This window comes from Ruditapes philippinarum, unplaced genomic scaffold, assembly GCF_026571515.1.
Source record: "Ruditapes philippinarum isolate M1 unplaced genomic scaffold, ASM2657151v2 ctg1760_1_1_1_1, whole genome shotgun sequence".
NCBI lineage: Eukaryota > Metazoa > Mollusca > Bivalvia > Venerida > Veneridae > Ruditapes > Ruditapes philippinarum.
The window spans coordinates 1-211,803 of NW_026864715.1; the positions used below are offsets into that span (position 1 = coordinate 1).

The window sequence follows — 211,803 nt, forward strand, 5'->3', positions numbered from 1 at the left end:
TTTTTTTTAATTATCCTCATTTGATGTGGATGGCCCGAGGGCATCTCACTCAAGCACCGTACAATGTCATTTCCTTCATGACTGTATAAAATAACAAGTAATCACACGAAACATATTATTAGATTTTGAGAATGGAATCTAGTCAAACATATTTATCTCAAAATCTAATAAGGTGTTTCTGTTAAAAACAATATTTTTATTTAAATTGTAATAAAATGGGCATAACCAAAAAGATGTTCAATGCTTTCATTTATACATGGTTATTTCATCTCCGTGTTCTCCTTTTATCATTTTGAAAAAATCTCTAAAACGATCTATTTAAAGCAGATGCTTCAGCCTTGTATTTTTTGTAAGTTTTTCCTAGTTTTTTAATCATTTTTCTTGAATAATTATAATACTTAATTTCTGGATTTATAACCGGATTCGAGAGTGTTTGAATAAGTATAGCTTCCAACTCAGTTGGACTAAAATTAAATTAGTGCAAACTAAATTGATACTGGACAGTTACAAAAATAAATTTGGAAAGTCAAATTAAGATATATAAAACATGTTCCTAGGGTTACTACTAGTAGTTATATTTAATGGATTACCTATCACTATAATCATTCATAACATGACGTTTACTTGTACCAGTGATGGCATCATGGTGTTGTGACAGAGCTAGTGTTCGTCTGACCGTCTCCAGTTTACTGTACAGATCCCACATGTTCGTGTTCACGTTTAGGTAAGACATACAAAACGTGAACAGAATTTCAGCAGATCTAACAAGAGAAGGTACAAGAGCTGTCCGTAAGACAGCGCGCTCGACTTTTTTATTGCTTGCCAATAAAAAAAGTTTTTGCAGTAAAAGGCAATACAAGAATCTATGTGTTCTGTCCGTAGCTGGTCACTTGTCCACCAATCAAATAGGCGAGATAAAATGTGAAATATGCATATACTACTGATTTTAATTTCAAGTACAAAAAGAGAAAAATAACTAGTTGTTTGATACCCTTGAATATTACAGCAATGTTTATATGACATAATTTATGGTAAAGTGAACAAGTGGATAGGAATGAATTTTTTTAGATTTTTTAAGTTTTTTAGTGCTTGCCTATAATACAAAACATTGACAGTTAAGGGCCATAATTCAAATAAAATCTTTGACAGAATTACCTTATCCTGGACATGTTTGGGAATCATGATTGTAAACAAGTATTCCAACTTTCAAATTAATATCTCAAACAGTTCAGTCAAAAAGTGGACTGGTACTAAAAACTTAACCAAGATTCTAAGTCGATAAAAGGCCTTAATTTTTAAAACAAATCCTTGACAGAGTTACCTTCTCTTGCGTACAGATGGGGGTAATGATGTGAAATAGCATTAAAAGTTTCAAAGCAATATCTCAAAGGGTTAAGGCAATAAGTGGATTTTACCCATATTCAATGTATTTTCTAAGTCAAAAAGGGGCATAAATTCTGTCAAAAACCTTGACAGAGTTATGTCCTCTTGTCTGTTGATGAAGGTCGTGATGGTTAAACAAGTATGGTCAGTTTCAAAGCAATACCTCCAATGGTTTTGAAATAAAGTGAGGTGGTACAAAAAACTTAACCAAGCTCAATACACTTTCTAAGTCAAAAAAGGGCCATAATTCTGTCAAAAACCTTGACAGAGTTATGTACTCTTGTCTGTAGATGGAGGTTATGATGGTGAACAAGTATGGTAAGTTTCAAAGCCATACTTGTAATACTTCTGAAATAAAGTGGGGTGGTACGAAAAACTTAACCAAGGTGTGACGCCAACGCCGACGCCGACGCCGACGCCGGGGCGAGTAGGATAGCTCCCCTTTTCATAGAAAAGTCGAGCTAAAAATGAGCTTATTTAACAATATTTAAAAGAATAGTGTCTTTATGCCTTTATTTCTTTCGTTTTTGTTGAAAATCTGAAATTTTAAAACAAACTAAAAAATAATTTTACAAAATAGTTACGGTTAAGTTTAACTTTTTAAACTTTTCCTTTTAACTTTTCAAAAAAGTACATTTTTTATTTTATCTTTATCATAGAAAGTCGGTGGAGAGACAAATACCTTAGGACTTGCTGAAGTTGCCTGACCAAAAACTTGAAGTGAGGTCTTGTCGAGTAGAAACCACTCCAGTACTGGTCACTTCTGTCGGTGTACGGAAAGAAATCCCCACTCAGTACCGGATAGTCATTATCAGCTTTATATCTACCCATACTTTTGTGTAAATGTTTAAAATAATCTTTCAAAGTCCCAAACTCTATCTGAAAAATAACTCATGAAACTGATCGAATAGAATAAATAAAAACTATCATTTATATGTAAAGGTAAAACTTTTCCGTTTAATCAGACATACGTATTTTATATAAAGACAGTATATCAAAACTAAGATCTATTCCATAACTGAAGATATTGATAGCACTTTCCAATTAAAAGTCTGTCTATGAAAAATACTGCTTATAAATGGCAAAGGATAAAGTTGCAGTATATTTCTAAGCGCTCAAAATTAATTTAAAGCTGAAATTATTCATACTTAATCCAGCCATTATGATCATTTAGTCAAGAAGTCCTGAATGAAAACTCGTTTACATTATACATGAAATAATTTTCTGTTAATTACTTTCATCTGCATTTCAGGTTTGTCATTGATGTAATTAAAGATTGTCTGCAAATTTTCAAACTGTTCGTCCCATTCTTCTGTGGTTTTATACCGGAAGTCGTCGCCATGCGGCAACAGGAGAACGTTACTCCGAAACAATTCGGACTTCATCTGTAACTGCTCCCACAATTCATTTGCTCTGAAATTTCAAAGTGGGTGATTAATTCGTTTTTCGTGAGTGGAAACATCGGTAACCAAATCAATAAGAACAAGCTTACCGCTATACGTTTGGCGGGAAAAGAACGCCATAATTAAACGTTAAAGAAATTGTCATGTGAAATACACAACTTAACGATTTTTCATGTCTGGAAATTGATTGATGTATGCATGCTAATGTTGAGGAAAGTGACAAAGTAAGGTGTATAATTATAAAACTTATAAAATTGTTAATATTCAGAACAAAAACAAAACATTTACTTACAATTCAGCGACATTATCATTCGTAACATGCAACACGTCAGTATGTTTTTTCCCATGGAAACATTGTTTCTGATGAAAGTCAAATTTGCAGCAGACGTGACGATTTGGTCCACATGAATAAGGTATGCCATACAACATGAACGGCATCATGTGACAAAATATATCCGTTGTACCTGTGTCGTCTGCAAATAACAAGTTTTTGATAATGATAGACTTATTTTGAAGATAATGGTAAAACAAGTACTATCTAATAATCATCATAATCTTTATTAAAGTCTCATCCATACATAACAACATATAAAATAGTTCAATTACAAAATTTACAAAATAAAAGTTGTGCCATTCCATTCTGAATTCTGAATAACAAGAGACTGTGAAAGTAACGGCAACGGGAACGCCGACATGACTGTAACAATACCTCTACATTTTTTCACAAAAAAAGGATTGTTATGTTCAAGTTTGAAGACAATCCATTAAAAAAACAAAGAAATAGCCACATAGCCACTAAAAGCAAGAAACAAGCAAAATTTGGGCATTTGATCCTGAAGGTCAAGGCTTTTTTATGAGTGAAGGTCAAGGTCTGTCTGGTCATCTTGAAGGGCTATTCTAAAAGATTATTTTGTTCACGTTTGAAGACAATCTATTCAAAAATAAAAAAGTTATAGCCACTAATAGCAAAAATTAGCGAAAAACAAGCAAAATAGACATTTAACCTTGAAGGTCAAGGTCATTTATGGATGAAGGTCTAAGTTAGTCAGCTCTACTAAAAAGTATTGTTCCAAGGGTTGTTGTGGCCATGTATGAAGCCAATACACCAAGAACTTAAAAATTATGATCAATATACAAGTTTGCGGACGGCAACGCCGACATAACTGTACAAATACCTCTACTTTTTTTTAAAGTCCAGTTAAAAATCATTGAACCGAAAAAGGCCGTCGATATGCACAACGAGACTTGGAACTGATCATTCATGTAAAGTTTGGATGAAATTGCACCCGTAGTTTTTGAGGAGTAGTCCGGGCAAGTTTTGTGACGGACGGACAGACAGATGACTGACTACCGGTCAATCCTGTAAAATTCCATTGAAATTGTAATAGTGGTATAAGAGGAGTAGTCCAGGCAAACTTTATGAACACCCTTTTTTTATTGAAGAGCCATAACTCAGCCAAGTCATTCAAGCGAAAAGCCTTTGTAATATGTGCAAATACTAGAGCTACAAATCAAGCAGCGTGCTTAGCTCAATCGGTAATATTAGCGCGAGACTTGTAATCTCGACATTGTGGGTTCGATTCCCGGGCTTGCCAACTAAAACTACTAATCAGTCTTTCGGATGAGACTTTAAAATCGAGGTCCCGTGTTTGAGTGCTTAAACACTTGGCACACTAAAGAACCAGGAGAAGCTTTTGGAATATGGGCATCTTTCTGTATCTGTATCTTCCAAAATCTAAAATGACTAAAACTCTTCTGGAGGACTCGCCCATATGGGCAACTGGTGGCGATTACAAATAAACTCAAATACACACAATACAAATCAATTGCATTGAAATTGCATAAGTGGTATGAGAGTAGTCCGGTTAAAACTTTGAAAATAATTTTAAAAAACATTAAAGGCGACACAAAAATACATGCAAAAAAGAAACTGCTGTATCAATTTTAAAAGCTTCATAGCGTAAATTATAAAACCCACAGACTTTACAGAAGTCAGTTTTATCTATGACTTTTTTGTCTTTATTTACTGTTATAGTATTGTCTAGCTGTGTAATAAAACTGTTATGATCTATCTGTGCATCTTTTTGACCCATTACCAGAGAAACCATTAAAAAGATCTTTAAAACTATCTTTCCAATAATCTAAAACTTTGTCTTGGTCTGTAACTTATACTCCATTATCATCGACAAACTCAAATGGTATTTTATGGTTGTTTGTTTTAAATAGATATACCAACTTAACCAATTGTTACATGAGCGTCAATATTACAATATAATTTAAAATACTATATTCAGTCATTGGTGTGTTCTCAAAATAAATTATGTATTTTTTTAAGTCAATCGATAGAAAATGAGTTATGGACATTTTTATGAACTAAAACTTTGCCATTAGAAGGGATTTTTTCAGAAATGAGGAAAATCTAAATAATCTATAATATCATCATTATGAAAAATGTTTTCCTTTTGCTCATTGTTAAGAAATAAACAATGACATATAGGTAACAAATTAAACAAGCAAAATGATTGTTTTTAAACGAAATGTTTTTAATATGTATAAAAATGTAACCCTACCCCACGCACTTTTAACACTAATTTGACCATTTCCCTATGTAAAAAGCCTTATTTAAAATATCCCTAAAATTTTCCAAAATGAGGGGCTATTTTCAAAGTTTGCCTAAATTTTCTTTAATGTATATTGGTTGGTCTTGCAAAATATAAAATACTTTCACCGTTTAGTTTTTATTTTATTAAACTTTGAAAATATCTGGTATCATATAAAATAAATTTGCTATTATATTTGGCATTATTTAGAAAATAAATACCTACAATAATTATATAATTAAAATAAAACACTTTTTTCTTCCATAGGGGGTCTGAGAGATTAATAAAAAATGTTAAAAAGAAAAAAAAAAAGAAAAAAAATTGCCCCTTCTGGGGTTTGAACCCACGCCCCCTCCCAGTTTCAATACACTTTACAGTGATTTTAGCCTATTTGAATACTCTTCAAAGTGGAGACAGTGCATTAGGGGTGTACTAACTTAAGCGTCAATTATGACAATAATGATATTTTATTACTTTAGCGTCAATTATGACAATAATAAGAGATTAATACACGGCAGAGTAGGGCCGGAAGGTGATAATCGGCCCGCAAAATGAATAATGGTCCCGAGGGCTTCAGCCCGAGGGCATTATTCATTTCAGGGCCGATTATAACTTTCTGGCCAACTATGACGTGTATTAATGTCTTTAATACAATTGGTAGATCTAATAGTAGCATTTTTTCTACAACAAATACTTTGATATTTCTTTCGTTGAAATTCCTCTGTAGGGGCCTACAGATACTTTTGTATTGATACAGAGTTGTTTACTTTTTATGTGTACAAATTGCACTAGAATCTAGAAGCAAGTATTATTTTCAGTTTTTCGGTATGAATTTGTCGTATTATTTATCTAAATTTCAATAGTTAAAAAACTGTGTTTGTACGAAATACGCTTAATCTCTCATAATAAAATCAATCGCTTCGTGCTAAAAACCTACTTTTACTTTTACAGTTAACTGTTTGATGACGTAAACTCTGACGTCATAACTAGTTCCCGGCCCCGGGCCGCAAACTCATAATAGGTCACGTGACACTCATAATCAGTTGAAATCATGGGCAATTTTGTTACTATATTTAGTAAAAGTGTATTAATGATATTTTATTACTTTAGCGTCAATTATGACAATAATGATATTTTATTACTTTAGCGTCAATTATGACATAATGATATTAAATAAACACTTTGCTCCGAGTTACTTAGAGAAACAAATGTATCTTTATTAAAACAACAAACCCCAATTCTGTCGCCAGATGAATTCAAAATCCTTCTGTTCAGCAAAATGTCGTTTTACTGCATAATGCACCCGTTGTATTACCATGTTTTGAATCCCTGACTGACCAAGTAAATAAGGCATGGTAGATGAATGACCGAATGGATCAATAGCCCAGCTGTTTTCTACCGTTACATCTTGAAATAAACAGATAATTAGACATAGATATGTCTATAAAGACATATGAAAAATGTACTTGTATTACACACTTAATAAAATAATACTTAAGTTGAAACGCATTTACTTGCGAAACACGTTCATACGTCTTTCAAACTTACCAGTACTGATGTTATGTATACTGGTACATATTTTAGCTTGAATTAAGACTGATTGTAGAATCACATAACAAAAAGCTGGTTAATACATACTAAGGTTGTGTTTTAGCCACAGTTGTCCCTCTGTAAGCTGGTCAAGCATGGCACCATAGTGAGCCACAGACTCGTCTGTCATAATCCATGCCCCATATACAAGCTCTAGCTGACCCCTCTGCACTAAACTAAGTAAATATCACATGGAATTTCATAATCATTTCAAGCGACTTCATTTCATTTATTGAATGACATTTTTGTCCAAAACAAAGGATAAAGAAACCAAACAAATTCGCCTACTAATAGATTACAGTAATGTGTTTCATACTGCTAGAACCTAGAATGATTGATGAGTTATCATAATATAGGTTTTAAAGTTCGTTATAATATTTTTCAAAGCATTAAGTATTATTACTAATGAATATTCAAGCTCTCTATTTAAGTTGTTACGGTCGGTTTTCATATGTACAGCACGAATACCTGTCAGTTATAGTTCAAAGACTGATTAAATGCCGGCATTTTTGATATATTTATATCATAATTACCTTTTAAACAATGATTTTTGTTTATTGGTTGCCTTTGTCCACCACATTTGTAATAGGCCGACCTCTGTCCATATAAACGACCAGGTTGGGTTTGTTGTCAGTTTCTCTATCATGAGATCAAGTGTTGGTTGAGTAGACATGGAGAAATACGAATCTAATGTTTCCAGCCAGCCTGGTTTATATAAAACTAACACTCAGAATCCGCTCATTATACTGTATTATTTAAGACCCTACTCTTAAGAACCTGATCGAAATCTTACAAAATTTTACTTTAGGGATCTTGAAAAGACTTTTCTCGATTTTTTTTCGTCTTCATTAAGTTTTTCATACCTATCTGGTACCGTGATCATGGCACTGGCCATGACTTCAGAAGAAAATTATAAGCCCACATGACGAGATCGACCTCTATATAATTCCCATTAGCCAAAACTGATTTTACTTAACAAAAACCTGCTACGGTAACATGAAGTGCGAAAAAATAAATGACCATCCCCTACATTAGCGCTAATAGCCAAGTAAATGGAGGGAGATTTTAGAATCTACTTAATCCACCTTGGCCCTTAACTTAAGAACCCACCATCAGATTCATCTGGCAGTGGCCCGGTAATCCCTTATCACCACGAGCATGGGGTCCAAGTCTCATGGGATCCCCGACGAATGCATTTTTGCATAAATTTTATGCGTGTATATCTATCGATTAAATACGAAATCTTGAGTTTCTCAATAGGTCCACTTAAAAATTATCGGTAAGATATAAATATTTTGAGAGATTTCAAGCCTACTTTTCGACGGAATGTGATTAAATAAATGTTTATATTAGATAGCGTTTATCTATTTAAATCTTTATTATTGTGCGGCTAACTCACATTATTTAAAACTTCATGCCAAATAAATGCGCAATATAAATAAACCCCCCGAGATGTATCTTTTATCAAACAGGTCACTGCCAGTCTATTGTCAGTGTAATCCCAGATCAAACCAAATATACATGATGTATTCGTGATATATAAGTTTGATCTACAAATATATTGAACCACACATATTGTGTAAACTATTTCATTTGATCAATTATCTTGCAAAATCAATTAGATTGCCAAATTTTGTTTACGTTTGACAGACGGCATAAAGCACCGAGGTTCAACAAATTTTACTTACTGGCAAGATGACAGGTTGTTTATAAATACTCTATGGAGGTGCTATAAATTTCATTAAATATGTTATTTTTTGTACAGAGGTGACATTTCATTGATATCAATAACAAATATTTGTACATTCGAAAATTCTTATTTTCTGTTGTTATTCATAAATTCAATGTGATGTCTTCATGATGCCAGTTTGTATACGATAGGAGTCAAGATTTACTATTTAAATTCAGTATGAATTTTCCTCATCGTGATGGTTAATGGGATATTACAAAGTACCAACTCATGGTCTGTATGAGACATTATGTATTTTTGTCATATGTCAACTTTGCTATAAAGTATTACCTGGGTCTTGGTGTGAATGGGGCATAACTATAACATGAAGCGGTTTGGCGGTCCATGACTTCACCTGAATTGTGTCCAACCAACCGGTAACCGTTACAACAAAGTCCGGGTAACCTAAACTTATTCTATCCCAAATATCCTCCATCTGAAAATTAAATTATATTCATTAGCAAAACACGTGTTATTTACAACCATTCCAACTAGCTTACGGAACGTCGGTGGTTCTACTCAGGTGTCCGTTCGTGCCTCGCCATATGACCCATACTGTAAAACCCAATCAAATCAAAATAAAACCAAAAACTTATATAATTACATAATCTACATAAAAAAGTAATTTTGGGATATTCAGTTTTGATATCTATAAGTATGGTTATGAGAAAACGAGACCAGATAATGCTTACTGGATTTAAATAAATTATTTAAACTAGCCATAACTGACTGTAAAGTATATGACAGATGAACAGTACCTGTATATCAGCATGGTTGTAACCACCAATGAAACATTGACTATTCCCCTCATAGTCAAGTTCTTGAAACTTGTGTGGCCTTGTTATTTTGAAGTCGCTTCATGTTTTAAATATTTTGTAGGGGTACAAGTTCGCTTGTGTCGACTACCAAAAATGGATCATTTACCAAAATTATGATAAAGATACGAGTAACATAAACAGTTGTAAATAACGATATACGATCATACAAGGACAAATAAATGCACTCCTAAATTCACAAATATTAAATAAATTAAAGATAACGCATAAATGAAAAGGGTGAATTTTGAAAGTTCTACATTCTCCTATTCAAAATATTCGGTATCGCTTTTAAAAAAGGGTTTGTTAATGTCTGACAAGTTAATTAAATTTCTTCTATATTAGCTACATGTTGCCCTATAGTATTGAATCTAAAAGACGGCAATCGATTCCTCTATAATCCGTTGTTAAAATGTTTCTAAAATTTTTGACACAAAGGGGACTTTTGATTAAATAGCCGACTCCATTATGAAAAAATATAAAATCAATTACCATCATATTCCAGTAACATGGTCACTAAATTAAACATTCTTTCGGGCAAATAATTGTAAGTTCCAATATTAGAAAATAATACACGAAGAAATAAGTATTTCAATATTTTCGATTTTAGAATACGAAAAATTTTATCATGTAAACTTCTTTCAATATAAACAAAGCGGAAAAACACGAATCACATAAAAACAATTTTAACATTAAAATAAATGATTTAAAAAAACATTCACAACTGATGAAAATATGAAATGTTTATATCAAATAAAAAGTAATACAAGAACACATGCAGCTTACCTTTACAAAGAAATTGTCTTGTATTTAATTGTTTCTCTTGTATTCCAGTATAAAGTGATAAAATAAAGGCAGCTAGCGATGGCTACAACACACACTGTAATCACACGACGGACATTTGCGAGGTAAATCACCTCGCTATAATTTCTCATTCCTCCGTTCTATCAATGACATCATGGCACAGTTTCTGTATGTAAAAAATCAATGTTATATGTAGATAATAATCAATCAAGTTCAAAGGGAGGCAAATCGTTTTCAAAAAAAATCTTAAAGAATCCATCAAGTCCTTTTTCTATTTCTAAAACTTGCTGTTACAGTTTCTAAAATGCTACCCATTGGTCATATAGCTGTAACATAATATTTTTACTTCTTTTGCTTTTTGACTATATTAATTAATGTCATAGTAGTTTAGTATTTTGTATGTAATTCAAAATACCACTTCGTTTACATTTTGTCAGTGTTATGACAATAACTACACATTTAACGGTTCTTCCTGCACGTGGTAAGTATCTTACATGCTCCAAATCCACTATAGATAAAATATAACAAAACAAATGCTTAACTTTTAAAGTAAACATATAAGACATTTCTGCGGATCAATGTGCCTTTAGAGACTAACGTTTTCTGTTATATATGTATCATGAAACACACAGAAAAGATGATGATGGTGACTATTTCTATTTAATCACTCATCTCAGTTGGAAGCGATTCCCTGAGAATTATAACATTCTATGTACTCCATTGAACGAATAAACACGCTACGAAGTTGGTTTGGTCTTAAATAATTTTGTAACACATAGTTAAGAGAAATCCGTTATTTTACATATTCAGAATTCCACTGCTCATAGCTTAATGTATTACATATACATATTTACTTCCGTCCATTTTTGAATCATTATATTGCATACAGAATAATGTATATTAATTTACGCTTTTCCTCTATTAAAGGGAGTCGCCTGGACTTCCTCCTACTGTCACACTAGTTGAAACGCATCTAAACGCATCTGTGTGTGTTTTATTTATCTCGTGCGCACGAGACACTATGTGGTGTGCACGAGTTACTATGACGTAATTATCTCGTGCGCACGAGTTTTTAAAGTGCGCACGACTTAGTAACAGGTGCGCTCGACATAGTATCTCGTGCGCACGAGATAAATGAAAACACGTCACCTCTGTGCCACCGTACATCTAACCCTATTAAAAAGAAAACTAACTTAATGATTTACAAAAGCCGTGTTATATTTTTAATCTCTCATAAATTCGGATTACAATACATTTTTTGTACTTAACTGGTCAGGGGAAGAACCCTAACCCTAGGTATAGTGTATCAGCAACGGTTGTTTCCCGTGATCAGTACTGAGAGACGTAAAAATATTTACTGGTGTTAGATAATAAAACTGTTGATTTATATATGTATTTAGGGTTAAATAGAAATGTTGAGTAGCATCATAAATTGAAATGCTCAACTTTTATTACCTAAAGCATACCTTGGGTCTATAGCAATCGGTCAGTGATTTGTTCTACTTATATAACAGACTCCGAGAAAAGGCCTCTTCCCAATTGAATTTCTTTAAAATCATTTTGCAGTTTTCCCGAAAATCAGAACTAAAACCAGCTTTCTTACTTCCCAAATCAGCAATTTTATAGATAATTTTCCCCAAAATTAAGAGGCTAAGGCCTCTTCCCAGTTAAGTGAGAAAAATCACTGTCGGTTTTAAAGCGCGGGAAGATAGGTATTGTCCAACAACATTGACCTGGCACTCTTGCATTTGACCCTGTAGTCGGTATATTCCGTAAACGTTACGATCTACTTATAAATTGATATGAATGTAAATCTATATCCAATTCTCAAAAAAGTGTAAACTTAAAAATCCGTCTTAGCGCAGTTGGTAAAGGGCTTTCACTTGAAGAATGGTTGACGTAAACTGGTAGGTTCGATACTTATTTAACGATTTTTTCTCTTTTATTTTATTTTAATTTTAAAAATTTCCATTCTATTAAAAAACTTTTGCAAACCTTTCGGTTTACCATCTGTTAAGTATTATTAATAACTGTCTTTATAGCATGTACGCGCTAAAGCATGTACGATTGCACAATGCAACAAAGAGAACCGTTGAAGATACTGTTTAAAATAAAATAAAAAAATTAATTGTGTATAAAAAAATCACTTAAAATGTTTTTCTAAAAACCAGGTACGTGTAGAAAAACGATTTTGATTAATTCTTGCAAGTAAATTAAACAAGAGGCCATGATGGCCCTGAGGTCGCTCACCTGTATATAGGCCCCCCAACTCCCCCCCCCCACCCCCACGTTGCAGGGCCAATTTAACCCAAGGGCTTTTATTTGCACAAAACTTGGTAGACACCCATTAAGAAGATGTTTTATGCTAAACATCTAAGCTTTAGCTCATTGGGCTTTTTAAAAGAAGATTTTTTTTAAGTTTTTTACTATACACATTTACAGTTAAAAAACAATGACACCCCTGGGGCCGGTCCAGTTTTGACCCCAGGGCTTTTATTTGAACAAACTTTGTAGACACTTACTAGAAGATGTTTCATGCTTAATATCTAAACTCTAGCTATTTTGGGTTTTTTTCAAAGAAGATTTTTTAAGTTTTTGCTATACACATATAAGGGAAAATCAATTATCCCCCGGGGCTGGGCCAATTTTTGACCCCCCCAGGTCTTTTATTTGAACAAACTTTGTAGACACTCACTAAAAGATGTTTCATGCTTAATATCTTAACTCTAGCTATTGGGTTTTTTCAAAGAAGATTTTTTAAGTTTTTGCTATACACATATAAGGGAAAATCAATGACCCCGGGGCGGTGCCAATTTTACCCCAGGGCTTTTATTTGAACAAACTTGGTAGACACCTATTAGAACATGTTTTGATGCTAAATATCTTAGCCATAGCTCTTTGAGTTCTTTAAAAGAAGATTTTTAAGTTTTTACTATATGCATATAGGGAAAAACAATGACCCCCCCCCCCCCCGGGGCGGGGCCAATTTTGACCCCAGGGCTTTTATTTGAACAAACTTGGTAGACACTTATTAGAACATGTTTCATGCTAAATATCTTAGCTCTAACTCTTTTGGTTCTTTAAAAGAAGATTTTTTTAAGTTTTTACTATATGCATATAGGGAAAATCAATGACCCCCTGGGGCGGGGCCAATTTTGACCCCAGGGCTTTTATTTGAACAAACTTGGTAGACACCTATTAGAACATGTTTGGTGCTAAATATCTTAGCCATAGCTCTTTGAGTTCTTTAAAAGAAGATTTTTAAGTTTTTACTACATGCATATAGGCTTTTATTTGAACAAACTTGGTAGACACTCACTATAGAAGATGTTTCATGCCAAATATCTAAGCTCTAGCTCTAATGGTTTTTTAAAAGAAGATATTTAAAGTTTTTTCTTTCGGTTGCCATGGCAACCAGAGTTCTGCATGGAATTAAATTCTTTGAACAATTTTCAAAGGTGACCACCAAATGAACATTCCTGAGAAGTTTGGATGAAATTGGCTTAGTGGTTTATGAGGAGATGTCATTTAAAGTAAAAGTTTACGGACGGACGACGGACGGACGGACGACGGACGGACGCCGGACGAAAAGCGATCACAAAAGCACACCCTGTCACTTTGTGACAGGTGAGCTAAAAAAATAATCATAACGTGGTGTTGGTAAAAAAAACGAGACAGAGACCTCCAGATCCAGTAGTCCGACATCTATACCAAATTACACCATACCTCACTGACGAGAAAAGTTAGCTAAAAATATCGATATATAATATAGATACTGGTCAGTGTTTATTCATATGACCTTTACGAAAGTTAATGAAATACCCAGGTCAATGACTATGTTGTTGGACAATAGATGATTTATTTACATTGTGTTACACCGGTCTTACTGACACATTTGAGAGACTGGTGTGTATACAATGGATTTATTTATACCAATCATGTATACCATTATGGAGCATATACTCACCTCTATGTTGACGTTTTCGACTAATGGAGCATATAGTCTTTTGTCGTTTAAGAGAAATAGAAAGTCTTATGAATTTCAAAAGTTGATTATATTAGTTCGTAAAATAATTTTTTTCGATTATAGGACAAAAAATTATTAAGTTCCTCTGTGAAAGTCTCGGTTGGCATGTCGGACCACACAGAGCTAGCCATCTGATGGAAATCATTGTCTTAAACTTAAAAAAAAACAGTTTCCTCTTCAACATACAGATTCTCTTGCCTTTCTCGCCACTTGAAGCAGTTCGCATGGGCCCAAGCTTGGCCATGTAACGCTTGTGAAATCATTTTTATGACGCCAGCCTGTGCTCGAGATTCTGTTTCTTCTAGAAGCGTTTCTCTACTACAAACAGACGTTTACAGTTAAAATGACCCTAACTTGATGAAAATTTAACGATTGATCATTTCTCAACGTTCCACTTTTTAATCAAAATTTAATGTCGAATTGTTGGCAGGGTCAATTCCCAACGTAAGGTTCAGTAATGACCCAAGTGGTCAATATTCAACGGGGTCATGCAACATTTAATGTTACACCTGCAGAAAAATTGGTACACAGCCTCCAAAACTTTTAGCTAGCCGATTGCAAATAAACTTAATTTAAGAAAAATACCTGCAAGTAACATGTAAAATCTCACATGTTAACAATCTAGCAATCTTAAAAAGCTAGCTAGGTAGATACACAACTATCTTCAAAAATAGTCAAAGAATTATTTCATCTCTCTGTGTCGAATAAGTTTAGTAATTGGCACTCACTATACAGTACGCAGTCGACAATATTGATCTTTGGTTTAAAAACATAAAATTTGGTAAAAATTATTATTCATGAACAATGTTATTGGCGTCCGCGCCGAAGCGCGGCGCTCTTATGGAATGAGATCAGATTTTGTGAAAGGGCGACAGCAACTTCTCGAGCCTTTTAGTCGGTCATAATAAAAGCCGAAAATTCCAATCGGTATGAGGGTGCTTGATTATTAAATAAGAATGAAATGTCGCGATATGTTACAATGAATTTTCGCAATGCAAACATTTACAAATGAAATAACCTTTTCCGTCAATAAATCGCGCTCTTCGGGGTTTTTTATTTATCATTTTGTAGCAAATAATTTTACTCTGTTAGATTGTAGCACAGAAAATTTTTTATTTCTGAAATGCAATGTATCTAATATAATATTTATCAATACCTATATACCACCTGAAGGATCTAGGTATGGATCATCTACTGACTTGTTTGATAGTTTAGAAAATACCATTCTTGATTTAAGTGTTAAATATGCTAATTGTCAGTTTTGTATAGTTGGTGACCTCAATGCGAGATCGGGAGTTCTTACCGATTCCACTGTCTATGATAAATATATCTCGGATGATAATTTTGATGATATTACTGTGCAACAGATGGTGTTAAATAATTTAAGCGATCTAGGTTTTCCTATAGAACGTTTTTCCATGGATAGAAAATGCAATAATTTTGGTTATAGACTTACTCACCTATGTAAGGCGTTGAATATTTTTATCGCCAATGGAAGGTGTGGAGCTGATGCGTATATTGGTAAACATACTTGTATTAAAGGCGATGGCAGTTTAATTGATTACTTACTGTTGTCAGGGAAATTGTTTTCTTGTATCACTAGGTTTGACATATTACAATTTGATCCAATATTATCTGATGTACATTGTGCTATAGAGTTTTGTCTTAATTTGGGTATCCAACCAAATAATGATATTACTGATGATGCAGGTATTGATATTAACGGTAATAGCGATGAGTTCTACTGTAAACCTATATGGATAACCGAGGCAAATACTGATTATAGAGATAAATTTGAACCCGGATGTTGTTTCTAACTTGTTAGATGTACTTAAGGATGTTTTTGGTAATCAACAGTATACAGATGACTCTGTTAATCAGTTAACTGAGAAGGTAACATCTATTTTAACAGATGCTGCTAAAGATTGTAATTTGTTTAAGAAAAGGCATGTTATTAGTAAACCTAGAAAGCCATCAAATACTTGGTTTGATAGTGAGTGCATAGATGCTCGGTCTGATTATCACAAGTGTAAAAATATTTTTTCGTAAAAACCCTTCCAAAAGAAATAGAGAAATATTAGTTAATACTAGCAGAAAATATAAGAAAGAACTTAATAAAAAGTTAAGGAATTTTCAGAGGGCAATTGTTGACAAAATTAAAGGGCTGAAAAACAAAGACCCAAAGGCGTATTGGAGCATGTTAAACAAATACAGTAACAATAAAAAAGAAATTGTTAATAATATTGCCACTGAAGCGTTCCATGAACATTTTAGTAAGTTGAATGAAAATATAGCGAATGACGCACCAGATGATTTCAATGTTTCAAATGTATCTGCGAATAATATAGATTTAGACAAACCTTTTACAGTAGAGGAAATTAGAAGATCCATTCGTTTACTTAAAAACAACAAAGCTTCATCTTCATTTGATGATGTGTTTAAACGAGTATTTGAAATATGCACTAGATAATATGTATGAAATTTTTGCTATTTGTTTAACATCATTTTAGACTCGGGAATATTTCCTGAAGTATGGAGTAAGGGTATTATTTTGCCAATATATAAGAATAAAGGTGATGTTTCTGATCCAGACAATTATCGTGGTATTACAATTTTGAGTTGTTTTTGGTAAACTTTTTTACGAATGTTCTTAATACTAGACTCAATAATTTTTTAGAGAATAATAATATATTGTGTGAAGAGCAAGCTGGATTCAGAAAGAATTATAGTACAACAGATCACATCTTTTCCTTAAAAATGTTAATTGATCTGTATTTGTCTAAAGGTAAAAAACTGTATTGTTCATTTATTGACTACAGGAAAGCCTTTGATAGCATTAATAGAACTGCACTCTGGCAAAAATTGTTAAGTAATAATGTTGATGGTAAATGTATAAAAATAATATATGATATGTATAAAAAAGCTAAATCTTGTTCCTTCATATTGAATGCAAAATATTGTGTTGATATTACTGTTGAGTTATTCAGATCAGGTGCGTTACATCACAAGTTTCAGATCTTACAATATTTAATGTTGTAGTTGTTGTTGCATGTGTTGATGCTACGTACAGTACGCGTGTTTACTTTTCCAATACACATGAGTAACGTCACTGAAGCTGGTATGCATGCATATATATATATATACATGTAAAGTCTCGTGTACATAAATGTATAATATATAGCTATTATTAATAAACATTTCCAGAATAAAATTTAATGAAAACTGTACTTACCTCAATAATCTGTACTGTAAATGCTGTACGGCGAAAGAGCATAGCAAAATACCAGTAATAAGCCGGATTAGTCTCACGCATCTACGGCGCAACGTATGTGTCAAAACTTTTTAAATTTCGACCAGCAGTACTGTAATGCATACTCAAGATGGTGGTTTGGCATTTTTCTAAATTTCAAGAGGGAGTCAGGATTTTTTTTTTTTTTTTTTTTTTTTTTTTTGCATGATATCTCACTACTACTAATACTTGCGTTATTTCTAAGTTGATATCGAATGTTCACAGGGCTTAGACAAACTATATAGCATAATTATATCAGCTAAATATCAGCTGTGATAATTACCTTATAACCCTACCCCTCTAGAGCCGCACATATCGACATAGTATCTCGTGCGCACGAGATAAATGAAAACACGTCACCTCTGTGCCACCGTACATCTAACCCTATTAAAAAGAAAACTAACTTAATGATTTACAAAAGCCGTGTTATATTTTAATCTCTCATAAATTCGGATTACAATACATTTTTTGTACTTAACTGGTCAGGGGAAGAACCCTAACCCTAGGTATAGTGTATCAGCAACGGTTGTTTCCCGTGATCAGTACTGAGAGACGTAAAATATTTACTGGTGTTAGATAATAAAACTGTTGATTTTGTATATGTATTTAGGGTTAAATAGAAATGTTGAGTAGCATCATAAATTGAAATGCTCAACTTTTATTACCTAAAGCATACCTTGGGTCTATAGCAATCGGTCAGTGATTGTTCTACTTATATAACAGACTCCGAGAAAAGGCCTCTTCCCAATTGAAATTTTCTTTAAAATCATGCAGTTTTCCCGAAAATCAGAACTTAAACCAGCTTTTTTACTTCCCAAATCAGCAATTTTATAGATAATTTTCCCCAAAATTAAAAGGCTAAGGCCTCTTCCCAGTTAAGTGAGAAAAATCACTGTCGGTTTTAAAGCGCGGGAAGATAGGTATTGTCCAACAACACTGACCTGGCACTCTTGCATTTGACCCTGTAGTCGGTATATTCCGTAAACGTTACGATCTACTTATAAATTGATATGAATGTAAATTTATATCCAATTCTCAATAAAAGTGTAAATTTAAAAATCCGTCTTAGGCGCAGTTGGTAAAGGCTTTCACTTGAAGAATGTTGACGTAAACTGGTAGGTTTCGATACTTATTTAGCGATTTTTTTCTCTTTTATTTTATTTTAATTTTAAAATTTCCATTCTATTAAAACTTTTGCAAACCTTTTCGGTTTACCATCTGTTAAGTATTATTAATAACTGTCTTTATAGCATGTACGCGCTAAAGCATGTACGATTGCACAATGCAACAAAGAGAACCGTTGAAAGATACTGTTAAAATAAAATAAAAAAATAAATTGTGTATAAAAACATCACTTAAAATGTTTTCTAAAACCAGGTACGTGTAGAAAAACGATTTTTAATTAATTCTTGCAAGTAAATTAAACAAGAGGGCCATGATGGCCCTGAGGTCGCTCACCTGTATATAGGCCCCCCCCCCCCCAACGTTGCAGGGCCAATTTAACCCAAGGGCTTTTATTTGCACAAACTTGGTAGACACCCATAACAAGATGTTTTATGCTAAACATCTAAGCTTTAGCTCATTGGGCTTTTTAAAAGAAGATTTTTTTTTAAGTTTTTACTATACACATATAGTTAAAAACAATGACACCCCTGGGGCCGGTCCAGTTTTGACCCCAGGGCTTTTATTTGAACAAACTTTGTAGACACTTACTAGAAGATGTTTCATGCTTAATATCTAAACTCTAGCTATTTGGGTTTTTTCAAAGAAGATTTTTAAGTTTTTGCTATACACATATAAGGAAAATCAATTATCCCCCGGGGCTGGGCCAATTTTGACCCCAGGTCTTTTATTTGAACAAACTTTGTAGACACTCACTAAAAGATGTTTCATGCTTAATATCTTAACTCTAGCTATTTGGGTTTTTTCAAGGAAGATTTTTTAAGTTTTTGCTATACACATATAAGGAAAATCAATGACCCCCGGGGCGGTGCCAATTTTGACCCCAGGGCTTTTATTTGAACAAACTTGGTAGACACCTATTAGAACATGTTTTGATGCTAAATATCTTTAGCCATAGCTCTTTGAGTTCTTTAAAAGAAGATTTTTTAAGTTTTTTACTATATGCATATAGGGAAAAACAATGACCCCCCCCCCCGGGGCGGGGCCAATTTTTGACCCCAGGGCTTTTATTTGAACAAACTTGGTAGACACTTATTAGAACATGTTTCATGCTAAATATCTTAGCTCTAACTCTTTTAGTTCTTTAAAAGAAGATTTTTTAAGTTTTTACTATATGCATATAGGGAAAATCAATGACTCCCTGGGGCGGGGCCAATTTTGACACTGGTTGCAAAAGAAAGTTAATTTTAATCATTTAAAGGGTAGAAAAAAGTAGATAAAACTTATTTTGTTGGAATTATACCAATTGTATATATCATCGATTTAAAACTGATATTATTGAACCCATTTCATCAAATAACCGACAAAAACCAATTTCATCAAATAACCATCAAAAATGGTTTATATTGCTGAATTAATATTTCTTTGTATTTTAAGTGTTTTTCGGTATTTCGAAAAAATAATCATAACGTGGTGTTGGTAAAAAAATCGAGACAGAGACCTCCAGATCAGTAGTCCGACATCTATACCAATACACCATACCTCACTGACGAGAAAAGTTAGCTAAAATATCGATATATAATATAGATACTGGTCAGTGTTTATTCATATGACCTTTACGAAAGTTAATGAAATACCAGGTCAATGACTATGTTGTTGGACAATAGATGATTTATTTACATTGTGTACACCGGTCTTACTGACACATTTGAGAGACTGGTGTGTATACAATGGATTTATTTATACAATCATGTATACCATATGGAGCATATACTCACCTCTATGTTGACGTTTCGACTAATGGAGCATATAGTCTTTTGTCGTTTAAGAGAAATAGAAAGTCTTATGAATTTCAAAAGTTGATTATATTAGTTCGTAAAATAATTTTTTTCGATTATAGGACAAAAAATTATTAAGTTCCTCTGTGAAAGTCTCGGTTGGCATGTCGGACCACACAGAGCTAGCCATCTGATGGAAATCATTGTCTTAAACTTAAAAAAAAACAGTTTCCTCTTCAACATACAGATTCTCTTGCCTTTCTCGCCACTTGAAGCAGTTCGCATGGGCCCAAGCTTGGCCATGTAACGCTTGTGAAATCATTTTTGTATACATTGCTTGCAATGTATACAGAGTTATAAGCTATATCTCAGAAAAGATACAGGTTTAATGCATTACCGAACAACATCCACTCCCGGATAAAAACCGCTATAGAAACTAGTTCTTCATTCTGCAGTAGCGTTACATTCCGACTACACATCATTATAATAGTGTTTTGCAAAGTTGTTTAAATGCTTTGAAATTTCCAAATCGTTCATTTTCATGAAATAATAGACTCTACATTCCTTTAAAGAAAACAAAAAATAACAGTTCATTGATAAAATCGTAGTTTATACCTACGCGTTAAACTTCGCATATACGCATGCGCTTGCTAGCATGAATGAATACATCGTAAATATAGTAAAGTCGTCAGCGCTTATGCTAAAACAATACAAAATAAGCTTTTTTTAAACCGCTAGTGTGTTGTGATTAAATGTCCGATTTTAAAATGTATTACACCAATAGAAAGCTTTGGATCTTAGCTTCATCACAATGTAAACTTCAATACATCTTTTGACTCCAAAGTATTTAAATTAACTGTTAAACCTACCATATGTCAGACCATTTTACATGCGATTTATACAGGGAGATACGCAATGATAAGAATAGCCTGTCGTCTGCTAGTTCTAAAAGTGTATATCGGTGTATTATATAAATGGGACGAAACATCTCAGATAGATATTAAATCAAATAAAATTCCCGATTTACATTTATGCAATAAAATTGCCCTAAAATGTTTTACAAAATAAGTATGGAGCACCGTCACAAAATTTACCAGCGTATACCGGAAAATGTTGTTTTTTTTTTGTTTTTTTTTAAAAAAAACTGGCAATTATCGTGACTTCGAAAAATAAAAATTACGTAAGCTATTCTTTTGAATACCTTTTTTACACATGATTTTCCTTTCACTTTTGTATGCCTTAGATTTTTGAAAAGAAATATGTTTCGAAATTCAGCGAAGATTGCCTGATTCAGTACGGGTAAAAATAAAGATTCGGCCGCTCGACCGTTCGACCCATTACAATTCGTCGAACTTGGGATATTGACGTATGGAGCTAAATATAGGCATATGTGGCAAGATTCGACGAGAAGAAATAATCATTTGAAACTGTAAATCAGTGTAAGCATTAAGAAATAAATACATTATGTTATTTTTATCTGCTTATATTAATTGCCGAAAAACACCAAAAAAATACCGAAAAACACTTAAAATACAAAGAAATATTAATTCAGCAATATAAACCATTTTTGATGGTTATTTGATGAAATTGGTTTTTGTCGGTTATTTGATGAAATGGGTTCAATAATATCAGTTTTAAATCGATGATATATACAATTGGTATAATTCCAACAAAATAAGTTTTATCTACTTTTTTCTACCCTTTAAATGATTAAAATTTACTTTCTTTTGCAACCAGTGTAAATTAGAGAATGATTCTATTCTGTATTAAATGCGATATGAAAGTGTTTTTCGGCAAAGTTACAGTCTAGCGTCAAAAAAACATGGAAAAGCCGGAAAACACATTTTTACGGGCATTAAAATAGTCGTAGTTAAAACAAGAGCCGCTATTTTTTTTTCCAACCTTTTAAATGAATAACTATTACTTTCTTTTGTTACCAATGTAAAATGTCAGTGATGTTTATATTTTTATAAATACAGTATCGGTCTAGCGTCAAAAAAATGGAAAAGCCCAAAATAAAAAAAAAACAAACACATTTTACTTGCGATGAAATGGGCATTTCAAAAATAGAACTATTAAATAAAATTTTAACCGTCTAAATGAATGATTATAACATTATAATTTATGTGTAAGAAATGTAAAATATCAGTAATATTTTTGTAATAAACATTGTATGAAATTGTTTATCGGCTATGATACTGCCTAGCGTCAAAAACATAGAAAAAATAAATAAACAAACAACACATTTTACTTGCAATAAAATACTAGATATATTTAAAAAAAAAAAAGCTGCTAAATATATTTACAATCGTTTAAATGAATAACTATGACATAGAATTTATTACCTTTGTAAAATGTCAGTTATTTTTTGTAATAAGTACAGTATGAAAAAGTCAGTGGTGAAACTTATAGGTTGGCTAGCTCAGGGTGAGGTTAGCCTGGTTTCCAGTCTGTCGATTTTTTGTTATGTTTCTGTTTGGCAAAATCGACACTATCAAAACGACGAACGAATACGGAATATTAAGCGCAAATGTTATGAACAAAAAAATGTTATGAATAAGCAAAAGCTATCAACGCCTGAATCCCAGGCTAGGTGAGGTTTTAGATTGTTGAATGTCGGCCATCCATCTTATATCAACTCTGGTCTGTCCACATTTAGCATCGTCGGATACCCACGGCCGAACCATTTACATTTATCAGTTAGGTATCAACCACGTGTATCCGATGCTGACATTACAGTTGTTAACAATCTGCTGGTCATTTAGTTTGTTAACACTCTACTGGTCACCCTTTGTCCCAAATGTCAAACAACATCGTAAGAATGTGTGTGACAGGTGTTGCTCGAGTTTGAACATGGATCACCTTGGTTGAAAATCAGAAGTATGTCACAGTAGTCAAAAAATAGAAAAAAAAAATGTTTTAGCTCAATGGTTCATCTAAAGTTAAAAAGTTGGTAACACAACCTGATTATGGAAAAACCCTTGTTAACTTGCTGTCCAATATAAATGGATTTCTTGGAAAGGTTGTTCATGAAGACTATATGTAACAATTATTGAATAATGAAAATATTACTGTACATTTGAATTGTTGTGATTATAGATTTCATTTTTATTAATTAACGATAAAGTAATGCATTTGAACATTAATGTGTAGAGATTAATACAACACACCAGAATATATTTATTAATGCATGAAAGTACAGTACATAGATGTACTGTAATTTGGTAATTAAGTCTTGTAGGATGATTCAATTAATTGACTTTGTATAGAGTTCAAACCAGATCATGTATTTTATCAGATAGCATCACTGGAAACTCAATATGACTGTTTCAATATTCTATACTGCAGTCCATTTAACGGGTGTTTCAAAAAATGATTTCTTTATTGCTCATCTATCAGCCTGTCCTAGCAATACACAGATGGAACATTACATCTTCCTTGACTCATAAATAACTTTTGAAGAAAAAAGCCTTGGTGCATGTGAATCACTTGTTAGGGACATTGATCTTGGTCAGAAGATGATCCCTATTGTTTTCGAGGTCAGTAGGTTAAAATCAACATGGCTTTGATGTCAAAAATGGATTATATTATCAAGCAATGTATACTTCAGTACTTTCAGTGCTTTGATTATGACGCCAGCCTGTGAGAGATTCTGTTTCTTCTAGAAGCGTTTCTCTACTACAAACAGATGTTTACAGTTAAAATGACCCTAACTTGATGAAAATTTAACGATTGATCATTTCTCAACGTTCCACTTTTTAATCAAAATTTAATGTCGAATTGTTGGCAGGGTCAATTCCCAACGTTAGGTTCAGTAATGACCCAAGTGGTCAATATTCAACGGGGTCATGCAACATTTAATGTTACACCTGCAGAAAAATTGGTACACAGCCTCCAAAACTTTTAGCTAGCCGATTGCAAATAAACTTAATTTAAGAAAAATACCTGCAAGTAACATGTAAAATCTCACATGTTAACAATCTAGCAATCTTAAAAAGCTAGCTAGGTAGATACACAACTATCTTCAAAAATAGTCAAAGAATTATTTCATCTCTCTGTGTCGAATTAGTTTAGTAATTGGCACTCACTATACAGTACGCAGTCGACAATATTGATCTTTGGTTTAAAAACATAAAATTTGGTAAAAATTATTATTCATGAACAATGTTATTCCTTCATATTGAATGCAAAATATTGTGTTGATATTACTGTTGAGTTATTCAGATCAGGTGCGTTACATCACAAATGTAGTCGTTCTGTTTCAGATCTTACAATATTTAATGTTGTAGTTGTTGTTGCATGTGTTGATGCTACGTACAGTACGCGTGTTTACTTTTCCAATACACATGAGTAACGTCACTGAAGCTGGTATGCATGCATATATATATATATATACATGTAAAGTCTCGTGTACATAAATGTATAATATATAGCTATTATTAATAAAAAATTCCCGAATAAAATTTAATGAAAACTGTATTTACCTCAATAATCTGTACTGTAATTGCTGTACGGCGAAAGAGCATAGCAAAATACCAGTAATAAGCCGGATTAGTCTCACGCATCTACGGCGCACCGTATGTGTCAAAACTTTTTTAAATTTCGACCAGCAGTACTGTAATGCATATTCAAGATGGTGGTTTGGCATTTTTCTAAATTTCAAGAGGGAGTCAGGAATTTTTTTTTTTGCATGATATCTCACTACTACTAATACTTGCGTTATTTCTAAGTTGATATCGAATGTTCACAGGGCTTAGACAAACTATATAGCATAATTATACCAGCTAAATATCAGCTGTGATAATTACCTTATAACCCTACCCCTCTAGAGCCGCACATATCGACATAGTATCTCGTGCGCACGAGATAAATGAAAACACGTCACCTCTGTGCCACCGTACGTCATCTAACCCTATTAAAAAGAAAACTAACTTAATGATTTACAAAAGCCGTGTTATATTTTAATCTCTCATAAATTCGGATTACAATACATTTTTTGTACTTAACTGGTCAGGGGAAGAACCCTAACCCTAGGTATAGTGTATCAGCAACGGTTGTTTCCCGTGATCAGTACTGAGAGACGTAAAATATTTACTGGTGTTAGATAATAATTTTGTTGATTTTATATATGTATTTAGGGTTAAATAGAAATGTTGAGTGGCATCATAAATTGAAATGCTCAACTTTTATTACCTTAAGCATACCTTGGGTCTATAGCCATCGGTCAGTGATTGTTCTACTTATATAACAGACTCCGAGAAAAGGCCTCTTCCCAATTGAAATTTTCTTTAAAATCATGCAGTTTTCCCGAAAATCAGAACTTAAACCAGCTTTTTTACTTCCCAAATCAGCAATTTTATAGATATTTTTCCCCAAAATTAAAAGGCTAAGGCCTCTTCCCAGTTAAGTGAGAAAAATCACTGTCGGTTTTAAAGCGCGGGAAGATAGGTATTGTCCAACAACATTGACCTGGCACTCTTGCATTTGACCCTGTAGTCGGTATATTCCGTAAACGTTACGATCTACTTATAAATTGATATGAATGTAAATTTATATCCAATTCTCAATAAAGTGTAAATTAAAAATCCGTCTTAGCGCAGTTGGTAAAGGGCTTTCACTTGAAGAATGTTGACGTAAACTGGTAGGTTCGATACTTATTTAACGATTTTTTTCTCTTTTATTTTATTTTAATTTTAAAATTTCCATTCTATTAAAACTTTTGCAAACCTTTTCGGTTTACCATCTGTTAAGTATTATTAATAACTGTCTTTATAGCATGTACGCGCTAAAGCATGTACGATTGCACAATGCAACAAAGAGAACCGTTGAAAGATACTGTTAAAATAAAATAAAAAAATAAATTGTGTATAAAAACATCACTTAAAATGTTTTCTAAAACCAGGTACGTGTAGAAAAACGATTTTTAATTAATTCTTGCAAGTAAATTAAACAAGAGGGCCATGATGGCCCTGAGGTCGCTCACCTGTATATAGGCCCCCCAACCCCCCCCCCCCCACCCCCACGTTGCAGGGCCAATTTAACCCAAGGGCTTTTATTTGCACAAACTTGGTAGACACCCATAAGAAGATGTTTTATGCTAAACATCTAAGCTTTAGCTCATTGGGCTTTTAAAAGAAGATTTTTTTTAAGTTTTTACTATACACATACAGTTAAAAACAATGACACCCCTGGGGCCGGTCCAGTTTTGACCCCAGGGCTTTTATTTGAACAAACTTTGTAGACACTTACTAGAAGATGTTTCATGCTTAATATCTAAACTCTAGCTATTTGGGTTTTTTCAAAGAAGATTTTTAAGTTTTTGCTATACACATATAAGGAAAATCAATTATCCCCCGGGGCTGGGCCAATTTTGACCCCAGGTCTTTTATTTGAACAAACTTTGTAGACACTCACTAAAAGATGTTTCATGCTTAATATCTTAACTCTAGCTATTTGGGTTTTTTCAAAGAAGATTTTTTAAGTTTTTGCCAAACACATATAAGGAAAATCAATGACCCCCGGGGCGGTGCCAATTTTGACCCCAGGGCTTTTATTTGAACAAACTTGGTAGACACCTATTAGAACATGTTTGATGCTAAATATCTTAGCCATAGCTCTTTGAGCTCTTTAAAAGAAAATTTATTTTTTAAGTTTTTACTATATGCATATAGGGAAAAACAATGACCCCCGGGGCGGGGCCAATTTTGACCCCAGGGCTTTTATTTGAACAAACTTGGTAGACACTTATTAGAACATGTTTCATGCTAAATATCTTAGCTCTAACTCTTTTGGTTCTTTAAAAGAAGATTTTTTAAGTTTTTACTATATATGCATATAGGGAAAATAGATTCCTGGTGTTCATCGACTTTAGATGGTTGCTGTGTTTGTTTTGACAGGTCAGATAATTCAGGAGCTTTGTTTAGGAAACGGCGATTTCTACGATAAACAGCACCGTCAGGGGTCTGCACGTGAAATGAATGTTCATTATGCTGGGTTATAACCTTGGCTGGTTCCCAGTACTTATCTTTTCGAATTCTGACAGATTCACCGATTTTTAGAGGTTTCATTTTGTGCGCATTTTTATCGTAATGATTCTTGCTAATAAATTGTAATTCTTCCATTTTCTTTCTTGCTTCACAATGATTTACTGTTTGTGGCAGAAGCTGATTGTTAGTTGTTGGGAGAAGCGACTTGAGGCGTCTGCCCATTAAAGGGATACTCAGGCAAAATAATGACAAAAATATAAAAAGGATTTTGTGTACTAAAATCACACTAAAATGACATTTCTTAAAGTCCCAGCATGAATTTCTGTATAAATTCTATATATTTTGGGGTTGAAGCTTAAATATTTCTATATATGTTGAACGAAATTTAGACGCCAACATAATCAGCGAGTAGTTTAAAAACAAGTCATGTGATTTTGACCCCAGGGCTTTTATTTGAACAAACTTGGTAGACACCCATTAGAACATGTTTCATGCTAAATATCTTAGCTCTAGCTCTTTGGGTTCTTTAAAAGAAGATTTTTTAAGTTTTTACTATATGCATATAGGGAAAATCAATGACCGCCTGGGGCGGGGCCAATTTTGACCCCAGGGCTTTTATTTGAACAAACTTGGTAGACACTCACTAGAAGATGTTTCGTGCCAAATATCTAAGCTCTAGCTCTTATGGTTTTTTAAAAGAAGATATTTAAAGTTTCTTCTTTCGGTTGTCATGGCAACCAGAGTTCTGCATGGAATTAAATTCTTTGAACAATTTTTAAAGGTGACCACCAAAGGAACATTCCTGTGAAGTTTGGATGAAATTGGCTTAGTGGTTTATGAGGAGATGTCATTTAAAGTAAAAGTTTACGGACGGACGACGGACGGACGGACGACGGACGGACGCCGGACGAAAAGCGATCACAAAAGCACACCCTGTCACTTTGTGACAGGTGAGCTAAAAAAATAATCATAACGTGGTGTTGGTAAAAAAAACGAGACAGAGACCTCCAGATCAGTAGTCCGACATCTATACCAATACACCATACCTCACTGACGAGAAAAGTTAGCTAAAATATCGATATATAATATAGATACTGGTCAGTGTTTATTCATATGACCTTTACGAAAGTTAATGAAATACCAGGTCAATGACTATGTTGTTGGACAATAGATGATTTATTTACATTGTGTACACCGGTCTTACTGACACATTTGAGAGACTGGTGTGTATACAATGGATTTATTTATACAATCATGTATACCATATGGAGCATATACTCACCTCTATGTTGACGTTTCGACTAATGGAGCATATAGTCTTTTGTCGTTTAAGAGAAATAGAAAGTCTTATGAATTTCAAAAGTTGATTATATTAGTTCGTAAAATAACTTTTTTCGATTATAGGACAAAAAAGTATTAAGTTCCTCTGTGAAAGTCTCGGTTGGCATGTCGGACCAGACAGACCTAGCCATCTGATGGAAATCATTGTCTTAAACTTAAAAAAAACAGTTTCCTCTTCAACATACAGATTCTCTTGCCTTTCTCGCCACTTGAAGCAGTTCGCATGGGACCAAGCTTGGCCATGTAACGCTTGTGAAATCATTTTTATGACGCCAGCCTGTGAGAGATTCTGTTTCTTCTAGAAGCGTTTCTCTACTACAAACAGACGTTTACAGTTAAAATGACCCTAACTTGATGAAAATTTAACGATTGATCATTTCTCAAATAAATAGATTTAATTCAGGAAATAGAAAGTAGACTAAACGAGTGTATCTATTACCCGTTACCGTTACCCCCAACGCATTCACATGCGATGGCATGCTTGTATACATGATATTTTAAGCATCAAAGCCATAAAATTATTTTATATAGTAATATTGGTCAAAATTCTGATAATTAAACAAGTTTTCATCACATTGCCTTCTTATCTGTAAACAGGTGGTATTAGTGGAAACCCCTTAAACATGCCTAACGTGTAAGTATGTTTGCGCATGCGCGCAAGGACGGAATCCCCCAGATAAAACAAGGTCACGTTTTGACAACGCACAGGTGAAAGTGATTTAAAATGAGACTTTTTATACGTACTGCCGAACTGACACTTAGATTTTGTCTCGTTTATGTAACTGCTTGATTTGAAATGAATTTTTGAAGAATGCATGTGTTGTATTATGAGTATATTTATTAATATGTACACAGAGCGTGCACTTGTAATATATAACACAGACACGTGTTACTAGTTCTATCGTTTAATGATAACTGAATATTCCAAGTATATAAGTGGCGGGAAGATAATGGACATGCGCATTACAGTATAAGATATTATTAAGATGAAACATATGTTTACAATATACAACATTCCCCTTGTTTAAAAATATAAGCACATTTAGTATATTTCAAATTAATCTGTAAAAAACAATTATTTAAGTATATCAAATATAATTAATGATCTTTTAATTATGACATTGAAATATACATGTATTATTAATATAATTACAAGCAAACTTTTTAATCCTTTCTAAATGTCACTGATTTACAGTTTTACTAATGGCTATTTCAACAATTCAACAATTGTTATCACTTTGTCCAATCTTTTCCACAGTAAAGCTTATTCGGTTTCACCTCTCTACCTGACCTAGTGATTGTGAATGGTTTCGATTTATCTGGCACATTTGCAAGAGATAGGGATTCTGTAGGGGTATTTTGAATTGTTTGTTCACTTAAAATAGATTCCTGGTGTTCATCGACTTTAGATGGTTGCTGTGTTTGTTTTGACAGGTCAGATAATTCAGGAGCTTTGTTTAGGAAACGGCGATTTCTACGATAAACAGCACCGTCAGGGGTCTGCACGTGAAATGAATGTTCATTATGCTGGGTTATAACCTTGGCTGGTTCCCAGTACTTATCTTTTCGAATTCTGACAGATTCACCGATTTTTAGAGGTTTCATTTTGTGCGCATTTTTATCGTAATGATTCTTGCTAATAAATTGTAATTCTTCCATTTTCTTTCTTGCTTCACAATGATTTACTGTTTGTGGCAGAAGCTGATTGTTAGTTGTTGGGAGAAGCGACTTGAGGCGTCTGCCCATTAAAGGGATACTCAGGCAAAATAATGACAAAAATATAAAAAGGATTTTGTGTACTGAAATCACACTAAAATGACATTTCTTAAAGTCCCAGCATGAATTTCTGTATAAATTCTATATATTTTGGGGTTGAAGCTTAAATATTTCTATATATGTTGAACGAAATTTAGACGCCAACATAATCAGCGAGTAGTTTAAAAACAAGTCATGTGATTTGAACAAACCCTGTAAGTTAAATAACAGGTATTGTGGATAGTGGTATGATGTAAACAAGTCTAAGTAATTTATTTGACATGTTCTTTAACGTTTCCAGAGTACACAGTGACATCTATTGTGAAATCTTAGCGCTCTAACCTGACCCACGCGGGTCAAGTTAGGAAAACATCATTTTATTCTTTATATGGAGAAAAGTTTTGTTCCTTTGACTGTTTATTGTAGTCATTTTGAGGACATTTACAGAATAATGAATGAAAAATTCAAAACTAAGAAATGAAAATTTTGACCATCCACGTTTAAGTGGTGTATTCCTATATTCTAAAAGGGGCAAATAAGGATCTTTATTATCATCCTTAGCTTTCTGAAGAATGCGTTTTGCAATTTTAACATATACTTCACTAAGTCCATTTGAACTTGCATGCGTGGGACTTGAAGTTTCGTGTTTAATGTTCCATTGTTTAAGGAAGTTCTGAAATTGTTCGCTAGTAAAGCATGTCCCATTGTCAGTTTTTAACTTCTCACAGATACCAAATCTGCTGAGATGTACCTTAAGTTTTCTTAAAATACAAGTACTAGAAGTGCTAGTCAATAGGTCGAACTCGAAATATCGACTGTAAGCGTCAACAAGAACCATAAAATCTTGACCATTCCACGTAAATAAATCACATGATAAATATTGCCATGGTCTTTGGGGTATATCATGAGGATGTAATGGTTCTTTTTTATTTGAGTCTCTATATTTACAACAAATCTGGCACTTAAGTACATAATCTGTAATTTGTTTTGACATTGATGGCCAAAACATTATATCCCTAGCCCGTCTTGTCGTTTTTTCTACACCAAAATGACCCACATGTACTGCGTTAGTCATGTCCTGTCTTAATGATTTTGGTATTACAATTTTTTGACCCTTGAACACAATATTGTCTTCAAAAGCCAATTCGTCTCTATGATTCCAGTATTCTGATACAGTCGTAGGGCAATTTCGTCTGTCGTCAGGCCATCCGTTAGAAATGACACTAATAAGCGTTTGTAACTGAGCATCATTTTGCGTTGCTGTTTGAATTTGCTGCAATTTTAAATCACTTATCGGTAATGATTTCAGTACAGTGTGTACATGTGTTTCTAATCCGTCAATCAGATTATGAAAAGTGTCAGTTACGTAATTCCGGCTGAGAGCATCTCCAAGCGAAATATCTTTACCTCTACAGTGAATAACATCGAGGTCAAAATCTTGAAGTTGTAATAACATCCGTTGTAACCTAGGCGGGGCACTATAAAGAGGTTTTCTCATTATAGATACTATCGGTTTACAGTCAGATTCGACAACCGTGCGCCGTCCGTAAAAATAATGCTTAAATCTAGTGCATCCAAATAATATTGCCAGCATCTCTTTTTCTATTTGTGCATATCCTTTCTCGGTCAATGTCAGTGTTTTTGAAGCGTATGCAATTGGTTTACCATTTTGTAAACATCAAACACCAAGCCCTTTGGACGAAGCATCCAATTGTAATCTAACAGGCTTCGATGAATCATAGTAACTGAGGACAGGTGCTTGTGTAATCACTTGTTTAACCTTGCCAAAAGCGTCAGATTGGGCTGAATCCCATCTGAACTCTACGTCATTGCGTAATAACTCTCGCATCGGGCTAGTTATTTCCGAGAGATTTTGTGAGAATTTTGTCAAGTATGTAATCATACCCAGCAGGGTTTCAAGCTCAGCACGATTTGCAGGATTTTTCATTTCTATCTAAAAGTATCTATCATTATACCTCAAGGTCAAGATCAGTTCAACCTTCAAGGTCATCTCCAAAATGTTTTGTCAAAGTATGAAGATAATCAATTCATTAATAACCAAGTTGCAGTCGATACAATCGGTAAAACTTCAATAATTTAAGGTCAAGGTCATTAAAGAGCAAAGAATAATTTAAGTTTGATATACATAAAGGTCTTACCCTACAGAATGTTTTGTTATAACAAAGTCAATCCATTCAATAATAACAAAGTTAGAGCCAGTTACAGCAAAAAAAAATCACTACGACCTTCAAGGTCAAGGTCATTTATGAGTAAAGGTCAAGGTCTGTCTGGCTAACTTGAAGGGAGGACTATTATTTCAAGTTTTAAGACAATTCATTCAAAAATAACAAAGTAATAGCCCCTAGTAACAAAGACCAGCAAAAAACAAGCAATTTAGACATTTGACTTTAAAGGTCAAGGTTAGTCTAATCTACTTGAAGGTCTTGTCCCAAAGATTGTTGTGGCCAAGTATGAAGATAATACACCAAGAAATTAATTTATGATCAAGATGGCAACTGGGACACAACTGTCACAATACCTCTAATTTACCTAAAAAAGTTGAGCTAAAAATTAATGTTAGTGTCTGCACTGGTTGCAGCCACAGAATTAGTTGCGACCAGCAGGTAAAAGGCTAAAATATATCTTAAAACTGAAGAACACAGGGTTTTCTCAGTCTGCCATTGGAAACTTTTCTTCTAGTTTCAAAGACTTTCAGGTTTAGAACTGCCATATTTACAACCAATTGAAGTATTTCGTAAATCCAAATGACAACTCTAAAAAGCATGAATATATTAATCATTACAGTCAATGAATTTAAGATTTTGAATTTATTGGCCCGAATTCCAGATTTGAATTTATTCTACTATATATTTAACTAAATTTTCTTAAAATTTACACTGGCCCGAACTAATTTACACTGGTCATGGGCCACCGGGCCAGTACTAAATTCGATGACTGTCATTATCATTTAAACACACAAGTATTAATAATAAATCCTTCATGGACATATTCTATTCTGCATAGAAGTCTAAAATCAACTAAGGAACCTCTTACATCACACGGGGATAAAGTTCATAAACAATGACTGCAATTGATACGCTTCAACCATTAAAGCTGCATGCCTTCAGATAAGCCAAAATATATCAAGAAAATTGAACTTGAGAAAAATGTACTAAAATTTTTTAAGAAAAAAAGATTTTTACAATTCCAGTAATAATTTAAATGGTATGTGCTATTAACGACTGTTTTTGCAGCATTTATCACCATATTTCTCTTTAGATTATATTTGCTATTTTGTCCTCTTTTTGGTACATGTAAGTGCTGTTTGCAATGCGTAAATAATTTTTTGTTCACTTTACAAAAATACTTTCAAATACATTTTTAAAATTTTCATGAAAACATGAATCTGGAGGCAGTCTGTTTTAAAGGCATCCCTTCAGCCACAGGGGACAAATTTCAATCATATATCTGGATGATTTATCAGTGACCCCAAATACATGTATCAGCTTTTTAGCAAAAATCACTATTTCTAGTGCTTTTGTCACAAAGTAAACTAGATTTTTTGCTTGAAATGAAACAAAAGACTTGAGCTCATTCCAACATGGGCAAGTAGTTCAAGAATGCAAACTATCCTTATTCAAATAGCTTAAAGCAGGAACACCATTTTTAACCTAAAGAAGTAAATGATCCAGCACAGACACAGCTCTTGTTTCACATTTATTTTATTTAATGTTATGTACAAGTTTGTAATTTATGAGTTAGCATTAGGTCCCTTCCTTCTGCCAAAGCCTTGTACTACATTGACGTAACGTCTGTTGTACTGCATACGTCTCTTAGCTCGCCCAGTCTTCTTTTTCTTCTTCTCTTGCTTATCAACCTGAAAAAACAATGGACCAAGTTAATATATTTTAACATGTAACAAGAGCCATGTGAACATGGCCATCCCCCGCCGCATGTGTTTGCTCATTGGAAGAATGTCTATGTAGTAGAGCGGAATAATTCCATTTTAAGAGGTCTTTTGGTAATGAAAACTGATGGCTATAGTGATTACAGATTTGAAACCTATGTGAATACTGATGGCTGAAAATAACAAAGGTCAATTACTGAAAAATAATGCAGGGTAGGTTATCATTCTTGTGTGCTGCATCCCTCCTCTGTAAAATCTATCCACCTATGAAGTTTCAAGTTGATACCTAAAATACTTTTTGAGAAAAAAAATGAATTGAAAAATTAAGTATGAAAAAGAACAAAGGGCAATAACTCAAAAATTATAAAAGGTAGAGTTATCATTCTTGTGCAGTGCACACCTCCTGAGTGAGATCTATGCACCTATGAAGTTTCATTTTGATATCTCAAAGGCTTTATGAGTTATGCTCTGGACAAAAATTAATTTTGAAAAATAACAAAGGGCAATAACTCAAAAATCATGCAGGGTAGAGTTATCATTCTTGTGCAATGCACTCCTCCTCAATGAGATCCATCCACCTGAAGTTTCAAGTTGATACCTTAAATACTTTTTGAGGTAAGCTCTGAACAAAATAGCATGAACAAAAAAAACAAAGGGCAATAACTCAAAAATTGTATAGGGAAGAGTTATCATTCTTGCGCACAACATTCCTCCTCAATAAGATCTATCAACCTATGACATTTCATGTTGATATCTCAAACACTTTTTGAATTATGCTCCACTCAGGTGAAAAATTAGGTATGAAAAATAACAAAGGGCAATAACTCAAAAATTATGAAAGGTAGAGTTATCATTCTTGTGCACTGCACACCTCCTGAGTGAGATCTATGCACCTATGACATTTCATGTTGATATCTCAAACACTTTTTGAGTTATGCTCCACTCAGGGGAAAAATTAGGTATGAAAAATAACAAAGGGCAATAACTCAAAAATTATGAAAGGTAGTTATCATTCTTGTGCACTGCACTCCTCCTCAATGAGGTCTATCCACCTATGAAGTTTCAAGTTGATAACTCAAATACTTTTAGAGATATGCTCCGGACAAAAATGTCGGACGGAGACTATTACTATATCCTCCGCTGAAATTTTTCGGCGGGGGATAAAAACGATTTTATTGTTTCCTCATTCTATGAGACATATAAACACCAGCCTTTGTGTTCAATCAAGTTAAATATTCTAATATCATCAAGGGTTGTGTTTGTTTCATTGGGTTTTACGTCACACCGACACAGTATAGGTCATATGGAGACGTTCCAATTTAACTGGTGGAGGAAGACCTCAGGTGCCCTTCTGTGCATTATTTCAGGCACAAACCGGCACATGAGTAGAACCACAGTCGTTCCATAAGCTAGCTGGATAGCTTCCTCACATGAAAGAATCCAAAGTCCCTGTCAGGATTCTAACCCACAGCGGTGAGGGGCAAGTGGTTTGAAGTCAACGACCTTAACCACTCGACCGTGGACACCCCATATCAAGGTTTTATGCAATATTGATAAACTATATACATATTTACAAACTAGGCTATAGTATACAGGAGGCTACATCATTTCTTCATATATTTTAAATACATTGATGTGAGATATTTTCTTGCATCAACAATGAAAAGGTTTCTGCAAATAGAAATTATTACCTTTGGTGTCTGTCCCTTTACTTTACCAGCACGAGCCAGAGATCCGTGCACTTTACCTAGAAACAAAATACAAGTAATCAGAATAATTTCTCATACAATATTTAATTACGTTTAAAGCACTGCACTCCTTAAATACCTAACAGCTTACTATACATACATAACTGGTGACCTTTACAGACAGAATTCTTAAAATATAAGACAATAAGTACATTATATGAATTTGCCACAGGACAAACACTTTATATTTAATGTTCAAGCAAATTCTTCTACGCAAAATTTAACAGTAACAAAGTACATGTACTAAAGAAGTTTTGCACAATAACCAGATGTTTCTAATTCCATACAAATGGAAAAACATATCAGTAATAATGGGATTTTCTTGATGGTCTCAAGCTTTACATCATAGACCACCAGTCCTGTTGTATACAAGCCTTTTTAAATTTGATTAAAAATCAAATTATGACATGTCATAAATAAAGGAACTGCAATGAGGTACATAAGATTTGAATTTCTTTCATAGTTAAGCTAGGTCACTTAGAAACAGAATGATATAAAACATGTACTAAATTAAAAACCGTATTTTTGTGTTATACTTAGCTCAATTTAAGTGAAAAGCTTTGCTTTTCAGTTTTGAGTAATTTTTCACAATTGAAATATTTTTTTGGAAAAATGGAGCGAGCGATTTATTTGAAATTTTGCAAACAAGTTACTGGTCTAGACCCTCATCAAATGAAACAAAAATTAACCTTTAAAATTATTTCCACCACCATCATGTCAAAATAATCTCAAGGAAGTCCCTTTAACTGTAGGAAAACTGAGTAATCAGCTCTTTTAATTTCCTAATAGAAAATTAATTAAATATATGCAACTAATATGAAACATTTCATGAACCACCATTCATATATTTCACATTAATTTGAACGAACACAAATGAAGAATAGAACTGCAAAATTACTTTAAACAGCCATTATTCACAATGTTAATGCTGTTTTCATTAAGATTTTTGGACACTTATAGTGAATTTTACTTTCCGACTTTCTCCTAGGACAAAACCTTTACCAGGAGTTAGAAAATCCAAACCCAACCTTACCGATTCTCCTAGATTGCCTTAGTTTCATTTGACTGGTGCATTACTGAACATTAAACTATAAAATTTATGGAGAAGAAATCTTAAAATTAAATAGAATTAAATACATCAAATAAATTATTATAAAACTTTTCTTACCTCCCAGCATTTTAATGTTGACCTCAAGAGTGGTCAAATCTTCACAAAGATTTGCCAGAAGGCCAGAGTCCAAGGGCTTGCCTCCATACAAGATAACCTGGTCCTCAACAGAGTAACCTTCCTTGTCAGCTATGAGAGCCTAACAAAAAGAAAAAAAAATATATATGTGTATAAAAATATACAAGGGATTGATTTTCGTAAAAAGTAACTTTGACCAGTTATTTAAAATTGTAGACTGTAGATCTTAAATGAAAATGTGCAAATAAATATTTCCCCTGTAAGAGTGAAAAACTGCATTTTCCCCCAGATAGGTCACCTTCCCTTAAATCTAGTAAAAATTCTCCCAGTCATTCAAGTTTAGTGTCTTATTGTTAATAAACAGAAGTAAAAAAATTGTTTGGGAGGGGAAAGAATGCAGGAAATGCACAAACCTTAACATCTTCAACTGTTTCTGCTCCATTCACTTGGACCACATGGGTCTGTGTACCACGAATGAACAACTGCATTGTCTTCTGCAAGAAAGAAATAACATGTGTGTAGAAATTTTAGCTACAGAAGTCTGCAAGAGGCAAACAGCATTTTGGCCCAAAACCAAATCTGCTACAAGACTAACAGGCCACATAATTGAGTTTTATAAAAGTGGTTTTAAATCTATGTAATATCTTCATTTAAAATACAATAAAGACAAGTGAGCTGATAAACAAGAATCTTAAGTAGAAACTGATGTTAAAATACATACTTCAAGTATCATGGATCAATGAACTAGATGCATTAAAGCAAATATTTCGAAGTTATTTTTCGAATCAGGGTCAGCTTGGCCCTAAAACAGACTCGGCCCTCGAGTCAGCTGGGCCCTATTCCGACTTGGCACGGGTCAACTCGGCCAATAATTATATATTACTTGTAATGATTACTTTTATTACTTTTGATATGTTTTAATCATATCTTTCATGGTTTAACATTTTCACTACTCAAGGATATTGAAAAGTTTTATTGATGAAAAATACCCATTTGTATGTGAATTTGTAGAGAAAGAAAGAATTTACAATTTATATTAATTTGTTACTCCAGACTTTTTGCAAAATGTATCTAAATCTAAACTATCTATATCCTAATATGTTTTTAATAGAGGGCCGTGTTGACCTGTGCCGAGTTGACCCGTGCCAAGTTGACCCTTTACCTAATACCTTATTTTTCATTGTTTAGTTATTGCTCTGTAATAATGTAACTGCAATCTTTACTTTATTGAGACTTGATGGTATACCGTCATTATTTTTTTCATTATAAAGGGTGTTCACTAGCCTAATCCAATATATTAGATGTTACAGGCTTGTTATAGTTTTATGTCGGTCAAGCCCGACTTCTAATAGATATTGCTCAAATATGCATAGCATCATAAAAAATTCAAAAAAGTCTAAATTGTCTTGCCTTTCAAGCTTTATTCAAAAGCTCATCTTCTTTTCTTTCAATTTCATGCTAAGTCATACACAAAAACTCTCAAACAATGTACTAATCAATTTAAAATAAATTATAAACATCATCCATTTTTGTCTATCAGCCATACTGGTTAAGCAAGGTGCTTTACAGATTGATTCCAAATTTTTGAACGGAAAAATATATTCGAACACACTGACAGTGCATGGGCAATTATTTCGTTAAAAAAAAATTTCGTTAGAATGTTCTGACTCAGTTAAACGCTTGCATTTGAATTAGCCAATCAGATTTCGCGCACTGTATGGCCGCCATTTGTTTATCGGCTGTAAAAGGAATTTAAATACACGAGAGGATTTAATCATGATTTTTCGGATGTGACAGTTTAATTATTTTGACAAAAGGTATTTTTTTTATAGTTTTGTTCATAAATAGGTCAAAACTAATGAAAATACATGCTGTCTTAATTGTTTTTCGTTCAGTCCAATTTTCTGGCAGAACATGCAATGGGTTTTTGAGCAATTTCGATATGACATTGCTTTGCCCAGAAGCAAAAATGTTCAAAGCAACATCATAATTATAGGACTATTCACTAGCCATGAAATACTGAGGGTCATTCAGACTAAGTTACACTAACTACACGGCAAAATCCCCATGATTTTAACAAAATCTGACCCGTTTACCTAGGTTTTCGAATTCGTGAATTAAAACCTTTTAAGATTCCTACCTAAATCCTGTAAAAGAGTTCACATATAATAAAATACAAATCAATTCAGAACATGTAGAGAACATTGACCTATTTTAAACTTTAATCAGACTTTTATCTTTGCTTGATTACGTGAAAATAATCATTCTAAATTAAAACTGAAAACCAGCATGAACACAAAATTACGAACCCTCTGCTAAAAATACAAGTCTCCAATAACGAACAGTTAACTGAATTGTCTTCTATAGGGTTTGGACTTTAATATGACATGGTCACATGATATATATTACCTGACATGTATGCAATAATAGACAAAATGATAGCAAAACTTACACGTGCTTGTGCAATTTTTCTATAGCACCCGGAAAAGGAAGTCAAATTTTTGCGCATGCGTGAAAGGCATAAAAGAAAAAGCGTAATGAGAATCAAATAACGGAATTGTACAGCATAGCCTTTTGAATTAACACGGAAAGTCCGTGATGTTATTGAAGGCTTGCGGTATGTCAGACTATTTAAAATTTCCTTACTCTGTTTGAAAAGTCAGTATGTTTACATCTCTTTATATATTTTAAAGTGAAGAAACGTTTCATATACGAGGAAGCTATAGGAAGATGTGACGACTCAAGTATATACTTATTTAACAATTGATATCAGTGTATGATGAAGTGAGACAGAGAGCTCCTCTGATTAAGGTACAAACTCAAATACTACAATGAAGCTCAGACTGACAATAACTTTAAAATTATTTTTCAGAGAAAAAGATATTGAGCAGTTAGCTGCCAAAACCTGTAGGCCAGTTATCTTATTTTAGAAAAATGGAAAGAACATTTTATATTAATTAATACATGTATACATATGAAGTTAATTATATATGATAATGGGTCCGCACAATTATATTATGATTATGGACACTTCTGCTGAAAGCTAATTATTTTCATATTACATATTCGCTCATTTTCAATAAGACACAGCATTTGATGTTCCGCTTGGTAGCTCTTATACGAAGGTTTTCTTGAGGTCAAAATGTCGTTAGAAAGGTGACTGCCACTTTGTGTAATAGGGACACTCTCAGTTTTACATTTCTATCTGTTATTTTTCTTTTACAAGCACCATTAATGCCCTAAAATGTAACACACGTTACTGTCGCCACCCAGAATTTTCAACTTTGAAATTGTGTCTCAGAAAAATAAGTTCCAGAATAAACGAAACATGTGCAATTAGTCATTGCTGTGTGTATATGAACTATGATTATTGGTAAAAATTACATTTGACTGTTAAAATCTCATTGATATAATGGATGATCAAATGTCGCCAAATGCATATAAATAAAAAGTGACAAACCTAAAACAATAATAAGTGGAACCGAAATTACATAATTGAATCGATGCATGCTTAATAATACAGCATATATATAATTATAAGTAAAAATAAGCTTGCAGCCTCTCAAAAATCATTATATTTTCGGAAATTTTCATTTTTTATTCAAATCTTTTCAACAGCATTTTAAAAAGAAACATACGTTACCATTATTTAAGAGCCAATCCATTCAAAGAAGAATCCAAACAAGAAAGAAAATTAACATGTGTGTAACTCTGATATATTAACAACAAATTATGGCGGGTTAAACAGTCTTGCGTCATTTTTTAACCCACTTTCAATGTAAAAATGAAACATACGTTACAGAAACATACGTTATCAACTTTTTTAAAGTAAGTTTATCAAAAGGGAAATTGAAGTCAGAAAGCACGTATAACAACATCATTAACTTCTATTTGACATTAGTAAGTAAATGTTGATAACTTTGGTCGAGTTTTAACTTGTTTTTAAAAGTAACCACAGTGAAACAAACGTTACTTTTATCAAACAGACTTTATATTGTTTACACATGCATATATAAAAAACATAAAATCGAATTTTTATGACAATAGAATGATGTACAGTTGATTCCTAAATAAAAAAGTCGATTTTACATGTAAGTTTCAATTCCGTGATTAAGTTCATAAATAAGCGAGTGTGAAACATACGTTACTCCAACTTACAATTCAACAATTTTTGAAAATTAAAGATAAAGTTGGGATTATCATGCCTGTTAGTAACGGTTACCTTGTATTAGATGTAAGAAGATACAAAATTGTTTTTACAAAGGAAAGATATGTTAATAATATGTTGATGTACCAGCAGAAATGTTAAAAATATTTTACAAGATATTGATGTTCTCAGCAACAACGAATTCGTTTCTGCAAAGAGTTTACTGACCGTATTTCATTCTATATATAATAATGTTAAAATAATATCCATAAATATACATTATTTTACAATAAATTAAATTGTTTTCTCAACCTTTACTTGCATTTGAATAAAATGAAACATACGTGACATCCTATATGGGAATAAATTTAGAACTGCTTAGCAATAAATTTTCCAAATATTAAGAAAGTGAAAAGTTGAATGTTTTGAAACAAAATTGCTAATACAACATTTGTGTATGCGTTCGACCTCTCATATATTATATATGATATATATATCCTTTGAATGAAGACATAAAATAATCATTTCCAAAATTGACTATTTTTGCTTTCTACGAATATTTCACTTTGAAGAAATTAACTGAAAATTAGCAAGGTACCCAACTTCCTTGAATTTTCCTGGGTTAGAAAGTCCCTCTAGATAGAGAATTTACAGATTCTGATATATTTTAAAGACATTTGTTGTTAATATGCAGCCAATATGTTACATTATTAGATCTGAAATCTTCGTTACCGAAGAAATACAGTGTCATTACCAAAATAAATGCCATCCTGTTATATCTTAGTTTCTTGTTCAAAATATTTCTGGCAAACTTGCAAAATACCCTAAACCTTTACTTCAGCGATAAAAAATTGACACAATGACAACATCAAATTTTTAATGTTTTTCAACCTCAAATGCTTTATTTTATTGAGAATGGGCGATTATGTGTCCGAACCGAGATACCCAAGCTAGCCAGATAGTTTCGGTCTCGCGGTTTAGGTGATTTCAAGTGTATATCAGTCTCTTTCAGTTTAATTCCATAATCTTTGGAATCCGTTACTTTTACAAGAATGACATTTTGTTTTCATATTTCATTACAGTTCCCGCATTAAATGTCAAGGTAGTATTGCTAAAATTGAGATTTGACATTGAGACTAGATACTAAAACATTCGAGCACATAATCTGAACATGACCCGTTAATAAATAAGTACACTTATTCAATTTTAGATGTATATTTTGCATATTCAGCATAGATTTTATGATAAGCACTCAACTGTACTGTATTCTTGTCATTAGATTTTTCGATGAATTACAGATAAATAATTAAATTAAACAGCTACAACATATTGAAGATAATTCTGTCTATTTATTTGTTGAAACATTCTATTCAGCTTTGTTCTGGAAAAAAGAACCGGATAGGAACAGTCAGAGCAAATGTACAACCAAACAATTATGTATTGTGAAAGGCATTGTTCGCGCGATGTTGCTTTACAGCCCCTAAATAGAAAAAACTTTACTTCTGAAAGTAGATTTTTTACTTGTTAAATTGTTATCAAATAGTGTTTGAAATACATGATAAATATCAGGAATTTTTATGATCACAACAAAAAGTATTATTCCCTGTGTGTGGTAGCTGCTAGATGCTGCACTGTACAATGCTTCAGTATTGTTATATTAAGTTGGTGCTTTATGGTCTTATAATTCATCACAATACTTAAACGGCTGACTATGTAATGAATACATTTTCCATAAGTTTTTTTTCCAATTTTTGACAAAACAATTAAAATGTATCATTTGGATATTGTAATAAAATACATCTTGAAAAGAAGAAAAAATGTTGATACAGTTCTTAGTGATTTAGTTTGAACATTTTTATGATGAATAATAATATTGTATTTTAGAACGTTTTATCATCTGCTATAATTACCAATATAATTATGTAATATTGAATAATGTATCTCACACTTACCAACAACGTACGTCCTTATATAATTCCTTCTGTGGTGTGTTGTTATATCTGATTCACGTAATTATTTATTTATTATATACCCCAATTCACTTTAAACTGTTTTACTAGAGGGTGTGGATATGTTGCAGTTTCTATTCTTTTTCATAATACCCAATTGATCCAAGAACCTATATATGTATAATATACCTAGATCTACCTTGATTGAACTGAGCCTGTGTTTTTAATTATTTATATTTGTTGTAACTGTTATCGAGGATCACTTATTTCATGAGAAAAATCACACACTTAAAAGATATTAGTAACTTCTGGCGTAGGTTCGTCAATGAGTCTAAAAACATAAATACATATAACAATACAAGTTACTTGGGCAATGTGAACAAGACAACATTATTATAAAATATTGAAACTTAGCAATAAGTACAGTTCTAAGCAGTTCACAAAATGCATATGAACCATTCACGAATGCAATGTCTTGGAAAATGAACGATTTTCCGTCAATAAGTATATACCTTACAGAACAATATGATACAATTATAAAGCAGATGGTGAAAACGACAAAATGACGTTTGCACGTAGGTTAAAGTTCTATATCATAATTTTATACAAACGACACACTACAAACTGATGTCACATAATTCTTTTAATTGTGGCGTCTAGATACTTGCATGCGTTTGTTTTTTAATGTACATTACATGAATCAGATACTTATATTACAGTTCTGTGCATGAAGTACACTTAAAACTTAATTATTAAGCTCCGCCTACTTCGTGTACTGACCAATTCCTTTTGGAAATAGATATCAATTTTTTGCGCATTGTTGTAGAATAATGTACAGTTCCAGTTCAAATGCATTGGGATATAATTATGAAGGCTGATAGGTCTGATCGAGTGATTAATTACAAGCATTTGGACCGTGCATTATATTATACTATAATGAGAGAAAGTAAAATCTATTTCCATTCAAACTTAACATGCTATTACAAAGAGAAATGGTACTGTATTGAGCGTACAGATGTAATTTTCCTGACGTCTTTTGGTTTATCGACAACATATCTGACGTCATATGACGCGTATGCATTCCTTTTAAATGCTACAGCATGATTATATCATGTAATAATGTACTCGTTTGTCCTTTCTGTTTAATTGGGGAATAGTGTGAATTAAGCGTGTTATAGGTATTGATCGACGTGAACGGTCTAAGAAATAAATTGCTAGAATAAGCATTTCGTATTCTTTGAATCCACAAACGGCTGTAATTAAAGCAGTGATCTGTGTAGACACCGCCAAACAAATAAACATTAAACATCCTTGGCATCTTTATAGACAAAATTCAAGCACTTTCTTTCAAGCATGTTGGAGAAAATGACATTGAAACCCTTCGGTTACTGTATTGCCCTTCATTTGGTAGGGGTAGGACTACCTGGGTTTCGATCAGGACTGTCGCAATAATGTAAGTAAGTAGGTAGGTAGGTAGGTAGGTAGGTAGGTGGGTGGGTGGATGGGTCGGTAGGTAGGTAGGTAGGTAAGTAAGTAAGTAAGTAAGTAAAGGCTTTATTTATCGAGGCTACACATTTGGTTTCCCAATCTTCCATGTGGGCCTCTAAGAAAAACATAATTTACAATATATACAACTACAATATAACAGAAATAATTGCAACAACACTGTAGTACAATGTACATTGAAATTATCAGAACAAGAAATACATGTTAATAATTTACAGTCCATTCATAAAGTGGGAAATAATTGTTTAAGTTGGTACCTCAAATGATAAGATTCTAATTTTGTTATAAAATGATTAATTTAATGATGAAAAATGCCAGGATAGATATGAAGCTTGAAATTCCTGAACTGTTTTAGATTTTCTTATGTTAAGAGGGATATTATTCCATAATTTAGGGCCAGAGTATACTAGGGATTTTCTGAAAAATTCTTTCTTAGGTCGTGGAACAGCTAGGTCTGAACTATTTGTAGATCTTAAGTTGCGCTCATGTTTTTGGTAAACAAATTGGAATTTACTTTGCATGTATTGTGGATATGGTAGGTCATTGATAGATTTAAACATTATGATTGCTTTTTTGTATATCATTCTGCCATCAAATCTCATCCAATTTAGTTCTTTAAACAAATCACTGGAGGGTGCATCGAAACTTTTATCTAGAATTATTCTTGCTGCTCTTTTTTGGAATTTTTTGATTTCATTGATCAGATCATTACTGCAATTGCCCCAGATAGTACAGCAATAATCTAAGTGTGGTAATATGTATGAGTTAATAATGTACAGGTAGTTCCCTGATGACCTTACTCTCAAAATTTTATCTTTGGTAATTTATATGCAAGCTTGCATGAAAAAGGTAATGCGGTAATATAAACTGCATCTTGTGTTGGTCTTCGCCATTTAGTTTCGAGTTAGGAGTCATAGATAATGGCTTAATTGTGCGTAGCGAGCAAATTTCATTAATGACCAAAACATTTTTACATATTTTCCATAAACAGATCGTCTATAAAATCAACACCATAAAATGAGTACTTTGAAATGTGTTTTTTATACAAAAATTGGTTGATTTAAAAACACTGTAAACTTGTTAGAAGCCAAAGAATTTTCGTGAATTTAGTAGTTTTGTCAGAGACAAAAAGGCTAGCCACTTCCAAACGAGTAATATTTAGCTCAGTGATTTTGTACACTTTCGGGGTTACAAACACTCATAAGCCCGTTATTTTCTGTTTAAGACTGGTATAACAGACACTAGAAATAACATCAATTTATATTGTATTGTTTTGTGTTGTATCGTGGACTAACCAGTTCTCAAACCTCTAAGCATTCAAGAGGTCTTTTAATGTAAATAAAAATATATCTTTATAAAAATTCTTTACATATGTACACTTTAATCTTTATGTAACATTTCTGTAAAATTTGACTGAAATTCAACTATTAAAAAAGCTCTATTTCCATCTTGGAAAAGCACAACCCTCTGTTTTAAAACTGACATGGCCTCTTAAAATAAAGAACCTAATCTCAAACCCCTTCAAGTATCTCTAAAATTCTACTGTTTAGTTTAGCCAACAAAGTGATTGTTATATATATGACTATCACATGCCAATGAAGTACCCTACACGATGCAGTTACCTGCTTTAAGATATTTTGTCTATTATATTCATTTTCACAAATAGTTAATGGTGTATCTATATGGGACTTACAAAGGTAATAGCAATTTGTATAATATGTTATGTAAATATTTGTTCCTATGCTATGGTGGCATATTTCTGCCACAAGATAACCTGATACCTAACTAGTTAATTAAGAGGTTAACTAGTTACGTAACTAGTTAACCTGATACCTAACTAGTTAATTAAGAGGTTAACTAGTTACGTAACTAGTTAACCTGATAACTAACTAGTTAGGTATCAGGTTAACTAGTTACGTAACTAGTTAACCTGATACATAACTAGTTAATTAAGAGGTTAACTAGTTACGTAACTAGTTAACCTCTTAATTGACTAGTTAGTTATATGGTTATCTGGTGGCAGAAATATGCCACCATACTATGCACTGTTTTCATTTGACATCAGCAGACATGTCTGTCAGAAACTAAGCTTTTATGCACACAAGTTCAGGACATCATAGTCACTTCTAGTAAAAAAATAACAGCACATGAATGAAAGGTTTGAGAATAGGTTGGGTTTGAGATTAGGTACTTATACGATACATGTATTGTATTGTATTCTATTTTCAATTCAATTCAATTCGATTCAATTCAATTCAATTCAATTCTATTCTATTCTATTACAATTACATTACAATTACATTACAATTACATTACAATAACATCACAATTACATTACAATTACAATAACATTACATTACATTACATATTTATGATACGCGTGGATGAAACGACGCATTTCGAAAAAAGTGCGAAAGAACCTGAGAACGAACTAGATACCACTGGTTCCAATCGAGTACCAGGAACGCGCTGATCAAGATCGAAACTGATGTTTACATTTACCCTTTTATATTGTTTTTAGTATCAAAATGGCAGAGAAAATCAACTGTTTGAAAAGATTGGGTGATAATGTGAAAAAGTATAAACTGATCACATTGGATGGCAAAGAAGAGGTAGATCGTAGTAAATAGCAAAGTTGCATTAAAAAAGAAATACATTGTATGCAGGATTAGTGCTCGTAATATTTCGAACCAAGTCTGCCCTTAAATTTAATAATTGTATTATTAACACTTCAGTTAACTTATTCCATTTCTATAAGTATTAAATCACCTTATTCAACGTTTTTCTTGGCAAATTATTTTTTTATAAAATCTAAACTTGAACAGATTATTTGAAGATTATCTTCCAAATCTTTACTATGCTGCTATTAATTTAAACATTTTTATACGCCCAAAATATTTATATATTATTATACAAGTATAATGTTATGAAACTCTTTGTATGTCAATCTGTCTTTTAGCAGTTTTAGTGTTGGGTCTGTATGTTTTAAACCGTTTGAAGGAAATTGAAATGACGATGTGGCAGTCATTGAATTTAAGATTTTGAATTTACTGGTTTTGAATTTATTCTGCTATATATTTAACTAAATTTTCTTAAAATTTTCACTGGCCCGAACTAATTTTCACTGGCCATGGGCAACTGAGGCCAGTGCTAAATTTCGATGACTGTTGATCATGTGCAGAGCGCATGTTTGAACTTCCTCGGGTCAATGTCTAGCTTAAGGTCTTCAGCGTACCATTTATATACTATGACATGACATGAACGCTGAAGACAGACCCGTAGGGAAAGTCCACCAATAATCGTGCCAGAAATCTGACATGCTCATATTCATTCATCGAGCATGCCATGAAGTAAAGTGAAGCATACCTTGATAAAACTATATATAATCTGTTGATCAGCCAAGGATGGACAAATAAAAATCTTACTACGAACATAAACTACCTAATAGTTTCCTAGTTTCCTACAGGTAAAAAATTCAGCACTTGGCTGCCATATTGCCAAAATGTTTGACCACGTGACTATGAGATTGACCTTTACGAACCCATGTGCTTCCAATATTTTTATAGATTACTTGTTTTAAAGATATTGAAAAAGGTGATTTACTGTCTTTTGTATTCAATATAATCATATTTAAGTACTAAAAAATAAATGAAAATAAATATAAACATTATCTTGAATAAAAATATTGAAATCATGTCAACTACTCAACAAAGATGTTCTTAACATATTACATGACTCTACTCTAATTGGTTCCCCCAAATGACGTCATACGAGGTCTCGCATAGCACCTAAATGTCATGGCCGACTGTAATCAGCGTAATTGATGTTTTACAGTTAAATAGGCAATTTTAATGACGGTATTAATATTTTAATACTTTAATAAATGGTAAAGAACAATATTAAAATAATTGTTTAATCGTAAAATGCACACAAGAATTGATTGGAACAAGTGTAGTTGCAAGTGAAAAATAAGGTTAAATAAACTTATGTTATTCTGGTTAGGTTTTGTAACGGGTCTAATCCAAAACTTTAATGCAGCATCAGATGAAAAACAAAAATGTTAAATAGTGGCTTATAAAGTTATGGAAGCCAGAACTAGTCAATGTCACACTTAGTCAATATTTTGTGTCCACTCATTATCTTTTGATCTGATACAATTAAGAAAGTCAAAATTTCGTCTCCACTGGTTATTTTTTGAACTGACAGAAAGAAATTTATTAAATATTACTTATAATGAGACAATGTGCAGAACACAGGTTTGATCTTCCTCAGATCATGACCCTCATGTCAACATTGGCCCTGTCCCAGGAGTCACTTGCCGGGGGTAGACTAAGGTTTAGAAAAACACATCTTTATGTGGATAAATACTATCGCTATATATGGCATATACAGTACAGCTCAAGCGATTTTTGCACTTTCCACTTTGTCACTGTGGAGCTTTCAACAGCGAGCAGAAAATCGCTGGGGTCTTACTATGGTCATTCAAAGTGACAAATCACAGTGGACAGGTAAATATTTAAGAAATCCCCACAAAATCACAGAGGTTTTCCGTGTTCAAGATCACATATTAATGTTCACGTACATGTACAATGTAGTCTTGTTGGAAAAATCAGTGACACTTAAGTTATGGATTGCTTTAAGAACAGCAATAATTTCATCTGTATATTATGTCAATAAAAATCAATAGTTGGCGATTGTATGTGTGCAATGAATTAAAATATAGTCGCCCAAATGAGCAAAGTGTTGCTTTGATATTTCAAAGTGATCCATGGTGACCATATTATCCTGCAGGGTGAATTTCACCCATCTATCACAGGGTGGCAATCCACCTGTGAAAAAAGATGTTTTTCAAAAGTCATATGTATGGTTTATTTATTCTACTGAAATGACATGGGCTGAAGGAATCTTTGCTATTTGACAGATTTATGACCTGAAAGATCACTGTTAAAATTCTGTTTTTACAAGGTTATTTTTCTGCTCTGAAAATAAAATAATCATAACATTGATTACTGTTTTTATGAGCATTTTCAATTTTTCAGACTTTGCTATTTATCTTCTTTTATTTTTTTTATTTTTTGCAGGTAACTATTGGTAGAAATCCAGATGTGACAGTATGTATTTTATCTACTATGATATCACGATGCCATGCTATACTGAAGAAAAAGAAAACTGGAGAGTGGACAATTAAAGATAATAAGGTAAAGAATCTATGTGATGGTTTAAGATTATAAGTTTATATAACAAATTTGTAATACTGCATTTATAACTGCTGTCTTTGAATAAAAAATCATTAATAAATTTACTGCATTGTCAGGTATAAGGTGTGTAATCATTACCATAATTGAATGGAAATCAACATTACTACATTGTATAGCAGGCATTATTAATTGCTATGTAACTTCAAATAAATCAATACATGTATTAAAGCATTTTAAAATGATCATATATACCAAATGTATCATCAAAATAAGAACTGTACACTGGCAGCTCTTACAGAAGTGCATACTTGAGTGTGTTAGATAACTATATTTAGGAGATTCTACACAGCAACCCAGTTTATAGTAGCAGCTAGTGTAAAATTCTTACCATATAATTAATTTATAATATTGCAATATCATTTTTGCTGACAATACTCAATTATATTAATTTGACAACCTTTTAAGGGTTAAAAGAAACATTTATATGTAATTAGTTTCTGTGTAAAAATTTAAAGTGACGTTTTGCTCATTTTATCTTGATGTTCTGTTCAGCTGAATATTAGTTATAAATTTAATTAAAAATTGACTATTGTAATGGTCATTGGCCAATATTTGATAAATTAAGTGAACAATGTTAAAGTATAAAAATATGTATCTGCCTAGAATATAAAATTGCTTACTTTTTTATCAATTATACATTAATGATACATTCTTTAGGATATTTATAGAATTTTCAGTGAGTCACAGGAGTTATTGTTAATGATTATACATATGAAGAAGAATATATAATTGAAAACAACTAGAGCAAAATGTAAAGTTATTTTGACTTCTTTCTGTACATGTGCCATCAACACCTAGGTGGGCATAATGCTACTTTAACACAAGTTCACTTCAGAACAATCTGTTTGTTTCTTTATTAGAGTTTGAATGGATTGTTTATAAATGGTAAGAAGTTGGAGCCTATGACCAGTACAACACTGCATGATGGTGATATAGTACAGTTTGGTGTACAGACTAGTCCAGATACACCAGCAGAATTCCTCTTTCAATACTATACTGCTCTAAAAGTCAAACGAGTAAGGAAAGCTGAAGATACTGTAGATGGTGCTGAATCTTACGGAAAAAGACCAAGACTAGCAGGCAATGAGGCAAATAAAGTAATTTCTTTGTTATAATTTTTAGCTTGACTATTCAGAGTCTTTCAAGGAAAGCTATTGTACTCAACCAGGCGTTATCATCACTCTTTGGTTAAGTTTTTGTGTGCAAGTTGGTATCTCCAAACTATTGAAGAGAATAGGTTGAAACTTGACACACTAATTTGAGAGTATAATAATGTGCAAGACCTATAACTGTGACATGGACTTTGACAGAATTATGACACTTCATTAACTAATTTCACGTTATCCTGGCTCTTGTTTTACTATCGAGCACTGTCATACTGACAGCTCTTGTTTGTATAGCTCACCTCTATTTTCTGTATTGCTATCAAAAAAGTGCAAATTTCAGTGTTTAAGGACACACAGTTCAAAATGAATGGAAAGATCTTTGGTTGATTTCGAAACTGCAACACAGTTTTTGTAAATTCTTTAATAAGTAACACAACATGTTTTCTTACTTACTAGTTTTGTCTAATTCCTTTTTATATTTCCACATAAAGATAAAGGAAAATATGTAAATGTTACAAATGTACATGTTTATCTAGGCAGAAAAAGCGTCATGTAGTAGAACAGGGGAACCAATGTGTGACAGTGCTGTATCAAGTTCACAGCCAGATTTTGGGCACACCGATACTCCAACAAAACATAAGCGACCATTTGCTGGTCAAAATTCTCCATATGAAAAATACAGGAAGAAAATGGAGGAACAAGAAGCCCAGGCTGGAGAAAAACTAGCAGAAATGGAAGCTAAACTTAAGGAAATGCAGAGATTACTGCAGGTATAAATAATCATTTGTTATAGAACAGTCTCGTGGGGGAGAATAATGGAAATGACAATTTGATTATTCATGTCTATAAGCAATATATTCATGTATATAGTTTCACATACAGTGTTAATTTTGTCATTAAATTCTTCAGACTATGACAATGAAAATTGTTTATATGAAGGTAATTCAGTTTACAATGATCTTTCAGTATCCTTTTTTGTGTGCCAAGATTTGTAAGTAATGTGATTTAATATTCCAAATGCTGTATACCCTTTAACATTTCAGGAAAAGGATTCTGCTAAAGATGAAATGGAGCAAGAATTAAAAGAAGAAAAACTGAGAAGGGAAAAACAAATCAAAATGATGGAGGATCTGAAAGAAAAGGAGAAACAAATGAAGGAAGAGTTACAGAAAAAACAGGTGAATGTGCATTGAAATACTTTGACTATAGGAGCTTCCACCTTGAGCAATATATCTTTCTCCTACAGCTACCTCTTCCATTAGTCTGTAACAGTGGATAATGTATAACCCTTATTAGGCTGTAAATGTAGTAAAATGTATATGTTGTTAATGTAAATAATGTGGTAGCATGAATATGCTATAAAAGTAGGTAATGTGACAGCATATGAATACTGAAAATGTAGGTAATGAAATGCCTGAATAGGCTGTAAATGTGTTAGCCTGCATAAGCTGTAAATGTAAATAATGTAGTAGCCTAAATAGGCTATAAATGTAGATAATGTAATAGTTGCCTTGTCAATGTAGGTAATGTAGTGGTATGAATAGGCTGTAAATTGTAGATAAATGTAATAGCGTGAATATGATTTGTAACAATAGATAATATAGTAGCTTTAATGTACTGTAGATGTTAAAGATTAAGTATCCTAAATAGGCTATAAAAGTACAAAAGTAAATTATTTTAAGCTTGAATAAGTTACAGACTGGATATTTTAAGTTTTCTTTTATAATTATATACAGGATGAGCTGGCTAGAGAAAAGATGGAGATGCAAGAAAGAATGAAGGAAGAGCTGGAAGTGAAAGAAGCTACTCTTCTTGAAAACCTTGAAAAACAAAAACAGGGTAATCTTTTTTTAACCTCTGTGTAAACTTGGGTGCTTTTAATTCTTTTACATAGGCTGATCATTGAAATTTTGTATAAAATCACATCAGTGTTCTTTGAAAATTTCTGTACAGCTGATTGAGGGAGATGAAATATTTGAACAATTTATGTAAATACAGTCATGCTTGAAGTAAATTTTTAACATTATAGCATTAATGAATGAGAAGAGAGAAGTGGAGGAAAAATTAAAACAGGAGCTGGAGTCTGAACGAGAGAAAGATAAACAACTATCAGAAGAACTAATACTACAACGTCAAAGGCTTGAAAAGGTATTTACAAATCAAGTTATTTTAGTTTGTGTCTATTTGTTATTAATGATCTGCAATTGTGTAAACAATTTTGGTATAAATAAAACTTGGAGAATTAATTATAATTAATGTCACTCTTCTGAAAAGAAGACTAAATTTTGCAGACAGTTTTGAAAATTTAATTTGTAAAATGTTTTTTGTCTTTATTCATAACAATGATATTTAAATGTACAATAAGTAGACATTTTAACTGAAGTATCTGTGCCTTTAATAAACATCCTTTAAAAAGAGCTCCACTGAGGTCAAAATGCCTAGAAACATTTAATTAAATTTTTACATAGATTAAATGAAGCACTTTAAATAGAACAATCTGCAAAGAACAATAAAGAAATATGCACAGTCAACAGAATTAAATTTAAAAATCAATTTTTATGCAAAACTTAGCTTAATTTGAGTGAAAAGCTTTGCACCACTTTTCATTTTTGAGAAAATAAAAATGATGATTCTGGAAAAAAAATGGAATAATCTGCAGTCCCTGTTTCATGTACAGTAAACTCCGCTTATAACAAACTCATTGGGACATTCAAAATCTGTTCCTTATATCCGAGGTTCCTTGTAAGCGTATAGCGAATTAGTTCCTTGTATCAGGAGTTTTTATAGCGAACAGGTTTACTTATAACGAACTGATTGTTTACCATTGTCCGCCATTTTGAAGAGCATTTGATTAAGAAATATTAGTCATTGATTTCTGTTTTAGACACAATACCCGAGCGCGTACTTTTTAGAATTTAAATAATTGCTTTTTCTGTTTTAGTTTTACTCCCTATCTCAATTTCTCATAAAATATAATATTTTGTTTCTAAACACTTTTCGTTTTCTTTCCATGATTGAGAATAAACAAGCATTTTCGAATTTCTTCTTTAATAAAATCTTCTTTAATTAAGGATCCACTTTCTAATGTAAACATAATTAATTTTTTACATTTAAATCAAGCACTTTGACAATTTGCAAAAAAGATCATGCTCAACAGAATTAAATTTAAAACCAATTTTATCAAATCTTATAATTTAGTAAATTTTGGCAAAATTCATTTGAAAAAAAGAAATATGAATTATTCTGGGAAAATGGGTAGCTATGCAAAATTTTTTCTAAAGAGAAAATGATACAAAATCTTTAATAGATTTATTTGAGTACATTCAAATAAAGGTCATTGGAGTCTTTAATTCCTGCCAATGAAATTGAAAGTCATTTACAAAGCGAAATATTTATTGGAATGGGATTTTATATAAAGGCGGGGGTTTAATTTTCTGTACTTTTTAACTAATTTGATACTCAGGTGGGTGTCATTATAAGCCGATTATTCCTTAAAAAGAGCACAATAAATATGTGTTGCAGCTAGTAACCAATGTAACATTTTTATATTAAATAAGAAGGGGAAAATTTCTATAAATGGGACAAATTAGGGGAAATGGTTCCAAAAACCAACTTCTACTTATAACCAGTGCTTTGCTTATAAGTGAAGTTTACTGTAGTATTTATAATTTTAATATAAAACTTTTAAGAGCATGAGAGCAAGCATTATATTGTATTGATATTGAATATGCATGTAACATAATTGTAATCATCCACATCAAATCTGCTTGAAAAGAAATATTTCTTTAATACATTGAAAATGTTCAAAATGACATACTATTGATAATATTCTCTTGATTTATGAAACATTTTTGAAGGTGATAGAAAATAAGGAGGCAGAGCAGAAACTGCTTGAAAGTCAGCTAAATGATACAAAGAAAGAGAAAGATAGGAAAGAAGAAGAAGTTCTCAAAGCTAAAGAAGATGTGCTCTCTAATTTTGCTGAATTGATGGAAACAGAGCTCCAATGTAGCATATGCAATGAACTTTTTATTAGGGTAAAATGATGTTTCATAAATGCTTATTATTTGTCAATTGCAAATGTCTGTAAAGAGTTTTTAAGGGAAATACAGAAGTTTATTGTAGCACAGATATTATACAGAGCTCATGCATCTTCTAATTAGTGAAGAGAAGAAATGATGTAGTATTTATACAACCATGGCACATGTTTATTTGATTAAAAACATGATTTTTGACACAGATTTTGTCGAAGAGTTTGTTTAATTTCCAAATGAAATAAGTCATGGATTCCGAAGAAGTTGTCAATTTTTAATATAAAATTATTTCCTGTCTTCAATGATTGTTAATGTGAATTGAACGTTAGTTCTCTAAATATAACAAATTATAAATTAAGCAATGATGTAAGCACTTGTATTAACAAGTTTAGTTTGCTAGTGCTGTCATATAGGCTATTTTAATTCAAAGTTGCATGTGCAAGACATGAAAAGTAAGTAAGTAATTAAGTAAAGACTTTATTTAATGAGGCAAGCGACAAAACAATTTATGTAATACAATACATCAATCAGAGATCAAATAATACAAGTTGATTTCATAATTAAACATTCAACATTTAAATACATAAGATCAACCTTGAAAAAAATGGATTACATGTGCTCGATATGTAACTGTAAAAGGAAAGTAAAATAGTCTTGAAACAATATATCAAAAAGTTCCCATTATGATTCCTTATGTATCTAAAACAAAGTCATATATATTTCAGGCTACATCATTGAACTGTTCTCATGCATTTTGTTACTTGTGTATAAGTCAATGGATGAAGGTGAAGAAAGAGTGCCCCCAATGTAGAACTGCCATTAATACACATATGCGCTCAATAGTTCTTGATAGTTATATAGATAAAATGGTGGAACAATTCAGTGAAGAAATGAAAACTAGAAGAAAAGAATTGGTTGTTGAACGCAAAAGTAAGTACATATAACAAAAGTATAAATTTTCTTTAAAAATAGAAGTGAGTTCTTTTTTAGTTCACCTGAGCTAGCTCAGGGTGAGCTTTTAGGATCGTTGAATGTCCGTCGTCTGTCATGTGTCGTCCGTCCACACTTGTTGTTAACACTCTAGTGGTCACATTTTTGCCTCAATCATCATCAAACTATGTCAGGATGCTTATCTAGGTAATAGCTCAGATGAGTTCGAACGTGGGTCATCTCGGATGAAAAACTAGATCACAGGAGCTAAAAATAGAAAAATCTTGTTAACACTCTAGCGGTCACATTTTTGCCTCAATCATCATCAAACTTTGTTGGGTTGCTTGTCTAGGTAATAGCTCAGATGAGTTCGAACATGGGTCATCTTGGATGAAAAACTATGTCACAGGAGCTAAAAATAGAAAAACCTTGTTAACAATTAAGTGGTCACATTTTTTACTCAAACATCATCAAACTTGGTCAGGATGTTTGTCTAGGTAATTGCTCGGATGAGTTGTAACATGGGTCATCTTGGATGAAAAACTAGGTCACAGGAGTTAGAAATAGAAAAATCTTGTTAACACTCTAGTGGTCACATTTTTGACTCAATTATCTTCAAACTTGAGCAGGATGCTTGTAAATGCTCGGATGAGTTCGAACATGGGTCTTCTCGGATGGAATATTAGGCATACATGCCATAAAGTCCCGGATGTCCGTGACAGTCCCCTGGATGTCTGGGACAGTCCCAGAAATAAGGTGTCTGTCCAGGAGGTGTCCTGGAGATGATTAATGTCCCGGTAAAAAAATCTAAAATAATCTACTTTGAAGCAAGAAATTTTACATTTTTATATTATTCTATTGTTTTTATAAACTAGTCTAGAACGCTAATAACGAACGATTATCCTCTAACAGCATTGCAGTGGTGACACATTATCTACGTGCCCCTTCGAACAAACAATTATCAGCAATAATTTTGATCAATTAAAAGATTAATTGTTTACCCCCTGTGGCTTCCTGAGCGAAGGTGTCATACACTGTAATTAACAACTGGCCAGTATAAATTTAATCCGCCTGGAGGCAGTTATTACAGTGTTTGACACTAATGCAGTCCCGCGGTCCCGAGGACTCCAAAAATTGGCAAGGGATTTCTAAAGTTCCAAGTCAGATGTCCCGTTGGGACTTTAAAGTTTTTAAATAAAAAATAAACTAAACAATTAAAACTGATCTTTAATCAACTTTAAAGTATTCATTTAAGATGGTCACCTTGCAAAAAAGTATTTATTAAACATGATAAACTTGCAAAAAGTAAACTGGAAATGAACCATTGTTTACAAAACACGAAAATTCTTCACATACCAAACATTCCAATGTCAGTATTTGCCGATATTTTGCTGTATTTTTAACCACCATAGTAAAAATGATTTGTTTTATATAGTTTTGTTTAATATTTGATGTTTACTATGGTGTTAGAACACTTACACCGTGAAAAAAGTCGGCAATTCCATAATCAATAGTGTAATAGATTTCGGATAAACAAATTCGGATGCGTGATTTTTTTGATTTTTTTTTAATATACAGATTTTGTGATTATATTTAAATGCAATAATAATAACTTGTTCCTGTCTTTGTTATCATGACATTGATATCATTATGTAAAGGAATTAAATAAGTTAGGAATTTATTATGAGCAAAAAAGCTTTTTGCAGTAACTCATTTTCTTCTTTTGACTAGTTTACACTGATTCAAGTAGACCTAATACAGCAATATTATAATATCAAATGAAAATTACTTACTGCATAACTACAGACAAAGGGACAAAATAAATAATATGTATTGAAGTCAGTAATATTTAGGACATATTTTACAAGACCTCGTTTTGTTTCGTTCAAAGCCTTGATAATGGCCATGTTGTCACTCCGGTATGTACAGCTAAACTCTGGTATTTCCGATTACGGTAAAAACTCTCAAGTAGGGTTACAATAATTTAATAATGATTATGAAATAGAATCTATACTGAAAGGGAAAAAAAAAAAAATTAAAATCTTTTGGATGATTTGACAAATTCATTTGCAATATTTGACAACTCTTGTCTATGGTCTTTGAATTGGTATTCTTGTATGTCTGACAGCAATAGTTCTTTTGTAAATACACTTATTCCTGTCTTTAGGAATATTTCTTTCTTCAGGTTTTCTCTTGATGTCTCGTACAGGGTACAGTCCTCTATAAAATGTGTTACTGTCTCCACTTCTCCACAATTACATAGACTTGTGTTTTTAGCCCCAATCTTGTTCAAATAATCATTGAGGCAATATCCACTTTGTAGTTGAAGTAACTGTCTTTGGTTGCTCAAGCCATGAAAGTTAATTTTTTTGGGTTGGACTTGAGGCTTGAGTCCATAGAGATGCCTGCCAGTTTCAACAATTTCCCATCTTCTCTGCCATTTAATGCGGACTGATTCTCTAGCTGAGTGGCGAATGTCACTTTGACTTGTTACAAAGAGTGAATCTTCTGTTTCCATTTCCTCAGCTTCTTTTGCAAGTCTGTCAGCAATGTCATTCCCTTTTATGCCAGCATGACCAGGAGTCCAATCAAAATTAACAGTAACATCTGCTAATTCAAGCTCTTTCCTCAACTGGAGTATCTCTGTTGACAGGAATTTGTGTGTCTTATTTTCCCAGCCAAGATGAATAATTCCAACAGCGGACTGACTATCACTAAGTATTTTTATCTTATTTATTTCAAATATTCCAATCTCAGTAAGTAGGGCTTGAAGTGTTATTTTAATGGCAACCAGTTCTCCTACTAAAATTGATGATAAACACTTCGGACTGCATGTATGATTTTGTTACCAAACCTAATAATGCTGGAAGGAAACATAAGAGGATTTCGTTCCTTAATTACTTATGTTAACACAGATGGGCAATGATCAACATCCCAAAAAGTAGAACGAAAGAACAATAAACATAAGTTGCATATCAATACTGATAGACAAAGGTTATTGCTTAATTCTTATAATTATATAAAAAAAATCAGGGACTTCCAACTTGGGGAAGGGATTTTTGAATTCAAAAACAGATGTCCCGTTGGGATTCCTGGCTTAAAAGTTAGTGTCAACCCCTGTATTAGTGGTCAAACACCGTGAAAATTACAGCTAAAAATGAGGTGATGAAATCTACAAGATTCAGCGAATGTTTCAGGTAAATGACATGGCTAATTGTCATTACTTAACATAGCTTTATTCTATTCTGTGACTGATCGAATTAACGATGCCTAAATACTTAAAAAAAAATCGAAAAACTTAATAATTATTAACATTCTGTCTTTTGTTTATGGCACAGGCGCTTGTCACATAATCAAATATTTTACATAATCGGTCTATATATGTATATAAAGATATAAGGCCCCCAACGAAACAAAAACACCATGCGGAACAAACAAGAACAGTGCTGAAAGAAACGACCAGATCACGGTTATCTCTTTCTGGTTGCCATCTGAAAGGATCAATCCAAGCGTTAAAGCTTTTTATTTCATTAAAATTCTTCAAATAGCAAAGAAATGAGTAAAAGTTTCAGAAAATGCCAATATTTTCAATCCATGTCGTTTTCGACGTCCAATCTATTCATGTATACAAACACGATTTCTGGTCGATTTCTACGAAATAAATAGAAAACATCTAAAATTTCCTCATAGAATTAATAAACAAACTCTTTTTCTATCTTTATATACATATATAGACCGATTATGTAAAATATTTGATTATGTGACAAGCGCCTGTGGTTTATGGTGTCATTAAATTTGCAAGTTGTAAATACCGATAATATAGGTTGTATGCCACTATGTAAATTTTTAAAAAAAATACGTTTGCTGATCATGCCCCACCTCCAAATGAAAAGTGGCCCTGAAATGAGTCTAAAAATTATGGCATGTATGTATTAGGTCACAGGAGCTTAAAATAGAAAAACCTTGTTAACACTCTAGTGGCTACTGTTTTGATCCAAATATCCTGGAAATTGGTCTGAAAGTTTGTTTTGATGATTTCTAGGTCAAGCTCGAATATGGGTCACCTGGGGTCAAAAACTAGGTCACACTGCTCAAATATGGATAATCCTTGTTAACATTTTAGTGGTCACATTTTTGACTCACCTGTCATAAAACTTGGTCAGAATGCTTGTCTAGGTAATTGTTCGGATGAGTTCGATGTGTCAGGTGAGCGATCAAGGGCCATCTTGGTCCTCTTGTTTGTGTTTTATTGTTATTTCTTTCATGTGAGGGAAATTGTGAGTAAATAGTGAAATGATGGAGCTGTACATTCCTTTTTAATTCATTCATATTTCACAAAGACAATGACATAATTGAATTCTTTCTATTTTATGAAATTTCTGGACAAGATAATACATATGACTGTTTGTTTGATAGAGGAAGAAACTGCATTTGATGAAGCCAACAAACCAAAGCCAGCTGCTGCTAGAGGTCGTGGTCGTGGTGGTCGAGGGCGAGGGAGAACTAGAGGAGGGTTGATGGCAGCTCCTCCCGCACTGCCGGAACCTCCACCTATCACAATATCAGAGGATGATGATAGCAGCCTTGATGATGATGATGATTTTAATTCCTTATCAGATTCTGACAGTGAGGGATATATGGAAGGTGATGACGGAGCTTACTTTGGAGGATATGGGCATTGTTTTAACTGTGGTATGTTTTGACAAATACACTTTCTTAGTTTCAGTAACTTACTTTGGTCATAATAAAACTGAACCTATTGTCATAACCCTTTTGTTGATGTTGACCTCAGTCATTCTTTACTTTAATGTTCATTTTCCTGGAAACTTTAAAAGCTGTTTCAAAATATAACACTATTTTCGAACGTCATATATTTGTAGAGTTCATTTTTAAAACGTCATGCCCCAATTTGACTTAATTTATTTTCCTAAGGTCAATGTCTCAAAAATTGTTTAAAAAGTTTATCAAACTAGGAATATTTGATAAATATTTTACTTGGAATGCATTTCTAAGAAGCAGGTAACCTTAATTTATTTATGCTCCTCGAAAAATTTCGTGGGAACATATAGTCGTCAGGTTGTCCGTCAGTCCGTCCGTACGTACGTCCCGAATTCGTGTCCGGCCCATAACATTGTTATTTGGAGTCGGATTTTAAAATAATTTCACAGAAATAATCACCATATTGAGACAACGTGTCGCGTGCAACAGTTGGGTCGCTACCTTGAAGGTCAAGGTCGCAGCATGACCTTGCAGCAAAGTTGTGTCCGGTCCATAACTTCAATATTTGAAGTCGGATTTTAAAATTATTTCACAGAAATGATCACCATATTGAGACGACGTGTCGCGCGCAACATTTGGGTCGCTACCTTGAAGGTCAAGGTCACAGCATCACCTTGCAGTAAAATCGTGTCCGGTCCATAACTTTGTTATTTGAAGTTGGATTTTAAAACTATTTCACAGAAATGATCACCATATTGAGACAACGTGTCATGCACAACATTTAGGTTGCTACCTTGAAGGTCAAGGTCACAGCATGACCTTGCAGCAAAATCGTGTCCGGTCCATGACTTTATATTTGAAGTCAGATTTTACAACTATTTGACAGAAATGATCACCATATTGAAGGTCAAGGTCACGGCATGACCTTGCAGCAAAATCGTGTCCGGTCCATAACTTCATAATTTGAAGTCGTTTTTTAAAACTATTTCACAGAAATGATCATTATATTGAGATGATGTTTCGCGTGCAATATTTGGGGGGCTACCTTGAAGGTCAAGGTCACAGCATGACCTTGCAGGAAAATCGTGTTTGGGCCATAACTTTGTTATTTGAAGTCGGATTTTACAACTATTTCACAGAAATGATCACCATATTTAGACAATGTGTCGCGCGCAACATTTGGGTTGTTTTTACACTTTGAACTTTGTCTGTGACATAACTCTGACACTCTAAGAGGTATACCTTCCTGTGTCAAAAACCTATTCGGGGAGCATCACCCGGTTCAACCGGCTCTTGTTTATGCTCAGTTATGCCTTAAATTTCTTGGTAAACCATTTTAATAAGGTACATTTCTCAAATTGTGTCAAAGATATTCACTTTAAACTTAGAGTACTTGTTCAATATCAAATTTGAAATGCATTTCTAAGCGACAGACTACTGAAAGCCATTATGCTTAGTTATTTTCCTTCTTTTACTTGGAATACTTGCCTTTTTCTCAAAAAGTGTTAAAGGTTTTCACTTTATACTTGAATATTTGTTGACTAAATAAGGGTAGGTAAGTCTGTTAAGCATTTTTGCAGAATTGTGCCCCTTTTTATGTGGCTAAAATTTAACGAATAGTGGAGCATGCTGTCTGTGGACATGTCCATTTTAATTATAGTATTGATTGAGTGGTTTGATGTTGGTTAGAGGCCTTATAATCAAAATAAATTTATTTTAATTATTTACAATATACCACAAGAAATAAATGCAAATGCTTAAGTTGCAGTGACATTTTGATGTTGCCAATGTTTTCTTTATTAAAGTTAACTTGTGTTGATTTAGTTGTAAATAAGACTGACTGTAACCTGTAATCTCTCAAATTCAGGTATGCGTGGCCATTGGGCAAATGGTTGTCCCTACAGATAACAGAAACTACTGCTGTGGTCAGATATAAAGTACAGGATTGCTTTTTAAAGAACTTTGTCAAGACAAACTAAATAATAGACGCCAGGACAAGAGGTCATTGCTTATGCGGATTTCACTGTTAAGATTTTGAACGATTGTTTGCAGAGAAGACAGAGCATGGCTTGAATATTCCATACACAAAGTTTATTACTACAGCAAAAATGTAGTGTTTTATGATAAATGAGCCGCGTCACGACAAAACCAACATAATGGGTTTGCGACCAGCATGGATCCAGACCAGCCTGCGCTGATCAGGATCCATGCTGTTCGCTTTCAGTTTCTCTACTTGTAATAGGGTTTGTAAGCGAAACAGCATGAATCCTGATCAGACTGCATGGATGCGCAGGCTGGTCTGGATCCATGCTGGTCGCAAACCCATTATGTTGGTTTTGTCGTGACGCGGCTCAAATGATGATCAAAGAGTTGAGGTGATTCTCAAAGATGCAGATTGTATTTATAATGGAATGCAGTGATAGAAATGGTTAAAGATGTTGAACTTGTATTATGAATTAACTTCTTTGGTGCGAGATTAATGATCAGAATTGATATGATGTATATTCATATATGAATACAAAGTAATTTTAATAGAAATTACATGGTTTCACATACTTATATGTCAACCATACTTACTTACTTACTAACTGGCGTTTGCAAATGTCAACCATAAGTTTGGTTATCCTCTCATTTGTTAAGGTTTTGCATGCATCTTCTATCCTTGTTAATCACTGTAGGAACTTTGTCTTTGATATCTTATTGTAGGTCACTTTCAAAGATTTCATACTTTTTGCATGATATTTAACTGTAGAACCCATTCTTAGCTATTGTTTGGACTGCCAGTTCTATCTCTGTAACCACCAAAGTATTCAATTGAATCTCAACACTGTTTTTAAGGTTGTATAAATTGTAGGTTGTTTAGGGGAAAAAAAGAACAGCTCCAAACTCTAGGTTTAATTGTTCCCTTTTGTGCACTTTCTTGCACATTCTGATGTTTTATTAACAAAATCTGAGGATTGAGTTGAAAGCATTATTCTGTGTATTTGTATGGTTTAAAAATGATGATTAATGAAACTGATAATGAAGTGAATGAGAGTGTTGAGAATGAATGTAAAAGCTTACCATATTGTATTTGTACATGTGCTGTCATACCTTAATCATTTGTCTTAAATTGTTAATGATTTGTTTGTTTCTTTAATTTTTGAGAATTTTTCTTTTGCTTTTAATATGCTTCAATCTGGCTTTTTAATTTGAAATACTGAGTATCAGATTTTTTTTTAAATTAGGAAGTCCATAGTTTACAAAAGTTAAAAAAAACCCAAATAGAAAGGTCAAAAGGAGGATTAATAGTTGTCATCAGGTAATCTAGCATGTTTAACTTTTATAGACAAAATTCTGGAAAGAGTCATCATTCAAGTTACAGACATGGTTTTTTTACTAACTAATTTTAATTTGAAACATACAGTCTAACATGCCCATGTGACCAACTTCTGTCTTTTTTTGTAACCACTATTATTCCCCACCAATCATTTTCTGTCTATATCTTTTAATGTGTTAAGCAACTTTTGCTCAACGCGACCAGCAATCGCTTATTAGTCAGCAAAATGAGATCAATGTTTTCATCAAGCATCCATTTTTACCTATCAAGTGTCCACTTTTACCTGTCAAGTGTTTGTGGTTTTAAAGAACGCCTTCTCCTGATTTCACAAGTGTCAACAATCAAAACGCAATATATAAATGTAAAAAAGCTTTATTTCCCAAACCGTTTTTAGCGTATGCAAATAAAGTTTTAAAATCTTGGGGTGGGGGGGGACATATACGTGTATGTAACGGATCAAAACAGTTTTGTCAAAAAGTATCAGAAAATCATTTTTTTCAGCATCTATTTAGATTATCGGAGTGTTATAATGATTAAACATTGATACGTTTGACTGTAAATGTTTGCTTGTTGCCTATTTGAAAATTTCAGCATTTCTTCAAAATTACTTTAGTTTATATCTTTATTATAAGTTTATAGCTCTATTATATATCCTATGTATTTTTTTTTAAGCAAAAGCATGTTTGGACAATTTATTTAATCCTCTTTTAGATTTCACATTTTCATATGACACTGATGATATTTCTTTGAAAATGATTTCTAATTTTTGTTATTAACATATCCCTAATGCCATTGTTCATTCACAATATAATTTCCCTCTTAAACTGAGCAAAACATTAAAATAGTTTTGAAAAGTTCATAAAGTTTTCTTATTTATATGTCCGAATGCAGAGTACTGAATAGAAAGCTGTTGCCCAGAGCAGGGCCAATTTTAAACCAAAAGGTATAATTTATAATATCATTTGAGCCACGCCTTGACAAAACCAACATAGTGCGTTTGCGTCAGCATGGGTCCAGACAATCTGGCGTCTGAAAGGACCCCTGTGGTTTTAAAACCCTATTAAAGTAAAAAAGATGGAAAAACAAGGATCCTGATAGACTGCGCGGATGCACAGGCTGGTCTGGATCCATGCTGGTCGCAAACACACTATGTTGGTTTTGTCATGGTGCAACTCATTTATTATTTATATAGTGTTCAATGAGGCCAACTCTGACCATAGTGGCATAATGTTTGTAGTGGGCAACCAAGTGATGCTACAAGCCAATATCTAAGCTATGAACATTATAGTTTCAAATGAGGAGATTTTTATTATAAGTTTCTTTTTTTTGTCAATTGATAGTGCCTGTGATGTCTGCCAGCTTAGCAGAATAGGGAGAGCATTGGATAAGTAAAACAGGGGCTGTTGATTCTATTCTTGGGCGTCATGCAATTTCTTGTTCAATATCAAATTTGAAATGCATTTCTAAGCAACAGATACTCCTGAAAGCCATAGACCCTTCTCAAATTATATGCATACCTGGAATTCCAGAACCAGAACGAGGTTTAAATGGCACGAATGTAAACACACTGTCCACTCTTATCTCACTATATAGCCACGATGTTGGGTGTTAATAAAGAAAAGTTCTTAATATCATTTTTGTGTGCCAATGTGCTATTCTGATGGTAAATATAATTTACCATATTCTAAAGGATAAAGATTAAAAAAAACAAAACAACAAATTATGGATGACTAACTTTCTAAGATAAGAAGGGATAAAGGGTCATTGTAAAAGGTAAGCACCTAAAATTAATATTTTGTAAACCTTTGACCACTTTATGAAACCAGAATAATATTTTTTGTAAAAAATACAGATTTTGTATATTTAGAATAAAATAATGGACTGCTTGCTTTTAATCTAACAGTTATAACAATTTATACTTGTAAATTGTAAATTATTATCAAGTTCAAATTTATGTTACAAATAGAGGATTGAAGCTGACTAAATAGTTATCATGTCATTCCTTATTATAAATATATATATGTTGTATATTTTGGGTCACTGAATCTACTGTGGTGTGTTCCAAACATTTTAAACTGAGGATTACAACTGGACTCCACTTAAAAAATGGTTCTATTCCACCAGTGATTAATTGGGTTGAAACAAACAACTCCAATTAAGAGGCCACTTATATGAAAAATTCTTTCACCAAGAAAATGCTCATTGATAGGTAATTTTTTATGATAAAGTCACTGATTTAACACACATCTTCATCATTTCATTTTAAATACATATAATATAATGCTTATTTATGTTTAATAAATGTATTTGCCTTTTAATATAGAAAAAAAATCATTTAAATTCTCACTGATATTGAATAAAATAATATGTTTGTTATAATATATATCTTTCAGCATTGTTTATAATGAAGATGAAGAAGTTAATGCAACAAGTATCAATTGCCAACCATCTACATCTTATGGGTCTACAGAAACACAGGAAGAAAAATATATATTTAAATGCTTCATAAGGCTTGAACTGGAGGAGACCAAAAAGATGTAAAGACCCTGCAACTCAGCTGAGTTTGTATTGAAATTACAAAGGAACATGCACACGTTCGCATTTGTGTCATTGTTACATGGATGCATGTCAGATGTTGAGATCTAATTGAACTTTTTGAAACTGGTGATGATGTGATGATTTTATATGTATATATAAATTGGTATTCAATAAAAAAGGATAATAAAAACAATATAATATTAGGAAGTATCAAAGTTTAGTCTTTATTAAAATTTTGAAATAAATAAGAAAATTCATTCTTTCTCTGTAATCTATGGCATTTCCCTTAATTATTATTGCGCAATGGTAGTATTGGAAGTACAAATTAAAAATTCATAAATTACATGTATACATAGAATTTGGCTAGGCAAAAACTATAGTAAACGGTCTATATAACTGAGTCAATAAATGTTTGATATAATCCACCCAATACACATCTGATAAAGATTTACCACAGGTCATTAGGGGCTTATCTGTAAGATTCAATTTTGCAATTACCTTTATGTTGGCATCAAGAATCCATAAATAACAGAACAACAAAGATTATATAATACAAGACACTACAGATTTATATCTATAAACCTTATATTATGTTAGGAAATATCTTTATGGCAGCAAAATTGAAACCGAAAGTAAAAAAAAATCTCTTCTCTTACTCACCTCTTTAACCATAAATGGATACCTCATAAATATAATTGAATTATTTATAGAGGGATTAACTTTGTCTTGATAAATATATAACTCTACAAATGAGAAATTAATTTTAGGAACCAAAGATAAGTGGATTTCATTGTATACACAGCTATACTGGCTTATCAGCTTGCCAGTTATGCCTCGTTCTGGTTCATGTTCTAAAAATAGCTGTATAATATTAAGAATGGTCTATTATGCTTGGTTATTTTCCTTTTTTTACTTGGAATAGTTGCCTTTTTCTCAAAAAGTGTTAAAAGTTTTCACTTTATATTTGAAAAATTTGTTGACTAATAAGGATAGGTAAGTCTGTTAAGCTTTTTTGCAGAATTTTGTACTTTTTTATGTGGTGAAAATTTAACGAATAAGTAAAACAGGGGCTGTTGGTTCTATTCTTGGGCGACTTGCAATTTCTCTGATAATTGATCTCGGACATAGTGTTAAATGGTCTTGTGTCTCCCACTTCTGGAAAAATTGGTGATTACTGGTTAGTTATCCAGGTAAACCAGTAAGGTTAATTAACCACGAAGATATGATGAAAGACGTGCTAAAATCCAGAAAAATCAACAAAATTCCTTAAGTTACTTGTGCATAAGACAGGATGCATTCTATACAACGTTTCATAGGGTCAACAAAGGGTGATTCCTGCAAAGTTTGGTCAAATTCATCATTTTACAGGTATTGTTTAAAGAAATTGTGGAATATGACAAATGATGGACAACATGCCATCAGCAAAGTCGCCTATTAGCACTGTTCTCAGGTGAGCTGAAATAGTTAACAATTCAGAGATGTCATGACCATTTTGATTCTAAAATAATATCCTGAAAGTGTTGTGTGCAAGTACACAGTAGGTAGATCTAAGCTAACAAATGCAGACTTTTCATTGTTGCAAACTTATTTCCCTGTCCTGAAAGTCTGGTCAGAAAATACTCTCATTTTGTGAGGTAGTAACAGTAATTAACTATTTCAAGTAAAAAAGAATCCATTTGAAAAGTACAGAAAATATTTGATGTCCACTTTTCAGTCAGTATGTGAAAGATGGTGTTTATTACAAATTTAAATGATGTTGGTCACTAGACCATACATACTTTATGGTAATAATGTAGAAGCTGTATATCAAAAACAAGAAAGTAGGTCAATATTTATCACCAGATATTACATTTGAGTTGTACACCTATAACTGTGCTCATGGTTCAAATTTCATTGCTGTACATCAAAGATCAAGAAAGTAGATCACTTCATCAAAATCTAGGTAAGCTGATACTAAAGTTCAATTTTACACCTAAAACTGTGCACATGGTTCAAATTTTATAGTTGAACACCAGAGAACAAGAAAGCTGATCACTTTATCAAAATCTTGACTAGATCATATCAATTTTGCGTCTGAAACTGTGCACATGGTCCAAATTCCATACAACAAAAACATAGGTCACTGTGTCCCCTGGGCAGGACTAATTTTGACCCAAAGGCTGTAAATTAAACAATCTTGATACAGGTCCACCAGACAATGTTTCATGTCAAATATGTAGGCTCTAGCTTTCTTTGTTTCAGAAAAACATTTTTTAGTTTTTCTTTAATATATGTCAAAAATACTAGATTTCACTATATGTACAAATGAAAATCTATGACTCCCTGGGCCGGTCCAATTTTGAGCCCAGGGCTATAATTTGAACTTGGTAGAGGTCCACTACACAATGTTTCATGCCTAGCCTTTTTCATTTCAGAGAGGGACTTTAAAGTTTTAACTATATACATGGAAGTAAAATCTATGACCTCCCAGAACTAGATGCATAATTTGAACAACTTTGATAGAGGTCCACTAGACAATGTTTCAGGCCAAATATTTTAGCTCTAGCCATTGTTATTTCAGAGAATAGTATTTAAGATTTTACTGTATATCGAAATGGTTTTAATCTATTAAATCTATCCATTTTATTCTATCAAAATTTTACCCAAGGGCTATAATTTTAACAAACTTGGTAGAGGTCCACTACACAATGTTTCATGTCAAATATCTTACCTCTAGCCTTTTGCATTTCAGAGAAGATGTTTCAGTTTTTACTACACATATAAGGAAAACCTATGATCCCCACCATAGAGGCAAAATTTGTAAAAAAAAACTTTGGTAGAGGTTTTAAACATTTAAATAAAAATATAAATACAATTGATCAGTTGTATTTATTTTACTGACTTTGGCTTCTATTAATATCTTCAAGTTCCAGATTTCTACTGACATAACATGATTGAAGCGTAATAACATATAAAACATATAATGCTACCATTGATGTAAAAGTATGATACATATTAATGCCATTAAACGTTTATAAATATTTTAATAACTAAGCAATCAATATGTTTCATACAGAGGTGTAGGGCATATATTTCTGTCAAATGTATGCAATAAAAAAAAAATCTTTTTTTTAAAAATCAGTAACTTGAAACACAAAGGCAAGAAAAATGGAAAGAGTTTGTATCAAAATATATTTCAATTAAAAACATAGCAAAATAACAGAAAATCTAAATAAAGTTACAACTGGCAAATATAATTCTGAACATTGCACTTCGAGACATGGATAAATAATTGAATACAAATAATTCAAAGAAAATGTCTCTAATTAATGTATCCCATCACAATAGAAAAGATAACACTAAAAACTACTGGAATGATTGTCAAATAGATGATTGGAATAACAATACAACACATTATACTGTCTAGTTTTAATAACAAATTTTTCCCCGCTGAACTCTCCAGCCATTGTCGACTTATCAGTTTTATACAACAGCCTTCATATAGCAGGAAAATATGTCTTACTTCTAGGCAGATTGGATTTTCTGAAATGATAAAATGCAAATTTCTATATGTTCAAAAAAAAACAGAACAGAAAATTAGGTATCTTTTGATTCATACAAAGTACATTATCATTATACAAAACATGAAATATCACAATTTCACAGTATATGTATGTAAAATAATTACACATATATTATACATGTACACATATGTACATTAAGTAAGGTACATCATTTAATCACAAATCAAGATTCTGTTTGATTATATCTACACCTATGTTTGCCTTTGTAAAATACTTTTGAGAGCAGTAGAATAGATCTGATATTTTATCAGTATAATGCTACATGCTTTTGGTGTGGTAATAAAATGAAACAGGAGTTGAGAATTTTCTCATAATTTTGATGACAATTATAGAGTGTGTCACTGTGATTTTGACTTTAGATTTAATGACCTTAAAATCAATAGGGTTCATGAACTGGCCATAGGCAATGTCCGTAGTAAGTAAGGTGAACCATGGCTTATTCCATCTCAAGTTATTGATCAGATGAGGAAAACTGGACAGATGTACAGACAGATGACCTCATACTTTTTACATACTCACATTCAGTTCTTCCACAAGCATATTCACACTAGGTCTATCAGTGTTGGTTTGACTTGGGTACATAAACCTAACAATTCCTTTATCATCTATAATAAAATCTCCTCCCATCTGTAATATATAAATACTTCAACTATTAAATCTTATATTCTCACTCAATAAAATACCTAAAAAAACATCATTTACATTTAGTTAAAGGAACTCCGCTGAAGTCCAAAAGCCTAAACATACAATTTAAATTTCAAACATTCCACAATGGGGCCATTTAAATTCGAAAAACATGTTTAATATAATAAAGAAATATACTCCGTATTAAACTGAAAATGGTAACTTTGCATGAAATTGTTTTAACACTTTTCATTTATGGTATTTATTCACAATAAACAGATTTGTTCTGGAAAAATGGATTGAGCAAATGATTTGTAATTTTGCACATCCAGATCAACACCAAATGGTGCATGAGAAAAGTAAATTGTTTGATTCGCTAGTTGCTACTGTACTAAACTACTGTTCAGAAGTCTGGGGAATGAATGCAGGAACAGATATAGAACTTATTCATACAAAATTCTGTCGAAAACTTTTATATGTTAATAAATCAACTAATACTACTGGTCTCTACAGAGAATTAGGGAGAGTTCCTATGATTATTTTTAGAAAAATAAATATGATAAGATATTGGATCCATTTACTGAAATCAGACAACTCTTTGCAAAAACAAATTTATATCATGCTTAAGAATGATGCCAATAATAATATAACATACAATAATTCAAATTGGGCCTTTCATATAAAAACAATGTTAAACAATCTAGGACTTTCAAATATATGGATAAATCAAGATAATGGAAATTTTACATTTTTAGAAATTAAACAAAGGATATTAGATAATTATTATCAAGCTTGGTATGCAAATATAAACAATTCACAACGTTTACTTACTTACTGTAGGTTTAAACAATCTTTTAACTTTGAAACATATTTAAATTCAATAAGTGAAAGGAAATTTCGGATTGCCTTAAGTAGATTTAGATTATCTTCGCATAATTTAGAAATAGAAAGAGGTAGATATCTTAATATAGAACGAACTAATAGAATATGTAAATTTTGCAACCAAGATAATATAATTGAAGATGAGTATCATTTTCTTCTTGTCTGCCCAATATATCGAGAAATAAGGAAAAAATACTTCAAACCATATTTTTGTAGGTGGCCAACTCTTAATAAATTCGATAGACTGATGTCCACAGATAATGAAAGACAATTGTTAAACTTATCAAAATATATATTTTTTTCAAATAAATTAAGGAATACAAATGTAGTTTAGAAATTTGATAATTATTATATTGGTATCGATTTAAATTTACCTATGTCAAACTAGTTTATTTATTGTGTAAGCTTCTCTATGCAGAAAATATTTGATTGCTAATGATTTCTCGTGTCATTTGTCACCTTATGTCAAATGTATATTATGGCTAAAAGCATTGTAATGCTTAATTGCTAAATAAATGTTGTTGTTGTTGTTGAATCTCAAAAAAAAATATTTCCAATTCTGTAGTGAAAAAAAAACCTCAGTAAAGTCCCTTTAAGGTAAAATGGTACTATATTGGGGTGTCTGTCATTAGCAAATTAATTTTTTGTATCATAAGAAAGCGGTCAAAGTAGCTAACCTAAAAGAATGAAGTGTAGGGTGTACAATACAATGTATATTGCAATATATTGGAAATCACAGGATTTAAACTTTAGATACCTTAAGGCCTTGCATGTCGTCGTGAACAATATTGTAAACATACAAACAGAAACAATGAAATCACCTGTTGCGTGTCATCATGAACATTCTCATACGGTTTAGGTAAAGGTTTCCCTGCAAACATTGCCTCCGCATAATATACTAAAGATTTTACACCCCAAACCTGAAAATATAGTTCTCACTATTTCTTGTAATTCTTTAAAAATGCATGTAAATTTTATTCATATATTTTCACAACAGAACAGAATGGAGTTCAATTCAATCCAATACTTAAATTTGAGCTTGTAACTAGTTCAAAGCATAATACAAAATATGTTATCTTTTTAATACATCTTATAACTTCTTTCCATCTTTCACCTACATTGTATTCATGCATTAAATCAAAATGATAATGATCAATTAACCCTATGAAGTTTGGTAAAAATATTGATAGCAGTCTGGGAGGAAATGCTGTATATGTAATTGTAGTTGATACACAAAACTGACATGATACAATCACAAAAACTTACATCTGAACACTTTGTACTCGGGTCAAATACAGCATAGTAAATGTTCTTAAATTAGCTAAAAATTAAAAATGTCAAAAGGAACAAACCTTCAAAACTGATCTTTGGAGGCCAAAAGCATGGTAAATCTGAAAATATACCATCATTGAATGTTAGTAAGTAAACAACCATAAAACTAAAACTATGGCTAAATGCAATTCATTTCCCTTACAAATGCCGATGACTAATTACATGTATGTAGGAAAAGAAAAAAACTAAAAATAGGTTGTCACTGATAAAAAGTTTGACAACAGTATGAGTACAAGTTAAATGTTGATGCTGCACATCAAAGACGCTGCCAAATAATGTGAACAGTCAATCAGCAATGAAAATCGTTATCTATTACAGTTGAATATCCGAAGCACAAATCAATTTTTTTCCATGTTCTTGGCATGTGCTCGTTGTTTTATAATTTATTTGCATATTTTTGTGAAAAAGTAAAACCTAAAGCATAAATTCACAAAGTAATGCCATGTCTGAAATTCTTAAATGTTTGTCTGTTGCGAAAAAGATTGAAACGTCTGGTCGAAGCAAAATAAATTGGATAACAAGTAAAATTGAAATGATTGGTATACTTAAAATAAATTCAAGACAATATGTGCCGAGAATTTGTCCATTTAAATATTGGTGCAAACTGCATAATGTTCGAAATGATTTTGAGGACGAACTGTTCTGCAGTGGTCTCCCCTTACTGGCCGTAGCGTGACCAGTGCGCAGAGTTTGGCATACTTTTTTAAGGGTTGAGGGAGAACTGCCTCTTTGATAGTGGGCGTGGTTATGCTTTGTAACTTGTAATTTTATGATTCGACAAGTGATATTGATCAAAGTTGTCCTGGTTTGGCTGAAAATAGTTTAAATTTATCTTACATTTCTATCAGTGTCAAGAAGCATAGGGAATGGACACTGTGTATCAGTCAACCATATCTCTGCTCCTTCTTGTAAGCCAAATGAGATCACAACAACTTTACCACCTGCTGACTCAATTACATTCTGAAAATATGTTATTGACATTTACTTTCCTATAATTTGATGCCAAAATAAAGTATACATGTATTTCTTCTTTTTTTTTCTTAATGTATATACATGTATATGGCATTTTTCTTGATTCAATTGTCATTACATAAAAAAAGTTAAAATTTTCTGCAATGATGACTATATACTAGAATTACTTTTAATTGCACAGCATTAACATAGCCATTGGTAATGTGCATCTTTTCCAGGGCTTCTTTGAAAACAGTCTAAAGTTGCTGGGTTTTCATATCATTAACAATTTGCATTATTATAAATTCGTTATACAAGTAGTGATGGGGTATACAAGAGAATATAGCCTGCCTGACATAAATATAACCCTTGGCTAGTACCTCGGGAAGAACTAATAACATAAAATCCAATATGTGAGAATAACTACTACAAAGACAAGAGCACCGCTAGGCGGAGCATTATATGCCCGAAAGTATTTTTTTTAGTAAGGATGACCTTAACCGTTGACCTTTTGACCCCAAAATCAATAGGGGTCTTCTACCCAATATGGACAATCATCCTATGAAGTTTGAACATTGTGGGCCAAATGGAACTTAACATATGCTCCGGCAACTGTTTTCAGTATCAAGGTAATAGTGACCTTCACCTTTGACCTTTTGACCCCAAAATCAACAGGGGTCTTCTACCCAATATGGACAATCATCCTATGAAGTTTGAACATTGTGGGTCAAATGGAACTTAAGTTATCATGGAAACATATTTTTCAGTATCAATGTAATAGTGACCTTCACCTTTGACCTTGTGACCCCAAAATCAATAGGAGTCTTCTACCCAATATGGACAATCATCCTATGAAGTTTGAACAGTGTGGGTCGAATGGAACTTAAGTTATGCTCTGGAAACTGTTTTCAGTTATAAGGTAATAGTGACCTTGACCTTTGACCCCAAAATCAATAGGGGTCTTCTACCCAATATGGACAATCATCCTATGTAGTTTGAACATTGTGGGACAATTGGAACCTAAGTTATGCTCCGGAAACTGTTTTCAGTATCAAGGTCATAGTGACCTTGACCTTTGACCTTGTGACCCCAAAATCAATAGGGGTCTTCTACCCAATATGGACAATCATCCTATGAAGTTTGAACATTGTGGGTCAAATGGAACTTAAGTTATGCTCTGGGAACTGTTTTCAGTTATAAGGTAATAGTGACCTTGACCTTTGACCTTTTGACCCCAAAATCAATAGGGGTCTTCTACCCAATATGGACAATCATCCTATGAAGTTTGAACATTGTGGGCTAATTGGAACTTAAGTTATGCTCCGGAAACTGTTTTCAGTATCAAGGTCATAGTGACCTTGACCTTTGACCTTGTGACCCCAAAATCAATAGGGGTCTTCTTCCCAATATGGACAATCATCCTATGAAGTTTGAACATTGTGGGTCAAATGGAACTTAAGTTATGCTCCGGAAACCGTTTTCAGTTTTAAGGTAATAGTGACCTTGACCTTTGACCTTTTGACCCCAAAATCAATAGGGGTCTTCTACCCAATATGGAAAATCATCCTATGAAGTTTGAACATTGTGGGCCAATTGGAACTTAAGGTTTGCTCCGGAAACTGTTTTCAGTATCAAGGTCATAGTGACCTTGACCTTTGACCTTTTGACCCCAAAATCAATAGGGGTCTTCTACCCAATATGGACAATCATCCTATGAAGTTTTAACATTGTGGGCCAAATGGAACTTAAGTTATGCTCCGGAAACCAAATTGCTAACGGACGGACGGACGGACGGACAGACAGACGGACGCCAGGGGGTATAACATAATATGCCCTTTCGGGCATATAATAAAGAAATATCTTTTAACATTATTTTCTGAAAGGAGAATAGTTTCTAAAGTATCATGCCAACCTGTTCTTGAATGATATCAGCAATGTGGTTACGTCATGGAAGTCAGGCAAAATGTCGCAGCAATATTAGAACAAAACTTTGACCTTCAACTAATAGATCTTTCAGACTGGTTTGCTGACTAGTTCTTGCATCTTGCACAACACAATTTATAGGACCAGTCTCATTTAGTTGGACTGTGTCTCCTACATCACCTTCTAAACTCTTATCTACTTCTTTCAAAAAGCTGTCCCACTCTTGCTAGAATAGTAAACATGTTAAATGAGCAATGAGGTTTTAATCTATTAACAGTAGACACATATTGACAATACGCCTATTTTTTTACTGAAAATATCTAAAGATAAATACAGGACATGAAGTATTTAGAATTTCCAAAATAAAGTTACAAGGGTCTTAAAGACAAAGTTCTTAAACAATGTCACATTTAACTGACAAATATCAATAGAAAAAATAGAACCAACCTCTATACATTTACAGAAAATAATTTAGTAAAGCATTCTCAAAATAAGTAACAATAGGGATTTTTAAAAAAATTAAACCTCAACATCCAGTAGTTCTGTGCTAGCCTCTCTTAGCTTGACATTCCTGGCATATTTATGAATCTTTTCTTCCATTTCATCCTTTGTGCTTGCTCCAATGCTAACCGAAATTTAAAAAAAAAATCATCTTAAAATAGAAGAACAATGATTGCTAGACCAATCATCTAAAAAAAACTTAACTCAAGATTTAAAAATCACAAGTCATCATTGTCAATTTTTATAGAAGAAACTTCTAGAAATAAAAATGTGCTTATTTGGAACCCCATAGTTACTGTGGTATTTATTTTTTATTTATTTATACAAAAGAAAAATGATTTATACATATATCAAGAAAGAGCAATTAGTAACAAAATAAATGTATAATGAGACCGATTTATATTATACAGATAAGGCTTTACAACTGTTAGTATCTCACCTTTCAAAGCATTTTTCATAAGCTGCTGCCATACCAAAAAGCTTGCCAATCTTACTATTTACAAATTCACTGATGGATTCTAAAAATAAAACAAGATTGCATTTGAGAAAAATGCTATGCAACCGCATGGTTCAAATTTCATAGCTGTACATCAAAGGACAAGAAAGTAGGTCACATCATCAAAATCTAGGTCACCTGATATCAAAGTTCAATTTTACAACTAAAACTGTGCACATGGTCAAAATGTTGTTGCTGTACATCAAAGGACAAGGAAGTAGGTCACTGTCCCCTTGGGCAAGGCATAATTTTGACCCAAGGGTTTAATTCAAAACAATTTTGATACAGGTCCACCAAACAACATTTCAAATCAAATATCTAAGCTATAGCTTTCTCCCATTCAGAAAACATTTGTTTTATTTTCTGTTTTTACTATGTGTACATAATGAGAATCACTGCCTCGGGGCAGGGCCAATTTTGACACCAGGGGAAAAATTTTAACAACTTTGGTAGAGGACCTATAAATGATATTATATATCAAACATCAAAGCTCTATGCCTTGTACCTTCAGACAAAAATATTTTTTATTTCTTCACTATATGTACATAATGAAAATCAATGACCCCGGGGCGGAACCAATTTTGACCCCAGGGCTATAATTTGAACAGTTTGCAAGAGGTTCACTACACAATGTTTCATGCAAAATATCTTAACTCTAGCCTTTGAAAATTTAGAGAAGATGATTTTTTAAGTTTTTACTATATACATATAAGGAAAACCTATGGCCCCCGGGGGGCGGGGCTAATTTTGACACAAGAGGCAAAATTTGAATAACTTTTGTAGAGTACTTTTAGATGATATTATTTAACAAATATTAAAGCTCTAAGCCTTGTACCTTCAGACAAAAGAAGTTTTTATTTTTTACTATATGTCTATATTGAAATCAATGACCCCCAGGGCGGGGGCAATTTTGACCCCAGGGCTATAATTTGAACAATCTTGCTAGAGGTTTACTACACAATGTTTCATGCAAAATATCTAACCTCTAGCATTTGTCAATTGCTAGAAGAATTTTTTTTGAAGTTTTTACTGTAAGTTTTTACTATATACATATAAGGAAAACCAATGACCCCCGGGGTGGGGCCGATTTTGACACCAGGGCTATAATTTGAACAATCTGGGTAGAGTTCTACCAGACAGTGCCTTATGCAAAATATTAAAGATCTAGGCCTTTTGGGTCTTTACAAGAAGGTGTTTTAAGTTTTTACTATATGTACATATAGTGAAATCAATGACCCCGGGGCGGGGCCGATTTTGACCCAAGGGCTATAATTTGAACAATCTTGGTAAGGGTCTACCAGACGATGCCTTATGCAAAATATCTAAGCTCTAATCCTTTTGAGTTTTTACAAGAAGGTATTTTAAGTTTTTACTATATGTACATAGTGAAAATCAATTATCCACGGGCCGGGGCCAATTGCGGGGTGGGGCCGATTTTGACACCAGGGCTATAATTTGAACAATCTGGGTAGAGTTCTACCAGACAGTGCCTTATGCAAAATATTAAAGATCTAGGCCTTTTGGGTCTTTACAAGAAGGTGTTTTAAGTTTTTACTATATGTACATATAGTGAAATCAATGACCCCGGGGCGGGGCCGATTTTGACCCAAGGGCTATAATTTGAACAATCTTGGTAAGGGTCTACCAGACGATGCCTTATGCAAAATATCTAAGCTCTAATCCTTTTGAGTTTTTACAAGAAGGTATTTTAAGTTTTTACTATATGTACATAGTGAAAATCAATTATCCACGGGCCGGGGCCAATTTTGACCCCAGGGCTATATTTTGAACAATCTTGTTAGAGGTCTACCAGACAATGCCTTATGCAAAATATCCAAGCTCTAGGCCTTTTGGGTCTTTACAAGAAGATTTTTCAAATTTATTCGTATAATTCCTTTTGGTTGCCATGGCAACCAGATTTCTGCATGGAATGAACTTCTTTGAACAACTTTGGAAGCCCTTCACCAAAGGAACAATCCTGCCAAGTTTGGTTGAAATTGGACTAGTGGTTTTTCACAAGAAGATTTTTTAATTTCACTATATAATCTATATAACACACACACAAACACACACACAAACACACACACACACAGGTGAATCGCTATATGCCACCGCATCGCAGATGCTGCGGTGGCATAAAAAGTAATAGCAAGTTAATATATACCGTATGAAAGCAGTGAATCATTGAATGAAGTATTCTCTCCAAAATAATATAAGTGAACTGACCATAGTGTAATTATTTGGGAATGATGTCAATTTTGACCCCAGCCCTTTTATTTGATCAAACTTGGTAGACACCCATTATTAGAAGATGTTTCATGCTTAATATCATAGCTCTAGCTCTTTTGGATTTTTAAAAGAAGATTTTTTAAGTTTTAACTATACATTGTATACATATAAGGAATATATATGATATTCCCGGTGCGGGCCAATTTTGACCCCAGGGATTTTATTTGAACAAACTTAGTAGACACTGACAAGATGATGTCTCATGCCAAATATCTAAGCTCTAGCTCTTTTGGTTTTTTCATAGAAGATTTTTTTTAAAGTTTTTACTATAAACATATAAGAAATATGAATGACCCATGGGGCGGGCCAGTTTTGACCCCTGGGATTTTATTTGTATAAACTTGGTAGACACTGACTAGACGATGTGTCATGCAAAATATCTAAGCTCTAGCTCTTTTGGTTTCTAAAAAGAAGATTTTTTAAGTTTTTTTCTTTCGGTTTTTGCATGGAATTAAATTTTTTGAACAATTTTTTCAAAGTTGACCACCAAAGGAACATTCCTTTGAAGTTTGGATGAATTGGCTAAGCGGTTTATGAGGAGATGTCGTTTAAAGTAAAAGTTTACAGACAGACAGACGAACGCTGGACTGAAAGCGATCACAAAAGCTCACATCTCACTTTGTGACAGGTGAGCTAAAAATAGTTCTACTAGATCATAAGATGCCTACTTGTAGATGAAATAATGCATGGATGGACACCAAAGGTTTTCTTCTACCAGTAAAAACTTGAAAGTCACCAATTATGTCAGTGTGACATAAAACACAACAAACAAACAACATCAATAATGTAACCATCTCAAAATACCTTGAGCAGTCTGTCTACCATACTGAAGAAGATCTTCCAGAGTGTTAGCTAGCTGACATACAGCCTTAGCCATTCCCTCTATATCCACATCTGTATCCATCATTCAACTTCTACAATAATAAATATCTTTTAAGATTAAGTGCTATAGCAATTATAATATTACATTTTGAAAATAAAGTGCAACTTAAAATATTCCAAACAGTCCATCTTTCAATTTCATCAATAAACAATCACATTTGGTCCACTGTAAGATATAGGTATATTCATATTCACTATGGTCAAAACATTTAGATGCATATACCCAGGAACGTTTCCTATTGGGAGTATTTTTTAATGGCATAAGTTGCAGGTTAAACTGACAAAATATATACTATATACTTTGTCCATCTTTTTTACTACTGTAGCAAACAAGAGCTTTGTTGAAACATGGAAATATTCACCCAAAGACAAATTTACAAGAATATATCATGAACAAAAATGTGCCTTAAAGAATTCAGATAACTGAACATTATGACTAAATTTAATTTGATTGAAAGAAATCAATTGAATCTAGGTTGCAATTAGTTAAATGTAGAGAAAATAAAAGATAGCCTGTGTTTTGATATTACGGTACTTTCATGCATACAAAATATAAACACATTCAGTGAATTCCTTTTTATGAGATATTCTGTGGAAACAAAAAAAATCACAGAAAATTTGCTGCAAAAAAGGCATAACTCTATTAATAATGACATGATTGCCACGAAACATCAAACTTGAATTGTGTTTTGATTAAACTGTTACATACTGACATGCCAAATAGAAACGCAATCACTGAAATCTTTCAAAAGCTATCTTGCTGAAACCACTAGTTTCACTTAAAAAATGCTTTAAAAGGGGCACAACTAATACCGTAAGTTGATTGCAGCAATAATCCAACTTGACTTTTCTTTTGAAATTACAACCTTACATGCCAAATATAAACACAATCACTGAAATGCTTCAAAAGTTATGCTGCGAAATTGTCTACTGACAGACAGATTAAAATGGTCTTTACAGGATTTTGAAAAAATGCACCAATCTTTTTTTTCATGATCATGACTCATGATCATGACATAAATATAGTCACATTGCATATTATTGTTATGAATTATGGCAAAGGGTCAACTCAGTCCTATACAAACACAGCATGGGTCAGCTTGGCCTACTAGTATTAACAAGAGCAGTGACAAATGCCCCAGAAAAGGTTTCTTAAGCATGCAGGTTTTATAAAAAGAAGAGAATGAAAGTAACTGATTGCTTAATATATTGTTCTTATGAAATGAAGTGCTACATGTACATGATTGTTGTGTAAGTGGGGACGCACGGACGGACATGAGCCTTAGCCGCGACACATCATCTTGATGTGGTAGATCTTTGTGCCAAGTATTTCCAAAAGCTTACCATGCATGACAAAGTTACAGTCCGGACATGAATGTGTATCTTCAAACTCTTCTCGAGAGAACTATAAGTGTGACCTTGAACTTGAAGGTAGGGACATGGGTCTTGAACACGACATGTTGTCTTGATGTGGTAGATGCCTAGTTATTTTAAAATCCTTCGATGCATGACAAAGTTACAGTTCGTACACAAATGTGTGTACCTATAAACTCTAATTGTGATAAAGTGAACTTCAAAATGGTAGTGTGACCTTGACCTTTGAGGTAGGGACATGATTCTTGAATGCTACACATCGTCTTGATATGGTAGACATATTCTAAAATCCTTCTATGCATGACAAAGTTACAGTTATTCTAAAATCCTTCTATGCATGACAAATTTACAGTCCGGACACAAATACGTGTACCTATAAACTCTTGTGATAAAGTGAAAATTTGAAAAGTTAGAGTGACCTTAACCACTGAGGTAAGGACATGATTCTTGGACATGACACATCATATTGATGTGGTAGACATTTGTGAAAAGCAATTTCAAAATCCCTCAATGTATGACAAAGTTACAGTCCAGACACAAATGAAGTGGGGACGTACAGAAAGACAGATGTCGGGTTTAACGTAGATGCAACCAGTATAGTTTTAAAGGCCGGGATGGCCCGATTCACACTATCGATCAGATCTCAATAGGAGGCCAACATAAGTCTGCTTATCTAGTACGTATGACCAGAATAATTTACATTTCACCGGTATAAAAGTTTCAGTTTTTATTAAACCAAGGCATATAATATGCAACTGGTTATAACAAACAAACGAACAGAAAAATAACTGTCAAAAATCAACTAATATTTCACAATAAAAGAATACAATTATGATTAGAATCTAGCTAAATAAACAATTTTTAAAAAGGTATGGTGGCTGATTTGGTACGCATTTGTGCGTCTAGTTGGCGCTGGCGACAAACAGCATGTTGTCAGACTTTTGTCTTGTTGCTAACGATGCACCCCAAACAGCATGTTGTTGCGGTGTCACATTGTAAGCCAAGCGACAGGGCGACATCGCGACAATGCCCCGCACGACAACGACAAGACGACAGTGCGCCATTTGGCACTTTGTTGTGTTGTCGCAAGCGCCAACTTGACGCACAAAAGCGTACCAAATCAGCCACCATAATTGTTCATTTATTTTAGTATTTTTACAAATTGTAACAAATGGGAACTGAGAAATCAGAAGTAGACTATTTAGACTATTAATTAATATCTATATTTTAACATAATGTTTTTACAAAAGTATAATTTTTTTATCACAACTATTCATTACTGTAATTACATTAATCTGTCAAGTTTAAAAATATTGTTTATTTATGAATCCTTTTATAAACTAACCTTTGAACTTGCCCCGGAAATGGGCAAAGCCGAAGTAAATATCACAAAGCAGTAATTTTATGAGAGCTGTAAATTAGGGGATTAGAAGAAGAAAAGCTAATCCAAGTCTCTGACAACCTTCCCTGAAACAAAAATAGTCCGTTTTTCATTTGTTATAAAAAATGTACAGTATGTCACTTTTAATGTCACGCAAATCGTCGTTAAAATGGGCGTATTGTTTTCAATTTAAACAGGAAGTATAATATTTACATTGTCACCGTAATATTTTTCGGGAAAACTTCCGAAAACTTCATTCAAAAGTCAAAGTTATGACTAGTAGATCTATGATTTTGATGTCGGTTCATTAAAAATTCAAGATCCGTTTGGATTATAAAGCGTGAACGGTATGACCCATTTTACACACAGGTGTTCAACGCGTTGATTGGTCACTAAAGAGAAAAGATACATTTAGTCTTTTTGGCACCTGTTTAACAAACTTATTTTTTTTTACTGAGCTGTTCAGCTCAGGCTGTTGTTTGGAACAAGACATCGCCTGTCCAAAAATTATCTACATAATTATATCAGCAAGTTTTATTAGTTGAATTACCATGCAAGGCCTTCACGACTTTAAATCTTTTCCTCTGTAAAGTCTTGTCAGACGATTAACAGATTAATTTGAGATTACTTTGGCCACCAGTTCTTAGAACTGGTATGCCATAAGACAAGACTATGAAAAGTAGATGATCCCCTGTCTATGACATTTAAAGTTCAAATTATGGAGTATTCACTATGATGGCTGATTTGTGCCATGTGGAATTTTTGCTTCGCAGGTCAAAGACACGAAAATACGACAATGTAACAACTTTGTCCAATTTTCGTATTTTCACCTCAGGCGCTCTGCATAGCTGAAGTATGACACAATAGACACTTTGTGGTATTTTCGTGTTTTTAACTGGAGCTCCGCAAAGTGATTTGTTTGGCACACAGCAGAGAGAAAGTACAAGGAGCAAAAGTATGACAAAGTATATATAAGTACTTTGTCATATTTTGGTGTTTTCCCCAGGTGCCCAGTGGTGCAAAAATATGATATGGCACAAATCATCGACCGTAAGCATTAAAAATATGTTAGACATTTTTTGTGAAGGATATTCAAGAGTCATGATGATACAATGTAATATGGTAAAATTGTCATCTCTTTCCCTAATTTTGGTCAGCTACAATGTACATAATCTAGTCCTGAATTTGTCATCTCATCTCCATACATGTATTTTGGTCAACTTGTTATGATATTAAAATGTTTAAAATTCAAAAGCTTGCTTATATGCTTAAAAAACATGCACTTATTTTGAATGTACAATCAATAAATTACAAGCACCTAGCGTAATTTTCCAGGATTCATTGACAATGTATTTTAAGTCATGTATTCAAAAGTTTGACATTATACATCAACTTCTTCTTTCAGTGCACATGTTAAAAAACCAGTTGCATAGAAAAATTAGGTAATTTGACATCCACACAAAATTGAATATCTAAAAATTATGCATCAAATGAGACAATAAAAATAATAAAAAGCAACAGGGAAGAACATTGTTGATATGTATGTAATGTTTGCAAATATCAAAAAGTAAAACAAGTTTTGCAAGCCATTTCCAAGCAGGAAGACCAATAATCAATTAAGCTGCATTGTGACCTCAATTAGGGATTTAGACCTTTACTGGACAGACAGGCGAAAGTTTGTAAATTAAATGGACAGATTAGGGATCAGTTAAAGTTCTGCACACAAAATATTGACAGGCATTCTTGAAATGTGAAGGACCATTCTGTGTGCATACACTAATGATCAAAGGAATGAATGATATTATAACTATTATGTCAGATGAAATTTCATAGAATCACATTCAATGTGTTATTAATGTTGAAATGACAGGGAGACAGGGAGACTTGCGCCACTACCTCTATACTGCATATTTACAAATGTTTGTTATTTGTAAACCCTGATGTTCTTATTTGCAAATGCCGAAAGTAGTCCAAAATCTCGAAGCCGTTACTTCCCTTCATATGTACATTAATACACCAAAAAATTAAGGGGAGATCACTGCGTAAAGATTGTCAAATGACAGGCGCATTAATTTTAGTAACGAAAAAATAGTTCCCGATTGGTCGAAGATTTCTAATATTGTGTTATTCTTATAGATATACATGTTATATTCATCTCCATGATTATTTACTTCAGTGTTAAACAACAGGTTTACCGTAAACAAAATATATCGAAATTAATAAGGGTTACAAACTCTAATTAAGAATAATATGGTATTATTCAGGCTGTTATCTTATAACTCCCCGTGGTCGAAGGGTTAACATGCTCGCTTTAGAAGCGAGAGGTCCAGAGTTGGAATCCCAGTTCAGGCAACTTTTTGTTGTTTTTTGTTGTTGTTTTTTTAATTGATTAAGCAAAATAAACATTGAATTGAATATCAGTGTTGCAATTAGTCTTATAGCCAATTTACTATCATAAGATATATCACTGGAAACAGAATTTGGTGACACTTTACAAACAAATTGGTTTATAATCTCACAACCTTCACCTTTCTGACATTCTGAGACCCAAACAAATTCAGCACCTTCTGTGCTTTGATTAATTTTTTTTGTATGTAAGAAAATTGTTTATGTTTAAATAGAAATATTAATAAAATAGTGTTTGTAAATTGATTTGATCATAGTGATAACTTTGTTTGCAATACTTAAAAATTAATAATTAATAATTAAAAAATATACTTATAAGCTGACATTCTAACACATGTGCACAGCTTCGATATAATGCTAGATTGGTAAGTTTGCAAAATTTCAATCAAGTACAATCTGACTTTTATACTGTCACTAGTTCATTGAATTTTACTATCTAGTGGTGCACATGTAGTGTATTTCAAGTGCACTTTATGTAATATTGTGTGTGAAATCTTCTGTATTTTACAACTAAATTAATATACACAAAGATGATTCATCACTGTTGTACATTTGATTAATAGACAGAACAAAACAGGTTTATTAGCTCCACCTTTTAGAAGAAAAGCAGAGTTATTGTCTTGACAAACTTGTTGGTGTTGGTTAAAGACATCATTGCACTATTGTGCTATGTTGTAAGATTCCCTGGATTATACACACTTTTTGCATGTTTTTTGATAAAATTTGTGGCTTACCTTTTGTATTTTAGTATTATTTTTAAGAGTGGTACAAAATTAAATGGATTTAGGCAAAATGACCTTCAAAGTTCAGTCTAAACTTGATGTGTTTAGTGCATTACTGTTTGAAAATGTGTATGTTTTATTTGTTGACAAATAGAGAAGTACTTATAAGTTTATAATACTCCACATTTGTAATATCTCTTGTGGATTATTGTGATGTTTATATAAGCTATAGATAGTTCCCGGATTTTGTGTCACCTGCTTCAGAGTAGTAGGGATCACAGTTCCATTGTCCGTTCATCCATCTGTCTGAGTTAACATTTGGATACTTACATGTATGTAGCTAGAGGAGCAAATTAGGTAACTGTACTTCTCTTTGATGTCATTCATTCTGTAATGCTTTTATGTGGCTATTTTCCATTACTTGGTTAAAAAAGAACAATTGAGAGAACAAAAAAAGTAGCCACATAAGTACTGTATTGTTCATCTGTCTGTCCGTCTAACACAAATCTTGTATGAACTACTCCTCAAAAACAACTGGTGCAATTTCATCCAAACTTTACAGGAATGACCAAGTCCAGTTGCGAATATCATCATTTTTAGCTCGACTATTCGCAGAATAATCGAGCTTATGCAGTCACCCATTTGTCGGCGTCGGCGTCCCTGTGGTTAAGTTTTTGTATGTAAGCTGGTATCTCCATAACTACTGAAGGGAATGGATTGAAACTTCACACACTTGTTCTCTGTGATTATCTAAGATGATTGGCCCAAGTCCAATAACTCTGATTTGCTTTTTTACATAATTATGCCCCTTTTTCGACTTAGAAATTCTTGGTTAAGTTTTTGTATGTAAGCTGGTATCTCCATAACTACTGAAGGGAATGGATTGAAACTTCACACACTTGTTCTCTGTGATTATCTAAGATGATTGACACAAGTCCCATAACTTTGATTTGCTTTTTTACATAATTATGCCCCTTTTTCGACTTAGAAATTCTTGGTTAAGTTTTTGTATGTAAGCTGGTATCTCCATAACTACTGAAGGAAATTGATTGAAACTTCACACACTTGTTCTCTGTGATTATCTAAGATGATTGGCACAAGTCCTATAACTCTGATTTGCTTTTTTACATAATAATAATGCCCCTTTTTCGACTTAGAAATTCTTGGTTAAGTTTTTGAGTGTAAGCTTGTATCTCCATAACTAATGAAGGGAATGGATTGAAACTTCACACACTTATTGTCTGTGATTATCTAAGATGATTGGCACAAGTCCCATAACTCTGATTTGCTTTTTTACATTATTATGCCCCTTTTTCGACTTAGAAATTCTTGGTTAAGTTTTTGCGTGTAAGCTGGTATCTCTTTAACTACTGAAGGGAATTGATTGAAACTTCACACACTTGTTCTCTGTGATTATCTTAGATAATTGGCACAAGTCCCATAACTCTGATTTGCTTTTTTACATAATAATGCCCCTTTTTCGACTTAGAAATTCTTGGTTAAGTTTTTGTATGTAAGCTGGTATCTCCATAACTACTGAAGGGAATGGATTGAAACTTCACACTCTTGTTCTCTGTGATTTTCTAAGATGATTGACACAAGTCCCATAACTCTGATTTGCTTTTTTACATAATTATGCCCCTTTTTCGACTTAGAAATTCTTGGTTAAGTTTTTGCGTGTAAGCTGGTATCTCCATAACTATTGAAGGGAATGGATTGAAACTTCACACTCTTGTTGTCTGTGATTATCTAAGATGATTGGCACAAGTCCCATAACTTGGATTTACTTTTTCGCATAATTTTGCCCCTTTTTCGATTCATAAATTCTTGGCTAAGTTTTTGTGTGTAAGCTTGTATCTCCATAACTACTGAAGGGAATGTATTGAAACTTGAAGGGTTTGTACCTTTTCGGACAATTTTATATATTCATATAGGTAAGCATTATTATACTCAATGAAACACCCTTGTGACAAATTTTCGAATAGTCGAGCGTTACTGTCCTCCGACAGTTCTTGTTTTCCTATTCAATGATTTTTGTCAGAGTTATGGCCCTTTAATTATTTTTATCTCTTAAAGTTTTGTCTGGATTGACTTCTCTCCACCTACATATGCAATTTGAGTGAAACTTTACAGAATTGATCAGTATTTCAAGTACTTGCGCACATTGAATTGCTTTCCAGTTGAAAATTTTTGACTGAGTTTTGGTCCTTGAATGAAAAAATGGGTTTTTGCCTATTAATGGTTTTTATGTTTCGAGCTACATAAAAGCTACATCATGCTTAAAAGTAGTCACAACATGCATGGAACAAACTGGTCAGTCATCCCTCAATTCATTTGCTTATTTGGCTATCATCATAGGCGACACATGATAACTTATCAATGTACCTCCCTTGCCAAAAGTCGGTTAATGTTCTATTCAATATGATTGACAAAGTGAAAAATCAATATATTCAGCTTGTCAAAGTCTTTTATACAGAATTCATTACTATATCAAGAATTTGCTAAACAGGATGCCATGTAGTTTCCAGAAATAATTGTACTGGCATTATAACTTAGAAAAAAATTTGGCATATCTTAATAAAACTTTGCCTAGATAAGACTTTATTTATTCTTATAATACCCTGCAAAAAAATTCATCAAAATTGAACATGTAATAAAAAAAAAATACACAAACTTTAAAATACTATTCATGAGGTGTGCTGGGCAGGTCTTTGATGGCAAAATTTCATAATGAGACTTGATTTCTGTCAAAAAGGGAGCTATTTGAGTATGTGAAACATTATTATAACTCCGGGTATGTAAATTGAAGGTAATAATGCTACCTGTTAATTAAAGAATGTATCTGGACATAAAAGGATTAAGTAATTTAAGCTTGGTAATCAATATTTACAGTATTGATTTATAGATATTTCACTACTATTGTAAAAGCTTGCAATATTTGTGCTGTGATGCAGAGTATTTCATACTGAATGGCAGACAGTTATAACTTGGTCTGTAAAAATCTACATTTTACATCAGTATTACAACAGCCCACCATTATTGAACATTAGACTGAATATACCATTAATGCAAAGCTCATCACATATGCTTGAAGTAACACAGGTATATATATTATGGTATGTGCACTGATGTGTTACATAGTAAAATTATTAGATGTTATAAAATATTTGCAACATATACTGTCGGAGTAAGTGGGTATGTTACATTTAAGTGAAAATTTTAATAAAAATATTTAGTGTATAATATGTTGGAAATTATTTTTAAGGTTCATTGTTTTGGTAAATAATTTGTTATCTCTGTTTCTCTTTTCATAGAAGAGTTGTATTGTCATTAATTATAAAATTTTGAAGAATTCAGTTGTATACAGGCTGTATTTGAGCCTACAATACAGATCTGTTGATATTTTACGGGGGTTTTTTAAACGGGTCTGAAACAATTTTTTAAAAAATTGGTAAAAACCCTTTGATGGATTTAAAAACCAATTATGATTTTTTCAATGATTTTTTTTCCAGTATTTGGGCTTTTAAGTCGGGATTTTGAATGAGAGGGTAGGGGCCCTGTTACAATAAATATTCTAGTTTTAACTACAAATTGTATTTATAATATCCTTAGCTTGAAAAAAAAATCACCTTTTTCTATAAACATCATTTATATAATTTTTTTTTTATTTCAGAAATGTGAGCATAGTTGAAGGCACTTACATCATGAAGAATCTATCCTATTCTTGTAAAAAGATGAAAACATTGACATGCCTACATAAGCAAGGCCTTTGTTCCGGTTGGCAGAATAGTGTGCTTTGGTATCCACAAAAATTAGGCACAAGAAATATATCTAGTTTTTATTTGCATGGAAATACTAGAGGTCATCAAAGTAGAAGTCACCAGCTGAATTTAAACTGCATTGAATCACAAATAAATAAGCTATTCTCACAAAAAACTGCAGGTTTTCATACTTTAGCAAGTATTTGTGTTCTGGATATATTCAATACAAAAGGGATTGAAGACTTGTATAGGAGGAACACTGTAATAGTGACTCGAGGGTCATCAAGGTCATCACGGACAATAGATGAGGAGAATGAAGAAAAAATTCTACATAAATATATGGTACAGCTGTTTCTATACAAATAACATTTTTCTGAATTGATTGAAAATTTAGTTTTGGCTATCCTCGTCTAAAAAATAAAGATTGTGTAAGAATTACCTAAAACTGTAGACAATGTATTGTCAGAAGAAGGAGTATTGGATCTGTCCTTTACATGTATATATATATCATATTATATTGTTTTAAATGGAAACTGAGGAGTGTACAATTAGTAGATCTACATGAATGTACAGGTATCAATTAATATTTTTTCTTTTCTTTCAGATGGAAAAAATGTCCATTGAAAATGGTAAGAACAGTATTCATGATCCTAAAAAAATTCTTATTTACTTGTATTTGCTTAATTTTTGAACCATTTTGTAATTATTTGCCATTTTAATAATCCAAACTTTTCTGCTAAATATTGCTTTATTGGGTGGTACTCTGTAGAAGAAATTAGAATATAAAAATGTTAAGGTTGGATTTTACACCATCACACTATTGTTTGGTGAGATGTGATAGGTATACACGTATTAAGGCATATTATTTATTTTAATTTCAGGCATGTTGTCATGGTTTCGTAACACCTATATATTGACATTGGTCAGTTTAGCTTCCATGCAGCTTGACACAACACCAATTCCATCTGTTGCAGGAGGAAGTAAGTTTAACTTTTACCTAGCTTAATATCTTAAATGGACTTGTCCATCTTAACCATTCATTATTTTGAGGTAAATTTTCAAAATATATACTGCCTGAATAGCAAATAGTGCACACCATGTCCATGATCAGTTGGCACACGTATGGCATCAGTGAATGTGGAAATAATGTCCTTGACTCATGTCTGTAACCTGTATTTAAATTTATGAATATCAAAATATTTGATACAAATAGTAAAAAAAATTCTTAGTCTATGTGAGGGCCATGCTGCTCGATTGAAGGTCATTGTTAACTTGAGCAGTATTTTGTTTTACTAAAGTTTTGGTCACATACATTCGGCAACATTCCAACTTAACCAGGTAAAAACCTCATGTGCCCCTTTCTGCATTATGTGCGGCATAAGCAGGCAGTACCCACTCTGTCAGCTAACTGGATATTCATGTAGAAGAATCCAGTCTATGATGTGAACTGTAATTACAGACTTGTTGTACTGTCAAGATGTAAGAATAGTCAAGCTGGCTGTCAGTCTAGCAGCCCTTGTTTGATTTACAGTTCATGTTTACAATATAGCTCTTGTTTCTTATTATCTTGTCCAAAGTCCAAGTTTTATAAGCCTTTAACCTTTTACCCCATGAGCATATTGCGAAAAATGGCCGTTTTCATTGAAAAGCCTCCTGTAACAAGTTCAAACTGCTATGAAACTATGAAAAATGCTTCAATACTGATGAAACTTGGCACAGATGTTGACTACACCATAGCCTCTGTAACAGCATGCTCAATCGTAAATTTCCTGTTACCATGGCAACGGGGGGACGTCTCAAAATTGCCAAAAATCACTATTTTGCATTTTTTTTTTTTCCATCAAAACTGATTTCAAAGTGCTGCAACTTCTCAATGAATTGAGATAGAGTAAAAGGCTTTTCAGCGTCGGTTACTAGTTACCCTAAGATCGATCTGAGGCCATTTTTAGCCTGTCACATGTCCAAAATTTTCTTTTTTAACAACATTTCTCAAATGAAAACCAGTGTTTGGGGCCTAAATAGGGCATTTTTTCACTGTTTGAGGCCACAAAAAGGGGGAGGGGGGCAAAAAGCCGTCAAAACACGCTTATATGAGGGAAAAGGTTAAAATAAGACATGTATATAAAATTCATAAAAGTAGAGGCAAAATTTATAATTTTGTAATACAAAGTATGTATTTATTATTTCAGTTGTCATTACAACGGCAGTTATGAATTTAACAGTTGCCACAGGGAAGTATATTACCACCTTCTTAAAACTGGGAAGAACTAACAGACTTCATGGAACACCTTTGGAAGGGCATATTGTTTTCAGTGTGATACACTATATATTGCTCCTATGTTTGTATTGGGCAATATTCCCCGGTGTCAATAAAATAGCCGAGGAGTGGAAAGCTTACAGAAGAAAGGATACTTGAACAGTGTCATACTACTGTGATTAGATAGCTCTTTAGGGTTTATTTTAGTTTTATTTTATATAAGTGAAAGCTCATGTATAAGCAATACCAGAGTATATTTTTGTAATCTAATTCATACTTGCTTTCTGCTGATCTACATTGGTTTGAGAGATATCAAGATCAGATAATGGGCAAGTCTGGTTTACAAAGTCAAGCCTTTGCTCTATATTCAAAATGTGCAACAAATGGAAATAATTTAATACTCAAGTTTTTTGTTACACTGATGATACTCAGGTGTCCGTTTGTGCCTGAAATAATGTATGGAAGGGCTCCTGAGGTCTTCCTCCACCAGTAAAGCTGGAATGTCGCAATATGACCTATACTGTGTCGGTGTGATGTAAAACCCAATCAAACAAATGAACACTGATGCTAAATCACCAAAACAAATAAATATGCTCCATTATATTTCGTTAATGAGAAAGACTTCGTCTATTAGCACAGTTTAAACACAAGTGGGATGATAACATGCCATGACCAGGGCAGTGAGCACAAGAGTGAAGTCAAAGTAGACAGGATATTGTAAGCTTCACATTTTAAGCTTTTTATCCCCCGCCGATGGAATCGGGAGGGGGATATAGTTTTGGCATTGTCCGTCCGTCCGAATTTCGTTTCCCAGAGGTAATTTCTCTGCAACAATGGCTGGAATATCACGGACAACTGTTATGGGAATGTTGGATGAGCATGGAAGTTGGTGCACCTGGGTATTTTTTTCGTCTGGATTATTTTTTAGTAATTTTTTAGAGTTATTGCCCTTTGACTCAGTAAAATTTTTGTCCGGATTTCGTTTCCGGTAGTTCTCTGGCAACTAAATGGCTGGATTCAACGAAACTTTATGGAATGTTGATTCAGCATGTGAAGTGGTGCACTCTGGGTAATTCGTCTGGATATTTTTAGTATTTTTAGAGTTATTGCCCTTGACTTAGAAATTTTGTAATTTCAACTTGTGTGCGCACGTAACGTCAAAAAGTATTTGACCTAGAAGTCATGAAACTTTACAAGGAATGTTGATCAGTATGTGTAGTTTGTGCACCTGGGTATTTTCGTCCGGATATTTTTTAGTATTTTTACGAGTTATTGCCGCTTGACTCAGTAAACATTTTGTCCGAATTCGTTTCCGGAGTAGTTCTCTGCAACTAATGGCTGGATTCACGAAACTTTACTGGAAATTTGATCAGCAAGTGAAGTTGTGGGCACCTGCGTCATTTTTCGTCTGGATTATTTTTAGTATTTTTAGAGTTAATTGCCCTTGGACTTAGTAAAATTTTGTAATTTTAAAACTTGTGTCGCATGTAACTCAAAGAGTAATTTGACCTAGAGTCATGAAACTTTACAGGAATTGTTGATCAGTATGTGTAGTTGGTGCACCTGGTGTTATTTTCGTCTGGATATTTTTTAGTATTTTTATGAGTTATTTGCCCTTGACTTAGTAAAAATTTTGTAATTTTTCAATCACAATCATTAGTCACAGGGCCAGAAAATGGAGTTTCAAAATGCAAAATTAAAAAAATCTTGTCTGAAGTACAAGGCCTAGAGCTTTGATATTTGGATTAATATGATATCAAGCCTAATAGGTCCCTCTAACCAAAATTGTTTCAAATTTTAGCCTGGGGTCAAAATTGGCCCCACTCCAGAGGGGTCATAAGAATTTTCCTTATAATGTATATTAGTGAAAACTTAAAAATTCTTCTTGTTTGAAGGAACAAGGCGCTTACAAGTTCTAAAGGATATTACAGTTTATGCCATGATTAATATATAAATAAAGCCTTATGTCTTCAGTTGTTGTGTTAATAATAACCAGTAATCGGCGGGGGATATAAATTCAACGAATTTGCTTGTTGAAATTGAAATCTCTTAAACTGAGCCAATGGAAAGTGCATAAAAACTTGGTGGGCTTGATACATGCAAATTTATTGTGCCTTGTTGACACACAACACACATATATATCACATGCTGTTATAATATATATTGTTGTGAACTTTGTTTTACTGTATGTTTACTAATGAAACAGTTTTCAATATACAATGTTCTTTATTTTATGCTATACACATATATTACATTAAATTTTATTCTGTATGGTTTTAGGAGGTGTGTCAATTTACAAAATATAGAGGTAGTAAGTGTTCTTGCATGTGTTAATTTTGTTCAATGATAGTGTGCAATAGTTCCAAACTAACAACATCACAAGATATTTTTACAGTTGCTTTTAATTGCTGCTTAACTTTCTTTCAAACAAAAAAAAAAAAAAAAAAAAAGAACTTGACCATTTAAAGTAATTCTGAGAACATAATGTTTATTTCTTTTAGTTAAGTATGCATGTGCATATTGTAAATATTTATATTTAGCATTTAGCAGGAATTACAACTGTTATCAGGACATAACTATTTGCCTTTCATGTTTTTCAGCTGTTGCATGATTTTATTATACTTATATTAGTTATTTTCATTAAAATATTTACTCTTTGTTACTCCTTATTACTTCTTATAGAAGCCGTTAGAAAACATGCCTTGTAGTCTTATAGACAGGAATAGAAAAGAAACAAGCAATTATCATAGTATTGCAAGCAATACAAAAGTCCCCTACCTGTTTAGAACCTCAGCAACTTTCTGAAGGGGCGTGGCCATTCAATTATGGCATTATGGAAGACATGAATGAACTGTATCATAGTAATGTACTTCCCTGCCTAGTAAGGAAATTATGTTTATTCAACAGATAATCAAAAGATCCAATTTTCTCAGAATTAATATAAATGTATATAACTTATGTTTTAACTTTTCTCTATTTTGAATTAATTTGTTGGAAAAGTTCTTTAAAAGTGATCTCAGGTAACAGTTTTTAGGGATGGACAGACAGTGAGCAAATCTTTAAACCTCTCTTTTTGTAACCAGAATGTAAATTTTTCAAAAGCAAAAATCTTAAACTAAAGAGATAACTTGAAATAAAGATGCTATGAACACTGTCGTATATGATTTGAGTGATGACAAAGAAAAATTACCTTCAGCAGATACTATTTCTAGTAACAAAGAAGAAAAGTGGGAAAAAAATATATAACAATTTAAAAAAAAAAAAAAATTCAAGAAAATTTTAAGTTCAAAGGGGTAATTCTAATAATTTTGGTGTCTAGCATATCAAAACTTCGACGTGTATACTGTCATCTATCCATATGTCAAGTTTCAAAGATTTTCAGTCCTTTTTGTGTTATCACAGGATCCACTTTCTGTGTTATTTTTGTCATATTTTAAGTCTATTTGTTGCCATAGCAACCAAATTTTTCGACATAGGAAGAAAATAAAAAGACTTGCATAATCTCCAGACTGCCATCTACCCATATATTTCAAGTTATTCATATAAAATATTTTTCCATATCTCTTCTCTGTCTATTTAATTTCCACACATTTTGAGATTCAGATCCTCTCCTTTTAGTGGACTCTGTATTAAGGACCCGCGAAGGTAAAATACTGTTAATATCTCGTTACTCGAAGTCTCCTCTGGTTAATACCCGATAGGCGGCTACGCTTAGAAAATAGCTTCTTCATTAATTTTTATATTGAAACATGATTATAAAGGTATATTGAACGTCCACTCATAGAGAGCTTATGCCTAGTCTTTTTTGTGTATTGTATTAACACTGTATCAGAAAATAAATAATTGGGGTCCATAGATAACAAGAGAAAAAATAGACCCTTAAGTATTAATCTATGTATGCTAACAACTTTCACATGGTATTCTTAAATCTTAATCTGTTATTCAGATTTGTAATGTATTCTAAATGACCAGTAAAATAGTTTTTTAAAAACTTCCATAGTAATAACAGTTTTACTTAGAATACAAATACAAAGAACTGAAATTTCTTCAAAGTTGTTTTTTCTCTTCATAATAGTAGTTTATTCACTAGGCAAGTGGGAGGTCTTTTCAGGTGTGTCCTGATAGTGTGCTTATTTATTTTTCATTTGTTACTAAAAATTGTATTATCAAATCCAATACATATCATCTGTGGCTCTTCCGCATAACTGTTGTTAAAGGATGAAAATGCTTCTTCTATTGAAAGTTAGTTGAAGAGGAGAGTTTGTTACATGCAAGTTATATTTTAAGCCAGAGTCTACTACTCTTACTTATATCTGTAATTTTGTCTTTGGTAAATACGGAGCATTTGAATAATTGCTGATAATGCTTATTGCGGATCACTCTTATTTATCGTCCAGAATTACCTGTTCCTACGCTATAACTTAATCACGAATCCTAAAATGAATACTATTCTTTAATATAACCTTATTGGCTTGCTGAGTAAATCGATCATACAGCATAAGGAGAGTCCATATGTAAACATTTTGTGATAGGTACTCAACATGTATACACTGATGAATATGTATCTTATTCTATTCTTTATCATCTTTTTTCTTTTAGGTCTGTGCATTCTTGATTTCGTACATAACGGACACATGTCCATGCTTGCTACTGTGAGAGAAGAAAGCACATTTCAATAGCTAGAGTTAAAGTAAATGCAAAGGTTTTGGTTTCTAAATTTATATACTAAATCGTTCTGTTATTACACATCGTAACACGAAGTGCGATGCACAGCTGTAAAGTAGGTCAACCTGGTGATTCACGCAATTGTTTTTATATTAATTTGATTTATTATTAGATTGAACCTATAGATCAAAACTTGAGGTGCTCCTTAATCAATTGAAACCCCGCTTACGAGCTCTATTGTTTATGCCATTTACATGCTTGAACCATCTCATTATCCTCCTGGCCAGTTGGTTCACACTTGTGTACTCTTATCTACCTCAGCATTGTTATAATGATATATAGAGCTCGCATGTCCACGATGTGTACAGTACATGGAGAATGCCTTCAATTGTTCAAAAACGACACCAGGTTAATTCCAGTAAACAAACTCAACAATTCATTGCTTGTAATTCTATGACCAGCTTGGTAAACACTGACATTTGAGATTAAATTAAATCTCAAAGTAAAAGTTGTTTAGTCTTCAGTTTTACTATGAATAATTTCTTGCTGGAGTTTGTCTTGTACCGTCAAATATTCTTCTGAATATTTTTTTAGAAGACAGTGGTTCAGTCATCAGATTCCTTTAACTGCATGCCTTTTTTGGCTGGTCTTGATTGTTTAATGGCTGCTTTGATGTTTGCATTGACATTATTCAGTTCTACCTGTTTCCTTGCAGATATCTGAACATTTTAAATCTTATATAGACATATGATTAAATAATCTGATCACATTGCATCTATTCATCGTATATCTACCCACCTGTATATCGGGCATATAATTATATAATGTATAAAATGTGAAATGACTATGTATCTCATTAACAATGTACTTCTTACGACATGAATAATATCATATATTTGACATCATATGACATATGTTGGACTAGATGCTATTTTCATACCTGTTTAAGTACATTCTGAATAACACACAAGTTTCATATATTTTTTAATTATCTGATTTGTTGCATATTTTTGCATTTTCCTGTGTCATCATCGCAGCATATTCTCGTTATTCTATACTAGGCCAGATGTTTGCTCATCTATGTCTTTTGGACATCTTTAGGAAAAAGACCATTAAAACAATGGTCTGACTGAATGATAGAACTTGTAGTATAAATGAAGAAAATCTTAGCAAGCCAACAAATATGACAAACAAACAAAAACTACTTTACTGATTTCAAAGATTGTCAACATATATTGCAAAAGAATGTGCTATCAATTCTAGAAATCACAAGCTTTAAAACTACTGCGCTGTGTTTATTTGTTACATTTTGTGGAAATAAAAAAAACAAAGTTAACCATTTTTTTTAAAGAGAAATCAGCTTAAAAAGTAAATAAGTGTAATGGTATATAGATATTCAATAGTTTTATATACTTAAAAGCTTTGGAGTTTTATGTAGCAAAAACTTAAACTAGAACTGTGTCCAAAGGACATGGATGCCCCCACTGTGCAGATGTGCTCGTAAACAAGAGCATGCATATCTGTATGTAAGATTTTTATGTGGAACTTTTTATTAAAATCTGCCATCCGGTTTAAGAGGAGTTGCGTTCACAAAATTTCTATATGGTATAGAGTGAAAAAATCAACAAAGGGCCATAATTCTGTTAGATTTGGTCGCATCAAAAATTCTTCCTTTACTACCATCTACACATTAAGGTTGTTCATCCCTGGAAGTTTAAGCAAAATCTGCCATCCGGTTTAAGAGGAGTTGCGTTCAAAAATTTTTACATAGTATATAGTGAAAAATCATCAACAAAGGGCCATAATTGTGTTAAATTTGGTCGCAGCAAAAATTCCTTCCTTTACTACCATCTACACATAAAGGTTGTTCATCCCTGGAAGTTTAAGCAAAATCTGCCATCCGGTTTAAAAGGAGTTGCATTCACAAAATTTCTACATAGTATATAGTGAAAAAATCAACAAAGGGCCATAATTCTTTTAATTTGATCGCAGCGAAAATTCCTTCCTTAACTTCCATCTACACATTAAGGTTGTTCATCCCTGGAAGTTTAAGTAAAATCTGCCATCCGGTTTAAGAGGAGTTGCGTTCACAAGATTTCGGGACATACGAACCGACGGACAAGTGCAACGCTATATGCTCCCCACTTTGTGGGGGCATAAAAATACATCTCAAAAAGCCCCTTAAACTTAACAAATTAGCAGGATTTATAAACTAACCTCAATCTTCCAGACAAGATCAACATCCCACGGGTGAATGACAAATGTAGTCACCTGACCTGTATTCCTCGACCCCACCCGTCCTACACGACCGGCACGATGAATATAATCTGATATATGATTAGGACAATCATAATTGATCACATGGTCAACCTATATGGAAAACGATAAGTAAAATTTTGTGTGAAGTAACCAAAAGAAACAGGCAAATGTTGAAATGCCATGCTAAAGCAAAAATGATTTTTTTTAACACTATATTCTACCGATATCAAGAAAGTGCAGTACTGAAATCAGTTATAGGCTCTCATTTTTTGCTTCTTATAACATATTTCTGAAGTTGTTTATTGTTTTATCTTTATAAACAGTATATCAGTTTATAAGCATACAATATAGAGCCAGTGGAATTTCATCAATGTAGAACTCAAAACAGGACTAGTCCATTTTATAACATAAGCAGGAATATGGTAAAGCAATGAGAAAGATAAAGTACACTAACCATATTTGTGTCTAATCCCCTTGAGGCAATGTCTGTACATACAAGAATGTCTGACTCTCCTTCTATAAATGTTTGAAATAGTCTAAATCTCTCCTGTAACAAACCAGAAAATAAAGTATTTTATTACATTCTACTTCTTTCCTAAATGAGATGCATCAGTTTGACTACAGACATTTCAATTACAGCATGGTGATACAATGTATGGAAAAAAAACCCACAAGGTTACTAACACAGTAGATGGGAGCAGTGACCTGAAAGAAGTGGCGGCCACGTGGTTAAGATGTCAGCACAACCAAAGAGTCCTGGATTTAAGCCCTTCTGAGGTCACAATTATGTTTCCATACATCACATCAGTACGGATTAATTAAATGTAGACTCGGTTGTCTTTCAAATAGTTTTCTTAATTTTTCTTAAACTAATACATGGATAATGGAAGTTCTATTTTCTTCTTAACATGTCAACATTTTTCACACTTATACCAAGTTAGTTACAACTCTTTCAAGTCACAATGGAGTAGAGTTTTCTAGTTGCATTCCAATTATACAAAGAGGTACATGTCTATTACACAAAATACCAGTTCAAATATTGCTGGTATATGTGTAATACTTATCATTCTTCTATTTATTGTAATACTAATCATTAAACAATCTTTTTAATGATACCTTACCTTTGTCTTATCTTTGCCAGCAACACATACATTATTTACCCCCATCTCCTCTAGACTGTTACTCAACCATATACAAGCATTTTGTTTGTTACAAAATATCATTGTTGTCTGATTCTTTTTCTTCTTCAATATCCCTAACAGTGTTGCTGAAATAACATTTATGTTACACTCTCTATCTAGTTATATTTTACAAAGTTTTAAGTTATATGGTATACTTGAATCACCAGTAAGAATAACTCCCATTGGCCTATGGGAAATTAACATTACAAAAATAGTGAGGGCTAATAACAATGACTATCTATCTATAGGTTTTGATCTCATTTTAAAGAATGGCTGTGATGAGAATGGAAAATTATGGTCTCTTTTAGTATGGAAATGCTTAGAATAGACATACAGATAGCAGTTAATCTGTGGTAGCTATAAAGGAGATTTGTGCTGGATGAAATTATGATGAATTTTCAACTTACAGGTACTTCTCCCTTAATTAATCAAATATAAGTTAATGTTGAATAATGAATAATTATTACTGTAAAGCTACATGCCCTTCTATTGTGTCTGAGCAATGACTGTAGACTGATATTTTTCTGTAATTTGTTTTTATTAAAAAATTCAGAACAGTTTCAAACTACAGCTCTCGAAAAAGACATTTTCTTATTTTATGTTTGTTCAGGGACAATAACTTTTGAAATACAATATTACACTACATATTTCTGAATTTCCTTATAATGATAAAAATGTACAAGAAATATTAGAAAATATCCAAGCTTAAAACATATGTATGCAAAGATAGAGGCAGAATGCTGAAACTTGCATTTTTGGCAGGTGATAATTAACAAAGTGACACAAGGAGTATTAAGTTAATGACTTACAATAAATCAATATTACATTATTAGATAACAGGACTGAGGAGACTGATATCAAAATCAAAGGTTTTACCAAGTCTGTCTGCTGATTTCATCTTGATAAACTTTTGTTGAACATGGGGCATCAAATGGTGAAGATTTTTTGTTGTTAGTTGTGAGAAATTATCAATCTGAAACATAAGTATCACATAATGACCTTTTCATGCAGGAAATGCCTGGTGTTTATTGAACATACAATAATATTCAATGAAGTGTACAAACCAATTTTTATGTAATTTGACAGTAAAAAACAAAAGACATAGATGTCATTTTTGAGATTACATTAAGAAAAGTTAATACAGGGTAGAAACACCTGGTTGAAAAATTATCTTCTTTCAGACTTTTAAAATATTTATAAACAATTATATCATTGACAAAGTCTATAAAAGAAGATAAGCATGATAATATGACTAGAGATACTTAACCGTTATTCAGCTGAATTTCTTAAATGGACTTGTCAAGATTCCATTCTGGAATTGTCCATTTTCATTTTAAGGGTTATCAAGATGAAAAACTTAAGTTAGTCAGCCAACAGTATAGAGGCTGGTCAGACTGCAAAGATTTACAGACTGACCTGGCTCTAAACTGGTGGCAAAGGCTAGTCACTTTCTGTTCCATCAGTGGAAGGGTTTTATTGATTGATCTGAGTTATGTTATACATACTGGTAGCACTTCACCAACAGTTTCATCTAGTCCTTGAGGAAATGTAGCACTAACAAGTGACACCTGAACACCTTCATTGATATAGTTGTCACCAATAGCAGAACTTTCTCCTACCTGAATATTATAATATGTAACACTTATGAGCAAATTATACTGTAATATGTTTACAATTAGCATAGCCAAATGAATAATTTGTCCAAAAAATCTTAACTCAGTCCTCAAGAATCAACAACTCTGCTATTTCAATACATTTCTATTTCATGGTATATTTAATGTAACTGTTTCAACATTCCTCTTTAAAACAATTATATAAAACTTTCTAAGAAAATATATTTAATCTTTTTTCTCGTAATCATATTGAATGCTCTTACTAATAATCTATTCTAGAACCTTCCACTGTCAATTTCAGAGAATTTAAGATAAAATATTTAAGTTAAATATAAAACAATATAGAGTCCAGTCAGACACTATAAAGGTGCAGATTGACCTAAAAATTCAAATTGCTGCATACACCTGCCATAAGAACATCTAGTAATGGAAAATAATCACATTAAACAAATTACCTGCAGTCGTCTAAGAATTTCTTTAATTTCCTTAGAGAAACTGTCATCAAGTAAAGTGTCAGCTTCATCCAGTACTAAACATGTCACTTTCAAAGCATGCATGTATTCTGTAAATATATCCATATCTTCTTGGTAATTATTGTTTAAGGTCCTATGTTTTTTATATACATATATACTGTTAAATCGGGTAAATAAGTATAATTATATGCTTAAAATAACTGTAGTGGCACTTTTATGAGCCTATTTTTGATATACATATACCGTTATCTTTAAATCCAACTATTTATAATTAATATTTGCTAAATGTTTTCCATGGAGTAAGTTCACAAAGATGTATTTGGCAGGGTAATATCATTTTTCTGGGACAAGTTGCAGTATGAATACTGGATAATTTAGCTCCTACAACCTAGGACAAGTTGTTCCTATACAAAATGTAGTATGGATAATTTAGCTTAAGGTTTACTTATAGTTTGAATAATTTAGCTCATATAACCTAAATATTAATCAGATTAAAACCATTTCTGGAGATGACCACCTAACAATTATCCCTGTTAAGTTTTTGGTAGATGTTGTCTTAAGAAATTGAGTATAACTTCACAGAATAGAAAATCAACATGAGGCACTCACAATAGCTGAGGTGAGGTGAGTTAAGACAACTTACTTGCTTTAAACAAAGTTGACAAAGTTCCTGGAGTACTGATTAACACATCTATGCATTGACCTCCATTACTCTGCAATAGTACCTTAAAATAGAATAGAAATAGTTACAATAACAAGAGGGCCATGATGGCCCTGAGGTCGCTCACCTGTATATAGGCCCCCGGAGCGGGGCCAGTTTAAACCCAAGTGCTTTTATTTGAACAAACTTGGAAGACACCCATTAGAAGATGTTTCATGATGTTAAGTTTTTACTACACATATAATGAAAAAAATGACCTCTGCCCCCCCCCCCCCCGCACTTTGGTAGGGCCAATTTTAACCCAAGGGCTTTTATTTGAACAAACTTGGTAGAGACCCACAAAAAGATGTTTCCTGCTTAACAATCTAACCTCTAGCTCATTGGGTTTTTTAAAAGAAGATTTTTTTAAGTTTTTACTATACACATATAGTTAAAAACAATGACACCCCTGGGGCCGGGCCAGTTTAAACCCCAGGGCTTTTATTTGAACAAACTTTGTAGACACTTACTAGAAGATGTTTCATGCTTAATATCTAAACTCTAGCTATTTGGGTTTTTTTCAAAGAAGATTTTTAAGTTTTTGTCATACACATATAAGGAAAATCAATGACCCCCGGGGCGGTGCCAATTTTGACCCCAGGGCTTTTATTTGAACAAACTTTGTAGACACTCACTAGAAGATGTTTCATGCTTAATATCTAAACTTTAGCTATTTGGGTTTTTTAAAAGAAGATTTTTTAAATTTAACTATATATATATATATAAGGAATATATATGACATTCCCGGTGCGGGGCCAATTTTGACCCCAGGGATTTTATTTGAACAAACTTTGTAGACACCCATTAGAACATGTTTCATGCTAAATATCTTAGCTCTAGCTCTTTGGGTTCTTTAAAAGAAGATTTTTTAAGTTTTTACTATATGCATATAGGGAAAATCAATGACCCCCTGGGGCGGGGCCAATTTTGACCCCAGGGCTTTTATTTGAACAAACTTGGTAGACATTTATTAGAAGATGTTTCATGCTAAATATCTTAACTCTAGCTCTATGGGTTCTTTAAAAGAAGATTTTTTAAGTTTTTACTATATGCATATAGGGAAAATCAATGACCCCCTGGGGCGGGGCCAATTTTGACCCCAGGGCTTTTATTTGAACAAACTTGGTAGACACTCACTAGAAGATGTTTCATGCCAAATATCTAAGCTCTAGCTCTTTGGGTTTTTTCAAAGAAGATATTTAAAGTTTTTTCTTTCGGTTGCCATGGCAACCAGAGTTCTGCATGGAATTAAATTCTTAGAACAATTTTTAAAGGTGACCACCAAAGGAATATTCCTGTGAAGTTTGGATGAAATTGGCTAAGTGGTTTATGAGGAGATGTCATTTAAAGTAAAAGTTTACGGACGGACGCCGGACGAAAAGCGGTCACAAAAGCTCACCCTGTCACTTTGTGACAGGTGAGCTAAAAATCTACATGACAATTTCCCTATGCATCTTATCATTAAGACACGTCATTTACCGTCCTTGATTCCTAATAAAAGTTGCATTTACATCACAAAAATAATTTAAAAATATCAACCATGAGGAACTGTGTATGCCTCTATTACATTTTTTTTTTCATTTAAGCCATGTGTTGTTTGCACTTTATTACACATAATTTAGCAATATACCAGCCAGTATTCTAAACACTAAATTAAAATATACCATATACCAAAAGTTTAAGTCAACTACAAATAGAATATGATCAATTTTAGCAAATTAGTTATCCTTGTTAAAAAAGATAATCTATTAATATGTTTTATGTTTAGCTTATATGGTTTTACTATTCATAATAAGATTTTACCTTATTACTCATCCTGTCTATAACAAATGGTTTGAAAGGTATTGACTTGGCCATTTTCTCACAAACTTTCTGTAAAACAATCATTTATGGTTAGCTCAATTAACACTATGAAACCAGTTGAATGACATGGCATGAAAAAATGAACAAATCCCACATAATATGTAAATGAAAAGTGTTAATTTGGAGGAAGGGTTAGCAGAAAGTCAATTCATTATTTTTTTTCCAAACATATTATAATACAATGACACAATTACTGACAATAATAGGGTAAGACCAATACCTATTACGGTTAGTTATAAGAAACATGTAAATAATATAAATAGAAGTTAACAAAGCACATATAATTTTCACAAAATACTAACACACAAATATTGGCTGTTAGTGAAAAGAACTTACAAGAATCAACATTTACACCTGTAAATATGGCAAAATTTATTAAATCTCATTTATAAATAGTCTAATAAAGTTTAAAGTGTATAATACACATAAACAGTTATTTTGTTCACAAAAAAAAACTAACCATGATTTGATTGGCTAGCTCTATGGCTGGTACAACTATAATAGTGTGAGGAGAGTTCTTGATGTCATCAGATAGCATACCAGCTTTCTTCTGCTGAAGTATGTTATGAACTATAGGTAATAGATATGCATATGTCTTCCCACTACCTGTAAAAAAATAAACAATCAAAGAGCCGTGTCATGACAAAACCAACATAGTGGGATTGCGACCAGCATGGATCCAGACCAGCCTGCGCATCTGCGCAGTCTGATCAGGATCCATGCTGTTCGCTATCAGTTTCTCTACTTGTTATAGGGTTTGTAAGCGAACAGCATGGATCCTGATCAGACTGCGCGGAGGCGCAGGCTGGTCTGGATCCATTCTGGTCGCAAACCCATTATGTTGGTTTTGTCATGATGCGGCTCAATTATATGTATTTAGTTAATACATAATTTATTTTAGTCTAATTGTTAGCAGCTTTAATCACATTTTCAGATTGGTTGCTTGAACTAACCAGTACAAAGCAATTAGTGTAGTTTCTTGGTCAAGAAAATAACTGCTTGTCCTTGATTGGGTTCAAACATAGCAATCTTTAAGTTCCTAGTGTGACACATTCACCACTAAACCACATTACCCACATACAGTATTTACCAGATAAATGTTCTACTACGTAACTACTAAGCTTCAAAGTTACTATAGTTACATTTCCTACTGAATCTGCCAATTCTGTATACAAATATAAATGAACAATTCCAGGGAATCAAAATTGAAAGTCATTAAAAGTCATAAACATGTTTGATGCCAACAAATCACTGTAATATTTTTACCTGTTTCAGCTGCACATATCATATGTTTGCCTCCAAGTAACTCTGGAATTGCCATGTTCTGTAAAATAGCATGCATGTAGAAAAATTAATACATTTCATGTGTGCAATGATAAAAAAAGAGTACATTTATGATGAAATCTTAATTAATTTTGGAGATCATTTTATAGGGAAAAGAAAGTTTTAGGCTAAGCCTGCTGGAATTTAAAAAGATAACCCTTTTGCCACCAGTACAGAGCCAAGCCAGAATGTACATCCATCTTATGTGACCAGACCCTGTACTTTGTTATTATTGTAATTATACATCATGTAATAATGCATTTGATAACCCAATCTGATTAAATTAATAGGAGAACTAAGTGCAGCATGTTAGAACGTTGACCAACAATCCGTAACTCTAAAATTTCATATTAATATCCCAAACTTTATAATATGGACAGTTCCAAAAATTGAATAAGTGTAAATTAATTAAAAAATTCAGCAGTTTAAAAGTTAATCCCTTTGCATAATGATATTTACAAATTTTATCCAAGGACATTTCTAATTGCAAGAATACTTTGCTCAATATGTAAAAGAGATTAAGACAAACCAAAACAAAAATGTTTTGAAGAAAAGTATGAGCAACATTTCAGGCTAAAATATTTACAAAATGCTCTTCATTTAGTGTAAAACAAAAGAGAACCTTAGGAATAAAAAGAAAATTACCTGAATATTAGTAGGCTTGCTAATACCTTCACTTTGTAAGTACTCTAAAATTCTTTTATCAAGACCAAACTCTTCAAAACTGGTTGCTTCAGATTTGTCAACAACTGATGGATTCTACAAATTATTGTAATAATTATATTGCTGTTTCTTTTCCTTAGGGTTTAATATTTTATAAAATTACAAGTTACTAGTATTATATGTAATAATCATTTGTAGTCGTCTTTTATGCCCTTCCTAGATCATTTCTTCCATTACAAACCTATATCAAGTAACAGGACATTAAGTCACAAAAGTTTCTGAAAATATTGAATATGTGAACAATAACAACAAAGGGTCATAATTCTCAAAAAAAAAAAAGATCAAATCAAAACTCCCTTACAAAGTAGACAAGGACACCCACTTGGTGATTATAGCTTTGTGAAAGTTTGGTTGAAATCAAAATGTAAGACTTGTGGTTTACTGCAGCCTAGCCATCTGACAACATACACTAATCTAATAACCACATAAATATTTTTCAAACCTGAAAACCTCCTTATAAAAAATTTTAAAAAAGAAAACATACTGTAATTTCCTACCAAATTCAATAGGTATTCAATCAGGTATAAATGTGTACATATGAAAGACACTTAAAATGGTACATGTACATATATTTGTCTGTTTATAAATTGTTTCTGTGTAACATTTTATATTTAAGTGTCTTTTGATATATCATAGTCAATTAATGATATTATTGCTTGGATTATTTTCAACATATACATGTAAAGCAAGACTGGCAGTATCAGCTTTTAAAGTTTGAATCTTTTTACATATTGACAAATAATCTACCGGTAAGCTTTAAAACAGAGAAGTGGTCATGAAATTTTGCATGAGCATTGAAAAGACACCCATAAAAAGACATGGCATTTTCTTTCATATGATACATCAAAGATGTAATATCTTTCAAGTAAATATTCAATACACTTACAGGTTTATGACACACCAGTGTAAAGTAGTCATAGTTACATCCTCTATGTTTCCAACCATGTGATGCCAACTGCTTTGGATCAAATGCATCAAATTTTTGTCCTTTATAAAACGTATAGTCTTTTCTCTTAGATGATATAAGAAGTGTGTTTAATTTTGGTCTCCTTCTTAGGGCATCTTCCTTTGCCTTGCGTGCATTCAGTTTTGTAAGTTGTTCCACCATTTTCTGAGGCATTGTGATCCGTGGCATGTCATCCCATGCAGACTACAATCAATTAGTATAATATTAACACTTACACACTTCAACTAATGATTTATCAGGCAAAAAGTTGAAAAATATTTGATCATTTATATACAGTACAAAGCCTTCAAAAAACTTGTAATACTATTTAACAACATTTCTCTGCATTATCACTGGTAAAACATAAATCTGGCCTTTCAATATCAGACCAAATTAATTTCTTAAATTTCACTTTAAAAGTCTGCTTTTAGCTTTTCAACCTAGACATACATTTGACAATAACAATTTGAACACCTTTGTAGAGCTTCAAACAGCAAGCATTCAAGGCAAATTTTAGTAAATTTAGCCTAGAGATTTTGGAGAAGATGTCCTTTACAAAAATTGAAGACATGGACAGCTATAAATCTTTAAAGCATACATGAACAGGGGAGACAGACAAGATGAAAAAGTAAGATTCAATGAATGATCACAGTTTTTTGCAAATTATCACAGTATACTATTTATATGTCAATTGATTGTTGATTATCAGAAAGATATATAAACCAATCATGTTTGTCTTTAAACCATACTACTCTGGAAGTTAAAAGTTTAATGAAAACAACTACAACTACGTCACAAATATGAAGATAAACTTACAGCATAGTTTCTCACAAGAATGGGAACCCTCGTCTGATATAAAACATGTAATCTACACCATGTCAACATTATTCACCTGAAGTAGAGACAAGCATATTAATTATATAAATATAACTTGTTGATTACCACTACATTTACTTCATCTGAAATTGTTAATCATTGGCACAGTTAACAGTCTGCCGCTAGTACATGTATGTTATTTTGGCAATATTATTTCATTTATTTTTTTACAAAGATCTGTACATCGTAAGTTTAAAGTGTGAATTAAAGGTTGTCTACCGATTGCATAACAGACGGACAGTTGTACATTAAATATAATTATAATTCTGCAGTTTCATTTTTATTTAATAATTATATATAAACAAATACAAGAACACAAGAATACAAGAAATATTACAAACAAGAACAGTTGCAGGCAGATTGTGTTCACAATGGTTTAAGCCTAATTATCAATTGATAAGAGTCACATTTTATGTGAATTTACCCGAGTGTAGGACAAAAGCCCTCCCGGACAAAAGCCCTCCCATCAAAAAATGACAAGGCGGACAAAAGCCCTCCTGTGAAAATGACAAAGCGGACATAAGCCCTCCCGTGAAAATGACAGGGCGGACAAAAGCCCTCCCATAAAAATGACTTGGCGGACAAAAGCCTGTGCCTGTGATCTGTATATTATTTACCGCACCATGCATAAGGAGCCAGCTAAGTCAAGTATCTATGACGCATGTTTTTGTTGTTACTTTTTTTTGCTATATTGTTGTTATTTCTTCCCGCTAAGGACATGACATTTTTGGCCAAAACCGACCGGACCCAAGGACGATGACTTCCTCCACAAGTGGAGTTTCAGAAAGGTTGCAACACAAATTAGTGTAGGCCAGAATTTTTTGTTTACTCGACTTACTTATATGAACGAATTAAAGAGGGAAAACTACATTCAATGCATACATAGGGCCGCTATACATCTCTAGTGCATGTCCGACTTCTGATACACTATAAAATCTATGTCGCGGAAACATATGATAAATGCTGTTAATGGAATATGTAAGACATATCTATTGATACTTTTACTCTATTACTATCAGTTATTCATTACCTTATCAAAATTCTATGTTTTTTCTGATTTTCGACAAACTATCAACCTAAATAAAAAAAAAGTTTCCCCAACATATTTTTTTTATATTATATACACGACACATTTTATAATCTGCGGCTCCACAGTTTGTCCGATTCAGAGGTCAGATTATCGTATTAATTGTTCCATAGTCTTACATTACTAGAAATTGTCCCTAATCGAGTTTTTGTGCATACGAGGAAAGGTGGATTTTCTATGAGAACGAAATGCCTGACACATAAAAATAACCCTATTTAGGGGGAGCCAACCAAATATTTTTTGCAAATTGACTTCAAAGAAAATTACCCCCGTTTTCATTTAAAGTTTCTGGTTCTCATAGAACTGATATACACTTACCAAATGCAAATATCCAAGTAACAAATTATCCTACAGATTTATGAAATAATTCTTTTTCTTAAGAAACCAATGGAGTGTTAGTTTCGAACCTAAATCACCCCGTTTTCATCCAATTACATGTACCTCATGTCCCATTGAATCTTATGGTTTTCTCTGCATTTTCTTTTCAGCTAATCGCTTGCTATGTTACAAATAGTCTGACCTATCCAAAAGTGTATATTATACCAGAAATGATAATACCACTGATCATTTTAATATAGAATTTCAGTCAAACAATACCTGAATTCCTTTATAACCCCAGGGCAAAACAAAAACTCTAAGATTCATCCAGAGAAAGTTATAAAACAGGCAATTCGAAATTAACATTATGATCGAATGGTCTTAACAAGAGCATTGCTAAGTAATATGGCAGTCTTGCCAGAAACACAACACGTAACATATGAAGTGGATAATGTTCAAAGAGGTGCGGCTGGTAATTTTTGCAATAATTATTATTTTAAAAGTAGTGTGACATATATATGCTTGATTGTAAATAATATTGGTTAATCCTACTTAAAATCTGTGGACTTCTATCCTTCTCTATCTTCTAGAATATTCTCTTTTACAAAATATAGTAAAACCTTACACACGTTTATCACAACCCCCTCATGCCTACGAGAATGTTGAACTTCCTTAACTCCAGTAATAATATATAAATCAGTGTATAATCAAGTTAAATCAGGAACGTATGAATAAATCACTGGTTAAATAAGCCAAAAAAAATATAATTCACCGGATGATAAAGACAAGTAATTGACTCTAAGAAAGTGCTTTCATTGATTAAGTTCGCGTTCCCTGTATAAATTTTAGAATTATATATGAGAAGGGGAATTGTTCGTGGAAGTAATTAATCAAAGCATTGTAAAATCTATAGGTCTTCCAACCGCATATAGACCTTTTTACAGTATGATTTTTCCATAGCAACGTATGTTGCATTTCGCGCATGCGCATTCTGTGTAGGGCAAAAGCGCAATAACGATAGCACACATTTAGCGCACTTAAAGTCTTAAAAAGGCGCGATTACAAGTTATGTCACCCAGAAAAAAAGAAATTTTGGGATGAAGTAAAGCGGTAAGTACTTAAAACGTGAATTGATATTAACAGATAAACAAAATTAGCGGGATCAAAAGTCCTCTGTTCAAGGTATCATTTATATTAGGTGACTTTTTCATCAGTAATTTAAATTAAAACAGCAGGGTGTTAAAGATCACATTTTATTACCCATGTACCCAAGCTATTTAACAATATCATTCAACCGGGTCGTTTTAGTACCATGACATAGTTAATTACTTAAAATTATGAAAATGATTAATCGTAATTTAAGTAATTTTTATTTATACCAATCTCATCAATGTTTATTGATTTTTTTGAAGTGACAAATATTGTACGTGACGTGCATTTCCATGTGTTACAAGGAACCGGACAAATAAGAGATTAATACACGGCTGAAGCCCTCGGGGCCATTATTCATTTTGCGGGCCGATTATCACATTCCGGCGCAGCTATGACGTGTATTAATGTCTTTAATACAATTGGTAGATTTAATAGTAGCATTATTTTTGCTATTAATAATTACTTTGAAATTTCTTTCCTTGAAATTCCTGTCTGCATTTCTGCTGTACTGTAGACTCTACTGTACAATTCAGTAACTTATACAGAGTTGTTTACTTTTTGTGTGTTAAAAGTACACTACTGTAGGATCTAGAAGCAAGTTTTATTTTCATTTTTTTTTCATTTTAATTTGTCGTATTATTTCTTTAATTTTCAAAAGTAATAAAACTGTGTTTGTACGAAATACGCTTAAGCGTTCATAATAAAATCAAGCGATTCGTGCTTTTAACCTACTTTCACTTTTACAGTTAACTGTTTGATGACGTAAAATATGACGTCATTGTTTCAGTTTGTGCACGTGTACATGTTCGGCGGGCTGACCGGGGCCGCAAACTCATAATAGGTCACGTGACACTCATAATCAGTTGAAATCATAGGCGATTTTGTTACTATAGTAACAAGTGTATTAACCTCGATTTTTAAATGTTAATAAAATTTATATAAAAATGTTATATATTATATGTAGATCTAATAAAAATATTTTTTTAATATGAACGTTTTCAACAACAATTAAAATGACTCCTTTATTTGCTAATATATATACTTCCATACATTTTTACAACAATAATCTCAATGTCAGGTCAGTGATCGTAAGGGGGAATTTTTAAACAAATGTCTTTTCCATGCCTTTTTTTGGGGCAATCTTGGCCACAAAGCTATGAAGGCATCTTTTGTGTTTCTGTTTAAAGCTATTTTATATGATTTTCTCATTTTTACCTTAAACAAACTCGGAATTGTCTATGAATTTCTACTTCATTTCTATGTAGGGCATGGCTTTTTTGCCCTTTGCAAATTGCGCATGCGCGAAAAAATACTACTTCCGGTCATTTTTTTCATAGCAACGGACCGCGTCGTAAAAAGGTCTATAGCCTGTAAATCTGATTTTGACATGATAGTCATTTTGGTGTAAAACAAACATGGAATCACGAATTTTGTATTTCTTTTTATTTAAGTAGCTTTGTTTAACATATTTTAACACGATGCTACATGTATATCAGTCCAGTTTATCTTTAAATTAATTGGAATAAGTGTTTGGGATTATTTTTTGTCCAATAGGATCGCAGTATTTCAAATGAATCGTATCACATTTACTTTGGTAAATCGGCAAACTGTTTATCAGTTTAATAAATCGACTGTTTATAAAAATAATTTAAAACACTAAGCCGGTTAAAATTTATTGTTACGTATTTACAAAAATAAATTGGTCGCGCGGCTGTGCCGACCCTGACCAATTTATTTTTGTAAATACGTATACTTTTAAACTTTAACCTATACTTAAGAATTAATTCTTCAGATAAAAACATTCCCGACCCAAAATACACCAAGTAGGACACTTACGACCTTTAAGTACATTGTATGCCTAAAGACTAAGTTAAATAAAGCCCCATATGAGTAATCTTCACAAAATTATACCAACCAAGTTTATAATCTACCTACAGTAATCAGTAAATTTTGTACGTATCGCTGTCAACAGCAGCAATCTGTCATCACTGGCGCCCATAACACGGTGTGTGTAAATGTATATACATGTACTTCTGACATTTGCAGTGCGAGTTTCTCTGCATGTATACGTACAAATCTGGTGCAAAATTACCCCTTTGTATATACGTATATTTTACACCTTCTAGAATGAAACCCCTACTCACCAAAATTGAGAAAATAAAAAATGCCTAAAGAATGCCCAGAACGGCAAAAACAGCCTGTTCTTTGGACGGTTATCAGTGTGGTTCATTTTGAAAGATAGCCTAGTTTATGCGCGCGTGTGCGTTTTTGTTCAGTGTGTATTATGAATGCTGATAATAAAGATACCGTTATTTGTAAGAAAAATAAATCTACATTATTTTACTCAAGCTCAAAGATTTATATAATATCTGAGCCAAAATCTGTCTAATATTGAGTTTTTACATATTGAACTGACTAATAAACATCTGTTTCTAGTGTCAAAGTATATTTTAAATGAATGGCATTTATAAAGAGAAGGAACAGTAAAGTGAGCGAACTTGAAATCAGCAATTATCGATGTGATGGTCCACAGATCATTATATTATCTTAAAAAATATGAACATATCGTATTCATAACATAATGTTAGGCATGTCCAAATGTTTCTTTTGTAGTAGTTGACCATCTTTCAACGTTTCTTCAATAAAGGGCACATTATGCCTCACAATTTTTTTTTACGTCTGTAGAAAGGGCAAACATGAATTTTATAATGTTTAGATAACGGTTTTAAAGAATGTTAGATACTTGTTACCTGAGGAAAGTAACGATAAATGTGATAATTTGTCATAAAAGTAGCAAAATGTAAACAAAGTAGTATTTTGACTTCCATACAAAATACTAATTCACTATAACTGTACTAAAAAGCAACAGAAGGAAAACATTGTTCAAGTGATTGGGCCAATGAGTATTTTTTTGGATTCTATGAAAGTACACCGAAATTTAAACGCTTTTGAAAAGTAAAAATAAAAGCATCCTGAGGAATAAGGGCCTTAAATAAACAATGCATAGTTCGATGATACGTATGGCTAAAATATGAAATATCGTTTTTATCATGCAGAAACTGAAGATGAAAATATGTACAAATGCTATGCGTAAAAACGCACTTCGAGTCGAAACGCATCATGTACAAATGTAATTCAGATCATGATTTGATACATTTCAATTCCGTATAAAGAGCGCATCATGTGCCGTAAGTCACAAGAAATTCACTGTTAAATTATTCAAGAGAGCACCAAGGTCATTTAGAAAAAACATTTTGAAACAACAAAAAAATATTGAATTTACGTCACAAATTGCATGTGAGCTAGATATCAAGGGTTGCTGTATTTCGCCAATGGTTGTAAGCTTAATTCACCATAATATAGTTAAAACGAAATATGAAAGTGAAGTTAGAGATGTAAGGAACGGACAAAAATGCAATTCGACGACAACGCGAATGTTATGCGACCGATTGAAATCATTTGTTACAAGGAAGTAAGCAGTTATTTATACAGAAATTCTGAATTAAGAAAGCTGACACATGACTCAAATGTGCTGAAGTCCAGTTGGTTTTAAATATTTCATTTTTTTGTCTTTCTAAGTTTCTATATACATATATGTATATCTATTTTGTTAAACATAATAAGTAAAACACAACACAGAGGGCATGGACGTTGTTAAATGAGTTGTTTTAAGTGCTGATCTTTGCTATGACCAAGGATCATGTGTATGTTCTAGGCAAAGTGGAATGCTCTAGCCAGGTTAAACACAAGTATATAAATTGTAGAACATCCTGCTGTAGTTCCGTTAGAAAACAATTTTTAATTTTACCTTTGCTCCTTAGCATGTGAATCACGTATTTTAAAATGTTTCTAATTGTATATGGGGTGTGAAGTTGTTTCATATCTTTGTGATTATATGGGGTGATAAATTGGAAGTCACACTATTCAACACAACGGTAAATAACGGTCGATTCATGGCTTAAAATAATGATGTTTTATAGTTTCACCATGAACTGTGATGTACTGTAACATTCTTTCTGCATGAAGCTACATTTAGGTCATGACCGCAATATATTTTGTATAGGTCAAATCGCCATTTGTTTGGTACGAAATGGAGTAACCCTGTTCACAATTTTAAACAGTCCATGTAAGGGGTTTCAGTATCAAAAAGACTGGAAAGGAAAAAGACCTGTGCAGTTGCATCCTTGCTGTTTTAACAAGTATCCAAGTTTCACACAAAGGGTCGAAAATTTGTGATTGGTGCACAGATTGGCTGGGACTATACAAATGTACTGATAGTGTGTCATTTATCATCGCCAATGCACAAATGAATACAGGAGAAATCATTATCATTGTATAAAACAAATAACAAAATCAATATACAAATGTATCTTTTAATATTATGTCATAACATTATACATGTACCAAAAAATAAGCATACTGGTTCTAAGCAAGCTAGATAAAGAACTTTGTTATTCTGTACTTATTTTCATACAGAATTCTAGCTTTTTTGTTTAAAATTTATATGTTAAATAGCCTTTCCTCTAAAGATAATTCTAAAAGATTAAAATGATTTAAAAAGGACAAAGAGTTCTAAAAATAATATGTAAAATTTTTAAAATGTGATAAAAGGTAAAAAATTTGATAGCAAGCTATGATTTACCTGGAATAAATTAAGGTAACTAAAAAAGCTAGAAATCTTAAACATACAATAAAAAGGTTTAAATAAATAGCATCAAGTAACAAGCACTAACATCAACAAAAAGTCTAGAAAATTTAAACTGTCACTAATTCAACTATGAACAACAGCTTAAACAAGTGTATTTCACAAAAAAGTATGGCCATTTTATAGAGCAAATCTAATAAATATCTTCAACTTTCAATCTTCATGAATTTTTGCAACAAAAAGCAATTGGCCCTATCACTATAAGGTTGCAGAAAAACATGTTTCAGTCAAGTTGAATGCTCAATAACAATATCTGACAATATTTTACCACTATGTGGTCACATATTGTTCTAAACTTGCAGCCATTCTGTGCATGTGTAAACATTCAGTAACCATGGAAACAACTACCTGAGACTGACAACAATGAGACAAAACAATCACAACAACATTACCACAGATATCCCAGAATTTGTGAAACATTTCCTGCAAGCAGAGAAGTTTCAGCTTCACAAAATATTAAAAAGTCCAGCCACTAGTATCTACTAAATTTATCTTATTACTGACATTTGTGCAAAAGTTTATAATTTAGAAATAAAAGATTTTAGATTTATGCGTTAACAGAGATTTCTTAACTTTGAGAGCTTCTAAAATTATTTTTTATTTACATGTTTATTAAAGACAAGAAGAGTGGAATTTGATACCCCTGCCCCCAAACATCAGCTTTCTTTAAGAATTATAAAGCTTACTTCATGCTGGCTTTTCATTGGTCCAACATACTCTGAGTACCAGAAATATCATAGTTAACATAATCACAGTTGTTTGTGAGACATTAGTCTCTAAAATATCACAGTCTTTTATATGTAAGTTGCCATGGAAATAAACAATAAATGATAATTGTTGATGATATAAAATGGTGCTTGACAATATACATGAATTAATGGATATATACATTTTCCTTTATAATAAAGACTCAATAGTTTTATGTAATGGAGTCATTGGTATTTACATTTCTTTTTCAAAAAGGGACAGATCATTTTTGAAAATCATGGTTACCGGTATATACAGATTCCTAATGTAAATAATATAATGTCAATTTAATAAACAGGAAACTATATTTTTATATACATGTCCCTGTAGATTAATACATATTCCTAAGTTATGTACATCACACATAATTGGATCATTATCTTATTATCTATATTTAATATGGTGGCTGTTGGTGCTTTTTTGCTGCCAAGAAAAGATTTCACAAAAAATATTAAATTATCCATTTGGTTATCAGGAAATTGTGATGTAAATTTGTAAAATGTAAATTCTATGGCAACTTAATTTTATAAACAACATGCTACAAAGTTATTACATACATACATTATAATTATATACAAGTAAAGTCAGATCTGTTCTCAGCCTATCTCTTCCTTTTATCACAGTCTACAATATTCATCCATGTGTCCAATATTTGCTGCTGTTTACATTATTCAATCAAGAAGAATTTCAGTGTTCACATATCACATAATCACAAAATGTCTGTATGTGAGTATTTCTCTCCATTCACCAAGCACATATTATGTTTGTGGAACAATATAAACATTTAATATATTGAATAAAAGTGATCCAGGTGTCATTTCACACACACAACATCAATTGTTACAATACACAGAGATCTGAAAATTTTGCTGAAATAATCCCTTTTTTTCTAGAGAAAAGTAATTTAAAAAATCAAAAATCAATTGTTCTAAATAATCAATTTAAATTCAAAAATCTTCAAGGTGTTCATTAAAGTGTAATGTCATTTACTTCTGAAATACATGTATAATTATACAGTTTTCATATTAACATTCTTGTAGTAAATAACATGTATCAATGGCATTGCATTTTGCACTTGTGTCCCATAAAATAATACTAGATGTGTTATGGATATAAATGATGCTATCATACAGGGGGTGGACCATCTGTGTATTGCAACATTGGATCAAGAGATCTGCGGAAGTTATTTGCTAGAATACAACTATAGTCCTCCTCTGTCACTGGAACAAGACATGCTATTGCTAGTAGTAGAAGTAGTAGTAACTGTAATGGTAGGGCAGTGCGTAAAACTCTCATCAAAAATGGACAACAACTTGTGTCAATATCGTTGTCATCTTCGGTGTCAAGGTCATGTGGTGCGATTGAGCTGAAAACAGAGCAAACATAACACTTAAATATACAAGCATTGTCTCAGGTATATATGGTAAGTATAAAACATAATGATCAATGGAAATGTAATGATGACAGTGAAGTATGATATTTATGTAATGAAATGATTCAATGATGAAAATAAGGAAACTAGTTTGTAAATTATTAAAGTGGAAGCACTAAAATGAGTGCCTGAATTAATGTTATTAGGAGAAAATTACTGGAATTAGAAGAACATAATTATTACACAACTATTTTATAGTCTTTAAATTTATAAAATGGCAACACTGTTTACAGAAACGTCATTCATTTAATGAATTAACATTGACAAGTTTTGAGATGTCATTAAAATTGATTTTCACAGGTAAAATTACTAGTTGTTATCTAGATAACATTGCTCTGTTTCAAATGTGTAAAATCTGAATAAATGTAAAAATCATTAAATGATGTACTTAATCATGTTTTATATTAACCAATTGATTGACTCCCTCTTAACATTGATGAAGACATATCTTAGTTTAAAAAGTTGCATCATTATGAAATTCAGCTTGATTTGAGTTAAAACTTTCACAAATGGTGTTCAAATAATGTAATGAAAAGTATAACCACAAAAATGTCTTCATCCATGTTATATTTCATTGTTTCATAAATATTTTTTAATTACCACATTTTATCTGATTAATATAGCCACAATATATAAAGCAATAAAGCCCATCAACCAATTTTAAATTAAACTATCATTTTCAAGTATAATATAAATAATTATTCTGCCCTCTGTGGATTATATAATTAATCTCCAATTATATGTTTTAATGAATACACATTATTCATCTTCTATATTTTACCACATTCAATGACACATTTCATGCAAATGAAAATTTACAGACTTTAAAACTTGTCAAAGAAAATAAATATAAAATATAACCTATGATTTTATTTTATACATGCAAATATCTATATCAGATCAAGGTCAAGATGCAACAATAATGCATTTCAACAATATTTAACTTTCTAACATATTATGCTTGCAATTAATACTGATTATAACTTTAATTTCCAAATTTCATATTGGCAAATGTTTTGCCGGCCGAATGTATATAATAATAGTTATAGCTTAATTATGGAGTTAATGTAAGTGCAAGATAAGCAGCGCATGCGTTGTAGATTGAAGCCTTTTGCACTGATACCAGTTGTTACAATAAATAGTTTCCTAATAGACTTGAGGAAAATAAAAATGTAAAAAAAAAATCAGAAAAAAATATAAATTTTTTACAGGAAGAGTTCAGAAAAAAATATGTATGTGTGTTGTATAAAAACTATAAACTGGCATCGCTGCAAAAGCATGGCAACTGTTAAAAAGCCAATGAGATGATGTTAGATGATTAAAATAAATTGACAATGATTATGACAATGATGATTATTATGTGCTAATTTTACATTTATACAGAACATGATTGTCCAGAATTTACAACATGCAATTATCGATATAAATGTTCTTAAAATGTTCATCTGGTTGTAATTAACATAGGTGCATTAAACCATGTAGTCTGACAAATGCAAAATTAGCACAGTTTTTATGTATATATGATTTATTTAAATTATTTCACATATGTTTTCAGTAATCCCACTTTATTCCAAAAAGAATAAAATACAATATTATTATGATTATGCGTACTTTGACTCATGCGAATAATAAATCATAATATAACATAAACATAATACAATGTAGTTAGTTTCTAGACAGTTAACCCGGTCCAGTTGCTATGGCAACTATAAAAGTACAGAAGGAAATGTATGATCTTACGATGACAAAACATTGTGGATATCCAGAGCCAGCTAAATGGTGGAATAAATTTAGACAAAAATTAAAAGATGGTAGAGAAAATACGATTAAATTTGGAGAAGTGAGACCTTAGGCATAATATGTTCCAATGTATGTCCCAGGTGTAACACAGCTCTTTGGTAAAAGACTAGTAAGAATGATAACAGAAACAAGCTGAATATCAAAACATGATGAATGAAAACATGCATTTTGTCAAAGATGATCAAAAATATGGGAAAAAAGCTACTCTGAAATAAAAGAACTATTGATGCTAAAAGCTGTTGTAAGCAGGTCTGAAAACAGGATCAAGCAATGAATTCTGGGTAATAAAGCTGGATGATTCTGGAAACAAAATGACACTGATATGAATCATGAGTATAACAAGCTGAAATGCATTATGGGTAAAGCAGATACATAAAAATACAAGCAGTCAAGCAGTTATGAGTCAAATGTGCATTTTTATACCAAGTATAATAAAAAAAATATAATATAAGGGTGAGAACAGTAACACTGAAAACATTTTTCTCCCTGAAGATTGTAAAAAATATTTATTATATACATTATACTAATATACCAAGGATGTCATTACAAGAGTTTATTCAAATCATCATCTTATAAGCTAAGTATACGCTTCTCTCTTTTTTTAAAATAAATACACCACCTTTCTATAGAACGTAAAAAGCAATAGCCATTTAAATATATTCGTAGATATTTTCTACTAGGGTTACATTATGTAGTTAACTTTTCCCACTGTCGCTATTAAACAAACTTTATTTAAATAGTTTCAGAACAACTAGATTCATTTCCAGCATGAACTAACAATACAGTTCAGAACCTACTTTGATAATTTTCAAGAAAAGAGACCCAAAGCTGACAGAACAGACTTCAAAACAAAACAATATCTACACAAGCTGACAATATACACAAATAAAAAAAAAAATATGACATCCACATTTAACACATCCTAGTTGAAAATTTAGTTACATGCATTCTTAAACTTTTCTACCATTAATAAAAAAAAAATACAATTCATGCTGGAGAAAAAATAACCAAGTATGATCATATAAATGACGACTAATGAGAAGTGTTTTTACTATCAGACACTTGACATGTTACAAGATCTGTGATTGGGTGATAAAAATGCACCAATCAGAGCTAAGCAGCAAGCTTTTACATCCAACTGGTGATATGTAAGACCTTGGTATCAGATTTTATTTCCAGTACATATAGCTATAGAACAAGAAATTTTAACAAATACAAACATAGTAGTCTGCCCTGCCATGCTTAGGAGTGACTCAAAACCAGAAAAAATAACTTCTAAATAAAATGCCTGGAATATTTAATGTATCAAATATGAAAAAAGGCCAGTTAACCATCTGTCTTTTTTCAAGTTTAACTCTTTCTTTGATATTGTATATGACTTGAATATTCAACTTTGATTAAGTTATTATTCAGTTTAAGTTGAAAGTTTTTTTCAGAAATTCATTTATTTATTTCAAGAAAGTCAGAAAATCATATCAGAACCATATTATATTTAGACTTGTATACTTTACATACGTGCACAGTTTGTTTATAAAAGTTAAATTTGTATACTACAACTGGCAATCAATGTTATCAGACAATAATTATCTCCGTGCCCGCATGCCATCACCAATCGTATGCAGCAAATGCTTAGATCTGTCAACAAAGGCAACATTAATGATAATTGTAAAGGGGTGAGAGAAATAATTACGTGTCCATGGTTCCCGTGGCTAATTTTGGTCGTCGTACAAATAGTCGGTAAATTCCCGACAAAATTCGGCATAATCCTGATAAAAGCTGCGGACAAAAATAAGCAATGAAATGGTGATAAGTTCAAGGTTAAGATAAAACAATGACAGATCAGCATGTTATTCAGCTGCAACAGAAGATGAAAAAGACATAGGGAATGATGATTAAGGCCGTATATAAACATAGTCTGTCCAGTCAAAATACAACAAAATTATACCTTTCTTTTTACTAGAAAAGAAACAACATGATAAGAAAAAAACTAGAAACAAGATACCATTAAAGTTTTTGAATATAGTATTATATATCTTGAATGGACAGACTATTTATATCAGGCCTAACAGACTGGGTAAAGTACACAGTAATCTGGGTATTACATGTAGAGCTGAAGTCAGAGAGAATAAAGGCAAATATAAGAATTCAACAATAAAATGTTTTTACTTTTTAGAAAATACCGAATCTAAATTGCAATATGTTAGAATTGACCAACTATAAAGTTTTACTTTTATGGAAAGAATAAAAAATACTTTATATTAAATGTTTCCCTCACTCAAGGTGAAAATAATAAGAAGTCAAAAATTTAAGAATTGCTAGAGGCTATGCATATTTATGTAACGCCCTGCTAAACCAATAATGAGAGATGATGATTTTATATATCATGATGTATGGAGGTAGATAAACATCTAGCAGAAAACCTCACTCACTTCTAGCAAAAAAAATAATAATAAAAATCTTTTACGATTTTACATCTTTTCAAACTTACATAATTAATCAAGGTGTTGAAGAATAATCTGTGATTGAAAAATTAAATAAAAAAAGTGAACATTGTACACACACCATTTAATGTTGGAACAACTTAATGTACTCAAAAATTAAATTAAATCAATAACACGTCAACTTGTTACAACACAATTATATGGAAAAAAACCTTGAATTACTGAGTCAAAAACTTTACCACTTCAATAAATAAACCATTAGACAAATATTTTGTGACAATCAAATTCCTAAAATAGAAATTGTTTCCTTTCAAATAATGTAATGTTAGTCAAATATAACCTAAATTTGGTCATTAAAATATAGTTCCAGGAAAATGATTGTCACAAGAAATTACATATAACAGAACAACAGACAAATGATCCTGAAACAGAAATACAAGTGTATTACACACAGGTACATGGATGTTGGTGAAATAACAGACAAATTAATTAAATTCACACAATGTTACAAAACAGGTACATTATATATTATATTATATTACCTCGAATGATTTTACACTGCCAAAGTGACCTCTTGGCTTAGGTTTCTAGTAAAGAAACATTAATTTGTAGAGAACTTAGTCAAAACAGTTTAATTTACATATCACTAATGAATGTTGATACAAAGAACATGGAATGAAAAATATCTTGCAACGTTCAACTTATGAAAACAGAAGTAATACTAGTCAAAACTGTTTTTATTCAAAAAAATACCCTAAAATGCTGGAACCAAAAGTTAACAACTGACTGTTGGATGACTAGCTTCAAATTTTATATCTTGATAACCAAAAATTTGATAATGGAAAGATCAAAATAAAGATGTTGGACAAATTCATTTAAGAAAATATGTTGAGCTGGATAAGTCTATATATAACAGAACATATCAAGTATTTTTCATTCACATCTGTAGTAGGAATGTTTTAACATGTATTTACATAAGAAAGATCTTTCTACAGAAAATCAACAGAAGAATTATTGCTCTACTTCTATACACACGTGAAAATACTAAGTTAAGTAAGAAATGAATATACCTGTCTAGAAAGGGCAAAAGGTGACCTAGTTCTAGGTCTTGATGATGTGGATGTGTTGGTAAGTGGACGGAATGTAGGTCGGAATGGGCGTGTTGGTGTACTAGTACGTATGGCACTATCCCTGGGGCTGCTCGCTCCAGAGGAAGAAGGTGAAACACTGAGTTCAAAGCTGCGATCTGGGCTTCGAACCTAAATCATAAAATATAATCATGTAAAAGCTACACATCATCATCAATCATGTTTTCTTGTCACATTAAATAATTTCTGTATTATAAAGTTCTATATAAATTTATAATCTGATCAAAACACAAACCTTGACTACTTAAGTAAAGATTTTTAAAAACAAAAAAAACATTCTCACAAATTTCATATATTTTACTTACTTTCAAGCTAGGTGAGGACAGTAAAATACTAAATAAATGCAATATCTAATAATCTTTATATAAATACATTACTTTTGATAGTTACTAAATAGAACTTCTGTGTGGAACTTTGATAAGTTGATGTGTCGAAGTACAATGAAAGTCCCGATTCTGACCCCCCTCCCTATATATTCTTTATCAAAACAATAAATAAATATTATTATGTCAACATGAACCTATAATGTAAAATCAAAAACATACACTAGATTTTGTGTCCAGTCTAGTTTCTAGACTAGATATATACGATGAACACAGTCTGAGTAATGCTTTGAGACGGTTGGCTATTATATGCATCTTGTCCTTAGCTTGGCACATTTCTGGAGAATCTGAGTTAAGAAGTAATTGGTCTGCCGTATCTCTTAGGGACATAACTCTTGGCTGATTCTTCTCTAAATCATACTTTATGTCCTGAAGATAAAAACATTATTATAATCAGAACATTTAAAAAAATTTTTTCCTTTGTGAATGTTATTTCTTTATTTAAATGTTATATAACATCTACCTCTATTTTACTCACTGTTTCAGCTGAGATTTACTTAAATATCACATTATTATTTATAGTGATTTCAAAACAGAATGATGAAATACATGAAAGACTCTGTGAGAACTCAATTAGATATAATACAATGAAATCTAAAATAATGTTTAAATTGTAAACAAGAAATAAAAATATGTACCTGTAGCTTTTGAAGTCTGGTCCACAAAGCTGCTTCATCACTGCCCATTTTGATTGGTTCACACTGCTGTATCTTAGATTCAATTCCCTCTAACCATAGCAACAAGTCATGTATGGTATGGTGGAATTCCTGACACTGCATCAGGGCATCTTGTAATTCACCCTGAAGCTTCGTTGCCTTCGCACACACTGAATCCCATCTCCGGTTCATTTGTTTAAGTCTATCAATGAGTTGTCTCCCTTCATCTGTTGTTGGATCCACAAGTTCCCGACTAGTTAAATTAATAGATATCACCCTAGCTTTCTTTGATTCAAGCTGTACTAGAAAGTCCTGGAAATAATAAAGTTATTGGTTGTATTTATTATAAAAGACAACTGAAATCACTGTTAGAGTCACTGTTTTATTTACAAATACATGTTAATCCAATGTACATCCTTCAAATAATTACATATACAAAATTTACTCAAGACTTATGTCAGCTGTTGCCTAACATTATAATTGACACAAGTTACTTTGTATTTGTACCTTACAATAAAGTCGATACTATTGTTTACATGTTAATCATATATACACATATTTGAGTCACTTCATTATTATACATGTGAGTGATGTGTATATCATAAAATATAATATGCGAAAAAAACATCACAGTGGAAGATATTTTACAAAAGTAAGTAAAATGAAAATTCAAAGTGAACTTGTAAATACAGTGTTTAAAAAGAATGATTGCATAAAAATAACTTTCCATTCTTGTATAATATTTAACTGTTTGTTATGAATTAAAAATGCTCACAATGGATTTACAGGGCCTACATATGTATTGTTATAGTTGATGTCGATTTGTAAGTCAGTTTAAATATCAATAAGAAGCTTGATTAAATTCATTATAATCATCAATAAAACACAAAAGCTCAATTTAAGAAAAAACAACAAGAGTTGACAAAAAATTTAGAAGTTCAGTAATGCATTAATGTATGTGAGGTGTGAAAGAAACAGATAAGAAATACAAGAGGGCCATGATGGCCCTGAGGTCGCTCACCTGTATATAGGCCCCCCCCCCCCAATGTTGCAAGGCCAATTTAACCCAAGGGCTTTTATTTGCACAAACTTGGTAGACACTCATAAGAAGATGTTTCATGCTAAACATCTAAGCTCTAGCTCATTGGGCTTTTTAAAAGATTTTTTTAAAGTTTTTACTATACACATATAGTTAAAAACAATGATACCCCTGGGGCCGGGCCAGTTTTGACCCCAGGGCTTTTATTTGAACAAACTTTGTAGACACTTACTAGAAGATGTTTCATGCTTAATATCTAAACTCTAGCTATTTGAGTTTTTTCAAAGAAGATTTTAAGTTTTTGCTATACACATATAAAGAAAATCAATGACCCCCGGGGCGGGGCCAATTTTGACCCCAGGTCTTTTATTTAAACAAACTTTGTAGACACTCACTAAAAGATGTTTCATGCTTAATATCTTAACTCTAGCTATTTGGGTTTTTTCAAAGAAGATTTTTTAAGTTTTTGCTATAATACACATATAAGGAAAATCAATGACCCCCTGGGCAGTGCCAATTTTGACCCCAGGGCTTTTATTTGAACAAACTTGGTAGACACCTATTAGAACATGTTTGATGCTAAATATCTTAGCCATAGCTCTTTGAGTTCTTTAAAAGAAGATTTTTTAAGTTTTTACTATATGCATATAGGGAAAATCAATGACCCCCCCGGGCGGGGCCAATTTTGACCCCAGGGCTTTTATTTGAACAAACTTGGTAGACACTTATTAGAACATGTTTCATGCTAAATATCTTAGCTCTAACTCTTTTGGTTCTTTAAAAGAAGATTTTTCAAGTTTTTACTATATGCATATAGGGAAAATCAATGACCCCCTGGGGCGGTGCCAATTTTGACCCCAGGGCTTTTATTTGAACAAACTTGGTAGACACCTATTAGAACATGTTTGATGCTCAATATCTTAGCCATAGCTCTTTGAGTTCTTTAAAAGAAGATTTTTTAAGTTTTTACTATATGCATATAGGGAAAATCAATGACCCTCCGGGGCGGGGCCAATTTTGACCCCAGGGCTTTTATTTGAACAAACTTGATAGACACCCATTAGAACATGTTTCATGCTAAATATCTTAGCTCTAGCTCTTTGGGTTCTTTAAAAGAAGATTTTTTAACTTTTTACTATATGCATATAGGGAAAATCAATGACCCCCCGGGGCGGGGCCAATTTTGACCCCAGGGCTTTTATTTGAACAAACTTGGTAGACACTCACTAGAAGATGTTTCATGCCAAATATCTAAGCTCTAGCTCTTATGGTTTTTTAAAAGAAGATATTTAAAGTTTTTTCTTTCGGTTGCCATGGCAACCAGAGTTCTGCATGGAATTAAATTCTTTGAACAATTTTTAAAGGTGACCACCAAAGGAACATTCCTGTGAAGTTTGGATGAAATTGGCTTAGTGGTTTATGAGGAGATGTCATTTAAAGAAAAAGTTTACGGACGACGGACGGACGACGGACGGACGGACGCCGGACGAAAAGCGATCACAAAAGCTCACCCTGTCACTTTGACAGGTGAGCTAAAAACAAACAGACAGACAGATAGAAACAAAACAAACAGACAGATAGGATAAGATATTCCAAACCTCTAAAAACACAGACAGATACAGCATGGTCCATACAAATTTTTTAAGGCCATAAAATTCAAGATGAGTAAAAAGCTGTTAGAAACATCATCGATGATATTGATTAAAAATATATTTTCTTTGATTCTGAACAACTTTATAAACATTATGTCTAACAATCTTAAGTGAAGCAATGTTAAAAGTTTTCCATCAGCACACAATAAGATTTATTATAAGTTGATAAAAGAAATCAAAATTACACACAATAAACTCTGCATTAACACATAAATATACGTGCAGATACCTTTGCAAATATTTCCTGTAATAACAATCAACCAAATTTAATGGTCCAGATTTCTTTTCTTAATATACTAAGTACATACTAATCCTTAATGATACAGAGAGATAAAAATAAGTGAAATTAACTAAAAACTATACATGTCAGTTGTTTGTTTTAACGATGTAGTAAGTGTTTGAAATTCTAAAATGAATCAACTAAAATAGAAGAAGGTACCATCAAATGTTACAGTAAACTAATCTTTATATTAATCTTTCTATGAGATAACTCTTCCTTACCTTATGTTGTCTAATGATTGAGTCAAGCCTAGTGATCTCCCCTGGTAAAGTAGAATGAGATTTTTGCAGAGCCTCTGCTTCATCAAGCCATGACATCATATTCTCAAGGTCAGTACAGAACTGGTGCCAGTCTTTCCGATGTTGACTTAATCGATAATCTTTCTGTATGGCTCCAGCTTGTAACATTTCCCACCGTGATACCACAGCTGTACAGAATATATAAATATGAATATAAGATATAACTTAACTCAGAAACATTTGTTCTTTAAATTAAAAAAAACACAATTTCCTTCCTTATTTTACGCTAGTACAATTTCATAATGCCACATAACCTCTATGTTAACTGTCTTAAAATACCTTACTTTCATTTCAAAATTTTAATTCATTAAAAAAAATTCACTACAAATCATCATCCTGTAATTGCTTCAGTTTTTCACTATTGCAAGAGTGGTTAAGTTTGTATATTTCTTATTGTCAACCTTAAATACTTTGATCAACATCTTCAGTATTGTTTATTAAAGTCCTATAGGTGAGGACCTACCATCAACTTGTTTATCAGCACTAGCTATGGTATGAAGTCCTGTCTCTTCTTTCAGTAGACGATGTATACGTCGTACATCCTCGACACATTTCTCTGCTTCTGTCATACTCTGTAACTGTGAATTCAAGAAAGCAAAATACATGTATAAGTTCAAGTTAGATTAGAAAGATCTTTGAAAAAAACAAAACAAACAAAACTGAATAATACAACTATTGATTTTATTCTTAAGTACTGTACACGTTAATTACAATTATCAGACAAATGTTTAGATGCCAATGCCATAGTTGTATCTTTATTATTTAAGTTTGCTTCTATTAGAATGATCAATTCAAAGAAAATGCTTGGTATAAATTACATTGTATTAAGAAGTAAAAAACTCACATAATTCAAAGATCTATGTTCTACCCCTGGAGCTATTGGCATAGAAATGCGAAGTTGACGGTCAGCAACATCCATCTTTTCTGTAGCTTCCTCGAGGGCGTCTGCTAGTTTCTCAAGGATTTCTTCAACTTGTGCCTCCTTGCCACGATGTGTTAATTCTGACTTCATTCTGTTAAATCTTTCTTGCCTTGATGGTGAATGGCCTAAAACAAGAATTTCTTATTTAGTTTTATACATTATCATTGGAATATTAAAATCTTATTGAAATAGGAGGCACATGTATGCTTTTATAAACAAACATCTGGCATATTACAAAAAGGTTGATGATAACTGCTCATGTATGTAATTAAGAATAACATCTACTTGTCTCATATATTGTACCTTCAACGTTTTTCCCTAAAATATTATTACCATAAAAAATACAATTACCTCTGCTATCAACATAATCCTTTGCAACACGTCTTGGTGATTTTGTTCTCAATGACCTTGTTGGTGACCTTGACCTTGTTGGGGAGGATGATCCAGGTCTGCGTGACCTTGGAGATTCTGGTCTCTGCGACCTTAATGGAGCCGAATCTAAAGTATCAATTGTTCTTCTCTTGTAAGTTGGTGAAGAATGTAATGTTGAATGTGTGGCAGCTGTCACTAATGGTAACTTTTTAGGTGATGTTGATCGTGACCTAGATCTTTCTCGTAACTTTTTCAATAAAGCTCTACGTTTTTCTGGAGGACTCTCTGGTGGAGAGGATTCGAGGTAAGCTTCAATTTCTTTCATGTCCCAGTCTAATGTTAATTGTTCACCTGGTGCCAGTGTATACAATTCTCTCTCTAGACGGTCTAGATCATCACCATCAAGACGCATTCTCTCCTCAGTCTGAAAATAGTCAATAGATCAATTAATGTAATTTTGTCATACACACAACTGTTTTTGGAAAATTTACAATATTCAAACTTGAAAATGTAGGAACTCAATTCACATTTTTACATAAATTTTAAAATGCATGTTGCTAATAAATTGTTTATCTGCTAGAACCACTCTAGTCTAGAGTCTACTTTCTTGAACTAACCAACGCTGGTGTAATATGAAGAGACATGAAAATGACCCCTTAAACGGTGAATCCCTTTGTTGAGAGGCAGACACCATAATCATTAAGTCATTGCTACTCAGGAAAATTTTCTTAATACAAGCTAATCAACATTCAAAATATTTACTACACTCACCTGCATGGCAGAAAGTCTAGCATTTGTGATTGCCACCCTGTCCAGCACTTGTCTGTGGTATTGTCTGAAGGAGTCAATCTCGGCCTGTGTGGTAATAGCATCTGTGCTATCACCTTTCTGTATCAGGAACAAGGCAGCTTCATCTAGGAAATCAAACTTTCTTGCTCTTGAATCTATTTCATCTTGAATTCTCTGAAATTTGTAAAGACAAATTGTTTGATATTCAAACAATGTATTTATCAAATGAAAAAACATAAACCAGAAAACAAACCAAGAATCTTATTGATACAGAAAGAAATACTCAATAAAATTTTATGCAGACCTATTATTTCAAAAACAGCCTAGTCTTATCTTGAAATCCAACTTCCACAAACATGTGTGAAGCTTTCTTAATTGAAAACTATTCAAAGAAGCTTACAAACTTTGTTTAACAAACTAACCAACAAAGAAATAAAGGCAAATCTGAAAATCATATTGCCTGAAGGGAAAGAGTGTTTATATTTTACCTGCATTTCTCTTAATTTTGTTTTTACATCCATTGAGGAAAGATGTTCAATATTGGTCAACTGCATGTCAATCTCTGTTAACCATTTTAATAATGAGTCTTTTGTCTGTTTGAAATCATCTCTAATACTTGAGGAATGTCGAATTTCACGCAGGTTTGTTGACATTTTACCCTGCATTCTATCCCAGCGATCATTGGCATCCTGCATCATTGTTTTCAAAGTACCAGCAGAGTCTGTACGACCTTCTCTTGCTAGACGTCGATACTGGCGATTAATGTTCTCCAATTTACTCAGATTTTCATGAATCTTTCTCTGGACAGACTGAAATATTACATTTCATTGTTAATATTTATGTCAACATGTTAATATTTAATTATCAAATATAATATCTGAGATATATATAATATATATATAAATATACCTTAAAACTGTGCTATTTCTGAATTTTCATTTAATGATGTACACCATTCGCTGTATTTGTGGTATGCTAATGATACCGTGACATTTATATCAAACAATTAAACAATTCTATATCTTATCAACATAAAAATGAAATATCATGGAATTAATGATGAATATGGAAAGAAATGTGTAAATTCTAAAAGACAACATACCTCACATCTACTGTACTCTTCACTAGATGTGCTCACATTTAATTGGTCAGCTGCGACATCAGTGACCTCCGACTCCATACCCTTGAGCCAATCACCAAAGTCTCTACAATCATCTATCAATTTCTGCCACAGTTGCCATGTCTCCTCAATCCTTAAAAAATATTTAAGTATAATATTGATAAATAAAAAATTTGATTCAATTAAATGAATATTCAGTATTCACTAGAAAAAACCTCTTTGTTTACAAATTGAATTAACATAGAACAAAATCATACAGAAGTACTTGGTTAGCACATTTGGTTTTCATTTCACTGTAATTATTATAAAATGATGCTTATGTTGTTTACTTGATGTAAACCTAAGATGGAAATAAAAAGTTTGAAAGTTGAAATTTTTCTGGAAAACAAAAATACTCAGATACCCTTGACAATAATAAACATGTATATAGGCACTTGATAACTAAATTAGAATACAAACATTTTTGTATTGTATTCTCACCTAGTTCTTTGCTCTGGAGCAAGTTGACAAATTCCCCTCCAGCGTCTCTCAAGATTCTTCATGGCAGTTTGAAGTCCATTAAATTCTACATCAGTAGGACAGGCATCAGAGTCATGCAGTAAGACCTCACATAGGTTCAGTACAGACCCAACACCTGGACTGTGACGCTCTATATCATGCTGCAACTCCTGTAAACGGAACATAAGCTAATAAATACAACATACTTTAAATTCTTTTATGCAGCATTTATTACACATTCAACAGTCTAACCATTTAAGTACACATAATCAAAATTTAGGTACAGTCCGACCCCGGTTATTCGACAACCCTTTATTCGAATACCCGGCATTATCCGAAGTAGATCGGCGGTCCCGTTTTTATCTCTATATAAATCAATATAAATACGAGCGTATTATTCGAAATGCATTATCCGAATACCTCCTATTTTTCGAAGTAAAATTTCGGTCCCGATTATACAATTATGAAAGAATTTCACACCTATTATTCGAAGCCAGCCTAATTATCATTCGAAGTCAGACTAATTGGCGCAGATCCACTCGCTGACCGGTCGACTTGTGAAAAATATCAACAGTCATGCGTGTATTTAGACAATCGTGATAATAACTCTTTGTATGTTCTTTAATCAACTTTAATTACCGAAAATGAAAAGCAATGCACCGTGTCCGATTGTGTAACTGTTATTGCTTGAAGATGACAGCAATAATTTTCATACATACCGTATAGGTAAATTTGTCAAAACATCCAAAACATTTTTTTCATTAATTGTAACGCTACATAAGAGCCTTTTTCCTAATCTAAAATGCCAGTAGTGACAACACGGCCATTATCAAGGCTTTGCGCGAAACGAAACGATACATAATCTGGAATAAAATGCAAGTATTTATGTGTTCAATGTCAATACAATAATTTTTACGCATCTTTTCTTTAATATTTATTTTTCTCAATTGATTACAGGAAGTAAGTGTGTTGTAAACGGTAGTTTTGCTATGATTGGTCAAAGTGGAGTAGTTTTCGTCTATCACAATATTCCGATTTCGATTATTCGAACCCATCGATTATTCGAAGTAAATATTCAGTCCCAGGAACTTCGAATAAACGGGGTTGGACTGTATATTTAAATATAACAAGAGCTGTTGGTAGGACAGCAACGCTCGACTATTCTTAGTGCTTGATAGTAAAAAAAGCCTTGATTAAAAGGTAAAATTTTCTAAGAAAAGAAAAAGACAAAATTTTTCTTTAAATCCATATTACAGTTATAGGCCTTGGAGAGAATCCTATTATGCTCTCAAAGAAGAGTATAAAATTTCAACATGTTTCAAAGCCTTATGTCAATGAATTTTGAAAATATTTGAGGTATTACAAAAACTTTAACGTAAATTCTTAGTCGAAAAAGGGGCATAATTCTGTCAAAATGCTTGATAAAGTTACCTCCTCCTGTCTACATGTAGGGGTCATGATGGTGAATAAGTGTGCAAAGTTTCAAAGCCATATGTCAATGGACTTTGAAAATATTTGAGGTATTGCAAAAACTTTACCTTAACCTTTTCCCTTATAATTATAAGCGTGTTTCAACGGCTTTTTGCCCCCCCCCCCTTTTTGAGGCCTCAAACAGTGAAAAAATGCCCTATTTAGGCCCCAAACACTGTTTTTCCTTTGAGAAATGTTGTTAAAAAAAGTGACCACTTTTTTGGCGCCGTCCCCCATCCAAATATTACATCAGGGGGTTGCCAGAAGGGGAATGTGCCCCAAGAATCTCCAAGAAAATTTTGGACATGTGACAGGCTAAAAATGGCCTCAGGTCGATCTTAGGGTAACTAGTAACCGACGCTGAAAAGCCTTTAACTCTATCTCAATTCATTGAGAAGTTGCAGCACTTTGAAATCAGTTTTGATGGAAAAAAACAATGCAAAATAGTGATTTTTGGCAATTTTGGACATCCCCCCGCTGCCATGGTAACAGGAAATTTACCATTGAGCATGCTGTTACAGAGGCTATGGTGTAGTCAACATTTGTGCCAAGTTTCATTAGTATTGAAGCATTTTTCACAGTTTCATAGCAGTTTCATAGCAGTTTGAACTTGTTACAGGAGGCTTTTCAATGAAAACGGCCATTTTTCGCAATATGCTCATGGGGTAAAAGGTTAAATACTAAGTTGAAAAAGGGGCATAATTCTGTAAAAATGCTTGATAGAGTTACCTCCTCCGGTCTATATGTTAAGGTCATGATGGTGAACAAGTGTGCAAAGTTTCAAAGCCATATGTCAATGGACTTTGAAAATATTTCAGGTATTACAAAAACTTTAACATAAATTCTAAGTCGAAAAAGGGGCATAATTCTGTCAAAATGCTTGAAAGAGTTACCTTCTCCGGTCTACAGGTTGAGGTCATGATGGTTAACAAGTATGCAAAGTTTCAAAGCCATATGTCAATGGACTTTGAAAATATTTGAGGTATTACAAAAACTTTAACGTAAATTCTAAGTCGAATAAGGGGCATAATTCTGTCCAAATGCTTGATAGAGTTACCTCCTCCTGTCTACAGGTTGGGGTAATGAAGGTGAACAAGTGTGCAAAGTTTCAAAGCCATATGTCAATGGACTTTGAAAATATTTGAGGTATTACAAAAACTTTAACGTAAATTCTAAGTCGAATAAGGGGCATAATTCTGTCCAAATGCTTGATAGAGTTACCTCCTCCTGTCTACAGGTTGGGGTAATGAAGGTGAACAAGTGTGCAAAGTTTCAAAGCCATAATGGACTTTGAAAATATTTAAACTATTACAAAAACTTTAACATAAGTGGTTACGCCGATGCAGACGCCGACGCAGACGCTCGGGTGACTACAATAGCTCTACTTATTCTTATCGAATAGTTGAGCTAAAAAGTAATCTTACACTTTGAAGTTGTAGTTTTTTCTGTATTTCCTTTCTATCACAGTCTTGGTATATAATTGGTGCTGATATATTATCCTCCATATTGGCTAGCCATTTACGTAGATTACTCATGCTTACATCAAGTTGTTGTACAGCCAATAGGGTCTCCTGTAACTTTCGTTCCCTGAATTAAAAATAGTGTTCAAATATGTAAATAAGTTTCCAGTAGGACATTTTTATACTTTATTTAGTTATAGCTACAAGATGGTCAGGAGAAAATCAGAAGAGAATTTGGAGTTAAAAACATTTAATATTGTCTCCATGTGATGTTTAGCAGAGTCAATTCAAAAAAACATTTTTTTGGTCAGGTTTGCGGTACACCAACCCTGTAAAGGTATAATAGCAACTTTCCAGCTTCAATGTTTGAAGATTACCTCAGGTACACTTCAGACAAAGCAGGCGAGCTTAAAACCAACAAATATTTCGTTATAATCGTGAAAAAAATGTAAACATTAAAGCCATATAAAACAAACTTGTTGAAAATTACCTGAACTGTATAACAGCTTTGAGATGTTCCCATTTATCTTCCAATCTGATCACTTTCTGTTCTATATCACTGGCTCTCACCTCACTGCTCACCTTCATAAGGGCATGACCTTGACTTACAAGATCATTCTTCGTCTTTTCTTTGTCTGCCATTTCATTCTTAAAGTCCTGTGATTCAAAAAAATAACAGAGTAAATTTTCATTTACATCAGATTTTAGTAAAATAAATCCTTGAATTTTTTATTTGCTCAATTGTTATATCACAAAACTGTTTGATTCATCATCTACATATATATTATATATACTTTTAAAGTTTTCATCTAATTCTTTGTACTTTATATAAATCTTTTGTACTCTACATTGCTAAAATTGTAGAAAATATAATTATGAAGATACTGACGGACAAAGTTATAATAGCAAATCAACAACTGAAATGTTAGTAATCATATATCAACTTGGAAATAAGAAACAAAGACCCATATTCATCAAAGCTTAAATTTAGTAGTTTAAAATGTCCCAAAATATCTTGTAGATATTTTAAATGCTTAAATTTGATACAAACCTTTTCCATTCTGTTGAGAAGATCCTCGATATGGAAGTCTTTACTTGAGATAACCTTGACTTCCATTCTGTCTATCCAATCACAAAGATCCTTAAATTTCTGACTGAAGTTAGACCAGCGGAACATTGTGTCATCAATACGTTGTGCACGTAGACTGGCTTGGTTACGTAATTCATCCCACTGTTTGTTCAGCAGACGGATTCTCTGGTGAAGGACATTCAGGTCCTCAGGTTCGATAGTTTTGGACAGTGACGTCTCAAGGGCAAGAAGTGACTGGCGTTTTGGTTCCGCATTAGCAAAGGCAACTTCAATATCCTGAAATGCAATGTACGAAATTCATCAAATATTCAACCAGGACATTAACAAGAGCTGTCCGTAAGACAGCGCGCTCGACTTTTTTAGTGCTTGCCTATAATACAAAACATTGACAGTTAAGGGCCATAATTCAAATAAAATCTTTGACAGAATTACCTTCTCCTGGACATGTTTGGGAATCATGATTGTAAACAAGTATTCCAACTTTCAAATTAATATCTCAAACAGTTCAGTCAAAAAGTGGACTGGTACTAAAAACTTAACCAAGATTCTAAGTCGATAAAAGGCCTTAATTTTTAAAACAAATCCTTGACAGAGTTACCTTCTCTTGCGTACAGATGGGGTAATGATGTGAAATAGCATTAAAAGTTTCAAAGCAATATCTCAAAGGGTTAAGGCAATAAGTGGATTTTACCCATATTCAATGTATTTTCTAAGTCAAAAAGGGGCATAATTCTGTCAAAAAACCTTGACAGAGTTATGTCCTCTTGTCTGTTGATGAAGGTCGTGATGGTAAACAAGTATGGTCAGTTTCAAAGCAATACCTCCAATGGTTTTGAAATAAGTGAGGTGGTACAAAAAACTTAACCAAGCTCAATACACTTTCTAAGTCAAAAAAGGGCCATAATTCTGTCAAAAACCTTGACAGAGTTATGTACTCTTGTCTGTAGATGGAGGTTATGATGGTGAACAAGTATGGTAAGTTTCAAAGCCATACTTGTAATACTTCTGAAATAAAGTGGGGTGGTACGAAAAACTTAACCAAGGTGTGACGCCGACGCCGACGCCGGGGCGAGTAGGATAGCTCCCCTTTTCATAGAAAAGTCGAGCTAAAAATGTTGTCATCTGCTAAATAATATTATTGATTTTTTTCTAAAATGTCATTCAGTATTACCTTTGAAAAAAGAAATAAAGATGTCTCTAATGAACTCATTTTACTTACTTTGCATTTATGCATATCTGCTTGCAGCTCTTCATAAGCATGTGGAAGTGATCCTGTCAGGGATTTTCTGGTGTCCTTTAACCAGGTCAGTATTTCCTCAATATCGTCCTCACATTCCCGCCATTGTTTGAGGACACCTTCCAATTTCTCTCTCTCACCATCCAGCTTAACAAATATCTGGTGCCAGTGTTGCTGTACTTGTGCCATGCTGACCTTGATTTCCTCCTGTGCCTTGTTGTCAGCTCTCTGCAACAGTTGTTTCCCTTGGGTGTTCATGTTCTTGAAGAGGTCTTCTTGTAGTTTAAATTCATTTTGAGTGTTCTGGTGATTAAAATAAAAAACAAATATATAATACTTCTTGAACAACATAAATATCATTTCATAACAAGGAAAGACTTCAATGTCATACTGCAAACCCACCCTAGAAACATTTTATTTTTCAATAAATTTATCATTTTAATGCTCCTCTACATTTCCGCAATAATTTATTAGCAATAAATAGGCATATAAATTATCAGTCACAAAGATAACATCAGCAATCTGTGAAAAAAAGATCACTACTTAAAGAGATGTCACATAGTGATTTTGTAATATTTTTTTTTACCTTTGCCTTCTCAACAAGATTTTTCACTTTCTGTAAAGAGGCAGTGTCAAAGTTGAAGACAAGAAGGACCTCCTCCTTCTCCTTCAGCCATTCTCTCAACTTCTCTGACATATCATTAAAGCTCTGCCATTGTTTGATAGTGGAATCTATGATAGCCTTTCTCTGATTGGCTCTCCTGTTTACACTCTGCCACTGATTAGCCAATAGTATAAGCTTTTGCTGGAACTCATCCTTGTTTTCAATGTCACCTTCATTCATCATTGTCTGACCATCACTGATAATGGCGTGAAGAATTTGTTGTCTGCTGTATGACTCAGCCTCAAATTTCTTAAAAGACAAAATAAATGTGATTTGTAAAAAAATATCCAATCTTGTAGATCACTGAACATTTAAGATAAATAAAATAAAGACCCAGGAGTAAGAAATCCAGATATATCTTTTTAAATCAAAATATCTAGTTTTATCCAACATGTTTATTCAATTGTAAGAGAGTTTATTTTGGTGTCATTAAAATACAAGTCTCTAAAGCAGAAGTGATAAATAAAAGCAATACATAAAGTATATTCTCACCTCACATTTCTTCTGTTGTGCTAACAAATCTATCAAATTTCCAGCAATTTCAGTAGAAAGGTCAGCCTCAGTTTGAGCCAGGAATGTCATCCAGGTGTCACATTTAGACTGGAAATCTTGTTGAATCAAAAGCATTCCCTGGAGGGTTTTACACCTTTCTTTTGTTTCAGCAAAAAGTTCATGCCATTTATGATTCAAATCCTGCAAATCAGCTGCTGCGGTCTCATTCAGTGCTAGCCTGTAACCAAGGTCATTTAGTGCATCAAGGTTAGCAGAATTGTCATTAAACTGTACACAAAGTTCCTTAAGGTGTTCTAAACGGTCACCAAGAGCTTTTTCATCTGCTGATCTGTTTGGGTCTTCCATACCCAGAATTCTTTGGGCCTGAGAAACAAAAGCTTTCACATTATCAAAGGCTTCTTGGAATCTCCTCTGCTGGGACATGTCTCCTTGTAAACTCTGAACATGTTTTGCAAGCTTTTGTCGTAGTGTTAGCAGGCGCTGCTCAAGTCCTGAGAGTTTTGAGGTGATGTTAACTATTGATGATGGATCCATGTTCTTAGTGACATCTTCACCCATTCTGTACAAGTTGGCAAGTTGTGACTGGAAATGATCAAGGTCTCTCTGTAGTGTCTGAAAAAGAAGTTCAGATTAATAAGTGTGCAATTTAATACATCTCACAATAAAAAAGGTAAGTATAACAACATTACTTGAATTATACAATAGAATAATATAACTTGAATATATAACTTAAACTCTACACTTTTCATGAATGATTAAACAGAAATATGTTCCTACCTGACAATTTTTAAGGTTTGCATCCCTCCTTGTTCTTGGTTCCTTTCCATACACTAATTCATCACACAACTTATCCTTGGCATCAAGCCAAGTTTTAGCTGTGTTGTATTCATCCTCATAACTCAACCATTCTTGTAAACAGGCTCGGAACATTTCTGTCCTGGCACGTAACTCATTAAACACTTCCTGCCATCTTTTCTGTATGTCTGACTGTGTCTTCTTGATCTCTTGTCTAGTTGATGGCTCACATACTTGAGATAAACGGTTTGCAAGATTGGAAAATTTCTCGAAGCGAGAAACATGTCTTTCCATGTCACCCATTAAACCCTAAAATACATGATATAAATGATTCATTACAGCAGGCACATTAATCTCATAAGACTTAACATTTGATACCATGTTTCTATAGTAAACTATTGTAGTATCAATCTTCTCTTAATATGTACCTAGGAGATCATGTAATGAGCAAACCTCTAATTTTTCAACCTGTATTTTGAGTGCTGCTATGTCACCACCAAAGACTATTGCAATTTTATAGTATCAATATTTCCTTAATATGTACAGAAATGATCATGTAATGAGCCTACCTCTAATTTTTCGACCTGTATTTTGAGTGTTGCTATGTCACCACCAATGAGGTTATAACGTTGTAGACAGTACTCTGTTTCTGCCAGCGTCTGGTTTACAACCTGCAACTCACCATGGAAACTGTCCCATTGTGCCAAAATATCCTCCAATAACTTATGAACCTTTACAAATAAAGACAATACATAATAAAGATGCTGCCTATCTCATATGACTATGTATAAATGTACTTCTAAAGTTATATAAATGTTGCAAAACTTTAAATATATATGTGCATGTTTCTTCTTTGCTACTTATATTTGATCTCCTATCTAAACGATAGAGTAAAAGAATATCTGCTAACTTATAACACAAATAAATTATCAGTCAAGAGAGAATGAGACACTATTCAATAAATTCAGGTCACAAAAGTATACAATAAATCAAAGTGGGTTTCTAATATGATACAAGTATAATGGTTTTAGACGGTGATATTCTTACGCCCTGATTTGAACATTGACATCAAGTTTTTCCTTAATGTTCATCAACATTTAATTTAAGACTGTTGTAATACAATGTCTGACCTGAGGGGATGTCCCTCAAACTCAGCTGAACTTTAACACCTCACCTAACTCCTTTATCTGGTTCATCTCTATTTGCTTTGCTTTCAGTGTGGTCTGCAATGCCTGAAAAGGTCAAGGCAAAAATTTAAATCAACTGTCAATACTCAACAAAATAAATTTCATAACAGACAAATCTTTCATATTTTACTTGTGATCAATTACAAATTTTAATTAAATCTCTTCCAAAAAATGCTCAATAGGAAAGATAATTTAGAGTCAACAATTTTTTTAATATTGTCTGTCAAAATTTTTGTTGAAATATTACATGATAATCTAATAACCTTTGTTAAGTCATTCATCAAAATATAGGCTTAAATGACTAAGGTCTTATTTAACTAAGGTTCTTACCTTCACATCTTTCAGAGTCTGACGTACACTAACTTCATGACCAATCAGACGATACTTCTTCAACTTATCTTCCTGCTCATGGAACCAGCCAATAAATCGGGCAACAGCCTTCTCAAACTCATCCCATTGGTTATGTATAGCTTCAAGAGATTTGAGCCGATCAGAGACATGTTTGCTGACATCTTTCCAGCGTCCATTAAGCATCCCTAGACGCTCTGAAAACTCATTTCTTTCAGCTGGTGGTGGACCTTCAAGCTCATCTTTAGGTTGTAGAACATCTTGATTCACAAAGTCAACTGTTAACTGTTTACTTGACAGGTCAATCTTGTAGGACTGTAAGAGAAAAACAGATTCAATAATAAAAATAGTTTTTTCTATTTTAAAGAACAGATTAAACTATAAAATAGTTTAAAGACTATTTTCTTCTATATCATAGTAAATCCCTTACATTTATTGTGAGATATTGTTTTTTTAATAATATTTCTCATGTTGTTGAAATATCAAGCTCAAAATAAATTCTTTAAACATGTACAAAACATTAAAAATGATTATCAATTTTTGCACTGATCTTCTTTATAACACACCAATTCATAACTAATTTCAAAGCCTTATAACAGCACTGACTCTTACAAGCTACAAGATTATGATCAGTTCAATACTGAAGCCGTACCTTATACTTTTTAAGAAGTACTTCCATATCAGCCAGATTTTTCATTGGTTTATTTTTCTCTTCCTGTAGGGTCTCCTCTATCTCTGTAAGCCAGGCATTAAGTTCACCTAGAGCTTGTCTTGATGGCATTAGATCCATCTGTGCCTGGTGTAGATATTCCTCACTGTTGTTAATGTCATGTTCTAGATGAGCCCACTCGTGCTGCAGGTATTTCATCCTGTCCTCCAGATCTGATGTCTGATATACCTGACTCTGTTCTAACTGATTACCAATGGACAAAACTTTCTCCTTTAATGGAAGCTGGTTTTCAACTTCTTTTCTAAATTCCTGTAAATCACATTGAAACATTAGTAAGACCTTGAAAGTCGGATACTAAAATTTTAAATAAAGGCATAACGCAAAAACTTTATTCCTTAAGAAATCATTATTTCTCTATTAAAATTTGGGAAAAAAAACTTAACTGAAATAAATGACCCTTAAGTACTCTTCAAATTGTAAATTAAGAAGAGATGGTATCTGCAAATGCAAACAGAAAAATTCCGCTAAAGAAAAAGTAATATTAGAGGAAGTTAAAACACTAGAAAATTACATACAATAAAGACAACATACCAATATTTTGTCTATTTTTCCTCTCACTGTTGCTATGCTCTTGAGGTCACTAGAGGAAAGTTGTTTAATACTGTTTAGTTTTGATCTAGCTGCTGTAAGCCAAGATTTCAGTATAGCTGCCTCAGCTTCAAATACATGAAGTTGTTCACCCAGAGACTGAGATCTACAATAAAAACATTTAATCAATAAAATATAATCAAATTGACTTACACATTTTTTAATAAAATCAAAAATTACCAGCATTTGTATTTTTTTAAAAGAAAGCCAACATGTTCAAACTATCTATGGACTGAGGTAAGATTATACATAAAAACAAGAGCTGTCGGTAGGACAGCAACGCTCGACTATTCTTAGTGCTTGATAGTAAAAAAATGCTTGATAGAGTTAACTCCTCCTGTTTACAGGTTGGGGTCATGATGGTGAACAAGTGTGCAAAGTTTCAAAGCCATATGTCAATGGACTTTGAAAATATTTGAACTATTACAAAAACTTTAACATAAATTCTAAGTCGAAAAAGGGGCATAATTCTGTCAAAATGCTTGATAGAGTTACCTCCTCCTGTTTACAGGTTGGGGTCATGATGGTGAACAAGTGTGCAAAGTTTCAAAGCCATATGTCAATGGACTTTGAAAATATTTGAGGTATTACAAAAACTTTAACGTAAATTCTAAGTCAAAAAAGGGGCATAATTCTGTCAAAATGCTTGATAGGGTTACCTCCTCCTGTTTCCAGGTTGGGGTCATGATGGTGAACAAGTGTGTAAAGTTTCAAAGCCATATGTCAATGGACTTTGAAAATATTTGAACTATTACAAAAACTTTAACGTAAATTCTAAGTCGAAAAAGGGGCATAATTCTGTCAAAATGCTTGATAGAGTTACCTCCTCCTGTTTACAGGTTGGGGTCATGATGGTGAACAAGTGTGCAAAGTTTCAAAGCCATATGTCAATGGACTTTGAAAATATTTGAGGTATTACAAAAACTTTAACGTAAATTCTAAGTCAAAAAAGGGGCATAATTCTGTCAAAATGCTTGATAGGGTTACCTCCTCCTGTTTCCAGGTTGGGGTCATGATGGTGAACAAGTGTGTAAAGTTTCAAAGCCATATGTCAATGGACTTTGAAAATATTTGAACTATTACAAAAACTTTAACGTAAATTCTAAGTCGAAAAAGGGGCATAATTCTGTCAAAATGCTTGATAGAGTTACCTCCTCCTCTTTTACAGGTTGGGGTCATGATGGTGAACAAGTGTGCAAAGTTTCAAAGCCATATGTCAATGGACTTTGAAAAATATTTGAGGTATTACAAAAACTTTAACGTAAATTCTAAGTCAAAAAAAGGGGCATAATTCTGTCAAATGCTTGATAGGGTTACCTCCTCCTGTTTCCAGGTTGGGGTCATGATGGTGAACAAGTGTGTAAAGTTTCAAAGCCATATGTCAATGGACTTTGAAAATATTTGAGGTATTACAAAAACATTAACGTAAATTCTAAGTCGAAAAAGGGGCATAATTCTGTCAAAATGCTTGATAGAGTTACCTCCTCCTGTTTACAGGTTGGGGTCATGATGTTGAACAAGTGTGCAAAGTTTCAAAGCCATATGTCAATGGACTTTGAAAATATTTGAACTATTACAAAAACTTTAACGTAAATTCTAAGTCGAAAAAGGGGCATAATTCTGTCAAAATGCTTGATAGGGTTACCTCCTCCTGTCTACAGGTTGGGGTCATGATGGTGAACATGTGTGCAAAGCTTCAAAGCCATATGTCTATGGACTTTGAAAATATTTGAACTATTACAAAAACTTTAACATAAGTGGTTACGCCGACGCTCGGGTGACTGCAATAGCTCTACTTATTCTTATCGAATAGTCGAGCTAATAATGACATTCTGAATCTCTTTACTGAAGGCTTAAAACTAACATTAAAACTGACTTGAACAGGAAAGACTATAACTTGTTTACCTTTTCAATTCATGTGACAACTCTGTATTCAGATCCACCCATTTTTCAGCAACATCTGTGACTAGCATTTCAAGGGCGGGACAATTTACACTATGTAAGAGTTGTTTCCCTTTATCAACCACTTGAAATACTGATGGTTTTTCTTCACTTAACTCTCTCTGTAATCTCTGATAAGTTGTTATCTTATTTTGTATTGTCTGTAATGTGTCCTCATTTGCTATTGGTTTAGGTATCTGAGTCTCTATATCATGTAAGAAACGTTGTAATATGTTGAATTTTTCTTCCATCTCTGCCCATTGTCTGCAGAGACGGTCAAGTCGTTGCCCATGGAGACTAGCTTTGTCTTGTAGGACATATGTCAGATTACTAAGTCTGGTATGTTGTGGAAGATGTTTCTGTTTAGTTGCCTTGTCACATTGAGCAACAAGGGAATCTAACATTGCACGGTGAACTTCAAGGTCACTGAAGAAATCCTGAAATACAGATGTTTGTACTTCTATATTAAGGATAACATTATTCATCTACAGCTATTTCCGTTACAAAATCTTAACAGCTCAAAAATCTAAAGGAGCTTCCTTAAATTTGCATGATGAAGTGCAAGTTGTAAATGAGAGAGATATAGTAACAAAGGACTATAAGCTGTCAGTCTACATACAAAAAGCATGAGAGCAGGACAGACAGACAGGGGCAAATCTTAATCCTCCAAGTGGTGGTATAAAAATAAATAAAGATGCGTATAATGTAGCTTTTTTAATAGGACCTGTACCAACCATTCTGATGAAATAAATACAACTAATGTATTAACAGTCTTACTTTATGAGCAATGAGTTGTTGTTTGAGATGATCTAGATCTCGTGCTGAGATTTGTTCTGTTTTCAATTTGTCGTCTGCTGTTTCCAGGAAGTCAGCATAGTCTTGTAGAAGCTTTTCATACTGCTCCTGTACTGACACAGACTCTTGTAATGTTGCTTTCTTCTCCATTACCTGACAATAAATATGTCAATGTTGATTTACAACATGTAAGAACTCAGTTTTTCACTTTAAAAAAAATTTAAAATATTTTTAGCTTCATAATAGTCAGCTAGTGCCAGTGAAGAAATATGATATTCCAACTTTCCTAATTCCAAATGTTTGTCCCTTAAAAAATGTATTCCAGCCGATCTTTTTTTTCATTTTTACACCAATAAAACATACACAGGTCTTTATATTATCTACTAAAACAGTAAATCCAGTCTTGTATAAATTCTCTTAAATTATTCAAGTCCACATTGTAACTTTATTGAGACTTTTTTTTGTATGTTTTGTCTTTAAAAAAACAGACAGATATTCCAATGTAAAGTTTGTCCCTAACAAAAGTATTTCAGCCAAGCATTCTTTTATTTTTACACCAGTAAAACATGAACAGGTCTTTATTTTCTAACTCCAGACTCCCATAAATTCTCTTAAATTATTAAAGTCCACATTGTAACTTTATCGAGACATTTTTTTGTATGTTTTGTCTTAAAAAAAGGAGACATATTATTGATTTAATATCAGCTAACAATGCTGGTTTACATTACATGTTTACAATCTTACTGAGAATATTTCTTTTATCTCTTAACAAATACCATGCATTTTTTCATAAAAAAGAATTACTGGCTACAATGATATCTTTGCTGTAAGTACAAACATTTTATAAACATTTTACTCCATCGAACACTTGCGGTCTTAATCTTAAAATCTATATACACTCCAATTAATTTGAAATACAAATACATAATTTGAGTCCAGTATCAACACATCATGTACAAAGGTATACCACAAAATTACAGTAATTTGTTAAGTTTGTTAAGTTTAGCGGGGAAAACCAATAATTTATTGAACGCTGGTATTTACTATGATTATCCTTATGACAGCAGTAAATACCTCAAATAGAAAACGGGTTACGAGTTAATTATCTTGTCATTATAAAACCAACGGTTAAGTATTTACAATGCACATGTTGAGTACATTACAAAGTTTTACAAGCTGATTCTACATTAAAATATCGTACAATGCAACCACAAATAAAAAATGTTTCAAGGTATACATATCAAAGGCAACTTCTTATCAGAGGTTAAAAGTAAACTATAATTTTTTTAAATATTATTTAAAATCATACACCCTAAATTATACACTCTTATTATAATATCTCTGTAAATAGTTTCTATTGTTAAAAGTGATCTTTCAATTTATAATGTTAAGTACTATATGGCAGTTTTAGCTATAAATGTAACATATGCTATTCTTTTCATTGATAAAACACAACTTATCCTGAATTGTTACAGATTAACAAAAACAGCTGTTTAACACTTTTCATACTGAAAATTAACAAACCTTTCTCTGAAGGTCCATAAAATTGGACTGTAAAGATTCCATTTCATAAGGGGAGATAATCTCAGGGTCCAAGGAGGACAACTCTGACTGTCGCTTTTTGACACCTTCCAGCTGTGTCTCACATTTCTTCATCTGACCCTCAATTTTCTAGATAAAGCAGAAATATCATAATGTTTATATCATGTTGAACTTGTCTTTTATTCATATAATCTATGACATGAGCATTCAAGAAAATATTGATTGTATGGAAAGTGACAGAAAATCAATCTAGTGCAATATTTCATTTATTTGAAAACAATTATTAGATTACTGTAATGTTGTGAAGTTCAATAAAGTCATGCTTTGAATGAAAAAGATTCATGTATTCTTTAAAAGAGTTTATCTTTCTATCCAATTTGATAATTATCATTCACTTATTGGTTGTTATTAACATAAATTTCAAGTTTTGAAGTAAATTATGAGGACATAATTATGTTCATGCATTAATGTAGATATTATATCAAAGAATAAACAATTTAATATCAACATGCACTTTTAGATTTAAAAGATTGAATTCACACAGAAAGTTAAACATGCAAAAGAAAACCAAAAAAAATTTCTCATAGTAATATTCGGACAGGTATCATATTGCTATAAATAAATCATCTACAGTGTCATGCAAACCTTACTATACTATACACTCTGTATATATATATTTGTCTATAATATCATAAACAATTAAGGTTCAAGTTTATCAATTTAATTCTGTCACCAAAATGTTTATTGTAGGTTTATAATATTCTAAACAATTAAGGTTTAAGTTCAATTTAATATATTCTGTCACCTAAAGGTTTTATGTAGGTTTTTTTTTCACACAACAAAAATAAAAAATATTGAGCACAATATAAAGGCCAAGCAAAGTCAAACTGTTACCTGCTCATAGCCAATTGCATCCTATACAAGAAGCAAAGCACATAAACCTTACAATACTTGTAACACAATGATAAATGTTATAACATATTAACATACATGACTCAACGAAAAATATCCAATTGTCCTTGTGAAGGTCACTAGGTGTTAAGACAATAAAAGTCTGCCCAAAAACATATAATTTATGTACATTAATAACTTGTCTTGCACTGGCCTATGTCTGTATTTGTTTCATGTCTCCATAAACATAAAAGAGTTAAAAAAAACTTTTATACCTTCCATATATCTTTCAAAATTTCTATATCAAATCTTAGGTCACAATAATTTTATCCCTTTTTTTATTTTAATAAAAAAACTCATTTTTTCGCACATTTATCCATTTTCAATTACCTATCTCATTATTTCCAAATATCATAGAAATTCCACAGCAAACTTCCTTCTACAGTGTGAATATTTAGAGAAAAAAAATACTTTCAAACTGATTACATATCTCAATGCATTCCATTTAAAATTTAAAGTATATATGACTTAACAACTCTCAAATAAAAATATCCCAATTCTAATCCAAATGCTTATCTCCATACAATCAGAAATAAATTGATTTTACTATTTGATTCATTCGATAAACACAAAAATAAATAATGTGTTACTCTAAGGGAAATTTTCTAAAACTCTTTCATGATTTGTTTGACTTTGTAAATAAAGGAAATCCATGAATAATAATACATCTATGGAATAATGTCTCAAATAAGGCGTACCCTCTCAATTTACTATAATTAGAAAAAAATTAATTACATTTACTTTGACAACTCTGACTGTTAGAAAAGTGTATACAGTCAACTCCATGATATTTTTACGCCAGATAAGCAATTTTCATTGGCTTACTTTGATAAAGGTGTGTTTAAGTTTGGACTTCTGTAGTCGTAAAAATACTGTAAAACTTTTATGAAACAATTTATGGAAATCTCTTAAAATAACATTTATTTTATGGAATCCTGAAGAAAATAAAGTTATTTCAATGTAAGTTGTCTTTCAGCAAAAACAAAATCTCTAGGCTGATTAGTCAACCACCGATAACCAATGATATTATGATTTTATATTTATGCTGAATGAACTTAAAGTAGAATTTATTTGACAAAAATTCTGCATCGCATTTTCAAACAACAAACACATCAGCAGAAACAGTAGCTTTTACAAAAAGCAACGAAACAGCATAGCGATCAAATAATTACACAAACAAAATGTAAAAGTCACAATTTACATAATTGCAAGCTACAATTAAGGATTTCAAAGGTTTTAAAAGTAGGAACGTCTTTTGGCTTTGTTATCTAAATGGTTAATTTAAATAACATTTTTGAAATTAACCAATGAGAATACTGGTCTCCAAATATCATTTTAAAACCTTTGAGCATTAACGGAAACACCATTTTCCAGCAAAACTGAACAGAAATCTGAATAATGTGCACTCCAAGGTAAAATAGTGACTATTTCTATCTAAATAACAAAATTCACTTCTAAAAATAGAATATCAAGATAGTTCATCATTCGGACAACCATCTTTAACTAAAGAATAAAACAAAAGACAAGAAAGTCTAAATATTTTAGCTCTACTTGAAAAAAGAATTCTACTCTATCTGCCTTACACAGTAAGAATTTTTACCTCCTGTAAAGTTAGATAACATTTATACATAAATACTTATATCAGTAACATAGGCATGTTCACAGTTATACTTCATTGTATTTTATTTATACAAGAATTATCATAATCAATACATTTAAATGCCGTTCAATCTAAAAAAAACCCATCCGTAATACTTTCTGGTTTCAGGATCACCTAAAATGGGTTGGGTTATATGTCACACCAACACAGTACAGGTCATATTTTAGTCACCTAATAAGGTTATATATTTTACAACTGTTGTACTGTAAATGTGTGAGGTATGTATATGACATTAAATTGACCATAAACTGACCATAAACTGTCAATAATCAATATGCTACATACAACAAAGCCATCATCACATAATTGTATTGTTTAGCCACTGCACTATTCTCACTTACCGGCAAACTTAGCTTTAAATAGAAAATATTGTGAACAAATTTGCTTTGAATAGAAAATATTGTGTACAAATTTGCTTTGAATAGAAAATATTGTGTACAAATTTGCTTTAAATAGAAAATATTGTGTACAAATTTGCTTTAAATAGAAAATATTGTGTACAAATTTGCTTTAAATAGAAAATATTGTGTACAAATTTGCTTTAAATAGAAAATATTGTGTACAAATTTGCTTTGAATAGAAAAAATTGTGTACAAATTTGCTTTAAATAGAAAATATTGTGTACAAATTTGCTTTAAAAACAACAGATAGCAAGATGTCTACATTTAACATTGCTTTGTTTTAATGTGTACGATACCATAATAATACAACAACCAATTCAAAGTTTGACCTAACTTTACAGTTAATAATGGCAAAAAGATAAAGCTAATTTTGAAATCCAGGTCGTAATATAACAGTCTTCTTAAAGCAAAGGATCTTTTTAAAAAATCATAAAATGCAATAGCGTTCTTATTTAGTTAAAACTTTAAGACCCATATATAATGATAAAGAGTTTCTGAAATGTGGCACTGATCCATTATAGTCCTAATGATTAATGAATACAAAATTCTTCTGTATTAGGATTTATAAAAGACAGAATTCATGCCATCTTTGACCATGTGCTGATTAATTTTCTTATCATTTTAAATCAATCAAACAATCAACTAAACAAGGAATTAATTCTGTGAAGTTTTCACATTATGTGGATTTTTTTGTGCAGACCTATATACCTGGCACAACTTGATCTAGTGTCCTAAATGTACATGTATTGTGCAATTGTCTACATGCAAGCATTGATGTGCGGAACAATCTGATCTTTTAACAGATAATCTAAACAAAAGCTACTACATTTGAATATAAAAGCTTGTATAAAAATGCACCAAGATACCTTTAGTAATTTCAGAACAATATGACTGATATAAAAAGATGTTATTTGTTTGTAGTTAAAGTTTGTACATACCTGTATTTTATCCATCTGATGGGATATAGGAGCACTGTGTGTTGGACTTGCCATCATATCTCGTGTCTCCATCATCTTAGTTTCCAGGTTCTGTACCTCGTCCTAGAATAACATGTATTTTAAATGTATCTAAATTGTAATTTTATCAAGCTAATAAGTAGAGTGAATTATGGGGTATGAAAGATTTTTTTTTTTAAATCAAAGATTTGTTCAAGTGAAAAATATCTATTGATTTGTGTTCATTTCAAAGACATCCTGAATTAACCATAAACACAACTTCAAAGAAGGGAGATTACCATCCTGCCATTTATAAATAAAGAGAAAAAAATCAACATTTCCCTCACTATATCTCCATATCTGAATACAAAATCAAGTTTATTCAATATTGTTTTCACCCTGCCCTGAATAACATCATGTATTATGAAAAACATATTTGAGCTGAACAAGCTGAGAGAGGTTGGATTTAACAGACACAGAGTTTCTAAAAATTGATCTATAAATATACCTTGTAAGATTTGTAGTTTCTATCGACTGCCCGAAGTTTATCTCCCTGCTCCCTAGCCTGTCCTTCCAAGGTTTGAACCCGGTTGTTAAGGTTTGCAAGACTTTGTCGAATCAGATCATGACTGTCGGCATTGGTTACAGAAAGAAGTTCTTGCGCAGCACGTCCCATTGACTGAATTTCACCTTGCAGTGAGCGAATTTCTCTTTGTATGTCCTTAAAAACCAAAGATATGTACATCAAATTTTATTACAATTACAAGACATATTTTCTGAAATGACAATAGTTAATTTCCTACTGTATTATGGTAAAGACAAAGGCATAATGTATTTAAAATAACAAGACAATTAAGGTAGTTTTCTCATTTAAACAACTATTCTATACATAAATTGGTCAGTTTCATTAATTCTTTTCTATCCTAAAAATTTATCTGATAAAAATATACCTCATTTTCTTTAACTTTTTCCTCTGAGTTCATGGTTGTGTCAGGAGCAAACAGTTTTTGTTCAGCGAGATCTAACCAACTGGACACTTTATGTAGAGCATCCTGGTACCGTTGCTGGAACTCTAGAACCTTGTCTAGACGTATCTGCTTATCATCTACTTGAACCTGTAACTGTTTCCAGAGGTCATTAAGTGCACCTAGGTGGCGCCGCACATCAGTCAGTTTCGGTGATGGATCTCCACCATAGGTTCTACGGCCATACTTCTTTGGTCCAATCAGATCCTGTGATAAGATTGAGAATACATGTATTTCAAAATAACTACATGTACAGAGAGAAAGCAAATTGATTCCTTTTACTTTTTTAAACTTTTTAAAACTTTTTAACACAGACACTAATTTCTATAAATTTTATATGATATGGAGTCCTTGTATGACAATGAAAATAAAAGCAACTTACATCTGTTTTTCTAATAAGATCTTCAAGATTTTCTCTTTTCTCTGCCAATTCTCTAGATAGAGCCTCCCATCTTGGTTGTAAGGCCTCTTCACTCATTGGAGTGAACATGGTAGTCTCCCTTGATGGCCTTTGATGATCTCTAGCCTTCATTTCTGTGCTTAACTGATGAACTAAGTCCCTATGTTGAGTTAAATCACTTTGTAGTTGCTGAAATATCAAAATAAGCATATACATGTATTTACAACAAACAAATTGTTACACTATCAAAACATATATCTAAATGATGAATTATTTGCAAAGAAAAGCAAAACAAATCAAATATTTAATAAAACATTAATGACCTTAAGTGCATGTCCATAACACAAGAAAAATATATGGAACTATTTTTGTAAACTATATAAATCATGAACTTACATGTTGAAGTTCCTGTTTTTGATGTGGTGTCATGGCAACCATAGAAACATCTTCTGCAACAAGAGGAGCTTGAGCCAGTGACTTTGTATCTGTGATCCATTTCTGTAAATTCTTTACATTCTTCTCATAATCATCCATTTCTCTTGTTCTTTTCTCACTCTCTTTGATGGCAGTACGTAGAGGAGCTTGTTTTTCTATAGCACCTAGTTTGAGATTTCCGAGGTTTTGTTGTAAGGTGGCAAGTTGTGTGCGGAGTTTGTCTGCATCTTCAGGAGCCTCTAGTTCACACAGATTGTCACACTGAATGGCAAGGTCAGCTACATGCTGCAGACGACGGTTCAACTCATTCTGAAGATCCTTAAAGAAAATAAAATAATATGTCATAAGAAATAGTAAGAAATAATACAAATAATATTGTTCAATGAGTTAACCCTTACAATGAGAAATATCTTAAATGAATTTGCCCATTTATCAATCTGGACAAAACCGTTAATCATTATTAGGAAAATTTTTGTACCAGGTACTAACAACATAGTGAACAGTGCAGGTGGTGATCATATGGCTTGGATGTCTAGGGTAGAATCTGCTGCAGCCAACACATTAAAGATAAATGATTATAAAGAAATGAAATTACCAAACACATTCAATATACATTTTGTATTGATAAGTAGATGATCTTTTACATTACAGTTCACATTTGCATGCATTTAACTTTAGAAGTAAAGCATACTTTGTTTTCTTGAAGTTGTTGTTGTAGAGTTCCAACAGTGTCTGTTGCTAGGGGTGTGGCTGCTTGTCGTACTTTCATCTCATCCATCCATTCTTCAAGCTCCTTAACATGCTTCTTGTAGGCACCTAGTGCTACCTTATGCCTTTCTTTTCCCTTCATGGCATTCTGATAATATTACAAAATGTAAAATATTATTTAATTTAGTAAAAAGAAGTTGCAACAACAAAACTAACAGTAATCTATTTAACTTGTGATAGATAAAGTCAATTTTAAGTGTTGGTTATACACATGCAGTTTTTTGGGTATAAGAAAATAAAAATTTTAATATGACTTCAAATACTAGGCAAAATAAGGTAACAATAAATAAACACAACACTGTTTATTTTGGATGCAGAGCTTCAAAGTCCATAATTGGACAGATTTTATCAAAAGGCAAGGCTTTTGGTGTAATAAAAATTTATTAGTTCATACAAAATATAATCATTTCAGACATTAAAAACCTACCTGTAGTGTTTTAGCTTTGTCATCAGCCATTGCCTGTAGATTATCAATCTTGTCTGTTAACATGGCTAGTGTTGCCTGCATGGCTTGATAACCCTCCGGGTCTGCAGACTCCATTATCTGTCGTCCTCGCTCCTTCACTCGGGCTATATCCTCTCTGATACATTCTATTTCTTGTTCAGCCTCCTGAAATTAGTAATAAACACAACATAAATATAAAAGGTTGGTCCATTTAGTTCTGATTTTACTGTAAGCATATCTGGAAAATTGGGGGTTTAGTGGTTTGAAGGTTTGACTACAGCATTAGCTATAGCTATCTAGGTTTGACTCCTGGTGAATATCCTTACTAGTTTTCAGAGCTAGTTGTTTGTTAAACTGTGACAGGGCTAAGCATTATTGGTCAGGACAAGATAAATGTGAGTCAAATCTTAGTAACAGAAGACTGCTAGAAACAAGGTATAAATAACTTGTCATGCCCAATTACATTTACCTTGGGAGTTTTATTATATGTCTTGAAAACCCAAATTTGAAAAAAAAAAATCTGATACACTGACTTTTCTGTCTTATCTTCCACATACCTGTTAGGTTAAATATTTAATTTGTTAAGTGAGTAAAGTCAGCGTTTATTTCTGGATATGTATACAATATTGAAGCTGGCTTCGTTCCAGCAGTAGAGATCAGCATATCCAAGTAGGGAAATATTTAACTTATTTAACCTTCAAATGGTTTACTAAATTAACTGAACAAGATTGAATATCCTTTAAATCTTAACATTCATTAAGTTTGGCAATAACACAAATGACATCCTACCCTTTACTATATTTGTACCTTAAAGCATGATTAATAATAACAGATTTAAAACTAAATTTTTTGTGACAAGTTTGTTGATCTGTTTTGCTACCTTTTGAAAACTTTTCATAAAAGGCACACACTTATTTCATACAAATTTAGACAGCTTATCAATTTTGATGACAAAAATTTCGATAAAACTGTGTGTTTATCTGTTGTGTATATTATTTTATGACAAGCAATATTTGACCAGTACACTCACAAAATACTTGACAATTCTATAAGAGGATAAATCAATTTAATGACTCAAGTTCAATAAACATATCAAAGACCTGAATGTACTTAATGCTGGGGATAAACCATTTTAATTGTAAAATGGATCGTAATCATGGAAACAATATTGCTTTCTGTCTTATGCTAGGTTTCAACTTCATTAATTTATTTTGCTATATATTTTAATTTCACATTACATTATAAATGGTATTATTATTTAACAGAAAAAAAGTCATTTAGATGAGTTTTTTTAATTTTTATATTTTTAGTTGGGTTGCAACCACACAGTCATATGGTGATTTTCCAGCTTGACTGGTGGAAGAAGACTTCTGGTACCTGTCCGTGCATTATTTTAGACACCAGCAGGCACATGGAACACCACATTCCATAAGCAAGCTGGATAGCTTGTTCACATGAAAAAATCCAAAGTCCCAGGCATTTAAATACATTTTGAAAAGATACTTTTGTTGTATGTGGTAAAACCAAAAGTGACTGCCTCAAATTCGAAACCAACGGTCTCAGAAACAATGATATACAACCTTGGGTAAAACTCAAATTATAATTTTAGATACCAAAACACATTAGATGTACCTAAAGTAAGCACAACCAATTATGGTAAAAAGAGTTTTCGCTTTGAAGCATCTAAAATCTGGAATAGTTTATCTAATGATCTCAGATGTACATCTGACTTAAATGAGTTGTAACAACTAATTGAAACATGGAGTAATGACAAGTGTGCCTGCTCTATGTGCTTCTAATCTTTTTTCAAGTTTATGTTCTATTTTACTTGATTCCTGTTTTTTGCTTGTAAATAAATTTAGTTATCTTTTCCTTGAATTATGTACTATGTATCTGTATATATGTAAAACCCTGTTTTACTACCTTCAATAGATATGACTGTATTTTCATTGTAAATGCTCAGATTTCATTACAATGACTATATGAATTAATTGTATGTTTTATTATCTTATAGTTTCTGTTTATTTTTGTTTCTTTGTTTCTTATTATTATTTTCTATTTTTTGTTCATGTCGGATACAAGCTTAAAGCTTATGTTTTGTACTGTTAACCATAACCGACTATAAATAAAGTTTGTCTTACTGTCTTATCATTAGGAACATTTTAAACTAATTCTTTAATTTCCAGTCCATTATTGGAATTTCTATACATTTTGATGATCTCTCCATAATATAAACATACTATTATACAGGTACAGTGTACAAACAGATTCCAAACCTAAATCTAAAATATACTAGATAATTCAATGAACTGTTCAAACTTATTTTAACTTTAGCCTATCGTAACATAGTAAGACAGCAATTTCAATACATGGAGGCCTTATCTTCCTACTGAATATACACCAATGATTTCTATAACTTAAATACAGGTCAAAATAACCATTGCAAAGGCAACATCAAAAGTCACTCTTTCAGTTTAGAAAATTGCAAGGCTAGCTAAATTAAATATTTATTCTACCCCATTGAAATTCAGATTTCACTTTTAAATAAGGTTTAAATCTGGGATAATGGTAGACAGAAAACACTTAAATCAGAATAGTCAATGAGTAAATCTGAAGTGTAAACTAACACAGTTATTTCTATTACATCATTTTGCTATTACTTATACCTATCTAAAAACATAATACATTGTACACTTTTACTTATACCTATCTAAAATATTTTTGGAATAAAAGAAAAAGAAACTGTAGAATTTATAATATTTAGTTCTATTACTTTCAATTTTGTTTAATAACTGTCCAAAATTAAGATTTGTTTCTTATGTTCTCTCAAACGGAACAGGGTCAAAAGCTGTAAAGAATTACTTTAAGAGTGATAACAGTTAAACTATTGCTTTTGCGGTATGGTAACATATGTATGAAAAAATACACCTAAATTTAAGCATCACCCATCCCTCCAAAACAGTTTTTTACTATATAAATGAGCTCTAGTTATTTTGTAGTTACAGTGTTGTCATCTTGTTCACTATCATCCATGAGACATGTGAAAATAAATTAGATAAGAAAATAGTCTGTGACAGCCCTGCTTGGTGATGTCTAATCTCATGCCAACAATCTAAAATACTTCCAGTCCTTTTTCTTCTACCTGTATTCATTTTTTGATGCAATAAAAAACTTGGGGTTGGTGTTTTACTTTATATTTCAAGTATTTTAAGAGTGTTCATTTCAAAAGAAAAAATTGAAGACTGAAAGATTTGGCTATAACAAACCAAGACAATCAAAGGTAGATTTTTAATAAATCAACTCAGTTATTATTTTATAAACTTACACTACGAAAAAAAAAATCCCCCAAAACACACAAAACAGTCAGGATTTTTTTTCATATAAAATAATTATATGAATGAAATATTTGTATTGAATTAAAATTAGTTACAAACCAACCTTTTGATCTTTAATTTGTTGATCGAGATTTTTGAACGGAGACGTCCCAAGACTGGCGAGTTTTTGTTGAACACGTTCCATACGTGCAGTTACATCCTGTACAGTAGACTGGTACCGTTCTTGTTTCTGTATGGCTAGCTGAAGCTCACGCTCCTTCGTACCAAGCTGTGATGACAAAGAACAATTATTATTTTCTACATCAGAACTTTCACCATTTTCTACATCACTTACAGTATTGTCATCATTTTGTAATCCACTACTCCTTGGTAATTCTTTAATCCCTGTCACTGAGTATTTTGTAAATTTTTTCACCTTTGGTGGGGGAAGATTTTTCAAAAAGGGAAAGATAGTATCTTCAGGCACTTCATCTTTAGTATTACCACCATTTGCTAATTCATCTAAACTATTGTTACTGTTAGTTCCTGAGTTAAGTGATTGTAATGACTGAGCGGGACGTAATGTTTTTGTCCTTCGACTCAGATTATGATTTCCGACTAACATTGTTGCTTGTTGATCTTAACCTTTTATGTATATTTGAATTGTTACAATGACAAACATGAAATTCCTGATCAAATAATTGCGTACTCTTGGTTTCAAACTAGTATATCCATTGTTAAACCCTAATTTTCATGTCATTTATTATTGAACAGTAATTCATAGTTTATTGTTCAACAAACCATTCACAAACAATGGCCAATGAAAAATATGCAAAGTACTTGTGCAGCATTATTCAAAATATTCAAAGTAGAAAAGCAAATTTGATAATCGCGTTTTTAAAACTTTAAGCAGCTAGAAGGAGATAAGGCTTTCATTTCTTTATTAATCCATACTACTTAACTTTGATTTACTGAACATTTAAGGAACAGTATCATATCTGAACATTCACACTCTTAAATGATCTATCAAAAGTTCTATACCCTTCTTAATCTTACAAATTTAAAATGCCCTAAAATCTCAGGTGGTGTATTAAAATCCATTTATCACTCTTTAAATTGATCAATAGACTCAATTTTATGTCAGTTCCATTTGCTTATAGGTCATTTCATGCTTTTTTATAGTAAAGTCTGAAATATTTCAAGGCACTCCAGATGAGAATCAAGAACTTGTATATTTTATCTTCAATCTAAAATGCCTTAAAGTCACATCCACTTTAACTATTTTTCATTTCTTAATTCACATAAAATCATGTTTCAACCATAAATCCTCGCAAATGTGTTTGTCTGTCCGTACATTGAAAAATAACCTCCAAGTTCTCATCTATATATGACAAAGTGCGGAGATCCTTGCAATTAGAAAGAGCGTGCAACTTTTGACCTACAGAGGTTTCAATTTGTTAAATATCCTTTTCAAATAATTAAATGAAGCACCACTAAGTGTTTGTATTCTCTTGCACCTTAAGCCTTTAACGACCTGTCTTTGAAAGCAATTACAGGTAAAAACTACTGATCAATTATTTTAAATCCCCATTAGTATCACCTATATATTAACTAGTCCGTTTATAAAGTAATAATCATTTTGATAAGCAGCTTAAAAAATTTGTGAGGTCAAGAATTTCGAGCTGCGACACAAATTAGTGATCCGTCTTAAAATTTCTCTTTAAAAAAAAATCCATTCCAGAGACAGTGTGACAGCAATGTCACAAACCTTTAGCATAACATTTCTCTTATTTCCAGATACTTTGTTTGACATAAACAACGTAACAACCAATTTTGATATCAGATGTGATAAAAGCACTTGTCTAGCACCTTAATTTTTGTAAATATTGGACAAGCCTACACCCTCGGCTATAATGTCCTCACAATGATAAGAAATATATTAAAATCTGAACAATGTCTGTAGTCATTTGACCTGTCCCTAACATGTCAGTTACCTAATCTTCATTATTCAAATATTTCATGTCCATTTTTAAATGTCCATTCCGTAACTAATACTGTGAGCATTTTTTCTTAAATCAAAGGCGTGAATTTCTATTTTTCATATTTATAACTGGTTCATTTTATATTAAACTTATTATTCTTAAATCTTTAAATTTCAGAAGTGTATATAACACATGTTATCTTTCAGAAAGATAAAAGCAATTGAAACCAATTCATTTACTTTAAACACTGAAAAGAAAGTAATTGATTGTTCAGTATCACATTTGAACCCTGGGCTAGAGTCACTGGTGAATAATTTTATCATGAATCTGACTTCCACTAATAAATAAATACAGAGTAATTCAAACATTGTAACTGTAAGCTATTGGAATAAGCTCTTCAACATTTGACTACAAATAGTTGATTAATGATAATATTTTATGAGATTTTATACATGAATAAAAACATCAGAATTATTTATGAATTGATTAGTTTAAAGGTATGTGGTCAGTTGGATGGATGGTTCAATATAACTATGTTTGAACATAACAAATCTATAGAACAACTTACAGTAATATTATATTTAACCCTTTATTGAGAAGTACTTCTCTTCTGAGGCCAAATTGATTAAATTTTGAGTAAATAGAATTGTTAAATATTTTATTGCCCTTAGTAATTGTTAACCCACTAAATGCAAATATGACTTCTGGAGTTAGATAACATAGTTAACTGCATTATAGCAGTAAACAATGATTAACCTGCATCTATAAAAGTTATGTGAGCCACCAATACTGAGTCTAGTCAGACCTGATCAATTTAAAATTCTTTATATTAAAACCCCTCGATGAAACTTTATTCATGAACACTATAAACATTTTTATGTTATTAATTACATATCAACATTTTTATGATACTGTTCATTTGTAGCATTAATTCTTATTGAACTATGATTTACTTGGCTGCTGCAAGTTATAAATATATTTTCTATTTTAATGAAAGAAAGCAACTGCATAGAATATAAAATTTACAAAGGTTAGAATGCTGTGTCCTACGATTTTATATGTTTTTAACCTTTTAGACTTTAATTATAAATTACAATTACATAATTTTATAACTGTTCATGATTCTGCTAAGGGATTTATCTTGATATCAATGTGATTTTTTTTTTGCTTTTTGTTGTTGTTGAAAATAACAATTGTCTAATTGCACATTCATAGAATTATCTATTTGGTTTACATTAACAGCTAGAGGTATATGTGTACTTGAAAAAACAACAAATCACAGAATTGTGGTCTACTGGCCTCATAACCTATATTTATTATTTTGATTTTATTCACTTTATTAAGTCCTTTAATCCTTAAATGGATTATATCTTATTATATGCTATTCTATCTACTTCATTTCTTTAAGATCTATAAATAAACCTGTCATTTATTCTGACCATATTCCGAATATTGGACAATCAGCAAATTTGTTGCCAAATTAAAAACTACAGTCATGCTTCTATAATTATACCATCATCACATACTAAGTAAGTTATATAAATGATAAATATACAATGTAATAAATAATTGTTGAACTTTTTTTTTTAAATATTAATTTCATTCTCTTAATTGCGAACTCATTTGCTTACTTTCTACACGTATACAACATGACTGTATAATCTATGTCAAAACATAAGTACAACATAAATAAAAGGAATTTCAAATCTAATTACATGTAAACAAATACAACTTTTGGATGAGGAAAGAAAAGTTCTTATCCCCTAATTCAACATTATAATTCCTATAATCATTACTATATATGATTCCAACCACCACCATTTCAGATTACCTCCACATTTATATATATTATAATAAATATTTTTAATTATTGTTTATATTAGATACATGTTTAACATTCTTGTGCAAGGGATAGAACAAGCACATGAAAACAACATTCAGTCAAGATGCATACAAATATGCAATACATATATTTGAAATATTCTATAAACATATACCCATACCTGCTTTTGTAAATTTTGCCATGAAGAGCTAAGGTCATCAAACTTAGAGCTGCGAGATGCACTATGTGACCCTAGCAATGACCCTGAACCTCCAAGGCGTGACCTTGACCCAAAAGATGAACTGCGATCCCGTAACCCTTGGAGATGCGGATCTAGCAAGCTTGGAACACTCCGTGATAAATCCTAATATGGTGAAAACAAGCATAGGGTACAGAAATAAATAAACCACAACACAACACACAGAAATAGTGATAGTCTAACACACAAAATATACTGCTACCAAAGCTGTCTCACAACCCAAAGCAAAAACCAAACATTTTACATTCAAACTACATATAAGTTAGTTAAAAAGTCAACATATAAAAAACTTATGTTAAAATGTCAATCATTAATATCTTTCCGATACTTTTGCTATAAATCTTATTTCCTTTAAGAATTGATTTTCCTTTGACATAATGATTTGCTGACTTTCGCTTTTAGTAGCCAAAAGACATCTTATTCAATTCATGGGATAAAAATAGCTGAAATATTAATATTGATCACTTATCTGATAAGATATGAATATTGATTATTACTTTTTGAGGTTTAGCGATTGATTTTACAGCACTTGTAAATCTTAATTGAACTTGAATCTACCAGGTAAAAGGGGTACATGCAATAAATATATACATATTGGTTGATACATGTATGAGGCATGCTTGGGCTATGCAGTTACAGTCGAACATGCATAAAAGAACATGTATTTAAGGTGTTCATTGTCAAAACTGACAATATTTTAAAGAGTCTGCCTGCTATTACACAAGTTTGAAAGATATTTGGTTATTACTGATTCATATTTAACAAAGATTATTTTAATATTTATATTTAGTTCATGCATTTTATTTCATGTTAAGTAGCATTATTTTTCTAGCAAATCAAGTAGCTATATAAGAAATTTAAAAACCAATCATAGATGATTTCCCCTCAGTTATTTAAGCTACTTATGTGTTTGTTACAAAATTAGAGTAATAATAAATACACCAACCGGATCCCATGCTCCCTTGTTAGATTTGCCAAGCATTTCTTTGTTAGTGCTCCCTTTTGAACCCATTGACCTTATCTGACCTGATGTCAAAGACTTTGACAGTGGACCTGAATACTGGTCATCTTTATCCTCCTTCCTTGGTTTCAAACCTTTACTGTCTGGTGAAAGTGACCTGTGACCCCTTAACCTATCTAGAGATTTTGTCTTTGAAGCATTTCCTTCTGTTGACCTTGACCTTGGAGGCAATGTCAATGGAGATGGTGACCTTGGCATGTATGACTTTTTACTATCTCTCTGATACATAGAGCTTGGTTCCTGCTCAACTAGTTTTAAATCAAGGTCTTGTCCAACAGAATGTTCACCTTTTACTGGACCTTTAATCCTTTGTTGACTGTCATCTTTAATTCTAAATGATTTATCTTTAGCATTAGTTCTTTGACTTGGATCTGTATTAAAATCATTTGCCAAGCTGTCAAAAGATTTCTTTGTTTGATCTTTTTCATCATCCCTGTCCATTCCAAGTTTTGAAGCTAAATATTTGGACCTAGGTTTATATGGTGAAAGAGCTTCTGCTTTTCTTTGTTTAAGGGCTAAAATTTCCTCTGGAATTTCCTCTTTAGATGCATGTCCCATTGGTTGCTTTTCTTTAGATGACCTTTGTGAGGGAATAATTTGATTGGTCAATGAAGATGAAGGTGATGCTGTCATTGGATGAGATGTTAGTGAAGCTGTATCACCACCTTCAGAGTCAGTCATTCTAGGTTCATCAGAGCTTCCAGATTTTACACTTCCAATATCACTCATATCATAAGAAGATCTAAGGGACTTAGATTTAGGCTGTCCCTTGTTAACTCTGTCAGAACTATGCCCTCTCTTTGGAGACATAATGTATGTACCTGGAATTTCAATTGATAATTCCATTGTTTCACTATCTGGTAGAGATGGTTCAGAATATGGCCTCAGACCTTCTGATAAACTTCTTTGTGAACCCCTAGATGTTGGTGAGGAGAAATTAAAACCACTATCAAACTGTGTTTGATCCTTGTCATCAATATGTGACTCAGATAATGGTGTACTTCTTGGAGAAAGGCTAACATTAGGTCTAATTCTAGTAGCACCTGTTGTTGGTAACATAACTGATGGGTTAGATTTTGATAAAGACATATCAACAACAGGTTTAATTCTGTCACTTTTTGTGGGTGAAAATTTGCCAGGACCTTCTGGTAAATCAGAATTTCTATAAGCTAATTCAGTAGTTTCATTCCATGGTAACCCTGTGTCATCATCAGCAATGGATGCATCGAAAGGTCCAAGACCATCCTTGAATAGTTTAAGAGGATTTTGATATTGATATTTAATACTATGGTCAGGTGATCTTGGTGATGAAAGCGGTGAAACATAAGGTTGTAGAGGAGCATTTAAAGTGTTAACAAGGTCAAGTACACGTGTCTCACGATCTCCAGTATGGTAAAGTTTTCTAGCACAGAGGGGTCCTAGGTCAGCACTCCTCTCAGCTAAATAATGACTTTTCTCACTTATTTCATTGATTCTAGCCTGGTAAACTTTAATTTGCTGAGCTAATTCCTGTAAAAAGCCCCAAAACCAAAAATATCAAGCATTAAAACACATGCAAACTAAACAACACACAAAACATGCACAGTTTATATTTAGTGACATCAAATTAAAACCATAACCAAAACTGGAAAAAAAGTTTATTGAGGTAGAAAACTTATACATATAATCTTCTCAATAATACAGGAAGGTTTACTTCCCCTTCAAAGTGTTATATACAAGTGTAGTAAACACAAATAATATACTGTTTACATTGTACTTCTAAATTCTTTATAGTAAAAAGATTTAATCATGTTTTTAAATAAATTTTCAAAGATCAATAAATGTCATCAAGAAATTCCTTAAACAATCCTGAATTCAAATGGTAATATCTTATCAGCAGAGAGCTCCTTTTGGCACTATTTCAAAATCATTCAACTTCTTGAATCAGATTTCACGGGGTTAAACAAAGCTTTACTAAGACTTGTAACTCATGAAATATCTCTGGGTATTGTTAAATGCTGCATGAAGTTAAAGTTAAATCATGTGATCAAACAACTATCTGATTACAAAACAGATATTGTTTCTGACAATAAGTACATGATGGGTGTGTATATTGATAAATGACTTGACAGTTAGTGGGGTAAACTCTGATAGTTGGTGAAGAAGTTGTTAAAAAAGAAACAATTAATACTACAAAATATATAAAATATATCATATATACAGCCTATATTTAAATACTATATTGCAATAATGTGATTGTCCATGATTGAAAAATTATTCCTTCTTCACTGAAGTTTTTTAAATTTTTTAAGACAATCAAATAATATTTTATCATACCCATACATTTATAAAGCTAACTTGTATTTTTGACAAAGTTGTTGTCCTATAATTTAAATCATCAACTTGAGAACGAAGAGTACTTTCTTTAACAAAAGAATTGATTTTCCCATACAAATTATGAGTACAAATTATAGATAATTATTTTCTTTAGAAAATACAAAACTTCCACTATAAACAAAACATGGTTACAATAATTGTTCATATTGTAAATCATGACTAATTATTATTGAATGGTTTGAAGAAAAACTTTAACTACAATTATTTCAGATAGAATGAAAATAGAGGCTTTAAATCATGGGAAGTCCTTATTAATTATCAATGAAATATTGTAAATGGAAACATAAGAATAAATAATTCTAATCCTTGAGCTCTATTTCCTAAAAGGACATGCACATACATCTTAATAAATGAAGCCTGGTACTTTTTCATTAACATTAATGAAAGAAGATAATATCACAATGTCCAGTTTTGGTTTACTTGGTTAGTGCTCAAAATAAATGCAATTAAAACCTGTGTTAATTACGTATCTGTCAAGTTCAGCTCAGCCTCAATATATGCAAATATCTAAGCTACAAAAACACACTATGGTAAGTCAAGCAGACTTGCAGAGCACACAAACACCAGTCCTCTAGTTGCTAGAAGCCATCAATTTTACTGTGACATACCGGTTAACATTAAAGTTATATTACTAGTTTGATATGTAAACAAGTAGTTAGATCTATTATAACATTGTTTCTCACTATCTTTTAGTTAACAACTATATTATACACAAGGGACATTGTTTAAATTAAAGTTTAATACAAATAGAGGTAACTTTTACAGTGAAGAAGACTATGACAAAAAGAAAGATGACAAATTATTATAATCATTCTAAGACAATTAAAAAGTATTTAACATTTTTGTAAACTACTTCAACTTACTGGAATAAAAACTGGTTTCCACATTTCTATGTTTTCTGTTCGCCAAGTTTGATCACCAACGAAAATCAAATTTGAAAATTTCCAACTATCGTTTCCTTGGTAACCTATCAAGTTTTTAAGTTCATCATCTGGTTCCTGATAAATTATTCCAAGTATCCATGCAACAACACTAACCATATAGAGCCATGTTAAACTAGAAGTTACTCTAGTGCTCCTTGTTCGAAACAATAGAACTAATATTCCTTAGATACAATGCCTTAACAAAATATTCTGGATAATTTCCAATCATTTTATTTTAGTAACTGCACACTTGTCAATTATTTTGGCCAAGTAAGCTGTTTTAATTCATATCTTACAAAGTTCTCATTTTAATAGAATAAAATTTGGCAAAACTCACAAATATATCAAAACAGCCAACCATAAGTTTATTATATTAGTAAATGTATCAGAAAAATCTAACATGTTTAGATCTGCAGTCTTATGATAACCCACTAATTACAATGCCATATAATTAATTAACAAAGACTCTTTTGATTGGTTAAAACAAAATGCTGAGTGTCATATGATAAGGAATTTGATAGGTCACTTGGTAGTTGGAATATTGACAAATTTGATTTATAACCAGTAGTAAAATTTATTTTAATGCTGGTGCAACTTGTAGAAATAATTTCCAGAGAAAATTTTCATAAGTAATAAAATCCAAAATATTTGAATACTTTTAATACAAAAAGAGTAAAAAGTTTAACCAAAGTGCTTAAAAATTCTAAGAGGTGTGAAGTTGTTTACATAAAGATGTGGGAAAAATAAGGAAAAAGACTACTGCAAAAAGGAAATTTTAGGAGTGGAATTGTGAAATCTGAAGAAAGTAAATGTTTAAACATAATATCTAATGGAATTTACCATATAAATAAACAAGTCAAAATGATGTATTCATTGAACTACAAATTCCTGGAATAACAACATGCATGCATGTATACTGGTTGCATCATTCCAAGTTAATGAATGATATAAATGATATAATACACAAGCTAATTGTGCATCTCTAATGTTTGTACTTACATTGCGTTCTGTTATCTGTGCCTTTAAATCATCAACACTGCTGGCCAGAATTGGAGACCCAAGAAGTCTTTCCTGTGATTCGTTGATTGATGATGAGAGTGATCGTAATTCAGCCTCGTAACGATCTTGCTGATCTACAGCTTCCCGTAATTCATCACGATCAGTGCGAGCCTGGTCAAGGAGTGTGTTTATCTCGGCAGCAAGATTAGTGTTGTGAAGTCGAGATTCTTCTCCTACAGCGGCATGTAGCTCGGCATGCTTTTCTAACACATAGAGTGCTTTCCCTTTATGACCCTCTATGTCACTAATGAGATTCTGAAATATAAAAACCAAGTTATCAAAGTTAATATTTATTTAATGGAAAAATAAAACACTCTTGGTTGTATACCTTTGTGTCAGATTATTATACACTTGTATATTATAACTGCAACAAACTGAACTTCTGAATTCATTAAATTCCTATTTCTTCCATATGCTGTTATATACATAATAATGATTAAGACTTTCAAACTTTATGAAATAACACAGCATTTTATATAAATGATTACAAGCAGTTTTATTTTCAATATTAGAAAATATTCAATTTTTTTCCATGTTTATATCCAAACTTTCCCTATTTTCTCTCATATTTTTCATGACATGAATAAAATATATCTACAACTTAATGTGAAATTATTTAACTTCGAGTACACACCTCTTGCATGTGAAGCTGATCTTTTAGTGTCAATGTATCATCTCTCATTGTAAGATGGGCTCTTGTTTTCTCCATCCATTGTTTAATATCTGCCAGTTCTATTTCATACTCTTCTATCTGTTCATTGACATCTTCCAGGTCATTCACCTTGTCTGTAGTTTTTGCCCTTACATCAAACGTTTTATGACTCAGATCAGCAAGCTTCTCCATCTGAGGAACTGTGTCACACAGAGGCTCCATTTGTTTCACTAAAGCATTCAGATGACCAAGTCTCTTCTGCTGCTGCTCCGACTCCTTCAAAAGCTTCTGCAAATGTTAAAAAGATCTTTCTTTAACAACTCTGGAAATATTTCTTTCTTTGCAATGATCATTACAATTTATCATTTTTAATACAAGTACTACCAGTAATTCATATAAAATGTAACAGAGTACAATGTAGTATTATACAAAATCAAAATGAAAATGAGACAAAATAATTATAACCATCAATAATTATTTTAACAATAAAAGGCCCTTTAAAACTTGCATTGTGAAGAATATAACAAAAATAACAAAGATGCTATCACTGTTCCTTATTTCAAAGACTGTAATTATCATATGTAATAGTGACAAGTTGTTTTATACTTTATAGTTGATAACAAATCTTTAATTCAATGCTTCTTTTTGAACTTATTATCTCATACCTATTGAAAAATCAAAGTGTCCAAATAAAACATGGGTACTTGATAAAGGATTTTAAATTGGGAATTTAAAGCATAAAATGTTGATTTATAGGACAATTGTAGTGGTAATATACAACATTATTAAAACTTAAGTTTTATAACATCTTAGTTTATCTTTAGGCATGCTTCTTCAACTTGATATTGCTTTAAACTTTAAAGTTTTTGTAGAACTCAAAATAATCAAATAAGTTTTTCAAATAAATTTATGGCTGTTGTAGGTAATGGATGTTTAATATAAACCAGGGTGAAAGTCACTTTTAATATATTCCTTTTTGTACAAGCAATATGCTTGATGTTTAGTTATCATAAGCAAATCTTCATTAAAAATTTTGCATATTCTTTACATAAAACATTAGGCACATTTCACATGGTCTTAATCAAATAAATTCCATAGCGCCCACTTTATGCATCACTGGAATATTGGATTTAATGGTATATCAAGTTCTGTAATAAAACCGAGCCCATTTTATGTAAATCACTATTTACTCTGGTTACATAATTCAATATCTTAAATCACATAACTGCAATACATTAAAAAGATGCAACGTTCTCTCACACCTGCAAAATACCATTATTCTTATTATTTACTATATTCATTTGTGTACGAAATTCTTTAATAGATAACATTTACTACAAGTTAGAGATAAGAACTGACCTTGCTAGATTTAAGTTGGTCCCTGACTTTGTCAAAGTCTACCCAGGTTGGTTCTACAGTTATCTGTTCTTCTGACTGTTCTAACCATCTCTCTATAGCTTCTGCTGTCTCTGTAAAACTTTTAGCAAGCTGATCAGCCTCTTTCAGTTGTCTCGTCTTTTCCCCCGCCTTTGTTTGTACCGTAGACCAGGATCTGTTGGTGTCGGCTAGAGCTTTTTGTATGGTCTGTTTCTCTACAGGGTCTGAACTGTGTTTGATGAGGTCACTACCTTTGGTGCGGAGGGTATCTAACTTCTTCTTGAATGGATCAAACTCTCCAAGCAACTCCTGCAAAGCAACATAACTCTTAAAGTAAATGTTTCAGAGATTACCTAAATCAAATATTCTATGGAATGAAATTTTAAAAAATACTACACAATAACATACAATCTTTTACATCAAGCCATTTCTTTATAATATTGTTATATCCTACAAAGAATCATCTTAATTTAATGTCACTGAATTCGAAAAAAGTTGTTAGGAGGTAATGGAAAAAGTAACAAAAATCACGTAAAATTATCACTCTTAATTCACCTCAATTTTTAGACGTACAAATCTCCCTCTAGGCTCCATTGTAAAATTTCCTTTTTGTTTATTTTTCTTAAATCATTGATTTATATGTATTTGCTAGTGTCTTATAGCTTAAAATTCACTGCTTTTGCTACATTACAAGCTTGTCTGTGCCTTTCATTTACACAATAACACATCAAATGAATGAGAATGTATCAAGTGATAACATTTTATAAGGAAACAAGGGGCAAATGAATTAGAGACAAAATGCTAAGCTTTCTTCAGAAAAGTGTCTTCAGACCTTATCAAAATTCCCTTTACGAGTGTCAACACCTTTTAAATTAAATGAACAAGGTTGAAAGTCATGTTTGTAAATATCTTGGCCTTCTATTCAGAAACAATTGGTCGATGTTTAGGGCTAGTTTCTTGAGAATTTAAAACCTCTGATAGTCTGAAGGTAAACAATGATTAAACTACATTTTGTGTATAACATAAAGCACTATCACATACTTCTTGTAGGAGTCAGTTAAACCTAGGAGTAACTTACAACCAACAGAATAATATGGGGGAATATTGGAGATATTTGATTTCATTCAATTAGATTATCAGTACCTGCTGCATAAATTAATCATGAGAAAGAAAAGAATTCTATTAAAGAATGTTCAGTGGGTAATATACTGGTCCATTGGTTAACAATTTACAGGAAACTAATTAATTAAATATTTATATGAAACATTTAAACCAGTGTGACTTGTGATCCAAAGCAGTAAAAAAAGTCATTTACGCTAAACGAAAGACTGACTGTACTGAACTGTATTTTCTAAATGGGCAGATTAGTCTGGCAGTAAGTTAGCCTTTTTTCAATTATGAATAATCTATGAACAAATAAATGAAAAAAAAAAAGGTTTTGATATAAAACCACAATGTCATATTGTCATATATATAATATTCTCAACATAAATATTAGAGTCAAAGACACTCAAGGTCAGCTGTAATAATTAATTATGATGGCTGAAAAAGCTATACCTTTTTGAAAATAATGCTTACTTAAGGTAAAACTGTTTAACTACCTATAATCGATTAGAAAAAAATCTTAACTTTGATATGCATTTAAATTCAAGGCTAACTTTATATCAAACTTCGAGATTTTTTCTCCATTAAGCTAAACTTAAATTTAATATCTTATACGCTACTATAGATTTGTTAATTTAAAAAGTATATTTGACACTGATGTTTTTGTCATTGATAAACTCCATTAATAGATTGTATTTTTCAAGTTTAAATGTAAATACTCGTGATCGGGCCAATTAAGATATAAATCTTCTCATCAATGACAGAAAGTCTTAAACGCTACTGCTAATATGTTAATATACACTCGATCCATTCTTGTCCCATTTTATTTTCAGATCTATATTTCAAGTACTAATGTACACAGCTGCAATACTTTAGATTTTAAAGCATATTTTACAATACTTTTAAACTTTGCTTCAACATTTTAAAATAAAATTGAAGAATAGGAAATAATATTAATAAAAGTACAATGACAGAATTCGAAATGTTGCAAGCTTTGTACAACTGAGTATAAGACCATCACCATAGGTGCAGTAATATGTTAACTCTTACTGAATTTAGGACTTAACCCATTACTGCACTAAGGTGATGAAACAAGGATTGCATTGTGGAATGATGCATGCTCCAAGCACCGCCCTTTGAAAAATATACATTAAGGCCTTAAAGATTTTACAAGTTACAACAATTGTTTAATATGTCCTTGTTAAATAATTTTAATCTTAAAGTCACAATAGAATTAATCCAAATTTGAAGAAATCACAAAAATTTGACACATTAAACATGCTGTAAAAACTCCCAAGTTCAATAGTTTTGTATTTATGCTTGCAGCTTAATCCGTTCAATAACTTCATTTCATCGTCAACTCCACAATAAAACATGTACGGTAATTTTCAACATCATATCAATTTACAGTAGCTTTAAAACTCTCTCATAAAAATAACCTATTGTTGATTCTGTGCCAGCAAAAAGCAATTACTTACAACAATGTATAATATCAATACTCCAAGTATGGCATTGTTTAAAAATCCGAAAAACCAAGGGGTGAAAATTACGATCGCCACCAATATCTCAAACATTGATAACGATAATGAGAGTGAAAATTGTATTTGATCTACGATCATTACATACCCGACTACTTGAAAATCAAAATTGCCGTTTATGCAAAAAATGAGTGGAAATATAATAGAAAATTGTGTCAGTGTACAATGCACTTATATATCCCCCTAAACAACACCGATTTTAAACAGATTCACATTTAGAAAACTAAAATAGCTCTGGCTTAAATCCAAAATAGATACTGAACTTTAGCACTAGATTAGTAAAATAACGAAAGAATCTTTAAACTAAAATGGAAATATTTTTCAATGAAAGAATGTAAAAAGCTGATATATAAACAATTAATTACCTATCATTTTATGTAGGTTTATATTGAACTGGATAAGATTTCAGTTTAATGTCATTCATCTTAAATCATCGCTTATCAAAATCTTGTTAATCCTATTTCGGAATCTTATAAAATACGACATGGAATCTTTAACCTCATTCAACTTTTATCTCAAAATTCCAAATCTCCTTTCATAAAAATAGACACAAATCAATAAATCTAGGTTTACAAAATTAAAATTCTTTAGAAAAGTCATACCTGACTATTTAATTAGCCAATGGTCGACCATCTACCAATACATTTTAACTATTCAACAGTTTAACCCTGATTTTATCACTAGACTGAATTAAATGAAATATTTTTTCTTCAGATAATGTATGCCCCATTTAAACTCTTTTACCATCTGAATTTCAGAAAGTTTGAGATAAATGGTCTTACAGTGTGGCATATAACATATACAGCAAAATGGTGTTAAGTCGAATATCAACAAACAAGAAAGATATCTAATTCAATACAGGCAGCTCAATTCTACAAATGGTCAACTTTAAAGACTGTTTACTTTAATCTTTTAAACATACAGAAAATTACGCTACAAATAAATGCCACACTTATTTTCCCAATTATCTACTACAACTAAAGTTTATTGCTGACTATATCAAACTTTAATGCAAACTTGTATAACTTAAACCAAATTCTATCTGAATGGAAAATAATGTGAAATTTAAGAGTGCTATAATTTAAGTAAACAAGAAAATAAAAACTTCCATTAATAATTCATTTAAATCGCCCAAGTTAAACATGATGGGCAGAATTTTAACTACTTATAAGGTCAAAGTATAGATAGGTAGTTTTCTCTGTTTTTCTGAAAAACATGAAAAAGCCTGTTACAATTTTCACGCCCACATTGAAGGTAGCTTAATGATACCACTTTATTTCATGCTTTCCAGTGTTTTATTACAATATATCAGATGATTATATTCTGATAAACCACTAGTGAAATTTATAAAATATAATTTTCACTGTAGCCGGACTATATCTAAATGCGAATGAAAAGAAAATCATAACCAAATGGAATAACAGGCAGAAATAAATGCCGTCATACGTAAATTTGCTTATTTAGGAAAAGAAAGTCAATGTCATCATTTATCATGTTAAAATTTAACAAAATTAGAAAAATTTAACAGAACTATATTTCAAAACTTACGATGTGACGTCATGCTATAACGACGTCACATAAGAAAATGCGCGACGTTACGCGGCAAAATCAGTAAAGAAATACTTAAAATCACTTAAAAAGCATGAAATAAAAAGAAAATTTGTTTGTTTTACATATAAGATTGAAATATATTTCATTCGTGAACACCAGCTATTATATTTTCACTCGTGGCTACGCCACTCGTGAAAATATTGCATCTGGTGTTCACTCAGTGAAATTATATTTCAATCTTACATGCAAAACAAACAAATATCATCTATGTCCTAATAATATATGTGAAGAATTACAGTATACTGTTCTTTTCTTGAAGCTACATTTTCTAAAAAAACTAGTCGGACCATTGCAGAACAATACTATTTCTGTATATCTTTTTGAAAAATAATGTTCAAAGTTGTTAAGTTTAATCAAGCAAAAAAGGCTTTAATGATTTTATGGAAATATCTTGCGTACAAAATAAATTTCAGATTAGTTTTATCCAAAATTGATATTTCTTCACCAGTACATGCAAACTTATCAATTCTTCCTTCTAACCTAATCAATCTTTCTATGTAGCATATAAACATGTTATAACTAGTCTCATCAGAATATATAACAGGTACAGCCTTAACAGACATCTTGTTACACTCAAATTAACTTTGATAACTGACCCTTCAAGAATACCAAGATTTATTATGAAACAACAGGACATAATATATTACAGCAATGATATGCGAATGACAGAGTACCAGAACAGATATCAACAAACAAGAGGGATATCATCCAATACAGTCAGTTCAATTCTACAAGTGGTCAACTTTGAATGCTTTTATTGCAAAGTCAAATGATGTTTTCTTACTGACCAACTCCAACTAAACTTTAAACACAGAAAATCAATTTGAGCTGAATTGATATTGACCATATCACAGAGTTTCAAGTAATTTATTTACCAAGTTTGAGTATGTAGCAATTTGCACTTAAGATACAAAGAAACCTTACATTTTGTGTAATTGAAGAATAAACTGTTCTTCATAATTAATTATTATATTGCTCAACAGCACATAACTGTTCACAAGATAAACAACACACATTTTGGTTAGCTAATGATGTGTATTTTTGGAATCTTGAAGTGTCTTTAAGTAAACAAATGTAATATGGCCATTCTCTATTTTTTCTTTATAAATGCTCCAATATACAATATTTCAGGTACAGACTGACATCTAAGAATAATCTGTAAGGTGAGCTTGGTAATGTCCTGAAATGAAAATATTCAACATCCTTGTCTGGATTTAAACTCAAAGCAATGAGGGGAATGATGTTAGTATGAAAAGGTCTAGACTAAATATAGTTTGAAACAGTCAGAGATATACAAAAACTTACCTCATGTCTATAAATAGCTTCAGGAATGTCTATGACTCTGTCTTGTAGTTGTTCCTGGGCTTGTGACAGCCATGTGGTCACCAGTCGTAATTCTGTGCTGTAAGCCTTGCGGTCTTCCTTCAAGTGTAAAATCTCCTCTTCTTTGATTGCCATGGTAGCATTAACTTCCTGTTCTAAGGCAGCCATGATGGAATATTGTTCCTGGAGCTCATGGGGAACTGATCGACCTTGTGACCTGAACTTTGTCTCATGAAGCTGAGCCATGTGACGCATCTGTTCCATACGTATAGCAATCTCTTGTTCTGATAACTGTAAATAAAGATAAATATTAATAAATAAAACCTTTACAAAATTAAAAGTTTTCTTTGGGTAGCATTTAGTCATGCCAATACTTAGAAGGTTAACTGGTAGTTTTCTTGCCTTACTGGTGTAGGAAAATCTTAGATCTCCAAACATGAATTATCTTTGGCAAGAGCCAGTACCTGAACAGAACAACAACAATCCACAAGCTAAATAGCTTACATGCATAACAAAAACAAAACTTACCCAATCATTGTCATCACAAGGAATTATATAGTCAAAATCATAATCATACAGAAAACTTCAGCATCAACTATTTGTGTTATATAAGTAAGTAAAAACATCTTTTTGCAGCCATCATTAAAATCATCAATTTAAAAAACATGTAGTGAAGTTATTGTGACCAACCTTAAGTTTTTCTATCTTCTCCATTGCAATAGGTTCTTCCATACATGGAGCTAACTGTGCCAGTTCTACCTTGGTTTCTGTCAGCCACTCTACAGTTTGTTTGGCTTCTGTGTTAAATCCTTCTCTATCATCAACCTCTTCCTGTAGTAACTGTCTGTGCTCATTAGCACTATCCCCAATCCTGAATTGAAAATAAAATATTTACTTTTTTCTTAATACAGCAAAACTAATTCTATGTATGAAAAATGATATTTTTACTCTTGCGAATTTTTTATAATTTAATTAAATAGTCAAAGAGTAAAACTGATGCACATTCTGATTGGCCACAATCTTTTAACAATTCTTAGTCTGGATTTATTGATACTTACCTGACATTTGCATAATTTAGACATCACAAATACTTTACTTGTTTATTTTTACTTATAGTTCCATTAACAATTAAAGGGAGGCAACCTAATGTAAATTAGAATATTAGTTTATGTACAGTATTTTTACCAGCCATGTTGGACAGAAATATCTGATTATAGAATCTGAAGATGTTATTTTTATATGAAGTAAGATGTAATGCAGGAAAGTATGTACCGTTCATATTTTTCCAGCATTGCCATAACGATATCCTGTGACTGTACTTTGGCCTCAGCAGTGGGCAGATTTTTCTGAAGTTGGTGTGCACACTTCTTTAATGCTGTAATCTTTGGTTCAGCTACTTCTAGTAACTCTAATAACTCCTGAAATGTAAAAATATCATACATCAATATACATTTATATAAGTATCATTTTTACAGGTATTCCTTTAACATTTTTACTCTTCTCAAAATTTTCAAAACCATTAATCACTTTTAGTAAAAATTTTGATTAAGTTCTGACTAAATAGCAAATAATGCAGACTATGATCAGACGGCACAGATAATTATGCAAACTGATCTTGGTCTGCACTGGTCCCATCAGTAGACTCAGTTGCAGCCAGCAAGCAATAGGGTTAAATTCTCTAAAATTCAGCATAATAAAAATATGCATGGAATTTTGTAACTGATTATTTTGCAAAATTATAGCATAAAATTGTCTATTTTTCCCTCTTTTGCCCATGTTATAACGGGGCCAAAACCATGCGTTAACATAGTCACGCGCTCTTGTTATAGCACGGTTTTACCTATGCGCAATACATACAGGGCCCAGTAAACTAACAAAAAAATGACGATTTGGCCTCTTTGCCAGAGTTGATATATCATGCGCTCTTGTTATATTGGAATTATTGATTCGAGGGCCTCAGTCGCATAAACGGATTCAAGTAATTATGCCGGCAATACGGCGTATAGACATCGCCGCTAATCTTAGTTATCGCCCTTTCTAAGTAAACGGACAGTTGTCAATGTAAACAAATAGAATCTGTTATTCAGTTTAATCCCCCGATTAATTTACAAAACTAGAAAGCACAAAATGAATATGAGAAAACGTTGTTTTATTGATGTTTATAAAGATGTTCTGTATGTTTCTTTGAGAGAATGTTTATGCCTGAATTTTATTTAAACTTGCGTGCTTGGGAAAAAAAAAAACGATTCTGAAATTGAATCTGATCACTGATGTCACTGATCTTTTTTTCTACCGCCAATCTGTAATCCTTCTAGGAATTTCTGAGGCGCCTGTTTTGTCTTGGGTAGAGTTATGTTATTTTTTTTTCCATATGTTAATATATCTCCAAAGTTAAGCTTTGTTAAATCAATTAAAATTCGAAATTTCGTTCGGTTCCAAATTTGTTGGCCCCGGAAAAAATAAAACGCATACGTAAAACATGAAGAGTTGGATAAATACCGTTCTTGAAAGCACAAGGATTTAATGTTTGTGTTTTGTATATAATATACATCATGAATCTGTTTTAAAATTTTATGCTATAATAGCGTCAACGCACGTTTATTACGTGTTATAAAGTCTGCAGAGTCCCTCAGAACTGTTATATTATATTACCAGAACCAAAGAAAAATAAAGCGTTTTTTTAACAAGGTTGTATAAAAATAAAAAAGCTTGTACCTGTGTCTGGTTTAACTGGGCCACCAGTTCTGGACATTTCACAGTGTCAAGATCAACTGGTGTGGGCAATTTGGCCTCAGCTTGATCTAGAATCTGGTCAACTGTTCCCAGTAATGTTGTGTAGTCTTCATAATGGGCTTCAAGATCCTTTATTGTAAAATTATAATCAATGAAAACAATCCAAGGGAGACAAATCTTTGTACAAGATTCAATTATGCTTTAAAGTGCTTAACTGCTATTGAAGGTCTTTTGAAATTAATGCAAAATTCATTCAAATTATCTCATGTTGTTGTCCAATTTCGAACTATATTTTCAACTAAAATACACCTAAACTGACTAACAATAGATCCAATAATCCAGAAATCTTATATACTGCTTTCTTGACATTGACTATTTTCATTAAAAAAAATTTAAGAGCTTAGTATGGATGACACAATTTACTGAATTGTTTAAAACTTTTATTTAATTTTTGTAGAAATATACAATTTTAATAGTGTTATGTAATTACCTGTAAAGACATTTGTTTTGCCTCTGTTTTAGATACAAGATTCTTCCATCGTTCATTCACTTCTGCCAGCAGTCCGTGAATAAACAATTTACTTTTCTCTGTTGCCTCACGATCAAGGTCATGTGACCTATCGTTGATGTCTGCGATAGCTGGTCTAAGACTCTCAGCTTTCTCAATAAAGAGCTAAAATATATAAAATAACAGGTTTGAAATATTAAATTATAATACAATGTAAACTTACATTACACCTATAAAACTTTCTGACAAATTTGTAATACACTATCATGGTTTTAAAAGCACCTGAAATACTTTAAACAATGAAAAAACTCTGAATACATATTCTTATGTCAAACAAAATATTCTATGGTAACTGTCACAAAATTTACATTGTATTCTCTTTTTTGTAAAGAATGGTTTTCTTATTACTATTATAAGTTAATGCAGTGTTATTGTACAGAAGGTTTACCTTCGTCTCTTGTAGATGTTTGTTAATATTTGAAGGTGTATTAAGTGGAACATTGTCCAGGGCCTCCCACTCATCTTCTAACATGTGTAGGTCAGAGGTCACCTGCATAACAACCTCCTGAAATATACAAAAAGCTTACTTTAATACCTCCAAATAAAATACCACTTCATGGTAATACTTCACATTTAAATGTAACTCTTTTGGCCAAGTCTAAAGTTGCACAAATATGGGGAAAGCCATATGATGAATTTTAAGCTTTACAGATGAAGAAAAACAACCTCGAACAGTAATAATTGTTTAAAGTGTAATATTATATCTGATCACAATGATATTGCATTTTTACAAATATCAATTCCTTTTTTATGTTAAAAATAAGTATCAAAAAACAAAAATACAAGAAAGCCAGTAAATAATATTATCACACAGTAACTATATAATTTTTATCATTCATCTGGTGGTCATGAAAAACAACAAGAATTTTTCCACCTTGAAGTTGACCATACCTGGTACTCATTCCATTCTTGAGCCTTCTTCTCCATGTTAGATTGTTGTCTGTGTGAGGAGGCCATGATGTTAGCTAGTTTCTGACTGGTATTTTTCAGGGACTGTCTCAAAGTTTCTGTGTCATTCATATCTAATGTAGGCAGCAGACGTTCGGATAACTCCATCACTTGTTCCATCTCATCCTGACACATGCTCGCCTCAGAGAAATAGTCCTACAATAAAACAATAAACAGTAAGTACAGACTTTTTTTTTCATTTCTCTTAAAAAAAGAAAATATTCCAAAATTACAAACATTGCTTCATAGAGTAAATGGAGTGTTCAATTTAAGTTATATAAAACCTTTATCAATTAACTACCTTGTAAATAGATAGGCTTTTTGCATAGCTCTCACATGCATATCCCATCTATTTCATAATAACATTTTAATGCACAATATAAACAAAAGACTTAAAATAATAACTTGTCCTTGACAAAAAAGAAAAATGTGTTTAAACCATTTAAAGATGGATGGGACAAGTTTCCATGCCCATTAATTCAAAGCTTTCCTAAAAAAGTCACAAAAATAAAGATATGAAAATAAGCTTTTAGCAAAGTTATAACATATACCTTATGTTCACTGATGGTATCATTAAGTGTATCATAGTCAAGTCCTTCATAACCCGAGTCTAGAAGTTCCTCGGCACCTTGTATCCAGTCAGTAATCTGTTTCATAGATACCTCTAACTGCATCCTGTCAGCAGATGCCTCCACCAAATACTGCTCCTTTTTAGCAATGGCACCCTATATATATATAGTAATATACAATTGATAGTTATAATTCCACTACATACTGGATAGACAGATATCTGTACATAATTAAAATTAATACCATCAAAGGGTTGTATCAGAAAATTAAAAGAGTACAACTTAATTGCTAATAAGACATCTTTCCTTTTTTATCTTGTTGCATGATGAACTTAAATACAAAGTTTCATTGCAAATGCTTTTGAAATAATTCAAAATAAAGATCTGGACACCTTAATTCTATTGCACTCCACAACGCAATATTACAATTCATTTGAGAGTTGAAATAGATCCTTTGAGTTTCTTTTGTATATATGAATTTGCAGAAATATGACAAAAAACAACATATTGGTTAAAATTACATGTAAATCATATAAAAACAGAATTTGCAGAAATTACCATATATTGTGACATTTAAAAAAACATGTTAACATGTTAAGTAAGAATGTTTTTATTATAAAAGGTAAAGACACAAACTTTAATGCTATCTTCCAGGTTATCAATCTGCTCAAGTTTCTCAGTAAGTTGATCAGGTATAGGTTCATCCATGTTCTTAAAGTGAGTTTTCTCAACTTCAGCTTTCATCTTGATCGTGTCAAGTTTGTCCAACGCATCTCTTGCCAGAGTCTGAAATATGCTGAGATAATAAGTTTCACAGAAACACCTGATTTTAGTGATTTTATATATCAAAATTAACCAGCAAGACAGAGCAGGGGCCAAAAAACCATACACATACATGTAAATAATACATTTAAAACTTCATACTATTAACATTCAGCTTTTTTTCATAGACTCTACTTATACTTATAATGTTTTTAGAAATGAAAACGAATTGTATTACCAGTAATTTCATAAATCATCTAACCTTAATTTGATTGTCCTACTGAACATTTTCTTGTTAGTAGAAATACACAGTATTTCCTTCTATCTATATTAGGACTGTGAAAAAACTTAATTTTGTGTGAGTAATTCCCTTCTTATTTCCTAGATTAAGTTATTACAACTACCAAAAGTTAATGTAAAAGTCAATGTAGCTACCAAAATATATTCAAATGATAAAAGTCAGTTGGAATCTATACACATAAAGTTAAATACTGTCCTGTAAATGCTAAAAGTGTTACAAATCATTAATTCATTAATTCTAGATTTATCAAAGGAAAAGTATTCCCAGGACTCCAGTATTAAAGAATGCTGAAAATGAATATATTTATAACACAATTTGTTGACATGTAAAATGCAGATATATGTGAAGCTGTGTTGACATGCAGTATCATACATGTATATATTGTTATATATAAGTGACCAGTACATGTATATATATATATATAATCTAATCATGCATCATTCACATTCCATTACTAAAATAATAAATTCTTCATCTTAACATTCATTTTTTTAAACAGTTCACATCAAGATATCTTGCTGGAATCTATTTTACTTTTCATGCAATTTTCTCAACCACAGAGAAATGTGAAAAATCACACGCTATATTGTGCAACACACTAAAAAAACAAAATGTAAGTTACTTCAATTAAATTCTATAACATCTCAAACTAAATCTGCACTGAATTATTTCTCTTTCTTTGTTTATCATGAAATAAATATCCAAACTAAATGAATTGCCATATAACCCTAATTGAAGTTGTTGAGAACAGTAACGATCAAAATTTTGCTAAAATCATGTTAAACTATCCTACACGGACAAATATAAGTACTCTTTAGTAAGATTTTTAGTTTTATTTATTTTTATTTCTATATAAACTATATTCAGTAGCCAGTCAATATACTGTAACAATACAGTTAGTTACAAGTTTTAGTGTCAATCACCTTGACTAATACTAACATTTATACAGCCAGCAATATAGAGTCTGGTCAGATTTAACAGAATGTTCAGGCTGGCAGGACTCTATAATGGTGACATAGACAACATATTATAATTCCACTAGCATTTAGAAAGTTAAGTGTAGTCATGTTATGGGGACAAAGTACTGATTATACAACACGACAGAATTCACCTCTGCTCGACTCCTTATTTCTGATAGCCTTTCTGTAAACTCCGCCTTCATTTCCTAATTCATGTATAAAATCACAACAAAAATAAATAAAACACACCCTAACAGACTAGTCTACATCATAATCAAGCAGGCCTGGTATTATTCATGTTAAGTTACAGAATTTGTTTAAAAGTTGACCATGAAGAATGCCTGTAACTTTAGTATACACTAGAGATCACTTGTGACACATAATTTCTGACAGAATCCTTTGTCTAAAGAGTTTGTGACCAAAAAATTAAAGTTTTTTATGAATAACTCTCTGTGGACATTACAGGTTATCATCAACTAAAAGTCTTCATTTTTTCAATGATATTTTTCAATAAATTATTTCCTATATAAAATGTTTTTACCAAATACAAGCACTATGGTTCACTTGATTTTTACTGTTTCTATGTCATGCATAAGTTCTGTTTTCATAGACATACTTTTATCAGTCTCCCTGACTTATTTCTAACTTATAAATATATAAACATTCTTAATGGATAGGAATATACAAATTTCTTCAAATCTACTGACTGTAAAGGTAAATATACAATAATAATGTTAGTATAAGCTACTATACCTAACTAAGTGACTGTGACAGCTTACAAACTTGGCCTGTTAAAACAGTTTTTTTCAAAATCTAATTAACCTAAAATAAAACATACCTGATGTTTCTGCAGAGATGATTTGACCTTTTTAGGGTCAAGGTCAAGAGATGAACAAGAAGCTAGCATTTCCTCTTTGGCATCTAGCCAATTCATGGTCTCTGTAACAAAACCTTCAAAGTCCTCCCTATTTCTCTGGATGGATTCACACTGTTTAGCTTTTCTATCGGCAATCTTCTTTAGCTCGTCAATCCGAGCCTTTATGTCATCAATCATGTTTGACACTGCCTGTGCATCCGTGCTGGTTCCCTCTATTCCTATCTGTTGTGCCCTATCTCCCATTTTAAAGAGCATGGGACCAGCTGATTGAAGTTTGGCAGATACAGCCTACGGTTAACATATATACATCATAGAGAAGCAGCATATTATATAAGCCATCATCCAAAGCATTATTATGTGGCATGACCATAAAAGCAATGAAATGTTGCTATCAAAATGCAAAAATGTAAGTCACAGCTCTGTATAATAGTGTATATTTATACGTATATACATAACAGTATAGACAAATAAAGCAATGGATGTTATATACACAAGCTTAGAATGGTAAAATTGCTGATTTTTTCAACCTGTATTATTTAACTCATAAAGATTGTTCAATAATACAGGTTGATGGTTACAGCATTTTGCATCAAATATACCTCATCAATTTCCCTCTCTGCTATATCATTATATCATAATAACAAACATTAGTATGAACAGATAATAATGTAATATGACATGTGCTTTGCTAATAATAACCTTTTTTATGGGAACTAACTGATCAAAGTTACATGACTTTGTATAAGCACATTACAACTTAGCTATGTCACTTAAATTCAACCAAGAACTCAAGAACACTGAATTGCCTTAATAAAGTTCATGCGGTTCTTTCACATACATGGATGGTGGCAGACAGACCAAATAAGATTCCACAGCATGCATGATTTTAATTGTAATAATTCCAATTTAGAACAAAATCTCTCAGGTATAATATAATGTAAATCTTTCTAGGTATTCAGGGTATTAGTGTTGAGACTTGGGAATCATGCAATTTAAATGAGTCTTTTCTTTGTATAAAAACATGCTATCAGAGTAATATGCATGAGCAATTTTTATATCGAGTGCATTCAATTTTTTATTAATAATAATAATAAAAGAAGATAAAACAATAATAACATTAAAGACATATACATATAAACTAGGATGAGAAAATGATAAATGTCTTGCATGAACGTGCAACTTTCCACCATAACTATAAAGTTCTGTATTATGAAGTAGGATGAAAGAAATTTTACCTTTAATTTTTCGATCTTTGCTGGAATAGGTGCTTGTAGACCTATAACAGAATCAGTGGAGTCTTCACACTCCTTCACTAGGTTGTCTACATCTTTCATCTGGTCCTCAAGTTGTTGCCGTGACAACACTGCTTGCTGACATTTCTTAGTCTGCTGACTGACTTGGTCACAGAGCATTTCATACTGTGATGTTATACGTAATATTTCGTCTGCTTCAGTTACCTGACCTAGGTTACGGAGTCTCTCTACGGCTTGGTTCAGCTGGGCTATAGTGGGCTGGTAGTTAGCCAGTTTCTCTCCAACATCCTGTTTTATGAAATAACATAGGCCTATATTAGCAATTATCTCACATTCACTACAGTTTTACACTATCAAATTTGCATCAAAATTTTTAAAGTTACATGAAAGAAACTGATACTGATACAGAACACATTACGACATATACTTCAAGTTTTGCACAATCACTAAACACCATTAGAAAAGCTTGATATCAGTCTTAAAATCTGATTAATTTTTCATTCAAGTTTCCAGAAATTGTGCGAGTACATTATCACTAACCTCATATTTTTTCAGGACATCTTCTGCATCATCTACAGTAGGCCCGATTGTACGAGTGATCTTTCTCAAATCATCTTGTAAAGTAGCTATCCAATCATTGGCCTCTTGTATACCATCACCAATCTGGTCTCTGGTCTGAAGAGCTTCATCAAGGGACGTTACTCTATCCTTAATAGTCTTTGATAATCTGCAAATAAAATGATTAAATTATCCCTTTAATACAGTTATACAATAAATAATTCATTTTAGATTTATCTTTAGGAGATGCAGATTTGTATTTTCTAGTCACTTTTTTATATCAACCTTCAATGTATGTTTCCTATTGAACTGAGGAAATAAAATTAATAGCTGCACATTATTTTCACAAGAGCTTGACTATACCCTGGGATTCAGATAATAAATCTTCTCTGATCAAGTCCCTCCTTATATCCATCCTGATACATGTATTTTTATAAACCTTCATATAATAAATTATAGCATAAAAGTATGATCTTCATAAACATTCCATACAGATATGAACAAGAAAACAACAAAGAGTGTCTTGAAATATGCCTTCATATAAGTTATAACAGTAATCGAAATTGTGTCCCATAGGTAATTTAAATCATTGGCACATACGTGGTAAATTTGTCATGTGCAGCTTTTGTCGTCTGCTGCATAGTTGTGGCGTCTGCTTCTGTGAGGAAAGGAAGGAAGCCCTGAATTCTGTCCTCTATCTCATGTAGCAGAGATTCAAACATGCGGGCACTTGTATCCAATGTCTGAAAAAAAAACCCCATAAATATGAATAATGTGCATGGTTTTTGAGTAACCAGTACCATCAACACTGCTGATCTGAGTACAAATTTAACAAAATGTATATATAATATACCATCAGCTATATAAATTAATATTAATTAAAATGATGTAATCCTTGACTATATGTAAATTCTCAAATTTATCTTACACTCTTTCTCTATGATTAAAATGCTAAACAAGATCTGTCAACAATCAGACTGACAATGTCTTATTTATTAACCTTATATTGTTTGTATTGTTCCTGTTTGATTTCTGTGGCACAGTCTAGTGGTGGTTGTACTGCGCATTTCATGTCCGCCTCCTTACACCAGCGCTCAAGTTTTTGAAGGTCACCTTCATGTACCTTCCGTGCACCAAGACCCGTCTGCAACTTATCATGTACATTCTTCATGTGCTCCTGTAGATCTGTAAACTTTTGCTGAACTTCTGCAAACAAATCACCAAGAAAACATTTCATTTCACAACCTATCTATTGATAACAAATAAAAAATGTTTACAAATTGATACTTCAAGATCTCTGACAAACTAAATGATAATTTTTTTATCCAATTCAACTGAACATTTCTGAACAGAATACAAAATATACTCTTAAATTTTGCTGTTTTTCATAAATTGTCAGTTAAAGAAAGGATATATAAATCAAACATATACAATCTAAACTGTGGTCCTTCTTTTACCATTAAGGTTTACACAAAAAATAAATCAAACATTAAAAGAGTATTATCACATAAACCGCGGCACAGGAGTGTAATAAAGCCATTTAATAAAAACGATATTACACTAGACAATATTACACTAGTGTAATAACACTTTGACGTCACGTCATTTGCGCTATAAACATAGCGTTAAAGCGCGCTAATGTTAGCGTTACACTATAGGCGCGTCAAAGAAAAATGACTCCTTTTAACAATTTATCTTTCTTATTTTATATATGTGATAAATAGAATATTATATTCGTGTAGATTAAATACTAAATTTATTGAACTCGTTGAATAAAACAATAATATGCTCGCCACAGGCTCGCATAATATGATTTTATTCAACTCGTTCAATAAATTTAGTATTAAACCTACACTCATTCAATATCCTCTATATATTTGTTTTTTTAAAGATATTCTTAAACAGTACTACACTAACCTGTAACTTTCTCATCAAGTTCAGTACATTGGTCAGGGTTACATTCTGATTTCAAGGCTTGTACCCGTGACTCCACCTGCTCTATGTTTGGCTCATACTTCTCTATCTCTAACATTAAACTCTGAAATCAACATTATTTCAACATGAACAATAAGTACAAGCAAGTCCAATACTGATTTTCAAGCACAATTTTGATGTGTAACTTAAAGTATTTCTCTTAACATTGTTCCTAATTTAATACATTACATTTCAACAATCTTTTTCCTCCTTTCAAAAAAAAAGAACAACATCTTTTATTTTGGAGATACTACAAAAATTGAAAAAATAAACTTTATAACTCAGTTTTTAAGTTGTTTCAATTGTGCACAAAATGAATTTAAATAATAACAATGTGTTGACAACATTTTGAGCCAATTGTGTGACAGCATAAAATAAAGAAATTTCAAAATTTGTCAAAGAAAAAAACTTGGTGAATGTTTTAACATAATTCTAATGTGTATTCAAAGTAAATTAGAATGAAAATTATTGATAAAACTTGACATCAATATGTTTATAACTAGCACTGCACAACAGTTAGATTCATTGGTTCTTGTTAAAAATTACAAGGTTACAGTTTAGTTAGTCAAAGGTTTTATGTGGAAAATTTCTTTTATTTGTTCTTCTTAAAAAAGAAGAGTGGTTAAAATCATATGGTAAATTTATTACAAAAGGAATCTGACACTTGTGATCTCCTTTATGCAAATCTACAACTGGTCTAGTCAACAAGAGCTGTGGGTAGGACAGTGTGCTCAACTATTCTCAGTGCTTGGTAGGAAAACAAGAGCCTAAATAATGTGTAGAATTCTAAGTTCAAGAAGGGCCATAATTCTGTCAAAATCCATGTTAAAGTTATAGACTTTGGAGGTACCAATTTGCATGCAAAAAGTAAACCAAAGTGTGACGCTGATGCCTGGATGAGTACAAAAGCTCTCACTTTTCATCAAATAGTCGAGCTAAAAATTTTTGTCTTGAATTAACTATGGATTGGTTATCATGAAAAACTGTGTGAATGTCATATAAAACAGAGTTGTAAGTAATTATGTTCACAGCAAACAAGTTACTTCTTATATACAAACATTTTTTTGGTGAGCACATGGAAGAATAAAGCCTTACCTTATAACCAAACATGGTTGGCTAAATTCCAATCAAACAAAAATAAACTTATAATTTTATTTTTTACAAAATTAATCAGAAAGTCATATCTGAGAAATAATTAGTATGTTGAATGAAAATTCAACAGATTAACCTTGTTTTTTCTATTTACTAACCATAGATCAGAACTTAATTCTCGAAACTTTTGTCAGTTTTGAGTTTATAGAAATTTTGTAATAACCTATAATAGTTCAAAATGATGCTTGATCATTAAAGAATATCAACTATAAATGTATCTCCTAAACATATACTCATTACTCCTGTACTTTGATAGTTCCAAATCCCGAAAACTTAACTAACGTAAATACAAATTGTATATATCTCTAAGACATGAGCATATTAAGTTTGAGAAGAGTTGAGTGGAGCAATGGTGCATATTATCGTCTCAATTAGAGCTATCATCAAATCTGTACAGTATTAGCTAACAAACAATATATATTCTTCTCTTAAAATGTACAGTGATGAGTAACTATCAACTGTACAAATCTTTTCAACAATAAAACTATTAAATTAATTAAATCTACACAATTCAACTCCTTAAACAATAATAACTTATTATGTACCTCATTAAAGGTGACAAATTACAAATTGAAGTTCAATTACACTTTAAATCTATTTTTACAACAGCTGAAATGGATGTTCAGATATGGAATATACATTGTTAAATGATTACATAATATCTGTACTGAATATGTTACTTTCAAATTAAAAAAAACCCTGAGGTAATCAAAGACATAACATGATGAATATTCCTTCTGTTAAAAAACCCTGAGGTAATCAAAGACATAACATGATGAATATTCCTTCTGTTAAAAAACCCTGAGGTAATCAAAGACATAACATGATGAATATTCCTTCTGTTAAAAAACCCTGAGGTAATCAAAGACATAACATGATGAATATTCCTTCTGTTAACATTAACAACAACCAATATAAATATGAATGTTCACTTATGGAAAACCAAGATGCCACATTACCAATCACACTACCAAATCTGAAAGACTATTGGCCTGCTTTTGAAGCGAAGGTCACCTGATGTCACCTTAAACTTTGACTTAATGAAAGGGGTCATCTATCAGTGATGGTCAACCTCACCGCAAAATCTGTTGACTGAAGGTCAAAGGATTCTCCAGTAACTGAACTAACAATTTCTTTCGATCAAAATCACCATGACCTTTGACAAATTGACCTCTTCCTAACTTCCTGTACAGGCCATTCTTAGAAACATTTTTAGTTTGAAACAGAAAAATTCAAATGCATCAGAAAAGATCCCACTGTGGCATGGATTTGAACTTATGACCTCCCACATATACAATGTAAGATAAAGTAACAACGCTGTAGACCACTGAGCCAAAGCCCAGTTGTCAGAGGCTGTACTTATAGTTATGAAGGTAGGTGTGCACTCCATGAAACACCATGACTTTTTACCACCATGACTAACTTCCAAATTTGAGGGCTGTACTGGTAGGCCACAGGTCTACAGATAGATGGCCAAACATGTTTATTATGAAGGGGGACATAAATATATCAGAAAATGAAAACTTTTTATTGGAAACAATGGGTTTTCTTTTCAAATCCCTTAAAATAATAACATTTTCAACAAGAGAATCATTCCATTTTACAGCAATATTGGTATAACATGGTATTTAAAGATAATTCACACAGAGTTTACACGGATTATGACAGGTCCCACATTATATCTAATGGCTCATTTACAAATCTTGATGCCAGCCAATGATTAGTGTAATATTTTATGCGACCTATCATAAACATTAATTAAAACTGCATGCAATAGTAAACTGTAATGCAAAAGACATGTTAAATGCTTGCTCAGACATTTTGTTATCTATTTAATGTTATTGAATTTGATCTAAACTCTGATTAAAGAGGTACAAAAAAATGCACAATGAACAACATATAAGATAAGTCACGAAACTCTGTTTTTCTTGAACAACTACTTTTCATTTTAAGTCTTACTCTGAATCTTTTAAATTAATAAAACTTTTAAAAAAACTAGACTTAAAATTTGGTCTAACCCAATGTTCAAATTGTTTTGTCCTGTACAGAACTTTTTTCCATGAAAAAAATGTGCAAGTTGGATAAAGTTAATCCAGATTTATGTTAAAAAATATCTCAATGTTTTTTAAACGGATTTAACTCAATACAGGACTGGAGCAGTACCTATAGACGCTTGCAGAAATCATGATCACAAAATAGACAAATATTGCTTTTTTCGCCGGATTTTACATTTTTCGTATATTATGGTACATACATCGGTAAGAAAAGATGAATTAGACCTTTTAAAGTTCATTCCATTGGATGAAAATGCAAAATTTTAGCATCTTATCATTCAAGCGCCTTGTCCGGTATATACCGGAATAGGGTATTTAGTGTGGTGCTCCAATCCTTTTTTTAGTCTCACTCTTTTAAAACATCTACCAACATACCAAAAAGGAAGTTTGTACAAATGTAAAAGACTTGAGTAAGTTCTAATCTGACAGACTATGAGAGTTATACAATCATACCATTTTTAAAGGTGACTTTTGTTAAGTTTTTATGTTTAAATCTATGCACATACTTAGGACTCATATACATGAAGGAAATATAATAAGCCAAAACCATGACATTAAATACACTAATTATAAAGGGACATTACCATTACCTGCAGAATGTTCTAAAGGAATACTTAATTAAATGATTTGGTCTATTTGACCTCACCTTGGCTTTTTCCATTTGTTTGTCTACATCAGCAGCCATCAGTTTATGTTTCTCTAGTTTGGTAATTTTCTCTTCTCTGTCCTCGAGCCAATGATTTACCCTATCTAACCCCACCTGGAACACCTCCCTGGCATTCAGGGCCTCTGTCAGCAGGTGTTTTTGTTCTACAGCTACACTATATACACGATTATGTTCAGAACTTAATGATTTCATGGAGTTCTCCATCTCTTCACGGTCTTTAGGTGTCAAATCAGGTAACACTGATTCTACTTTCTTGTTTACATTGTCCAGTGTAAACTGGCGATTCTCTAATTCTGAACATAAACCCTGTAGCAAAAACATGGGAAAAATGAAGTAAGATGTTGCTTAATGCAATAATTCCTAGTTTAATTTAAAGAAAGATTAAATATAGCTTATAAGAGTGTATTGTTTTTAAAAGTCTGAGTATTTGGATATATAAGAACCAACCTTTGATTAATTTTGGATTGCAGTGCATTCATCAAGTTTAAATTACAAATGCACTTAAACATTGATATGTAACCCATGTTATATATGTTTAACTGCATTGCATAAGCACTCAGTGCTAAGTGTTTACATTTATGTTTATTAGGTATGTTTAAAAACAAAAAAAGGCCATATATTTAAGCAAACTCTATGAATATGTTAAACAAAAGCTCAATTTAACAGGCTTTTTGAATCGTTATTTTGACACCGATAAATGAAATGAACAACATTGTATTTTATTAAATTGTAAGAACTATAAACTATCTACTCCCTTACATTGATATATTGCATGTTATGTTCAGCATCGCCAACCTGGTAACCCTGAGGTCTGGTTAACTGTATTTGTTCTTCTTTCTTTATCAGCCAGGCCATATACTGGTCAACTTTACCCTGAATTTCCTCCAGGTCAAGCTCCAATACCTCAAAACCTTTCTGGGCTCTCTCTGATTTAGCTTTGACATCACTAAATTTCTTCTCTCGCTTCCTATGTAATTCATATAAATGAATCATAAATTTTCTACATTTATTTAATACATTTTAAATTTACAGTTATATTTTACAAATGTACATGTACATTATATGCATTATTCAAACAATAATTCATAACTGCAGAACTGAAAATAATTATGCTTAGGACCTTCTTGGAATGAAGACCATGATAAAACCTTTACTGAAAGGATATCCATTTTATTGTTCTTTTTTTGTGTGTGCTGTTTTGGTAAATAGGACATCTGTATGGGAATCATCAATCTGCCCTTGCTAATTAGAATATAAAGTACAGAAAGAGTTACATAGGTTTTTATAATTTTTATATTTGCAATCCAATTTCCTTATACAATCCTAAGAAAATGTGCATTTCCCATCCACTGCCTAAGTATTGAAGATGTACCACAATCAACCATGGTGTAACATGTAACTCTGTCTACATTTGTTTTTACTTATTACAATGTACATAATTCATTTTATCTATTATAACCAAGCACCAAAAACTATATGATCACTTCAATGTGCAGAATTTATCAAACGAAATTGTCAAATTGGATCAAACAGGACTCTCAATGTATGTAAAAAGCCTAAATTCAACTTAAATGTTCCTAGCTAATATTACGGGTCTCAGCAGAGCCAGAAATTTTGTTTAAAGTACATGTATATCGGTGATGGTAAAGTATGGTATTCAAATGTCTAACTGTTTAAAAAAATAGTAAAAGACATTTTGTTGCATGCTTGATCAGTATGTGTATATTATCAAATACAACCTGAAAATCACACTGTGCAATGTCATACCTTGACTTCTTCTTTTTAGAAATTGACTTGTACTTTCTAATGAACATTAAACAAATCTTCCATTAACTGGATTACAATTTAATACTTAAAATGACTGTAGATGTATTAGAATTATGGAAAAAAGTTGTCAACATGAAGAATTTAGAAGTGAAACATATTGCAATATAGACCAATGAAAGTTTAAGAAATAACTGAGTTTATTATTTCCCTTCAAATAAACATATTGGTTAGACAGTCCTTCCTTTTGATACACTTTTAGAAAATGAACATTTTAATGATATGAAAAAGGAAGTACATCATATAATAATTTAGTCATTTTCAGAAAATGAAAAGTTGGCCGAATATGGCTAAAAATATAACTTAAAGGTACCTGAATCAATCACTCAAACAAACAAGAATTTCATGATAAATGTCATCTAAAGTCAATGTTTAACTTGTTTAAAACTAATATCTATATTGGTCAACAGATTAAATAAATTTTAGATGTTTTTTTAATCATTCCACCCAGACTAACACTAGTATGTTTCATCAAACTCATTGCAGCAATATTTCAGTAGATGTCCTTCAAGATTATTGCTATTTCAATCTCTAGTGGTCCTTTTGTTTAGCAGATAGTACCATTTTAGTAATTTTTCTAAAGGACCATCCAAGAATCATCCCAAATATTTTCATAAAAAATCTGCAAATTGATTTGGGAGACAGCCATTAAAGCTTATTTCTTTTTTTTTTCTCCCACTGTCATCCTGTTCAGTTGATTGGACAGTACCAAATAAAGATCAAGTTTTTTTTTTCATGTTTAATTACAAGCTACTCAACAATTCAGATGTCATTTACAGCCTAATTCTATTTCAGTCCCAGCAGGCCATTCCTATTGCTATCTGCTCAATACTTATGGAGCAAAATGTTATTTAAACTTGTTTCTGTTTTAAGATCCGACAGCCATTATTTTCAGTGCAAAAAAACCCAGCATTTTTAACTAATTTTGTATAGAATCGCCAGAGGACCACTCTATTACATATCATCAAAGTATTCAGTGGTCATGCAGAAAATATCATTTGAACATTTATCTGTTTTAAGTTTGGCAACCATCTTATCCATGGGACAGTAATGATTTTAGCTACATTTGTAAAAGGGCACTAAAAGATAGTTCCTGTATTGTTTCATCTTCTAGGATGAAATGTTGTTTAAAGGAAAAGATGAAAATGGACATACTTGATTTGTTCTTCCACAAGTTCCCTGTCTAGAGGGTTGACCCTCTTTGTAACTTCACTACCTTGAGTCCTGAGATCATCAACCTTGGTTTCATACGCTTCTATGTCCTTCTGCAAGGTCTGAAAATATAACAGAAAACATTGTAGCATTAATATGATGTTATATTCAGTTGCAATGACAGAATTAATGTATTAGATGAGAGTGTGACAAGGAATAGTTCAGCATAGGACTTAACATGTTCAATGCTATAACTTGGTTCAAACCTTTAAATTAAAACCAAATCACAGAGTAAGAACTATTCTTGCATATTTTGACCTGTTATTTCTTATAAAAGTTAGTGCCTTAAACTAGCTATAATCACTTTATTTTTGCACTTATGGCAACATTTTTGTCTATTAAGACACTATTTTGAATTTTTCTTAAAAATATGCACATTATAGTTTTATAATCATTATAACAACTTTTTGAATTAATAAGCCATTTATATACAAAATGTAATTGGATCTCTTTTATTACATGTAGTTTGAAACTATTAGTAAATCTACTGCAACAATTAGCCTTTCATACCCAAAATGCAACATTACATGAAAGTAAGTTCTACAAGTTTTGTTTTGTTTTGTGTTTTTCTTTTTTTAACTTTTGGTTTGTTAGCCAGTAACACCAAAAAACAACTTATATATATACAATGTACTTCATTCTATCATCTATTTTACATGTACACAATTTATGCTTACATATTGATACGGACTTGTCATTCTTACAATCTTTAACTTGATGTATAAAATGTCTTTAACATTGTACTATAGCTATAAAATAACATTTTACCTATTTTTCAATTTACATTTACACTTATTCAATTGATTCTATCATCTTTTAACAGTTAGAATTTTACAACTTCAAAGATTTTTGTAGGTGGTAAAATGTCAAACAATTTGCATCTACTAACCAGGCTAACTTTGGTATGTGGATCAATGTGGTAACTTTACTATAAAACAGGGAGATTACAGTAAGCTGTCTACAATGTTTAAGTGTTATAAGAATGCTACAGATCGATTTTGGCCAAAATTTTGACCTCATGATTTGATTTCTATATTTCCATATCCTAATCTCTCTGATTCCTTTAAACGGTTTAAACTCTCGTCAGATTGATTGAACACTTTACGAGGTAAACAATTATTTCAAAGTGATTCAATATTTGATAAAACGATTTATTTATTGAAATATTTAAAATAGAAACTAGTACATCAATCAGGCTTGATAAAGAATTAGAGCAAATTTATTAAATGACACTTTTAAATGTGTGGAATTTAAAATGACCAATAAAATATCCAGCTTGCTTTCTTTAAAATGTTCAAAACATTTCATATAAGCCTTATAATGCTGCAACATTATTGTTAGGGTCTCTGGTTTTGGGATAGTTTAGGTAGATGTATTTCATTATCATTATGGTGAAACAACAGACAACAGACGGACTGGTCATACTATGTTTTTTGTTGTTTTTTGTGTTGTTTTTTTTTAAATTTAAAATTAAGATATGCTATTTTGTTTTGTATAATGCAATACCTTAATGTGTAACCTTCTTTAAAGAAAGATATCATTATTATTATATTATTTTTGTATAACAAGAGGGCAAATGCCTTTATACTGATAATACAATACATGTAAAAGACATTGCTATGGCTAGTGCTAAGAAAGTTATGGAATCTTTCAAGAATCTTCCAATAAAATGACTGTTACAATGACAAAACAGCAATTGCTGAGACTATAGAATTGCCTTCCTTTTTTCAGAAACATTAAAAATGAAATAATTCCTGATAAACTTGTGTTTTGTATTATGGACTGTGTCTCCAGTTTGACAATATCTGCAAATTGCCTCAATTAATATAGAGGCTTGTGCCTAATAAATCTTTCATTGAATATGTTGTGGCTAATATCATGAAGCGCTCAATTGATATTTAACAATTACAGAAATTGAAGCAATACCTTTGAGACCAATCAGCTTGTATTTAACTACACAAGTTCAATAAATAATTAATTAACATTATCTGGTTTATTGTAGATCCTTATTTGTGAAAAACATCCCTCTGGAACAAGGGTGGTACACTTTATCAATGTCAACATGATAGAATGAGTTTTCAGCAATAAACCCTTTTTTTGGACATATCTATCCCAGAATGCTGATGTCTTGGCTATCCCAGAACATCCAAATTTGGAATGAATTTATCAACCTTAAGTCAATAGCATGTCAGATACAGCTTGATCTTATTGGTTGTTCTGTTAAACAGACCTACAACTGATAAGCAATGGAGTTTTGTTTGAGCAAGATATAATCATGACCTTGAACCAAGGTCATAGCAATCCTACTAAGGACCTCACTATTACAAGTTATATTAACACATTTTAAATGGGTAAAATTGCTCATTCATGACCTTGGCACATACAAAATTGCTGAGTAGACAAATTATTAAAGCTACCGGAATTCAAATTAAATTGTAATGATGGCAACCTCTGTTACAATTATATAAATTTTTGTTATAACACATTTTTGTTATAACAATACTTTATTTATGAATACAGAAAAATAAATAAACTGTTATAATAATTCTTTTAGTGAAGCATTATGATTACATGTATATCAGAACTTTTATTTATCAAGTCCCAAAATGTTGCATAGAAATTAAATCTCCATGATTGAATTCAAATTAAAGATAAATATATTCATTTCTATTCTTGTGAACTTTTGCCATCTCACCTCTCACAATGACTGTAACTGTATGGTACACTATTATTGTATAAATTATACCCTTTTAACTTTGTAAATAAATCTGTGTCCATAACATTACAATAAATTAATTATTCCACTAAGTTGGGTAGAAGTATACCTAGTTTGACACATCTCTCAATAATATGTAAATCAACTAATTTTGAAATGTTTTAAAAACAGATGTTGAGTTGCAATATATAAAAGTTTATTCTTCTACAGAATCTATCCATGCAAACAGTGCAGAAAAAGATCAGCCAACACATCCATGGTCTATACTGTTTGCTATTCAGTTAGTACTAGTTCTGATTTTTTTCTCTCTAAAAATGATGCATGGACGCACACAGATTGAAATATGGGCATGTCAAATGAAGATATTAAGCATAGTAAAGATTAAACTGTTCTTTTAAAGGACATTGTAAATGTAACACAAACAGCCAATGTGAATGTGTCCTGACACAAATGCATGTCTGCTTGCAAAGAATAAAGTCATTCCTGTTCTAACATGGAATTTAAATCATCCAAGAAATGTTGTCATCTGATGGGAGAGGGCAACAAGCTCCTTGATGCATAACCTAAGCAACTAACTGAGCCCTGTGAAGAACCCTAGACTTGAAAGCTAGCAGGGTATAGCTTCTTTAATTGAAAGAATGAAGTAAAGTATAGTTGCAACAGCTTTAACATTAAATTTTGTGCAAAAATGTCATAATTTGCTAGGTTCAATGTAACTTAGAAGAATTTTAACAATGTTTAATTTGTAGTAAATATTTTCATATGAACATATCAATGAGTTGTTATCCACCTATCAGAAAATTAAAAGATAACGTTAGGGATAAATCAATATTTAAAATGAAAACACTCCAGGAATAGAATACAGAAAATCAACATGATTTTGTCTACAATGTATAATATCAACACAACTTTAATCATATTTTACCATATTGAATCTTTAAATCTGATATATGTTTGACATTTAAGTAAATATTTTTGTATTGAACTTAAAATTTGTTTTTCCTTTCTAAATGATTTTTATTGTATGATGTGTGCAGAATGCTGTCCTCTGGGTAGAAAAGAGGAATTTTAAAAGTTGGCAATTTTTACCATAGGCATTTAAAATTTTTCCAGTGAAGTGACATTTAAATACTTAAGGTACTAAATGCAATGTTTCTAATAGTTGCTTTTAGTTCTTCATGTATTTAGGTGGTCTTTCTTCAGAATAATATAACTGACATAAATTTACTATTAGTTAATTATATACTAATTTTGTAAAAAAAAGATAATTTCACATAATCTAAATTTTGGGCCTACTGCAATTATATTTAACCATTTAAAAATGTCTTATGATAGTTCATTTTGTATTTGTATTTTGCTTCTCCCTAAACATTATGTTTTAGTTATTTTAACACTAAAACAACATTTCAATCTTCTGAAATAGTTCATGTAACAGACTTAACGCTCATTCTCAATAAAACACAGCATTTGATGTTCCACTGGGTAGCTCTTATACGAAGGTTTTTCTTGAGGTTAAAATGTCGTTAGAAAGGTGGCTGCCACTTTGTCTAATAGGGACATTCTCAGTTTTACATTTCTATCTGTTATTTTTCTTTTACAAGTACCATTAATGCCCTAAAATGTAACATACGTTACTGTCGCCACCTAGAATTTTCAACTTTGAAATTGTGTTTCAGAAAAATAAGTTCCAGAATAAACGAAACATGTGCAATTAGTCATTGCTGTGTGTATATGCACTTTGATTATTGGTTAATATTATATTTGACTGTTAAAATCTCATTGGTATAATGGATGATCAAATGTCGCCAAAAGCATATAAATAAATAGTGACAAACCTAAAACAATAAGAAGTGAAACACAAATTACATAATTGAATCGTTGCATGCTTAATAATACAGCATATATATAATTATAAGTAAAAATAAGCTTGCAGCCTCTCAAATATCATTCTATTTTCGGAAATTTTCATTTTTTATTCATATCTTTTCAACAGCACTTTAAAAAGAAACATACGTTACCATTATTTAAGAGCCAATCCATTCAAAGAAGAATCCAAACAAGAAAGAATATTAACATGTGTGTAACTCTGATATATTAACCACAAATTATGGCGGCTTAAACGGTCTTGCGTCATTTTTAACCCACTTTCAATGTAAAAATGAAACATACGTTACAGAAACATACGTTATCAACTTTTTAAAGTAAGTTTATCAAAAGGGAAATTGAAGTCAGAAAGCACGTATAACATCAACATTAACTTCTATTTGACATTAGTAAGTAAATTTTGTTAACTTTGGTCGTGTTTTTACTTGTTTAAGTAACCACAGTGAAACAAACGTTACTTTTATCAAACAGACTTTATATTGTTTACACATGCATATATAAAAACATAAAATCGCATTTTTATGACAATAGAATGATGTGCATTTGATTCCTAAATAAAAAAGTCGATTTTACATGTAAGTTTAAATTCCGTGTTAAAGTTCATAAATAAGCGAGTGTGAAACATACGTTACTCCAACTTACAATTCAACAATTTTTGAAAATTAAAGATAAAGATATTGATGTTCTCAGCAACAACTAATTCGTTTCTGCAAAGAGCTTACTGGCCGTATTTCATTCTATATATAATAATGTTAAAATAATATCCATAAATATAAGTTATTTTACAAAAAATAAAATTGTTTTCTCAACCTTTACTTGCATTTGAATAAAATGAAACATACGTGACATCCTATATGGGGATAAATATCGAACTGTTTAGTACTAAATTTTCCAAATATTAAGAAAGTGGAAAGTTGAATATTTTGAGAAAAAAAATTGCTAATACAAAATTTGTGTATGCATTCGACCTCTCATATATTATATATGATATATATCCTTTGAATGAAGACATAAAATAATCATTTTCAAAATTGACTATTTTTGCTTTCTACGAATATTTAACTTTGAAAAAATTGACTGAAAATTAGCTAGGTACCCAACTTCTTTGAATTTTCCTGGGTTAGAAAGTCCCTCTAGGTAGAGAATTTACAGATTTTGATATATTTTACAGACATTTGTTATTAATATGCAGCCAGAATGTTACATTATTAGATCTGAAATCTACGTTACCGAAGAAATACAGTGTCATTACCGAAATAAATGCCATCCTGTTATATCATAGTTTCTTGTTCAAAATATTTCTGGCAAACTTGCAAAATACCCTAAACTTTTACTTCAGCGATAAAAAATGACACATTGACAACATCAAATTTTTAATATTTTTCAACCTCAAATGCTTTATTTTATTGAGAATGGGCGTTATACTTTGAATTTATGCCTGACAACAGTTACTGTTTTAGGGATTTCAATGACAATATACTCAATTTAACCAATGACTTGACTGTATACTATACAGGAAGCATAGACCTGCTGATATTTCCATCAGGACTTTATAGTGTTATCTTGGACATTTCACTACAACTCTGAAATACTTTCTATTAAACAGAAACATTAACAAGAGCTGTCGGAAGGACAGCACGCTCGACTATTCTAAGTGCTTGATAGTAAAAGAGCCTTGATAATGTTAAATTTTTTAAGTTCACAAAAGGGCTAATTTTTTTTTTTATAAATTCATGTTATAGGCCTTAGAGAGAGTCTAATTATACAGTATTGGCTTGACTATTCGGAAGGTAATGTCACAAGGGTGTTTTATTGAGTATAATAATACTAATTACCTATGATTACATAAATTTGACAGAAAAGGTACAAAGGCTTGTTATTAAGATGTTTTATCAAGTAAATCACTGCCTCATTATTATGAATGCATAAAATTGTCCCAAAAAAGCCACAAACATTAACCAAGATACTAAGTAGAAAAGGGGATATGAATCAGCCTTAATGCAAAATAGAGTTATGGAACTTGGTCAGTGACATACAATTATGACCCTCCAATTATGACCCTAAGTGCATGTGTAAAGTTTCAAGTAAATTTCTTTGAAGACCTTTAACCTTTAACCAAAATTTCAAAGTTTCAAAGGGGCAAATAATTCTGCAAATATTGCAGGCAGAGTTATGCAATTTTGCAAACTGATGTACATTGTTACTATAAAAAAGTATTTTAAATTTCAATTGAATATCTCAAGCAATAATTGAGATATTTGACTTTACAAAAAAACTTTAACCAAAATTTCTAAGTTCCAAAGGGGCATAATTCTGTCAATATTGTAGGCAGAGTTATCCAACTTGTCAATCTGATGTACCTTGTTACTATAAATAAGTATTGTAAGTTTCAATTGAATATCTCAAGCAATAATTGAGATATTTGACTTTACAAAAAACTTTAACCAAAATTTCTAAGTTAAAAAGGGGCATAATTCTGTCAATATTGTAGGCAGAGTTATCCAACTTGTCAATCTGATGTACCTTGTTACTATAAATAAGTGTTGTAAGTTTCAATTGAATATCTCAAGCAATAATTGAGATATTTGACTTTACAAAAAACTTTAACCAAAATTTCTAAGTTAAAAAGGGGCATAATTCTGTCAATATTGTAGGCAGAGTTATCCAACTTGTCAATCTGATGTACCTTGTTACTATAAATAAGTATTGTAAGTTTCAATTGAATATCTCAAGCAATAATTGAGATATTTGACTTTACAAAAAACTTTAACCAAAATTTCTAAGTTAAAAAGGGGCATAATTCTGTCAATATTGTAGGCAGAGTTATCCAACTTGTCAATCTGATGTACCTTGTTACTATAAATAAGTATTGTAAGTTTCAATTGAATATCTCAAGTAATAATTGAGATATTTGACTTTACAAAAAACTTTAACCAACGCAGACGCCGACGCGGACGCCGACGCCGACGCGACTACAATAGCTCTCATATTCTTTGAATAGTCGAGCTAAAAAAGGCTTTCTCCATTAAGAAGCATAATATTTTACAGTCTAATACATTGTAAATTTTTCACAGAAAGAATTCTTTCAAAGGAGCATTTTTAAAGACTAGAGCAATCCATTAATTAGTTAGCTCATTCTAATGTACACCGAGTTTCTTCAATAAAATCTTACTATATGTCCAGACAAATCAATGCTTGTTTGATATTAAAATTTACAAAACTTTTATTTAAATCGATCTTTTGATTTGATAAATTGATTTTTTTTCCCCATTTATATGCAAATTTAAATACAAAAGGGCAATTTTTAACAAATTATTCTTTTTGATCAAGATAATACAACATAGTTCAAGGCTTCTTCAAATACATTGCAATATAACAATGATTTTCAGTCATTTGCACTATTACTTACAAGTGGATTTTAAAATCATTACAGGAACATAAAGTTTCTTGAATTTTCCTTATCTATGTCATATCAATATGGTAACTTTTGTTCTCATTGATTTTTAAAGCTATTTCATTGTTTCATATTACTGTAATATACATAGATCTATAGAAATCAATATACTTTTGTATTAATATTTCATTTAAACTTATCCATTCACAAACAAGTAACTTGATACTAAATTTTGCACACTGAGACAAGAGTGTAAAAGCTTATTAATAAATTACAAAAAAAAAATCAAGTTTGTTCAGCAATAAAACTGCCATTTTAATTCTTTTATTTTTTAAAGCATTAAGAAACAAAATGTATTATAATGTAAACAGCATATATTCATATTCTTACAATTATTTACAAATTTATTTACTCATGATCTGATTTAATTCATGATATCGGTTTGTCTTGCTTTGTTTTGGAAGAGTTTTACTGGATTCTAATATCAAAATATGAAAACTAATCAACAATCAGTATCGTATCAGGTCTGACTCTATACTGATTCTAAAGGTATATTATCATTACTGCTAACACTTATAAATTAATTGTATGTGTGACTTATAGATTTATCATGAATAACCATTAGATTTTATTAGATTTAATTTGAATGTTTATAATCTGCATAAATATTTACTTTACAATCATAAAACATTTCTCCTCTATATCTCAGAAGTCAATTTTTCCTGATATATTTCTAAACAAAATATTTTATTTTTTTTACAAGTCAAATATTTCAAGCACAATCTTTTGTTATTATTTCCTATCAGCAAATCAATGACAAGGTATTGTTTGATTAACAATATGAATCAATTTTATACCTTATTTTTCTCAGGTAGATCTGCGACCGTCTCTTCTATTGACTTTGGACGGTTCTTCTTTTTATATTTATCCTTTTTTCTCTTTTTGCTACAATTCAATACTGAAGAGCTTCCTCCCATATTGTAAGTAATTTTTGCCGAAATCAAAATATACAAAAATTACTTCAAAAGGAGAACAAACAATTTTGCAATATTTTAAATCTAGTCCATTTATCCAAATGTCTCATATTTAACATTTAATTCCACGTTGGGATCAAAATTCCAACAAAATTTGATCATTTTTATTTTGCGTCTGCTCATTTTACATTGTCGTCTGCTACAAGAACTTGTTGACAATATCAGACAACAATCACTTGTGCTTGGTGTACGCTTCAACTGTTCTATAGTACTAGTGAAGTATCATGTTTACTATCCAGAGACATTTTATATACATTACCTACAAATCTATTTACCAAATTAAACCGTAGGTAATATATAACCATTATGCATTTGTTTCCACCTTTGCGGTGGTTTCCTTTTATGTACTTGCAATACAAATCCGCAGATTAAAATGTCACTTGATTCATTATTTATACTTCTTAATTATGGTTCACTTTGTAGAAATTAACTATTGGTTTTAATTAGATTTGACCAACCACAGTTCTAAACCACAAAACAATGACCGCATTAAACTAACATGAAATGTTTAAAATCCATTCCTATACATACAGCTTAAAATAAATTAGTTTGCTGTGCAGGAATTAAAATGAGATCAACTTGTGTCCTGTAAAAATTATATTAACAATATACTTTTTATCTTCGGTTGTTTGACCATTTGATAGCAAATTATTTCGAAAGACTATAAAAATTGTCATTAAACTCTGACAGTTTTAAACACCTATTTATCTTTAACCATCACATCTAAATAAACAAATATAAATCCAATTTTCACATAACAATTTAAAGACACTTGGTTTTATATTTATCAGCACTGTGCGTCCACTTTAAAATCGACCAAAACTTCACGTTCAATATTAACACTGGAAGCTTATGTAGCGGCTTTGAAATCCTGACGATTTGAATAGTACCCTTCATAACACCTGTTTGTCCACAATAGGTGTTATTTATATTTTATGTTTACATATTTCAATTAATCAAACATATATAGTAATGAGCAGTAACTAATAATTTATAGATCATATTTTAACAGCACAATTTGGACAGAATAAAAATAGTTGTGCAAAATTAGTCGACTGAATCTAATGTTTTAATATGTCATTTTAAATATACCTCCGCAAATTAAATTGTTTGAAATAATATAAGTCAAGATTTAATCAATTGCATTTTGTCAGATCATTAGATTAAATAAGATTTTGAACATTAATATTCAATACATGATTTTAGTTTAAACTTTGATATATATAAAAAAATATATTGCAACTTTGCTTGAAATGCAATTCTATTTTAAACTTTAGATAAATTTGATAGCTGCATGTGTACAGTATTTAATACAAATATGGTTAATAAGAATTTCATATTGTTATGGACTGGGAGGTGCAAAATTACACAAAAATAATAGAGCACTGCATGTCCTGCCTAGAAATTAATTTTAATATATTTTGTACATGTATATTGTTTAGTGGAAATTAACGGCACTTCCTTTTATTTTAAACTTCAGTATTGCATGAAGTATGAAATAGTTTAAGGAGTTGTTGTGGTTTTATTATGTCTTGAAGGCAACATCTTCTATAGTGCATTATTGCAATTTTACAGAATTTTTGAGATTTTATTATGTCTGTATAAGGACATGTCACAATTTATTGGATATTAAACTGTGACATATACACTGCTGCTGTCAATGAGTAAAGTTTTTCTCTTTCTTTTTTTCATATAAAGTGATACGGCTGCATTATAAGTTTGTTACAAGAAAAGCATTGATGCAAAGCATCAAAGGGCGTCCAAGCAAGAAATGCAGCAGGTGCAGATGAACTAGTAGATATATGATGACAAGATATTCTTATAAACTTTTCAATGGTTCATTGGTTTTTACCAGAATTGTATATCACTTATGAATGAACGGACGAAAGACATTGTTCATTACTTATAACTTTGATTGGCATGCTAGAAATTAGAATATTACTTGTTATTTCTTTATGATCGTGGTTATTAATAGCAACGGATATACATGTATACAATCATTTATAATCCATATGTGTAACGCATGATCAACACCACACTTGTGTAATTGTCCCTTATTATGTTATCGCTATTAGCGAAGACCCCCTCTTAAGGTATCTGTTCACACTTAGTAACAATATGACACTTGTTATATTACCATGTTGATCATGTTGAGCATAATTGTTTATTATACAATAATTGTAATATTTATTTTAACTAGAACTCCGCGAGTCGGATGTGTCGACTTGTGAACAATGTAGTTTAGGGGAAATGGCCAGGACAAAAATGAAATATGAAAAATAACAAAGGGCAATAACTAAAAAAATAATAAGTGCAGACCAGCAGTTTCTGTACACTGCACTTCTTATCAATAAGATCTATCATTCTATGATGTTTCAAGTCCATAGCTTTCATACTTGAGGAGAAATGACCAAGACAAAAATAAAGTAAGAAAATCAACAAAGGGCAATAACTCAAAAATAAGAAATGCAGAGTATCAGTTCTTATGCACTGCACTTCTTTTTAATGAGATCTATCATCCTATGAAGTTTCAAGTCCATAACTTTTATACTTTCGGAGAAATGGCCTGGACAAAAATTAAGTATGAAAATTAACAAAGGGCCATAACTCAAAAATTAAGAAATGCAGAGTACCAATTCTTGTGCACTGCACTTCTTAATAATGAGATCTATCATCCTATGAAGTTTCAAGTCCATAGCTTTTATACTTAAGGAGAAATGGCCCGGACAAAATTAAAGTATGAAAATAAACAAAGGGCAATAACTCAAAAAATAAGAAATGCAGAGTACCAGTTCTTGTGCACTGCACTTCTTCTTAATGAGACCTATCATCCTATGAAGTTTCAAGTCCATGGCTTTTATACATTAGGAGAAATGGCCCGGACAAAAAATAAAGTATGAAAATTAACAAAGGGCAATAACTCAAAAATTAGGAAGTGCAGAGTACTGGTTCTTGTGCACTGCATTTCTTCTTAATGAGATCTATCATCCTATGAAGTTTCAAGTCCAAAGCTTTTTTAGTTGAAGAGGAATGGCCCGGACAAAATTAAAGTATGAAAATTAACAAAGGGCAATAACTCAAAAAATAAGAACTGCAGAGTACCAGTGAGTCCTTGTGCACTGCACTTCGGGTTATTGAAAGAAGCATGCATACCAAGTTTGAAGTCAATCAGACTTATAGTGACTGAGTTATGCTCCGGACAAGCTTTAGGGGACGCCGACGCCGACAACGCCGACACAGACGCCGCCGCTGACACCGCCGACAAAAGTAACCCCTATATGTCACCTTTTCAAGGCGACACAATAAAAAAATACAGATTTTATGAATATTGTTTTCTTTTCTTTTTTGTGTTTTATGCGCTATTTAAATACTGAGTTTTTACGTTTACTACTATTTTAAGAATTCAATTGACATATTGACCGACGATTATAATTAAGTCAAAACTTAACTGGAAAAAGTCAGTAAACTATGGTTAATCTTTCAATATATAATATTGTTTATTCTTAAACCATATACATGTACATTTGTATTTTTCTTTATCATTTTTTAAATTATCAATCAATTGAATAATTCATAAAATCTGATTTGTAACTTTGAATAATTCCTCGGCATCTTTACTAAACACGAATAACAAATTTTATAAAACGTTTCAAAGTTGATAGTGTCATATAAATGCCATAAAAATGTACATTTTTTTCTCAATTATTGTACATATTTATTGTTTTGATCTCGTATAGATAAAATAAAACATGCGATTTGTGTTGTTTTTTTTTGTTTTTTGTTTTTTGGTTTTTTTTCGAATTGTATGTTTATGTATAATAATAATCAATAAATTTGAGAGTTGATCTGTGTTTATTAATTATTGTAACCAAACTAAGTTACAAACATTCATTTTGAAAAAAAGCTTATTTATCTGTAAAGTATTTGTTCTGTTCTGTAACGATATCAAACATCTATTCCAAAACCGGGAGAGACCGGACAATAAACGTGTGGTACTATTCGCCGGTCACTAGTAAATCCCGGTCAAAATAGACCTGAGAGACCGGGAATTACCGATAGGAGTACATCCCTCTATAAATAGATTTTCGGAATATTTAGGTCATCAACTCATCATTCTATTTACAGCTTTCGGAATAACATACCATAATAACCCACTGTGTGCTACAAAATGATAAATAAAAATACCCCGAAGAGCGCGATTTATTGACGGAAAAGGTGATTTCATTTGAAAATGTTTGCATTGCGAAATTCTTCAGTTCGCTATTCATTGTACATATCGCGACTAATTAATAATCAAGCACCCTCATACCGATCGGAATGATCGGCTTTTATTATGAACAACTATAAAAGGCTCGAGAAGTTGCTGTCGCCCTTTCACAAAATCTGATTTCATTCCATAAAAGGCGCCGCGCTTCGGCGCGGACAACAATAAAGATAACTGACATACTATATTGCCATGTTTGAATGGTTGTTTGCAATATAACCCTTTCTTAGGGACTGGGGTTATATAACCTTACAACTGTTTATACTTAGTCATATAACCTGTCTGAGACATCTTTATAACCAATAGTGTATCAATTATTTATACAACACACTGACCATAACAGTATTGTTAAATTTACTACAAATAGTGTAATTAAAGAAGATTGCCAATAAAGTTAATTACCACAGCCTTATTTAAAAGTGTGACGCCCTTTACTACAATATCAATTTGTAATTTAGACATAAAAACCAGGGTTGCTTCAGTGCTTCCATTGGGACTGCTCATTAAAGAGATATTACTTTGACCATGTAGATAGTAAATTGGTAGTTTTATGAAAAATTGGCCACTCAGAATAATAGGCTTACTTCAAATGGAAACAGATTTATTGAAAATAGATTTATCACTCTACTGTATACATCAATACATTGATCTTGTTTTTTTATTTTATTGAGTGTTAATTTTGGCAAGTACTGACAAATAGTAGTTACACAGGAATTCTTGTTGTGATTTATTTTGCAGTTTAGTGTATTATCTTTAATCTTCCGTATGTGATATCAGAAAATGCAGGGCTCGTGCTTTTTATTCTTGCCTTAACATTTACATCAACTTAAAGACTCGTCAAACCGCTGAGAATAAAAAATAATGCAAGAGCTTTGTAGATGCACATGCTTTTATGTATAAATTTAGTCAATTATAATTATGTATAAATATAGTCAATTATAATTATGTATAAATTTAGTCAATTATAATTATGTATAAATTTAGTCAATTATAAATATGTTTAAATTCAGTCGATCATAAAACCAATCTACAATTTGTTTTCACAAGGACAGTTTGAGTTGAAACATAATTATAGGCTACCGAGAAAGGTACAGTGAGCAGAAGTAACAGTAATCCAAAGACATATAGTAAACACTTAATTTTATAGGTTTTCAAGACAATAATACAGATTGTGCAAGATGATTTTGAACAGGGATATCCCTTGCAGCAGTGGACATGAAGCTACTCTTCAACATAATTATGTAGTTTGAAATAAAATGTCATCAAAAGATAGAATTTTACCACAGACTCGTACATTTATATGGAACTAGGTGATTAATACATGTCCTGTCTGACGAAAAAATATCTAAGTAAAGTATAGCAATGTTTATCCTGCTGTAATTTTAAACATTAGCAATGTTTTATTTTGAAAATATTGACTGTAATCCAGTTAAAAACTGACATATATATATTAACTTATTAAGCTCTACCTGCATCAAACTGTCCAACTCACTACATGTGAACGGGTGTGATAATAGGGGTGTTTATATCTGTGTTTAGTAAAACATAACTGTTAGGTCATGGTAATTTCATGGAAACTGCAAATTTTACTTCTATGCATATTCAATAACTGTAAATGATGATGAATTTTTAGACCTGTTTTGTGTGGGAGAGTAGCTTTAACCTTTGACCCCATGAGCATATTGCGAAAAATGGCCTTTTTCATTGAAAAGCCTCCTGTAACAAAATCAAACTGCTATGAAAAATGCTTCTGATGAAACTTAGCACAAATGTTGACTAGACCATGGCCTCTGTAACAGCATGCTCAATCGTACATTTTCTGTTACCATGGCAATGGGGGGACGTCTTAAAATTGCCAAAAATCACAATTTTGCATCGTTTTTTTCCCATCAAAACCGGTCACTTTTTTTAACAACATTTCTCAAACGGAAAACAGTGTTTGGGCCTAAATAGGGCATTTTTTCACTGTTTGATGCCTCAAAAGGGGGGGGGGGGGGCAAAAAACCGTCAAAACACGTCTATATCAGGGAAAAGGTTAATGTCATGGTGGTGATTATTTGCTCCATGTTATTTTAAAATCTTCCGGAAGGAAAAAAAATATTGACCTTTATTAATTTTGTGACCTTGACATTGGTGTATAGTGATATGACCCTGAGGGTAGTAACCTGGTTGTTTATGTACACCATTTAATTAAAAAAAAAACCAACAACATTACAGCAGTCCAAGGCAAAAAGTTATGGACCAAAACATTTGACCCTCATGTGCAACCTTGATATTTGGAATGATGCTCTCTGCACATTCAGACATGGTGGTGACCTTTCAACAGTCAAATATGTTACTGAGAGACAGGTTTTCTGGATATCCCTTTTGGCAAAAAGAAACATTTCTATTTTACATTCTGATGATATTTTCATTCATGTTGCACAAAAATGCTAGCTGGTTCTGATTTCTACTGTAATAACCACAGGCAAAGTCGAGCTTTTCAAAAATACTGACTGACTTATTTAATACTGACTGACTTATTTGTGGAATTAAATCTAGATGCTATCAACCAGCTCTTTTGAATGTTGAAAAACTGACTTTCGTATACCATTTGTGTGAATATACCAAGTTTACACTTAAAAAATTATATTCTTTTAAAGATATAGTGAATGCCAGATAAATGGCAATTGATGTCTTTAAAATAAGCTGGCTGAAAGTGAAAATGGAGATTTTAGGAGGGATTATGCTTAAGTTTATGTGTAACTAGTATATACAAATAGTTTTGGATCATTCATTATTCAAAGCCATTCCATCACAATATTTTGATATAATTGGACAAATTTCAGATCACTGGCTCCCTCTGTTTTTTTGTTGTGTTTTTAATAATTATTTTTGTTATGCAAAATAACCCTAAAATGAAAAGCGTTTAAATGCCTTTAACTCTACTTGGACCCAGAATCACACTAAAAAGTTAATTTTCAATACAGTTCCGAGTATATCTTTTATATATCTTTTGCATTTTTTTTTCTGTGTAAATGCCCCAGTTGGTCTATGCATTTATTTCAATTTTTTTTGGACCCAAGTGGAGTTGCTTGAAGAAAGTTGTGGTTGTTATTTAGTTTATTTTATTTCTCTCAATCTAAAAATAAACTGCATTAAAAATATTGGCAACTGTTATATTATTTTAGTTGCTTATAGACCAAATGAGCATAAATTGCAATTCTTTCAAATACTATAAACTATTTGGTTAAGCAATTTATGAGCTGTCAATACCCACTGATATTATCAATATATAATTATTGTTTAATATTGATTTCAAGCCAATTGACACCTTTTTACAGACATTGTTTAAAAGAAATGTTTAAACTGACTGCCAATCAATAATACTAACTGTTCTATATTATACCATATCAAAGGGAGGTAACTTTATCCAAGCATGGATAATCCCCCTTTTAATATCTAAAAACATACTGAAGAACTTTAACCGATACTTAACCAAATATCTTACTTTTTAATGAATTGCTTCCCTTTAATTTGATAGTCGCACATTAAATTGCTCTTTAGACTGCCATGTGCAGGTATCTGTCATACAGACAGATTCCTTAAATGGAATTATATTTCATCAAACCTGAACAGTTTTATTTATAAGTTAACTAAGATATGTCAATATTCTTGAATATAAATTTAGTTTAATGTACGACTACCCCCTGTGCTTTGAAGATAATTACCTCACAACTTGCTGAATATCCTAAAGAACTTGTCCTGCTCCAATTTTTTGATCAATTTTAGGTAAATCAAAATGAAAATTGAAACCAACTAGGTAAATATTGTAAAACTGTTTACAGAACAATTCCATACAGAATGGATCAGATTATTTGTTTTCTGGAATTGATATAACGACAAGCTATTGAAAACAGCTAATTAAGGAAAATTTCTTAGAGGAATATTTAGTTGTCATCTGCCACTATACAAGGGATGATCCAGAATTACCAAGACTTTGTTTATAACTCTCATAAGTTGAATGTTGTCTTCATTAAATTCATACAAGCGTAAAGTTTCATCTATTTTAAATTACAAACTATTATTTATTAATTGGCATCCAGTTCTGTCTCAGGCTGCCATGGAAATGCCACAGCTCAAAGAACATGAAATATGCTGATATTTTCAAATACAGCTTAGCACCTGATACAAGAATGGATCTTGTAAAAAAATGTGTAAAACCCCAAACAGTCGAGCCAAATTTAATGTCATTTGAACATTTGATTCTTGTGTAATCAAGTTTGTACTGTTTGTAGTTGCAATGTTTACTTATATGAAAACTTCATCATTAGTTTGGATAGTCTCTGTCAACTGACACAAGATTAGTGTCTTGTCAATCAAACAAGTGGTACAAAAGAGCCGCATCATGACAAAACTAAGGTAATGCGTTTGCGACCAGCTCCCTGTGCATCAGCGCAGTCTGATCAGTATCCATGCTGTTCGCTTACCAACTCTTTTACAAGTAGAGAAACTGATAGCGAACAGCAAAGATCCTGATCAGACTGCGGGCGCGCAGGCTGGTCTGGAACCATGCTGGTCGCAAAGGCACTATGTTGGTTTTGTCATGATGCGGGAAGTTGGACTTATCTTAAAAATAATACACGTTGTTGGATGGATAGAAGTATGACCATGACATCGCTGTGGCACTTGAAAAAGACAATCTGCTTTCACATACTGCCTTGCAGAAATTTTAAGGTCATTATTTTTTTTACAAAATTCTGCTTAATGAATAGAATAAATATAGATCTAAGATTTATTTTCAGCATTTATAATTTTTATCCAAACATTTTTTTTTTATAATGACTGAAATTTAGCAAATTCAAGTCCATGGATTCATTTGCTTTCTAATCTGGGATATAACATTTCTTTGATTTTGTTTTTTCATACATCTAATTTCACTATATATGATTATTTTATTTCCCCCTGAAAATAAAATCAAACAACAGTCCAATAGTCAAAGGTACACTTACAGTGAGCGACTTCTTACAGAAGGACTCCTCATGGTATTAGAACACAATTATTCACCCAATGGGTTATAAGGCATTAACCTTATATTGCATGCAGCGGCACATAATTCGGAAACATATGTTTTTGACGTCACCATGATGTTCAGGCTGTGCTATATATACATAATTATTACTTCGTAGTTTAGGTTTGCATGTGGTTGCCATAATGTAATTAATTGTTATAATTCTTGTTTCCTTGCAATGAGGATATATTAATATAGTAGTTGTTAATTTATATAACTGAATTCATGTCTTTATTCTGGGTATTTCTGGATCAGCCTTGACAGTAAAGGTCAAATCAGAATAACTTGTCAGTTTTGTCAAATGTGTTATTTTTTTTGTCCAAGTTTAAATCAAACCGGAAATAAATAACAAAGTTATGACAGTCAAGGTCATATCAGAATAATTCAATATGTCGGTTTTGTCATCAAGCATAAATCAAAGCCACATATAAATAACATAAATTAACCCTTTCCCCCATGAGCATATTGTGAAAAATGGCCATTTTCACTGAAAAGCCTCCTGTTACAAGTTCAAACTGCTATAAAACTATGAAAAATGCTTCAATACTAATCAAACTTGGCACAAATGTTGACTGGACCATTGCCTTTGTAACGACATGCTCAGTCTTAAATTTCCTGTTACCATGGCAACGAGGGGATCACTTTTTTGCCTCGATTTTTTCCATCAAAATTTATTTCAAAGTGCTGCAACTTCTCAAGGGATTGAGATAGAGTCAAAGGCTTTTCAGCGTTGGTTACACGTTACCTTATGATCGACCTGGGGTCATTTTAAGCCTCTCACAAGTCCAAAATTTTCTTGGCGATGAGGGGGTCTCCGCCCCCCTTCAAACCCCCCAACATCAGGGGGTTGCCAGAAGGGGGCTGTGGTAAAGTTAGGAATCTATTCATCTGATTATGCTGCATTATGTAAATATTATGTAATATTTTGTAATTTAAAGTTACATCATTGTTCATTTATTTTTAATCAATACCAGTAGATATCTAATTATGATCAAGGGAGATAATCATGATTAAGTCTAACAGGTTCCCTTGACAACTAGGGAAGGGAGATCACTCTTGTTCAGCTAAATAAGGGCTAATTAGTTTCATCATTTTAACAAGTATTCAAGCATTCTAATGATGATTTTCTTTGTGTTTTTATTATTCACAGTATAAATATTATGTATCTTTAATAATTCTGTATTTTATGTAAATAATATTGAGTTTTGAACACATTCTAAGGGAACTACTTTTTTGGGGACTACTTTCTCAAAAGTTCCAGGGCTATTCTATTTATAGAATTAGGGATGAATCATGTATCACTTTTGTTTTGCACATTTTACTTACTTTAATCATTAATTATTAGAACTTTAGTATTAGAAATAAAATAAGTTAATTCTTTAGTATATTTTGATTATATATTTGTCATTTTAAGAGTGATAATTATAGAATTCTATTTTATAGATTTGACTAATAAACCTGAATAACCTCTTTTAGACCACTTAGACCAACCCAAAGTTTGTTCCATTATTTGTAGGGAATTTATGCAAACAAT

The 211,803-nt window shown here is 32.0% G+C and overlaps 8 protein-coding genes, 1 long non-coding RNA gene and 1 pseudogene across 19 annotated transcripts; 2 read left to right on the top strand and 8 right to left on the bottom strand.

Annotated features, from left to right (window-relative positions):
• Window positions 1-85: 85 nt before the first annotated feature.
• Window positions 86-9,570, bottom strand: LOC132726620 (alpha-mannosidase 2-like). The gene is made up of 9 exons (XM_060711963.1): window positions 9,464-9,570; window positions 8,997-9,141; window positions 7,510-7,681; window positions 7,025-7,152; window positions 6,620-6,793; window positions 3,079-3,259; window positions 2,619-2,796; window positions 2,066-2,262; window positions 86-761 (listed from the first exon to the last, which is right to left on the bottom strand). Exons 2-9 carry the CDS (start codon window positions 9,139-9,141, stop codon window positions 587-589), a joined length of 1,350 nt encoding a protein of 449 aa, XP_060567946.1. The 5' UTR covers window positions 9,464-9,570; the 3' UTR covers window positions 86-586.
• A 20,530-nt stretch (window positions 9,571-30,100) lies between these two features.
• On the bottom strand, window positions 30,101-32,120 carry LOC132726609 (uncharacterized protein K02A2.6-like). Its single transcript, XM_060711944.1, has 2 exons — window positions 31,114-32,120; window positions 30,101-30,623 (listed from the first exon to the last, which is right to left on the bottom strand). The coding sequence occupies exons 1-2, from the start codon at window positions 32,118-32,120 to the stop codon at window positions 30,101-30,103; spliced, it is 1,530 nt and encodes a 509-aa protein (XP_060567927.1).
• Window positions 32,121-34,326: 2,206 nt separating this feature from the next.
• Window positions 34,327-40,046, bottom strand: LOC132726612 (ubiquitin-like FUBI-ribosomal protein eS30 fusion protein). Of its 2 annotated transcripts, none has more exons than XM_060711951.1 (5): window positions 39,916-40,046; window positions 37,877-37,957; window positions 37,446-37,584; window positions 36,221-36,276; window positions 34,327-34,499 (listed from the first exon to the last, which is right to left on the bottom strand). In XM_060711951.1, the coding sequence occupies exons 1-5, from the start codon at window positions 39,970-39,972 to the stop codon at window positions 34,374-34,376; spliced, it is 459 nt and encodes a 152-aa protein (XP_060567934.1). In that variant the 5' UTR covers window positions 39,973-40,046; the 3' UTR covers window positions 34,327-34,373. The 2 variants fall into 2 exon arrangements, with proteins under 2 accessions (XP_060567934.1, XP_060567935.1); XM_060711952.1 differs by lacking the exon at window positions 39,916-40,046 and adding an exon at window positions 39,773-39,837.
• A 7,490-nt stretch (window positions 40,047-47,536) lies between these two features.
• On the top strand, window positions 47,537-65,294 carry LOC132726613 (E3 ubiquitin-protein ligase RNF8-like). The gene is made up of 11 exons (XM_060711953.1): window positions 47,537-47,677; window positions 50,147-50,263; window positions 51,184-51,420; window positions 51,966-52,199; window positions 52,473-52,607; window positions 53,166-53,268; window positions 53,459-53,577; window positions 55,287-55,466; window positions 56,189-56,393; window positions 60,810-61,085; window positions 62,980-65,294. Exons 1-11 carry the CDS (start codon window positions 47,594-47,596, stop codon window positions 63,018-63,020), a joined length of 1,731 nt encoding a protein of 576 aa, XP_060567936.1. The 5' UTR covers window positions 47,537-47,593; the 3' UTR covers window positions 63,021-65,294.
• A 4,524-nt stretch (window positions 65,295-69,818) lies between these two features.
• On the bottom strand, window positions 69,819-83,219 carry LOC132726615 (uncharacterized; annotated as a pseudogene).
• LOC132726616 (uncharacterized) lies at window positions 74,818-76,175 on the bottom strand. The gene is made up of 2 exons (XR_009625220.1): window positions 75,969-76,175; window positions 74,818-75,823 (listed from the first exon to the last, which is right to left on the bottom strand). It is a non-coding gene; the product is annotated as an uncharacterized LOC132726616 (long non-coding RNA).
• Window positions 83,220-83,245: 26 nt separating the features above from the next.
• LOC132726614 (uncharacterized) lies at window positions 83,246-93,095 on the top strand. Of its 4 annotated transcripts, none has more exons than XM_060711958.1 (5): window positions 83,246-83,267; window positions 89,969-90,398; window positions 90,661-90,685; window positions 90,938-91,036; window positions 92,246-93,093. In XM_060711958.1, the coding sequence occupies exons 2-5, from the start codon at window positions 90,000-90,002 to the stop codon at window positions 92,470-92,472; spliced, it is 750 nt and encodes a 249-aa protein (XP_060567941.1). In that variant the 5' UTR covers window positions 83,246-83,267; window positions 89,969-89,999; the 3' UTR covers window positions 92,473-93,093. The 4 variants fall into 4 exon arrangements, with proteins under 4 accessions (XP_060567941.1, XP_060567939.1, XP_060567938.1 ...); XM_060711956.1 differs by lacking the exon at window positions 83,246-83,267 and adding an exon at window positions 83,414-83,514 and having other exon boundaries at window positions 92,246-93,092; XM_060711955.1 differs by lacking the exon at window positions 83,246-83,267 and adding an exon at window positions 89,140-89,490 and having other exon boundaries at window positions 92,246-93,095.
• Window positions 93,096-97,349: 4,254 nt separating this feature from the next.
• LOC132726617 (probable ATP-dependent RNA helicase DDX28) lies at window positions 97,350-110,115 on the bottom strand. Of its 2 annotated transcripts, none has more exons than XM_060711960.1 (15): window positions 109,966-110,115; window positions 108,876-108,951; window positions 108,000-108,263; window positions 107,036-107,149; window positions 106,334-106,391; window positions 105,528-105,673; window positions 105,008-105,076; window positions 103,148-103,229; window positions 102,487-102,593; window positions 101,924-102,037; window positions 101,295-101,391; window positions 100,359-100,504; window positions 99,692-99,784; window positions 99,196-99,348; window positions 97,350-97,697 (listed from the first exon to the last, which is right to left on the bottom strand). In XM_060711960.1, the coding sequence occupies exons 2-15, from the start codon at window positions 108,942-108,944 to the stop codon at window positions 97,584-97,586; spliced, it is 1,626 nt and encodes a 541-aa protein (XP_060567943.1). In that variant the 5' UTR covers window positions 108,945-108,951; window positions 109,966-110,115; the 3' UTR covers window positions 97,350-97,583. The 2 variants fall into 2 exon arrangements, with proteins under 2 accessions (XP_060567943.1, XP_060567944.1); XM_060711961.1 differs by lacking the exon at window positions 109,966-110,115 and adding an exon at window positions 109,774-109,858.
• A 5,736-nt stretch (window positions 110,116-115,851) lies between these two features.
• Window positions 115,852-139,731, bottom strand: LOC132726610 (nesprin-1-like). 6 transcript variants are annotated; one of them, XM_060711947.1, is made up of 22 exons: window positions 139,574-139,731; window positions 138,987-139,313; window positions 138,189-138,821; window positions 137,619-137,945; window positions 137,015-137,335; window positions 135,757-136,071; window positions 135,196-135,362; window positions 134,670-134,832; window positions 131,758-131,945; window positions 131,260-131,410; window positions 130,646-130,966; window positions 130,140-130,331; window positions 129,348-129,792; window positions 128,919-129,121; window positions 128,538-128,652; window positions 127,997-128,202; window positions 127,725-127,739; window positions 124,787-125,116; window positions 124,311-124,517; window positions 123,688-123,876; window positions 120,117-120,148; window positions 115,852-118,310 (listed from the first exon to the last, which is right to left on the bottom strand). In XM_060711947.1, the coding sequence occupies exons 2-22, from the start codon at window positions 139,305-139,307 to the stop codon at window positions 118,070-118,072; spliced, it is 5,082 nt and encodes a 1,693-aa protein (XP_060567930.1). In that variant the 5' UTR covers window positions 139,308-139,313; window positions 139,574-139,731; the 3' UTR covers window positions 115,852-118,069. The 6 variants fall into 6 exon arrangements, with proteins under 6 accessions (XP_060567930.1, XP_060567928.1, XP_060567929.1 ...); XM_060711945.1 differs by lacking the exon at window positions 120,117-120,148 and adding an exon at window positions 121,867-121,952; XM_060711948.1 differs by lacking the exon at window positions 120,117-120,148 and adding an exon at window positions 123,160-123,204 and having other exon boundaries at window positions 118,150-118,310.
• A 424-nt stretch (window positions 139,732-140,155) lies between these two features.
• On the bottom strand, window positions 140,156-201,079 carry LOC132726619 (nesprin-1-like). The gene is made up of 42 exons (XM_060711962.1): window positions 200,779-201,079; window positions 191,871-191,989; window positions 190,659-190,694; window positions 189,651-189,858; window positions 188,871-189,197; window positions 186,114-186,134; window positions 184,962-185,082; window positions 184,045-184,250; window positions 183,645-183,787; window positions 183,027-183,213; window positions 182,469-182,774; window positions 181,195-181,521; window positions 180,509-180,562; window positions 178,971-179,120; window positions 178,317-178,490; window positions 177,709-177,921; window positions 177,206-177,322; window positions 176,740-176,922; window positions 176,232-176,378; window positions 174,789-174,934; window positions 174,207-174,387; window positions 173,499-173,807; window positions 167,923-168,249; window positions 166,546-166,851; window positions 165,852-166,166; window positions 160,455-160,637; window positions 156,594-156,758; window positions 153,138-153,320; window positions 152,634-152,798; window positions 151,904-152,260; window positions 151,490-151,696; window positions 151,033-151,314; window positions 150,591-150,803; window positions 150,086-150,187; window positions 147,030-147,050; window positions 146,118-146,264; window positions 144,576-144,746; window positions 143,763-144,235; window positions 141,801-141,963; window positions 141,192-141,518; window positions 140,522-140,854; window positions 140,156-140,236 (listed from the first exon to the last, which is right to left on the bottom strand). Exons 1-42 carry the CDS (start codon window positions 200,896-200,898, stop codon window positions 140,156-140,158), a joined length of 8,316 nt encoding a protein of 2,771 aa, XP_060567945.1. The 5' UTR covers window positions 200,899-201,079.
• Between the last annotated feature and the right edge of the window lie 10,724 nt (window positions 201,080-211,803).

Coding starts and splice junctions, on each gene's coding strand:
- LOC132726609 (XM_060711944.1), bottom strand. CDS start 32,120: ATGAGAAAACCTCTTTATAGTGCCCCGCCTAGGTTACAACGGATGTTA. Junction 30,624..31,113: donor ACACCACTTAAACGTGGATG/GTCAAAATTTTC, acceptor ATTTTGCCTGAG/TATCCCTTTAATGGGCAGAC.
- LOC132726619 (XM_060711962.1), bottom strand. CDS start 200,898: ATGGGAGGAAGCTCTTCAGTATTGAATTGTAGCAAAAAGAGAAAAAAG. Junction 168,250..173,498: donor AAGCTATTTATAGACATGAG/GTAAGTTTTTGT, acceptor GTTGCTTTGCAG/GAGTTGCTTGGAGAGTTTGA. Junction 146,265..147,029: donor ATGCAATTGGCTATGAGCAG/GTAACAGTTTGA, acceptor TGCTTTATCTAG/AAAATTGAGGGTCAGATGAA.
- LOC132726617 (XM_060711960.1), bottom strand. CDS start 108,944: ATGTTGACATGGTGTAGATTACATGTTTTATATCAGACGAGGGTTCCC. Junction 99,349..99,691: donor GGGGATTAGACACAAATATG/GTTAGTGTACTT, acceptor TTTTCCATATAG/GTTGACCATGTGATCAATTA. Junction 97,698..99,195: donor ATCTTGTCTGGAAGATTGAG/GTTAGTTTATAA, acceptor TAAAATGTTCAG/ATATCTGCAAGGAAACAGGT.
- LOC132726610 (XM_060711945.1), bottom strand. CDS start 139,307: ATGGGTGACATGGAAAGACATGTTTCTCGCTTCGAGAAATTTTCCAAT. Junction 128,653..128,918: donor AACATAGATCTTTGAATTAT/GTGAGTTTTTTA, acceptor TTGAATTCACAG/TTACAGAGTATGACAGAAGC. Junction 124,518..124,786: donor CCAGACTTCAAAAGCTACAG/GTACATATTTTT, acceptor TTTTATCTTCAG/GACATAAAGTATGATTTAGA.
- LOC132726612 (XM_060711951.1), bottom strand. CDS start 39,972: ATGCGCAAAAATTTGACTTCCTTTTCCGGGTGCTATAGAAAAATTGCA. Junction 37,585..37,876: donor AAACAGTTGAAGATGTTAAG/GTTTGTGCATTT, acceptor TCTTTTTGTTAG/GCTCTCATAGCTGACAAGGA. Junction 36,277..37,445: donor CAACATTAAAATGCTGGGAG/GTAAGAAAAGTT, acceptor TTTTGTTTCTAG/GTAAAGTGCACGGATCTCTG.
- LOC132726614 (XM_060711955.1), top strand. CDS start 89,414: ATGTGCACTGATGTGTTACATAGTAAAATTATTAGATGTTATAAAATA. Junction 89,491..89,968: donor TATACTGTCGGAGTAAGTGG/GTATGTTACATT, acceptor TTTTTATTTCAG/AAATGTGAGCATAGTTGAAG. Junction 90,686..90,937: donor AAAAATGTCCATTGAAAATG/GTAAGAACAGTA, acceptor TTTTAATTTCAG/GCATGTTGTCATGGTTTCGT.
- LOC132726613 (XM_060711953.1), top strand. CDS start 47,594: ATGGCAGAGAAAATCAACTGTTTGAAAAGATTGGGTGATAATGTGAAA. Junction 53,269..53,458: donor CCTTGAAAAACAAAAACAGG/GTAATCTTTTTT, acceptor TTAACATTATAG/CATTAATGAATGAGAAGAGA. Junction 56,394..60,809: donor ATTGGTTGTTGAACGCAAAA/GTAAGTACATAT, acceptor TTTGTTTGATAG/AGGAAGAAACTGCATTTGAT.
- LOC132726620 (XM_060711963.1), bottom strand. CDS start 9,141: ATGGAGGATATTTGGGATAGAATAAGTTTAGGTTACCCGGACTTTGTT. Junction 6,794..7,024: donor GTGGCTAAAACACAACCTTA/GTATGTATTAAC, acceptor GTTTATTTCAAG/ATGTAACGGTAGAAAACAGC. Junction 2,797..3,078: donor AATGATAATGTCGCTGAATT/GTAAGTAAATGT, acceptor TTGAAATTTCAG/AGCAAATGAATTGTGGGAGC.